This window comes from Cetorhinus maximus, chromosome 13 (genome assembly GCF_964194155.1).
Source record: "Cetorhinus maximus chromosome 13, sCetMax3.hap1.1, whole genome shotgun sequence".
NCBI lineage: Eukaryota > Metazoa > Chordata > Chondrichthyes > Lamniformes > Cetorhinidae > Cetorhinus > Cetorhinus maximus.
The window spans coordinates 2,671,013-2,959,370 of record NC_135891.1 but is presented as its reverse complement, the minus strand read 5'-3'; the positions used below and the strand labels follow the sequence as shown (position 1 = coordinate 2,959,370).

General features: G+C 44.4%; 1 protein-coding gene across 2 annotated transcripts; it reads right to left on the bottom strand.

The window, feature by feature from the left end:
* Positions 1-87,913: 87,913 nt before the first annotated feature.
* Positions 87,914-259,521, bottom strand: kcnq2b (potassium voltage-gated channel, KQT-like subfamily, member 2b). Of its 2 annotated transcripts, XM_078554822.1 has the most exons (16): positions 259,175-259,521; positions 175,045-175,135; positions 172,367-172,493; positions 170,298-170,473; positions 167,673-167,798; positions 166,141-166,251; positions 164,105-164,200; positions 163,613-163,707; positions 163,363-163,365; positions 148,233-148,301; positions 145,479-145,505; positions 113,302-113,519; positions 110,768-110,876; positions 109,447-109,578; positions 98,950-99,073; positions 87,914-88,681 (listed from the first exon to the last, which is right to left on the bottom strand). In XM_078554822.1, exons 1-16 carry the CDS (start codon positions 259,486-259,488, stop codon positions 87,914-87,916), a joined length of 2,586 nt encoding a protein of 861 aa, XP_078410948.1. In that variant the 5' UTR covers positions 259,489-259,521. The 2 variants fall into 2 exon arrangements, with proteins under 2 accessions (XP_078410948.1, XP_078410949.1); XM_078554823.1 differs by lacking the exon at positions 163,363-163,365 and having other exon boundaries at positions 113,302-113,486.
* Positions 259,522-288,358: the final 28,837 nt, after the last annotated feature.

Below are 288,358 nucleotides of genomic sequence, written 5' to 3'. Positions count from 1 at the left end.
TGCTCTCCTCCATATCTGGCCTCTTGCACATCTCCAGTTTTCATCACTCCATCACTGGCACTATACCTTCAGCTACTTGAGCTCTGGAAGTCCCTCCCTAAATCTTTCTGTCTCACTACTTTTCTCCTCTTTTAAGACACTCCTTCAACCCTCCCTCTTTGATCAAGCCATTGGTCACTTGCCTTATTATCTCCTTATAGGGCTTAATGACAAATTTAGTTTGATAATGCTCCTGTGAAGCACCTCAGGATGTTATGCGGTGTAGGTGCTTTATAAATGCAAGCTGTTGTTTATATGCGGTCTTATCTTGCTGGTATCCTTTTCAGTCACTTTTGAGGAAGAGAAGACAAGTACACATGGACCACATGCAAGATTACAACACCCAACACACATAACATTGTTACAAGACCAGGTCATACATATCTATACATTGGATATTAAGATGGACTCCAGACCATAAGAGAAGCTTATGGGAGTTCCGGGTGACGTGTAACATAAGAGAATATTTAATGCCGGCCTGAAATTTGTAACAGTTGCTTTAAAGGTATTGGGTTTCCGTTCTACTATTTATACCAGAATGGAATATGAGCTTTCAGTTTCCATGATTCACAGCTCCATACCAAAGCTTGGAATTTCAGGGATGAAAAATGCCAGCTAGATAATAAGTTAACCATTGGGCATCAGTGAATGCCTTGTATGTCTTTATTACATCTACTTTACATAACTGACTCTGCTAAAGGCAGCAGAGGCATGAATCTCATAATTCCAGAACCCAATCCCAATTCAGAGCACCAGTCTGCAATTTCAGTTTCTATTTTAAAATTAAGGAACAGAGGTAAAGGCAAAGAATGAAGACTGGTACTAAAGTTAAAAAGTGTGGAGAGGAGAGGAGGTAGTTCAGGGAGTGGTGAACAGGGAGTCTTGGATTTTGGAGATCTCCAGATGGCAGAAAGAGGGAGGACTGAAGGAGGTGAAGAAATTCACCACTTTGAAGCCCGGGGAAAGATTAAGTTAGAGTAGGAGATGCTATGGTGATCTTTGATTTCATGAGTGAGGATGAAGGCGAACATATGATGAACAAAATCTTATTCCAAAATTATAAAAGTGAAACTTTCACAAAAAACTGGATCATTGGATCCTCCACATTCTTTCTTTGGCCAGTCTTGACAGCTCAGTGCACAGTTCTATGTGGTTTAGTCCATTTGAATACATGTCTATGAAATCATTAACATTTATTATTGTATTATAACACTGACCAAATGATCTTTCTTAATGATTTTTTTCAGTCACAGTGATGCCTTTCAGAGCTGCCAACCTCAATAAACCAGTGTTAATTAAAAAAAACAAGAGCACATATTCTTCTGCCAATCTTCCTTCTTCAGCTACATTTCTGTCAGCTTCCATCCAGTTATGTTTAAACACTGGCTGAAAGACATATGTCTTGGCTAATCCATTCTTGTTAAATTGTTCAAATTCGCTCTGAGTAAAGGGTCTATTTGCTCGCTGTTCCTGGACCTATCGCTCATTAATGATATTTGGTCCCTATTCCAAGCATTCAGCTTCAGGCTCCAATCTGTTTCCACAGCTCCTCAGCAATAATCAGACTTGACAGCTTGAACAGTTGATATCTATTTGTCTTCTCACTGGGTTTATGCTCATGTTGCCAGTCTCTCGCTGTATCTTCAGCTGATCTTGTCAGAGCTACTTTGGCAACTCCATTCATCATCATCTCTTCATGGATTACAAGATCACTTGAGCTCAGCAATCTTCGCTCCAATGGTTGCACTCTGGCTTCTAAATCAGCAGTTTAGAAGCTCAATTCCTGTTCCTGTGTGCAGTATTGAGGGAAGGCTGCTCTGGTTGAGGTTGATTTTCATCAGTTTGTGTGAATCAAATTGGTCCTTGGGCCTCAGATACATATTCCAGGTGAGTTGACATTTGTTGCTCCTCTCCAGAGGACTTAGGGAAGGGGTTGTGGTCACCACTATCAGCCTAGGAAGGTGTATCCTATCCCCTCTCCCTTGATCTTCATGCTGTAGGCTCTTGAATGCCATCCAGAAGGCCCCAAGGCCAATGACAAGTTTCTCAGTTGCAGATTCCTCTACTCTCCCCTGGTCTCTGCTTCAAAGGTTCAAAATTCTCAGGTTAGGATGAGGGGAATCATCATTGTGGGGCCTAAACCCATGACCTTGAGCTGACCCAGCATTAGCATAGCACAAGAGAATGTGGTGACTCTTAAATACCCTCTGAACAAGGGCAATTAGGGGTGGGCAATAAATGTTAGCCTAGGCTGCAATGCCCACATCCCATGAACAAATAAAAGAGAAGAAGCCAATTCTTGGAAACTACAGGTCAGATAACATACAAGTGGTTAGTTCATCCATCATGCCTATCCAATTAGCCTGATTTCCCTAACTCTCTCCCCATAGCCCTGGAGATCTTTTCTTTGCAAGTACATGTCCAACTCCCTTTGAAAGTTAGAGCTGAAGCTGCTTCAATCAGTGTTTAAATGATTGCAGCTGAGGAGCTGAGTGCAAACTGGGAGATGGTGAGTAGAGGAGCTTAAAGTGTTAATCTTGGTCTTGAAAAATCTAGTCTAGTCTGTAATTGGCAGGAACTGGAAAGTGCAATGTAAGTAGGTGAGGTTTCTTTCTTTCTTCCAGCCTTAGGCAGGATAAACACACTCTGCTGAGAGAGCTGAGTAGTGAATTAGCGAACTGGTTGAACCTGGTTTCTCCAGCTCTAGTTCAGTTTATTATAAATTCAGGGCTTTTCAGGGCAGCTAAGGCAAACAAGTGTAGCTGAGTAACTGAGTGCGTACCTGAAAGTTTGATGAGTGAAGGAAGGAGGTGTTTGTTTCCTTTAGCTTTTGCTACCTTTTTCACCCTTTAGGTATTGGGTCTTACTCTACTACAGGGAAATGAGCTAACTGTTCAGTGAGTATCTGGTAAGTGGTTAAGGTCTATTCCAGTTCTAAAGTTTAAAATAGAATGCAAACTGATGGTAAAGTTAATGAAAAAGGAACATAAATAAGTGAATAATGTAATTAAAACATATTAAGGCTGCAGCATGTGGGAGCTCCTAGATACCAGTGTGATCCAGGGCAAACAAGCCTGCAGTAAGAGTTTGAGGCTTGAGGAGCTTCAGCTCAGAGTCATTGAGCTGGAGGCTGAGCTGCAGACACTGCAACATGTCAGGGAGGGGGAAAGTTACCTGGATGCTTTGTACCAGGAGGCAGTCACATCACTTAGGATAGGGTCTTCTGATTTGGTCAGTGGTCAGGGATGGGAGGATGTGACTGTGAGTGAGGCAGTTAAGGGGACCCAGGAGACAGGAGCGCAGGAGTGTCAGCCTCTGCAATTGTTCAATAGACCTGAGGTTCTCTCAGCTTGTTTGGATGAGAATGAGGGCTACAGGGTGAATAAGCAAACTGACCATGGCACTGTGGTACAGGAATCCATTCAAGTGGGAGGATCAAAAAGGAATGTAGTGGTAGTAGGGGACAGCATAGTGAGGGGGATTGACCTGGTTCTCTGCAGCAAAGAGTGAGAGTCCAGGCAGCTGTGTTGCCTGCCTGGTGCCAGGGTTCGGGACATCTGCTCAGGGCTTGTGAGGAACTTGCAGTGGGAGGGGGATGATCCAGTTGCCATGGTACAAGTAGGTACCAATGACATAGGTAGAACTAGGAAAGAGGTTCTGCATAGAATATGAGGAGCTAGGCACTAAATTAAAAAGCAGAACCTCAAAAGGTTATAATCTCTGGATTATTACCTGAGCCACGTGCAAATTGACCTGGGGAAAATAAGATTAGAGAGATGAATACATGGCTCAAAGACTGGTGTGGAGTGGGTTCTGGCATCAGTGCTGGAGAAAGTGGGACCAGTATTCTGGTGAGCTGTATAACTAGGGAAGTAGAGAGGGTTTTAAACTAAATAGTGGGGGCAAGGGATCAAATTTGGGAAGATGTAGTAAACCAAAGGATAGAGAAAAGACAGGAGAGAATGGTGTTAATGTGGGAAATGATAAACAGACCATGACAGAAAGGGACAGAGACTACAGGGAGTGCAAATCTAAGAGAAAAACAGCAGATAAGGCTAGGGGTTACAAAAATAATAAAAGGACAAACCCAAAGGTTCTGTATCTGAATGCACATAGGAATCAAAACGAAACAGATTAACTGAAAGTGCAAATAGAAATAAATGTGATCTGATAGTCATTACACAGACATAGCTGCAGAATGACATACATTGGGACCTGATTATTGAAGGGTACTTAACATTTAGGAAGGACAGGAAGCTAGAAAAAGGTGGAGGTGTGACTCTGTTAATTAATGATTGTACTGGCATGTTAGAGAGGGTTGACCCAAGTTCAGGAATCCAGGATATAGAAATGGTTTGGGTAAGAATCAGAAACGATAAAGGCAAGAACTCACTTGTGGGAGTGGTGTACAGGCCCCCTAACAGTAACCAGAACATGGTATAAAGGAAGAAATAATGGGAGCTTGTCAGAAAGGTACGGTGATAATCATGGGGGATTTTAATCTGCATATAGACTGGGAAAATCAGGTGGGCAAAAGTAGCTTAGATGAGGAATTTGTAGAATGTTTTCAGAATAGTTTCTGAGAACAGCACATTTTGGCACCAACCAGGGAATAGGCTCTATTAGACCTGATATTGTACAGCAAGATAGGATTAATTATTACCTCATAGTGAAGGTGCCCCTAGGTAGCAGCGATCATAATATGATTGAATTTTGCATTGTTTGAGGGAGAGAAGAGTGGGTCCAAGATTAGTATTTTAAACTTAAATAAGGGCAATTATGAGGGCATGAAAGCAGAGCTAGCTAAAGTGAACTGGCAAATTAGGTTAAGGGGTAGCTCAGTAGAGATGCAGTGACAGACATTTAAGGGAATACTTCAGAATACACATAGTAGATACATGCCAACAAAAGAAGAACATTCCATGGAGAGCACCCACCATACGTGGTTAACGAGAAAACATTAAAAATAGTATCAAACTTAAAGAAAAAGCATGTAATTGTGCAGAGATGGGTGGCAAGTCAGAAGATTGGACGGAATATAAAAAACAGCAAAGAATGACCAGAAGATTGATAAAGAAGGAAAAATCAGAGTACGAGGGAAAGCTAGCTAGAAATATAAAGACAGATAGTAAAAGTTTCTCTAGGGTCTTAAAAGAAGTGGTCAGTGAGATAGTTGATGCGTTGGTTTAAATTTTCCAAAATTCCCTAGATTCGGAGAAGGTTCCATTAGATTGGAAAATAGGGAATGTAGCTACTTCATTCACAAAGGAAAAGACACAAAGCAGGATACTACAGGCCAGTTAGCTTACATCTGTCATGGAGAAAGTGTTAGAAGATATTATTAAAGACATTATAGCAGGGCACTTAGATAAATTCAAGGAGTGGGCATGGTTTTCAGAGCGAGAAATCATGTTTAACCAATTTATTGGAGTTCTTTTGAAGAAGTAACGTATGCTATGGATAAAGCAGAAGGGGGAGGATCCTGTTGTCATGGTACATGACATGGTATATTTAGATTTCCAGAAGGCATTTGGTAAGCTGTCACATAGGAAAATACATCAGAGGTTATTGTGAAAAATAAAAGCTCATGGTGTAGGGAGTAACATATTGGCATGGATAGAAGATTGACTAGCTAACAAGAAACTGAGAGTAGGCATAAATGGGTCTTTTTCTAGTCAGTAAGATGTAACGAGTGGTATGTCACAGGGATCAGTGCTGGGCCTCGACTTTTTACAATTTTTATAAACGACTTGGATGATGGGAGCAGATGGTATGGTTGCTAAATTTGCTGATGACACAATGGTAGGTAGGAAAGGAAGATGTGAAGAGGACATAAGGAGGCTACAAAGGGATACAGATAGGTGAAGTGAGTGGGCAAAGACCTGGCAAATGGAGTATGATGTGAGAAAGTGTGAAATTGTCCATTTTGGCATGAAAAATAAAAAAGAAGCATATTATCTAAATTGTGAGAGATTGCAGAGCTCTGAGGTGCAGAAGGATCTGGGTGTCCTCGTGCATAAATCGCAAAAAGTTAGTATGCAGGTACAGCAAGTAATTAGGAAAGAATGTTATCATTTATTGTGAGGGGAATTAAATAGAAAAGTAGGGAGAAAGCAAAATACTGCGGATGCTGGAAATCTGAAATAAAGACAAAAAAATGCTGGAAAGACTCAGCAGCTCTGGTCGCATCTAGAGAGAGAAACTGAGTTATCATTTTGAGTCTGTATGACTCTTCTTCAAAAGTAGGAAGGTTATAGTTCAGTTGTACAGGGCATTGGTGAGACCACACCTGGAGCACCGTTTACAGTATTGGTCTCCTTATTTAAGGAAGGATGTAAACGTGTTGGAAGCAGTTCTGAGAAAGTTTACTAAACTAATATCTGTATTGGGTGGGTTGTCTTATGAGGAAAGGCTGGACAGGTTAGACTTGTATCCGTCGGAGTTTAGAAAAGTAAGAGGCGACTTAATTGAAACATATAAGATCCTGAGGGGTCTTGACAGAGTGAGTGTGGAGAGGATGCTTCCTCTTGTGGGAGAATCTAGTACCAGGGGCCACTGTTCTTAAAATAAGGGCTTGCCCATTTAGGACAGATGAGGAGAATCTTTTTCTCTTAGAGTTTTGTGAGTCTTTGGAACTCTCTTCCTCAAAAGATGGTGGAAGCAGCATCTGTGAATGTGTTTAAGGCAGAGGTGGATAAATTCTTGATTAACGAGAGGGTGGACGATTATCGGGGGTAGGCAGGAGGGTGGAGTTGAGGTTACAATCAGATCAGCCATGATCTTATTGAACGGTGGAGCAGGCTCGAAGGGCTGAGTGGCCTCCTCCTGCTCCTAATTCATATGCATGTGCATACGTATGTAAATATAACTGGATGGAAACTGACAGAAATGTATCTGAAGGAGGATAGTTGGCAGAAGAAAATGTGTTTTTATTACAGCAACAACTTGATTTATATAGCACCTTTTTAATATAGTAAAATGACTCTTCACAGGAGGTTATCAGACAAAATTTGACACTGTACTGAGCTACACAATTAGATATTAGGACAGGTGATCAAAGTCTGGTGAAAAGGCAGCACACCCCAGAACTGACCATGGCTGTTTGTGGGATCTTGCAGTGTATAAGATGACTGTCATGTCAAAGTGAAGTGCCTTGAGATGTGGCCTGGTGATGGGATAAGACACCTTTATATAATTAGAAGCCTCCGTATGTTCAGTGATGGAGCTTTCTGCTGTCCTTTTTACCATTTAAACTTTGTTTCATTACGCCTGACTTCCCTTGACTACTGGTCATGAGATATTTACATCACTAAAAGCTGCTCAGTGGCCCTCATGATTTTTTAAAATGTTTTATTGAGCACAATCTTCCACATGCTCCAGTGCACACTGTGAGGAAAAGCAAGAAGAACAACAAGGAACATAACAGGAAAGGATAACGCAAAACAGGGACGCTTATGTCCAAGAGATCAATGTTACACAAAGCCTAGAGAAGTACAGAAACCGCAAAGGTCAAATCAAAAATTAAATTAGGAAAGCAAAGAGAGGACATGAAAAAAATATTGCCAAGTTATATTATGATAGCAGGGAGAGGCCATATAAAATAAAGAGTATAATTCTAAAGGGGGTGCAGGGGCAGAGGGACCTGGGGGAATATATGCGCATAAATCATTGAAGGTGGAAGGACAGGTTGAGAGAGCAATTAATAAAGCATATGGTATCCTGAGCGGAGCATAGAATAAAAAAAAAAATATACTTTATTCATAAAAAATCTTCAATCACATTCAAAACCATTTCAAAAACAACATTACAAGGGTACAATCCAGGTTAAACTTTTACAAAATGTATCAGCAGGTGCATCAGTACAAACAATATTACAATCATTTACAGCCTTTCATTTTGATCTGTACAGCCCGAGGGGCTCTAAACAGTTCCCAGTCTCTCGGTGCGCTGTGGTAGAAAGGTCTTAGACAGCGACCCTTCCCCATTGCGCCTTTGCGGCAGCTGCCCCAAGCTTTAGTGCGTCCCTCAGCACGTAGTCCTGGACTTTGGATTGTGCCAGTCCGCAACAATCGGTCGGGGACAACTCTTTGTGCTGGAAGACCAACAAGTTTCGGGCAGACCAAAGCGCGTCTTTCACCGAGTTGATGATCCTCCAGCTGCAGTCGATGTTTGTCTCGGTGTGTGTCCCTGGGAACAGCCCGTAGAGCACAGAGTCCTGTGTCACAGAACTGCTCGGGATGAACCTCGACAGCAACCACTGCATCTCTCTCCAGACTTTCTTTGCAAAGGCACAATCCACAAGGAGGTGAACAACGGTCTCTTCCCCACCACAGCCACCTCGAGGGCAACGTGCAGAGGGGGTGAGACTCCTGGCGTGTAGGAAGGATCTGACGGGGAGGGCCTTTCTCACCACCAGCCAAGCTACGTCTTGGTGCTTGTTGGAAAGTTCTGGCGATGAGGCATTCTGCCAAATGACTTTGACAGTCTGCTCGGGGAACCATCCCACAGGGTCCACCCTCTCCTTTTCCCTCAGGGCCTCTAGGACGTTACGTGCTGACCACTGCCTGATGGACTTGTGGTCAAAGGTGTTTTTCTGCATAAATTTTTCCACCAGGGACAGGTGGTACGGCACGGTCCAACTACTTGGAGCGTTCCGCGGCAGCGTGGCCAGACCCATCCTTCGCAACACCGGGGACAGGTAGAACCTCAGCACGTAGTGACACTTGGTGTTTGCGTACTGAGGGTCTACGCACCGCTTGATGCAGCCGCACACAAAGGTGGCCATCAGTATGAGGGCGATGTTGGGCACGTTTTTTCCCCCTTTATCTAGAGGCTTGTACATCGCGTCCCTGCTGACACGATCCATTTTCGACCTCCAGATAAAGCGGAAGATGGCTCGAGTGATCGCCATCGCGCAGGAGTGTGGAATGGGCCAGACCTGCGCCACGTACAGCAACAGCGAGAGTACCTCACACCTGATGACCAGGTTCTTACCCGCAATGGAGAGGGAGCGTCGCTCCCACATGCCCAGTTTCCTTTTCACCATAGCCACTCGCTCCTTCCAGTTTCTAACGCATGCCCCGGTCCCTCCGAACCATATCCCCAGCACCTTCAGGCCGTCAGCCCTGACAGTGAAGGGGACAAAGGATCGGTCAGCCCAGTTCCCAAAGAACATGGCCTCGCTCTTCCCACGATTTACCTTGGCTCCCGAGGCCAGTTCGAACTGGTCGCAGACGTGCATCAGTCTGCGCACCGACAGCGGATCCGAGCAGAAGACGGCGACGTCGTCCATGTACAGGGAGGCTTTTACCTGAGTGCCTCCACTGCCTGGGATCGTCACTCCTCTTATGCCCGGATCCTTCCTGATGGACTCGGCAAAGGGTTCTATGCAGCACACGAAAAGGACAGGCGAGAGAGGACAGCCCTGCCTGACTCCAGATTTAATCGGAAAGCTATCTGTTTCCCACCCATTGATTGAGACTGCGCTACTGATGTTAGTGTAGAGCAGTTGGATCCAATTTCGAATTCCCTCCCCAAACCCCATTTTGGAGAGCACATCCCCCATGTAGGTGTGCGATATTCTGTCAAAGGCCTTCTCCTGATCCAAGCTGATGAGGCAGGTATCCACACCCCTGTCCTGTACATAGGCAATCGTATCCCTGAGCAGCGCCAGGCTGTCAGAGATCTTCCTGCCTGGCACAGAGCAGGTCTGGTCAGGGTGAATCACCAATTCCAGAGCGGATTTGACCCGGTTGGCGATGACCTTGGACAGAATCTTATAGTCCACATTCAACAGTGAAATGGGTCGCCAATTTCTAATTTCCTCCCTTTCCCCCTTGTGCTTGTAGATGAGGGTGATGATGCCTTTCCTCATGGATTCTGACATGCTGCCGGCCAGGAGCATACTCTCGTACACTTCTAGCAGGTCTGGGCCGATCAAGTCCCACAGAGCCGAATACAACTCCGCCGGCAGGCCGTCGCTTCCGGGGGTTTTACTCTTCTCGAAGGACTCGAGGGCCTTAGTCAGTTCGTCAGGAGTTAGCGGTTTGTCTAGGCTCTCCCGCGTACTGTGGTCTAAGACCTCCGTGATAGAGGACAGGAAGGACTGGGAGGCCGTGCTGTCCGTGGGCTTCACGTCATACAGACCGGCATAAAAGGATTTGCTGATCCTCAGAATGTCGGACCGTGATGACTTTACTGAGCCGTCTTCTTCCTTCAGGCTGCTGATCACAGAGCGCTCTCTGTGTACCTTTTGGAAGAAGAAACGTGAGCACGTCTCATCCTGCTCCACGGAGCGGACTCTGGAACGGAAGATGATCTTGGAGGCCTCCGAGGCAAAGTGCGAGGCTTGCTGGCCCTTCACCTCTTGGAGCTCCTCCTTGACATCGACCCCCATCGACTGCAGCCGGAGCAGATTCTGCATCTTTTCCTGGAGTCGGGACATTTCCCTCTGCTAGGAAAATATGATGAACGTGTATAAAACACTGGTTTGACCTTAACTGGAGCATTGTGTCCAGTTCTGGTTGCCACACTTTTTAGGAAGGGTGTGAAGGCATTTGAGTACAGGAAAGATTCATTAGAATAGTTCCAGGGGTTAGGAACATCAGTTATTCAGATAGTTTGGAGAAGCTGGAAGTGTTCTCCTTGGACAAGAGAAGGTTGAGAGGAAATTTGATAGAGGTATTCAAAATCATGAGGTGCCTGGGCAGAGTAGTTAGGGAAAATCTCCTTCCATTGGTGGAAGGATTGAGAACCAGAGGACAACAATTTAAAGTGATTGTCAAAAGAAGCAATGGTGACTTGAGGAAAAATCTTTTCCTACAGTGATTAGTCATGATCTGGGATGCACAGTCTGAGTGTGTGGTGGAGGTAGATTCAATTGTATCTTTCAGAAGGAAACTGGATGATTATCTGAAAAGGAAAACAGTTTCAGGGCTAAGGGGAAAGGCAGGGGAGTGGCACTAGGTAAATTGTTCTTACAGATAGCTGGTACAGACATGATGGGCTGAATTACCTCTTCCTGTGCTGTAACCATCCTATGAAAACCTGAAGATGTTTTATAAATACATAGAGAAGAAAAAGAGAACCTAAGGAAAGAACGAGGGCTTATTTGAAAACAAAAGGTTACATTTATAATATAATAAAACAAACCGAGGCATTTCACAAGACTATTGTGTATTGAGGTGGAAATTTTGGGCAAGATTCTCAAAGAATGTTTTGCATCTGTCTTTACAAAAGGGTGGGCACAGACGATGCAAACATTGTAGCTGAGGAGGAGTGTAAAATATTGAATGGGATAAACCTACCATTAATTGTGGCATATAAATTGACCTATGAAGCTTCAAAACATCCAAAAACAAATTCTGCCCATAAGAGCAGAACCAGGTGAGAGCAGCCCCAACCAGCTGGACGATATTAGGGAGGTTTTGGAGGAGGATGCTGTGGTCAGCTGCGTCAAAGGCTGCAAACAGGCCGAGAAGGACAAGAAAGGTGTTGGAAAGGGCGGAGCGGTGAGGCGATAAAGACCATACCCCTGATTTTGCCACCGGGTCCACAGAAGACCAATCCTGAAAGCTCAGCATGGGCCTTGGGCGTCTTAACTCCTGGGGCCTCAAATAAATCGTTTTGAACTGCCCCACCACCCCACCACCCCTCCTCAAAGTCATCAGATGGGAGCAGGAATTGGGCTGAACTGAATACAATTCTCCCGGTGAAAGATGGATAAGTCTGCTCACTGTAAAAAGAATATAGAGGTCCTGTACAAAGAGATTTATGAAGATGATACCAGAACCGAGAGAGTAAAGCTATCAGGAAAGGTCGAACGTGTTGCAGCTTTTTACTTTAATACAGTTAAGACTTTGAGGTGAGCTGATAGAGGTCTCTAAAATTATGAATGTGTTGGATAGGGTAGATGTGGGGAGACTGTTTCCTTTTAAACTGGAGCATGAATACAAGATAGTTATTCATAAATCCAATAAGGAAAAAAGGATAAAATCTTTACTTAGTGAGTGGTTGGAATGTGGAATTCACCACCACAGGAAGTAGTCGTTTGGTATACAGAACTTGAGTATTGCTGAAAAAAGAGACATATCAAAGCTTATTGTCCTAGGAAATATCCTGATAAGTGCAAGATGAAAATCTTTGACATATCTATTTTTTTCAGCAATACTACAGGAAGTGGTTGAGCTAATTATATTAGGGCCAGAATCCTGGGGTCGGCGTACAGGGGAGGGCCCTGCTCACCAACATGTAAAATGATGCAGGGTGACGTTGGGTGTGCGTCGCTACGTCACCGTGTGTCATTCCAATTATCAGTTTGGCAGGCGCACACCGGAGTCGGCTGCGCGCCCGTTGAACTAAGGCCATTTAAATAGTAATTGAAATACTTAATGGAGCTTCCTGTCCAACCTTAAGGTTGGCGGGCAGGCAAAGAGCCCAGGCATTTATCATGAAATCTCATTCACGGGCGGGATGAGGTTTCATGAAGTGTTTATAAATTGAATGGAAGCTTTTATGAAAGTTCATTGACATGTCCCAGCTCATGTGACACTGCCACATGAGAGGACATGTCTTAAATTTTTTTTCCTTTATTAAAATTTTTTAAAATCAAACTAATCTCCCTGAGGCAGCTGTGTGCTGAGGGGTCAATTACCAGGGGGCATAGATTTAAGATGATTGGGAGAAGGATTAAAGGGAACATGAGGAAAACCTTTTTCACCCCCAGAGGGTGGTGGGTGTCTGGAACTCACTGCCTAAGTTGGTGGTTGAGGCTGAAACCCTCAACTCATTTAAAAGGTACCTGGATCTGCATCTGAAGTGGTGTAAACTGCAAGGCTCAGACCAGGTTCTGGAAAGTGGGATTAAAATGAGCGGCTAGTTAATTTTTTCTCTTTTTGGCTAGTGCAGACGCGATGGGCTGAATGGCCTCTTTCTGCACCTTTTTTATGGTTCTGTGGATTGCTGTGCAAAAAGCTAACGTGGATTTTATGGACCAAATAGATTCCTTTTGTGCTGTAATGACTATGACAATTTAATCTGTTTCTTATATTCTCCTTCCGACTCACCATTTTCATTAATTGTTTATTCCAGTCCCTGTGTTGGATTATTTATCCTCTTCTCTCTGCTGAATCTCAAGTTGTAATCTCTCTTGTTCTCCACCAAGCTCAGTCTTGCAATTAAAATTTTGTTTGGATGTAACATGATTACTTGCTTTCCACTTTTACCCACCTTCTGCCTTTTTTTTTAACTATGAATTCTTCCATCTAATTTCTTCTGTCCCGTAAATCTACCAGACTCCGCCCTTGCCCTCCAGAGTTAGTTTATTGTTTTGTACGATGACCTGAGTTCCTGTTTTAGGTTTCTCTATTAATTTTTTTCAGAGATTCACTGCTTATTCCAGCTTACAGCCAGAAAATTATCAATATGTTCTGACATCTTTAAATCACGAGGATTTCTTTAATCCTTGATTAATCTTCTGTGATCAAATCACTGAGGCTGTACTAAACCTGGACTTGTCAGATATCTGACTTTAATGATGCAACCTTTCCCTTTTCCCTGTAGAACTATTCAGGGATAAGAAATAAATCAGCCACAGTGAAGTGGGCTGGACTATTAATGAATAAACTCACATACAGTGCAAAAAGTGTTCAAAGAAATAATTGGTGCAATGAAATAGACAGCACTTTCCCTGCAGAAAGCAAAAATCTTCACTCTCGAGGTTAAACAAATGAAGAAGAGACAGAATCAAGCTAAAAGAACAGGATTACACAATGTTGGGGAAAGGGGACTGCATGAACTACAAAAGGATACAAAGAAAGTAGCAAAGTGGAAACTGATATTATGAGAAAATACCTTTCAAAGCATTTTTTGTTCATTTATTCATTCACAGGATGTGGGCATCGCTGGCTGGGCCAGCATCTATTGCCCATCCCTAGTTGTCCTTGAGAAGGCGGTGGTGAGCTGCCTTCTTGAACCGCTGCAGTCCATGTGGTGTAGGTACACCCATACTATCAAAGCTAATAGCTTCTCCACTATCAAAGCTAATAGCTTCTCCTATAAATGCTCAAGTGCTTTACAGCCAATGAAATACTTTTTGAAGTGTAGTCACTTTGGTAATTACTAATGTTGAACTTGCAACAAAAAATATGCACACAGCAAGCTCCTACAAACAGCAATGTGATAATGGCAAGTTTTAGTGATGTCAGTTGAGGGATAAAGATTGAGTAGGGAACCAGGGAGAACTTCCCTACTACTCAATGAAATATACCATAGGATATTTACACCCACCTGAGAAAGCTGATGGGTCTCTCGGTTTGACTTCTTATACAGAAGATAGGATTTCCGACATTTCCGACTCTCTCTCTCTACTGCACTGGGAGTGCCAGCTGGATAATGTGCTTAAGTTTCGGGAGTGGGGGGTCAAACTCATGACCTTTGGACTTAGAGGTGAGGGCAGTACCCACTGAGCCACAGACACCTGCCTGTTTAATGCTGTAACACCAGGCTGTAGTGGCTGATGAATCTGATGGATCAATAACCATCACACAACAGGAGGATTTTAAGTAGCTTATGCTATCCGCCTGCTTAAACAACAATTATATGGATTCTGCAAATCTTCAGCCTCTGGCGAGCAATTTCAACCTGTGCTTTCTAACAGCCCATGCCCCATTTTAGGGCCACACTTGCATCACTTCCCATTCTTGTCATGTTCCCAGCAGGTTAATTATACACACTTTCTCTCATTTTTATCCCCTCTGTGGCTGACTTCACTGTCCGCACATCCCCACCCACATCCTCTGCTCCTCTGAGATGGGATCACATCTCGCTCCCACTATCAGTGAGATTTGGAAACAAGGATGACAATTTTTAAGCTTGAGGTGTTACCAGATTGAAAGTGAATGTGGGTAAGCAAGCACAGGGACTTGGTGTAAGATACAGGCAGGTGGAGTTTTGAGGAACTCAACTTTATGTTGGATGGAAGGCAGGAGGCTGTCCAGGTGAGCACTGGAATTCCCCCTTCCCCCACCCCCCCACACACTTTTCTCTGACCATGGTTGGCCCAGAACCACCCCCCCTGACTTCCACCCCCAGAAAATGAAAGGTCTGAAAGGGGCGTCAGTTACTTGGGAATTTTGCCCCTTTTTGTTTAAGGCCTGTTTGTCTCTGAATCTCTCCTTCCCTCTCCCACAAAATTGACACATTTTAAGCCCCAACCTGCAAAACAAAGCAAATCAAAAAAATTCACTCCCGGTATCGTCCACACCCAACTCCATTTATACTACACAGCACAGGCCATTCAACACAATGGGCTGAATGGCCACCTTCTGCACCATAACAATTCTATGGGAAAATGTTTCCCCCTGTCCGGGGGTGGGGAGGGGAGTGTGGGATCGGGCACGGGCAGGCGCACCTCCGATTGGTGTCCCCGATTGGGGGCATGCCGCCATTTTACATGGGTGGGCCAATTAAGGCCCGCCCAGTGTGACATCAGCCAGGAAGCTCTATGCACTCCCTGTGCGGGCAGGGGGGAGGATTCCCTCAGCCGGGAGTGCATGCGTGTGAAATAGCGCACAGATCTCCCTGAGACTAAGTGCTGCCTCGGGGAGATCGGCTCCGAATTAAAATTTGCAATAAAAATGTTAGAAAAATTTCCCCGACATGTCCCCTCATGTGACGCTGTCATGTGACATGAGTTGGGAAATGTCCATAACTTTACCTGAAACCTTTATTAAAAATTTAAAAGCCTTCATCAAACTTCATCCCGCCCGTGGATGAGGTTTCATGTTTTTTCAGAAGCCCTCCAGGGCTCCCGGCCTACCCGCCAACCCTAAGGTTGGACGGGCAGGTCCATTAATGATTTTAATTAGTTTTTCAATGGCCTCAATAGGCTGTTGACAGGTCGGTCGGCGCACAGCTGACCCGGCTGTGCCCCCGCTGACCTGAAATGGAAATGACGCAGGGTAACGTCGGGATTTCCACCCAATGTCATCCCGCAACATTTTACGCGTCGGCGAGTGGGCCCCGCCCCCCCTTACCGACTGGAAGATCCTGTCCTATGATTCAGCCCAATTAGCTTCCGTTGGCGTTTATACTCCAAAATAATCTCCTCCCATTCCACCTTTTCAGTGAACTTTTCTACCCCCATTTCCCTCATGTACTCATCCAGTTTCCTCCTGGAAACATCTAGGGGAGAATTTTGCCCCTGTTTGTGGGGAGGGGAGGGCAGTTGGACGGGAGCAGGTGTGGGCAGGGCCAGTTAAGGCCCGCCCAGCGTGACGCACACCCAGAAGCACTGAGTGCTCCCTCTGCGGGCTGGGTCTGGGACCCTGCTCGATTCCCGTAACCTTGCAAGTTTATTTTCCTCTTGTGCTCATCCAATTTCCACTTGAAATCATTGGTCACCTCCCTTTCCATAGCCCTTATGAGTTCCAGGTCACTACCGCTCATGTTAAAGTGTTCTTCCTCACACCACCCCTTCATCTCTTGCCTAAAACTTTAAATCTGTGCCCCCTTATAATATCATCTGATAGAAACAGCTTTTCTTTGTCTACTTTTGTTAAACCTGTCATAATTATATACCTGTCTATTAAGCCATCCCTTAATCTCTCCTTTGCTCCAAGGAGAAAAACCCCAGCTTCTCCAACCTAACCTTGTAGTTAAAATCCCTCATCCCTGGAATCATTCTGGTAAATCTCTTCTACACCCCTTCAAGGAACCCCACATCCTTCCTAAAGTGTGGTGGCCAGAACTGGACACAATACTCTAGTTGGGGCCTAACCAAAGCTTTATGAAGGTTCAGCATAATTCCTTCCTCTTGTACTCAATGCCTTTATTTATGAAACCCAAGGCCCCATATGTATTGCTAACCACTTCACAATATGGGTCCTGCCATCTTCAAAGGTCGATGCAGGTACCTGAGATACCTGCTTAATTGGCACCCCATCCACAAACATTTACTCCCTCCACCACTGGCGCACAGTGACAGCAGCATGTACCATCTACAAGATGCACTGCAGGAGTTCACCAAGGCTCCTTAGACAGCACCTTCCAAACCCACGACCACTACCATCTAGGATAGGAACACCACCACCTGGAACTTCCCCTCCAAGTCACTCGCCATCCTGACTTGGAAATATATCACCATTCCTTCACTGTCGCTGGGTCAAAACCCAGGAACACCCTTCCTAACAGTGCTGTGGATGTACCTACACCACAGGGACTGCAGCGGTTCAAGAAGGCAGCTCACCACCACCTTCTCAAGGGCAACTAAGGATGGGCAATAAATGCTGGCCCAGCCAGCAAGGCCCACATGCCATGAATGAATTTTTTTTTAAAAATTGCCTCTCCTGATCCCTTCTGCCAAAATGCATCATCCCACACTTCTTTGTATTAAATTTCATCGGAATCTTGTCTGCCCATTCTACTAGTCTATCTATGTCCTGTTGCAGTTGATTGGTATCATTCTCATTGTCAGTCACATAACACTGATTACAAAGAACTCATTAAATATTCTAGCCTTACCCATGTCTCTAAGCGTATATCACCCTCTTTGTTCCTAATAGGACCCATTCCACCTCTTACTACCCACTTGCTATTTATATGTCGCTAGAAGATTTTTGAGTTCCTTTTTATGTTAACCGCCATTCTATTTTCATATTCTCTCCTTGCCACTCTTATTTTCCTCTTCACTTCTTTCAGCTTATTGTATCTGACCTGGTTGTCACTTGAAGAATTCATCTGACATGCATTATACACCCTCTTTGGTTTCTTTCTTTACCTGGCATGTGTCTCACTCTTTTTTAGTTTCATCCATGTCTACAGAGTAAAATCTAAATTAATTAGATGTTTATATGTGAACAAAGCAACAGAAGGAGGCCTTTCAACCTCAAGACTGGTCTTTCAGTTAGATCATTGCCAATTTGCAGCTCAAATTCATTTACCTGCCTTTGTAACATATTGATACACACTTTGAATAACACGTGAAATCTGTGTGGGCTCCGTCTACACTAAAGACATTATAACTATCACTCCAAAAAGAAGACTCAGTATCAAACCAATAGATAGTAACCTGGATTGTTTGTTCCTGTGCCAAACCAAACTAACTGCTGTGTTTGGTACAGCTGAGCTATTTCATATGTTACCATCTCATCAATGTGACACAGCTTGCACACAAACCCCTCTAGCCTCCATACCCTTCATTCTATGGAAGGCAGGTGCCCAATACTGTCCTCCTTCATACTGATGTTACAGCACTTGACTCTGACGGAGTACGACATTAATAGGAACATTGGTGCAGGAGGAGGTCATCAACATTGATACACTCAATGACATGTTGTACAAGACAATGCCATTCAACACCGTTTACTTGCAGAAGTTAATATTGACCTGAAGTGCACCATGAAGATAACGTTAGCAATGGAGAGTGCTGAGAGGGACTCGCAGGCAAGTGTGCAACATGGCGCCGCTCTTTAGTTGGGGTGGGAACCTGCCGCCCAGGGTGGCTCGAAAACCTGCGAGACAACCACAAAGTGGGAAGCAGTCTGTACCGTTCAAAAAATGAAAAGCGATTCAGAAATTAATTTGTTACCAATGTAGGGGTAACCATGTACTGGAAATCTGCAGATTTAAAGAGGCAGAATGCCACTACTGTCACAGGAAAGGGCATGTTATAAATCAATGCAGGGCCAAATCAAGACAGCCAATCAGACCAAGATGATTGAAGTGCACAATTTAAATGACCAGAAGCTGCTGATACTGACATCTATTCCCTATACAATGTCAAAACAGTGAAAGCTGAACCAATCACCGTCACCCTTCAAGTAAATGGGAAGCTTCAAGTCATGGAGGCTGATACAAGAGCATTCTCCACAGTGGAGGGAGAACGCACATTTAAATAAGCGAAGGTAACCAGTCACTGAATCTGGAGCAAACCACGACTCAGCTGAAGACGTACACTGGAGAGCCAATACAGGTGAAAGGTATCACCTCTGTACCTGTATCCTTTAGGTAACAGGCAGCCCAACTTCTAGTAATTGATGTAACAAGTGAAGAACCCAGCCTTCTGGGCTGTGATTGATTGAGAGAAATTAAGCTCAACTGGTCAGAAATTTTTCAAATTAGAACAGGAAAAATTCCTGAGCTGTTTTTTTTAAAAAAAAGTATGACAGTGCATTCCATGATGAATTGGGAAAGATAAAAGGCCTACAAACTAAAAGATAAGTAGATTTGAAGGAACACCCCAGTTTTTTTAAGGCAAGGCCTGTGCCTTATGCCCAAAAGGAGAAGGCGGGTGCAGAATTGTGCTGCTTAGAGAAGTTAGGAATAATCCATCTAGTCCAATTTTTGAATGGGCAGCACCCATAGTCCCTGTGATGAAACTAGACCAAACTATTCACATTTGCAGAGATTACAAGTTAATTGTGAGGCTGCTAAATTAGACAAATATCCTATCCCGAGGATTGAAGATTTGTACGCTAAGTTTTCTGGAGGAAAATCCTACACCAAACTGGACATGAGCCATGCAGACCAATAGCTAGAGCTGGACAACACATCTAGAGGGTATGTAACCATCAACACACAAAAAGACCTGTACCAATATACACGCCTACCCTTTGGTGTATCATCTGTTTATGCGGTTTTCTGAAGAACCATGGAAAGCCTACTATAAGGAGTACCCCGAGCAGCAGTGTACCTAGATGATGTCTTGATCACAGGATCAACAGAAGCTGAACATTTGGCCAACCTAGAAGAGGTTTAAAGGAAATTTTTGGAAGCTGGTGTGCGATTTGAAGAAAGAGAAGTATACTTTCCAAGAGACTGAAGTCACCTATCTGGGTCACTGAGTGGATGCCCAAGGGTTGCATCCAGTAGAGGAGAGTCAGGTCAATCACAGAAGTACCCTCCCCTACCAGTGTCATTGAACTCAAGTCTTTTTTGGGCATGAAAAATTATTACGGTTGCTTCTTGCCAAATTTGGTGGTGGTTGGTGGTGGTGCAATAAGAAGCTTTTAGTACATTATAATCAATCAAAACAATTAATATTAACCGGTGACGCATCTCCCTATGGGGTGGGAGCAGTGCTGTCACACAGGATGGGAGATGGTTCTGAAAGGCCAATAAGATATGCCTCCAGAACCCTCTCTGCAGCCAAGAAGGGTTACTCACACAACTTGAAAAAGAAAGCTTATCTGTAATATTTGGAGTAAAAAGTTCCATCAACATTTGCAAGGTCGACATTTCACCATAGTGTCAGATCACAAGCCACTGCTGGGTTTATTTATTTTAAAAAAGGCAATTCCGCCAATAGCCTCTGCTAGAATTCAAAGATGGACTTTGGATTTGTTGGGATATGAATACACGTTTATGCACCATCTAGGTGTACATATTGCAAATGCAGGCAGTCTCCAGTCGTCTTCTGTTACCAGATTACATTATACATATACATTATCCTTATACATTTACATGTCCTTATATATATCCATTATACATGCTCCTGTGCCTCAAGAAGTTGGATTTGTGTTAAATTTCCTGAACTCCTCACCAGTCTGTGTGAAACAGATAAAGAATTGGACAAAAATAAAAATACCTGGGAAAAACTCAGCAGGTCTGACAGCATCTGCGGAGAGGAACACAGTTGACATTTTGAGTGCGAATGACTCTTCAACAGAACTAAGGAAATAGAGAAATGAGGTGAAATATAAGCTGGTAGGTGGGGTGGGACGTGGAGCTGGACAAGGGGCCAGTGATAGGGGGAGACAAAGAAGAGATTGCCAAAGATGTCATAGACAAAAGGACAAAGGGGTGTTGACGGTGGTGATATTATCTAAGGAATATGCTAATGAGGACATTAAGGGTAGCAAGCAGGACAAGCTAGTGGCAGATGGCCCTAGTGGGGGTGGGGTCCGGGGAAGGGATCGAAATGGGCTAAAAGATGGAGATAAAAAATAGATTATAATAAATTTTTAAATAGGTGGGAAAAATATATATTTTTTTCAAATTATAAATTATTGGAAAAAGGGGGATCGGAAAGGGGGTGGGGATGGAAGAGAGAGTTCATGATCTGAACTTGGTGAACTCAATATTCAGTCCGGAAGGCTGTAAAGTGCCTAGTCGGAAGATGAGGTGCTGTTTGCCCAGTTTGCGTTGAGCTTCACTGGAACATTGCAGCAGGCCAAGGACGGACATGTGGGCATGAGAGCAGGGTGGTGTGTTGAAATGGCAAGCGACAGGGAGGTCTGGGACATGCTTGCGGACAGATCGAAGGTGTTCCACAAAGTGTGCATTTGGTCTCTCCAATGTAGAGGAGACCGCATTGGGAGCAGTGAATGCAGTAAACTAAATTGAGGGAAGTGCAAGTGAAATGCTGCTTCACTTGAAAGAAGTGTTTGAGCCCTTGGACGGTGAGGAGGGGGGAAGTAAAGAGGCGGGTGTTGCACCTTCTGCGGTTGCATGGGAAGGTGCCAAGGGAGGGTTTGAGGTGTAGGGGGTGATGGAGGAATGGACCAGGGTGTCCCAGAGGGAACCATCCCTGCAGAAAGCCGCTGAGGGGAAGGGAAGATGTGTTTGGTGGTGGCATCATGCTGGAGTTGGCGGAAATGATGGAGTATTTGACTCCAAGGTGAGCGTCCAGTCACATGTCCATGCGATCAGTAAGACCACCTAATTCCACTTCCATCACGCAACTCCATCCCTGCCTCAGACTCACATCAACACACTCCAGCTTGTCTCTCACATTCTACCCTCCACAAACTTGAAACCATTCAAAACTCTGCCACCTGTGTCCTTATTACTAACTCCCATTCCCCCATCACCCCTGTTTTTACCGACCCATCGGCTCCTGGTCAAGCAATGCCTCAATTTTAAAGTTTCCCATCCTTGCTTTCGAAATCCTCGTTGGCCTCACCCCTCCCTACCTCTGTAACCTTCTCCAGTCCCATAAGCTTCCAAGATCTCTGTGCTCCACTAATTCTGACCTCTTGAGTGTCCCTCTATCTCCAGCTGCCCTAAGTTCTGGAATTCCCTCACTAAACCTCCCAAACTCTACCTTGCTTTCTTCCTTTAGGACACTCCTAAATAATACATCCATGGTGGGGGGGTGGGGTGCGGGGGTGGGGGGGGGGGGGGGGGCAGTTATCCCAGTTGAATAGCTGGCCAGAGTATATGCAGAATGACAGCAACAGCACAAGTTCAATCCTCGTATCTGCTGAGGTATTTGAGGAGACCTGCCTCCTCGCCTTGCCCCACGCTGTGGAGTGATGCCCCTCACGCTGTATGAACAGCAGTCTCTCTCCAATGGACAGAGATGCCAATGGGTCCTTTCTGGACTAATGCTAATTTCCATTAAAACCTATCCCTTTGACAAAGCTTTGGGTGATCTGCCCTTATATCGCCTTATGTGGCCGGGTGTCTACTCTTATTTTGTAACACTCCTGTGAAGCACCTTGAGAAGTTTGAATATGATAAAGCTGCCAAATAAATAGAAGTTGTTGTTTGCCTTTACATAAGCTGTTGTTGTTGCTCTAAACATTGGCAGGATAATAAATGGTCAAGTTCCAAGATCTCACCCAGTCACCATGCTTAAAATGTAACTGGTGTTTGCATTAATTTATAACTAAAGCTTCTCAACGTTCATGATCTGAGGAAGTAAGACTGAACTTGGTGGTACTCCAAGGATAAATAAACCTCGGCATTTCAAAGCTAATGAGCCCTGAGTGTTGCCTGTCAGGGGGTAGCCCAGGCAGCGCGGAGGCATTAGAAGATCCTTTAATTTAACCAGGGTTTAAATGTCACTGGTTACGTCAACAGTCAGAAAAAAATCAATAACATGAAATAACCATGGAAGTGAATTCATTGCAACACCAGTGGGAGTCCCACATTAAACCAGTACTGAATGATAGAGTGAACTTTAGTTTAGTGCTAAATTTGAGTTTCAATTTAAAGGAATCAGTTGAGTGACTCCGCGGATATTACTCTCCAGTCTGAAGTTTAAGCATTCAAGTTTCACTCCGAGGCTTCGATAAAGAATCCAGGTCTACATTCCCAGTGCAGTGTGAGGGCGCACTATCAGAGCTGGCTTTTCAGATGAGACATAAGGCAGAATCGTCCCAGATTTGCACAAAGTGCGGTAGCGGGCGGGAAAGGGCTGTTTTACCCCCGGCTGCTATGGTGAGTTTTCACACCATATCGTCCCATTTCCGCCTCATTAATTATGCAGCCACAGGAAACTCGCCTTCTCGCTGGCGGGCTTGATTTGTGATTTGCCCGCCACGCCATTACCTCACCACTTCCTCACTCCGGGCGCCATATTTAAACCACAGCTGCACACACAGTTCTCAATGCTTGCAAAGGAGGGCACCGGGTGAAGGCATGGCCTCAAAAACCAAGAAGAATGCACCCCCGCCCCCCACCAATTCAGTGATGCATTCCATCCGGCAGGATGTCTTTGATATGGCCTATATTAGCATCAAGCGTACGTGGTGAGGAAATGGCTCGGGCCCTATTTATGAGGTTGGCCATAAGGTCGTACATCCCAAAGACTGTCCAGGTCGAATGGTAAATCTGAAGCAGCAGGGCAAGAGCAGAGATGGAAATCATAATAACCTCAAGATTAGAAAAAGAGATATGAATAAAGATCAGAATGCAAGAAATGAGTCCGGTAATAGAAATACACTGGGGACAGAATAAGATACAGGAAGTAAGAATACAATATAGATTAAATCTAATAGAGTAATTAAAGATATATTACATGCACATGATGGCCGTGATCAACAATGTGATTGGTTAAGTAGTGAGAGAAATAGACAGTGTGGGGACTGTGACCCAAACACTGTTGTGTACACAAATGTACACAGCACAGAATATAAAACACGGAAATTAGCAGCACTAATTCAGAGAACTGAGACAAAAGTGGATTCCAGGAGAAAGAATTGCCACAAGTTTTGCTGCCAGCTGTAAATGAATGAGAATGGCATACAATCTAAACAGGCCATTCGGCTTAACTGGTCTATGCTGGTGTTTATGCTCCATACAAAACCCTGCCCATTCTAGATATGCACTGCAGGAACTCACCAAGGCTCCTTAGACAGCACCTTCCAAACCCACGACCACTACCATCTAGAAGGACAAGGGCAGCAGATAGATGGGAACAGCACCGCCTGGAAGTTCCCCTCCAAGCCACTCACCATCCTGACTTGGAAATATATCACCGTTCCTTCACTGTCACTGGGTCCCTGGCAACCCCCTCCCTAGCAGCACTGTGGGTGTTCCGACCCCGCATGGGCTGCTGTAGTTCAAGAAGGCAGCTCACCACCACCTTCGCAAGGGCAACTAGGGATTGGGCAATAAATGCTGGCCCAGCCAGTGAAGCCCACATCCCGTGAACGAATAATAAAAAAATCCCTGGCCACCCAGCTGCATTTTGCCACCTCTATTCCCTTCTCCCTCGTGACTACAACAAGCCTCCCACTAACTGCATCAACGGTCTTTGCTCCAAGGGATCTGCGAGGAAGTTGCGTGGAGCATAAACATACAAATTCCATGAGGCAAGTACTTAGACATTCTCAGCAGTCTTTGTTTAAGGAAACTTCCTAATTCAGCATTAACAAAGAGAAGATCAATGCAAGGGCTTGAGGTCAAAAACTAAAACAAGATGTGTTCAGGACCTTGATTATCTCACAGGTTTCAGTTTCAACTAAAGGTTAATAAATAAAACACTAAAGTGTTTTTCTTTTCTTTCTAGTTATTGACTGACCTATCATGTTTTTCTGACACTTATTGCTCCTGTTTGCTATTGCCAGCAGAACAAGGAGATGTCTTCCCAGGAGATATGTTTCACTGCTCCTCATCCTGGTTGCCTTCAGACTGGTGAATAGGGGAAGGCTGCAAGGAGACAGGCTCAAACATCACCAGAAACTATAACCTCACAAAATAGCATACCTTTTCTGCTCCCTCTGGCTTCGCTGTTTTTTATTCATTCACAGGATGTGGGTGTCGCTGGCTGGGCCAGCATTTATTGCCCATCCCTAATTGCCCTTGAGAAGGTGGTGGTGAGCTGCCTTCTTGAACCGCTGCAGTCCATGTGGTCTAGGTACACCCACAGTGCTGTTAGGGAGGGAGTGCAGGATTTTGACCCAGCAACAGAGAAGGAACGGCCGATATATTTCGAAGTCAGAATGGTGAGTGACTTGGAGAGGAACTTCCAGGTGGTGATGTTCCCATCTAGATGCTGTCCATGTCCTTCTAGATGGTAGTGGTCATGGGTTTGGAAGGTGCTGTCTACGGAGCCTTGGTGAATTCCTGCAGTGCATCTTGTAGATGGTACACACACTGCTGCTATTGTGCGTCGGTGGTGGAGGGAGTGAATGTTTGTGGATGTGGTGCCAATCAAGCGGCTGCTTTGTCCTGGATGGTGTCAAGCTTCTCGAGTGTTGTTGGAGCTGCACTCATCCAGGCAAGTGGGGAGTATTCCATCACACTCCTGACTTGTGCCTTGTAGATGGCTTTGGGGAGTCAGGAAGTGAGTTACTCATCGGACGATTCCTAGCCTCTGACCTGCTCTTGTAGCCATAATATTTATATGGCTAGTCCAGTTCAATTTCTGGTCAATGGTAACCCCCAGGATGTTGAGAGTGGGGGATTCAGTGATGGTAATGCCATTGAACATCATGGGGGCGATGGTTGGATTCTCTCTTGTTGGAGATGGTCATTGCCTGACACTTGCGTGACATGAATGTTACTTGCCACTTGTCAGCCCAAGCCTGGATATTGTCCAGGCCTTGCTGAATTTGGACATGGACTGCTTCAGCATCTGAGGAGTCAAGAATTGTGATGAGCATTGTGCAATCATCAGCGAACATCCCCATTTCTGACCTAATGTTGGAAGGGAGGTCATTGATGAAGCAGCTGAAGATGGTTGGGCTTAGGACACTAACCTGATGAACTCCTGCAGTGATATCCTGAAGCTGAGATGACTGACCTCCAACAACCACAACCATCTTCCTTTGTTCTAGGTATGACTCCAACCAGTGGAGAGTTTTCCCGCTGATTCCCATTGACACCAGTTTTATTAGGGCTCCTTGATGCCACACTCGGTCAAATGCTGCCTTGATGTCAAGGGCAGTTACTCTCACCTCACCTCGGGAGTTCAGCTCTTTTGTCCATGTTTGAACCAAGATATTACCCTGGGCCTCTGGATTACTAGCCCAGCACAATACTTCTGCGCCATTGCCTCCCCTGACATTATGTCAGGCCGTACTTCACAGAATCGTACAGCAAATTGAGAGGTCATTCGGCCCTTCAAGCCTGTGCCAGTTCTTTGAAAGAGCTATCCAATTAGCTCCACTCGTCTGCGCTTTCCCAACAGCCTTGCAAATCTTTCCTTTTATATCAAGATCCAAACCAACAGTCCAGGGTAGTTTGAGAATTTGAATTCGGTTTTAGAAATCTAGAAAGAAAATGTTGGCCTCAGTAAAAGTGACCAGATTGTTGTAAAAATCCATCTGGATCATTAATATCCTTCAGGGAACGGAATCTGCTGTCCTTACCCAATCTGGGCCTAAGTGGGACTCCAGACCCACGGCAATGAGGCTGACTCTTAACTGCTGACTGAAACCTGCTGCCAGACATAAGAACATAAGACCATAAGACATAGGAGCAGAAATTAGGCCATTCGGCCCATCGAGTCTGCTCCGCCATACAATCATGGCTGATAAGTTTCTCAACCCCATTCTCCCGCCTTCTCCCCATAACCTTTGATCCCCTTACCAATCAAGAACCTATCTATCTTGGTCTTAAATACACTCAATGACCTGGCCTCCACAGCCTTCTGTGGCAATGAATTCCATAGATTCACCACTCTCTGGCTAAAGAAGTTTCTCCTCATCTCTGTTCTAAAAGGTCTTCCCTTTACTCTGAGGCTGTGCCCTCGGGTCCTAGTCTCTACTACTAATGGAAATATCTTCCCCACGTCCACTCCATCCAGGCCTTTCAGTATTCTGTAAGTTTCAATCAGATCCCCCCTCATCCTTCTAAACTCCATCGAGTATAGACCCAGAGTCCTCAAACGTTCCTCATATGTTAAGCCTTTCATTCCTGGGTTCATTCTCGTGAACCTCCTCTGGATCCTCTCCAGGGCCAGCACATCCTTCCTGAGATATGGGGCCCAAAATTGCTCACAATATTCTAAATGTGGTCTGACCAGAGCCTTATAAAGCCTCAGCAGCACATCCCTGCTTTTATATTCTAGTCCTCTCAAAATAAATGCCAACATTGCATTTGCCTTCCTAACTACCGACTCAACCTGCAAGTTAACCTTAAGAGAATCCTGGACTAGGACTCCCAAGTGCCTTTGCACTTCAGATTTCTGAATTCTCTCCCCATTTAGAAAATAGTCTATGCCTCTATTCTTCCTACCAAAGTGCATGACCTCACACTTCCCCACGTTGTATTCCATCTGCCACTTCTTTGCCCATTCTCCTAACCTGTCCAAATCCTTCTGCAGCCTCCCCGCCTCCTCAATACTACCTGTCCCTCCACCTATCTTTGTATCATCTGCAAACTTAGCCAGGATGCCCTCAGTTCCTTCATCTAGATCATTAATGTATAAAGTGAAAAGTTGTGGTCCCAACACTGACCCCTGCGGAACTCCACTAGTCACCGGCCGCCATCCTGAGAAGGACCCCCTTATCCCCACTCTCTGCCTCCTGCCAGACAGCCAATCTTCTATCCATGCTAGTACCTTGCCTCTAACACCATGGGCTCTTATCTTACTGAGCAGCCTCCTGTGCGGCACCTTGTCAAAGGCCTTCTGGAAGTCCAAATAGATAACATCCATTGGCTCTCCTTTGTCTAACCTACTCGTTACCTCCTCAAAGAATTCTAACAGATTTGTCAGGTATGACCTCCCCTTGATGAAACCATGTTGACTTTGCCCGATTTTACCATGCACTTCCAAGTATTCTGAAATCTTATCCTTAATAATGGACTCTAAAATCTTACCAACGACCGAGGTCAGGTTAATCGGCCTGTAATTTCCCATCTTTTGCCTCATTCCCTTCTTAAACCGGCGGGTTACATTAGCGATTTTCCAGTCCTCTGGGACCCTCCCTGACTCCAGTGATTCCTGAAAGATCACCACTAACGCCTCCACTATCTCTTCAGCTATCTCCTTCAGAACTCTGGGGTGTAATCCATCTGGTCCAGGTGATTTATCCACCTTCAGACCTTTCAGTTTTCCTAGCAACTTCTCCTTGGTAATGGCCACCATACTCACCTCTGCCCCCCGACTCTCTTGAACTTTGGGGATTTCACTTGTGTCTTCCACTGTGAAGACTGACGCAAAGTACCTATTCAGTTCCTCCGCCATTTCTTTGTTCCTCACTACTACTTCTCCAGCGTCATTTTCCAGCGGCCCAATGTCCACTTTTGCCTCTCTCTTTATATATCTAAAAAATCTCATGCAATCTTCTTTTATATTACTGGCTAGTTTACCCTCGTATTTAATCTTCTCCCTATTTCTTTTTTAGTTGTCCTCTGTTGGTCTTTGTAGGCTTCCCAATCCCCTGGTTTCCCACTGCTCTTCGCCACATTCAAAAGGAACCATCTTCTAGGCAGTTAGCATCAGGCAATAAATCTCGGCCACGCCGCCTACACCTGTATCCTGAGATACCTGCTTGATTGGCACCCCATCCACAAATATTCACTCCCTCCACCACCGACGCACTGTAGCAGCAGTGTGTACATCTACAAGATGCACTGCAGGAGTTCACCAAGGCTCCTTAGACAGCACCTTCCAAACACACGACCTCTACCACCTAGGAGGACAAGTGCAGCAGACACATGGGAACACCACCGCCTGGAAGTTCCCGTCCAAGTCACACACCATCCTGACTTGGAAATATATCGCCGTTCCTTCACTGTCGCTGGGTCAAAATCCTGGAACTCCCTTCCTAACAGCACTGTGGGTGTACCTACACCACGTGGACTGCAGCGGTTTAAGAAGGCAGCTCACCACCACCTTCTCAAGGGCAATTAGGGATGGGCAATAAAATAATTGTTCTTTTTAATGATCCACTACCAGCTGGTCAAGTCTGCTTTAGAACTGAATAGTAAAGGGGCTTTGAGCTCCTAACAGTCCTAGGGTCGCATTATGATGTAGCTATACATAGCTGCAAAAAACATGAGCGAAACAAAATATTAGAATGATTTTGAGCATGTAGAGGACAGTTAACATTACTGTGAATTTGAAACCGTCATCTTGAATAACACTTTGAATCAATCATATTGCTCCCTGAAACTCTCACATTTCACAAAGGTGAATTGTCAACGTAATCCACTTTCTTGGATTTGACAACAATGAATTATTAATTATCCCAGTTTAGAGCAGAGAAACTTCTTTACCCTGGACTGAATGAACACTGTCAAAGCACAGGAAGTGGAGAGTTTAAAATGTTATTTGCAATAGCTGTGCAGTAGTCCAGTGATTATGTTATTGGACTAGTAATCCAGGGGAAACTAGTTAGTTTGAAAACTTGATGGTGTTTTAAAATAAAGCAGCTGATCTCAGTAAATGGAGCTAATGTCCTTCAGAGGAAGAAACCTACTATCCTTATCTGGTTGGGGCCTATATGTAACTCCAACCCTGCAACAGCATAGCTAAACTTTAACTGCTCTCTGCAGTGGCCTGGCAAGAAGCTCAGTTGTATCAAAATTGGCAAACAGGGCTGAGCAATAAATGTTGGCCTTGCACACCATGCCCACATCCTGAAAATTCTTTTATGTAGCCCTCTATACATCATGTCATGAAGATGTTCCCACAGTGCTGATCGTCCAGGATTTTAACCCAGTGACAGTGAAGGATCAGATATATTTTGAAGCCAGGATGCATGTGATATTGAAAGGAACTTGTTGGTGATGTTGTTCCCGTTAACTTGCTCTCCTTATCCTTCTAGGTCATGGAGGTCATCGATTTAGGAGGTATCGTCGAAGAAGCTTTAAGGAGTTGCTACAGTGCATCCTGTGGGTGGGATATCTTATTATTGTTGTGGGTCTTAGATGGGCTGTCATGGATTTGGATTTACAGATAAGGCTAGAAACTGAATTGTTGGTAAACTTTACCTTTTATTTAACATTGGGCTAATTCTGCACAATACAGAGTCAGCACGAGGCTCTATTTAGAACTATCTCTCACCATGCTCTATTGTCATGTGATCTTATGTCACTGATGATATAGGCTGTATATTTACATATGTAACATTGGCCCTTAATACTACATCTCCCCCCAAGTCTCTGACTGTAATAAATAGCGTTTACATTATCCTACATCTCTCCAAGAAGTCTCTATCTTTATCTCTGGTTCACGGAGATAAGCATTGTGGTGATTTCACCCATCTTCCTGAGCTTGGTCTCATTTCTCTCAGAGGTTACATAGAATTCAAGTTCTCCATGTTCTCTCTCAAACTCTGTTGAGAGCTTGTGGATCTTCAGACACTATTGGTTCTCTGTTCAGGTTGTCTTAGGTATATTGGTATTTGTAGATGTTAGAAGTGAGTTTTAACTTTAAAGTTGGAAAATTTGTATTTCTGTATCTGTGTGTTAAGAAAGTTCAAATTGGATTTTAGTTTCACTTTAAAAGGGTGCTTGCATTTCTAATAAGATTTTTATGACTCCAAAGGAGAAGTTAAACAAACACAGCGGTAGAAAACTGGCTGTTGCCTAGCAACAGGGGCCCAGAGAGGCAGGTCCTTTCACAGACACACACAGAAAAGCTAGAAACAGGAATATGTTTTGGAAGCTGTTGGAGTTCAGCTGGTTTTGAAAGTAGCTGCCAGAGAAGCAGCCTAAGGGCAGATAGCTAGCTCCAAGCTGCAGTTAGTTGAAAGTAGCTGCCAGGGAGAGACTGGAGCAAAGAGAGACAGGTAGCCAGTCTCAAGATAAAGAAATACCCCAAAAATTCAGGGGAGTGGAACATATGAAAGTCCCAAGCAGACCTTCTAGTCAAAGAAAGGACAGCAACCTGGAAAGGGTCCTGTTAAGTGAAGTTAAGAGTGACGGGCAAAGAAAAAGGCTCCAAGTTTCAGATTTAAAGAGACAAAAGCTACAGAAAGCAAATTTAAAGCAACAACCGTTTGCAAGAGGCAAGAAGGTCCAAAGAGCCAACTGAAGGTCTGTAACTCTTTGCTATGGGCATGTGAAGCAATGATACTGTTGATGACTGAGTTGGTGAGGGAGAGTGCATGGAAGACAGCCTGAATGTGTATGGTGACCCAGGGAAGAGGAACATCAGGAGAGTTCAAAGCACTGGAGGTAAACTTTGCAGAAGGTGTCTGTGAGAAAGCATCAGTTTGGGGGAAGATTCCAAGGCGAGGCCTTGGATAGCGGAGATTGGAAACCCTTGTGTGAAAGACAGAGTGCAGTAAGACCAGTTAGCTCATGGTATGATAAGTGTCTGGGGGAGTAATTGAGGAGAGATCCATAGCATCTGGTTGAGGTGGCATCTGTCAATTGGTTTCAGAGTGTGGTGTGTCTGACCACAGGATGCCTATTGGTTTACATGGACTCTAGTTACTGTGAACATTAGAGTATAAGATAGCTTTTGTAACTTGTGTTATCCTTACAAATCTGTATTTAACCGTAAAGGTATAGTTGTGGGTGAAGGAGTATTGTAACATAGTTCATTTTTTCTTGTTTAATAAATGTTTTATTCTTTTGTTAAAAGTTCATTAGCTGACTTTGGTGAACCTGTTCAGTCGCCCCTCTCCACCTATCTAAATAAATAAATAAAAGTCAGGATCCATCAAGCTGGGTTCCACCCTGGGACCAGGCCTGTCCAGGGGTAATCTCAGCTGGGATTGTAAAAATAAGGATAGTTAGTCCATTCCATTGATTGGTCTTCTTCTTGTGGATATGAACGTGCTCCTATTTCATCTCAATATTCTATTCTCAGGGAGGAATTTTTCACTCCCATTGGCGTCGGGCATATTTGGCGGTGTGAGCAGACTATATGGTGAGGAGGCCAAAAGTTGCTTTTACGCAGTTGTGAAACCAGTTTGCGATCATCTGCTTCACCCGTCAATGGCATTTCCCACCACCGCATATCGGGAACCTAATTTCAATACTTTAGCATCTCATTATAAGCCCTGCTCACCGGAATCATCCCCCCCACGCTGGATAATCCGGGCATGTCGGTGTGTGATTGCGCACTAACGTGTTTCACAACTGTACATAAGCGACGTGCACTTGGCGAGCTGCACTTCACTCGGGACTTCGAGGTTTGTTTTGCCTCCTTGCTTCGGGCAGCACTCACAGTCATCAGCGCCAGGATTCACAGGCAGCACCACATCACTTTTAGGGGCTCATGGGAAGGCCTCTACCTACCAGACCAGCCGTAAGGCAGGGATGGCTTTCCAATGGCTGGAGGGTTAGGGCTTGGTTGGGGAAGGGGGGGAAGTGGCCTCAGGCAAGGGAAGAGGCTGCAGGGCGAGGGCTGTACTGGGGAAGAGGGTAACCCAGGGTGTTTGTGGGGGCACAGCTTGATCTGCGCAAGTAGCCTCAAGATGGTGAGGGCTGAGGAGACAGTCTCCAGAGGAGATGAGGCCAGATGGAGATGTGAGGGTGTGTGTGAGAGAGTGAGTGGTGATGTCCCTTGAGCTGGCAGTGAATGAGATGCCAGTGAATATGTGATGGGCTTGTGAGTGTGTGAGTTTAGAGTGATGAGATGGTTGCCTTACCTTGGCAGTGCAGATGAGATCATTCATCCTCTTTCTGCACTGGATGGCCAGTCTCTTCTGTGCAGCATTGGCACTGACCACCACTGCCATCACCTCCCAAGCTGGACTGGTGAGATTGCTGGACCTGCTGCGGCCAGAGTGGGGGTGGTGGACATCACAGTGGGCCTCCCAAAGGCATTCCAGTGACGGGTCACTGAACTGTTCTTTGCTTTCAGGGCTGTGTCTTCACTGGAGCAGTCCTGGGCTGCAAACATTGAGAATTGTGTGTGTGACTGCAGTTTAGATATGGCATCCGGAGTGAGGAAACAGTGATATAATGGTGTGGTGGGTGATTCAGAGGCTGCCCGCCAGTGAGACAGCGAGTTTCCTGTGGCTGCATAATTAATGAGGTGGTAAGCAGACAATACAGCACAAAAACCCACCATTGTGGTTGGTGGGTAAAATGTCTTTTCTCACACCCGCTACACGCTTAGTGCAATTCTGGGACAATTCCATCCTCAGCCTCTACAAGGTAAGATCTCAGGCTTTGTGTCTTTTACTTGGCCTTCTCAATTCTGGTCTATAATCCAGACTGCTTCACCTGGTTGGAGTTCTGGTAACTCATACGCTTTATGGTCTTAATTGTAATTTTTGGTCTGAATGGTACTCATCCTCCTTCTCCCTTCCTCGCTCAATATCAATTGCTTTTACACATGGCTTAAACATAGGTGGAAGAACAGGAAGTTGAGTCTGTAGTCTTCTCCCCACCTGAAGTTCTGGTGGAGCCAAACCATCCTAGAGTGGTGCAGAACAGAGCTCCACATTGACAAGTTGATATCATCATGCTTTTTCGACAAAGCCTTGACTGTTTTTACTCCATTCTCAGCCTCTCCATTTGCTTGTGGCACCTGGGTGAACTAATTATGTGGACAAATTCAGTCTGCTGTGAATTTCTTGAACTCTTCATCCACAAACTGTGGACCATTGTCTGAAATAAGATCTGGAATGCCATGTGTGGCAAAAATTTCTTTTAGCGAATTGATGACTGCTTCTGAGGTTGTTCCATGAAGATGTTTAATCTGGAGTAATAGCCAACAACAACGAGGAGTGTCTTTCCCTGATCTTGAATAGATTCATTCCGATAGGTTCCCAGGGTCTTTGGGAAACGAGAACACCATCAGTATTTTTTTCTTCGCTTTTGGTGATGGATTGCACAGGTGATGCAGCTCGAAATCATGTCCTCCAGTGATTTTGAGATTTCTGGTCACCCCAACTGAATTTTGCACCCTAACACAACACTTGGTAATGCCTAGGTATCTCTGGTGTATTCTTTGAAGGATCTCGAGTGGGACTCTTGGTATGACCAAGCTATCATTGTAGATTATTAAGTCATCCACAGTACTGGAGGTGTCTGTGTTTCTCGGAGTATTGTTCCAAGATGAGGTATTTAGAGCATATTCGGGCCATCCACTTTTGCAGTATTCTCTAACCTTAGCACATTCTCCATCCGTTTCCTGTGCTTGCCATATTTCATTCAGCCTCTGTATGGCTGCTGGTAGGAATTTTGTATTCAGTGAGCTGTAGGACTCTACATCCTCAAAAAGATTTTTGTCCCCCTGTTCAAGCTTACCAACAGGCATGTGTGAAAATGCATCTGCTGCTGTTTGTTTTTTGCCTTGTACATGCTTGTCCAGTTCCTTCACCTTCTGACTGGCTTCCTCAAGGTTTTCCAATTTGTCTCCTTTAAGGATGAGTTGTAGATCTGTGCAAGCTTTTCGACTTAACAATGAACATTCTTGATTGTGCATCACATACAAAGTGTCTGTGATTTCTCTTCCTTTGTACCGGCGCTTAGCAGTCAGATCACTTGATTTTCAGCTGAATTCCTCTTAGACCATGAAGCCTTATGGCTGGAGAAAATCTAGTTTTAACCACTTTTCTGTGTCTGAAAGAATTGAAACTCCTGCTTCAGTGTCTCGTTTAAAGTTTGTTTTATGTCTGTTGATCATATTATGTGCACTCCAATAGTTCCCATTTGAACCTGTAATTTCTCCCAAGTATCTTTCTTTTTCTTCTTCAGCTTCTTGAATGATCCTTGATGTTGGCTGTTGCTGCTTTAGGTGTTTGGTTAAGAGCTATTTGCTGCGGCAAACTGAATTGAACAGGCCTCTCTTCTTGCAGGATTGACACCCTGCATTTTTGGCGGGTATTCTTCATGGCGATGCAGCCTACTCCCACTACGAGAACACTGAATAATGACGATTACCACACACTATTCGCTTTTTCTCCATTTGGGGTTAGGTGCACTGCAATCTCTCTGTGCTGCAAACTGGACTGTATCAGCTGGTTTTTTCCACGAGATTCCTTTCTCACCTGAATACAGGTTTTGTTTTGCTTTCTCTCTTCCCTTGACTGCAGAAAATCCAACAGTGTCTCTTCTAAGACTCCCACAACAACGCAACCCTGAATTAATTTGTCGTTCAGGGCTCCATATTTTTGGCTAGTTGATGTAAATCTTTAATAAAAGAATCTAAGCTCCCTTCCAGTTTTTGGGTGCGTCTATTGAATTTTGTTCTCTGTATAATGGTGTTTTCCCAAAGACTAAAATAAGTATCAAAAATTTTGGGCTGAATCATCCCAGTTTTGTTCTAAGTGTGGTAGCAGCGGGATAAAGGATGTTTGACCTGCCGGCTGCAATGGCGGCTTTTCACGCTGTATCATCCCATTCCCAGTGCTTCCGGCCTCATTAATAATGCTTCCCCAGGAAACACGCCAGGTCGCTGACGGGGAAGCCTCTGATTCGCCCGCCCAGCCGTCATCTCAGGCCCTCAGTAAAGCGGGCGCCGTACTTAAAGGCATTTAAATGCACAGAGATAGCACTCTTCAAGGGATAGGAAGCTGCTGGGAACTGATAGCTGCCAAAGGGAGGAAACATGCTGCCCCCAAATTTAGCGACGTCTCTCTCAAGCACCTACTGGATGCAACGGAGGCCTCTACCCCCGCTCTGGGCCAAGGCAAGCAAGCAAAGTCACCAATCCCACAAGGGAGGTGCTGGCAGAGGTGGTCACCGCATGGACACGTGTCCACAGCAGGAGGAGGCAGGTTCAACCGAGCTCCCCGGCGCTCGGACGACTGCTGGGGAAGAGGCATCTGTGAGGTCCGAGTCAGATGACGAGTTTCTGGGTTTGGCCACCCAACTCATTGTGGAGACTCACCTGAAGGTGGGGGAACATTATGCAGAGCTGTTGGAAGACCTCAACAGAGTGGCAAGCAAATCAGAGGAGTGCATCCGCCTGCTCTCTGATGAAATGGTGCTCACATGTGCACACACTGAGATCTCCACAGGGAGGATAGCGGACGCCATGGAGACCCTGGTCCAGCAGAATGTGGAGATGCGTGCAGACCTGCACTCCATTGCAGGAACCATGGGTGAGTTCCTGCAGTGTTAACGCAGGAGGGAAATGGAGCACCTTGACGCCCCTCCAGGTGCTCCTTCCCCTCAAAAGCCAGGCCGGGGCCCTCGGGCACCCGAAGGGAGGAGGAGCAGCAGCTGGACAACACCGGGCCATTGCACTCCTTCCGAGTCCTCTTTACCTGTAACCCTCTGTATCCACATGGGAGCAGCTGGCCCACAGGAGGACAGCCAAAGCAAGCCAGGGCCCTCAAGCCCTCGGCTCTCCAGAGGACCCACACTGAAGTCATCAGAGGCAACAGGGCCAACCATTGCACAGGCTGTCTCCACCCCTGCTGCAGATGTCAGGGTAACACCTAGAAGTGTTAGGCCTAGAAAAATTAAGAAATTCTGACCACAGTTGCACAGGTGAACACATTTTGTCACTTTATAATCTTAAAATATATTCACTTTCACTGAATATTGTGTAATGATGTCTTTCAGCTTCATTTACAGGCTTGGTGAGACCTCCCCCTGCACCCCCGCCACCCCCACTAGCAGTTCAGCCGCACACAGCCGGACCGTGAGTGATTCTGAAGGGAGAAGTGTGTGCGTGAGAGGCAGGGTCTTTCAGAGCCTCGTTCTAGCTCTCTCCCACACACGCAGAGCCTTCCTCCATCACACTCATCTCACTGTCCTGAGCATTTTCAATGCTGCCTGCCGGGGTTCCCTTTCAGTTGTCCATCTGAGCCTGACCTGCATCTCCGCCCACCCACAGACCGCACTCCCATGCTGCACCTGTGCCCATCCAACACGAGGCTCCGCTCACTTTAGATTTCAAAAACATAGCCATAGTAAGGTCTCTTCTCAGCTCCTTCGTCCTTTCCCCTCCCCCACTCATCCATGTCCTTTCTCCCATCACTGTTGACCCCCGCCTCCCCCACACCGGCATCACCTTCCACCTCCCCACCGTTACCTACCATTCTGAACCTTTTTCTTTCCAGGATGTCCAGGTAAATGTGCATGTTCCCTACCTTCCCAAGAATCCAACCCCTATCCACATTGACCTCCTCAACCTCTTCCCACCTCCAGGATCCATGTGTGCCCCCAAGACCCCACCAACCATCCTTGTCATCCCATCTACTGCTACTGTTACACCCTCACCCTCCCAGCCTTCCGGTTCACTCTGTCCCCTCTCATACTCACCATTCCCCCCTACCAAGCCCACCCTCAATTCACTCCCCAGGAGGCAGTCATTGACTCCTCAGACCCCTCCCTTGCACATTCGGCTGGACATCACCCCCACTTACTCCCTCCTTCACCCTTACCTCCTCCTCCCTTGGACTCCTTCCTCCCCCGGACTTCTTCCCCCCTCCAAACTCCTTCCTGTTGGCCGCTCTGGTGGTCGGTTGAATATTTTCCCGTGCTGTCCTTCTCCTGCAGTCACTTCTCTTGCTGCTTCTTCCAGTCACTGGGATCTTCAGTTGTTGCCCCTTTAATCGTGTTTTCCACTGTCACCGTCTGTTATTATTGTTGTGGGTCTTAGACGTGGCTGTCATGGATCTGGATATACAGACTAGGCTGGAGGCTAGGCTGTTGGAAAACTTTACCTTTTATTGAACATTAGGCTAATTCTGTACAATACAAACTCAGCACAAGGCACTACTCAGAACTATATCTCTCAATGCTCTGTTGGCATGTGATCTTACGTCACTGATGATTTAGATTATATATTTACACATTTAACATTAATCCTTTATACTATAGTCTGCGCAGCAGCCAGGGTGCAGCAGTGGTGGAGGTTACAGGTTTAGGGGGTGCTTTTGAAGTAACCTGATCGAATTACTGCAGTACGTCCTGTGTACAGGCTACATCGGGTGGTAGCAAAGCTCATACATTGGGAGTGGGAGAGTGACAAAGGAGAACGGGTGATGGAGAAAGGGTGATGAAGAGAGAGAGGAGAGTACAAAGCTTGTGGAAAAAGGCAGGGAGAGTATAGACTAAGCACAGAGAGTGACAGAAAGTGAGAACAAAGAAGTAGCTAAGATGTATGGATAGGGAGAGAAAGAAAAGTGGAGAGGGAGAGGATAATATGGACAGAAGGAAGGAGACGGAATGATGTACAGAGAGTAGTACGTGCATAGCGAGGAGAAGCTGTATTCCAAATTCTGTGCAAATGATGTAACACTTATTTCTGTGAATTAATATCCAGATTTTCAACCTGTGCTCATTCCTTCCTTAATTTATCATTTCTCTTTCATTTTTATGTAAACGCTACATGAGGAGAAGGCTGAGAGGACTCAGAAAGCCAATGCATTCTAAAGTGCCGTCTATTTCACACTTGTCAAGTCTGATTCCTTGCTCTCTGAAAATGAAATTCTAATCTCTGGAGAGAGCTCCCGCTGCAGCAGTCTGTCACTCCCCTGCCTCAGCTGCTAAATCATTGTCATGGTGTGCTCATTATTAACTGGGAGTCTGCACTGAGAGTTTTCCCAATGTCATTTCACTTCTACATTCTTTCATCGGATGTGAGTGTCATTGGCTGGGCCAGCATTTATTGGCCATCCCTAATTGCCCTTGAGAAGGTGATGGTGATGGCACCTTCTTGAACCACTGCAGTCCCTATGGTGTGGGTACACCCACAGTGCTGTTAGGGAGGGAGTTCCAGGATTTACCCCAGTGACAAATGTTCACTCCATGTTCAAGACTTTTCTCCCCACTTAGAATCAAACCGAGGCGCCTGATCGAATAATCTTTAAATAAAAAGCATGGACATCCCACCCCACATCAGACCATTTTGCCTGGCCTAAACTTGAACCAAAGATCATAAGAAAAATTAAGGCAAGAAAATGCCATTCAACCCATCAGAGTTCATCGCTGTCCACCAACAACTTGCATTTATTTGCTATCTCCAATGTCTGAAAACATCCGAGGCTTCACAAGAGTGTTTAAGACAAAATCTGACACTGAGCCACATAAGGAGATAATATACTTTAGCACACCAACAACACTTGCACTATAGCATCCACCTGTACATATAGGGGAGGTGGCTGCATAGTGGCAATGATACTGGACTGGAAATCCAGAGGCCCAGACCAATGCTCTAGGGACATGGGTTCAAATCCCACCATGTTATCTGGTAGAATTTAAATTCAATTAATTAGTTGAAAGCTAGTCAGAGTAATGATGCCTTGAAACTAGCATCAATTGTCATAAAAACCCATCTGGCTCACTAATCTGCCATCCTTACCTGGTCTGGTCTACATGTGACTCCAGGCCCACAGCAATGTGGTTGACTCTTAACTGCAGTCGAGGGCAATTAGGGATGGGCAACAAATGCTGGCCTTATCGGCAACACCCACGTCCCATGAATGAATTTTTTAAAAGTACAATGTCCTTAATGTTCCTGTTTCTATCACCAGCCTGACAGAGTTATAAAGATACATGTAGCTTGCCACTTGCTTTCATGTTAAATCTTTCACTTAGCAAGTGCTTGGGAGTTTAATGGGAGGAGAAGCGGGTACAGAGCGAGCAAGAAATAGAATGGGTCTGAGCAATTTTCTGAAAGTTTGGCCAAAGGTTTGGAGAAGGAGTTTGAAGGTTGAATAGAGGTAGTGAGGAGAAGAGTTTCAGACAGAAGTTCCAGAGTGTGGGATTCTCACTCAGGATCAAAACCGTACCATCTGATTCAAACTGACACCGAAATAGCTAATTACCAGGGAAGGACATTGAAAGCAGGTAGTATCAGGGAATTCTAGAGATAATTAAATGTGTTTCTTTGTAAGGATCCTTGTGTAGGTCATGGAGGAAATGTTGCCTTAAATTATGGTGCAGAGAGAGCAATCAACCAGGCTCAAGAGATTACACCTTTGAGTGCTGAAGAAACATTTCAGCCTGTTTTATTATACCTTACAACGAAGAGGCAGAACTGAAACATGGTGAGAAGTTTGAAAAGCAGGCCTATAGACAGTGAGAATTGGCTGTTGAAAGGGTTAACACTTGGCAATGTAAATCACAACATATTCCAAAACTGTTAGAAGACAAGTTGGCTGATCATTGGCCATGCAACATGAGTATAGATCCATCACTGACAGGAAGCACCCTTTCCAGACCTCAGGAAATTCTACTGTTTGCAGGTTTCTAAAGGATTAGTCACTTGAGCAGCTTGCATACTATGCAGTCACATTGAGAACACTCTAACCCAAGGTCATGCGCAAAGGGCAAATAGCAAAATAGCATGATTTCCTGAGTACTTATGTGGCATTTATAACCATAAAGTTTCATCAAATCTTACAGCACAGGAGGCCATTCAGCCCATTGTGCCCGTTGCTGACTCTTTCAAAGAACTATCCAATTAATCCAATCCCCCTGCTCTTTCTCCATAGCTTGACAAATATTTCATCTTCAAGTATTGATCCAATTCCCTTTGGAAAGCTATTGTTAAATTTTCTTCCACTGCCCTTCCAGGCAGTGCATTCCAGGTCATAACAACTCACTGAATTAAAAAAAAAATCCTTACCTCCGCTTTCTTTGCCAGCTATCTTTAATCTATATTCTCTAGTTACAAAACCTTCTGTCAATGGAAACCAGTTCTCCTTCTTTATTCCATCTATTACCTTCCTATCTTCAGGCTTTCGCTGACCTTTTTTCCCCAGCCTGGATGAAGGAATATTCAATCTAACAAGTTACAATGCCAGGCCCCACAGCATTCAAAAGGTCATCATGGTGCAGTCAGGTTGCTGTATTTCATGGGCTCATGTTCGGGTGTTTGGGAGTTTGCAGCCTCTCTAAGGCACTGCCAGCCCTTGTGAAGCTGCTTGTTTGTTTGAAACAGGGAAGCAGTTAATCATTCACAGTTGGTCTTGTTCGTCAAAAAGTGGAAAGATCCGAATTGGTTCCTACTACTGGTTGTTAGCAAGCTGCGGGGATATGGGCATGCTAAGTGAAGTGAGGATTGGACCCCATTGTGATGTCCCTTTCATTGTAGAATACCCCATGGAAACTCATTAAGCTCACATTTACAGGAACATAGGAACAAGAGAAGCCCAAGCAACCCCCCACGCCTGTTTTGACATTCAATTACATCATGGCTGATCATCTTAGCTCAATTTACCCGACTTGGTTCTGTAACCCTTATGTAACAAAAATGATAGTTGTGAAATTTTCAGTTGGTGCCTAGCATCAATACCTCTTTGGGGGAAAGAGCTCCAGATTTCCATTGCACTTTGCATAAAGAAGTGCCTCCTGACATCACCCTGGGCATCCTGCCTCTAATTTTAAGGAACCTCCTTGTTCTGGACTCACCCATCAGAGGAAATAGTTTCTCCCTGTCTAACCTATCAAATCCTTCAATCATCTTAAACACCTTGATTAGATCTCCCCTTAATCTTCTACACTCAGTGGAATACAAGCCTGGTCTATGCAACCTGTCCTCATAATTGACCTCTTTTAGCACCAGTATCATTATGGTGAATTGGCACTGCAGCCTCACCCACCCCACCCACCCCCCACCTATGTGCAATTGCTGGGAAACTCAGATGCTCATCTTAATTTTAAATTGTAAGTCAGCATCACTGGCTAGGCCAGCCCTGCACGCCTGTGTGGAAGCAAAGGAGCGAAACGGCGTGAAACTGCAGGTCAGGTGACCTGATCCAGAGTGCCATTCCAGGAAAGGTGTCCCAAGGAGCAGGACATGGGGAGGGGGAGAGGGCCCAGAAGAAAGTCCCAGGCAGGGACAAAGACTGGGCTCAGAAAGAGGTCCCAGAAGCCAAGTTGAAAGAAGGGAGCAGAGCAACGGGCTCCAAGTAAAAGAGGGAGCTGCAAAGAGCAGAATTGAAGCAAAGTCGGCTTGTGAGAAGCCGTGAAGATCTGAGGAGGCAGCTGAAGTTTGGTGACTCCTTACTGTGGGCTTTTTGTAGCAGTGGGGTTCTGCTTGGCATGGCTGAGGATCTGACATTGTGTTTGGGAGGTGAAGTGTATGTCTACTCGGAGATCCAGGGGAAAGGAACCTCAGAAGGTGAGATTTAAACCTTGAGAGGTGGGACATTGTTGCAGCCTCCCAAGTGGAAGCAATGTTTAGAGAGAATTCCAAGGCAAGTTTTCAAATGTAGACAAAGATAATGTTTCTGTGAGACCGGTGGCTCACAATATGACAAATGTCTGGGTGGGTTGTTGAGAAATCCATGGAATCCGCTTTGGTCGCATCTGGGTCTGACCACAGTTTGCCAGTTTGTTCATATGTACCTTACACTTACCCTGAATATTAGGGCATAAGATAGTTGTTGTAAATTGTTTACCTGTCTGAATTTGTATATGTGTCTGTAAAAATATTGCTGTGGTGAAGGAATAGCGTGATTTGAATCATTTTTTTGTGTTGGTACTGAGATATTTTCAACCTTTTTGTCTAGTGTAATATAATTCATTTTTCTTGTTTAATAAATGTTTTATTTTTTGTGTTAAAAGTTCATCTGCAGACTCCTGTCAAGTTGTTTAGTAACTTTCTTCCATGTTTTCAAAAAAAAAAAGCTAATCTATTAAGCCAGGTTACACTCTAGGATCGGACTTGCCCAGAATTAACATCAGCTAGCATTGTAACACAATGGCAATGCAGAAGGGGCACCAGAGACTGACCAGAGCCTGTGGAATTAAACCATCTGCTACAGGCGAGGAGGAGAGGCGAGAAAATGAACTGGGGAAAAACTAAAAAGGACCAATTTGTTGGTTCCATTCTCATGAAAGTGCCACTTTATAAAATATTTTTGATTAACTTTTTCAATTATATTCTGAAAGACCAGATGGTTTAAAGCATCAGATTGCACTTATGTAAGTAGGTTGCTTGACTGCTTCAGAGAACAGTTGAGAGTCAACCCCACTAATGTGGATCTGGAGTCATATATTGGTCCAGGTAAGAATGTCAAGTTTCTTCCCCAAAAGACACTAGTGAACTATTTAAAGAAAGAAAGACTTATATTTATATAGCACCTTCCATGACCTCAGGATGTCCAAAAGCTCTTTACAGCCAATGAAGTACTTTTGAAATGTAGTCACTGTTGTAATCACAGCGGTTAATTTGTGAGCAGCAAACTCCCACAAACAGTAAAGTGATAAAACAAGCATAACCTGTTATAGTAATAGTGGCTGAGGAATAAATATTGGTCAGAACTCTGGGGATAACTCCCCTGCACTTCTTCATAGTGATGCCAAGGAAACTTTGATGTCAACCTGAGAGGACAGACAGGGCATCAGTTTAACGTCTCATCCATAAGACAGTTCAGCACTCCCTCGACACTGCACTGGGAGCATCAGCTTGGACATTTTAACAGGGCTACTTGAACCCATAACCTTCTGACTCAACATCAAGGATTCTGTCAACTAAGCCACGACTGACACACTTATTACGACAATCTGACAGCTTCCCAACAACAGTGCATCTGGGGACTGAGAACCGGGTACAAAACTATGGGAGAGGAGTCTCCGCAGATGGTGAAATCAGCCAGTGGCAGACTGCAACAGATCAAAGCTGCTGGACTCTGTTTCCAAGGAAAAATCAGTAGCCAACATTCTGGGCAAGGAATCAAACATTTAAAGCACCTCTGCCAATCTCAGTGAGACTCATTCATATCCTTTACTAACTCGTTAGTTTTGTGGGAATATTAGCACTGCCATCTGTATCCATCAACGTGTCCCCATTATTGGCACGCCAGCATCTCTCAGCCTGTCAGCACACAATTAGATGGATGTCCTTGGCTTTACTAGTTTAGGATTAGAGTACAAAAGCAAGGAAGTTATGGCCAAACTTTTATAAAGCACCGGTTAGTCCTTAGCTGGAGTTTTGTAGCCAGTCTGGGTTTAGGGCCTTGAGAGAGTACCAGAGGACACAAATTCAAGATTACTAGCCAAAGAACCCATAGCTACCTGAGGAAAGTTATTTTAATGCAGCGAGTGGTTAGGATCTGGAATGCATTACTATGGATTTCAAAAGGGAGTTGAGTAGACAGTTGAAGGGAAAAAAATATTTGCAGGTTTATGTTGCGTTCTTTGGTTTATCAGAAACGCACCGACCAATCAACAAGGATTGTAACAGAAGAATGTGGGCTCTTTAATTGAAGATAATCTTAAACTGCTATCCATCACTACCCTCTCATGAGACAGGATGTGATGTATAATCCCACTCTGTAGAGTACAGCAGCAGTCCTACAGGTCACATGTGTCTACAAAAACCTAGGGTGGAATTTTACGCTGGGTGGATTTTACAGTCCTGCTGAGGTCAATGGACTTTTGAATGACTCACCGCATTTTACAGCCCCACCCCCGCCACAATGGGGCCAGAAAATTCTACCCATAGTTTCTCCAGTTTCTCCGTCCATGGTTACCTTTCAGATGAATCTCTTCCACAGCTTCTCTGAGATCCTTCCTAAAGCGCGGTTCCCAGAACTGAATCATAGAATGGTCACAGCACAGAAGGAGGCCATTTGACCCATCGGTAGGGTTAGTAGCCAGATGACAAAAAATTGAGATAATTGGCAAAAGAACCCGAGGGGAGATAAGGAGAAATTGTTTTTACACAGTGAATTGCTGTGATCTGGAATGCTCTGCTTGAATAGGTGGTGGAAGCAGATTCAAGAATAATTTTCAAAAGGGAACTGGATAAGGAATGAAATTGCAGGGCTATGGGCAAAAAACAGAAAGTGGGATTTACTGAATGACTTTTTCAAAGGGCCAGCACAGACCTCATGGGCCAAATGTCTTCCTACTGTGCTGTAAAATAAAATAATGATGAAAGCAAAAGTATGTGAAACTGCAGAGATTCGATTTTACTGGAGCCTAAATATAGGTTTCATTGATAGAGAGCTTACCTACTTCTCTGCTCCTTACAGCTCTCTCTGTAACTATCGCTAAATTATGCAGCAGCTTTGCATTCACTTGTCATTCACCTCAGCTTTTGAAATCTTTCCTTTTACTCATCCCATCTATGATTTGTCACTTCAATGTTTTTCAGAGGAACAGGGGAGTTCTCCCCGGTGTCCAGGTCAATATTTAACATTCAACCAAAACCTAAGACAGATTATCTGGTCATTATCTCATTGCTGTTAGTGGGAGCTTGCTGTGCACAAGTTGTCTGCCACGTTCACTGCCACAGTGACTACGTGTTCAAAGTGCTTCATTGGCTGTAAAGCACTTTGGAATATGGAAGACACTAGAAGTGCAATTTTTCTTTCTCTACAGGGGACCAGGACTTCTGCCCACTGTCCTTTGTGACAATTCTGGGTGTATTATTCAATTGTCAGATGGTTCAGATTGTGGCTTCAAACACCATTAACCTTTCCGCAGATTACCAGAGATTATTTCTGCTGTTTTGTCTATATCTCAGATTGCCAATGACCCAGAAGCAGAGTCAGTATCCTGACATAACAGGTTCAGCTCACCTGTCAAGGTTACGCACATTCAACAGTTGGATATTAAAACTGATAGTGAGAGAGCAAGATACAGTGAGATACTCTCACTGTCAGCTTTCTTGAGGTTAGTTACAAACATCACCTTAGAGTGATTATAACTTTGGCCAATAGTATAACATCGACAATATATAAACAGCTGTCCAAAATACACCTCTCCCCTTTTTCGTTTCCATTCACTACATGGTAAGAGTTAGTCTGTACTCTGGGAGCACTCTGTGTTCATTGAATAGAGCTGTCACACTATTACATTTACCTAAACAGGCAAACAGGGCTTTGCTATAGTGTTTATTCAAAAGACAATACTTCCGACAGTGCAGCACTCCCGCAGTATTGACCCACCAATGGTGCAGCACTCCCTCGGTACTGACTCTCTGACAATGCAGTGCTCCACAGCACTGACCCTCAGACAGCGCAATGCTCACTCACTGCTGACCATCCGATTGTGCAGTTCTCCCTCAGTACTGACCCTCCGACAGTGCAGCACTCCCTCAGTACTGACCCTCCGACAGTGCAGCACTCCCTCAGTACTGACCCTCAGGCAGTGCAGGCACACCCTCAGTACTGACCCTCCGACATTTGCGCACTCCAGCAGTACTGACCCTCTGATAGTGTAGTGCTCCCTCAGTGCTGACCCTCCGACAGTGCAGTGCTCCCTCAGTACTGCCCCTCCGACAATGCAGCACTCCCTCAGTACTGACCCTCTGATAGTGTAGTGCTCCCTCAGTGCTGACCCTCCGACAGTGCAGCACTCCCTCAGTACTGCCCCTCCGACAATGCAGCACTCCCTCAGTACTGACCCTCTGATAGTGCAGTACTTCCTCAGTACTGACCCTCCAACAGGGCCGTACTCCCTTAGTTCTGCCCCTCCGACAGTGCAGCGCTCCCTCAGTACTGCCCCTCCGACAGTGCAGCACTCCCTCAGTACTGACCCTCCGACAGTGCAGCGCTCCCTCAGTACTGCCCCTCCGACAGTGCAGCGCTCCCTCAGTACTGCCCCTCCGACAGTGCAGCACTCCCTCAGTACTGCCCCTCCGACAGTGCAGCGCTCCCTCAGTACTAGAAAATCCTGGAACTCCCTCCCTAACAGCACTGTGTCTACTAAACCACATGGGCTGCAGTGATTTAACAAGGCAACTCACTACCACCTTCTCAAGGGATATTAGGGCCGGGGAATAATTGTTGGCATAGCCAGTGATGCCCACATCCTGTAAACAGCTAAATAAACATTGTAGCTGCATCAGGGATATAACAAGAATGAGATCACCCACAGGGATCTCCCCGTAACACTCAATCATACGGAGTCACTGCCTTTTCTCCAGTATTATATGTGACAGTGGTGGAAAAGTAAACTTTTGCAATGATCACAAAGTGAAACAGCAGGATCATTGTCATAGAAATTTGTTGTGTTGTATCACTGAGGAACTTGTTTATTTGGCGAGAATATCCCCCACTGTGTCTCAGACTGTCACAGCTCGGTCTCACAGCCAGAACAACATAACCCGCTGGGTCATCTGGAGTTTTCAGCCAATGGACAACCTGTTACTGGTCGGTGTTTAGCCAATCACATGACTCCAGTATCTTACCTCCCAGTGGGGATTGCAACCTGCCAAGGAATTAAAACCGGGAGAAGGTGGATGCAAAGTCACTCACATGATTGTAAAGATTTTGAAGGGAGGCCTACATGACAAAACGCATTGTTCCTGTTTCTCATTTGTTCATGGGGATGGGGGCGTCACTGGCTAGGCCAGCATTTGTTGCCCATCCCTAATTGCCCTTGATAACAGAGTGACTCGCGAGGCCATTTCAGAGACAGTCACATTGCTGTGGATCTGGAGTCACACGTAGGCCAGACCAGGTCAAGATGGACAGATTTCCTTCCCTGAATGATGTTAGTGAATCAGATGGCTTTTTTACAATAATCAGAAATGGTTATTATTGGACTTTTGACTCCATCATTTTAATTCCAGCTGCTATAGCAGGATTCAAACCCCAGCCCCCTGAGCATTATCCGGGGGTTTCTGTTCGAGTGACAATACCACTATGCCACCCTCCCCCCTGCAGTTTCAGCAGAAAAATATACCTAATTTCTTAGCAAAGGAGCAGTTTCTTGACTCCTGGCGTGTCATAAAGTCAGCTGGAGTATTGTGTCCAATTCTGAGCACCACAACTTCGGAAGATGTCAAGGCCTTTGAGAGGGTGCGGAGGAGATTTACTGGAATGAGAGGATGAGAAACTTCAGTTATGTGCAGACACGCGAGAAGCCGGCATTGTTCTCATTTGAGCAGAGAAGGTTAAAAGAAGATTAAATAAATAAATCGAGGGCTTTGATAAAATAAATAAGGAGAAACTGATGTCAGTGGCAGAAAAATTGGCAGAGGGGACACAGATTTAAGATGCTTGGCAAAGGGACCAGGGGAGATGAGGAGAATTCTTTTTACACAGAGAATTGTTCTGATCTGAAAAGCACTGCCTGAAAGGCTGGTGAAAGCAGATTCAATGGTAAATTTCAAAAGGAAATTGATAAATACTTGAAAAGGACAAAAATTGCTGGGCTTTAGGGAAGGGCTGGGGAGAGTGAGACTATAGGGATAACTCTTTCAAAGATCCTACACAGACATGATGGGCTGAAAAGCCTCCTCCTGTGCTGTAGGATCCTATGATTCTAAGAAACAGAAGCTGATCTGTGAATGCAGCGACCCCGAGGTGGAGAGGAGAAATCACCCAGAGCTGCTGTTCCTTCACCTGGCCATTAACCCAGTGACCCATGCCGGAAGGTAAACTGGCTTCAGATTGTACTCATTTGTGAATAACCCCACAGCTAATGATTAGACTCCCTATTAATCATCGTCCAGGCTCCTACAGAAAGAATGGCCACAGGAGTGAGTTACTGCAGGATAACAGTCCATAACTGAAGAACCCCTGCACAAGGTTGACTGTCAGGAGCTAGGCAACTGGGGAGAAATGGTTCACTGTATGGGATATGAATAATACACGTGTAAACTAGGGTTCCTACTTACCTCACTTTTATTTTGACAACAGGTTTCTCTCTCTCTCTTTCTCAACAGATGCTGCCTGATCTACTGAGTGTTTGCAGCATTTTCAGTTTTTAGATTTTTGATGTTTTTTTTTTACTTAGTAATCGAACGTGATTTTTGCTGGTTTTATTCTATTTGCAGTAGGTATGTTCATTAACCAGCCTTGACTTCTGTAAAATATGAGACAGCAAAACATCGATGGCACACACACACACACAAGCACACACACACAAGCACACTCTCACACACACACACTCTCACACACTCACACACTCTCGCACTCTCACACACACACACTCCCACACACCCTCACACTCTCACACACACACACATACACACACTCTCACACACACTCACACACATACACTCTCACACACACTCACACACACACTCACACACTCACACTCTCACACACACACACATACACACACTCTCACACACACTCACACACACACTCACACACACACACACACACAAGCACATTCTCACACACACACACTCCCACACACTCTCGCACTCTCACACACACACAGACACACACCCTCACACTCTCACACACACAAACATACACACACTCTCACACACACACTCACACACACACACACACACACTCACACACACACTCTCACATCCTCACACACACACTCTCACACTCTCACACACACACACTCCCACACACTCTCGCACTCTCACACACACACACACACACACTCTCACATCCTCACACACACACACACACACACACACAAGCACACTCTCACACACACACACTCTCACATCCTCACACACACACAAGCACGCTCTCACACACACACACTCTCACACTCACACACACATGCACACACACACACGCGTTCACACACACACTCACACACACACACACACACACTCTCACACACACAAACACATGCTCTCTCACACACACTCACTCACACACACACACATACACACATTCATGCATGCAGACACACTCACACACACACACACACACAAACCTGTCACCTAGCATTTACCAGCTTTTGCAAAAATGCTTGAAAGTCGCTGTAGCAGCTGGAGAATTGAGACCATTTGCACCATCTGCCTTGGGCTGGACCAGAACGAAGGAAACTGGCATTCCAAATGTGAGGTGACACAGTTATATTAAAAATGGAACATTTTACCCACTCTCAGCACCTGAGCGAGCTTGGTGCAAATGTGGAGGACCAGAAGCAGCCTCCACTGTACTTTTTTCTATTCTTTCATGGTCGCTAATGCTTCACGGGCTGTGAACATTGTTGGCTAGGCCAGCATTTTTTGCCTACCCTAGTTTCCCTTGAGAAGGTGGCGGTTGTAGCATAACAGCCTGGCACATAAAGGGTTAATGCGGGACTGAGTACAGTGCTGCCCACATAGTGATGTAAGCAAACATATGACCTGCGCCTACTGGTCAGCCTAGTGTTGGACAGAGCCACGTGTAGAAACAAACATGGAGACAGTTCCAAGCTTATACCCTCTACTGTACATATGTACACAGTTCTTAGAGTTAATAAATACATAAATACATACTGTTGAGCTACGTAAGACCACGAAGACTTCATTAAGACCTGCCAAATTATACCCAACGCCCTACAACATGGTGGCAGCGAATAGGAAAACCCAAAACCTCACAGAAAATGCAGAAGAAAATTAAAACTTGGAAAACAGAAGGAAAAAAATTCAAAATTCATTCTAACCTGAAGAAAAGCTCAAGAAGTGAAGGAGCAAAAAGAAAATCGCAGGAGAAAAGCTCCAAAGTAAGTCTTGGAAGCTGAAGGCAGAGATTAAATGTCTCACTGCAGCAGAAGGCTCCACAGGAACCTGTGGAAGTTCAGTTTCAGTGCCCAGGGTGTGCAGAGTCAGCAGACTGAGCAGGGGATGAGCTAAAACTTTAACATTTCTGGACACAGCAAGTCCTGAGAAACTTTGAAATATCGCAGTGGTCAGAAATTGCCGTTTAAAATCGCAGCCTGAGAAACCCGCTCAACACAAGGTGCCCGAACTTACACCGAGCAAAAGAGAAAAAAAAATTCGGAAGCCAATCACAATCGAGTAAACAGCTTTTAAAACCCAGCAAAGTGGTGATTCGATGCTTTTGTGGCCCTGGCGCTGAAGAGGATGAGTCTGCGGCCAGTCAAACCAGGCAGCCATTGTTAAAAAATGTGAAACGCTGAACACCAGCGTCACTGCTGCGGGAACCCACCAGAACCAGCAAGCATGGTAAAACCCTTCGTCTTCAAACACACGGCTTTGCCATTCCGGATTCCAGTAGCTCCTTAAAGCTGAACATACACTTTAAAAGTTTTGAACCATGGATCAGAAATTCACTCTTCCCGGTCATTTTGGATTTATCCAAGGCCCAGGTCAATCACAGAAATGGGGACTTTGGACCATGGATACATGATTGCTTCAGGTCTGGGAAAAAAGACAGAAGCTGAGCAAGTTAACACACTGCTTTATTTGGTTGGCCCAATAGCCAACAATTGCTAGACAAGGAATCAACTAATCATTGGCAAAACTTGAAGAAGTATTACAATCGTTTGACATTCATTTTAATCTCAGGAGTAACAAAATCTTTGAAAAGGCTAAATTTACTAAATGTGTCCAGCAGCCAGGAGAACCTACCGACTCCCTCATTAATGAGCTGTACAGAATGGCTGACGGCCGTGACTACAGTGACCTGAAATCTGAGCTAATCAGGGATAGAATAGTTGTAGGAGTGGTGGACGTCACACTCTCAGACACGCTTCAAGTGAAGCAAGACCCCTAACTCTTGAGAAAGCCATCCCGATTATCAGGCAACCTGAAATCCATTTGCAGCACAGATCCATATTAAAGGAGGAAAGCAAACCGTGGTGTAAAGTAAACCCCACAGTCCAGTTAGTGAAACAGCTCAGAAACAGGGACACTCCAGGCCAGAGAAGCAATACTCTAACTGACCAGTAGAGTGACCGTGTCAGCACTGTGGAGCAAAGCATCTCCACAGACGAGATCAATGTCCAGCAATTTCATCCAAATGCTTTCAATGTAACTCAATAGGACACTTTGGAGAGCTGTGCAAATCCAAAACACCAAAATTCACAGAAGATCCCAAGAGGATTCATGAGGTTGAGAGGCAGCCTAAAGATGACTCATGAGGTCGAGAATGCACACCAAGAGGACACACAACCATGCCTCTTGGGTGGGGTCAAAGATCGTGGATTTTCGTTCTGGAATGCAGACGTCTTGGTTAATGACCATCTCGCACACTTTAAACTGGACACGGAAGTCAGTGTTACACACCTGTTGATCAGAGAACTGTAGCTGAGAGACTTCTGGCTAAGCACAATGGACACACCACTTTACCGGTCCGGAGGATTCTGACTTCCGCTCATAGGCGTGATTCTGGAATCATTAAGGTATGGCGGCAAACAAACCTTTGAGCTGATGTACGTTATCCATAAGCAGTCATTTTCTCTCTTGAGCAGAGATGCCTGTGTAGCCCTGAATCTCCTCAAAACAGCAGAAGATGTCAAAACAAGCGCTGTGGTAAATTATACAGAACATTCCTGAGAGCTCAAACAGGAAAGGGTATCCTGACTGAGATTTCAGCTCTAACCATCTTCTCTTTTTGCAGAGCAGGTTTGCCCATTTTTGTTACCAGTGCCAGAAAGCCCTCATTGGTCATACCAGCCCACCACTCTGATGGTTACCATGACATCTCCAGTGGAGGATAGACAAGAGAGCAAAAGAGCCTCAACCTCAGGCTACGGCGACTGTTGATGAGGTCAACACTGTGACCACAGAGCAAACACTGCAACCCCCAGGCATCATGACAGTGCCACAGACGATGCTGGAACCAAGTAGCAGCCGTCCATTGCCGACTGCACACCCCACAGCCAAACGCAGAGGTGAGCTTACTAAAAAACCACATCCTCATAACAGGAATGGCCATCTTCCGTAGCAGAGGACATTGCGATGATCCACATAATGAAAGAAGAAGAGGAAAAAATGACATGAGACGTGTAGAATGTTCGTCCACCCTGCACGAAACAAGATGGAGCAACAATCACCCATCACCACCACTGCCAAACTGACAGAGCGGTTCAATGCCAAGGAATGGAAAAAGAGAATGAGAAGATACACAGAAACCACAACAACCTCCAAATAAACAGAGTTTACCTGCAGCAACACAGCCTACCGCTCCTCTGACAGTAATGCAAATGAGATTTGGAAGGGTTATAAGGCATCCAGACCACCTGAACCTATGAACTCAGAGACTTAAAGGGGGAAATGGGAGAGTAATAACAAATTAAATACATGGGGTGAACTAGGACAACTTAAAATACATTGGATAAAGACTTGGGGGGGGAGGTGTAGTACAAGGGTCCGGCACATAAAGGGTTAACCTGGGACTGAGTAAGTATCTCCGACGCAGTGATGTAAAAGAACACATGATCTGTACCTAGGAGTTAGTCTAATGTTGGACAGAGTCGTGTATAGAAGCAAGCATAGAGATAGCTCCTAACTTGAACTGCTTACTGTGTTTATGTAGATAGTTCTTGTAGTTAATAAATACATACTGTTGAACTACATGAGACTATGAAGACTTCATTACAACCCACCAGACGACACCCAGCAACTCACAACAGGGGTGAGCCACCTTCTTGAACTGCTCCATAGGTACACCCACACTGCTAATAGGGAGGGAGCTCCAGGATTTTGATCCAGTGACAGTGAAGGAACAGCCGATATATTTCCAAGTCAGGGTGGTGAGTGGCTTGGAGGGGAATTTCGAGGTGGTGGTATTCCCATCTATCTGCTGCCCTTGTCCTTCTTCATGGCAGAGGTCACGGCTTTGGAAGGTGCTGTTGAAGGAGCCTTGGTGAGTTGTTGCAGTGAATCTTTTAGGTGATATACACTGCTGCTACTGTGTGGAAAAAATAGCATTCAAGCGGGCTACTTAGGCTGAGAAAACGTGAGTTTAGTTTGGTTGCCTTGGATTTGCTTCATTTTGTGTTAAAAGCCTGCACAGACTGTAATTATATCAAGGGTGGTTTTCAATCCTTTTACTATTTAATTGTTTTTGCATTTTATAATTTCCTTCACAATTAAATTTGGGATTCAGATCTAATTTGTAAAATTCACTATGTGGCTCTGTTGGATTCACTTGTGCTTTTAAGTCAGAATGTTTTGGGGGATTTGAGTGAAGTGTTCATGGGGGGGTCAGGGGTTAAACTAAGAACCAATGGATGTTAAGATTCCTGAGACACAGGGAAGAGACTTCATGTGTCCTGAGCCAACATTCCAACTTCCAACATCACCAGCATTAAATAGGTTAATTCATCCCTCGTGTCATTGCTGCTTAGGGACTCTTGATGGTCGAGTTGGCTGTCATGCATGCCTATGGTCCCTGTGTTTTGAACTGCCAGCCCATTAATCCTATTCCTCTCCCTGGCCACTCTGTCTGGCTGAACTAGGCTGTTTGCGAATTTCGCATCCTATTTCCCCTGAACCCCACATGCGAGATCTCCATCACCATGACTACCTCACCCAGCTCTGTCCCTGCCTCAGCCATAAGTTGCTGAAACTCATCCATGCCTCAATCACTTCCAGCCTCAACTATTCCAACCTTCGACTGTCATCCTCCCCCAGCTTCCAACCTCCACAAACTTGAGCTGATCCCAAACCTCTGTGGCCATACGTTAATTCCCAGCAAGTCCCTTACCCACCCTCCCTTGTTCTGACCTCCATTGTCTCCCTGTCAAGTCACACTGATTTTAAAAATTCTCGTCCTTGTTTACAACTCCCTCCATGGCCTCGCCCCCTCCCTATCTCAGCCCCACAACCCTCCGAAATCGCTGCACTTCTCTAAATTCTGGTCTCTTGAGCATTGCCAATTTTAGTCGCTCCACCACTGGCAACCATGCCTTCAGCTGCCTGGGCCCTAACACTGGAATTCTGCCCCTAAACTTCTCCACCTTTCTCACTCTTGCTCCTCCTTTAAGATGCTCCTTAAAATCTGCCTCTTTGACCAAGTTTTTGGTCACCTGTCCTAAAATCTCTTTATGTGGCTCAGTGTCAAGTTTTGTCTGATAATTCACCTGTGAAGCATCTTGGGACATTTTTCTATGCTAAAAGTACTATATAAATATCAGTTGTTGTTGTTGTTTGGAGATTTTGCTGTAAGAAAAATGTCGGCAGTTTCCTTTCAGCCTTTAAGTGTTTATCAGTGAGGTTGGGCTTTATTCGATTTGCTCTCATTAGCAGTGTTCTGCGTATGCATCTCAGCCTCCCTGTGTTCTTTGACTCCAACACCTTTCCGGAGCTAATTTCTCCTGGCTCACTCCCTGCCTCAGGTCAGACCCACTGATACGCAGTCCACCATCTGTGCCTGTGGTCCTGCTGTTCCCTGTTGAGGCAATGGGCTGCTTCTGTAGCACGGCTAATGAGATCAGTTACAGCTCCTTAGTTTATGCCCCTGGGGGCCGTTGGCTGTTCTTCAGTCGCCCCCTTGCAGACCAGAGACGCACATGGGGTCTTTTTAATTAGCGAGGAGAGTCTGTAGAACTGTGTCTTTCAGTGTCATTTGGCCTTTGCATTTTTGGAGAAAATATTTGCCCAAAAAAAGCTTTGTGTTCAATACAGAACCGGTGATGGTGGTGGCCAATAGGAATCAATTCAAAGTGATCAGCCAGAATTCCCTCAGGGTGGATTTAGGGAGCAGGATCCAATCGACTGAATTCCTTCACTCCAGAAAACCAGGAGTATGTCGTGATGCTCTAATGTATTTTACTGTGTCATGCTTGGCAATCAAATGGAACACACACGACACATGTGTAACAGATCAAAAACACACAGAAACACAGGAAACCACAGCAGGGGTGCAGAGTGACACTGTAGATGTATCCTGGGCCAATAACCCCAGAAGTCACTGGATCAAAGCCATTCTCTGCTATCCCAACATCACATGTTTTTTAAAATCATTCAACAGCTCTCCACACAATTAACACAGGAAAGCTGAGAGACACCAAGCCAAGGGTGAGTCATGGCATCAGCTAGGATGGCCAATTGCTATCCTCCATTTGTGTTCATGGAATAAGAGGGACAGTAGCAGCGTGAATATGAAATTGGCTGAGCGACAGGGAACAGCGAGTGTTGGTTCATGGATGTTTCTCAGGCTGGAGGAAGGTTTGTACTGGAGTTCCCCAATCATCAACGTTAGGATCCCTGCTTTTCCTGGTATATATGAATGAACTAGATCTTCATATACAGGGCATAATTTCAAAATTTGCGAATGGTACAAAACTTGGAAGAATTGTCAAGTGTGAGGAGGGGAGTATAAAACTTCAAGAGGACTTGGATAGGTTGGTGGAATGGGCAGATGAGTGGCAGATGAAGTTTAATGCAGAGATGTGTGAGGTGACTCATTTTGGCAGGAAGAACACAGAGAGACAATCCAACATAAAGAGTACAATTCTAAAAGAGAGTGCAGGAGCAAAGGGACCTGGTGGTATAGGTGCATGAATCATTGAAGGTGGCAGTGCAGGTTCAGAGAGCAGCTAACCATACAGCATCCTAGGCTTTAGTAATAGAGACATACAGTACAAGAGCAAGAGGGTTATGTTAAAGATAAAAACAGAGCTAACGCTTCTTCGGAACTGCCACAGAAGAAGAAGACTCTGAAGAAGAGTCATATTGGACTCAAAACATTAACTCTGTTTCTCTGCCCTTAGATCCTGCCGGACCTACTGAGTTTTTCCAGCACTTTCTGGTTTTATTTCAGATTTCCAGCATCTACAGTATTTTGCTTTTATTAAAGTTATGTTATACTTGTATGAAACACTGGTTTGGCCTCAGCTGGAGTACTGCATCCAGTTCTGGGTGTCACACTTTAGGAAGGATTTGAAGGCACTAGAGAAAATACAGAAGATTCACGAGAATAGTTCCAGGGATGAGGAACTTCATTTATGCAGATAGATTGGAGAAACCTGGACTATTTCCCTTAGTGAGGAGAGGTGGAGATCAGGGAATTCAAAATCATGAGGGGTCTGGGCAAAGTAGATAGGGAGGAACTTTTTTTAAAATTCATTCACAGGATGCGGGCGTCGCTGGCCAGGCCAACATTTATTGCCCATCCCTAACTGCCCTTGTCCAGAGGGCATTTAAGAGTCAACCATATTGCTGTGGGTCTGGAGTCACATGTAGGCCAGACTAGGTAAGATTTCCTTCCCTAATGGACATTAGTGAACCAGATGGGTTTTTATGGCAATTGGCAATGGTTTCATGCCCATTACACTTTTAATTCCAGATTTCCCTTTTAATTGAATTCAGATTCCACCATCTGCTGTGGCAGGCTTCAAACCTGGGTCCCCAGGGCATTACCTTGGGTCTCTGGATTAGTAGTCCAGCAACAATACCACTATGCCATCGTTGCTGGAGGGATCAAGAAGAAGAGGACACAGATTTAAGGTGATTGATAAAAGAAGCAATGGAGACATGAGGAAAAGCTTTTCCACACAGCCAGTGGTTAGGATCTCGAACGCACTGCCTGAGAGTGTGATGGAGGCAAGTTCAGTTGAGGCTTTCAAGGGGTGAATTGGATTATTATCTGAAAGGGAAGGATGTGCAGGGCTACGGGGAGAAGGCGAGTTAGCGGCACTAGGTGAATTGCTCCATCAGAATGGGCAGAATGGCCTCCTTCCGTGTTGTACCACTTTGTGATTCTGTGATATGAACATATGAAATAACAGGAAGGGAAAGAAGAACTGGTATGACATGGTGAAGGAGAAATTTTACAAGAAGTGGCCTGATAGATATGATTAAAATTATGAAAGGGTTTTATAGGTTAAACATAGAGAAGATGAAACATAGAAGAACTGGGACCCGTAAATATAAGACCTTCACTAATAAATCCAATATTTAACTCAGGAGAAACTTCTTTAGTACTGCTGAAGAAAAAGACAAGCTGTCAAAGCTTTTCATCTTGCACTCATCAGGACAGACACAAGAATACCAAATTTCAAAAGGAGCAACAATTAATACTGCTGATTGGTTGGCAAGATGTCTCTAATTGGTCAAGATGTTGCCATGCCAAATGCACCAGGGAGCTATTGTCCCCCATGTTTTTGTTTATTTTAAAAGGCTGCAAGGTCTGGACATGTAAAGTCATCGCAGCCACCGTGACTCAGGAGGGAATCGAGGAGGACCAACTGTCAAAGAACGGAATAGCCCCAAACATTACATTGCTGTAGTGTTTCCTTCCAACCCTCCTCCTCAAACCTAAAAAAAAAGAAAGAGGAAGAGGCAGTGCCTTCAGGAGTGCACCAAACCTGCGAGGGACACTTCTGAAAGTGGATTTTAAAGAAAAAGCAGCTGATTGGTGAGTAAATTCTGGGAGCAGATTCGGAGGGAGGAGCACTGGAGCGGTGAGTATAAATCTAGCTTACCTCGGGGATTCACGGCCTTGTCTCCAGGGAGCAGACTCGGAGGGAGGAGCACCGGAGCGGTGACCTCAGGGCACAGAGTAACTGAAGCTAAAACTGAAAAAGTGACATCACAGGAAAGCTGTGACCTGATTGGTTGGTAGGAAATCTGCACCAAATTTGAAAAAAAAACAGTGCAAAGCTAATTAATAAATTAATTATCTAAGTAGAGATGGCTGGGCAGGTGATGTGCTGTAGCTGTATGATGTGGGAGCTGGCAGATCCCATTGCAAGCCGCGGTGACCACATCTGCAGCAAGTGTTGGTTGCTGGAGGAACTCCGGCTCATAATTGATGAGCTGGAGTCTGAGCTCCGGATGCTGCAGCACATCCGGGAGGGGGAGATTTACCTGGATGCTTTGTATCAGGAGGTGGTCACACCCGGTAGTTTAAGTACCTCAAGTCCGGTCAGTGGTCAGGGTCAGCAGGGTGTGACTGCAAGTGAGGCAAATAGAGGGATCCTGTGTTCAAGAACAGAGGAGCCTCAGCTCTTGACCTTGTCCAACAGGTACGAAGTACTTGCTCCCTGTGTGGATGAGGAAGAGGGCTGTAGGGAGGATGAGCCAGCTGACCATGGCACCGTGGCACAGGAGGCCATTCAAGAGGGGGGAGCAAAAAGATAAGTGGTAGTTGTAGGGGATTCTATAATTAGGGGAATTGATAGCTTCCTTTGTAAGCAGGATCGAGAGTCCCGCATGGTATGTTGCCTGCCCGGTGCCAGGGTGAGGGACATCTCTGACCGGCTTGAAAGGATTTTGGAGAGGGAGGGGGAGGATCCAGTTGTTGTGGTCCACGTCAGGACAAATAACATAGGTAAGACTAGGAAAGAGGACCTGTTTGGGGATTATCAGGAACTAGGAACTAAATTAAAGAACAGGTCCTCAAGGGTTATAATCTCCGGATTACTACCCGAGCCACATGCAAATTGGCATAGGGACGCGAGAATAAGGGAAGTAAACACGTGGCTAAAGGAGTGGTGCGGGAAAGAGGGGTTCCATTTCGTGGGGCACTGGCATCAGTATTGGAACAGGAGGGATCTGTACCATTGGGACGGTCTCCACCTGAACCGATCTGGGACCAATGTTCTAGCAGAAAGGGTAAATAGGGTGGTCAACAGGGCTTTAAACTAGAAAGTGAGGGGATAGGAAAGGGTAAAACTCCAAGAAGTATGACTAATGGGAAACAAAGCAGCAGGTTAGCGTGTGGGGGGGTGGATTCAACTTCATGGAAAATTATGAAAAAACTGAAAAGAAAGGAGAGCCCAGGAGAGGCTATTAAAGTCTCCAGAACACAAAATAGGACAGAGTGTTTGGAAAGGGCTAGGAATCTAACTTCAAGCACATCAGATAAAGGGACGACAATGAGAAGGGGGACAGGAAATACAGGACTGAAGGTGTTGTATCTGAATGCACGCAGTATACGAAATAAGGTCAATGAGCTTGTGGCGCAGATTAAAATTGGCAGGTATGATGTGGTGGGCATCACGGAGACATGGCTGCAAGGGTATCAGGACTGGGAGCTAAATATCCAAGAATATACATCCTATCGAAAAGATAGGCAGGTTGGCAGAGGGGGTGGGGTTGCTTTGTTAGTAAGAAATGAAATTAAATCGATAGCAAGAAATGATGTAGGGTCAGATGATGTAGAATCTGTGTGGGTAGAGTTGAGAAACCGCAAAGGTAAAAAAACCATAATGGGAGTTATGTACAGGCCTCCGAACAGTAGTCAGGATGTGGGGCACAAGATACACCAGGAGATAGAAAAGGTGTGTAAGAAAGGCAAGGTTACAGTGATCATGGGGGATTTCAATATGCAGGTAGACTGGGAAAATCAGGTTGGTAGTGGATCCCAAGAAAAGGAATCTGTGGAATGTCTACGAGATGGCTATTTGGAGCAGCTTGTGGTGGAGCCCACTAGGGAACAGGCAATTCAAGATTTAGTGATGTGTAATGAGGCAGATTTGATAAGGGAGCTTAAGGTGAAGGAACCCTTAGGAGGAAGTGACCATAATATGATAGAATTTACCCTGCAATTTGAGAGGAAAAAGCTGGAATCAGATGTAACGGTATTACAGTTGAATAAAGGCAACTACAGAGGCATGAGGGAGGAGCTGGCCAGAATTGACTGGGAGATGAGCCTAGCAGGAAAGACAGTGGAACAGCAATGGCAGGAGTTTCTGGGAGTAATTTGGGAGACACAGCAAAAATTCATCCCTAGGAAGAAGAAGCATACTAAAGGGAGGACGAGGCAACCATGGCTGACAAGGGAAGTCAGGGACAGCATAAAAGCTAAAGAGAAAGCATACAATGCGGCGAAGAGCAGTGGGAAACCAGGGGATTGGGAAGCCTACAAAGACCAACAGAGGACAACTAAAAAAGAAATAAGGAGGGAGAAGATTAAATATGAGGGTAAACTAGCCAGTAATATAAAAGAAGATTGCAAGAGTTTTTTAAATATATAAAGGGTAAGAGAGAGGCAAAAGCGGACATTGGGCCACTGGAAAATGTCGCTGGAGAAGTAGTAGTGGGGAACAAAGAAATGGCGGAGGAACTGAATAGGTACTTTGCGTCAGTCTTCATAGTGGAAGACACGAGTGACATCCCCAAAGTTCAAGAAAGTCGGGGGGGGCAGAGGTGAGTATGGTGGCCATTACCAAGGAGAAGGTGCTAGAAAAACTGAAAGGTCTGAGGGTGGATAAATCACCTGGACCAGATGGATTACACCCCAGAGTTCTGAAGGAGATAGCTGAAGAGATAGTGGCGGCGTTAGTGGTGATCTTTCAGGAATCACTGGTGTCAGGGAGGGTCCCAGAGGACTGGAAAATCGCTAATGTAACCCCCCTGTTTAAGAAGGAAGTGAGGCAAAAGACAGGAAATTACAGGCCGATTAGCCTGACCTCGGTCGTTGGTAAGATTTTAGAGTCCATTATTAAGGATGAGATTTCAGAATACTTGGAAGTGCATGGTAAAATCGGGCAAAGTCAGCATGGTTTCATCAAGGGGAGGTCATGCCTGACAAATCTGTTAGAATTCTTTGAGGAGGTAACGAGTAGGTTAGACAAAGGACAACCAATGGATGTTATCTACTTGGACTTCCAGAAGGCCTTTGACAAGGTGCCGCACAGGAGGCTGCTCAGTAAGATAAGAGCCCATGGTGTTAGAGGCAAGGTACTAGCATGGATAGAAGATTGGCTGTCTGGCAGGAGGCAGAGAGTGGGGATAAGGGGGTCCTTCTCAGGATGGCGGCCGGTGACTAGTGGAGTTCCGCAGGGGTCAGTGTTGGGACCACAACTTTTCACTTTATACATTAATGATCTAGATGAAGGAACTGAGGGCATCCTGGCTAAGTTTGCAGATGATACAAATATAGGTGGAGGGACAGGTAGTATTGAGGAGGCAGGGAGGCTGCAGAAGGATTTGGACAGGTTAGGAGAATGGGCAAAGAAGTGGCAGATGGAATACAATGTGGGGAAGTGTGAGGTCATGCACTTTGGTAGGAAGAATAGAGGCATAGACTATTTTCTAAATGGGGAGAGAATTCAGAAATCTGGAGTGCAAAGGGACTTGGGAGTCCTAGTCCAGGATTCTCTTAAGGTTAACTTGCAGGTTGAGTCGGTAGTTAGGAAGGCAAATGCAATGTTGGCATTTATTTCGAGAGGACTAGAATATAAAAGCAGGGATGTGCTGCTGAGGCTTTATAAGGCTCTGGTCAGACCACATTTAGAATATTGTGAGCAATTTTGGGCCCCGTATCTCAGGAAGGACGTGCTGGCCCTGGAGAGGGTCCAGAGGAGGTCCACGAGAATAATCCCAGGAATGAAAGGCTTAATATATGAGGAACGTTTGAGGACTCTGGGTCTATACTCGATGGAGTTTAGAAGGATGAGAGGGGATCTGATTGAAACTTACAGAATACTGAAAGGCCTGGATAGAATGGACGTGGGGAAGATGTTTCCATTGGTAGGAGAGACTAGGACCCGAGGGAACAGCCTCAGAGTAAAAGGAAGACCTTTTAGAACAGAGATGAGGAGAAACTTCTTTAGCCAGAGAGTGGAGAATCTATGGAATTCATTGCCACAGAAGGCTTTGGAGGCCAGGTCATTGAGTGTATTTAAGACCGAGATAGATAGGTTCTTGATTGGTAAGGGGATCAAAGGTAATGAGGAGAAGGCGGGAGAATGGGGTTGAGAAACTTATCAGCCGTGATTGAATGGCGGAGCAGACTCGATGGGCCGAATGGCCTGTTTTCTGCTCCTATGTCTTATGGTCTTATGGTCTTATGTACCTGTTTTCTGCAGAGGACAGGTCCCTGCACATGAATATATGTAGCTTCTAGGAAGTGTAAGTGAGCTACATTTTGAGCCCGGCCAATAACTTTAAATTGGTTGTTAGTATAATTCTTAGCGCACTCGGGATTGGTCAGTGAGTGTTGTCCAATCACAGAATCATATCTAATATTAGACATTATGTCCTGAGTTTTGCAAGTATGGGTTGGTTGCGTATGGTCAGTACTCTGCCTATTGCAAACAGCTGGAGAGATGAGCTGTTTGATGTGATCTGCTGCCAGACATTATGACTCAAGCTCTGTACTACCAAGCAACTATAAAAACCTCTTTACCCAGACAGTCGTGAGAATGTGGAACTCACTCTAAAAGGAGCAGCTGAGGTGAATAGCATAGATGCATTGAAGGGGAATCTGGATAAACACATGAAGGAGAAAGGAGTAGACGGAGCTGTTAATGGGGGTGAGTTGAAGAGGGGTTGGGCGGAGGCTTTTGTGGAGCTTGAACATCAGCATGGGTTTGTTGGACCATATGGTCTATTTTTGTGCAGTATAATTGCAGTAAGTCCCTCCTGCTCCATGATGTTTGACATGATGGTGGGTGTGGAACAGAGTTATTAGTGAAGATCCTCTAAAGTGACAATCAGAGTTTGTAGCTGATGGTAAGGCAGAGAGAGCGAGAGCCGTGTGTTGTACCTGACTCCTGCTCAGCTATAATTCAAGAGCTTCATGTTGTAATTGGGAGCAAAACACAAATGAATGTTACAATTCATCTCCTCCTGGTGTTGATTCCTTCCACTAGGGTGAATTCACACACCAAGCTCATAATGAAATGCATCATCTCATTGTCTAATGGTTTACTTGTGAACTTTTCTGATTGATAAACTCATTGTGAATATTTGAGAGTTGAACAACGTGTTGAGAGATGCAGCTCTTGCCCATTATACTGAAGAATGAAATCAATATTTCCATGCTGATTCAGGAAGGACTAAATCTGCAAATCAAAGCCACATAAAAGTGAGCATTGTGGGGTGTCACTGGCAGGCCACCGTACAATGCCTATCCCTAATTACCCATGAGCAAGCTCGAAGCGACTGAGCTTACTGTCTTGCTGGGCTACTTCAGAATCACAGAATCACAGTGCAGAAGAGGCCCTTCGGCCCATCAAGTCTGCACCGACACGTGAGAAACACCTGACCTACCTACCTAACCCCATTTACCAGCACTTGGCCCATAGCCTTAAATGTTATGATGTGTCAAGTGCTCATCCAGGTACTTTTTAAAGGATGTGAGGCAACCCGCCTCCACCACCCTCCCAGGCAGTGCATTCCAGACCGTTACCACCCTCTGGGTAAAAAAGTTTTTCCTCACATCCCCCCTAAACCTCCTGCCCCTCACCTTGAACTTATGTCCCCTTGTAACTGACCCTTCAACTAAGGGGAACAGCTGCTCCCTATCCACCCTGTCCATGCCCCCATAATCTTGTACACCTCGATCAGGTCGCCCCTCAGTCTTCTCTGCTCCAACGAAAACAACCCAAGTCTATCCAACCTCTCTTCATAACTTAAATGTTTCATCCCATACTTCAGTGGGCAGTTGAGAGCCAACCACATTGGTTTGGACTGGAGTCACACATAAACCCACTGGGTAGCGACAACAGATTTCCTTCCCTAAAGGACATTAGTCAACCAGTTCGATTTTTACTACATTCCGAAAGCTTCAGGATCAGCTCTACCAGCTTTTTAAAGCTGAATTTAAATTTCTATGGAGGGGTTTGAACAGAATCAGGAGCCCAGTAACACAGTCCCAGCATTGCCATACCCGACTATCTAAGAGGTACAGTAGCCTGAAAGTTCAAACCTGCACTTTTTACGGAAGGTCAGTCAAGAGGTGGGTTGGTTGGAACATTCAGCCCCTCGAGCCTGTTCCACCATCCAGTTAGATCATGGCTGATCTACACTTCAACTCCACTTACCCACCTTTGCTCCATATCACCTGATACCTTTAACCTGATAAAAAAAAAATCTATTGCTGTAAACCCTGGCAGATTTTGCCTTCTCAGATCAATGCTGTCAGGTTCTTCATTGTGGAATCCAGAGCTGAGCACCTTAAATTCCTCTCACTTTGGCCCCAAATCCCACTCTTCACCCCCACCATCAGTCATGACCCTAACCTCTGACCCTACAACTGCTCAGAGAATCACCGGGGGTTGAGGGTGAGAGTGATCTCTTTCACCACAACAAAGAGTCTCCAAAAATTAATCAGTGTCATTGGTCCCAGAAAACTGGGGCTCATTCTAGAGATAGCTGGATGCAGGAATAGGGAGACAGAATGTTTGTTTCTGTGGAACGAAGCCTGGCAAAGGTTTTTAAAAGGAATGTGAGTGAGTGAGTGTGTGTGTGTGTCTCGGAGAGAGCGTGTGTCTGTATATGTGTATCTGAATGAGGGAGAGGGCCTGTTATCTATGCGTGTGCGTGTGTGAGTATGTGGGTGTACGTGTGTGAGACAGAATGTTAATTTGTGTGTGAGTTTTAGCATGTGCATGTATGAGTGTGTGTACGTGTGAATAAGAGAGAGGATGGGACTGAGAGGGAATGTAAGTGTGTGTGAGAGTGTGTGTGTGTGTGTATGTTTGCGTGTGTCTGTGTGTGAGGCTCTGCGTGTGAGTCTATCACAGAGAGAAAACCATGAAGAGCCAATACTCTGTGCAGACTGGGAAATGTTTGCAGTCCCTAACACACACCAGAATTCTCTAAGGCCAGAATATTAACGCTTGTCGGATGGGCGGGCGTCCAACCTGACTGAGTGTAAACTGACGCGCGATGAAGTCAGGCGAGTGTCCCGACCCGCGCGATATTTCGGTCGGTGGGCACACACCGGAATCAGCAGCACACCCACCGACAATTAAAAGGCCTATTGAGGCCATTAAAGTGCCAACTGAGTGAGATTTGTCGCTGCCTGTCCAACTTTACAGCTGAGGGGGCAAAAAGGCCAAGCGGCCTTTGCATTTTTTAGGAAACCTCATCCACGGGCGGGATGAGGTTTCCAACAGTAGATGAAAATAAAATAAAAATGTTGACATTTCATTAATAACATGTCCCTGCTCACCTGACAGAGTCACATGAGGGGACGTGTTTTTTTAACATTTTAAAAATCTTTATCTTTAATGTTTTAAACCCTTCATCTCCCTGAGGCAGCTCTGAACCTCAGGGAGCTTTTCCTGCGCCCACCTGTGCACAGGAACGAAGTTCCCCGCTCGCCGTCCTCCCCTCACCCACCCCCTCCCACCCCTCCTCAGGGGCAGTGCTGAGCGCTGGGCGTTAAGGCCCACTCAGCGTGAAACCGCGGTCTGGCCCCAATCATAAGCAGCGGCCAGCTTCCTGACTGCCCCAACCCCACCCCCACCCCACCCCCACCCCACCCCCGCCCCCACCCCACCCCCGCCCCCGACCACACCCCACCCCACCCCCACCCCACCCCCGCCCCCACCCCCGCCCCCACCCCACCCCCGCCCCCGACCACACCCCACCCCACCCCCACCCCACCCCCGCCCCCACCCCCGCCCCAACCCCACCCCCGCCCCCGACCACACCCCACCCCACCCCCACCCCACCCCCACCCCACCCCCGCCCCCACCCCCGCCCCCACCCCACCCCACCCCCGCCCCCACCCCACCCCCGCCCCCACCCCCGACCCCACCCCACCCCACCCCCGCCCCCACCCCACCCCCGACCCCACCCCACCCCACCCCCGCCCCCACCCCACCCCACCCCCACCCCACCCCCGCCCCCACCCCCGACCCCACCCCACCCCACCCCCCACCCCCACCCCCACCCCCACCCCACCCCCACCCCCACCCCCACCCCACCCCCGCCCCCACCCCCGCCCCCACCCCACCCCACCCCCACCCCACCCCCGCCCCCACCCCCGACCCCACCCCACCCCACCCCCGCCCCCACCCCACCCCCGACCCCACCCCACCCCACCCCCGCCCCCACCCCACCCCCGACCCCACCCCACACCCGCCCCCGACCACACCCCACCCCACCCCCGACCCCACCCCACCCCACCCCCACCCCACCACCGCCCCCACCCCACCCCACCCCCACCCCACCCCCACCCCACCCCCACCCCACCCCCGACCCCACCCCCGACCCCACCCCCGACCACACCCCACCCCCACCCCACCCCCACCCCACCCCCGCCCCCACCCCACCCCCGCCCCCGACCACACCCCACCCCACCCCCACCCCACCCCCGCCCCCACCCCACCCCCGCCCCCGACCACACCCCACCCCCGCCCCCACCCCACCCCACCCCCACCCCACCCCCACCCCACCCCCGCCCCCACCCCACCCCCACCCCCGACCACACCCCACCCCACCCCCACCCCACCCCCACCCCACCCCCGACCCCACCCCACCCCACCCCCACCCCACCCCCACCCCACCCCGACCCCACCCCACCCCCGCCCCCGACCACACCCCACCCCACCCCCGACCCCACCCCACCCCCGCCCCCGACCACACCCCACCCCACCCCCGACCCCACCCCACCCCCGCCCCCGACCCCACCCCACCCCCGCCCCCGACCCCACCCCACCCCCACCCCACCCCCACCCCACCCCCGCCCCCACCCCACCCCTGCCCCCGACCACACCCCACCCCACCCCCGACCCCACCCCACCCCCGACCCCACCCCCGACCCCACCCCACCCCCGACCCCACCCCACCCCCACCCCCGCCCCCACCCCACCCCCGCCCCCACCCCACCCCCGCCCCCGACCACACCCCACCCCCGCCCCCACCCCACCCCACCCCCACCCCACCCCCACCCCACCCCCGCCCCCACCCCACCCCCACCCCCGACCACACCCCACCCCACCCCCACCCCACCCCCACCCCACCCCCGACCCCACCCCACCCCACCCCCACCCCACCCCCACCCCACCCCGACCCCACCCCACCCCCGCCCCCGACCACACCCCACCCCACCCCCGACCCCACCCCACCCCCGCCCCCGACCACACCCCACCCCACCCCCGACCCCACCCCACCCCCGCCCCCGACCCCACCCCACCCCCGCCCCCGACCCCACCCCACCCCCACCCCACCCCCACCCCACCCCCGCCCCCACCCCACCCCTGCCCCCGACCACACCCCACCCCACCCCCGACCCCACCCCACCCCCGACCCCACCCCCGACCCCACCCCACCCCCGACCCCACCCCACCCCCACCCCACCCCCGACCCCACCCCACCCCCGCCCCCGACCACACCCCACCCCACCCCCGACCCCACCCCACCCCCGCCCCCGACCACACCCCACCCCCGCCCCAGCCCCAGCCGAGCCCGCCCGACGAGAGGAACATCCTCCCTAAGAGTCGGAGAGATGGGTTTGCCTAAGGGTCTGAGGAAGGTGTTAAATACAGAAAGTTGTACAAAATCTTTTAGGTACAATGCATAAGGGTAAAACATACTTGGGTGGAGGGAGTGAGGGAAAGAAGAGGCAATACCCCTTTCCCGGGTGATACTGGGTGGATTTCTGGGACTGGTTGTACTGATGGATCAGATGGTTCACAGGCTGTTTCTGTTTCGCAGCCTTTGTGAGTTTCATTTCATAATGTGAGCAGCTCTGGGCACCGCACCTTAGGAAGGACATATTGGCTTTGGTGGGAGTGCAGTGTAGGTTTCCTGAAATAATAGCTGGATTCCAAGGGTTAAATTATGGGAAAAGCTTTCACCAGCTGGGGCTGTGTGGGGCCAACTTGATTGAAGCTTCAAGATATTAAGGGGAACTGAAGGAGAGAGGTGAGGTAGATGGAGAGAAACTATTTCCGCGGATTGAGGAGTCTAGAGCTAGGGGACATAGTCAAACATTCAAAAATCAGACACAGATTTTTCCAGACTGCAACTAGGGAACACACAAGAGATTTAGAACTTTCTCCCACAAATGGCAATCTGTGAATGATAGATTTATGTTAACCAAAGGTATTAAGGAATGTGGGAAAAAGGTGGGAGTTCGATCGCAAATCAGCCATAATCTCAATGAATGGAGGAACAGGCTGGAGGGGCTGAATGGCCTCCTCCCATTCCAGGATCCTGCTGTCTTTAAACGTCTCTGCTCAGTGCTGTGGGTTTATTCTGCCACCTAGTGGAAATTCAGCAAACTTCAAGCTGTTGAACATGAATGATAATAATCAGGGGGAGAGCGGGATTAATTGGTTGGCTATTTTAAAGAGCCAACACAGACACCATGGGCCCAATGGGCTTCTACTGCATTGTAAGATTCAATGATTCTATGACTGCTATAACAACAAGAAAGGGGACTCTCATTCATCAGCCTAAGCCAGCTGTGAATCCAGAAGGGATAATTCAGTATTTAACTCAGTTCACCCAACTCAACTCCCTTCCTTCCCTGGTCTCGTTCTGCAATCCTTTCAGGAATTTGTGATTTTCTATTGTTTGCTGATAAAAGCCTCAAACTGCAGTTGCAGTTGGTATTGAATCCCTCGATTAATTTACATCACGCACCCAGCCATTCGGCCCAGAGGGAGATTCACGTGATCTCCTCCCACCCCCCTCTTCATCTCACCCCATGAGCTTAGCCTTCAATTCCCTTCTCCCGCAAGTGTTTATTCAGCTTCCTGTGAAATGAAGCTTTGCCTTTCACCTCAACCATTCCGTGTGGTAGTGAGTTCCACGTTCTTCCCACTCTCCAGGTAAAGAAGGTTCTCCTGGATTCCTGATTGGATTTATCAGTCACTACCTTATGTGTAATAGCCCGTAGTTTTTCCACACCCCTCCCTCCACCCCCACCACCGCCCCCCCTGCCCCCCACAATCGGAAACATCCCACTCATCACCATTACACTTTAGCCCTCTAATAACAATTATCCTGTGCAGAAAAATCCATGCTGCTCCAAGAAAATTCCAACAGAATTCTGACCCTCAGAGTCAGCTCGTCAGCTCTGACAGGATGTATTCCTGGAGATTTAATCACAAGCCCTCACAGCTTCAAACACCAGGCCCAGGACATCACTAATATTTTTATAATTAATAAACTGGGATGCTCCAAGGAAGGAGAATAAAAAACACAAGGGGGCGGAATTTTACGGCCCCCAACGCGGTGGGGGTAGTGCTGGGAAATGGGGAGAGACATTCAAAAGTCCAACCAGGAAATCAATATCTTTTAATATAGCTTCATGAGCAGAGACTGGCTAGGCCGGGGTTGTTCTCGCTGGAGCAGAGGAGGGGGCTGAGGGGAGATTTGATTGAGATGTACAAAACTGTGAGGGGCCTGGAAAGAGTGGATGGGAAGGACCTATTTACCTCCGCAGGGAGGTCAGTGACTAGAGGGGCACAGATTGACAGTGATTAGTAGAAAGATTAGAGGGGAGACGAGGAAAATGCTTTCCGCCCAGGGGGTTGTGGGGGGTCTGGAACTCGCTGTCTGAAAGGGTAGCAGAGGCAGAAACCCTCAACTCATTTAAAAGGTGGCTGGACATGTACCTCAAGTGCCATAACCTGCAGGGCTACGGTGTCATGAAGCTATTAATGTATATCATATTATTGGAAAATATTTTTACTTTAAGTAGAGGTTTAGTCTGTGGGTGTGTCTTAATTGGGTTAAAGCCAACTAGTCTGGGTGTTTTGATGTGTTTTGAGATGTAAGGGAGATAGCGTGCGTTTGCACTTTATTGAATAGAGCATTCAAGAAGTGGGGTGAAAACTGATGCCTATACAGCAGCTACCAAGCCATATATTTATATTACTAATAAAATTAGTGCTATGAAAGGGGTTTCATTGTTAAAAGGTGGAGTTCAAAGAGGCTGGTGAGACAATGAGAATTTGCATTCAGTGGTGGTAGTTATAACTTCAGTAGTTTTCGGATGTGCAGGGCAGAGGCAATGTGAGATCAAAAGGCAGCTGTAAGCCTCCAACTGTCTCCACAGGAACCAAAGTGAAAAGAACCTCATTTTGAATTTGTAAGGTGAAAATGCTTTGTCTGGTATCTAGTTAAGTCTATGGTTTGCTGTTACCTTAATGGAGATTAGTTTGGGAATTTGTTGAAAGTTATGATAGTAGTAATTTGAAGCTGTGTGTACAAATATTTTAACCTGTGTAAATTAATAAAATGTTTCATTTAGTTTAATGTAAAAATACGAGAACTAGTTGTCTGATTCCTGAATTTAGAGTCGCATCTCAATAAAATATAGGTTATGACAGTTGTTTAAAGTTTCCCTCTGGGATTTTTAAATAACTCTGCTTTACCAACTGCAATGGTCATAAAAATTGGGGGCTCATCCAGGTTAAATTATATTTCTAATTCCTTGATTGGTTAGGAATTAATTCATCTTAAAGCTTACGAGTACATGAGGCACTTTGAATTCAGGAGTTGGTGGGGTATTTTAGAAATGACGAGACTGCAAGATGGTTTTGGCAATTGCTAAGACTTGTCTTGGAGTGGAAGAGATAACTCTGATTGGGTTGGAGAAAATAACCAAAAGTAAGTCAACAGGGTTGGCAGATAAGTTATAATTGGGGTTACCATGGGGGTTAGGAAATCAGATATAGTTAAAAGTATAGCACAGCATGTACATTTGGAAGTGAAACCTGACACCAGTGAGTCACAGCTGGAGGTAGTGAAACTTCAGTTACAAATGATGACGCTAGAATTTGAACAAGCAAAGGAGCTGAAAAAGCTTGAATTTGAAGCAAAGGACAGAAAAATGGTTTTTAAAAGGGAATTAGAAATTTTGAAGATAAAGAAGAAGTAAAAAGAAAAAGAGAAAGAGAATTTCGACTGCAAATATTGGCAGTTAGAAAAGAGATGCCATTAGGTGAGGAAGGATTTATCTCCAGAGTAGAATCCAGTGGGGATGTTTTTAAATTTGTACAAGCTCTTCCAGAGTTTGAGGAAAAAGGTATTGAAGCAATATTTATTTCATTTGAGAAGTTAGCTAAACAGATTAAATGGTCACAGGAAAACAGGACATTATTATTACAGTCTAAGTTGTTAGGTAGGGCGCTTGAGGTATATGCTTTGCTTTCAGAGGAAATGTCGGTGAATTATGATGTGGTAAAAAAGGCTATGTTGAGTACATATGAGTTGGTTCCTAAAGCATACAGGCAGAAATTTAGGAATATGAGGAAACAGCCTGGGCAAACTTATATTGAGTTTGAAAGAGTAAAACAAAGTAATTTTGACCAGTGGATATGGGCATTAAAAATAGAGACAACCTATGCAGCTCTTATGGAAGTCACTCTTTTGGAAGAATTTAAAGCTTCAATCCCTTCAGTAGTGAGAGCTCAGGTGGAGGAACAGAGGGTTGATTATCTAAGACAAGCAGCAGAGATAGCTGATGATTATGAGTTAGTTCATAGAGCTAAACCTTTTTCTCATCACCCTTTCAAATTGGAAAAGGATAGAAAGTGGGAAGGTGAAAGGAAGGTAGGTAGTCAGGGAAGAGAAGGAGTAGCTGGAAGTTCCCAGGAAGTTTTTTCTCAGAATAAAAAGGAAGGTGCTGAGTGTAGAATTGACATTTGAAAATTGAGGTGTTTTCATTGTAATAAAGTGAGACACACAAAGTCAGTGTGTTGGGGGTTGCAAGAAAAATCTGTTGGAATTGTTGGGGTACAGAAAAGCTCTGGAAGTAAAAGTATTGTGGGTTCTGATGTTCAGGCACAGGAGAAACCAGTGGTTTGTGTACAGGTGAAATAGGGAGAATCAGTGAAAGGTAAAGAAGGGGGAATGTGTTCACAGTTTACTCAAGAGAATTCTGAGGAGCAGGTTCCTGAAATGTTTAAAGACTTTGTATGTGAAGGGAAAGTCTTTCCATGTGTACAGGGTGGAGTAGGTAAAGATGTTAAAATTTTAAGAGACACAGGGGCTAGTCAATCCTTAATGTTGTGGGATAGTGATATTTGTTGTTCAAAGGGAGTATTGCAGGAGCAGGTGATAATAAGTGGGGTTCCTGGAGATGCTAAATCTATTCCGTTGTGGAAGGTAAATTTAAAGAGCAAATGGAAGACAGATTGAGTTATAGCTGAAGTGGTGGAAAATTTGCCTATTGCAGGGGTTAAATTTATTCTGGGTAATGATATAGCTGGATCACAAATGTGGGTGATGCTTATGGTAGTTGAGCAGCCTGTAGAAATGTTTTCAACAGAAGTGCTACAGAAGGAACATCCTGGATTGTTTCCTGATTGTGTTATAATGAGATCAAAGGCCCATAGGGAAGAACAAAATAAACAAGCTAAGCAGGCAGTTCAAAGGCAATAAGAAGGTGTCAAAATCCAATTAGCTGGCACTGTGTTTGACAACATTGTTCAAGAGGAATGAATGCAGGACTCTTCAGTTGAAGTGTTTAACTCAAAGAGGTTAGTGGAGTTACAGAAAAATGATTTGCAATTAAAACAGTTATATCAGAAAGCTTATTCAGAAACAGAAGCAAAATTTAATCTACTATGTTATTGTCTTCAAAGGAATATTTTAATGAGAAAGTGGCAGCCAGATCATGTCTCAGCAAATGAAAGCTGGAGGGAGGTGTATCAGATTGTTATCCCATTAGGGTATAGAAATGAGATTCTGAGGATTGCTCATGAAATTCCAATGGGAGGACATTTAGGAATTAGGAAAACACAGGAAAAGATACAGAGGTTTTTTTGGCCAGGATTGCATAGGGACATTGACAGGGCCCTCAACCGTGTCCGGCCCATATCCCGCGCATCCTCCCTCACGCCTTCTCCTCCTTCCCAGAAACATGATAGGGTCCCCCTTGTCCTCACTTATCACCCCACCAGCCTCCGCATTCAAAGGATCATCCTCCGCCATTTCCGCCAACTCCAGCATGATGCCACCACCAAACACATCTTCCCTTCACCCCCCCTGACGGCATTCCGTAGGGATCGTTCCCTCTGGGACACCCTGATCCACTCCTCCATCACCCCCTACTCCTCGACCCCCACCTATGGCACCTCCCCATGCCCACGCAGAAGATGCAACACCTGCCCCTTCACTTCCTCTCTCCTCACAGTCCAAGGGCCCAAACACTCCTTTCAAGTGAAGCAGCATTTCACTTGCATTTCCCCTAACTTAGTCTACTGCATTCGTTGCTCCCAATGCGGTCTCCTCTACATTGGAGAGACCAAACGCAAACTGGGCGACCGCTTTGCAGAACACCTGCGGTCTGTCCGCAAGAAAGACCCAAACCTCCCTGTCACTTGCCATTTTAACACTCCACCCTGTTCTCTTGCCCACATGTCTGTCCTTGGCTTGCTGCAATGTTCCAGTGAAGCCCAACGCAAACTGGAGGAACAGCACCTCATCTTCCAACTAGGCACTTTACAGCCTTCCGGGCTGAATATTGAATTCAACAACTTTAGATCTTAAACTCCCCCTCCCCCCATCCCCACCCCGTTTCTCCCCCCTCCCTTTTTTTTCAATAATTTATATAGATTCTTCTTTTCCCACCTATTTCCATTATTTTTAAATCTAAAACTAAAACTTTGTTAGACTTTCCACCCCACCCCCACTAGAGCTGTACTTTGAGTGTCCTGCCATCCATTCTTAATTAGCACTTTTCTTAGATAATATCACCACCTTCAACACCTCTTTGATCCTTTTGTCTGTGACATATTTTGATTATCTGCTCCTATCACTGCTTGCTTATCTCCACAAGCACCCCACCCTCAACTTCTCTCTCCCCCCGCCCCCCCACCTTAGACCAGCTTATATTTCACCCCTCTCCTAACTATACTCAGTTCTGCCGAAGGGTCATGAGGACTCGAAACGTCAACTCTTTTCTTCTCCACCGATGCTGCCAGACCTGCTGAGTTTTTCCAGGTAATTCTGTTTTTGTTTTGCATAGGGGTGTAGTCAAATCCTGTAGAACCTGTCATATATGTCAGGTAACAGGAAAACCACAAGCAGTGATTAAGCCGGTGCCTTTAATTGCAATACCAGCATTTGAAGAACCTTTTACCAGGGTCATGTTTGATCGTGTAGGACCCCTCCCTAAGACTAAAAGTGGAAATCAGTATTTATTGACAATAATGGTTTTGTCTAACAGGTTTCCTGAAGTGATACCTTTAAGAAATATTACAAGTAAGCAGATTGTTGGAGGAGTTAATTAAATTTTTCACAAGATATGGTTTACCTAAAGAAATGCAATCAGATCAGGGGTAAAATTTCATGTCACAGCTGTTTAAGGAAGTAATGAACAGTTTGGGGATAAAACAGTTTAAGTCAAACAGCTTATCACCCAGAGTTACAAGGAGCTTTGGAAAGATGGCATCAAACTTTAAAAACTATGATAACAGCATATTGTCAGAATTATGCACAGGATTGGGATACAGGAATTTCATTTTTGTTATTTCCTACTGGAGGTGCTCCTAATGCATCAACTGGTTTTAATCCTTTTGAACTAGCTTATGGTCATGAGGTAAGGGGGCCACTGAAATTGATTCATGAGAAATTGGTGGATTAAAATTCAGAAACTACTCGCCTGGATTACATATCAACTTTCATGGAAAGATTGAACAGAGCATGTGAGTTGGCTGGGGAACATTTAAAGATATCACAGCAAGTGATGAAAATGGAAGCAGATAAGAAGGCTAAAATTTGCAGTTTTGTTTCTGGAGAGAAAGTACTAGTTTTGTTACCAGTACTAGGTGATTTATTAGTTGCAAGATTTAATGGGCCTTACAGGATTGAAAAGAGATAAAAACAAAAAACTGCGGATGCTGGAAATCCAAAACAAAAACAAAAACAGAAATACCTGGAAAAACTCAGCAGGTCTGGCAGCATCGGCGGAGAAGAGCACAGTTGACATTTCGAGTCCTCATGACCCATCAACAGTTCTGAGGACTCGAAACGTCAACTGTGCTCTTCTCCGCCGATGCTGCCAGACCTGCTGAGTTTTTCCAGGTATTTCTGTTCCTGTTTTTGTTTAGGATTGAAAAGAGATTGAGTGAAGTAAATTATTAATAAATACTCCAGAAAGAAGAAAGAAGCAGAGTATGTGTCATGTAAATATGCTTAAAAAGTACATTGACAGGGAAGAGGAATAAAAAGAGGTATTAGTGATGGTGGATGATGAGAAAGGGGTAGAAGTGCAGGACTCTGAAATTGATTTTCCTCTAATCAAATTGGATAATGAGGGGGCGTTTGAAAATTTAAATGAAATATTGAGTTACCTTCCAAGCAAGTGTCAAAGTGATTTGGAAAAGCTATTGCAGTCACACAAACCTATTTGTGGGAATAAGTCGGAGAAGGCAGATTTAGCTATACATAATGTGTCTGTTGAAGTTTCATCTTTGATAAGGCAACATCCTTATAGATTAAATCCGGCAAAGTCATCACAAGCACAAAAAGAAATTCATTTCATGCTTCAAAATGATATCATTGAGTCTAGTTGCAGTAATTGGAGTTCACCTGTTGTACTGGTACCGAAACTGGATGGAACACAAAGACTGTGTGTAGACTATCAAAAGGTGAATGCGGTGACAAAAGCAGATTCATACCACAGTTGGAGAATTGCAGTGGGACAATCTAAATTTATCACAAAGATTGGCTTGCTAAAAGGATATTGGCAGGTTGTCGGAGAAAGCAAAGGAGATATCAGCTTTTGTAAGGCCAAGTGGTTGTTCCAGTGAATGAACAATTAAAAAAGAACAAGAAGTTTCAATGGACACTGGAGTGTCAGAAATCATTCGATAGTCTGAAAAAAGCATTAACTACGACACCGGTTTTGGCAGTGCCCAATTATGCCAAGCAATTCAAGTTGGCTGTTGACACAAGTGACATAGGCATTGGGGCTGTACTGTTACAAGAAGATGACACTGGAATTGAAAAACCAATAGGGTATTTTCCACGAAAGCTGAATGTAGAACAGAGATGATAATCAACGATCGAGAAAGAGACTTTGAGTTTGGAGTTAGCATTGCAGCATTTTGAAATTTATGTTGCCAACAATTCATTAGAAACAATTGTTTATACAGACCACAATCCTTTGATGTATTTGGACAACTTTCGTGACAAAAGTGCGAGACTTTTCAGATGGAGTCTATTATTACAACCATTTAATCTACAGATTATACATATTGCTGGAAGAGAAAACTTGTTTGCAGATGCATTATCAAGAGTTTGAAGCTTAAAGGAAAATTAGACATTTAAAAAAAAAGACCTGGACACTGAACTGGAGTGATTTCTGTTGATATCAAGAACTTGTGTGTATATATATATATATATATAGTTATGTTAATGCACGCATCTGATAATGTAATAGTGTAATAAGTATAGGAGATAGTGTGAGATGGGTTATTAAAATGAAACCGTCTTTTAGAGTTATGACGGTTTAGTTTTTGATAAGAAGGGGGATGTCATGAAGCTATTCATGTATATATTATTGGAAAATATTTTTCTTTTAAAATAGAGGTATAGCCTGTGGATATGTCTTAATTGGATTAAAACCTAGTCTGGGTGCTTTGATGTGTACTAGTTTTAATATGTAAGAGAGATAACGTGTATTTGCATTTGTTTTGAATAGAGCATTTAAGTGGGGTGAAAACTGATGCCTATATAGCAGCTACCAAGCCATATGTTTATATTACTAATAAAATTGGTTCTATGAAAGGGGTTTCATTGTTAAAAGGTGAAGTTCAAAGAGGCTGGTGAGACAATGAGAATTTACATTCAATGGGCAGTGGTAGGTATAACTTTAGCAGTTTTCGGGTGTGCAGGGCAGAGGCAATGTGAGATCAAAAGGCAGCTGCAATCCTCCAACTGGCTCCACAGGAACCAAAGTGAAAAGAGCTTCATTTTGAATTCATAAGGTGAAAATGCTTTGTCTGGTGTCTGATTAAGTCTATGGGTTGCAGTTGCCTTAATGGAGATTAGTTTGGGAATTTGTTAAAAGTTATGATAGTCGTAATTTGAAGCCATGTCTATATATAATTTAACCTTTGTAAATTAATAAAATGTTTCATTTAGTTGAATGTAAAACCTCAAGAACTGGTGGTCTGATTCCTGAATTTAGAGTTGTATCTCAAACATAACACTTAAAATTATAGGTTATGACAGTTGTTTAAAGTTTCCCTCTGGCATTATTAAATAACTCAGCTTTACCAAGTGCATCGGCCATAACAATGGACCAAATGTTGGAAAGTGGGATTAGACTGAATGGCACATTTTTTGGTGAGCGCAGACACGATGGGCAAAGTGGCCTCTTTCTGTGCTGTAAACTTTCCCTGATTCTATATGATTGTGTTAACCCAGAGTTGCTTAGACCAGCACCTGGGAGATTAATCATTAATCATTAGGGGCTCCAGGGCAATCCTGGAGAATTGGCCACCTTACCTCAGAGGGATGTCCGGCATCCTATTGCACAGTCTCAGCCATACCCTTACGTTTCAAGATTCTAAGAGCTAAGCTGAACCATTTGGATGGGCTTGAAATATTCACAAGCCCGTCGATGGCCATGGCAGAGGATACAAGCCCTGGTAACATTCTGGCGTTAGTACTGAAGAACCATAAACCAAAGCTCAGCAGAGAGAGAGATGGAAAGACAGCACCAATGCTGGTTGGTGCACGCTAAACGCCAGTCAGTTTACAAGTACATTGCAGTGCTGAAATGTGATGTGTTCTTTGTCCTGCATTGCTGAGCAAAGTTGTAAGGTTTAAATTAAGTGAGTGTTCAATTACTCTATCCTGTTTCAATCCCACAACATGGATTTCTTATCCATCTTTAATATTACTTTCTCTTTTCATGAGAAAGGTTTTTTTTATTTGTCCATGGGATGTGAGCATTATTGGCAAGGCCAGAATTTATTGCCCATCCCTAATTGCCCTTGAGAAGGTGGCGATGAGCTGCCTTCTTGAACCGCTGCAGTCCATGTGGTGTAGGTACACCCACAGTGCTGTTAGGGAGGGAGTTCCAGGATTTTGACCCAGCGACAGTGAAGGAACGGTGATATATTTCCAAGTCAGGATGGTGAGTGACTTGGAGGGGAACTTGCAGGTGGTGGTGTTCCCATCTATCTGCTGCCCTTGTCCTTCTAGATAGTAGTGGTCGTGGATTTGGAAGGTCCTGTTGAAGAAACCTTCTAGTAATATCACAGAGATCAAGTGAAAGATGTGAGAGATAGAGAGTGAGCGAAAGATGGAGCGAGAGAGGGACAGAGAGAGAGATATAGACACAACACCAGCCAGAATCTGTAGAAGCACACCAAGAAACAGGTAGCCCTCTGGGCAACATGAAAATGGAAAATAAGGAATCATAGTCCCACCGAGCAGGCAAGGTTTGCCTGGACTTTTTAATCAGTGCATACCCTTTATTTAATAATATATAATTCATGGAATCTTTACAAACTCACAATCAAACTCGCATACAGTCAAACGTCATCCAAACAAATTAAATTGACATGCAGGCTCCTGTCCAATAAACTTGAGCTGACCTTTCCTGGGGATTAGCTCAACCCTCCATCAGAAGCATCCCCTCGTATCATGAATTACAACCAGCGATTCACGGTTTTGTAACAAAGGGATAGAACCTGCATTTGACACTCCTGAAGTAAGCAAGTTTCTGAAATAGCTGTGTGTAAAGTCCATTCATACCAAGGTGAGCTTCTGCTATATCTGTCATTGTATAGAACAAAGCTCAGTTGTGTAAGAGAATGCAAATTATACAAATTGTAAAAGTTCAGATAAATATCTTGTTTAAATGATTACCTCTCGAAGTAAAAAGATTTGGGTTAGGAAATAGGATAAAGAAGTGTGTCAATTTCAGTCCGTCTCTGCATATTAATGTACAATTTCTCTATTAAATCTTATAAATACAATTAATTATTTGAAAGTAACACTGGAATGTGTTTGTGAGTGTGTATGTGTGTGTGTGCATGCCCACCAGAATATCATAGTCATTGTTAAAACTGTAATTACACTGATTAATGTTCATCTCTGTGAAATCATGCAATTCCCTCCCAGAGCAACTGGCTTCAAAGAATCTCAGAGACTGACCTTGTGCAAACTCAGCCTGAGAAGCTCGAATGGGGTTCATTAGAATTCAACAACATAAATATACAATTACCAAATACCCAGGAGCGAGTTATAGGCTGGAATCTAATTGAGGGTTTCTGATGGTTTACGTACAAAATAACGGAATCCCAGGAGTGAGTTATAGGCTGGAATCTAACCTATGGGTTCGGGTGATTTATACCTGGGAGTGCATCAAAACTGAATTCTGCATTTAGGAGCCAGAATTTTAAACCCTGATTTAACGCTGGTTACAGTCCAGCTTTGAACTGAAACCCTGGTTTGTGGCTTCAATATGTGCTGATATTGGTTTCAGATTTTTATTCCATTTCTGAGCATTATTAGGCAGACTCTGAAGTATGAGTATTGCCCTTTGATATCAGTAAAAAGGTGTTCTAATGTTTTATAAGCTTGATGACAGGCAGCATTCACCAGCCAATATAAAGGAGTCTAGTCATGGACATTCACGCTATGAGTTTGTTGATCTCAAATAATGGGTCAAGAAAGTTAAAATCCACTCATCCTCTTTATAAACAGCATGCAGTCAACAAACCATCAGCACACAGGGAGTGATGGCATAGTGGAGTAGCGGTATTGTCACTGGACTGGTATTCCAGAGACCCAGGCTAATGCTCTGGGGACTCAAGTTTGAATCCCACCACAGCAGATGGTGAAATTTGACTTCAGTAAAAATCTGGAATTCAAAGTCTAATGGCAACCATGAAACCATTGCTGATTGTTGTAAAAACCCATCTGGTTTGCAGGAAATCAGCAATCCTTCTGGCCTCTGAATGAGGGCAATTAAAGATAGGCAATGAATGCTGGCATAGCCAGTGATGCCCACATCCTATAAACAAGTTAAAAAAAAAAACACAGGATACCGACTGTTTGTCTGGACAGTATTGGATCTGTATAGAAATTCCAAAATTTGATTTCCTGCTGATTCCTACCCAACAAAGGATTTGAAACAAAAACAGAAAATGCTGGAAAAACTCAGTCTAACAGCATCTGTGGAGAGAAAAACAGAGTTAACTTATTGAATCTGTATGATCCTTCAAAAGGATTTGACATTTATTCCATAAAAGTGGAAATACTCAGCCTGTTCAGTGTGTGTGTCAGTTTGTGAGCCATGGGCGTATGTGCTTGTAAGAGTGAGAGTCTGTGTGTGTTAGTGAGACCGCTAGTGTGCGCTAGTGTGAGTGTGTTTGTGTATGTATGCATGTTAATGTAAACATGTGTGTTTGCATGTTAATAAGTATGTTACTATAGGTGTGAGTGTGTTAGTATGAGCATGTGCGAGTATTTGCATTTGTAAGTTATTGTGAGTGTGTGTCAGTGAGCATGAGTATGTGGTGTGTGTGTGTGTTGTGTGTGTATGTGTGTGAGTGTGTTAGTGAGAGCATGAGGGTGTGTTTGTGTGAGTGCGTTTCATTAGTGTGAGCATGTTTGTGTGTGCAAGTATGAGCGTGTGTTAGTGACAGCATGAGCATGTGTTTGTGTGTGTAAGTGAGTTAGTGCAGTGTGTGTTGTTAATGTTAGCATCTTTGTGTGTGTGTGAGTGTGAGTGGGTGTTAGTGAGAGAGTGAATATGTGTTTGTGCATTGAGTGTGTACCGTTAATTCCAACAGTCCCAAGCATGAAGCCATGTACATTAATGCACCAGGAACATTAATGTCCCCATCATTATGGCTTTTAAATTATTCTAACAGAGACAGTTTATGTTTATAGGTTTAGGTTCAATTTATGAGCTTTATGTTGTGCAGTGTTGTAGGGTGTCTAATGGATTAAAAGGCTTGGTTCAAAGAACATTATAGAATCATAGGCACAATTATTATCTGCTCAGCGAAATCAATAAAGCACCGAAAATTGGCTGTCTACCTCTCCTCAAGCTGTCTGCCGCTTCCCAATCTGTCTGCCGTGCCCCAGACAATCTGTCTACTCCTCCTCAATTTGTCTGCAGCTCCCTAGCTCCTAGGTTGTTTGCACCTCCCCCACCCCATTCTTTAAATCCCTCCCTCTCTTGCCCCATTGCTTTCCTTGTCCAACCTGCTGCTTGGTAAAAAAAAAGGGCAAGGATGAAGCGGGGGAGGGGTGGGGGGGTGACTGAACTGTGTGTGTGAATATAACATACAGCCTAGAGCAGCGGCTCTCCAACTGGAGGTGGGTGAAATATTGTGAAAGAGCGAGTGGGGAGACGGGAGCAGAGTGTGGCTGCCCTGGGTGCAGCAGAGAGTGAGATTCCTGTCTCAGTGAGGAGGAGAGGGGCACACAGGGGAACACTGAGAATGGCAAGGAAACAAATACCTGCTTTCTTAAAAAAAATTATTAAAAGACTCTTTACTTGCAGCTCATTCATATTAATAACTATTCAATAGTATTATTATAGAGGGTGGTCTGTGATTACTGATCCTTGACCAAAAAAAGAGTTTGAGTATGACTGAACAAAAATAAATGGTTCAGCTCAGGTGTGGTCGAGGAGCAAGTTGATAGTGTGTGTGTGTGTTTTTAGATGAGAAATCCAAGCTGAGAAATGTTGACGAGATGGAGGTAAATTAGAATGTAGTGGCTGATGACGCACATTGGGTCCTGGGAACTTCTAGATTGTAGGAGGAGGGGTAACAGAGCGGGGGGTGGAAGGAGTTACAGAGTCTGTAACTCTATGTTAAATAGTATAATGGATAAATTACAAGTTATATTCCGAGTTTCGTAACAAATATGAAACATGTCCATGCAAAAAGCTCAACCAATACTGTTTCAGAACCTGCCTATAATAGAATTCCTATTTGATTCTAAAGCATTTAGAAGTGGGGTCACAATTTTTCAATGTTTTTGGTGTTTTGAGATTAATATAAACCCTGAGCTCTCCCTTAGGTTTATGTTGTCACATCAGAAAATATCTGACTATCGATAAAAATTTCACTCATGAACCTTCATTAACTATTTCCTCCCAGGGGCTCACATCCATTGAATAACTTCCCAATGTTAATCCTAAATTTGTCTAGAGCCCACTCAAAACTCGCTGCTCGTATCCTGCCTTGGATCATCATGTTCACACATCATTCACTGTGCTCGTTGACCTACATTGGATCCAGTCAATCCACCAATGTATCTGTTTTATTTCAACGTTCTTATCCTCATGAGCAGATTTCTCCATGGCCTCACTCTCCGCCCCTCTCCTTATCTTTGTAACCTCCACTGGCCCTATACCCTCTGAGAGTTCTGTGACCGTCCACTTCTAGTCTCATGCATTCCTGATTTTAATCACTGCATCACAGGCAGCCATGCCTTAAAGCCTAGACCCTTAGCTCTGGAATTCTCCCCCAAACCCACTCCACCTATCTCTCCTCTTAAAACCTGCCTCTCTGACCAAGCTTTTCATCACCCGTCTTATCTTCTGATGTGACTTGGTGTGAAAGTTTGCCTGATAACATAAGAGTATGTGAAATAGGAATTGGAATCAGCCACTTGAGCCTGCTCCACCTTTCAATAAGATAATGACTAATCTTTGCCTCAACTCCACTTTTCTACCTGATTCTCATAACCTTTCATTGAAGTGATTCAATTGCTTCCAAATTCCAAGAATCTATCAATCTCAATCTTGAATATACTCAACGACTGACAATCCACAGCTCTCTGGGGTAAAGAACTCCAAAGATTCACAACACTCTGAGTGGAGAGATTTCTCCTTATTTCAGGCCTTATCCAAAAAAGGCCAATCTGAGACTATGACCCTAGTTCTAGACTCTCCAAATAGGGGAAACAGCCACTTAGCATCTATCCAGTCATGTCCTCTCAGACTCCTAAATGCTTCAGTAAGATTACCTCTTCCTCTTCTAAACTCTTAAAAATATTCTACTCAATCTCTCCCCATAGGTTAACCAGGAATCAATCTAGTGAGCCTTTGTTACATCCCCCTAAGAGAAATATAGCCTGCCTTGGGTACGGAGAACAAATCTTTACACAGTGTTCCAAGTGTAGTCTCTTCAAAGCCTTATGCAATTGCAGCAAGATTTCCTTACTCTTACACTCTTATACAAGCTTGGCTAAGTAGCTGGAAACAGACAGTAGTGGTGAATGGTTGTTTTTTTCAGACTGGAGGGTACCCCAGGGATCAATTTTAGGACCACTGCTTTTCTTGACTTATATCAATGACCTAGACTTGGGTGTGCAGGGCACAATTTCAAAATTTGCTGGTGACACAAAACTTGGAAGTATTATGAACTGTGAGGAGGTTAGTGATAGACTTCAAGAGGACATAGACAGGCTGATGGAATGGGCAAACACACGGCAGATGAAATTTAATCCAGAGAAGTGTGAAGTGATTAATTTTGGGAGGAAAAATGAGGTGAGGCAATATAAAATAGAGGGTACAGTTCAAAAAGGGGGTGCAGGAGCACAGGGACCTGGGGGTATATGTGAACAAATCGTTAATGGTGGCAGGATGGGTTGAGAAAATCGCTGGGTCGAAACCCTGGAACTCCCTCCCTAACAGCACTGTGGGTGGACCTACACCACATGGACTGCAGCGGTTCAAGAAGGCAGCTCACCACCACCTTCTCAAGGGGCAATTAGGGATGGGAAATAAATGCTGGCCTAGCCAGCGATGCCCACATCTTGCAAATGAATTTTAAAAATGAATAAGGCTCATGGGTTCCTGGGCTTTGTAAATAGAGAGGTAGAGTATAAAATCAAGGAAGTTCTGATGAACCTTTATAAAAAACTGGTTGGGGCTCAACTGGAGGATTGTGTCCAATTCTGGGCACCACACTTTAGGATGAATGTGATGGCATTGGAGAGAGTGCAGAACATATTTACAAGAATGGTTCCAGAGATGATGGACTTCAGTTACGAGATCCTGACAAAAGGGATTAAGAGGAGATTTGATAGAGGTGTTCAAAATCATGAGGGGTCTGACAGAGCAGACAGAGAGAAACTAATTCTATTGGTGGAAGGGTCAGGAATAAGGGGACATAGATTTAAGGTGATTGGCAAAAGAAGCAATGGCGACATGAGGAAAAGCTTTTTATGCAGCAAGTGGTTAGGATCCAGAATGCACTGCCTGAGAGTGTGGTGGAGGCAGATTCAAGCGTGGCTTTCACAAGAGAATTGGTAAACACGGGAAGAGATGATATTTGCAGGACTATAGGGAAAGGCTTGTGAAATGGGATGAGCTAAATTGCTCTTCTAGAGAGCCAGCATGGATGCAATGGGCCAAATGACCTCCTCCTGTGCTGAAGCCATTCTATTTAACCATTCCACTCCAGCACCTCTACGAATAAGGCCAACATGCCACCTGTCTTTCTAACTGCTTGCTGTACCAGCGTGTTAAAATTCTGTGTTTGATGATCGAGGATGCTTAAATCCCTCCAAAGATCAACATTGAATAGTTCCTCAACATTTAAAAAATATCCAATTCTCCTATTTTTCCTATCAAAGTGAATGCGACCTTGCATTTCCCATATGCCATCTGCCATCTACTTTGCTACTCACATAACTTGTCTGTATCTCATTGCCACCTCCTTGTGTCTTCCTCACAGCTTACATTCCCACCTAGCTATGTATCGCCAGCAAAGCTGGAAACATTTGAAGTTTATTTGAAGTACCTTGGGCCATTTACTACATTAAAAGGCATCGTATGAATCCAAGCTGCTGTAAAATCTCAGATGAGTGATGGGGAACAGGGTAAGAGGTGGAATTTGCATGAATGGCCATGCTCTTATTGCTAGAGTAACATGGATTCCTTCTGAAGGCATTGTACAACATGGCTTTATGTAGGTGGCCTGTGATACAAAAGTTGAGCTTTGACAGGGAAAGCTGTAAGCTAGGCCAATTTTACTGTGATAAATCAAGGATGTTCCTCTTAAAGGAGAGTCACTGGTAACTTATTAGGAGCCCTGATCAAGCCAAAGAAGATGAACATACAAACATACGATCAAAGAGCAGGAGTAGGCCATTTGGCCCCTCAAGCCTGCTCCACCGTTTAATAAGATCATGGCTGATCTGATAGTAACCTCAAATCTGCATCCCCCCCACCCTGATAACCCATCACCCCCTTGCTCACTAAGAATCTATCCACCTATGATACATTTTGCTTTAAGTTACAAGTAAAACAAAAATGTGAAAAATTACATCTGCTTCTATTAGGTGTTGCCGACCCTCCGGGATCAGCCTGGAGTCGCCGGAATTGAAAGACACTGCTGCCAGGAGAAATGCCACAGGGGCATTAAAAAACCCTGTTCTCTTCTTTGACCATCTATTAGTTGTAAAAACACGAGAGGTTGCAGGGAGAGTCAGGATTAATCCATTGGGTAACAGTCTGTTCACTTCCAATTGGCTTTGGGAAAGGAGGAAGGGCCAATGGCAGGAATGTGGGCAGGGCAGAGTGGTTTGCAGCAGCTGGTCATGCGGGTGACAGAGCTGACCAGTGCCCAAGAGCACCTGCCCTAAGCCCAGAGGAACCCCATTAAAAACCAAGCCCAGCGTGGCTCCCAAAATGAAAGATAAATAAATAACTTGTGTTTATATAATGCCTTTCAGAACCACGGGGCTTCCCAGCTTTATTGCTGAGGGACTCCTTTTGAAGGGTAGTCACTGCTGTAACGTAGGAAGCGCAGCAGCCTATTTGTGCACAGCAAGATCCCAGAGATGGTAATGTGATAATGACCAGGTAATCTGTTTTTTGGTGGCAGGAATTGAGGGATAAGTATTGAGCCGGACATCAACGTGAACTCCCCTTCTTTTCTTCAAAATAGTGCTGTGGGGTCTTTTGAACCCACCTGAGATGTCAGACAGGGCTCCCATTTAACACTTCATCTGAAAGACAGCACCTCCTCCACAGAGAAATGGAGTATCAGCCTTGATTTTTTTGCTCAAGTCCGCGGGTGGGACATTAAACCAAAACCTTGTGACACACAGCGAGAGAGCTACCAACTGAGCCACAGCTGAAACCTAAACTGATTCCCCTGAAGGTGCAGACGGGGCCTCATTTTAAAGCCTCACCTGAAAGACAGTACCTTCAACAGTGCAGCACTCACTATTTACTGCAATGGAACTTTCAAAGTAACATAGAGATGGGTACAACTAAGAAAGAGTGTTCTAATTTTATGTTAATTCTGAGGGTAATTTTGAGAAAGATGCACAAACTGTGTAGAAATCAAACCCATAACCACAGAACCATATCCTACCCAAGTGAGGGAACAAGGCACTGGAAAAAAGACTTGAGGGAAGGATTGATTCAGAGTCAAATTACATCTTTAAAATGGGGACAAAATCTGTTATGAAAGGGATTGAGGGTTAAGAGATATGAACAGAACAGTTTGATTTTGTGGTGGGGGTGAGGGAGGGGGTGGTTAGGGTAAATAGAGAGTCTAGTGCTCCCTACATTTGGGGCACACTGGATTTATAGGTGGGGAGGGGAAGCCATGAAATAGATAACATGCACAGATAGAATGGAGTTGATTGGCCGAATGGCCTTTTCTTCTTTCAGTCTATATCGTTGATGTATCAGCTCACTGTAAGATCCTAACCACCTCCCAAAGCTCTTCAAGATCAACTAGAAAACTGGAAAGGGTCATTACCTGAAGGAAATATACTCAGTGCCACTGTCAGAGAAAACATTCACCAAGGGCACTGACCATATGCCACCGTTTAATACCCTTCTCCCCCCCACACCAACACCCACCCAACACACATACCCAACCCATGGTAAACCCCGCCCCCCATCCCTAACAACTAAAACATTTTAGGGGAATGCATAATCAAGTTGAAACATGTTTTTGGTCAGAAATATCCCGGAATGCAGTAACACTAAACAAAACATGCTTACCCTGCTTTGAACATGACCTTCCAGTACTACAATGACACTATGTCAAGTCCAGTTGCCTCCCTCACAGTCTCTTCTTCCCCAATTCCTCTTAATAATTTAATAATAATAATCGGTCTCCCTACTAATTTCACCTCTTGCTCCTTACTCTACAGCCCACTTTAATGCTTGCATTATTCTGTGTTTATCAAATACCCCACCTTCCCAGGAGTCCATTCCACATCCAGGAGTTTATCTTTTTCCCTTTCTGCCACCTCGGAGTGATACTGAGAAGGTGTGAAACATACATTCATTGGTCACCTGCTTGACTACATGGCAAACAAATGGGACCGAGCCCAGGTGCTTGCTGGGACATAAGCCAATGCTTCTTCAGTGACAGAGTCCAGGTGCCTGATGCAATGCAGTGTAAATGGCTGATGGGAGAGGATTCAGGCAACTGGCAGTGGCAACCTCCTCGGGCCCTGAGGAGTCCAATGAGAACCTAAGCGGGCCAGCATTTCCCAGCTGGTAGGACAAAAGGTGACCCACATACAATCTACGGCTCTGGTCCCCAAACTGTTTCCCTGCCCCTGTTGTTGCATTTGTTGTGTAAGATTAAGTTTGGTTCTCATCAGTGACTGGAAACTTGACCCCTTCCTCAGTGTCATTTTTCTCATCAAATGAACAGAGGCCACTGTCTATTTGGATGAAGACCACGTGAAGTCACAGTGCGCCCCCTCATTCGTAGCTGACCTTGGTGGGGGGCCCGATGGGGTGCATGCTTCTGAATCAGTGTCAGACTCCCCTTCTGCAATGTACAGTCTGACCTTTGACCAGGGTGTCGCCCCAACATAGGGGACATTGTTGACACTTTCCAGGTTCTCCTTCGATTGCGAGATGCTGAAACCACTGTACGAACGCTCGAGTTCCTCATGATCGACAGAGGGAATGGAGATCGAGGTGTCACTGTCCCTTTCTTTCAGCACAGTCTCTTGGTGCTTGCAGTAGTGGTCCTCATGCCGGCTGTATTCCACCCCACCCCTACTACAGCTGCCGTGACCTGATATCTTCTCGTGTGACACAGAGGGCGGGGGCGGGATTCTGACAAAGGTTGTGCCGTCACCTACCGGAGAGGTCATAAAGGTCAGGGTGTCGTGGCTCTGCCGGCCCAACCCATTGGCTGAGTGTTGGTGAGATGAGGTTGATGGTGGACAGCCATTGGGTGCCAATGTTGCCACTCCAAGTCCGGGGTATGTCTTGTGTGCAGTCAAGCTGCATGACCGCATCATTTTGTTGGCATTTGTGTTCTTCTCGCAGAGCTCCCGGTTGTCCACCGGACTGTGATATGGAGGAGCAGGATCTGGCTCTTTGGAAATGAAGTAAGCCTCAGTTTCCGATGGTGGGATTCCCATCCGCTGCATGTAGATGTTCACCAGGAAATCTAATTTCTTCTCCATCGAGTGCACCTGTAGGATACAGAAAACCTGTTATTTCCATTCAGACACCCAGGTGCCCATTAACCAGATGCCCATTAACCAGCTTCCCACTAACTAGACATCCATCACCCAGCTGCCTGCTAACCAGTACCCACTAACCAGTTGCCTAGCTAGCCATCACCAACTCTGCTTTAAACAGGTGACTAGCTACCCATTAACCAGCTTCCCATTAACCAGCTGTCATCCAGACACCCAAACAGAGAAGTTACACATTACTCCATTGAATTCCCCTTTGATCAATTCCTTGACATTTACGGGACAATAACTGGATGTACAACCAATGGCAAATATAGTAATTGACCAACCTGCCTTATTCAACATCGGAAAGCCGTTCCTTCTTTCCTCTTCAGCTTCTCTCCCTCTGAACTAACCCGTCTTGACATTCTCCATTCTGGTGCTTCTATTATAAAGAGCGTTCCCACGATAAAACTCACCTTGTCCCTTTCAAACTCCCAAAACATGCCACTCCTCATTCCTCAGATCTTCACTCTGTTGAAACATCACACCTAATCCTACTCTGATTCCTTCTTTCCTACATATCTATGAAACCCCAAATCTCCACCAATATTTCTTTTGCCCCATGTTTACTACCCGACCTTGGCATTACAGAATTAAATCTTCTGTAGATAACTTTTTGGGTTCAGTGGCTTCAGTCTCGCCTGTAAGCAGTGTGAGCACCTTAACTTTATGGGAATTAGTACCCACTCCCTACATCTACTTGAGTACATGACTTGGGGTCTAACAATACAGCAATTGTCACCTGCACCAAGATCTCCATGTCTTCTCCAAAGATGGATCCATGAACTCTGCATGAGGCGATGCTTGGCTCAAATTGTTATCCAATTCCTCAGTAAGGTGGTCATACAGAGGAAACAGTTTGATCAATTGGCTAAGTTGGTAAAGCTTAGTTTTCCGTAATGATATAAAAATAATGAACACACTATGTTACCCCACTTTATTAGGCCATCTTAACTTAGGCAGATAATCATACGGCAGAACTTGCTCTCTCTTATAGTCTTCGGTCTTGTTGAAATTTCATACAGCAACTAACCACCTGACAAGCTTCCACATACAGCACTGTCTATTTCTTCAAATGTCACCTTTCAGTCAAAATGGTCGACAGCTCCACCCAGAGCAGAATCCATCAGCCTGACTTTGGCATGATTCCCATTGGATGCTGATGAGTAATACTATCACAACAAAGTTGGCACTGAAATGCCAAATTACCCTTCATTGGGGGTCATTTTATCCTTTGTTACTGGGCTGCAAACAAGCGACAGTGAACAGGCTGCCAGTTTTATGCCTCATCCAAATAAAGTCAATTGAGGGAAAATTGGACAGCTAGTAAAACACGCAGCTGATTTGTCATTATCCATTTTCCATCCATAGGTAATCTCTACTGTTTCCAGAATGCACTGATTGAAAACTAACCCATACCTGCATCCTGTGAAATTAACCCTGAGAGAACCAAGTTTAACTCATTTGTAGCAAACTTAACAATTACAAAACCAAAATCCACCTCTGGGCACGGTGTGAAACCTCAAAATATGGCATGTGATAAATACTGTTCACTGACTAATCTGAACACCCCAATACTGTCCTGCACAGTGAGCCCAATCCCAAAACATAGATCTCCAAAAGAAGAAAAATCTAATTTACTCACAAATTCTATCTGGTTCCCAAAGAGAGTAGTTTGTGTATTTGATGAATTAGTAGTCTGAACTAGATTTCATTCTAAAATTAAGGGGGTGATATTCCAGGGATTTTGCTCCAACCACCGTCGGAACAAGGAAAGGGGTCCTAGCTGCCCACTGCCATGGGTGAGATCATTAGCAGGTTTGGGGTGAGGAGCATGGCGTCTCCAGACTGATTCAGTGCAATCCCTGTCTACCGGTTGTGAAAGGCAGATGTGTGTGACTTGTCCACCAGGGACACACAGAGACCATTTCCAGGTCAAAGAACCAAGTCATCCCAACAGATCTTCAGCTCCAGCAGTAGCCATAACTCAGGCACAATGAAGGAACACTGAATCTCCCCAGGATCAATTATTTACACCCAGCAAGATCAGGCACTGAAGCAGCCCTTGTGTTATCTCACAGGTCCCTACTGCGGTCTTTTAAGAACACAAAGATGCCATGAAGGTATTAATGTATATAATGTTATTGGAAAATATTTTAAATTGGACTAGTAGTAGGGTCTGTGTCTGTGGGTTTGAGTGTGTGTGTCTTAATTGTGTTAAAGCCAGCTAGTCTGGGTGCTTTGGTGTATAGTAGTTTTGAGATGTTAAACAGTAAGGGAGTTAAGGTAAAGAGTACATTTGCATTTTGTTGAATAAACCATTCAAAGACCGGGGTGAAATCTTACACCTAGCTAGGAGACACCAAACAATATGCTTATACTACCAATTAAATTGATACTATGAAAGGGGTTTTATCATTTGAAGAGGTGGAGTTCAAAGGGCCTGGTGACATAATGAGAATTTGCATTCAAAGGGAAGGCTAGGTATATGCAGAACAGAGTTTTGTGTGTGAGTCAGAGGCATGCCGCCTGTAAGCCTACAACTGTGTGAAGGAACCAAATTGAAAGGAACCTCATTTTGAATTTGTAAAGTAAAATGCGCTTTGCCTGGTGTTTGTTTAAGTCTATGGGTTATTGTTGCCTTGGGGAAGATTACCTGGGAGTGATTAATTTGGGGATTTGTTTAATAGTTATTATGGTAGTAATTTGTAGACATGTGTATGTGTTTAATACCTTGTTAAATTAATAAATGTTTAATTGAATTTATATAAAAACCTCTGGAGGCTTGGTGGTTTCATTTCTGAATTCAAAGGTGCATCACAAACATACCAATTGAAAATATAGGTTATGACAGTTGTTTCAAGTTTCCCTCTGGGATTTTAAATAACTCAGCCTTTACCAACTGCTGTGTCACAGCAACTAGGGGCTCTTGGTGGGATAATATTTGTTATTCCTTGATTGGTTTGGAATTGGTGAATCTTAAGGTTATGAGTACGAGAAGCACTTTGAAGTCAGGAGTTGGTGAGGATTTTTAGAAGTGGTGAGACTGCAAGGTGGCTTTGGCAATTGCTAAGACTTGTCAGGGAGTAGAAGATATAACTCTGATCGGGTTGGAAAAAATAACCAAAAGCAAGTTAACAGAGTTGGTAGATAAGTTAAAATAGGGGTTACCTCTGGGGGCTAAGAAATCAAATATAATTAAAAATATAGCAAAGCATCTACAGTTGGAAGTGAAACCTGACACTAGTGAGTCACAGCTGGAGGTAGTGAGGCTGCAGTTTGAAATGAAGAAGCTTGAATTTGAACAAGCAAAGGGACTGAAAAAAAGTAGAATTAGAAACAAAGGAAAGAGAATTGATGTTTAAAAGGGAGCAAGCAGTAGGCAGGAGAATGAAAGGAAACTGAAACTGGAATTTCAGGAGAAAGATAAAGAGAATACCTGCTTAAAAGGCTGTAAATTAAAAAAAAAGATCTCGGAGTCTGAAGAGAGTTCTGATGATGAAAAATCCTTTAACCTAAAACCTAGTGGGGAGATATTTAAATTTGTACAAACTCTTCCAAAGTTTGAGGAAAAAGACATTGAAGCGTTGTTTATTTCATTTGAGAAGATAGCTAAACAGGAGTACTGGACATTATTATTACAGTCTAAGTTGCTGGGTAGAGCACTTGAGGCATATGCTTCACCATCTGAAGATGTATTGGTGAATTATGATGTGGCAAAAAAGGCTATTTTATGTGCATCTGAGTTGGTTCCTGAAGCATACAGGCAGAAATTTAGGAATATGAGAAAACAGCCTGGGCAAACTTACATTGAGGTTGAGAGAGTAAAACAAAGTAATTTTGACTGGTGGATATGGGCGTTGAAAATAGAGACAACTTATGCAGCTTTTAGGGAAGTAATTATTTTGGAAGAATTTAAAGACTCAATCCCTTTGGTAGTGAGAACTCATGTGGAGGTACAGAGGGATCAAACTGTAAGACAAGCAGCAGAGATAGCTGATGGTTATGAGTTAGTTCATTGAGCTAAACCTTTTTCATCACCCTTTGAAATTGGAAAAGGATAGAAAGTGGGAAGGTGAAAAGAAGGTAGATAGTCAGGGAAGAGGAGTAGCTGGGAATTCCCAGGAAGTCTTTTCTCAAATAAAAGGGAAAGTGCTGAGGGTATTCGAAAATTGGGGTGTTTTCATTGTAATAAAGTGGGGCACATGAAGTTGGAAATTACTGGAAAAACCTGTAGGAACTATGCAAGTACAGAAAAGTTCTGGAAGTAAAAGTACTGTGGGTTCTGAGGTTCAGGCACAGGAAAAACCAGTGGTTTGTGTACAGGTGAAACAGGGAGAATCAGTGATAGGTAAAGAAGTGGGAATGTGTTCACAATTCACCCAAGATAATTCTGAGGAGCAGGTTGCAGAAATGTTTAAAGGCTTTGTGTGTGAAGGGAAAGTCTTTCCATGTGAGCAGGGTGGAGTAGGCAAAGATATTAAAATTGTAAGAGACACAGGGGCTAGTCAATCATTAATGTTATGGGATAGAGATATTTGTTGTTCCGAGGGAGTACTGCAGGAGCAGGTGATAATAAATGGGGTTCGTGGAGATTTTAAATCTATTCTGTTGTGGGAGGTAAATTTAAAGAACAAATGGAGGACAGGTGAAATTATTGTTGGAGTAGTGGAAAAATTGCCTATTGTAGGAGTGCAATTTATTCTGGGTAATGATATAGCTGGATCACAAATGTGGGTGATGCCTATGGTAGTTGAGCAGCCTGTAGAAGTGTTTTCAACAGAGGTGTTACAGGAGGAGCATCCTGGATTGTTTTGTGATTGTGTGATAATGAGATTAAAAGCTCATTGGGAGGAACGGGGTAAACAAGAAGGGCAGGCTGTTCAAAGGCAAGAAGAAGGTGTTGAAATCCAGTTAGCTGACACTGTATTTGATAACATTGTTCAGGAAGAAGGAATGCAGGGAAGTTCAGCTGAAGTGTTTAACTCAAGGAGGTTAGTGGAGTTACAGAAAAATAACTTGCAATTAAAACAGTAATATCTGAAAGCTTATTCAGAAACAGAGGCAAAATGTATTCCAGTATGTTATTACCTTAAGGTAGATATTTTAATGAGAAAATGGAGGCTGGATCATGTTTCAGCAAATGAAAGCTGGTGGGAGGTAAATCAGATTGTTATCCCATTAGGGCATAGAAATGAGATTCTGAGGATTGCTGATGAAATTCCAATTGGGGGTGGGGGGGCATTAGGAAAACACAGGAGAAGATATAAAGGTTTTTTCGGCCAGGATTGCATAGGGATATAGTCAAATTCTCTAACAAATTCAAGTAACAGGAAAATCACAAGCAGTGATTAAGTCGGAGCCTTTAATCCCAATATCAGCATTTGAAGAACCTTTTACCAGGGTCATGATTGATTGTGTAGGATCCCTCCCTAAGACTAAAAGTGGAAATCAGTATTTATTGACAATAATGGATTTGTCTACCAGGTTTCCTGAAGTGATGCCTTTAAGAAATATTACAACTAAGAAGATTGTGGAGGAGTTAATTACATTTTTTACAAGATATGGTTTACCTAAGGAAATACAATCAGGTCAGGGGTCAAATTTCGTGTCACAGCTGTTTAAGGAAGTAATGAACAGTTTAGAGATAAAACAGTTTAAGTCAACAGCTTATCATCCGGAGTCACAAGGAGTTTTGGGAGGATGGTATCAAACTTTAAAAACTATGATGAGAGCATACTGTTAGGATTATCCACAGGACTGGAATACAGGAATTCTATTCTTGTTATTTGCTACCAGAGACGCTCCTAATGCATCAACTGGTTTTAGTCCTTTTGAACTAGGTTATGGTCATGAGGTAAGGGGACCACTGAAATTGATTCATGAGAAATTGGTGGGTCAACATTCAGAAACTATTCTTTCAGATTACGTATCAAATTTCAGGGAAAGATTGAACAGAACACGTGAGTTGGCCAGGGAACATTTAAAGATATCACAGCAAGTGATGAAAATGAAGGCAGATAAGAAAGCTAAAACTCACAGTTTATTTTTCTGGAGGGAAAGTATTAGTTTTGTTACCAGTACTAGGTGATTCACTAAATGCAAGATTTAATGGGCCTTACAGGATTGAAAAAACATTTAGCGAAGTAAATTATTTAATAAATACTCCAGATAGAAGAAAGAAGCAAAGGGTGGGTCATGTAAAGATGCTTAGATAGTACATTGACAGGGAAGAGGAACTAAAAGAGGTGTTAGTGATGGTGGATGATGAGGAAGAGGTAGAAGTGCAGGACTCTGAAATTGATTTTCCTCTCATCAAATTGGATAATGAGGGAGTACTTGAAAATTTAAATGCAATATTGAGTTACCTTCCAAGCACGTGTCAAAGTGATTTGGAAAAGGTGTTGCAGTCACACAAACCTATTTGTGGGAATAAATTGGGAAAGACGCATTTAGCTATACATGCTGTCTCCGTACAGGTTTCAACGTCAATAAGGTGACATCCTTATAGATTAAATCTGGCAAAGTTATCACAAGTACAAAAAGAAATTGGTTTCATGCTTCAAAATGATACCATTGAGTCTAGTTGCAGTAACTGGAGTTCGCCTATTGTACTGGTACCGAAAACAGATGGAAAACAAAGACTTTGGCCGGGGTTTTCCGGCCCCGTTGTGGGTGGGACCCACCGCAGGCGAGGCGGCGCTCCAGCCAGAAGTCCATTGACTTGCGACGGGACCAGAAGATCGCGGCAGCGGGCGGGTGTGGAAAATCCCGCCCTTTGTGTGGACTATCGAAAGGTGAATGTGGTGACAAAGGTGGATTCATGTCCTTTACTAAGGTTGGAAGATTGCATTTAGAAAGTGGGACAATCAAAATTTATCACAAAGATTGACTTGCTAAAAGGTTATTGGCAGGTACCATTGTCAGAGAGAACAAAGGAGATACCAGCTTTTGTAACACCAAGTGGACTAAATCAGTTTCAAGTCATGCCATTTGGTATGAAGAATGCACCTGCGACATTTCAAAGGGTTTAAAAAAAATTAAGTGCCGGTCTAAGCAATTTTGCAGTTTACATTGATGATCTAATAGTTTTCAGTCCTACGTGGGAGGAGCATTTACAGCGTCTGGAGGGTAAGTTTCTTGATTACAAGAAGCTAATTTGGTGATGAACTTGGCTAAAAGTGAATTTGCAAAAGCACAAGTTACATATCTAGGCCATACCACTGGATATGGTAATGTGACTCCGGGAGATGAGAAAGTCATCATGGATTTCCCAGTGCCTACAACAAACGAGGAGTTTTGAGATTTCTGGGCATGAGTGGGTTTTACCGGAAATTTGTGCCAAATTTTAGCCAAGTGGTTGTTCCACTGACTGAACTATAAAAAAAGAACAAGAAGTTTCAATGGACACTGGAGGGTCAGAAACCATTCGATAGTTTGAAAACTGTATTAGCTACGACACCAGTTTTGGCAGTGCCCAATTATGCCAAGCAATTCAAGTTGGCCATTGACGCAAGCGATATAGGCATTGGGGCTGTACTGTTACAAGAAGATGACACTGGAATTGAAAAACCAATAGGGTATTTTTCAAGGAAGCTGAAAGTACAACAGAGAAGATAATCAATGATCGAAAAAGAGACTAAGTTTGGTGTTAGCATTGCAGCATTTTGAAATTTATATTGTCAACAATTCACCTGAAACAATTGTTTATACAGACCACAATCATTTGAAGTTTTTGGTCAAATTTTGAGACAGGAGTGCAAGGCTTTTCAGATGGAGTCTATTATTACAACCGTTTAATCTACAGATTATACATGTTGCTGGAAGAGAAAACCTGTTCGCAGATATGTTATCAAGAGTTTGAAGCTTAAAGGAAAATTGAACATTTTTTTTTAAATCCTGGACATTGACCTGGGGTGATTTATGTTGATACCAAGGACTTGTGTATATATAATGTTATCTTATTGCATGCATCTAATAGTGTAATAAGTATAGGAGATAGTATGAGATGGGTATTAAAAAATGAAGCCATCCTTCAGAATTATGACGTTTCATTTTTCAATAGGGAGGGGATGTCATGAGGATATTAACGTATATAACGTTATTGGAAATTATTTTAAATTGGACTTGTAGTAGGGTCTGTGTCTGTAGATATGTGGGTGTGTGTGTGTCTTACTTGGATTAAATCCAGCTAGTCTGCGTGCTTTGCTCTATAGTAGTTTTGAGATGTTAAGCAGTAAGGTAAAGAGTACATTTGCATTTTGTTGAATAAACCATTCAAAGACCGGGGGTGAAATCATTGGGGGTGGTGTCTGTTTATGTCTATGGGTTATTGCTGCCTTGGAGAAGATTACCTGGGAGTGATTAATTTGGGGATTTGTTTAATAGTTATTATGGTAGTAATTTGTAGACATGTGTATGTGCTTAATACGTTGTTAAATTAATAAATGTCTAAGTTAATTTATATAAAAACTTCTGGAGGCTCGGTGGTTTCATTTCTGAATTCAGAGCTGCACCTCAAACATAATACTTAAAATTATAAGTTATGACAGTTGTTTAAAGTTTCCCTCTGGGATTTTAAATAATTCAGCCTTTACCAACTGTGTCATAACATAGAACAGAACTTGCATTTCTAAAGCACCTTTCACAACTTCAAAATATTACAAAGCACTTTAAAACCAATGAAGTATTTCTGAAGTTTAACCATTGTTGTTGTAATTTAGGAAATACAGCAATCAATTTGCACACAGCAAGCTCCCACAAACCATAATGTGATAATGAATAGATCATCTTTTTTTAAGTGTTGTTGGTTTAGGGATAACTATTGACCAGGACACCAGGAGTGAGTACACCTGCTCTATTTCAAATAGTGCCAGGAATCTTTTACATCCTTCAGTTGGAATTGCCATTTAACATTGCATCCAAAAGACAGTGCGGCACTCCCTCAGTACTGACCCTCCAACAGTGCAGTGCTCCCCTCCTGACCCCCAGCAATGTAGCCCTCAGTATTGACTCTTCGACAGTACAGTGCTCCCTCAGTATTGACTCTTCGACAGTGCAGTGCTCCCTCAGTTCTGCACTGCGAGTGTCAGCCTAAGTTTTGTGCTCAGGCCTCTCCAGTGGGAGATGAACGCACAATCTTCTGACTCAGAGGTGCAACTTCTAACCGCTGAGACATGACTGACACCCAAAGGCTAGATTTTGCTAGCATTCTGAAGGCAGGCTATGAGGCGGGTGATCTTGTAAAATAGTGGCAGAAGGCGTCGAGAGAGAAAGCCAATGTTTTCCCCCTGCCACGGGATATTCCCAGAAACAGAACAGCAGCAATTCATTCCATTAACTGGCCAATTAACCACTACTTCCCACCTAGCTGGCATTTTACCATCATCGGGAAGCGTCCTGCACCCTGTGGGGAGTCCGCCAGGTATACCGAAGCAGACTCCAAACAGCTTCGGGGGAAGGGGTGGGGTAGGGTGGGCAGACCTACCTTTCTGGCTGCTCCATGGCCCCTGGAGGGGACCCTCGGTGGCAAGTGCTGCCTCCAGATTTCGACACCGTCGCTGGAGGGTTCTCCCCACTTGATCAGCAGGGCCTGTCTACCTGGCCCGGGCACATTAAACAAAAGTGCTTACCTGGTCTTCAAGAGCACCTCAATACGAAGGGGTCCTCTCCTTCTCCTTGAAGCCGCAGCAGTGGTCACTTCTATTGGTGGTGCTGAAGTGACCACCTATTTGCTGCCCCTCTGATTCAGCTGGCATCTCTGAAAGGCAGGACGCCATCCATAACTGGACGGCAGTCCGAGCAACACCCTCATAACTAGCCGCCCACAGTAAAATTGCACCCACGGAGCTACCATCTGTCCATGTGGGCTCAGTGCCCACTTTTGCTTCCGGCAGCGAGACTTCATTAATTCACGTAAAATGTAGCCCCAAATTCCTACGGTATTCTGGAACACCCTTTCCAAATTCTATACAAGCCAACCTTGACAGGGAGGAGGCAGGTTGGTAATCATTCCTTGAGCCTCCCAGAATCTTTTGGAATTTCAACGTAATATAAACCAAGTGGCATAGACCAGTTAGGCTGAATGGCCTGTTCCTAGGCCGTAAATTCAATGTAATTCCATCTTATGGAACAGAATTTCCAGTCCCAAGTCGTTAATTTGATATTGGATGTCTCCTCATTATCTGGAGAGTTTTTAAGATGAAGATGCCAATCTTTACCTGTCTTTCCATTTTCCCAAGCCGTCCCATCATACTCGGGTCTTCGGAAACCTCGGGCTCTGCCGGGATCTTGGTACGATCCTTCTCCTGCAGCTGGGGGCCTCGGCCAACGATTTGGTCGACTCTACCATGGGAGGCACACAGACACCTCAGGTAATAGATTAGAACGTAACTCTGCTCTTGACGTACAAAGTCTAGCCCAATAGTTAGTAAAGAGGTTTGTGTCAGCAAGTCAGAAAATGCAAGGCAATCGGTTAAAGATTATCAAAACTCTTCAAAGGGAAAGATTTCTCTCAAGGCAAACAAAAGGATTCTTTCTTGGGAAGAGATGGATCGGAATTTAACTTTCCTTTGCTTGTTAAGTGGGTGGAGTGGGGAGGGAATGATGGAGTAAATTCCTAAAATATAACTCAACAGTTATTAGACAGGCATTACTGAGAGATGCTTCATATGCAGTTATAGCAACGTGTCAGCAACATGCACATGACTCACATCGAGACACAGGGAAGAGAAAAGCACATGGGGACAAAGCAATGAAAAATTTGGACTAGAGATATTAATAAGGAACAGCAGCTCATGACAGGGGCAATTGTGTCTGTCAAAGGAAGGTGATGTCCTGAAGCTGGGCAAAGGCTGGTACTCAATGGCCCAATGGATGTCAAAGTCTACCTTGGCATCTATACATCTGTGTAATGGATTCAAAATGGATATCCATAAACAAGCAAAGAATGATCTCTGAGACAGCAAAATTATGCTTTTCATTTCTGGAGACAGCCACTGGAATCCAGCAGTCATACTTTGAATCATTGGTATCTGCACTGAGCCAAGGTTTCATATCCTGAATAGTCATTAAACATCCAGTCAGGAATGACAGTGTTTGGTAATATTAATCTGTGTATACAACAGTCACAATCCCTAATTGGAAGAGCAAATGGAGAGCAGCTGGGAGATCAGTCAAATCATCACTGTTGCAATGTTAAGAAGGTGGATGTTTTTCAAGGTAATGTTTTCCCATTAGGGAAAGCATCACCAGGGCAGCTTTGAGCTTCCTCTACTCTTGTTCTCTGATGTGCCTCAGCACCAACCTCAGAAACATGACCTGACTAATATTTTCCATTTTGTGAACCAGATGCCTTTGTGGCCCAGGGGGAGTTGAGTTGATTAGGAACTGGGTTCAGATTTTGTTTTTATTTATTCACAGCATATGGACATCACTGATAAAACCATCATTTATTGCCCTTGAGTGGGGAGCCATCTTGTTGAATACAACTGAGTGGCTTGCTAGGTCATCCCTGGGGGCAATTAAGAGTCAATCACATTGCTGTGGGTCTGGAGTCATACATAGCCCAGACCTGGGTAAGGATGGCAGATCTTCTTCCTAAAGGGCATTAGTGAACTAATGAGTTTTTAGAACAATCTGGCAGTTTCGTCATTACCATTACTGAGGTTAACTTTTTATTCCAGATTCTTTTAATTAATTAATTAATTTAAATTCCTAGCTGTCATGGGATTTGAACCTATGTCTTGAGTTCACTAGTGCAGGTCTCTAGATTACCAGTCCATGACATAACCACCATGCTGCTATTCCCCCTGATTTCCGGATAAGCTCACCTGACACAGGAGCCAATCTCATAGCCAGAAGATGCGAGACCTTCATTCAATGAGTTGGACTAGATTTGAAGCTTGGTCCACAGAGATGGCAGTGATGTGTAACTTCTCACCCCTGCCAATGTGTTGCAGAGAAAGACTCTGGCTCAGGGTTGGCTTAGGTTGAGATGGGAGATAAGTTCTTCCTGCTAAGAGTGTTTCTCTCAGTGACTGTACAAACATTTGTGGACAAGGTACCTACTCTTCAGAGCATGGGATAAATCCCTCAAAACTGCTTTCTCCAACAATGGAAGTGCTAGCTGAGAAAAAGAATGTGAATCAAGACAAAATATTCATTCAAAAGCTGGGCACTGGGCTCTCCTAATGGTTCAATGGGGGATAAAAGACCATTACTGCATGCTATGCTGCCAGTAAGACTAGGAAGCTTCTTCATAAGATCATTGCTCTGTGATCTTTGCTGGATCAACAAATGGGTTGCCACAGTTGACCTGGGTTGGAGAGAAGAGAAACATCCCTCCATGGCCTGGCTATTCCCTCTCTGTAACTTCCACCAGCCCTATAACCCTCCGAGATCTCTGCAGTCCTCCAATGCCAGCATCTAGAGTATCCCCACTTTCCTTTGCTCCACCAGTGGCAGTTGTACCTTCAGTTTCCTCATCCTAAGCTCTGGAATTTCCTTCCTAAACATCCCTGACTCTCTACATTTCCTTCTGTAAATCGATCCTTAAAACCTCCCCCTTTACCCAAGCTTTTGGTCTTCTTCCAAATTTTGTTTGTTCCTTGGTGTCATCTTTTTCCTGATAGCATTCCTGTGAAGTGCCTTAGGATGTTCTACTACCGTGAAAAGGTGCCTCGAATTAGCCACCGGTACTGGAATAGGAATTAAAACAATACCTTGCATTTATAAGGCACCCTTAATGTAGTAAAACTTCCCAAAGTCCTTCACAGGAGTATTATCAGACAAAAGTGGACTCTGAGATAAAGATAGAGATATTTGTACTTGTGACAAAAATCTTGGTCAGAGGTAGACTTTAAGCAACACCTTAAAGGAGGATAGAGAGCAGTGGTGAAGTTTGGAGTGGGAATTCCATAGCTTTGGGCCCAGGCCGTCGAAGGTATGGCCGCTTATGGAGCAGCCAAGGAAGTGGAGGATGTGCAAGGGGCCAGAATTAGAGCAGTGCAGGGATCTCAGAGTGTTGGAGGATTAGTGGGGGTTACAGAGATTGGGAGAGGTGAGCTATGGAGGGATTTGAAAAGAAGGATAAGAATTTTAAAATTCACCAGGAACAAAGTTGTCCGTTGAACCACCTCATCTGACTGATTCAAAACTAATTCCAGGAAGTGCTCTCCATCTACAGGCCCGTGCAGTTAGTGGAGCCCCAGTGATTGGGTAGACATCCCAATCATTGCTTCTCTGTCACCAGGGAATGTGTTTATTGCTTTCCTTGTCCAAAATCTTTGTTGGCCGTTTGATCAATCTTAAATTTGCTTGTCCACCATTTGCCCAACCCAAGTGGCAACACGCCAATATCATTTGGATTTCTTTGGGCGAGGAAGAACCTTTCACACTTCACAGTGCCCTTGCATCATCATTTATTCAAGCTCCATTTTGTTTCATGCTTTCATGCAAATGATGAGCAGCAACTTCAAACCCAAAGCGCAAAAGATTCTGGTTCTTGCTTGTCGTCAGAATCACAAACATTCCAATCATTTAAAGGCAATCCAAAAGCTTTTTACAGTCAACGGCAGTGCGATACAAACACTTTCAGCTAAACCCCTTCATCGATAAGCTAACTGATCACTGAGATATCTGGTTCTCAGATACCAGAGAACACCAAGCCAGTGCTGAGTGAATTTTAAACTGAACTTGAAACAAATTTTTTGAAGAAATGTAGAATAGATATTTTGGGTTTTTTTTTAAATCTATACCTGAAGAAGGGGGTTGGCTGTTTAAATAATAACTCTTGAGTGAAAAGAAGTAAGCATTCTGTCAATGAGTCCTAACCTAGGAGAGTATTGGATTGAATCTTTGGAAGTGGTGAGGATTCCTTTTAACTTCTTATGCCGGGGAGTTGAAGGGGGTGGGGGACCCACAATCAAATCTATCCTGGCAGAGTGAAATAAAACAGACACCAGCAAAATGCATAATGAAGCAACATGAGGAGACAAAAGGAAATTGCATCATGACAGTAAGAATATCAATCAAATGACATGGTCTGTGCCCGGGAGGCCACTGGGAATGGCCATATTCAAAGAATCCATTTGATGGTCTGGCTCCATTCTGTGATCTCACCAGAAATTTGCTGGAAAATGTATCTGCATCTGGAAAATGTCAACAAGGTGACCCCAAATCTGTTATCAACAGCCACTAGGCAGGATAGCCTTGTCTTATTCTGGCCTGATGAGATGAAAGATTTATACACCTCTGTTTCATGACTAGGCAGTATATGTAACCAGACACCTTTTGGTTATATCCCGAGACCCAATATACAACATTCACCCGCTGATACAAAATGGTAGTGTAAACCAAGGATTAAGGTCATTGAAAAGGTACTAATGGAATGGCCTTTCAGCTCAGGGATACAGGGCAACGCCATTGTAACATGAAGTTGGAAAGACCCTGGGAGTGATCACCCTGCTACAACTCAACAACTCAGTGACATGGGATCTCCCATATTCCATAGGTTAGAGTATAATTTCCTCTAGTAAATCAGTAAAGGTCAGACTCTGGGAACTTTTGGTCCTGACACATAGGCAGCAGCTGCCAGCCTGACCACTCTAGCATTGATTAACAGGGACCAGAGGACTCCATCAATATGCAAATCGCTCTGTCAAATTTTCACATGAGCACAAATGTGAAAAATTCCTTTTAATCTTCTTACAGATGATCAAACAATTTCTTTTCAAACTTTGCGGAATGATGAAATGTTCTGTTACAGTGATCACACTTAAGCAAAGATGATGAAAGGACTCTGTTATTGGGAGCTTTGAGGTCTAACGTTGTCTTTCTGTGTAGTGTGTGTTAGCTCTCACTAGCTAACTCTTGAGGTGGTGTGAGTGGAAGTCAGTTTTAAGACTCTCCCAACTGCAACTTCGCAAGGTGAGTGTCTGCACTGAACACCTCAACCTGTTACTTAGCATTCACCAGTCTGAATATTCCCAGTGATGTGCTTTGTCATTACATCGATAACCACCAGCTTTCCATTCAACTTCCTGCTTGTGTCAGGGAAAAAAAGTCAGGAGCTATAGGAATAGGCAGTAACAGCATGCGTAGATATCTCCCTAAATCTCTCTGCTCTTCCCACATTGACCTACATTTGCCAGAGCTCTGTCCACTCACCTAATCTATCAATGTCCCTTTGTGACTTGCTGCTCCCAACAGTACTATTTCCTGTGCCACTTAACTTAGTGTCGTCAGCAAACTTGGATATACAGATCCATGTTGGTTCATTCAACTCATTTATAAATAAAATGCCAAAGCTGTGGCCCCAGTACAGATCCCTGGGGGACGCCACTAGTCACATCCTGCCAATTGGATGAGTGCATACCAATGTCCCTGCTCTTTGTCTCCTCCCTCATAATCAACTCTCTAGCCAAGCTAATTCCTTCAGCTCTGATTTCTGTTAACAATCTCTCCAGTGGAATCATGTCGAACTTCCAATATTGTACTGTTAAGCTCTCCTGCTCTCCTGAAGGTGACGCCTCTTGTTGGGATTTGGCTACTGGACTCCCTCTGGCACCGTATCCAAGTAACCATTTACCATGCATGGCAGTGAGTGTTGGCAAGAGTATGTGGATGTGGTGGAGGTGGGAGGGGTGGTGGGAAGGAGGTTGGGGTCCTTTCACCCTAACTCGATTTAACTGGCCTGACATGGGGGAAACTGTAAGGGAGGGAAAAGGGAAGTTTATGCAAACACTAAATAGCTGGTATTGGATGAATTCCATTCACAGCATTGACATCCCTCACCTTGATGAACAGAAAATAAAAAATAAAGCAGAAAAAATTACTCCTGTATATTGCTCAATTACTCCTTTTCAAGCCAAGAGAAAGAGCTATAGGAGTAATAGGAAGTGATAATGTAATAATTATGCTACTGACTAGTAATCCTGAGATCTCAATCAACACAGAGATTGGAAGTTCAAAACCTGCCATGGCAAATGAAGGGTTTAAGTATAAAAGCTGGTATCAGTAAAAATTACCATGACTTTTCTTTATAAAAACCCAACTGGTTGATTAATATTCTTTAGGGGAGGGGATGTGCCTGCCTTACCCAGCCTGGGCCTATAGGTGACTCCAGTCCAAACCCAAGGTGCAGGATTCTTCGCTACCCTCAGGCGTAGCCTAGTGAGACCTGCGGTTGTAGCAAGTGCCAGGGCAATGGGGGATGGGGAGAATAAATGTCAATAACACTCAATCCCAAGACTGCATTATAAAAAATGTATCAATGAATAATCCAGTTTCTAACCGAGGGTTTTAATGACCAGCTAACAACCCCAATTTTAAAGAACAATAGATCAATGCTAAATTGAACTTTGGTCAGAACGCTTTGTCCAGTCCTGGTGCCCATATAACATAACAGTATAAGATTGTAAGAAATATAAACAAAAGTAGACCATTCGGCCCCTCGAACCTGCTCCATCATTCAATAAGATCATGGCTGATTTGATTGTGACCTTAACTCCACTTTCCTGCCTGTCCCTCACTCCCTTGTAGATCAAAAATCTGCTTAACTCAGCTTTGAATCTATTCAGTGATGTGCCTCTATTGCTTTCTGGGGTTCCAGAGAAGTTCAAAGATTGACTACCGTCTGAGAGAAAAAAGTCCTCCTCACCTCTGTCTTAAATGGGGGATCTCATATTAATAAACTGTGCCTAGTGGTTGTATATTCCCCCACAAGGAGAAACTTCCTCTCAGCATCTACCATGTCAAGTTCCCTCAGAATATTAAATGGTTCAATAAGATCACCTCTCATTCTTCTAAACTTCAATGAATGCAGGCCCAACCTGCTCAATCTTTCCTCATAAGCCAACCCCTTCATCCCTGGAATCAATCTAGTGAACCTTCTCTGAACTTCCTACAGTGCAAGTATTACAAAAATGATAAAGAGGATCTGGAGAAGGTGCAGAAAAGATTTACAAGGACGATATCAGAAATGAGATGTTATAGTTATCAGAAAACATTGAACAGGCCAAGACTTTTGTCTCTAGTGTAGAGAGGGCTGAGGGGTGGCCTGATAGAGGTCATTAAAATTATGAAAGGGTTTGACAAGGTAGACATAGAGAAGATAATTCGATTTGTGGGGGGTGCGGGCTACAAAACCAGGGGCCTGAATATAAGACAACAACTCATAAATCCAATAGGGAATGAAGGAATAACTGTTTGTCCTAGAATGTGGTGAGAATGGGGAACTCATTAACACAGGGAGTGATTGAGATGAATACATAGATGCAATTAAGAGGGAGTTAAATAAACATAAGAGGGGAAAGGATTAGAATGATATGTTGATGGGGTGAGATGAAAAGGGTTAGAAGGATGCTTATGTGGAGAAAAAACACCAACATATGACCAGTTAGGTCAAATGGCCTGTTTCTGGTGCTGTAAATTTAATGTACATTCCCTTATGAGATATAGGGGACAAAGAGTTTTCATAATTCTCTTTAATCCAGTAAGTGAGCCTGGGGTGAGAGGGGGGTGGGTACAGAGTTTTTATTTCTGTAATACAGCCGGCTTGCCAAGAAATGATGTTTTTGGGTTCTGGGTGCTACTCTGTGCACAGCCCAGTCCGTGTCTAACTCAGGTCATCCATTCTTCCACTCACAGTGAAAATTATTTTTGTCAAAATGTTTTTTTTGAGATGAAATGAAGTAAATGTGTTGAATGATAAAATGTTTATTAATCCTCAGATTGCAGGCTCAGGGAGGCAGTACAAGAGGAGCGGCGATTTTAAAGTGTAAGGAAAACCAGGCCCGAAACCAGAGCGGGGCCAGGCGGCAGTGCAAGAGGAGTGGTGGCCTTGGTGAGATTTCAAAAGAGCAGGAGCTGAGAGTCAGAGCGGAGGGGTATGGAGAGAAAGCGGGAATATGGCGTTGAGATAGAGGATCGGCCATGATCACATTGAATGGCAGAACAGGCTCGAAGGGCCGAATGGTCTACTCCTGCTCCTAGTTTCTATGTTTTTATTGATACTTCTTTTGTAGTTTAGCTCATAGACTGTGTCACTGAAACAAACACTAATATGACAGTAATAAACCTATTTGAACTCTGGGGATTGATTTATTACTGGAACGATATATTGGCCTTGGAGAATGATACCTGAACTCCAAGGGTCACATTTCGAAGCACGATTACACTAATGTTGTATTCCCTGAAATTTGGAAGATTAAATGGTGATTTGGTCAAAGTTTTCAAGACATTAAGGGGAACAGATAGGATGTAGAGAAACTATTTCTCTTATTTTGGGGAGTCTAAGACTGGAGGACATGGTCTGAAAATTGGGGCCAGACCCTTCAAGAGTGAAATTAGGAAACAATTCTACACACATAGGGTGGCAGAAATTTGGACATCAAACAGCAATTTGATGTTTTATCAGTTGTTAATTTTAAATCAAAGATTGATAGAATTTGTTAACCAAAAGTCATAAGGGATATGGGGCAAAGGCAAGTTTTTGGAGTTAGGACACAGAGCAGCCATTATCTCATTGGATGGTGGAACAGGTTCGAGGGGCTGAATGGCCTCCTCTTGTTCCTATGTTCCTGTTAAGAACCCAAAGCCAGATCAAAGACCTAAAGTTCAATTTAATTCAAAAATCATCAAAATTAGTGTTTAAAGCTTCAACAGCCCCATTTACCTTCTCCATTTCTCTCTCTTCTCCCATTTCCTTTGTACGGTTTCTCTATTGCTCTCTTGGAGAAGTCTTTCACTTTCTATCTACCTTCTAGCTCCTGTGTGACCTTGAAAATAACTTCAAACTCCTGTTTCATTAGTGTTTTCATTGGCTGCAAACTGTTTAACAAAACCTGGCCTCTATGTAGTCCAAAACAAAGACTTTAAAGCCATCCCAACCACCCCCACTTTAATATAGGATATAAAAATAAATATTTCCAATCAGTATACTTTGGCATAAATAATAATGTTAGAACAAATATATTTCCCTTATAATTAAACAATTTTAAATGTAAATATTTACTTCTTAAAGTTTTGAATAAACATGCATTAGAGAGTCCTCAGGTTTTTCCCTTCAGATTTTCCTTCTTTAGGTTCAACTGGAGCTAATTATTTTGTGGCAGGTAAAATTATTTCTTACCAGAAACATATTAAAAATCTCAAATCAGTGTACTCTACCATCATAGATTCCCATGTTCAAATTTATACTGAGCTTTGTCTATGTAAACCAGTCACATTGTAATTACACCCTCCCACCAGTGGTGGTGCTAATTACACATAGTGTGTTAGAATGACTCAGTCATAAAACAGTATATGGTCTCATTCACCTTGAGTAACAATGCTAGGAAAAACGAATCACTAGACAATAAAAGATTGAGACCTATCCAATCTGCCTTCTACTATTCTGGTAGCAACATGTTACAATGATAATGGAGCTGCTCAAAGTCTATCACTGAGTCTACAACAGACCTAAACAGCAGGTGAGCAAAACCCCCAGCGGTGGAGAGCTTTCAGAACCATAGATCCAAAGTCTCCTGTTCCTTCCAAGCCCATTACACTCACCACACACCACGTCTCGAGTTAAAGGAAAATGACTTACATTTATATAGCACCTTTCATGGCCTCGGGACATTCCAAAACAATGATTTAGTTTTTAAGTGAAGCAACTGTTGTAATGTAGGAAACATGGCAGCCAGTTTGAATACGGCAAGCTCCTGCAAACTGCAACGTGATGATGTTTTAGTGATAATGTTCCAGTGAAGCCCAACCCAAACTGGAGGAACAGTATCTTCTGATTAGGCATTTTTCAGCCTTCTGGACGTAACATTGAGTTAAACAACTTCAGACCGTGAACTCTGTCCTCCATTTGGATTATTTTCCCCACACAACTCCACAGGGCCAATCTGTAACTTGCTCTTATGTTTTGCTGTCAGAGAGCACTGACCCTTGTTCAGCTATTAACACATTCTGCTATCTGGCCTTTATTCCACTATTAGCACCTGCCTCAGTCTTTAACACTATCAGTAACACTCCCTTTGTCTTGTGTCCATGGCATCTTTGTCAAGTCTCTCCTGAGCTCCCACCTACCCCTGACCTTCTATTCTGCCCCACCCCCTCCCTTCAATAGTACAAAACCCATCACCTTTCTACCTCTCTTCAGCTCTGAAGAGTCATACGGACTCGAAACGTTAACTCTGTTTCTCTCTCCCAAGATGCTGCCAGACCTGCTGAGTTTTTTCCGGCACTTTCTTTTTTTTAACTTGCTTTTGCTTTTATTTTAATGTTTTATTGATGTTGGCTGAGGGATCAATATTGGCCAGGTCACCGGGGAAAGCTCCCATGCCTTTCCTCAAATAGAGACTGTGGGGCCTTTTACCTCCGCATGAGAGGGCAGACAGGGCCTTGGTTTAACATTTTATCCAAAAGATGGCACCTCTGACAGCACTGCACTCCCTCAGTAAAGCACTGGGATGTCAGCCTGGATTTCGTGCATAAGCCTGTAGCCCCAAAATGTTATTTTCTGAAAGAAATTAGATCAACTCTTAATAAATTCCATTAAGTGCTGTTTGCACACAAATCTGTCTAATGTGAAAAGTGATGAGTGTTATGTTGGGTTGGCCATTGTGATTCACAGGTACTGAAAGGGAGGGAACTGGTCAAGGGCACAGAGGGGAGATGGTGGAAATTGGGGGTTGAGGAGGGTTAATGTAAGAGTGGACCCTTGCCTGGACTGTAGGTTTTTGATTCTGGACAGCATGTCCAAGTGCCCTGCGGAATACTGCTCGATCACATCCATGACATCGTACGGTCGCAAGCTCTCCTTGAACTTCCGCTTGGAAACGAGAAATCGCATAATGCTACAAAGAAAGTTTCCAGACAGTTAGCGCTGACAGAGGGAAAGAAAAAGACCGGACAGAAAAGAAGGACATTCGGTCCACATCCCATAGCTTTTCCCCTCCCTTTCCTCGATAGCACTTAGCCTTGCTGGGGTTACAGGTTACACTGCAGGCCCTTGTTTAACTATACTTCACCCTGTAGTCTCAGCATTAGGCGGTGGGGAAGGTGGTATTATTTACCAGCCAGCCACCTGTCTGCACTGGGTTACTGGACGATAATTATCACTGGGACCCCGGGTTTCCCCCATTTTGCTCCAGTATTAGCCACGTGGAGGGCATGTGTCCCTCACTCCAGACAAAATTGATGCAAAATTTCCCTCCTTTCTCCCTCAAAGAAACTCAGGACCATTTTTAACTCATTTCACCCAGTGTGAATGGGGAGCTAGTGGTGATCACCTTTTGCTGTGGTTACACCAGAGGAGAGCAGGCACCATCCCGGGGGGAGGTGTTGCAAAACTGGTGAGCGGAGCTTCTCCTGCCAAAGGTGGCAGGTCCCGCACTCTGCAAGCCAGTGTCCCGTGATCTCACACAGAGCCTCCCGGGTGATTTTGGGGGTGAAGGATGGGCTGTGGGCCAAGTGGTGGAGGTGCTGCCTATTCAGAACGGTTGTTGAGCATCGCTTACAGGGTGCACCAGAGGGCACTCAGAAAGCAGTGGGGCTCCTATTAACCCAGGGAACCCTGCGCCTACTCCACTTTCACTCCACAGGCAAAGCTCCCCCCTCTTCCCCAGGCTCTGACTGTCAGGCACTAAGGAATTCCACTAGGGGGTGCTGCCTATTCAGGGACCAAATAGCTTTGCCTGGAAATATCAGTGAGGACCAGGCCTCAAAACGGTTCAGGCCTCAAACCAACTGGAGAATTACCATTGCCCAAACTACCTCTTAGCCAATCTCTTGGGCACAGCTAACAGCCCCCTCACTCCCTCCATGAGCCTCCCCCCCCCCCCCCCACCCCCCGACCCCAGTACCTCATCAAAGTGAGTATTCCTCAGGAACAAGTTGCAAGGGCCGAAACTGACTGGGCCTGGCCCTATCCTTAACCAACTTCCAAAGGCTTTCCAGCATAGGCATCGCTGACTAGCCGCATGGCTCAGAACATACAGCTCTCAAAGGGCCTGGGGCACCACAAAATATTCAGTCAAGTCTTACCACATGGCTCTGATGGAAACTTTGAGCCCGGGGGTTAAGTCGTCCGTGATGAACTCACACTGATAGCTCCTGTTGTCTGGGATGTCCTCTTCGGGCAGACTGGAATGGTCTGAAACATGAAACAAACGTATTGGAAATCTGGGCAGCTGCAGCTCTCAACCCAGAATGTGATTTCTTCCACAGCCAGCCCTCCATCCCATGGATGTCTCAGATTCCAGCTAATTACTCAGCTTTCCTTCAGCGCTCTCCGCTTAGCCAGAAAGTACATCCGCCCCTTGGAGCCTGCTCCGCCTTTCAATAGGATCATTGCTGATGAATCAGCTCCCCTGTTCCATCCTATTCCCATATCCTTTGTCCTTAGTATCTAAAGATCTGTCAATCTCAGCCTTGAAAATGCTCAATAAGTCCCTTGGGTAGCTGTGCTATTCAAGTCCCGCTCCAGAGACTGCACAGAAAGATACAGTACAGAAGGAGGCCACCATTCCTGTGCCAACCCTTTGACTGAGCTTTCCAATTAGTCCTATTCTCCTCCTTCTCTTCCTGCTTATTTTCCTTAGTTCAAAACTTTTTTTCCTCTTTCCCCTAAGTATTCATCGAATTCCATTACTATTGAATCTGCTTCCACCACATTTTCAGGCAGTGCATTTCACATCACAACATCTTGCTGCTTAAAAAAAATTTTCCTCGATTTCCCTTTGGAAAATTATCTTAAATCTATGCCCTCTGGTCACTGACCCACCTGCCTGTGGGATGGTTCCTATTTAAAAAAAGCCCCATTAAACCTGAACAAGACACAGGGGATAACTCCGCTGCTCTTCTCCAAAATAATTTCATGGGATCCTTTACATTCACTTCAGTGGAGAGATGGCATCTCAGTTTAATCTCTTAACCAAAAGACAGCACCTCTGACAGTACAGCACTCCCTCAGTACTGACCCTCTGACAGGGCAGCGCTGCTTCAGAACTGACCATCTCTCAGTACAGTGCACCCGCAGTACTGACCCTCGAACAGTGGTGTTCCCTCAGTACTGACCCTCCGAAAATGCAGCAGTCCCTCAGTACTGACCCTCTGACAGTGCAGCGCTCCCTCAGTACTGACCCTCTGACAATGCAGCACTCCATCAGTACAGACCCTCTGACAGTGCAGCACTCCCTCAGTACAGACCCTCTGACAGTGCAGCACACCATCAGTACTGAACCTCTCACAGTGCAGTGCTCCCTCAGTACAGACCCTCTGACAGTGCAGTGCTCCCTCAGTACAGACCCTTCAACAGTGCAGCACTCCCTCAGTACTGAGCCTCTGACAGGGCAGCGCTGCTTCAGAACTGACCATTTCTCAGTACAGTGCTCCCGCAGTACTGACCCTCTAACAATGCAGTGTTCCCTCAGTACTGACCCTCTGACAGTGCAGCGCTCCCTAAGTACTGATCCTCTGACAATGCAGCACACCGTCAGTACTCACCCTCCGACAGTGCAGCAATCCCTCAGTACTGACCCTCCGAGAGTGCAGCACTCCCTCAGTACTGACCCTCCGACAGTGCAGCACTCCCTCAGTACTGACCCTCCGACAGTGCAGCGCTCCCTCAGTACTGACCCACTGACAATGCAGCACACCCTCAGAACTGACCCTCCAACAGTGCAGCACTCCCTCAGTACTGACCCTCTGACAGTGCAGCACTCCCTCAGTACTGACCCTCTGACAGTGCAGCACTCCCTCAGTACTGACCCTCCAACAGTGCAGCACTCCCTCAGTACTGACCCTCCGACAGTGCAGCAATCCCTCAATATTAACCCTCTGTTAGTGCAGCGCTCCCTTGGTACTGACCCTCTAACAATGCAGCACCTCCTCAGTTCTGACCCTCCAAAACTGCAGCACTCCCTCACTACTGACCCTCTGCCAGTGCAGCACTCCCTTAGTACTGACACTCTGCCAGGACAGCGCCTCCTCGGTACTGACCCTCCAACAGTACAGCACTCCCTCCGTACTATCCCTCTGACAGTGCAGCACTCCCTCAGTACTGACCCTCTGACAGTGCAGCACTCCCTCAGTACTGACCCTCTGACAGTGCAGCACTCCCTCAGTACTGACCCTCTGACAGTGCAGTGCTCCCTCAGTACTGACCCTCTGACAGTGCAGTGCTCCCTCAGTACCACTGACCCTCCAAAAGTGCAGCACTCCCTCAGTACTGACCCTCTGACAGTGCAGCAGTCCCTCAGCACTGACCCTCTGGCAATGCAGCACACCCTCAGTACTGACCCTCAGACAGTGCAGCACTCCCTCAGTACTGACCCGCTGACAGTGCAGCACTCCCACCTCTGACCCTCTGACAGGGCAGAGCTTCCTCAGTGGTGTACCAGGAATATCATCCTGGATTTGTGCTGGAGTCTCTGTATTGGGACTGTGAACTCACCGCCTCCTGACTCAGAGGGTGGGAGTGCTACACACTGAGCCATGGGCTGACAGCTGAACAGAGGCTGCTTGGCAATTCAATGGAAGAAACAGGAGTTGATGTGATAGTCAGGGTTTGCATGTACCCTCAGAGTTTTGCCGTGAGCCTGCTCCTTTCAGACGGAAGGCATGCCTGAAGCGTGTTCTGTCGGTAAAACTCCAGCTCTTCTGCACCTTGTCCGGACTGTTCTCGATGCTGTTGTCTGCACTGGGCGATCTGCGCATGCTGCTCTGTGGTGAACCTTTCCCCTTGGCACTGGGACCCTTGGGGCTGGAGAATCTCTCTCTCAGGCTGACCTTGCTGCTGTAAAAACACACAAACTGCTCATCAACACAGGTTTCAGCGCAACGCCCCCTCCCACCACCCCACCCGGACACGGACATCGGGAATGCCTGTCCTGATCCTGGGTTTACTGGAAGCTCCCATTCACTCCCAGACTCCACTACAAGCAGAATGCAATGGGCGGAATATTCTCCCTTCGATTGTCGGAACTCTGTGTTGTCCAGTCATCTCGACCACCGTCATCTAGAGAGAGACACTTCTGTTTACCCCACCCCCACCACACTGAAACCCCACCCACCCGATAAACTGACATCACTCCCCATCACACACATACAGTCACCATGTCAACAGTGAAATCAAGTTTAAACCCCCTATAGAAATTAGAACCCCTATAATCATAGTCCTGACCTTAACCCCCAAATCCTAACCCCACCCGACTATCATCCACTCTGTCACTCACTCTGACTGGCCCCCCCATTCCAAAGCTGCTCATACAGCAGCAATTCTTCTTCGCTGACTATCAGAGTCGTACACTGCAGCTAAATGACAGCGCACATGGCAGAGTCAACGTCTCCCTGCAGGAGCTGGCGTGCTGGGCCACGATCCTGGGAACAGCCATACTCCACCACCCCTCATCTGAGCTAAAAAGTAACTACTGCTTCCCCAACTCTGTAACCCATCGGAGAGGCACCCTCTTCCCCCAGCCTGGCACATGCCACCCAAAAAAGCAACAAAACGATAGAGGCAGAAGATGAAAGAGAGAAAAAAGCAAAGAGGATAGGGAGAAAGTAGGGAAGGCAGAGAGAGAAAAGCATAGCAGACAAAGAAAGAGAGAGAGAGAGAGAGAGGCAGAGAGAGAAGTTGAGAGGAGAGACAGGGAAATAAACTAGCAGGAGGTGGAGGCTCCACAAATATCCCCATCCTCAATGATGGAGGAGCCCAGCACACCAGTGCGAAAGATGAGGCTGAAGCATTTGCTACAATCTTCAGCCAGAAATGCTGAATGGATGATCCATCTTGGCCTCCTCCGGAAGTCCCCAGCATCACAGATGCCAGTCTTCAGCCAATTCGATTCACTCCATGTGATATGAAGAAAAAGCTGAAGGCACTGGATACTGCAAGGGCTATGGGATCTGACAATATTCCGGCAATAGTACTGAAGATTTGTGTTCCGGAACTTGCCATGCTCCTAGCCAAGCTGTTCCAGTACAGTTACAACACTGGCATATACACAGCTATGTGGAAAATTGCCCAGGTATGTCCTGTACACAAACCTGGCCAATTACTGCCCCATCGGTCTACTCTCGATCATCAGTAAAGTAATGTAAGGGGTCATCAACAGTGCTGTCAAGTGGCACTTACTCAGCTATAGCCTGCTCACTGACACTCAGTTTGGGTTCCACTCAGCTTCTGACTTCGTCACAGCCTTGGTTCAAACATGGACAAAAGAGCTGAACTCCCAAGGTGAGGTGAGAGTGACTGCCCTTGACATCAAGGCAACATTTGACCGAGTGTGGCATCAAGGAGCCCTAGCAAAACTGGAGTCAATGGGAATTAGGGGGAAAACTCTCCGCTGGTTGGAGTCATACCTAGCACAAAGGAAGATGGTTGTGGTTGTTGGAGGTCAATCATCTCAGCTCCAGGACATCACTGCAGGAGTTCCTCAGGGTAGTGTCCTCGGCCCAACCATCTTCAGCTGCTTCATCAATGACCTTCCTTCCATCATAAGGTCAGAAGTGGGGATGTTCGCTGATGGCTGCACAATGTTCAGCACCATCGCAACTCCTCAGATACTGAAGCAGCCCATGTCTAAACGCAGCAAGACTTGGACAATATCCAGGCTTGGGCTGACAAGCGGCAAGTAACATTCACACCACACAAGTGCCAGGCAATGACCATCCCCAACAAGAGAGAATCTAATCATCGCCCTTTGACATTCATTGGCATTACCATCACTGAATCCCCCACTATCAACATCCTGGGGGTTGCCATTGACCAGGAACTGAACTGGACTAGCCGTATAAATACTGTGGCTATAAGAGCAGATCAGAGGTTGGGAATCCTGCAGCAAGTAACTCACCTCTTGACTCTCCAAAGCCTGTCCACCATCTACAAGGCGCAAGTCATGAGCTCCAACAAGCTTAACACCATCTAGGACAAATCAGCATGCTTGATTTCACCCCATCCGCCACCTTCAATATTCACGCCCTTCACCACTGACACAAAGTGACAGCAGTGCATACCATCTACAAGATGCACTGCAGCAACTCACCAAGTCTCGTTCGACAGCACCTTTCAAGCCCACAACCTTCACCATCTAGAAGGACAAGGGCAGCAGACACATGGGAACACCATCACCTGGAAGTTCCCCTCCAAGCCACTCACCATTCTGACTTTCACTATCACTGGATCAAAATCCTGGAACTCCCTCCCTAAAAGCACTGTGGGTGCACCCACATCACATGGACTGCAGCGGTTCAAGAAGGCAGCTCACCACCACCTTCTCAAGGGCAACCAGGGATGGGCAATAAATGCTGGCCCAGCCAGCGAAGCCCACATCCCATGAATGAATAAAAAAAAGAGAGAGTAGAAGGGACAAAGGGAAACAGAGAGGGACAAAAAAACAGAGAGAGTAGAAGGGACAAAGGGAAAAGCAGAAAAGTATCAGAGGCGGACAAGGTAGGGAAAGAGAGAGAGACAGAACTGGACAGAACAAGAAACAGCAGAAGGATAGAGAGAAACAAGACAGAGGGAGAAGAGGATAGGGGTAAACATAGTTCACCACACTCTCTATTATGAAAAGTTACAAGTCTTCCAAATACTCTGAGCAACTTCACCAGTTCTATGAAAAATTACATTTGTAAATTTTAATTGTAGAATTAATCATGGTGCTAACACAGCACCAAAGAAGGAGAACTCTGCCTGTTAAAGAAATGGCTGGTTCTTCATGCCACCCTTGAAACTCCAACAAATCTCCAAACTGACTATCCCCATTGGTTCCCCCCAGTACAGAGGGCATTGTCTACACCTTGTGTCCTCATCTGTACCCTTTGAGGTGACTCTGGGCAAATTGTTGCCCAGTCTAATTTTTACACTGTAAACTTGCAGTCTCTAGGATGTGGACTGAGTGTGTCTGGGCTGGTTTCAGCAGTCATTCCCTTTAAGAGATATTCCCTGTGTGGGGAGGGGGATATTTAACTATGCTTCTCCTGGACAAATGGAAAAAATCTGAAGAATGAAAGGAATGTTTTTATCACAATGATTTACATTATAGGCTATCATCTATAAACAAAATAAACAGAAATAAATTATTATTAATACAGCTGTCACCCTTATAACAAGAAACAGGCTTGATTTATTGGGATTGGATTGGTTCCTGTTACTGAGCTGTGTCAATTATCTGTAGTTAAATGGCATCTGGGAAACATTGCAGTCCATAACAGGAAGAACCATTGAGGAGGCGAGACCATTCTTCACATCAAGCCTGCACTACTTCTTATATATCACTGACTCTACTCACCCATTTTAGCTCCTCTCACAACCCATGTACACTCTCCCTTATCATGGACTTCACCCCACATTTAAACTCACTATTACCAAAGCTATTAATTATTTAGCATAATTTCAAAAGATACATTTATCCCCATATCTCTACTATTCAACCCTAGTCTGCTTCCTCAGCATTCCATCCCAGTTCAAGGGTTCAGGAACACCAGTGCCCCAACCATTATTTAATCAGCATATACTGAGTCAATCACTAGAATCAAAAGCCCCACTCAGTAACCAACCAGATATTGTACCGTTATAATATGTGCCCCAACTCCAGAATGAAAGCAAGAGAGATATCAGCATGAACATCTATTGTTCATTCACTAGAGGTTTGTAGGAATGCATGGATCCATACTGGGAATAAGTATCTTGACCAAATTTAGCACAAAAGGTGGGCAGAAAGCCAAGAGCATGAAACCTTTTGAAGTGCAAAAACAGGCCTTGTATTCCAACAGGCATTGCCTGCGACAGCAGTTAACAGAAAAGCACAACAACATGCTGGCCTCTCCACACAGAGTCAATGAACATGCACACAGGCAAATCACGGTGCCAAGAGAAGGCATTTGGTGGTGGGGGGGGTGCGGTGCGATCAGGCTGTGGGCTACAGATTGGAGGTGGGGATGGGGAATGGGTGAGGAGAATGGAGGGACAGGCAGCATAGGAAACTCTTAGCAAAGGCAAGCCAAGGCAAGACTACTTAAACAGTTCAGAGTTCATGCAAATAAATCATTGTCACCAGAAATAAAAGCAATCCTGTCCCTTGTTTTAAAGGGAAACTTTTCTCAAAGATAATCCAGTAACAAATTAAATCGCTAATGTAAATATTTGGCTCTTAAATTAACTTCTCAAATGAGTAGTCATCCCTCAGTGTGCTGAATGTATGACACTCGAGACAGATTCACTCTGTTTTCATCGTTTAGACTTCAATGGCAGTGTTTTTCTATAGTTTATGCATTTTATCTCAGCATTCTTTCTACTATCCAATATTACTCTTGCTACTTCCAGTCAGAAAATAGTCACACTGTCTAATCTCCTCCTGTTGCGGTCAAACCCCATACTCCAGTTGACCAGGTGCATGAGAGCTCGTAGTTAGGGGGAACAGAGACCCTTAACTTCCAATTTCACTTTCCCTGGATAACTGGACCATACAGGCCTCCATTGAAAGTCTAACTCTATTGGAAGCCCAAGTTTCACCAAGGGTCAAGGCCAGCCAACCCAACCTGACCTTTGTTGGGTGACCAAAATTTCCATGACCCCTAGGCACTAGCTCCACACCAGATATCCAATTACTGGAACCTACTGTGTCAGCATAAAATATGGAAAATAATATGTAAACCAATCATTTAGCACATAAATTTTCAGTAAAATAAAATTAATCATTTTGAAGGAAGGCTTTTTAAATTATAATCTGATTTCATGGAGAGTTGATGTTCCTTGAGCAAATCCCAAGATATTTCTTCGATTTGATTCATTGGGAATTGACCTTCTCAGCATGGGAAGAGCCAAAGAGACGTTCAACACCACTGGGGTTGATGAACATACCTTCACTTCCTGCATCCAGAGGCAAAACAGCACTAGCGAAGATGGAAAACCTGGAGGTACATGGTGGCATAGTAATGATTTGCTGCGTTTTGAGTGTACAGGATGACCTACAAGGTTTTAATGCAGCTCTGTCACACAGCCAGGATTATCTCTTGCACAGGAGGTCCTCATGTGAATTTCAATTTAAGGTGGAGAGCAAAACAAGTGCTTTTTAAATAGACCGACTCACTGCCCTTCACACAGGATAACATTTGCTCCCATAGCTCACTGCAAAGAATCAGAATTCCTGCAGTTGTAACTGGCTCATTTCCAAACCAGAGACATTATTGACCAGTTCAGTTTGAGTCAGTGCAATTGCTTGAAAATACCGAAAAAAAATTTCCGATGCAGACACACTTGCCCGCCAAAGGACAACCACTTTTTTTTAACCCGAAACTTGGATAACAAACCTACATCAAAACCTCAGACCCAAACAGTAACACTACATGCAACATAAGGATGCATAATCCCCCTTCTGTCCGATGCTCATTAATAATAAAAATTATAGCTTTGTAGCATTTTAACATTGACCTACACACTGTGCTTATCTCTATCTCTCTCTGTGTTGTCTCCCTCTCTCCTCGCTATCTGTCTGTCTAAGTGATTATGCGTTTTCTTTTAAGGCTACAAAATGCAGCTCAGAAGCTCCACAAGGTGCTCTTGCGACAAGTGCAAGTGAGGGTCACATGGCTCTGAGATACTCTGATTGCTGGGAATTGCTTGTGTTTAAGAGCCAACCTTATTGGAATAAAACCACAGCATTCGAATCGATCTCCAAATTCCTTTCAAACTGCTCCCTCTATCAAAGCCTGCAAGTCACATGCCATCCTGACTCTAAACGATATTGCTTCGCTGTCGCTGGGTCAAACTCTCTTCCCAATAGCACTGTGGGTCTACCCACCCCACACAACTGCAGCGTGTTATAAATGCAAATTTTTTTAAGATGATTACATTTTGGAACTGTGTCTAAATGAGGTAGTGGAGAGTCATGTGATCTGTTGTGCGCTCTGCCCAGCCACAGGCCAGTTGGCTTGGTTACTATGGGGACAGGGAGGCCCACGGTGAGACTTACTGGGACCAAAGCGTTAAATGTTCACACCTGAAAACAAAGGCAAGGACAGCTGGGATAACTGTGGATCAGAGGACACTCTCAGCATCAGGGGCTGCAAGGGAGAGAGAGGGGTGGGTGTCTCACACAGAGATGAAAGGCTACAGAGAAGAGAATGTGTCCTTGCTGCAGCCGACCAGGCAGAATGTGGGAAGGAAAATATTCTCTGGTTAAAGCAATGCCTCACATGACAATCCAAGGAATCCAGAAGATTTGTACTGGTGTGGGCAGTGGGGTGAAAGAATCAGTGGGATAGGTCTTACTGCTGATAGTCGTTTCAGGACTTCTGTGCAAACTGAGAGAAGTGCCTTTTGAGGTCATTTGACGTTACAATTTGCTGGAACCATTGGAAGCTGGGAGAGATATTGGACTGGTTCTTGCAAAACTGCAATTCTGAGGGGAGTGGGCAGAGAAGTATAACCATGGCAAGGGGCTTTCAGTCATGTTAAAAGTAAAAAGGGGATATCTTTTTCTGTATTTTAGTCTATTAGTTGCCTACTAAGTAGCGTTCAGTCGGCGTTGCTGTTAGTTGGTTTGTTACAGTAAACATCTTAAAACTTGAAACCTTGTCATATAATTTGTTTGTCACCAGGAATTCAAATCTTTTGTTATTGGTCTATACAGAGATCATGACAAGTGGTTTAAGAAGGTATCTCACCACCACCTTCATGAGGCAGTTAGGGACGAGCAGTGAATGCTGTTCTTGGCAACGAGGTTCACACCCTGTGAATGAATTTAAAAAGGGGGCCGGACAATGGGGAAAGAGCAAGGCAATAGGATTAGTTAGCTCTTTCACAGAGCCAGCAGTGGCACGATGGGCCAAATTGCCTCCTTCTGTGCTGTAAATTTATGTGATAGAACAACAGTGGGTTAAAATTGAGCTGTCCTATTAATAATATTTTATTCACTATTTTAATTCAGTGAATCGAGGAATCATACAGAGGGTTTTCCCTTAATATCACTGCCTTTGACTTCAGTTAGCTTAACATCTGTCATTGGGAATATGTTAGAGTCTATTATAAAGGATGTAATAGCAGAGCATTTAGAAACACATAACATAATCAAGCAGAGTCAGCATGGCTTCATGAAGGGGAAATCATCACTGACAAATTGATTAGAATTCTTTGAGGAGGCAACAAGCAGGATAGATAAAGGGGAACCAGAAGCTGTAATATATTTGGATTTCCAAAAGGCGTTCGATAAGTTACTGCACATAAGGCTATTTAATAAGATAAGAACCATGGGGGCTTTTGGGTGTAGCATATTAGTTTGGATAGAGGATTGGCTAACTAATAAAAGATGAAGAGTTGGGATAAGGGGGGGCATTTTCAGGTTGGGAACCTGTAAGTGGAGTGCCACAGGGATCAGTTCTGGGGCCACAATTATTTACACTATATATTAATGACTTGGATGAGGGAAGTGAATGTACTATCGCCAAGTTTGCGGATGACACAAAAATAAGTGGGAAGGCAAGTGATGAGGATGACACAAAGAGTCTACAGAGGGATGTAGACTGGTTAAGTGAGTGGGAAAAACTTGGCTGATGGAATATAATGTGGGAAAATGTGAGGTTATACACTTTGGCAGGAAGAATATAGGAGCTGAATATTATTTAAATGGAGAAAGACTGCAGAAAGCTCCGAGGGATTTGGGGGTCCTCATGCATGAATCACAAAAAGCTAACACACAAGTTGAACGGGTAATAGGGAAGGCAAATAGAATGTTGGCCTTTATTTCAAAGGGAATGGAGTATAAAAATAGGGAAACTATAACTATACAGGGCACTAGTTAGACCACACCTAGAATACTGTGAACAGTTTTGGTCCCCTTATCTCAAGAAAGATGTACTAGCATTGGAGGTAGTCCAGAGAAGATTGATCCCGGGTATGGAGGGAATTTCTTATGAGGAGAGGTTGAGTAGGTTGGGCCTGCACTCATTGGAGTTTAGAAGAATGAGAGGCGACCTTATTGAAACATATAAGGTTCTTAGGGGGCTTGACAGGGTAGATGCTGAGAGGTTGTTTCCCCTTGTGGGAGAGTCTAGAACCAGAGGGCATAATCTCAGAGTAAGGGGTCACCCATTTAAGACAGAGCTGAGGAGGAATTTCTTCTCTCAGAGGGTAGTCAATCTGCGGAATTCTTTACCACGGAGGGCTGTAGAGGCTGGGTCGTTAAGTATATTCAAGGCTGAGATAGAGAGATTTTTAATCAGTAAGAGAATCAAGGGTAATGGGGAAAAGGCAGGAAAGTGGGGTTGAGGATTATCAGGTCAGCCATGATCTCATTGAATGGTGAAGCAGACTCGATGGGCCAAATGGCCTACTTCCGCTCCTACGTCTTATGGTCTTATGGTCTTAATCCCTGTGGGTTTTGCCCAGGACAAGGGTAGCATTCCAGAATCAATTTCTTGCTACACAATCTTGGGAGGTGAATCTTGATGTTCAGGCTAGCATTTATTGCCCATCCCTATTTGCCCCTTGAGAACTTGGCAGTAAGTTCTGTTATTGTGGGTTTGTCTCAGGATTCATTGGCTTGTAACTCTACAAGAGATTTGCTGGAGATAATGGTCTTTTGTTCAAACACCTTTATTTACAAGGTTATAGAACACGAGGACATGGCTACAGCTCCTCTCTGAGGCACTTCTCACTCAACTTCTCTCAGTGAGTGACATCACTATGACATAGCTCCTTACGCACATGCTCAGTAGCTATCATTAGAGTTAACCATTTACCCTACATCTCGTCCTGAGCCTCTATCCCCATATCACTATATACAGGTCCTCCTAGACCTCCCCTCAAAGTCTCTGCTTTTAAAGGGAGAGTCTCTTTGGTGGTTTTACCAGTCTTGCTGAATGAGTGTGGAGCTTATTCTGAGGTAGCTGGGAATCTGTCGCCTCCTGGGGTTGTCACACCTTGTTCCCATCATTGGTGGTTCTGTAGGTGTGACGTTCTCCTGATGTTCAGGGTACACAGCCCACCCCAATAATGGTTTCCTGTCCATTGAAATCAGGGTAGCTCTGTTCCTTCGAATGATTCCTGACTACATCTTTATCCGATGTGATCTCGGGTGCTGTCGCTTCTCTATTATAGTACCTTCTTGCTGCTGGACTCTAATCCATGCCCTCTCTCCACTTTTGAATGGGAAGGTCATGAGCCCCATGTCTTTGGTTAAAAGTACGGGCTTGACTTGCTCTGTAAGTTACTTCCCTTTTTCTAGCTCGATCATGGTCTTCCACCGTGACATTTGGTATCAACACGTGGGGAAGGAAAGGCAATTGGGTTCTTAGCCTGCAGCCCATCGGAAACTTGCATGCTTGCAAAGTCATTCTGCAGCTGTGTGGAGTAATGACTGAGCAAAACAAGCTCAAAGTCACGATTTTTCTTCGTAGGCCTTTTACAGTACGTATTCCCCATGAACTTGTGCCATGCACAAATCCATATGACACTGTGAAGGATCGGGAACACTCATTGACAACTTGTGGCCCATTGTCAGAGCTGACAATGTCCAGATTGCCATGTGTTAGAGAACATCCTCTTCAGGGAGGGTATTTACAGATTCAGAGGGGAGGCCATGTAGCTTTTGCACCTTTATCCGGTGGGTATAATAGTCTATTACTAATATTTTTCCTTTATATTCAAACAGGTCTGTGCCAAGGTGTTCCCAATGCCTTGATGGGAAGGAAGAGGGCAGAAGTTGCTCTTTCTGCTCCTGTCTGTGAATAGCACAGGTGGAGACCATCTCTTTGAGAGACCGTGAGATATCTGGTCACCATACAGACTGTTGTGCCCTAGCCCGACACTTGGTAATACCAAGATGTCCTTAGTGAATCTTCTTGAGGACTTCCCAGCGGAGAGCTTGTGGTACCATACGTATACATGTATGTTCATCGGATACCAGGGGGGTCGTCTACGATGCTAATGTGGTGGCATTGTTCAAAATATAGCCTCAAGACGGGCTTGCTTGGAAGGTACTGTGGCCATTTGCCCAGGCAGTATGTGAGAATCGGGATGCATTCGTCATCTTGCCTTTGAGTTTCATGAAATTCTTGCGACTTCTAGTTTGTTGCAGCAAATATTGGGTAGTTAAGGTCGTCAAGGCTTCAACTTCTTCAATGAAGGTTCTATCTTCCAGTACTGGGAAATTGGTGGGTATTCTTGACAGAGTGTCAGCCGTAGTCTAATAGTTAACCTGTAAGCATTCCATAGTAGCATCATATCACACGAGTCTCAATCAGAATCTCTGGATCCTGGGTGACATCTTTGTGATTTCCTTTGAGTTCAGTCAGGTTATTAGCGGTTTATGGTTAGTCTCAATCTTAAATTGCAGGCCAAGGACTTAATCAGAGAATTTCTCACGTGCCCAAGTTGCTCCAAGGGCTGCTTTTTGTATGCCAGCATAGCGCTGTTCAGTCTCGGCTAGTGACCTGGATGCATAGTAAACAGATCCTTTGCCATCACTCTGGACCTGGAATAGCACTGCTCCCAGTCCTGTTGCAGATGCATCAGCTGCCACAATCATTGGAAGTTCAGGGCTGTAGTGGGCTAGGACCTCTAAGGATGTTAGCATCATTTTGATTTATTCAAATTATTGCTGTTGCTGCTCAGTCCAGCACTGCACCTGGTCCTGTCGTAAATGATGTCCGAGGGTTTCATTTATCTGGGCTAAGTGAGGTAGAAAATTTCCTAATTGGTTGACCATGCCCGTAATCCTTTGTAGCTCTGTTATAATTCTGGATGGCGGGAATTCCTTTATTGCTCTTGTTTTCTGTGGTTCTGCGATAATCCCAGGCGCTTGTATAATGTGACCTAGGAACTTTACTGTGGGCCTAGAAAAGTCACATTTATCACTGAGTGTCAAACCAGCCCCTTGCAGCTTTAGTAAAACATCTCTGACCTGTTTGTCATGTTCTTCCTTCGTTGAGCCATGGATAAAATTATCCTCCATATGGCACCTTCCATACCCTCCAGTATGTTGGACATCGCCTTTGGAAAATTTCTGGGGTAGACAAACAGCAGACAGTTAAAACATTACTGTCCAAAGGGCGTTGTGAAAGTGGTCAGGAGTTTTGGCTCCTGATCCGGCGGTAACTGCCAGGATCCACTTGGCGTCAAGTTTGGTGAAGATTGTATTGTTTACAAGTTTGGCCAAGTTCTCATTTGCCAATGCCATTGGACAGATTTCTCTTTCCACTGCCTTCTTGTGTTAGGTCAACATAGGTCTGAATGGAAGCATTTGGTTTTGAGGCTGGCACCATACCAGAGCACCACCTGGTTGGTTTAGTGACTGGTGAAATGACCCCTTGTTCAAACATTGCCTCTATCTCACTCCTGACTCTTCTCAGATATGGGTGTGGAACCTTCCTGGGTGTAAATGGACAAATGGGTTAGGCAAATGGGTTTAACATCTGCCTTCAGCATGATGTGGTACACAGTCTTCAATTTACCTAAGGTTTTGAAGGGTGTGAGGAATTCCCTTCTAAATTCATTATCTTGTGTTTGTGTGTTGACTTCACCGATTTTTATGAGCAGGTACAGAGCTGTGTAGCCTTTTCTGCTCCACAAAGAGCATTCTTGATTCTGGGAAATGTACGCATGGGCCTGAACTTCCACAGAGTGGCAATCAGAATCGGATTGCCACTCTGGTCCTACTTTCTTACCTTGTAACCTTTTGGATCCTGTCTCACCTGACCTTCCGACTCAGGCCGGGCAAGAACTGTGCAGGGCGGTGGGCCCCTGAGGCCTTCAGTCGAGGGCTGGAGAGTGGGAGGGAAGGAGACTACAACCCCTTTTTACATCACCAGCTGCCGTAAATCAGGTAGGATTAAAGGTCCAGTCAGGGAGAAGGTAAGATTGTCAGCTAGGAATTTTGGGGCGAGGGGGGCAGTCAGGCATTCGGGGAGGGCACATAAGGTGGGAGTCAGACAGCTGGAGTGGAGGGGGTTCAGGCAGCCGGAGGGAGGGGGGGAAATCTAAGGGGGAGGAGGAGGGAATTGGATGGGGGATGATGTTCAGAACAGCCAGAGGGAGGGTCAGAAATCCAGGAGGGGGAAGGGGGATTGGACAGCTGGGTGTGGGGGAAATCGGAGAACCGAGGGGGTCAGGGACAGCGAATCGGACATGCGGGGTGTGTTGCAGTGGTTGGATAGCCAGGGGAGATCAGACAGCTGGAGGAGGGGAGAAATCGGAAAGCCAGGGGTGGTGGGGGGGCGATCCGAGAGCAGGTTGGTCGGACACCTGGAGGGCGTGCGGGATTGGAAAGCCGGGGGCAATGGGGGGTTGGGCACTGGAGTTGAGCTGAAGGGGGTTACTGGGGTCTGGTCAGGCAGGGGTAGTTGGGGGAAGGAGAGTATTTGTAGGGGTGGGAGCAGCTCTTTGGAGGGCTCAGAGATGGGGGAATCCTGTTGGCAGGGGGGTGGTCTGCAGGTAGGTCAGTACAATAGTTACCCAGAAGCAGCTTTAATTCTTCTTTTTCTGGGTAACTACTGGTGTAACCCAGTCGGCCACCCAGAGTTTGTGATTTAAATCACATTTGGTTTGCACTTCCCAGGCAATTGGTATGCAAACCTTATCAGCGCCTCCTTGGGCCATTCCCTAGTTACTCTGCCCTAGAGCTCAGAAGTTACAGCCTAACTTTGTACTTTAATGCTGTATCATTTAGCTTGATTCCACCTTTTTTTATTATTATTTGTTAACAGGATGTGGGATTTATTACCCTTGAGAACTGAGTTCATTTAAGAGTCAACCACATTGCTGTGGGTCTGGAGTTACATGTAGGCCAAATTCTCTAAAGGGCATTACTAAACCAGATGGGTTTTTACAACAATTGACATTAGACTTTCAATTACAGGTTTTTTATTGAGTTCATCATCCTACCATGCTGTGGTGGGATTCGAACCCAAGTCCCCAGAGCATTATCCTGGGTATCTGGAGTATTGGCCCAGTGACAATACCACTACAGCACTACTGCCTCCTTGGACCTTAGAGTTGAATAGAAGAAGATAGCAGAAGTATTTTGACAGATAAAACTGACTCCAGCTCCTGTGTCCAGTTTGAATTCAGTGGGATGTCCATTGGCTTCAATTTTATCACCTCCAACGCTGGCTTTTATTTCACATTATTGCTCCTAGGAAGGTGATTTCCTGGTTGTCTGGGTCTTGAGTTTCTTAAATGGAGATTCCTTTAATAGATTTCTCCTTCTGTCTGGTAAATGCAGATGTCCTGGAATGGGTGACCATTTTAAAATGTCCTAACTTGCCCCAGCCATGGCACTGCACATTTTGGACGGGACAATCAGCCCACCTGTGGACCTTCTTCCTGCCCCAGTGGGACATTGGGAAATGATGGCTGCCTTGCTGTACTTTCGGTTTTACAACCTTAAACTGAACAACTTCATTGGGCTGTTCCTGCCGGATTTCCCTCGCTTCTCTTACAAAGACTCTATTCTGCCTCCGCTCTCCAGCCTGCCTGGCTTTACTTAAAGTTAAGTCTTTCAGAGACTGTAAAAAGACAGAGAGGTTTTCATCTAAAACACTGCGAATATTCTATCCCTGATCAGGTCGTCTTTTAATGTTCCGTAATCACAATTGTCCGCTAGACAGTACAATTCTTTAACGGATGAGTCAATTCCTTCACTTGGTTTTGACTGCGTCAATCCCTCGATCACAATAGGGGGACTGAAGTACAAGTCAACGACTCCGGTGACATCCTCACAAAGGCTCCAGTGACATCCTCACAGGAGGCTGTCTCTTTGTTCTGACCAGCACATCAGCCGGATGCTCCCGACAGCAAATAACAAAGAACTCACCAAGCCTCCTTAGACAACACCTTCCAAACGCATGACCACTACCACGTAGAAGGACAAGGGCAGCAGATAGATGGGAACACCACTGCCTGGAGGTTCCCCTCCAAATCACTTACCATCCTGCAGTGGTCATGAAGGCAGCTCACCACCTTCTCAAGGGCAATTAGGGATGGGCAATAAATTCTGGCCTAGCCAGCAACGCCCACATCCCATGAACAAATAATTTTAAAAAAATAACAAAGTGCTAACTTGGTCTTTTTACTTGCAAGGCCTGAAGCATTGCGGTACCAAGCGAAATTTTTTTGCCATTTTTGCTATTGTTCAGCCTGTCTGGGTCCCTCCATGTATTGGAACAATTCTGGGATGGGAAAGGTATTAAACATTTCTCACCCTGGTCAAGGTTCCCTCTTCCTGCGCTGCTTGCCTTGCTAGTCGCAGGGCTGCCCTTGTGGTTTTCCTCTCTGGTCTGGTTTCTGGGTTGGCCTCAGTTGGATCCTGGTCACCAGTCTGTTGGGACTTATGGATCCAGGTTGCACGCTTCTTGTGGGGTGGCCAAGTTGGTACAATAGACAGAGTAGGTCAGTAGACACGTCTTAGGTGGAACACATTCTGTTTATTTACAAAAGCATTCAGCAGCTACACTTGTGTGCTTTCAACTCAAACTCTGTCCCTACATTACAGACTCTAACTATAGACTACTGGCTACTGAGGTAGCCCGTACTACTCTGCTATCGGATACCAAGGTCACGTGATCTTCCATTATATCATTCTTCTTAAAGGTATATTACACATCAGATTACCACATCCCTCCCCCTTTACTCAGAAATACATTCTATAGTCACAATTACAATTTTCTCAAAATCTCAAATTATTTACACAGATAAGTAATTTACGAATTCAGTCTTTCTGGGGGTTTCCTTATGCATGTAGCATGTCTCAGCTCTACATCTTCAGATGCTTTTTCAGGAACCTCCTTTTCTGGTGTTGTCTGAACATCAGGTTCTTCGGTAGGCACCTGCAAATCTGTTTCCTCAACTCTTGCAGGTACAGCCGATCCTTCAGACACCTACCCTCGGTTGAGTTCTTTCAACAGGAAACATTGACTTGGTCGTGAACACTGGTGGAATCATCTCTAGGTGATTTTTTTCTCTCTTCCTTATATGATCCACATGTCTCCGTATGACTTGGTCTTCCACCTTCATGTGGTAAGACAGAGGTGCAGTCACTGCATTTATTTCACTCGATAACCACTTTGGTCCTTCTTCAAAATTCTTCACGTGTACCATCTCTCCTACGGTAAACTTCCTCTCACGACTACGCCAGTTATGTTTAGTTTTCTGACTTCCCTGACTCCTTTCCACCTTCCCTCCTAAATTTGGCATTATTAAACTCAATCGTGTCCTGAGACAGGGTTTCATCAATAATTCCACAGGTGTGACACCTGTTGTTGTGTGAGGGGTGGTCCTATAATGGAAAAGAAAGCGTGCTAGCTTGGTTGCTAAGGAATCTCCAGTTAATTTCTTCATGCCTGCCTTGAATATTTGAACCACCATTTTGGTCAGTCCATTTGAGGAAGGGTGAGTACGGTGAATTTTTTACATGAGTGTTATCGTTGAGGCTGATAAATCGTTGAGACTCAGCACTCATAAATGCCATGGCATTATCAGATCCGACCACTTCTGGTAATCCGTGAATGGCAAAATTTTGACGTAGCTTCCCAATTGTAGCAGAAGACGTTGGTGACTTCACCTCATATGTGTCCATCCATTTTGAATGGGTATTGACAATGAGCAGAAGCATTGGCTATGTGGGACCTTTCATGGGAACAATGTGTAATCATACCCATGGTCTTCTTGGCCACTCCCAAGGGTTAAATGGAGTTGAAGGTAACTTTTGCACTTGCTGGTGCTGCACACAATTCTTCACTAAACTCTCTATTTCTCCATCCATCCCAGGCCACCATAGATAGCTGCATGCTATAGTCTTCATTCAAAAACATTCCTGGGTGTGCGCTATGTAGTTCAATTAACAATGACTTTCTTCCTTTTGGAGGAACAATCACTCGTGCTCCCCACAATAAGATACCATCCTGGCTGGTTATTTCATGTCTTCTGTTAAAATACGATTTCATTTCATCAGATATCCGCTCTTGTGACCAACCATGAAGACCTCGTTCTCGTACTTTGGATAAGACTGGGTCTCGACTTGTCCAGTCTCTGATCTGTCTGGCACATACCAGTGATGAATCTAAGAAATTCAACAATAATAGTAGTTCTTGAGGAACTGGAACATCCTCATCTTTTTCTTGTAAGGGAAAATGACTAAGTGTATCAGCATCTGCAATTTGACTTCCAGGTCAACTATTTGGGTCAATATTGGCCCAACTAATCTCAACTGTAAGCTCGATTTGAGTGAACTCACTGGTTGAGTTTTCCAGAATTTCATCATCTGTCTACTTCTTAGAAAATTCTGCAACTTTTCTCTCTAAAACCTCATTAGCTTCATGCAGCTGCTTCTCCAGCTCTTCCATCTCTTTCTTGCATTGGTGTACTGTCTCCCTGAATTCTTTCTGTTTCCTCTCATACTTTTCTAGGGGTACAAACTTAGACAGGAGGGAAGCTGGCTGAGTGTGAAGGTCTTTCAGCAGGTTTTCACTTTTCTTTCAGGAGTTGTTCACCTCGACCTGGACTCTGTCCCTCAGGATGGTCTCTCCTCGTTCCTTTTCATGTCCTACCATTCCTTTACTTGAAACATCCTGCATTTCTTCAGGTTGCTGGGTCTTTATACTCTCCTTTTCCAAAACAGGAATATTTTCAGCTTCCTTTTGGAATCTCTGTGACAAATCAAGATTGATTTCCCTCAGCCAGTTTGGTCCTAGTAGGCTTAGTCCTCCACCTCGCAATACCAACACTGGTAGTTTTGCTGATTGGCTTCCGCAATGAACAGTTACATTACTTATACCTTTGACTTGGATGTCTTCAACCATATAAGTTTTTAATTTGGCATCTGTTTCTTCCAAATTTAGTTTATGTTCACCACAATCCAGATATTTGAAGGTGTGTTCACCAATCACTGTAGTGGAAGCTCCTGTGTCCATTTCCATTCTAGTAGGTCTGTCATTTACCTTCACTATTTCATATATTGGTTCTGTTCTTTTTTTTATTCATTCACAGGATGTGAGCTTCACTGGCTGGGGTAGCATTTATTGCCTATCCCTAATTGCCCTTCAGAAGGTGGTGGTGAGCTGCCTTCTTGAACCATTGCAGTCCATGTGATGTAGGTACACCCACAATGCTGCTAGGGAGGGAGTTCTAGGATTTTGACCCAGTGACAGTGAAGGAGTGGTGATATATTTCCAAGTCAGGATGATGAGTTACTTGGAGGGGAACCTCCAGGTAGTGATATTCCCATCATTTGCTGCCCTTGTCCTTCTAGGTGGTAGTGGTCATGGATTTGGAAGGTGCTGTCTAAGGGGACTTGTTGAATTCCTGCAGTGCATCTTGTAGCTGGTACACACTGCTGCTACTGTCCGTCGGTGGTGGAGGGAGTGAATGTTTGTGGATGTGGTGCCAGTTAGGCGGGCTGCTTTGTCCTGGATGGTGTCAAGCTTCTTGAGTGTTGTGGGAGCTGCAGTCATCCAGGCAAGTGGGAAGTATTCCATCACACTCCTGACTTGTGCCTTGTAGATGGTGGACAGGCTTTGGGGAGTCAGGAGGTGAGTTACTTGTCGCACGATTCCTAGCCTCTGACCTGCTCTTGTAGCCACAGTATTTATATGGCTAGTCCAGTTCAGTTTCTGGTCAATGGTAACCCCAGGATGTTGATAGTTGGGGATTCAGTGATGATAATGCCGTTGAACATTCTCTCTTGTTGGGGATGGTCAGTGCCTGACACTTGTGTGGTGTGAATGTTACTTGCCATTTGTTAGCCCAAACCTGGATATTGTCCAGGTCTTGCTGCATTTGGACATGGACTGCTTCAGCATCTGAGGAGTCGCGAATGGTGCTGAACATTGTGCAATCATCAGCAAACATTCCCTCTTCTGACCTTATGATGGAAGGAAGGTCATTGATGAAGAAGCTGAAGATGGTTCGGCCTAGGGTTCTCCCAACCTTCAAGCTATACAACAAATAAGTATCTGAATCTGTTTCTTCAGGCTCTTCTACATTGTAGATTTCATGGGGCTTTTTCTTTTGTTTTAAAGTCTCCCTGATTCTTTCCTTGCACTGTCTCATTAGGTGTCCATTTCGATGACAATAAAACATTCGATTTTTTTAAACTGCCAATCATTATAAGATTGCTATAGGACTCCTCTATGGCCATCTGTCTGCCTGTCTTTTAAAAAAACTGTGTAACCTTCCAGGAACACTTTTGAGTTGTCAACATCTGGTTGCAGCCACGTTTCTGCCCCCTCAATAATCCCTGGTTCGACAGACACTCTTGTGAACAAACTTGTATTGTTGGTGAGCACGAGGTCCAGGAGCTTCTTCCTTCTTGTTGGTTCTTCAACCAGCTGTTCCATTCCAATGTCGACAATCACATCTAAGAGATCTTTCGCAGCCTTTCCACAAGTGTAGTGAATTGGGATAATGTCTCCTGCACTCCTGTTAACATTGGGTTGATTAATCACAGAATCACAAAATTGTTACAGAGTAGAAGGAGGCCATTCGGCCCGTTGTGTCTGTTCCTGTTATGATGTCAGCATATGGAGTCTGGCTTTGGATCCTTTCAATGCTTTGTTGAGCTCCTCAACCGTTTCTTTATGATCATGTTTTGGTTTATAGACTGTTCTTAGGACGACTGTACATCTCCCTTTCATTTCTAGTTGATCCGATAATATTTCAATAGCCACATTACTGCTAAGGTCTTTCTGCTTTGCCATGACAAGTTCAGTCCTACAAGCTATAGGACTTCTCTATGGCCATCTGTCTGCCTGTCTTTTAAAAAAACTGTGTAACTTTCCAGGAACACTTTTGAGTTGTCAACATCTGGTTGCAGCCATGTTTCTGCCCCCTCAATAATATCCGAATCCTGTAGCTTTATTAATCCATCCAAATCAGCTGTTTTATTCCGTATGATTTGCAAGTTCACCATTAGGATGCAAAGAGTTTCTTTCTCATTTCTCCTAGTACTTTTTGATCTCATGCCATTAAAAAGTCCCTGGTTATTAGCTTGAAATGGAGTCTGCGGACTGCTTTTGCAGCCCCTCTCCACATCTGAAGCCCCCCTCTCCCCTCTCGCAGACCCTCTCTCCCCACTTGCAATCTTTCTTCCCTGGCACGCCTTGCCTCCCCTCCCCTTCCCTTCCCTTCCCGCTCTTGCTTCCCCTGATCCATTCCACTCCACAGCTAATATAATTTCTAATCGGACTTGTGTCCGTGGCATTGCAGAGGCCTGAACACGGCCTCTCAGCAGCAGACAGGGGTTCGAGCCAGTGCTCCTTTACTGCAGGCGCCATCTTGTGACTGGTGGTTATATAATACAACAATATTGGAGTTGGTGACTAATCTCAGCAGTCAGCCACGAATCAGTTAACGAGACGGGTGAAGCAAATGCTAACATGGAACATAGGAACCAAGGTTCGTTCTCCTGCTTGTGAGACAGATAAACACCACCACACTGAATGACTCATTTCCATATTGTAATTCTATCCCTGGCTAGATTGGCCTTCAGCCCGTTGCTCACCACATATTAGTGGGAGCTGTGTAATACACAAAACCTACTCGTGACAAAACGAAACACAAATCCACTGTCTACCACTGGAAGCAGAGACTCATTTTGGCTTTAGTCATCTCCTCCTGTGCATGATCACAAAACCTCCCAACTTCAACTTTACCACTAAACAGCATTAACCACACTTACATAAGAGGACTAACTAAATTGTTTGCAAAATTCTGGAATAGGAGTTACACCGAGTTAATGACATCAGTAGAAATGTGTCACATCTCTAACCTCTTGCCAATTTATATTTGCAAAACAGAAACAGAAAGTCAAATTCAGAAATTGCCAGAAATACTCAGCAGGCCAGGCAGTATCTGTAGAGAGAGAAACAGTTAACATTTCAGTTTTCACAAAACGTTTTATTCTTTTTTCTCTCTCCCAAGACGCTGCCTGAGTATTTCCAGGGTTTTCTATTTTTAATTTCAGATTTCCAGCATTTGTGGTATTTTATTTTTATTTCTATTTGTTCCTGTATTTTGAAAATAGATATTTTTCATTAAATGTAATGATTATTCTCTAATAATTAAATGTAATGATTATTCTCTAATAATTAAATGTAATGATTATTCTCTAATAATGGAAAAATTCCTTACAAAAAATTGTTAGACTGGAGAGAGCAGGTAAATAATGAAAAGAGCAATTGGATTCTCTTTCTAATTTTTGCAGAATGCACAAAATGAATGCACAAACTGAACAGATCTGAGAGAAAGAGAAAGGGAGATAGACACACAAGGAGGGAGGGAACGAGGAAAGGTACAAGGGAGGAAGGGAGGGAGCGAGCGAAGGAGGGAGCGAGCGAGCGAGGGGACAAGTAAACCAGCCGTGCCGTGCCAGGGATCAATCTACCAAAGGGAGAGTTTCACACGGGTACCTAGGATCTCCTGAGCAGCACATTCCACACATGGAATCACGACGTGATTTGTGTTTACTGAAAACAAGGGGAAAATGGGAATTAATAACGATAATTCCCTGTGATTCAGCTGCAGAATCAGTAGCTCAGCATTCTCCAAACAAGGCAACTTAGCTGGAATGAGCAAAACTCCATTTGAATTTCTCCATAAAGGATCTATGTTCTCTCACAGTTTTCATTTTAGTCACAGAATCTATACAAAGGGAGCTCCTGTGGCTCAGTGGGTCGTGGCCCTACCTCTGAGCCAGAAGCTCCAGGTTCAAGTTCCACTCCAGGACTTGTTGGCCACAGAAGGAACATTCTTGACAGGGTTCAACAGGCTGATAATCAGCCTGCTAATCCTTCCAATACTTCCCCACTATTCCCCAAAGGGAAAATGTACACTAGGATCATAAACAAACAGAATCTATAACAGGCAGCGAAAGAATACAACTCTAATTTGTAAAACTGAGGGATCCTTCAGATAAACAACATTCTCTCACCTTCAAAAGTGAGTGTTGTTATGGGATACACTTGGTCCCTTCCACTCCACTATGAGTGCATTATCTTCTGCCCTGTTTATGTTAGTGTGCAAATATTTCTGAGAGGAAAGCACAGGAGCGCAAAGGCCCGGCCCCTGGTGACAGTGTTTCACTAAGGACCCGCCCTGAAACTTTGGCTAACTTTCTTCTCCAGTTTGTGACTTGCTGCAGTCAGCATTGGTGATGGCCACCATCCGGTATTGCACCCACATGCCAGACTTCACGGGGGGTGAATTAGTCCTTGCTGGGACAGTAATAGTAAATGGATGATAACGAATCAGAGCCCACATTAGACCCAGCCCAATTTTAATTTCCCATCTGTGTTACCATCAAATGCCAATTTCACCTCCCTTTCCTGCCCCCCAACCATCGAGATGTTAACTCAGAAAGAGGGTATTTTCCAGTTATTCAGCCATGAAGGGGTGCTGAATCCCATTCTCATCCAATACCTACTTGTTGGACCTCTCAACAGGAGCCATCATTGTCTCTCCCATGCCAGGAGCACTCAGGATAATGTTAGCACCTGCCCCATTGAGATCAGCCATGTCAGTATAGACTAGGAGCAACTGAACTCATTTACCTAAGTTCTGTCTTTGCTGGACCATCAGGGAGGAAGGTTTTTGTCCATTAGCTCATTTATTGTGAGGCTGCTATAGCCACAGCCATGGTTAGAGTTACCAGGAGTTTCACAAAGCGGGTTATTTCATGAAGATTACAGATTTCCCCGTTCAGTGGGTCTGAAAAATGCACCTCACACTACAGGGTACAAGGAAGCAGATCCTTTAACCTGTGATGATGACTATATTCGGGAGATGTGAATTGCACAAAAAATTGAAAAGAGGAGTTTGTATTTTGAACTGTGCTGGTGTTGGGTAATGAAGTCTTTCCATTCGAGACACTCAAAGCCAGTATCAGACATTCCCGGTTGGTTATAGCCTAGCTGGATCATTGCAGAGTAAAGCTTCCTCTGTTCTGCCCTAACAATGTGCCCTAGAAGTAATCTCAGAGACAGATCCCTTATGTATCAGAGTGGCATTATCCTCTTTTCTACATTAGCCATATTTACTAATTAAGTGCCAATTTGGTGTCATTTTTACACATTAAGCCCAAGTCTGCTGGGAACTAAGGAATCATAGAATAGTTGCAGCACAGAATGAGGCCATTCTGCTCTATGCAGCAACTCAGCTAGTCCCCCTCACTTGTTTTTTTCCCCATAGCCCTGCAATTTTTTTCTACACAGTCATACAATTCTCTTATAAAAGCCATGATTGAATCTACCTCCACCATGCTCTCAGTCAGTGCATTCCAGATCTCAAACACTCATTGCATAAAGGTTTTCCTCATTTCTCCACTGGTTCTTTTAACATTCGCCTTAATGGGTGTCACCGGTTGTCATCCCTTCTGCCAATGGGAACAGTTCCTGTCTATCTACTCTGTCCTAACCCCTCATGAGTTTGAACACCTCCATCAAATCTCTTCTCACCTTTATCTTCTCTAAGGAGAACAGTCCCAGCTTCCTCCATCTATCCACAGAACTGAAGTTCCTCATCTCTGGAACCATTTGCAAAAACCTTTTCTACGCTTTCTCTAATGCCTTCATATCTTTCCTGAAGTGCTTTGCCCAGTACTGGACATGATATTCCAGTTGATGCCAAACCAGTGTCTTGGTTTTGTACTCTATGCCCCTGTTAATAAAGCCCAGGACCCTGTGTGCTTTAACCATCCTGTCACCTTCAATGATTTGTGCACATATACACCCAGGTCCCTCTGCTCCAACATCCCCTTCAGAGTTGTATCCTTTATCTTCTATTATTTCTCCTCATTCTTCTGAACAAAATGTATCATCTCTTGGTCCATACCCATTGGAGTTTAGAAGAATGAGAGGTGATGTTATTGAAACATATAAGATCCTGAGGGAACTTGATAGGGTGGATACCAGGAGGATGTTTCCACTTTTGGGGGAGACTAGAACTGGGGGACCCAATATTAAAATAAGAGGTCTCCCTTTTACGATTGCGATCAGGAGAAACGTTTCTCTCAGGGGGTCATTAGTGTGTGGAATTCTCTTCTGCAGAGAGCAGTGAAGGCTAGGTCACTGAATTTATTGAAGGCTGAGTTAGACAGGTTTTTGATAGACAAGGGAGTCAAGGGTTGTGGGGGGCAGACAAGAAAATGAAGTTGAGACCACAACCAGATCAGCCATGATCTTATTGAAAGGCAGAGCAGGCTCACAGGGCTGAATGGTCTACTCCTGCTTACTGAGTCCTATGTTCCGCACACTTCTCTGCATTAAATTTCATCTGCCATGTGTTTGCCCATTCCACTAGCCTGTCTATGTCCTCTTGAAGTCTATCACTATCCTCCTCAGATTTTACAATACTTCCAAGTTTTGTGTCACATACAAATTTTGAAATTGTGCCCAATACATTATAGTCTAAGTCATTAATACAGATCAAGAAAAGCAGTGGTCCTAATGCCAATCCCTGAAAAACCCCACTATAATCTTTCTCCAGTCCAAAAATCATTCACCACTACTGTACTCTGTTTCGTGTCACTCAGCCAATTTTATATCTATGCTGCCATTGTCCCTTTAATTCCATTGGCTTTAACTTCGTTGACAAAGGTGGCATTTTATGAAATCCCTTTTGGAAGTCCATATATACCACATCATGAGCATTACCTTCACCAACCCTCTCTGTAACCTCATCAAAAAGGTCAGTCAAGTTGGTTAAAAAAGATATGTCTTGAAATAATAGATGCTGGCTTTCCTTTCCCTTAATTAACCTACATTTAATAAGGTGCCACATCAAAGGTTATTGTGGAAAATAAAAGCACATGGTGTAGGGGGTAACATATTAGCATGGATAGAGGATTGGCTGGCTGGCAAAAAACAGAGAGTATGCATAAATGAGTCATTTTCTGATTGGCAGGATGTGATGAGTGGAGTCCGGCAGGGGTCTGTACTGGGGCCTCAACATTTTACAATTTACATTAATAACTTAGATGAGGGGAGTGAAGGCATGGCAGTTAAATTTGCAGATGACACAAATATAGGTAGAAAAGTATATTGTGAAGAGGACGTAAGGAGGTTGCAAACTGATATAGATAAGTTGAGTGAGTGGGCAAAAATCTGGCAGATGTGGGAAGATGTGAAGTTGCTCACTTTGGCAGGAAGAATAAAAAAGCAAAGTATTACTTAAACGGAGACTGACTGCAGAATTCCAAGGTGCAGAGGGATCTGGGTGTTCTAGTGCATGAGTCACAATAAAGTTAGTATGCAGGTACAGCAAGTAATTAAGAAGGCTAATAAAGAGAGGAATTGAACATAAAAGTAAGGATGTTATGTTTTAGTTACACAGTGCATTGGTGAGACCACATCTTGAATCTGTGTGCAGACTGGTCTCTTTATTTAAGGATGTAAATGCATTGGAGGCGGTTCAGAGGAGGTTTACTAGATTGATACCTGGAATGAGTGGGTTGTCTTATGAGGAAAGGTTGGACAGACTGGGGTTTAGAAGAGTGAGGGGTGATTTGATTGAAGTTTACAAGATCCTAAACGGCCTTGACAAGGTGGATGTGGAAAGGATGCTTCCTCTTGTGGGTGAGTCCAGAACTAGTGGGCACTGTTTTAAAATTAGGGGTCGCCCTTTTGGGACAGAGATGAGGAGAATTTTTTTCTCTCAGAGGGTTGTGCGACTTTGGAATTCTCTGCCTCAGAAGGCGGTGGAGACGGGGTCATTGAATATTTTTAAGGCAGAGGTAGATAGATTCTTGTTAGACAAGGGAATCAAAGGTTATCGGGGGTAGATGGGAATGTGGAGTTGGAAATACAAACAGATCAGCCATCATCTTATTGAATGACAGAGCAGGCTCGAGGGGCCGAATGGCCTACTTCTGCTCCTATTTCCTATGTGCATATGTTCGTATGGATGTAAATGACTGTTAATTTTGTCCCACATTATTGTTTCTAAAGCTTTCCACCACCAAGGTTAAACTAACCCATCTGTAGTCGCTGAGTTATTATTATCAAACATTTTTTTAAACTAGGGTGTAACACTTACAATTCTCCAGTCCTCTGGCCCCATCCCTGTATCTAAGGAGGATTGGAAGATTATGACCAGTGCCTTCACACTTTCCACCCTTACTTCCTTCAGTATCCTCTGATGTATCTCATCAGGTCCTGGTGACTTATCAACTTTAAGTACAGGCAGCCTATCTAATACCTCTTCTTTATCAATTTTTAGCCCATCCAGTATTTAAATTAACTCATCTTTCACTATGACGTGGGCAGAATCTTTTTCCTTAGTAAAGGAAGATGCAAAGTGTTCATTTAGTATCTCAGCCAAGCCCTCTTCCTTCCTGCATAAGTCCCTTCTTTGTCCCGATCAGCCCCACTCATCCTTTTATTACCCTTTTACTACTTTTACGCATATCGGAGACTTTTGGATCCCCTTTTATGTTACCTGCCAGCCTTTCTCATACTCTCTCTTTGCTTCTCTTATTTGCTTTCCATTTCCCCTCAGAACTTTGCATATTCAACTTGAGTCTCAGTTGTATCGTCCACCTGACATCTGTCACCTGTACCTTTTTTCTGCTTCATTTTACTCTCTATCTCTATCGTTATCCAGGGAGCTCTGGTTTTGTCTTGCCCACCTTTCACTCTTGTGGGACTGGACCTCGACTGTACCTGAACAATCTCCTCTTTAAAGACAGCCCATTGTTCAGTTATACTTCTGTCTGTTAATCTTTGGTTCCAATTTACCTGGGCCAGATCTGTTCTTACCGCTCTGAAATTGTCTCTCCCCAAATTAATGATTTTTACTCCGGGTTGCTCCTTGTCCTTTACCATAGCCAACCTAAATTTTAAGATACAATGGTCACTGCCCCCTAAACATTCTCCTACTGACATCTGATCCACTTGACTCACCACATTCCCCAGAACCAGATCCAGCAATGATTCCTTCATCACTGGGGCAGGAACATACTGATCTAGGAAATTCTCCTGAACACACTTCAGAAACTCTTCCCCCCGCGCTCTGCTCTTTACACTATTACTCTCCAAGTCTATATTAGGGTAATTCAAGTACCCATTATAATTACCCTACAATCCTTACATTCTTTATAATTTCCTTGCAAATTTGTTGTGCTCTATATCTTCCCATTGGTTGGTGACCAAGAGAATACATCCAGCAGTGTACTGGTAGGTTCACTGACTCTTAGCTCGAATCAAATAGACTCTGTCCTTGACCCCTCTAGGATGTCCTCTTTCTCCAGCCCTTTAATATTCTCCTTCATGGATAATGACACCCATCTTACTTTCTTTTCTTCTCTATATTTTCTGAACACCTTGCATCCTGAAATATCTAATACCCAGCCCTGCCCTTTTTGAGCAGGGTCTTCATTATGATCATGATACCCTGGTGACTATCGGGCCTGTATAGCCCGAACGGGTTGCAACTCACCAGCCTTATTTATCAAATGCACCCACAACCATGAATTGTAAACCTAATTTAGACCTTACTGCATTCCCTCCTACTCTGGCCCCACCTAATACTTTACTAGTTCTTATTCTAATGCTATCTGTTTCTTCCAGTCCTTTGTGCATCTTGTTTTTACTCGCTAGTGTTACATCCTGGTTCCTATCCCCCTGCCAACTTAGTTGAAACCCTCCCCAATAGCAATAACAATTGAGCCCGTAAGGACATTGATCTCTGCTCTGGTGAGGTGCAACCCGTTCGGCCTATACAGGCCCCATCTCCCACAGCACTAGTCCCAATATCCTAGGAATCTAAAGCCCTCCCTCCTTTACCATCTCTCCAGCCACACATTCATCTGCTCAATCCATCAATTTCTATACCCACTAGTGAGAGGCACTGGGAGTAATTTAGAGATTACTAGTTTTGAAGTCCTACTTGCTAGTCTCCTTCCTACCTCCCTAAAATCTGACTGCAGGACCACATTCCTCTTTCTATCTATGTCATTACAGATGTGGACTACAAACTCTGGCTGTTCTCCCTCCTCCTCAGAGTGCTCTGACCTCCTTGACCCTGGCACTAGGTAGGCAACACACCATAACAGAAACAGAAAATACTGGAAAAACCCAGCAGGTCTGACAGCATCTGTGGAGCCAGAAACAGGGTTAACGTTTCGAGTGCGTATGACTCTTCTTCAGAGCTAAACAGAAGTAGAAATGTGATGAAATTTATACTGTTTAGGTTGGGGGGTGATGGAGCAGGTGAAGGTGGATAGAAGGTCAGCGATAGGTGGGGGCTAAGGAGAGATTGACAAAGATGTCATAGACACAAGACAAAGGGAGTGTTAATGGTAATGGTAAAGGCTAAAGAAAGTGCTGATAGCGGCATTAAAGTAAGCAAGCAGAATGTGTGAATAGCAGAACAAGGGTAAGCATTCTCTGAAAGAACAACACGTAACAAGTAACAGATGGTCCTTTGGGATGTGGGGTGAGGGGAGGCGGTGGTGTTTGGGGAAACAGGATAGAAAAAGGGATAAAAACTGGATAAGAAAGGGAATAAAACAATGAATAAATGAATAAAAATAAAAATGAAAACAAAGTAAATAAAAAATAGAAATAAATTTTACAAAAGGGATGAAGATAGAGGAAAGAATTCATGGACTGAAGTTGTTGAACTCAATGTTAAGTCTGGGAGGCTGTAAAGTGCCTAGTCGGAAGATGAGGTGCTGTTCCTCCAGTTTGCATTAAGCTTCACTGGAACAATGCAGCAGGCTAAGGATGGACATGTGGGCATGAGAGCAGGGTGGTGTGTTGAAATGGTAAGCGACAGGGAGGACTGGGCCATGTTGAGGACAGACCGAAGGTGTTCTGCAAAGCGGTCACCCAGTCTGCGTTTGGTCTCCCCAGTGTAGAGGAGCCGTGTTGGAAGCAGTGAATGCAGTAACTAAATTGAAGGGAGGGTGTAAAGGGGCAGGTGTTGCACCTTCTGCGATTGCATGGGAAGGTGCTGTGGGAAGGGGATGAGGTGTTGGGGGTGATGGAAGAGTGGACCAGGGTGTCCCAGAGGGAATGGTCCCTACAGAATGCTGATGGGGAGAGAGGGGGGGTGAGGAGGAGATGTGTTTGGTGGTGGCATTATGCTTTTTATTGTACTTTTTAAATTTTTATTCATTTATTCATTGTTTTATCCCCTTTTTTATCCCTTTTTCTATCCTTTTTCCCCAACCACTGCCCCCTCCCCACCCCACTCCCAAAAGGGCCTTCTGTTACTTGTTTCTATATTGTCGTTTCAGAGCGCTGACCCCTGTTCTGCTATTAACACGTTCTGCTTTCTTACCTTTATGCCACTACCAGCACCTTCTTCAGCCCTTACCACTACCAATAACACCCCCTTTGTCTTTTTACCCATGACATCTTTGTCAATCTCTCCTTAGTCCCCATCTATCGCTGGCCTTCTATCTAGCTTCATCTGTTCCACCCCGCTTAAACAGTATAAATTTAATCTCATTTCTACCTCTCTTTAGCTCTGAAGAAGAGTCATACGGACTCGAAACATTAACTCTGCTGCTCTCTCCACAGATGCTGTCAGACCTGCTGAGATTTTCCAGCATTTTCTGTCTATCTTTCAGATTTCCAGCTTCCGCAGTATTTTGCTTTTATCTTAGGCAATACACCATCCTAGATTCACGTGTGCGACTGCAGGAAATCCTGTCTGTTCCCCTAACTATTGAATCCCCTATTGCTATTGCTTTCCCAATCGTCCTCCTGTACTCTCTGTATAGCTGAGCTACCCGTGGTGCCATTGACTTGATTCTGCCTGCATTCTGCAAGGGAACCATCACCCTCACCCGAATTCAGGGCTGAATATCAATTGGAAAGCAAAAATTGCACTCCCACGACTCCTGCACTGCCTGCCTGGTCCTGGGCAGTCACCCATTTCCTCTCTGCCTGCACACCCTCAGGCCGCTGGGGGACCAGGGGAGTCTAAAGTCGGCACTGAGCTAACAGAGACAATATTTCATCCTGCCGGCCTGGGCTGGACGGAGGTGAAAGTATGGTGGAGTTCGGTTTTCAAATACCAGGTGTAACACTGGGCATTGGGAATTTGCCACTCGAAAAAAAACACGCAAAATTTTCACTTCTGATGTTTCCAATGGAAAGGAAGATTGGGCATGTCCTTTAACGGGCATTCGACTGACGGGAGCAACTTTCCTCCTGGCTGACAGGTTGAGATTCGATTCTGATGTCAAACACATATCCTACATGAAGAGAAATGATAGCAAGATCTGCAAACTGCAGCTGTGATTATATGTTAGACATGTTGAGCAGAGATGAAATACCAGTTGATAAATTCACAGGAGGGAACCATGCTGGGTCTAGGGACTGGTGATAGTGTAGTCCCTGCATGATCTGTAACAGGCATCTAGGCATGAAGCAGAGATCAGGTGCCACCTGGGAACTGACTGTACGTCTCTTGTGGCTGAGATTAATCCAGCTCCTAGGCAGTTTGATATATCGCTGTGTTTAGCGGGGAATTCTCCTGCGAACCATTTGGCTGCACATCTCAATTAGAGAAGACTCCAAAACTACTGCAGCATTTCAGTGTGACCTCCTGTTTAAACATAAACACAAGACACACAGGAGAATGGATTTTTGCACTTGATAAGAACATGATCACTTTGTCCCAGCACCTTTGCTTTGATCGTATCTGGGATAGCGAGAAATAGAAGGCTCACTAATCCAGTAACGGACTGTGTAACTGTTGCCCGACAGACCATCCTTTCATCTCTTGGGCATGGGTCTGATGCACACCAGAGACAATGAGAAAAGAAAGATTCGCATTTATATGGTGCATTTTACAACCTCAGGACATTTAAAAGGGCTTTACAGCCAATGAAGCTAGTGCAGTCACTGTTTTAGTGCAGGAAATGAGAGGCCACCACTACCTGATGTGTTAGGCCAGTGTCAATCACCCGTCCCTCATTTCCCCATGGGAAGTTAAGGACTGTAGATATGTGAATGGACATCGACACATGTGTGGCATTGCCAAGTAAGTGGACATTGACAATTAAGTGAACAATGAGTGACTGATTCAGCTAATAGTGAAAAGGTTGCCGACGCTGCCAGACCTGCGGAGTTTTTCCAGGTAATTATTTCCAGCATCCGCAGTAGTTTTTTGTTTTTATCTCAGTGAAAAGGTTGAGCCCATCCAGAGGTTAATGTTCCTTGGCTTTGCATTTCTTTGGATGACACATAGGTCATGTCTCTCTATTCAGGAAGAAGTAAAAATTCCAATGGGAAGGTCGGCAATAGCAACAAGAAGATCTAAATGAACCAACTTGTGACCAAACAAGTCCTCTGCTTACTCTGTGGAAGCTGCAATAGCCACTCACTCCATTTAGCTCTCTCTTCATTTACTCTCACTAAGCAAAGGGATTAATACTAGATTCCAACTCTGACACGTCCCCAGCAGGTGGGCCATAAATGGAGACCCAGAGACACAGGACTATCAAGAGCCATAGGTGAAAGGAAGGAGACCAGAAACAGAGAGTGCCCCTGTTTAACAGCAATAGGGAATTGAGGAGAGCATTACATGGCTGACAATCCTACGGGATAAGCTTTAAATCTCACCAGGATGCCTTGGGACCACAAAAATCCCAAAATCCTTCCAGAATATATTCAGCTGGTGTTTTAACACAAACAAATTGGGCCCATTCCTAACAAATAAAGTTTGTTGCTGCTTCTCTAACAATTAATTTTGTGATTTAGAGATAACTTCATGCAAATTAGAAATAATTATCAGTGCTGGAACCTTTACAAGGCTTTACATCGTTATGTGGTACTCAGGGAGAAAGGACCACACTAAGCAAGTCTGGGGCTTCCTGAAGAGCCATCCAAATCAACAGGGTCCTGGCTTCTTGCAAAGGGAGTTAAAGGGAACAAGTGGTGAGGATAAAACATACCTCTTACTGTCAAAGCTCAATTCTCTGCTTAAGCGAAAGAGGAAAGACAGTTATCAAAAGACGTGAATAAACTGCACACTGTCATTTCAGACTCAACAATTCACATTGAAACATAGCGAATAATCCTCAGCTTCAGCATTGCATGCAAATATTGTTCTGCGAGCAGGTCTTCACATCGGAAATCAAATGGATTCATTATTCGTTTTCAGAAAGGATGGAAGGAAGCAGAATGGCTATCGGTCAGGCACCCCTTCCAATGAAGTAAATGCAGAGGAAAGTTGGCAAGATGCATAAAGAATTGAAGCTCCCCTAGCCTCAGATTTCCACATTGACCCCAAACATTTGGCACTCAATTTCTGCCGATTCGCTGATCTTCACTGCGTCTCTGCTGGGTGAAGCCAGGTCGGAGGGCAGACAGCACCTTGCAGAGAGCGAGGCATTATCAGGAAGAGACAGTCCTTGCCTGGGCTGTTCTTGCTCGCCTCCTATTGGCAGGCTCAAGACTGACAGCAGCAGCGCCATTAAGCACTTAACTTCTGTCACTGCAGGACCCAGGAAAAGACAGGAGCAAGCAGCAGTAATATGTAGAGGGGAAACACACTGAAAATAACAATACATAAAAACAACATTCATGCTTTGTACCTGGGTAACAGCAACTTTGAAAATCAAAGGATGCTTCTGAATTAATTTAACACAGCTACAGAGCAATGAGATCGGCATCTCACTGCAACCTTCACTGTATTCATTTCAGGTTCAAAAACTCGCCCATTAAATCACATCTACATGGGGTGGAGGGAGGGGAGCAGCAATTTCTGAGCATTTTTTTTAAACCAGAGCTTTAAAATCAAGCAAACCTTGGCGTGCTATCCACGGTCTCCTTCCTGCAGCAGAGAAACAGAACAAAGGCAAATGGTTAATCAGAATGCCGGGCCGTTCATCAAACAGAAGTCATCCCACGCTAGGAAACGTACTGCTAGAATCTGGGAAGACCCAGATCACGCATTAAACACCTTGTAAAAGGGTTCAGCTACAGGGTAAAGCCCCCTCTACATTGTCTCTAACAAATATTCCAGGACAGGTACAGCACGGGGTTAGATACAGAGTAAAGCTCCCTCTACACTGTCCCCATCAAACACTCCCAGGACAGGTACAGCACGGGGTTAGATACAGAGTAAAGCTCCCTCTACACTGTCCCCATCAAACACGCCCAGGACAGGTACAGCACGGGGTTAGATACAGAGTAAAGCTCCCTCTACACTGTCCCCATCAAACACTCCCAGGGCAGGTACAGCACGGGGTTAGATACAGAGTAAAGCTCCCTCTACACCGACCCCATCAAACACTCCCAGGAAAGGTATAGCACAGGGTTAGATACAGAGTAAAGCTCCCTCTACACTGTCCCCATCAAACACTCCCAGGACAGGTACAGCACGGGGTTAGATACAGAGTAAAGCTCCCTCTACACCGACCCCATCAAACACTCCCAGGAAAGGTATAGCACAGGGTTAGATACTGAGTAAAGCTCCCTCTACACTGTCCTTGAACATTACTTTTTTCTAAACATCAACAAAACATAGCTGTGCAAATGAGCCTTTGAACGCAGAATTAATGTTAAATGAAGGTCGACAGCTTCTCCTTCACATTGTCTCTAACCAAAGTTTTTTTCTCTCAGCTCAATACACTTATTGAAAACAAATCAAAAGCTGTAACAGATGTATAGTAAATACACTGAATGTTTTCCCTCACTCACTCTTACTGATGCATGCAGTCACAGTCTGCCTCTCCATTTTAAAAAACATGACTTTTATCTCAATAAAGTTTTTGAAATTTGTGCTCTTAGTTTCAAATTTTTTTAGAAAAAAGCTGCTGGACAGAAATTGCTAGAAGCTGAAGAAAAACATTCCATTAGTAGCACTGATAATAACAATGAAAATTATTCATCTTTGGGAAATTAGGCACACCAACTAATGCAAAAACTGCACTATCTAAATTCAGCATCATGCTCTAAGGAGAAATATCAAATCAGAGGCCCGGACTTTTTGAAGAGACTGAGATCTTCAAGCTAAAAAATGATTAATTAAAAGAGGGAATTGACCTTTTAATGAGCAAATGTAATCATGCTATTGTGATTTTTAAAAGAGTTTTCATTATTGTGTTTAAAACACTTATTTTGGGGCATTAAAAATTTCAGTTACTGAGATAACAAGATGGCGAATGGGACAGAATTTCACACAGTACTTTCAGCGACTTGTCTGAATCTGGTGGGATACTGTACAGTATTGTGCTTCCAGGGACAAAGCTTGTGAGAATTCTGGACCCAGGAATTTATAATGGAAAAAAGCTTACATAGAAAGAAGGACCTTTGATCAGAACATTGATCTGAAACATTAGCTTATTTTCCTCTTCACAGATGCTGCCTGACCTGTTGAATCTTTCTCTCATTTTCTGTTTGCAGCATCTACAGTATTTTGCTTTCTTCCAGATAGGAATTACGTGCAGAGTAAGATTCTTAACATATGTTAGATATATAGATCATGCAAGTACATTCATCCAAGTCATTTTGATTGGGGCCAAATGCAGGAGTTCCCTGTGAACTTCCAATCGATACTGACCCCAGGCTTAGCTTTGTATATTTACCATTGATTTGTTCCTCCTCTTTCCTAAACTAATTTTCAATCCTGCATTCTGTATGATATTCTTGGGCATTTTCTCTGCACAGTTAATCGGATGACTTTTGTAACAAGAAAAAAATAATCATCTGATAGGCTAACTTTTCTTAATTTTCACTCCCAATCTCTCTTCTCTTTCTCTTCATATTTCCTGCCTTTTTGCTCCACTGTCAGGACCATAGCAACTGGAGGAAGTCATTCAGCCTCTTGAGCCTGTTCTGCCATTCCATTCGATCAAGGCTAACCCAGATCTCAACTCCATTTACTCTATTTGGTTCCACAGCCATTGCAACTCTGGGCTGAAAAAATAATCCTTAAAAATAACAAAAGTGCTTCCTAAGATTTAAATATACCATCTAACATCCTACACTCCTCTCCACATCCTCAAGGACTCCTGCTCTAAACCATGCATTCCCAGAACTCTATACCATTAAAGTTCTCATCTCCCTCAGTCTCCCTTTCCTTGGCATCACCTTACCACCAGGAGAAAGAACTTGCATTTCTATAGAACCTCTCACCACCTCAGCATGTCCCATAGTCACTGTTGCACTGTAGGAGATGCAACAGCTAAAATTGCACACTGTAAGGTCCTACCAACAGGAACAAAATGAATAGTGTAAAGACTCTGTTTTAGGTGCTGTTTGAGGGGAAAAAAATTATTGGTCAGGATAGTGGGAAGAACATACTCTGACCCTAAAGAGTACCATCCTGTTCCAGATTCCCCCAGCAAGGGAAATAACATTTCAGTTTCTACCCCATAACATTCATTTTATCATTATAAACACTTCAATTAGGTCACCCCTGAATGTTCTAAACTCAAGGGAATGCAAGCCAAGTTTATGCAACCTGCCCTCATAATGAGTTAGCCTCACGTGTTGTTCTTGGGCTATCCCAAGTTGTAACGAAATGGCCCATGTTACAAGCCGACATGTTCAGTACCTGAAAGTGAGTCCTGATTTGCTCTTGAGGTTCCGCAGTAAGTCAAGCTGGTTGAGTGGTGGAATCAGCCTGTGACAACAGCACACAGAAGCAGCCATGTTAGTTTGAACAAAAGGCACACTGACAACCAGCGCTTACAGATTGCAGCTGAACTCTCACTAGACACTCTCTCGCAATCGCATCGTCTTGCCCTATGATATATCTATGCCTTTATAACACAACAGCTTTTAGTTGTTCAGAAGGAATTCAAAACTCATCATGGCCAGTTTGAGAATCTATAATCAGTTAAAGAAAAACCTGGAAATAAAAAAAAGAGCTGTCAGATTGTTGTTAAAACCCAACTGGTTCATCAAAGTCCTTTAGGACAGGAACTCTTCCACCCTTACCCGGTCTGGGTCTTTTCAACTCTTCACTCCCACACCAATGAGGATGGTTTTCACTACCCCCCCAAAGTGGCTAAGTGAGTCCCTTAGTTGTATCAAACCAACAGTTCAACAAGGCAGCTCACTCCCATCTCTTCAAGGGGAAGCTTGGGATGCGTGATAATTATCAACCTCGCCAGCAATGGCCACCTCCTAAGAATAGATTTTAAGAGAGCAAGATCTAAAGGATTACAAGAAAACCAAGATTTTGTTTGGTTAAAAAAAGAATGACTGCTAAGTTTTTCACTCTAGTCTGCCTCAATTAGCACAGATACAATCAGAGATACCATCAAAACCACTATCAGAGATAATATAGGAGATACTATCAGAGATACTACAGGGATACTCTCAGGGATACTATCAGGGATACTGTCAGAGATACTATAAGGGATACTATCAGGGATACTATCAAGGATACTGTCAGGGATGCTATCACAGATACTATCAGAGATATTATCAAAGATACTTTCATACTATCAGAGGTACTTTCAGGGATACTGTCAGGGTTACTATCAGGGATACGATCAGAGATACTATCAGGGATGCTATCAGAGATCATATCATAAATCATATCACAGATACTATCAGAGGTATTATGAAAGATACTTTCATACTATCAGAGATACTATTAGGAATGTTATCAGAGATAATATCACAGATACTATCAGAGATATTAGCAAAGATATTTTCATACTATCAGAGATACTATCACACATACTATCAGAGATACAAGAAGGGATACTATCATAGATACTATCAGGAATGCTATCATAGATACTATCAAAGATACTATCAGGGATACTATTAGAGGTATAATCAGGAATGCTATCATAGATACTCTCAAAGAAACTATCAGGGATGCAGTCAGAGATATAATCAGAGATACTATCAGAGATAATATCAGGGATGCTATCAAAGATACTATCACAGATACTATCAGAGATATTATCAAAGATACTTTCATACTATCAGAGATACTATCAGAGATACTATCAGAGATACTATCAGAGATATTATCAGAGATATTATCAGAGATATTATCAAAGATACTTTCATACTATCAGAGATAATATCAGAGACACTATCAGGGATGCTATCAGAGATATTATCAGAGACACTATCAGAGATGTTATCAAAGATACTTTCATACTATCAGGGATACTATCAGGGGTGCTATCAGGGATACTATCAGGGATACTATCAGGGATGCTATCAGGGGTGCTATCAGAGATACTATATGGGATACTATCAGAGATATTATCAGATATGCTATTAGAGATGCTATCAGAAATATTATCAAAGATACTTTCATACTATCAGGAATACTATCAGGAATACTATCAGAGACACTATCAGAGACACTATCAGAGGCACTATCAGAAACACCATCAGAGACACTATCAGAGGCACTATCAGAAACACTATCAGAGATGCTATCAGAGACACTATCAGGGATGCTATCAGGGATGCTATCAGAGATGCTATCAGAGACACTATCAGGGATACTATCAGGGATACTGTCAGAGATACTATAAGGGATACTATCAGGGATACTATCAAGGATACTGTCAGGGATGCTATCACAGATACTATCAGAGATATTATCAAAGATACTTTCATACTATCAGAGATACTATATGGGATACTATCAGAGATAATATCAGAGATACTATCAGAGATATTATCAAAGATACTTTCATACTATCAGAGGTACTTTCAGGGATACTATCAGGGTTACTATCAGAGATAATATCAGAGGTACTATCAGGGATACTATCAGGGATGCTATTAGAGATACTATCAGGGATGCTATCAGAGATACTATCAGGGATGCTATCAGAGATACTATCAGGGATGCTATCAGAGATACTATCAGGGATGCTATTAGAGATACTATCAGGGATGCTATCAGAGATACTATCAGGGATGCTATTAGAGATACTATCAGGGATGCTATCAGAGATACTATCAGGGATGCTATCATAGATACTATCAGGGATGCTATCAGAGATACTATCAGGGATGCTATTAGAGATAATATCACAGATACTATCAGAGATATTAGCAAAGATACTTTCATACTATCAGAGATACTATCACACATACTATCAGAGAGACAAGAAGAGATACTATCATAGATACTATCAGGAATGCTATCACAGATACTATCAAAGATACTATCACAGATACTATCAGAGATATTATCAAAGATACTTTCATACTATCAGAGATAATATCAGGGATAATATCAGAGACACTATCAGGGATGCTATCAGAGATATTATCAAAGATACTTTCACACTATCAGGGATACTATCAGGGGTGCTATCAGGGGTGCTATCAGGGGTGCTATCAGGGGTGCTATCAGGGGTGCTATCAGAGATACTATATGGGATACTATCAGAGATATTATCAGATATGCTATTAGAGATGCTATCAGAAATATTATCAAAGATACTTTCATACTATCAGGAATACTATCAGAGACACTATCAGGGATGCTATCAAAGATACTTTTAAGAGATACTGTCAGGGATACTATCAGAGATGCCATTACAGATACTATCAGAGGTACTGTCAGAGATACGGTCAAAGATACTATCAAAGAAACTAACAGATATACTAACAGAGATACTATCAAGGGTACTATCAGAAATACCATCAGAGATACCATCAGAGATACCATCACAGATATTACCTCAGATAGTATCTCTGATAGTATTTGTGATCTTATCTCTGATAGAATTTCTGATTATATTTCTGATAGTGTCTCTGATAGTATCACTAATTATATCTCTGATTATATCTCAGCTAATATCTCAGATAGTATCTGTGATGGTATCTCTGATAGTGTCTCTGATGGTATCTCTGATAGTGTCTCTGATGTTATCTCTGATGGTATCTCTGATGGTATCTCTGATAGTGTCTCTGATGGTATCTCTGATACTGTCTCTGATGGTATCTCTGATAGTGTCTCTGATGGTATCTCTGATACTGTCTCTGATGGTATCTCTGATACTGTCTCTGATGGTGTCTCTGATACTGTCTCTGATAGTGTCTCTGATAGTGTCTCTGATAGTGTCTCTGATACTGTCTCTGATAGTGTCTCTGATGTTATCTCTGATGGTATCTCTGATGGTGTCTCTGATAGTGTCTCTGATACTGTCTCTGATAGTGTCTCTGATAGTGTCTCTGATAGTGTCTCTGATAGTGTCTCTGATGGTATCTCTGATACTGTCTCTGATAGTGTCTCTGATACTGTCTCTGATGGTATCTCTGATACTGTCTCTGATACTGTCTCTGATAGTGTCTCTGATGGTGTCTCTAATGGTATCTCTGATAGTGTCTCTGATGGTATCTCTGATACTGTCTCTGATAGTGTCTCTGATGGTATCTCTGATGGTATCTCTGATAGTGTCTCTGATACAGTCTCTGATACTGTCTCTGATAGTGTCTCTGATGGTATCTCTAATGGTATCTCTGATACTGTCTCTGATACTGTCTCTGATACTGTCTCTGATACTGTCTCTGATAGTGTCTCTGATGGTATCTCTGATACTGTCTCTGATACTGTCTCTGATGGTATCTCTAATGGTATCTCTGATACTGTCTCTGATACTGTCTCTGATGGTATCTCTGATAGTGCCTCTGATACTGTCTCTGATACTGTCTCTGATACTGTCTCTGATGGTATCTCTGATGGTATCTCTGATGGTATCTCTGATACTGTCTCTGATACTGTCTCTGATGGTATCTCTGATACTGTCTCTGATGGTATCTCTGATGGTATCTCTGATAGTGTCTCTGATACTGTCTCTGATGGTATCTCTGATGGTATCTCTGATAGTGTCTCTGATACTGTCTCTGATACTGTCTCTGATGGTATCTCTGATGGTATCTCTGATACTGTCTCTGATACTGTCTCTGATAGTGTCTCTGATGGTATCTCTAATGGTATCTCTGATACTGTCTCTGATACTGTCTCTGATGGTATCTCTGATGGTATCTCTCATAGTGTCTCTGATACTGTCTCTGATACTGTCTCTGATAGTGTCTCTGATGGTATCTCTGATACTGTCTCTGATACTGTCTCTGATAGTGTCTCTGATGGTATCTCTAATGGTATCTCTGATACTGTCTCTGATACTGTCTCTGATGGTATCTCTGATGGTATCTCTGATAGTGTCTCTGATACTGTCTCTGATACTGTCTCTGATACTGTCTCTGATGGTATCTCTGATGGTATCTCTGATACTGTCTCTGATACTGTCTCTGATACTGTCTCTGATAGTGTCTCTGATGGTATCTCTAATGGTATCTCTGATACTGTCTCTGATAGTGTCTCTGATGGTATCTCTGATGGTATCTCTGATAGTGTCTCTGATACTGTCTCTGATGGTATCTCTGATGGTATCTCTGATAGTGTCTCTGATACTGTCTCTGATACTGTCTCTGATAGTGTCTCTGATGGTATCTCTAATGGTATCTCTGATACTGTCTCTGATACTGTCTCTGATGGTATCTCTGATGGTATCTCTGATGGTATCTCTGATACTGTCTCTGATAGTGTCTCTGATACTGTCTCTGATGGTATCTCTGATGGTATCTCTGATGGTGTCTCTGATAGTGTCTCTGATACTGTCTCTGATACTGTCTCTGATGGTGTCTCTGATGGTATCTCTGATACTGTCTCTGATAGTGTCTCTGATGGTATCTCTGATGGCATCTCTGATACTGTCTCTGATGGTATCTCTGATACTGTCTCTGATAGTGTCTCTGATGGTATCTCTGATGGCATCTCTGATACTGTCTCTGATACTGTCTCTGATGGTATCTCTGATACTGTCTCTGATGGTGTCTCTGATGGTATCTCTGATGGCATCTCTGATACTGTCTCTGATGGTATCTCTGATACTGTCTCTGATAGTGTCTCTGATAGTGTCTCTGATGGTATCTCTGATGGCATCTCTGATACTGTCTCTGATACTGTCTCTGATGGCATCTCTGATGGCATCTCTGATACTGTCTCTGATGGTATCTCTGATACTGTCTCTGATAGTGTCTCTGATGGTGTCTCTGATGGCATCACTGATACTGTCTCTGATGGTATCTCTGATACTGTCTCTGATAGTGTCTCTGATGGTACCTCTGATGGTATCTCTGATACTGTTTCTGATACTGTCTCTGATGGTATCTCTGATACTGTCTCTGATACTGTCTCTGATGGTATCTCTGATACTGTCTCTGATAGTGTCTCTGATGGTATCTCTGATACTGTCTCTGACAGTGTCTCTGATACTGTCTCTGATGGTGTCTCTGATAGTATCTCCAATGGTATCTCTGATGGTGTCTCTGATAATGTCTCTGATAGTGTCTCTGATGGTGTCTCTGATAGTGTCTCTGATGGTGTCTCTGATAGCATCAGAGATACTATCAGATACTGGGCGGAATTGTTCCAGATTTGCACCGAGTTCAGTAGTAGGCAGGCAAAACGATGTTTTACCTGCCGGCCGCAATGATGGGTCCCAAACCCGCTGCAATTATTATGCATTCCTGGGAAACGCACTGTTTGGATGGCGGGCGGGCTCTCATTCGCCCGCCACGCCATCACCTCGCCGCTTCATCACGCTGTGCACCATATTTAAAGTCCAGCTGCGCACACACATCTCAGTGCGTCCAGCTCACAACTACTGCAGGGAAGACAACCACGAAAGGCAAAAGGACTGCAGCCCCCAGGCTTAGTGACGTGTCACTAGAACACCTTTTGGATGCCGTGGAGGCCCACCTCGATATCCTCTACCCCTGCTTTTGCCACAGGATGGGCAGCGGCGTGACCAGGCTTGGTAGGCGATGGCAGTGGTGATCAGTGCCAATGCTGCACAGAAGATGTTGGTCATTCAATGGAGATAGAGGTGAACGATCTCATCCGTGTAGCCTGGGTATGGTAACCATCTCATCACTCTAAACTCACACACTCACAAACCCATCACACATTCACTGGCATCTCACTCACTGCCAGTTCAAGGGACATCACCACTCACTCTCTCACACACACCCTCACATCTCCATCTGGCCTCATCTCCTCTGGAGATTGCCTCCTCAGCCCTCACCATCTCGAGGCCACTTGCACAGATCAACATGTGCCCCCCACACACACCCTGGGTTACCCTCCTTCCCCAGTACAGCCCTCGCCCTGTAACCCCTTCCCTTGCCTGAGGCCACTTCTCCCCCTTTGCCAATCAAGCCCTAGCCCTCCAGCCATTGAAAATCCACCCTGCCTTACGGCTGATCTGGCAGGTGATCTGCCCATGAGCCCCTCCTAAAAGTGATGTGGTGAAGCCTGGCGCTGATGAGTGCGAGTGTTGACCGAGGCAAGGTAGGCAAAACAAACCTCGAAGTCCCGAGTGAAGAGCAGCTCGCCAGGTGCACGGCGCTTATGTACAGTTGTGAAACACGTCAGCCTGTTTTCCCGCCAATGCGGGCAGGCGATCCAGCAGGGGAGGGACGATTCCGGCGGGCAGGCCTGATAACGCTATGTCCAATGGCGGGTGGTGGGCCTAGCGGATTTCACGCCGTGGTGAAACCGATTGCGCCATATTGTCTGCTCACGCCACTGAACACGCCCGACACCAGCAGACACGGAAAACCCCGGCCACTATCTATCCTGTGATCATTTCAAAACTGAACAGAGGCAAGAAATTTCTGGGTGCCATCAGTGATATGAAAAAAGATTCTGTGCTAAGAAGCCTTAAAATATATATAAGCTTAATGTTTCACAGAGTTATGAAGGTGGTAGGACACATCAATAAGACTGTTAGTTCTGCACGCAGTGTTCTTGGGTTTACGAATAGAGGCATTGGGCTGAAATCTATCATCCATGGGGGCATGAGTCTGCCCCCACCACCAGCCACACCCCCCCCCCCCCCCCCCCCCCGCCCCCCCCACTCCCCTGCCCAACTCCCCAGCCTTTGAGGGATGTGCGATAATACAGCAATTGCTCCATTAACGGCCACTGTGCGGGCTTTCGGCCAATGGGGTTTCTTCAAAGTGTGCTGCTCGCCCGATTGGCCACGGAGGATGGGACAACTGGGCATCCAACTGGCAGGGTGTGTCCCGGAAGGAAGTCATGGACACTTAGTTAAAGGGACCCCTGGCATCGGACTGAGTCAGGGGTAACAGGGGCAATAGTTTTCCTAAAGGGGGAAGATTTTGGTGCTGCTTATAAATATTTGGAAACATTGACACAGGTGAGTGCCAGTTTATATTTATTCGTGTATGTTCTTACTGATGGCAAGATTTCAGGAACTTAGACAGGCAAGAAAAAGCCAAATGCATTTCAAGCAGAACCCTGATGATTATATGGAGATGTGGAGCATCAGGCTGTTAACTCTCATTGTCTCCCCACAGACAGACAAGAGGAGGGAGAGAGGTGATGACCAGTGCAAAACAACGGCCCAAAGGTTCAGTGGCCACTCCCTGCGAGCACCTCCTCCATGTTGTCAGTGCCAAGTGGGAGATCCTCATACCAGCTGACAGGAAGAGGAGATCTCGCAGCCTGACCAAAGCAGCCAGGACTGAAGTTGCAGATGAGGTTAACTTGCCTTGGGGTAATCAAGAGAACCCGGATGCAGAGCAGAAAACATCTCGATGGCCTTTTACAATCTGCTAGGGTGAGTGAGGCTCCATTATAGAGATGTACATTCATGGAGGGATGTGGGAAGGCTCCTCAAGGACATTGTCTTATGTACTGACCAGAAGTGTGGCATGATTCACCGGGGTGAGGGTAGGGGGCGGGTGAGTTGTGAAAGGTACACTGGTTAATTGTCGCTGCAGATTGTTCAGCCTGTTGAGTCCTTGGAAGTCAGACATGTGAAGGAATAGTTGTGCAGTAGACTCCAAAATCATTCCAATGCTACACTCTAATTGCAGGAGAAGGAGGCCCACAATGCCCAGCAAAGAAGCAAGGTGGGAGGTGGTGTGCCCAACCTGGCGGAGCTCACCCCAGTAGAGGAGGAGGTGTTTCAGCTTACTGCCAACAAGTGGAGCTGGTCCAATGGAAGAGGTGAGATAGGAGGAAGGTCCCAGGGTGGTGAGATTACAAGGGGAATTATGTGCAATGGAGAGAGATATGTGTTAATGGGGCTAAAGGGAGGGGGTATGATGTCTGCTGTGTTGTTATGAAAGAGGGATCAATGGTATCTGATTGAGAATACTCTCAAGCACTAGGGCATGAATGTGTGACTGTATGTTGAAAGTTATGAAATACAAACAAAGAGTAACACCTCACAATGCATGAAGTGCTGCCAATACAGAAGGATGACTATGTGTACTCACCTCAAATGTTGAAGATGGCTCTGACCTTCCCTATTTTTGTCTCCTACACAGGTGCACCATTGACTGCTGCTCCCAAAAGTCTTGGGTGTCCAACATTAACTCTTGAGGAGGGTGAAGCTTCAGTGGGTGGAGCATCACATCCTTGCTCTCACCCAGCCCCAGCGCAGATACACGCACCTCGGTGGGGATTCGCACCTCAGAACTAAGGGAAGCACAAGCTGGTGAGGGCACATCACAGTCACATGTGCAGCTGCCAGAGACTGAGATGGAGCAGCCCTCAGACAGTCGGGTTGGAACTTCTTGGGCATGAAATAAGAAATCATGATTTAGAAAGTCTGATGCTGGTGGGAAAGGTTGATGGTAAAAGAGATCGAAGTGGACAAAGAATGATCTTTCTAAAGAGCCTCACAAACTGGATGAATGTGCCACCAACGAAGATGGTCCACACCTCCAGAGCAAGACTAGAGCATGGAGCTTCATAGACACCAACATCTTCTCAGAGTGTGGTACCTGAAGAGAGAGAATAATGGATGCAGATGGATTCCGTGGATGGTCTTACTTGAATATGTGTAAAATTACAAACCAGGGAAGTAACACGGTTTAGATGGTTGTTGTTGTAAGAGATAGGACCCTTGTTGTTTGGCGATGATGGAGGAAGAAGGAGGAAACAGTGGACAAGATAAGAAGAAGTTTCAATGGATGGTGTTACTGGAATCTCCAATGGATTAAAGCTTCCCTTGTTCCACGCCCATCCAGACATTCCCTGATAGGGCATTGCACATCTGGCTATGCCAATTCCCCCTCCTTTACCTCTATCTCCTCATCGGAGGCATGGGTGGTCTCCCATGGCTCCTTCCCCAATTTGGGATCCTCTCTCTGGACAACCAGGTGTGGAGAGCACGGTAAACAACCACTATCATGGACACTCTCGAAGGACCGTACTGGAGAGATCCTCTAGATCTGTCAAAGCATCAGAACCTCATGTTTAGAAGACCAATTGTCTGCTTGATGATGGCCCTGGTTGTGCCCTGGTTCTCATTATATCGGTCCTCAGGGTTAGTCCTGGGAGCTCGAACTGGTGGCATGAGCCACTTCTTCCAGCAGCCATTCTTCCAAGGCTTCAGATCCACTAAACATGCCTGGCACCTGGGAGTTCCTGAGGATTTAGGGATCATGGCTGCTCCCCGGATACCTTGCACAGGCCTGCAGGATGCGCTGCTAGTGGTCACAGACTGTCTGCACTTTGATTGAATGATAGTCCTTCCTATTAATAAAGACCCTGGGTGGCCATGTTGGTGCCTCGATGGTGACATGGGAGCAGTCAGTTACACCTTGCACCCTCGGGACACCTGCTGTGGCTACAAAGCCTATTGCTTTTTCTGTCTGACTGTTGCAGACAGTAGTGAAGGCAATGAATTGCTCTGTCTGTCTAAACACAGCATCTGTGAACACTTTAGTACAGCGGTGTGCTGCAGACTGGGGAATGCCACTCATGTCTCCCCACACGGTCTGAAATGTGTCTGAGGCAAAAGAATTCAAAGCCACTGTGACTGTCAATGCCACTGGCATTGTATGGTTCCCCCACCCCACACAGTTGACGCTCTCTCATCAGCCGCCGTGTCACACAGAGAAGTCACAGATACTCCGGAGAGTCGAAGTCTCCTCAGGCCGTCATCCACAGGTAAGTCAGTACCCTGTATCCACGACTGGCTGGGTAAGGCCTCCACCCAGGCCTCCACCCACAGCCTGCCTTCAGCAGCCCCTTGCTCCTCTGCAGGTTGGGCTCCTTCAGGCAATTCCTATGGTCCTGCCCCTGTTCAGCTGGACTCCTCCCTCCCCTTCTCCTCCTCCTCCTCCTCCTCCTCCTTCTCGCTGGAGGATGTATCTCCAGCTGAAATCACTATGTCCACATTCCACACAGCAGCAATGCTACAGTGATGGTGGACGACAAAGCCCGCCAGTTTGCAGACAGTATAATGCTTAAGAACCCTGATAATGTCCAGTGATTAAGGAACTTCCAAGGGTGGCCAATCAAAAGCCGATTGGCAGTCTCTCCCGCTAAAGTCAGGCACAGGCCCAAGTCCAGCCTTTATAAATCCGCCTTTACAATGAACTCTGGGTGGAATCGTCTGGTTCCATTGGCGTTGGGTGTCATGGCGAACGTGAGCGGACAATGTGGCCAGGAGGCCAAAAATCAGTTTTCCTTCATCATGAAGCCAGGTTGCGATTGTCTGCTCCGCCCGTCAATGACGGGGCCGCATTTCCTGCTGCTGCACATCCAGAACCTCATTTCAACACTTTAGCATCTCATTATAAGCCCTGCTCGTTGGAATCATCCCCCCCACTTCCCCCCACCACGCTGGGTCATCTGGGCACGTCGACGTGTTTCACAACTGTACCATAAGCGACATGCACCTGGCCAGCTGCACGTCGCTCAGTTCTTTGAGGTTTGTTTGCCTCCTTTGCAGCACTCACAGTCATCAGCGCCAGGATTCGCAGGCAGCGCCACATCACTTTTAGGCAGCCTTGCAGGCAGGTCTCTACCTACCAGACGGGGGTGGCTTTCCAATGGCTGCAGGGCTAGAGCTTACTTGGGGAAGTGGAAGAAGTGACCTCAGGCAAGGGAAGAGGTTGCAGGGTGAGGGCTGCACTGGGGAAGGGGGGATAACCCAGGGTGTGTGTGTGGGGGCACATGTTGATCTGCGCAAGTGGCCTTAAGATGGTGAAGGCTGAGGAGGCAGCCTCCAGAGCAGATGAGGCCAGATGGAGATGTGAGGGTGTGTGTGAGAAAGTGAGTGGTGATGTCCCTTGAAATGGCAGTGAGTGAGATGCCAGTGAATGTGTGATGTGTCATGAAGAAATATTAATGTGTATAATGTTACTGGAAAATATTTTTAAATGAAATCTTAGTAGGGTATGTGTCTATGTGTGGCTTAATTGGATTAAAACCAGCTAGTCTAGGTGCTTTGTATGGTAGTTTGAGATGTTAACTACATAAACACAAGTTAAAAGGTAAAGTGCAATTTGCATTTGTTGAATAAACCATTCAAAAGAATGGATAAAATCTTGCACCTAGCTAGGAGACGCCGAGCAATGTGTTTATATTACTAATAAAATTTGTGGAACGAAAGGATTCTTGTTAGGAGAGGTAAAATTAAATAAAAACCTGCTGATACAATGGAAAGTTTACATTCAAAGGGGAAGCTAGGTATAGACTGAGAGGAGTTTGTGTGCATGAATCAAAGGCATCTAAAATCTAACCAACCTGTAAGCCAACAACTGTCTGCAAAAGGAACCACATTGCAAGGGACCTCATTTTGAATTCATAAAGTCAAATGTGCTTTGCCTGATGTCTGTTTAAAGTCCATGGGTTACTCTTGCCTTAGTGAAGATTTACCTGGGAGTGATTAATTTGGGGATTTGTTTAAAAGTCATCATGGTAGTAATTTGAGGACGTGTATGTGTTTAATTTGCTGTTAAATTAATAAATGTTTAATTTAGCTTTACATTGAAACTTCTCAAGGCTCTGTAGTCTTATTCCTGAATTCAAAGCTGCATCTCAAACATACCAATTGAAAATATAGGTTATGACAGTTGTCCAAGTTTCCCCCTGGGATTTAAACAACTCAGCCTTTACCAACTGCTGTGTCATAACAGATGGGCTTGTGAGTGGGTGAGTTGAGATTGATGACATGGTTGACTTACCCTGGCGGCATGGATGAGATCATTCATCCTCTTTCTGCACTGGGCGGCTAACCTCTTGTGTGCAGCATTGGCACTGACCACCACTGCCACCACCTCCCAAGCCAGAGTGGTGAGACTGATGGGCCTCCTGCAGCCAGAGCGGGGGTAGAGGACATCTCAACAGGCCTCCACGGTGTCCAGAAGGCATCCCAGGGATGCGTCACTGAATCGGGGGGGCTGCATCTTTCTTGGCCTTTGGGGCCATGTCTTCACCAGAGCAGTAAGATAAAAGCAAAATACTGTGGATGCTGGGAATCTGAAATAAAAACAGAAAATGCTGGAAAAACTCAGCAGATCTGGCAGCATCTGCAGAGAGAGAAACAGAGTTAATGTTTTGAGTCCGTATGGCTCTTCGTCAGAGCTCTGAATAAGAGTCATATGAACTCGAAACGTTAACTCCTGATTTCTGAGCCCCCTCCCCGCTCACCCTATCTTTGTTGACCCAATGGCTTCGCGCCGGGTATTATGTTGTCGCAGGATTAAAACAGTCCTGTTTTCACACGGTAAAATTCAGCCCATTGCGTGCAGAAGCAAGGGAGTTGTCAGGGAAAACCTTTACAAGTCACTGGTTAGACCTCAGTTGGAGTATGACTATGCTACTTTCTGCCCCAGCCCCCTTGAATTAGCACAGAAATGTGGCCTTAAAGTTGTCAGATCCAAAATTGGGTGACTTGAGAAATGTAATTGTGATCCTGATCCAACTTAGCAAGAGGTTACCCATCAAACTCAGAGGCAGAGGATAAATCACACAATTGTGCTGTAAACCCAGGGGTACATCTGTTAGACTGGCAGGAGTAACCTGCCCTGCAGCCCTTGTGTAGGTTTTGACACACGTGGCGCACACACACACACACACACACACACACACACACACATACACGCACGCAGGGAATGCTGGCCCAGCCAGCGAAGCCCACATCCCATGAATTAATAAAAAAACAAATGCACACACAGGTTAAGAAGGGAGTGATGCAAGTAGCTGGGCGAGGGAAAGAGGGAGACACCCAAGGTCCGATTACTGAGGGCCCGTCCCCATGTTTCATTGGGCCAGCAAGTTAAGAGCTCGGGTTGATTGCCAATCCTCCAGGATCACCATGGACTTTCCAGGAATTGAAGATTAATCTCCAGGTCAGGGGGGGGGAAGCAACACCCACAGAGAGACATAGGAACAAGTTATTTGAAAGATTTTGTTCATAGAATTAATGGAAGAGGAGATGGGAAAGTTGCTGTTTGTCTGGGTGGGGGGGCATGTGTTCAAACCACCAGGAATATCTCCTAACCAGAGTTGTCTCCTCTTTGGCCCATAAAGAATCCTTGGAAAAATTTGATTTATGTACTTACCATGACCCATTCTGACCTCTCTCCACCAACTCCCCTTGTTGGGTTTGGCTCTGTGAGATATTTAGTTTAAACAGCAACTCTGGTGTCATGACATCATCAGGCTGCAACTATTCGAAGTAAATCAGGACCCCACCATGTGTCAGGTGACCCACCCGTACCTAATTTTTTGATATACGCTAAGATGATGGGCGGTGAGATCAAATCAGGAACATAAAAATACAAGAAACAGGACCAGGAGTAGGTCATTCAGTCCCACTTAATAAGATCTTGTTTGATCATTCATCTCAACGCCTCTCTCCTGCACTATCCCCAGATCCCTTAATTCCCTTAGTGCCCATAAACCTGTCAATTTCAGTTTTGATGCAGTTAGCAACAACATCCACAACCCTCTGGGGTAGAGAATTCCAAAGATTTGCAGACAGTTGAAAGAAAAAAAAATTCGCCTCATCTCAGTCCTAAATGACCAACTCTTTGGGCAACACTTTCCCCCCTTCGAGGGGGAAGTGCGGGAGCAGGCACACTTCCGATCGGCGCTCCCAGTTGTGGGCGCACCGCCATTTTAAGTGAGCGGGCCAATTAAGGCCTGCCCAGTGTGACATCCGCCAGGAAGCACTATACACTCCCTGTATGGGCGGGGAGGGGGTGGGATTCCCTGAGCCGGGAGTGCGCTGTTTCACACATGCACGCGGAAGGGCATACAGGTCTCCCTGAGGCAAAGTGCTGCCTCAGGGAGATCGGCTCACATTTTAAACTTTAAATAAAGCTGAGAAAAAAATTTCCCTGCCATGTCCCCTCATGTGACACTGTCACGGGAGTTGGGACATGTCCATAACTTTTATTTTAAAACATTGTGAGATTTTTAAATCCTCATGAAAGCTCATCCCGCCAGTTGATGAGGTTTTCATGCTTTTTCAGAAGCCCACTGGGGCTCCCGGCCTGCCCGACAACCTTAAAGTTGGACGGGCAGGTCCATTAGTGACTTCAACTACTTTGTCCCGCTCCCGCTCGCCGACCGGAAGATACAGCTCTTTATTCTGAGACTGTGCCCCTGTGTCCTCAATTCCCCAGCCAGGGGAAAGATTTTCTCAGCACCTATCCTGTCAAACCCCTTAACCATCTATTTCATCTTAACCCCTCACCAGGCTGAGGGTGGGGGAAGGAAGGTATTAAAATCACCTCATTTATGATGCCATGCGATGTAGGGAAGGTTTTTGAGTTATTCAACAAAAGGGAGCGTTCTATCAAAAGCCATACACACAAGCAGGGCAGCACAGACACACACAATATACCTGCTTGTCCGAGTGCCACTTATCACAAAGCCTTGCGCGTGGAATCCACGTTTCTATGGAAACACATACCTGCATGACAACGGCATTGACACTACAGTGAAGAGATGGAGCAAAAACAAACTTGTGCGGAACTGAACTAAAATGGAAGGAAATAAAAGAAATTTGAAATTAAATAAATAAGTGAAATTAAATTATAAAGCCAAATCTGTTCTTGGTGTTGGGGAGGGGGAGGAATTGTCTCCACACTTACCTGTACATTGGGACAGTCAGTGTCTGCTCAAAACACTGCCAAGTGGCATGCAGGTCTGTCCGACAGAGACTGGTAGAGTAATACCGCCAGGCAGCCTGTGCAAGGGTCACGGAAACATAAAGATTAGATTATTCTTCAGATGCATTAGAATTTTGCCTTCTAATTCTTCCCCCAGTGAAGTCACTGCCTTAGTTACTGCTCGTCTGCTTTTGAGCAGGACTCAGCAAGTGTCCTGTTCAAATTTGGGTTTTCTCTTCCCTGCACTAGCAAGGAAATAGCCTAAAGAGTCCCGCTATCAAACAGCTCTTCCTTAAGAGTGGAAGGAAGCCTTCACAAATGGTTCTCCGACCCTTGGGGTGTGATGTATATTCCATCAGCGCAATGAAAAAGATTATCATTTATAAATTTCTTGATGCAGCGCCGGTACTAAGCCCCTCCTTTCTGGTGCCCTTTCACCTTTCCCCAGTAACCATGGAATCCAGTCTGTGTTACCTGGATGAGACCAGCCGCAGGATTCCGTCGTTTCTCAAAATGTTTCTGCCGATGTTGCTCCTGAACTTTCAGAGCAAAGCCAGAGCCAAGAATTCCCTGGATAACATGAGACAGACACATCAGGACAAGCTCCTCCATGGTTTCCAATTTCAACACCAAAGGCGACAGATTTTTGTTGGGTAAGAACGTTAAGAGGAAAGGAACTGAGGAGGGTAAATGGAGTGGAAATATAGATCAGCCATGATCTCACTGAATGGCGGAAGAGGCTGAATGGCCTCCTCCTTCTCCTCCTGCATTTATATGATCAGAAGGAAGCTGCCCCTCACTTCAGCAGGTATGGACCTAAGAACAAAGGCCTCTACCTCTGAGGATAGGTGGTTCAATTTAGCTATGCAGCCAAGATATTCAGTGAAGTTCCCTGGCAGATCTTGAGTGGGGGCAGGAGATGAGCCTGTCAATCTGGCCAACAAAGTTCACCTCATTGAGAGGTGATCTTATTGAAACTTATCAGCTCCTGGGTGGATATATATATATATACATGCATTGGATGTGGGCATCACTGGCTAGGCCAGCATTTATTGCCCCTCCCTTGTTCAGAGGGCATTTAAGAATCAGCCACATTGCTGTGGGTCTGGAGTCACATGTTGGCCAGACCAACAAATTTCCAGATGGGTTTTTACAACAATCGACAATGGTTTCATGGTCATCATTAGACTTTGAATTCCAGATTTTTATTGAATTCAAATTCCATCACCTGCCGTGGTGGGATTTGAACCCAGGTCCCCAGAGCATTACCCTGGGTCTCTGGATTACCAATCCAGTGGATGTCCAGTCCAGTGACAATACCACTACACCACTGCCTCCCTTTGTGGGAGAGACTAGAAACTCAGGGACACAGTTTAAAAAATGAGGGGTCACCCATTTAAGACAGAGGTGAGGATTTTTTTTTTTCCTCAGAGGATCGGGAATCTGTGGAAGTCTCTTTCCCAGAGAGTGGTGGAGGCTGGATCACTGAATATTTTTAAAGCTGAGGTAGATAGATTCTTGACTAACAAGGGAGTCAAAGGTTACCAGGGATAGGAGTGAATGTGGAGTTGAGGCCACAATCAGGTCAGCCATTATTGAATGGAGGAGCAGACTCGAGGGGTCGAATGGCCTACTCCTGCTCCTAATTCGTATGTTCATATGTATGTTCACATGTTCATATCTGGATAAGGAGGTTTACCAGGAGTATAGACTGGTATTGATGTAGAGTAAACCCCCGAATCATCACCAACCACTCTCCTAGTGCCTCCACTTTGCTGCATTCATTGTCATCTCTTGGCTGGTAAATCCCCTTCACTATAGATTCAGGAACAAATAGCAAACATCCAGAACTGAAAAGCATGGTGACGTGTTATGATATCCACCCAATGCTGGTAATTGGGGATGTCCAAAATTCTAATTTTGATGAGTCAAAATCCTAATGCAAAAAATTATATTTTATTTCAATATTTTTAAGTTCAAATGTGCTTGTGAGTCACTCACCCAGGCTTACCCCGATGATCAAATCTAATCAAAAACAATTCCATTTCAGTTTCCCAAAATGTCACACAATCGGCCCCATCAAAAGACTTCCCACTCATCCTCTCTAACTAATGATACAACGCCAGTGATGCTGTTAAATTATTACTCTCTAAGTCTCCTTTCACTTTTTCTATCTTACTTTTCCTCATCCTTTCCTTTTCTAACACCTCCTTTAAATTGTTTCTCTTTTCTTCTCTAGGTTCTATGCCAGATTTTTGACCCAGTGACAATGAAAGAAAGGCCATTACATGTTCATACATGACTTGGTGGGGAACTTGCAGGTGAGGGTGATCCCCATGCCCCTGCTGCCCTTGTTCTTCTAGGTGGAGAAGGTCAGATCCAGCTGGGGGTTGGGATCTCTCTGGGGTTTGGGATCCAGTTGATGTTGGGGTCTGTCCGGGGGGTGGGGATCCAGTTGAGGTTAGGCATGTGACAGCTCACCGCACTCCCTCTACCAACCATATACTTACCGCTGGCAGTGCAAAGAAAGAGACCCCGATGAGAGTAAAAGTCGCAGCCAGGAGTCGCCCATTCCACGTGATTGGAAACTTGTCACCATATCCAATGGTTGTCAAGGTGATCTGTGGAGGAAAACTAGTATCATAAAAGTGACAATGAAGCTGTTGGATTGGTGTGAAACCCCAACTAATGTCCTTTAGGGAAGGAAACCTGCCGTCCTTACCCAGTCTGGGTCTTTATGTGGGCTCCAGTCCCAACGCCCAAATGGTTGACTCTTTACGATCTAGCCAGCCGCTCAGTTGTGTCAAACCAGACGGACAGCCAGTGCCTTCTCAGGGCAACACAGCCTTGCCAGTAATGCTCACATCCCATGAATCAATTAAAGAGGAGGTTTAAGGAAAGGATCACAAGCTCGTCCAAAAGAACATTTCTGAGGTGGTGTTTGAAAGTGGTGATGAGGATAACAAAGTGCACAGAGCTGGCAGGGAGCTCGAGATGCTTGAACAGCAGCATCTGAACTATTAGCTGCTGTCGCCTCCCGAACACCACGCCAAAATCAGTAAGTATATTTTGTACTCAGCCATTTCAGATTGAACAGCTCCCAAACTGTGCCAAGCTCTGTGAGATACTGAAGCTCAGTCACTGAACGCGGGCAGTCAGTTTCTGAATTGGTTTTACCATTGAGGAGATTCGCCCACTGGCTTTACCCACTGGGAAATTGTAATCCCACTGCTCAATACCATCTGCCCAGTACTGTCTGCCCAGAGCCCACAGACCAGGGCCCACTGACCAGGGCCCACTGCCCAGGACCCACTAACCAAAGCCATTCATCCAGGACCCACTGACCAGGGCCCACCGACCAGGGCCCACTGACCAGGGCCCACTGACCAGGGCCCACTGACCAAAGCCATTCATCCAGGACCCACTGACCAGGGCCCACTGACCAGGGCCCACTGACCAAAGCCAACCACCCAGGGCCCACTGACCTGGGCTGTTCACCAAGGGCTGCCTGTACAGGACCCACTGACCAGCGCCCACTGACCAGGGCCCACTGACCAGGGCCATCCACCCAGGACCCACTGACCAGGACCCACTGCCCAGGGCCATCTGCTCAGGGCCCACTGACCAGGAACAACTGACCAGAGCTGGCCACCCAAGACCCACTGACCAGGGCCATCCACCCAGGGCATCTGCCCACTGACCAGGGGCCACTGCCCAGAGCCCACTGACCAAGGCTATCTGTCCAGGACCCACTGACCAGGGCCATCTGCCCAGGGCCCACTGACCAAGGCTGTCTGTCCAAGGCCCACTGACCAGGGCCATCTGCCCAGTGCCCACTGACCAGGGCCATCTGCCCAGGGCCGTCTGCCCAGGGCCCACTGACCAGGGCCGTCTGACCAGGGCTGTGTGCCCAGGCCCCACTGACCAGGGCCGTCTGCCCAGGGCCCACTGACCAGGGCCGTCTGCCTAGGAACATTCAGTGGATGTAGATGAAAGTTCAGAACCTTGAGCCTCCTGATCTTACAGAAGTAAAACCACTCACCAAACCCCACCAGAGGGCGTCCGCGTACGTTGCAAACTCCTTGTTGTCATCTTTCTCGGCGAGATAGACCAGGAACGAGGCGAGGATGAGGCACAGAAACCCGATGTACCAGGCAGTGATCAGTTCCTGAAAGGCAGCGGGCACAGCGAGGAGATAGAGGGAGTGAGAGAGGAAGAAACAAGACAAACGGCTGGAACTGTGAAGTGAGAATCAAGGAGGTGAGACATGAGACATGGAGAGAGAAAAAAAGACTTGCATTTATATAGCAACTTTCACAACCTCAGCTTCTCCCAAAACGCTTCAAAGCCAATTAAGCATTTTATGAAGGGTAGTTACTGCTGTGATGTAGGAAACACAGCATACAATTTGTGCACAGCAAGCTCCCACAAATAGCACAATGATGAATAACTAGATTTTCTGTGTTAATGATGCTGGTTGAGGGCTCAAACATTGGCCCCAGTATACTTGGGAGAATATTCCTTCCCTTCCTCAAAACAGTGCGGTAGGAACTTTTACATCCCTGGTAGAGGGCAGGTGGAAACTAAAGAAAATACCTTGAGCTGTGCAGCACACCTTCAGTGATGCCCCAGGCTGTCAGCATTTCTGTGCTGAAGTCTCTGCTGTGGGAGTTAAACTGGTTGCAGTGTTGCTGAGTGAGGGAAGGTGGGGTAAATACTCAGAGTTCCCCCTGCTGAATCCAATCCAGTAATGCCTGCTGGGAAGTGCTGTTGCAAAGACAGGGCTTTCATAGTCGAATAGCCCGTACTGCGCATGAACAAAGGATTGCCATTTGGCCACGTTAACAGATGCCTGATGACCAACACCAACGCCTGATTTTAACTTATTCATGTACACAGAATTAAAAATCGGGGGAAGAGATTAAATTAGACAGGAGAAAAGACACAGGGGAGAAACCAAAGCAAAGACCGTCCTCTTCAGCTGAATGTTTCCTGATGTGTTGGGCTAAGTTTTGAGGTGGGCCTCAGGACGCGATGTCGGGACCATTTACAGGTTCTGACCCCGATGGTGTCTGAGTCCCGCCCATCTGCATAATCTTCCAGAGGCAACCAATTAACAGGCTGCCTCCAATTAGGAATGGCAGCTGGGCTGCAGGGGCTGGAGGGCCAATCAGAATGCCTGAGATTGTGGACGGCCGGTAGCCCCACTGGCAGCAGAGGGAGCTGCTGGTGTAGGTGGGAAACCACGAGGCCACCTTAATATGGAGACAGCCTCTGAAGACTTCAAAAAATGGTAAAAAAAATAAGTGTGGCCACAGCCAGAGGGAGAGGGAAGGCAGCCTGCCATGGGGACACTGCCTTGCAGAGCTAGTGGGTTCTGCACACAGCCAGGCAGCTCCAACAGAAGGATGATCCCACCTCCATCCGAAAACAAACCCTAATTGGGCCTTAAGGGGTGTCACTTGCTGCTCACTTTGTTGGAGTGGGAAGCTGACTTTCTTCCCTGCCCACCGCGGGGACGATCCCCGGGGGAGGGGGGTGCAGGAATGCATGGTGAGCCCCTCCAATGTAGCTCCCTCCTACTTTCTCCGCCTCACCACTTCCAATTCCCTCTCCATGGGGCCAGGAACATTTAACCCATTAACCGTGAGTCTCTTTCCCAGATGCTGCCCAGTGCTTTTCCAACATCTTTCTGCTTTTTCTCGCCCGCCCCCCCACCCCCCCCAAAGTTCTACGAGTAACCTAGCTAGCACAGTTCAATTACTGGCAACGGAACCCCTCACTCTCTGCAGCCGGTCAGGATGCACTGAGCACTCTGCACAGTTTTGGTCTCCAAATCTAAGGAACGAATATTCTTCTATTGGAGGTGGTGCAGCAAAGGTTCAGCACACTGGTGGTCCCTGGGATGAGAGTGCTAGCCCTATGGAGATAGGCTGAGTAAATTGGGTCCCTACCCCCTGGAGTTTAGAAGAATGAGAGGTGATCTCATTGTAACCTACAAGATCCTGAAAGGGTTTGGCAGGGTGGACGCTGAGAGGTTGTTTCTCCTGGTCGAGGAATCCAAAACACGGGGTGGGGTGGAGGGCACAATCTCAGGATAAAGAGATATTCAGTTGGGACTGAGATAAGAGGAAATTTCTTCACTCAAAAGGTTGTGAATCTTTGGAATTCTTTAGCCCAGAGAGCTGTGGATGCTCAGATAAAAGCAAAATACTGCAGATGCTGGAAATCTGAAACAAAAACAAAAATTGCTGGAAAAACTCAGCAGGACTGACAGCATCTGTGGAGAGGAAAACAGGGTTAACATTTCGAGTCCGTATGACCCTTCTTCAGAGCTCTGAAGAAGAGTCATACGGACTCGAAACGTTGACTCTGTCTTTCTCTCCACAGATGCTGTCAGACCTGCTGAGTTTTTCCAGCAATTTTTGTTTTTGTCTCAGCTGTGGATGCTCAGTTGTTGAGTAGACTCAAGACTGAGATGGGAGGATTTTTGATCTACCAGAGAATTAAGGGATATGAGGATCGGGGGGGGAAATGGAGTTAAGGTAGAATATCAGCCAATGATCGTATTGAAAAGCAGAGCAGGCTCGAGCGGCTGAATGGTCTACTCCTGCTCCTGTTTATGTTCTTATTCACACATCCTGCTCATGACTCCTCTCACAGTTACCTTGCTGTGTGCGTAGACCACCGATCCTAGCAGCTTCCAGGTGCCTCCTCTCCGATCCATGCGGATCATCCGTAAGATCTGCAGAAACCTCAAGCTCCTCAGAGCAGATGTTGCAAAGACATTTCCCTGTGTTCCGGCAGCAAGGACAGCGATCGAGGCAACAAGAACCATAACATCTGGATAGAGAAGGTCATTTCAAACAAAGTTACCTTCCTGAATTGAGGTCACCTTTCAATTCCAAAGTTTGGTCTTTCTATAATGTTGTTCTCTTTTCTCTCACTTCCTGACCGATCCCCTTCACCAACAACAGGAGTTAATTACATATTTTTTTTAAACTGGGAAGGGTTGAAGCTCAGACTGCAGGCGAGTACCGAGTGGGGATGGGGAGGTTGGGGGTGGGGGTTGGGGGGGGTGGGTTAAGCTTACACCTGTTTGGGCTTTAAATGTTGTAGCTTGTGGAGCAAAGAGAAATGAGAGGTGAGGAGGTGACAGCTTCAGAGAAGGAATAGGATCAGAGCAGTGTGCTCAGTCCACCAGGGAGCAGGTGACCCGTGTCAGACAGTTTAGTTGGAGCTTAGGTAAAACTGGGGGAAAAGTTGATTTACTGGAATCAGAGAGACAGCAAGTCAGAGACAGAGAGAAAGAGACAGACAGAGACAGACAGAGAGAGAGAGAGAGAGGAAGAGAAAGACAGAGAGAGGGAAAGAGTGGCAGACAGACAGAGAACGAGGAAGAGAGACAGAGAAAGAGAAAGGGAGGAAGAGAGACAGGCAGACAAAGACAGAGAGAGAGAGGCACTAACAGCAAAACAGACCAAGACAGTGGGAGATAGCATTATAGAGAAATAATAGGTGAGAGATAGACAGACATAAAGAGAGACAAAGTGATATATATAGAAAGATACAGATAGAAATAGACAGAGGGAGACAGAGAGAGAGAGAAAGTCAACATCACCCCCATCCTGAGTTCTGAAGATTTTTTTAAATGGTGCAGACCTGATCCATGTGAAAATCTAATGAAAATCTCTCACTAAACTTAAAACTTCCAGCTACAAAACTGCATGTTTAAAAACTGTAGTTTTTCTTTTTTTTCCTCACACTCGTCTCCTCCTCCCCATTCCCTGGTCGTCTTGGACTGGTCTCCAGCTTCTTTACACCCTCTGAGGGCTATACAGCTCTTTATCCCACCTCCATCGTCCATTCCTCTTTATTGAATTTATAAAACCCAAATTAGGAGTTTGCTAACTCATCTCCCTGATTCAATAACCCTCTCTGGCATCCTCTCCATCCTCGGTGTCTCACACGGTACCCTGTCCCTTCGTCTACCTTTCCCAGTTTAAAGAAAGATTCTGCTTCGAAAAATCTTTACAGCTCGTTTGCCGAATGCTTGATACGAATGTACAACTCACACAGAAATAATGACTGAAAATGCTGCATCCTTATCCCAAATCATTGCGACGCTCCTGATCTGTTCCCAACTACACCTTGTGACACAGACACTGTGCCTTTGAGGGCCCAGTGCTCTGGAGCAAAATCATTGGGAGGTTGTTCCTACTGCGGAGCATCCTAGATGCCAGCACATATTAAGGAATGGTGGGCTAGAAGACATTGGACCGCATCCCCCAGATTAGCATGCATCCATGACAGCCCTGCACCCTTGTCATTCCTGCTCTCTGGATTTGTCCTACTCTTGTTACTGATTTTTTTTTTTTAGTTAGCAACAATGTTGCTTTGAGACAAATGGCACAATTGGTCCGCCTCTCAAAAACTTTGAAAGTTATTTGACTAAGTTTGGCATCACACCTCAGGCCAATGTTGCCCTCAGCCAAAGTTCCAGGGTGCACCTCCCACCAGCACTCAGCACTCAGCGGGCAGTGACTGGGGGAAGGAACCATGGCTGGTAACTTTCTCACTTCCACAGCCCAAAGGGGCACTGACTGGGGACTGAGCGTGGGATCTTCCTGTGGGGCTCAGTACCAGCCATGTGGCAAAAAACAGCAGGTGGGGTTAAGAGCCTGAATAAAGCAGCGCCCTTCAGGGGGAAAGGGATATTGGACCTCGCCCACTCACCGATCACACAGAACGGCTTCCGTGCGAATTTCAGTCGGCCTCTCCATCCTCGGTATCGGCAGCAGCACCCGGCAGACCAAATCCTTACAGTATACTCCACGCCAAACACCACAATCGTCACTATTTCCTGTGGGAGGGAGAGAGAGGTGGGGGAGAATATAACAATTCTCAGATCACACTGAATCCAGAACTTCAATTCCGGGCTTCCAAATGTCTACAGAATCTTGGTTAGAACACACTAGAACACTACGCCTACTGGGGGAAGGAAAGGGTTAAAATACATTCTACTGGAAACTAAAAGATAATAACAGCTGCTGGTGAAATTCACTGCTTTAATGCGGTTTAATGGGAACCAGAGCGCTGGGCAATAACTTAGCTGATAACAAGAAATAAGTGATAACAAACACAGAATGACTGATTGTTATGTGTAAATAAGAGTGATAACCAGCACAGAATGTGTCTTTTACCCTGTAAAATGCCTGTGATCAATTGTATCTGTGAACTATTGGCTCTCGGGTCAGTGTCTCCAGCATTTGTTAAATAAACCAGCTTAAGTCTCCTCTCTCCCGACTCCGTGCGGTGACTGAAATATTCAACAACAGTGCTGTTCTGGTCTCCATATTAAAGGAAAAATATCAAGATGCTAGGGACATTGCAAAGAGCAGATTTACAATGATGCTACCAGATTTGAGAGGTTTAACCATCAGAACAGATCAGACTGGGGCTTTATTCTCTCGAAAAGAGAAGGTCGAAGGGTGGCCTGATAAAGGTCAGCAAAGCTTGGTAGAGATTTGATAGGGTAGGTGTGGAGAAGATGTTTCCACTTGCCGGGTGACCAAAATGAAGGGTCATCATTAATAAATCCAATCGGGAATCCAGGAGCTCCCACAGAGAGTGGCTGAGGTGAACAGGAAAGATGCATTTGAGGAGAAGCTGGGTAAGCACGCGATGAAGGAAGGAATAGAAGAATGTGTTGATGAGGTTAGATGAAGTAGGGTGGGGGGGAGCCTCGTAAACACCAGGATAGACTAGTTGGGCTGAATGGCCTGATTCTGTGCCGGAAATACTAAGTAATCTTCCACAATGAAGCTCCTCAAAGTATCTTACAGCCACATGATGCAGGGAGACCCCATGACAACAGCTAATCACACAAAACATATGGCCTGTGGTTATATAACATCATCATGTCTTTGAGAAATATTTCAAAACCTCTTCACATACTGAGAGTGTAGTGGCTGCTGATGCAGGAAAGCACAACAGCCAATTTGATTCTTTTGAGCACAGGAAGTTGAGGGGTGAGCTGATTGACGTGTTTTAAATGTTAGTAGGATTTGGTCCATATCCCTGATGCCCTCACGTAGTAAAACTGGATTATCTCAGTCCTGAAACTCCAGTTGTCTCACGGCCTCCATTGCGTTATGGGAGTGAGAGTTCCAGATTTCCACTCCCCATTGTGTGAAGAATGTGCTCCCTGACATCACCACTGAACAAAAGGTTCTGCTATCTTGTTCTGCATTCCCCCACCAGAGGAAATCATGTCTCTCTCTCGCTGCCTTTCAAATCATTTAATTATCTTAAACACCTTAATTAGATCATCCTTAATCTTCTATACGCCAGACAATGTGAGCCTAGTCTATGAAATGTGGCCTCATAATTTAACCCTTTAAGTGTCTGTATGATTCTGGTTAATCTGGGCTGCACCCTCTTCTAGACCAAAAATATCCTTCCTGAGGTGCGGTGCCCAGAACTGAGCACAGTTACTCCAGATGGGGCCTGAACAAGGTTCCGTACACCTAGAACAACAACTTTGAATTTATGTAGCACCTCAATGCAGTAGAAAGTTCCAAGGCACTTTACAGGAGTGTAGCAGGCAAAATTCACTAACATGTAAGGAGATATTAGGGCAGGTGACTAAAAGCTTAGTCAGCGAGGCCTGTTTTAATGAGCTGTTTGAAGAAGGAGAGCGAGAGATGGAGAGGTTTAGGGAGGGAATTCTAGAGCTTGGGGCCCAGGCAGCTAAAGGTACAAACACTAATGATGGAGCGATTAAAATCAGGATGGGCAGAGGCCAGTTTTAGAGAAGCGTAGATATCTCGGAGGGTTGTGGGGCTGAAGGAGATTACAGAGAATGGAAGGGATGAGGCCATGGAGGGATTTGAAAACAAGGATGAGAACTTTCAAATCAAGATGTTGCCAGACCAGGAGCTATTGTAGGTTGGTGAGCACAGGGGTGACGGTGAATGAGGCTTGGTGTTAGGAAATGGGCAGCAGAGTTCTGGATGAGCTCAAGTTTGCAGAGGTTGCAAAGTGGGAGGAAGGCAGGTGGAGCATTGGGAGAACATAAATTCCAGCCCTTCATTTTCTGACTCAGTTCAGATAAAACCCAAGATTCCAACAGTCTTTTTGATCGCTTTTTGGACCCAGACACTGGATGATCCACATGGATCCAAGAGATAACTGGATGTGTTTGTAGAGAAAGAAGAATTGTGGGATATGATGAGAGGAAGGAAAGGTGGTGTTTGTATCTGAAAACACTTCATTTCTGTCACTAAAATTTCTTGTGCTCTCTGCTCAGGGCCTGCGATAGCTACATCTCACCTGATATCTGAATCTGAGCAGACTGGCTCTGGTTAGACACTTGGTTAACAATGGGCAATAGGTATACAGGAATGACTTACCAGAATATATAATGCCCCTTCTGAGCTCTGCTCATACTCCTTGATGGTGGAGAAGACTGACAACACCAGACAAGAGAAGACCAATAAAAAACTGCAAAATACAAGCAGGGACATTGAAATGAGTTAGTCATTTATCTGAAGTAACAGGTAAATAAACACATCATACTCTACAGTAGGTGACCAGGGGACAACATTTTGCACTGAATAATCACCAAGCCCCTAAAGGCAGCCTAGTGCTCACTGTCTGTGCCTCAGCCCAGGCATTGAATGTCAGTACGCTATCCCACCATGGCATCTATTACCATTCAACTTGGCCTGCCTGCCAACACCTACATTTTAAAATTCTCATCCTTGTTTTCAAATCCCCCCCATTTACCTCATTCCTCCCTATCTTTGTTGCCTCCTCCAGCCCCTCACAATATTCTCCGAGATCACTGCATTCCTCCAATTCGCCATACCTCCTGCATGTACTCGATGTTAATCACTCTACCATTAATGGCCGTACCTTCAGGTTCCTACGCACAACGTTCCAAAATTCCCTCCCTAGAGCTCTTGGCTTCTCCTCCTCTCTTTCCTCCTTTTAGATGTTCCTCAATACCGATCTCTTTGAGCAAGCTTTTGGTCACCTGTCAGGTGAGATTGAGCTACTGCACGCCCTGACTGGGGAGCGCAAGAGGTTTCAGTGGAAGTGAGGAACCGTTTCAGAGGCAAACACCATCTTTCCATCCTCCCACTAAATCTCTTCTTTCTCTACAAGCACTTCCAGTCTGCTGAGCCCAGAACTCCCATCGCAAATGAGATCAACTCACGGAGCACAGAATGGGGATGGAAGTTGAAGCTATCCTCTTTGGTGTGACTGAGTACCATTCTGAGCTGCCTGTTAAGAAGGAACTGGTTTCTGACGGATCTTGATACCCTGTGTCAAGGCTCAAAGGCTCAAAGCCATCACATCCATTGAGCAACCAGCTGTGTAGATCGCGGTGCACTGTGCTGAGGCGAGGAGCTTTTTGCATTGAGGATGACAGGACAGCACACAGGCCCTCTCCCCTGCTGACCACTGGGTAAGGTAGTATAATGTTATTGGGCTAATTATCCTGAAAACGTGAGTTCAAAGCCCACCAGGGCAGTTTCAAAATTTGAATCGAGTTAAAGAAAATATTATATCAGTAAAAATGACCATGAGGCTGCCAGATTGTTGCTAAAACCCAACTGGTTCACTCATCCTCTTCAGGGAAGGAAACTGCCTGTCCTTATCCTGTTTGACCCTATATGTGACTGCAGTCCCACACCAACAGAACTGCCCTCTGAATCAGCCTGGCACATCCCTCAATTGCAGCATTCCACTCACTACCTCTAGTTCAGGAAGACACACTACCACCATTTTCTGGCAACTATTGATGGACAATAATGGAGCCTTGCCAACAACGTCCACAGTTAATGGTACGTTAATTATTTGTTAGGATACACATGTGAAGGGCATTGTTTAATTAAGTACCTAGAGCTTATAAAGTGATATTGATGCAAGCTTTCTTTAAAGTTCTGACTTTTGTTACAGTGTCCTTTTAATGGGCTATCAATTTGTTTAACTGGCTTATTTGATTATTCAATCTATTTTATTTCATGGGTACTCAAAAGAGTATAAAGAGAGAGTGCTGGGGCACTGGGTTAGTAGGGCAGAGGCAGGCATATGTAATGCTCCATTCTGTGAATACAGGAGCCATCAAGAAAAGGATTTGCATCTAGTATCATATCTCACCACCTGACTTGGAATCCATTTATCATCAACCACTGCAGTCGATGTGGTGTAGGTACACCCACAGTGCTGTTAGGGAGAGAACCCTGGATTTTGACCCAGCGACAGTGAAGGGACGGTGAGCTTGACTTCCCTTCCTCTTGTTTAAAGCCTGTGCCCAAGTCATATAGTGTCAGCTGGGCACTCTGTGGGTAGCGCTCTTTACTCCAAGTCAGAAGGTTGGAGGCTTAAATGACACTCCTGGGTCTTGAGCACCATCTATACTGACACTTCAATAATGTACAGAGGGAGTATTGGATGGGAGTCTCCCAGGTGACACAGTAAAATGTGACCCTGTCAGGTCTCTTGGTGGATGTAAATATTCCCACGGCACTATTTTGAAGAAGAATAGTGATGTTCCTCCTTGTGTTCTTGCCAATGTTCATCCCTCAGCAACAACAATTTTTTAAAAATGTATTCATGGGATGTGAACATCACTGGTAATGTGAGTATTTATATTTGATAGCTTCACAGAAGCTTTGCCCAATACAATTTTACACCAAGCCACATAAGAAGATATTAAGGGAGGCGGTGGCATAATGGTATTGTCACTGGACTAATATTCCAGAGACTCAGGGCAATGCTCTGGGGACCAAATCCCACCACGGCAGATGGTGGAATTTGAATTCAATAAAAATCTGGAATTCAAAGTCTGATGATGACCACGAAACCATTGTCGATTGTTGTGAAAACCCATCTGGTTCACTCACGTCCTTTAGGGAAGGAAATCTGCTGTCCTTACCTGGTCTGGTCTACAGGTGACTCCAGACCCATAGCAATATGATCGACTCTTAAATGCCCTCTGAACAAGGGCAATTAGGGATGGGCAATAAATGATGGCCTAGCCAGTAATGCTCACATCCATGAATAATTAAAAAAAGACAACCAAAAGCTTGATCAAGGGGGTAGGTTTTCAGGATGTCTTGAAGAAGGAAAAACGATCAAAGGGTTTTTGGAACGTATTGAAGAGCTTGGGAATTTTTACATTTAAGCTAAGGGCTTAGGCATCACCATAAATGAAGAGGCCAGAATTAGAGGAGCGCAGATATCTCAGAGGTGTAGGGTTGGAGGGGATTACAAAGATTGGAAAGGGCGAGGTCATGGTGGGATTTGAGAACAACAATAAGAATTTTAAAATCAAGGCAGGAGCCAATCTATGTCAATGAGAAACAGGAGGTGACAGGTGAATGGGACTTGTTCAACATCACTTAAAAAAACAATATCTGGTCATTGTCAAATTGCTGTTTGTGGGATCTTGCTGTGCACAAACTGGCTGCCACATTTCCTACTTTACAACAGGGACCGCACTTCAAAAGTATTTCATTGGCTCTAAACACTTTGGGACATTCTGAAGTCATGAAAGATGCTACAGAAATGCAAGCCTTTGCTTTTTAAGTCAAACCAACAAAATAAAAATAATAGTTCTATTAAAATATTATTTTTTTCAATCCTCCATTTGGATCTGTGTGACTCACAGTTCAATCAGTTTCCTGTCTGCTTCTCAGTTTTTTTTAACTGTCCAATGCCAAGGTTACATTGCTTTGTCCTTTTGTCACCACTTTCCATAATCTCGTTCATTTCTCTGCTTTTAAGTAATCAGCTCTCTGAACTCATCCATTTTGCTTCAGTCCCCATTCTGTTGTCTGTAAACTGGAGCATGCTGTTACTCCAGATTCTGCTCATTCACCCTGACTCTCTATAATTATAAGGACACAAGGGATTAGGAAAGGTCATTCAACCCATCAAAACTCCGCTGTTGAATGCATTAACTCTCCGTCTTGGTCATTTGCAATTGTCTTCCTGAAAAACTCAAAGCTTTTGCTTCTACTGCTTGTGCTTGATAAATTATTCCAAACATTCATCACTCTGTGAGTGAAGGTGCTTTTCCCGATTCCTGTTATAAAGTCACCTTCACTCATTTTTACATTCATCTTGTAGTAATATGCTGGCTCTCTCTACCATCCCATTTAATATTTTATTAACTATTAACCTTTAACTATTTTCTTTCTGGGCTGTGGAGTTTATTCTAGATATATTTTCCTCAAAGTTCAACTCCTGTACAGGCTTGTTGCCGTCTTCTCCAATTCAAGGCCATTCAGGCCATTGTGCCTCTGCTGGCTCTTTGAAAGAGCTGTCCAATTAGTCTTATTCTCCTGCTCTTTTCCCATAACCCTGATATTTTCTTCCTTTTCAAGTAGCTATCCAATTCGTTTTTGAATGTTATTATTGAATCGACTTCCACTGCCCTTTCAGACAGTGCATTCTAGATCATTAACAACTTGCTGTGTGAAGAAAATTCTCATCCCCCCATCCTCTGGCTCTTATGTCTATTTTCTTAAATCTGGGTCCACTACTAACCATCGAGCAATTAGAAACATTTTCTTGCTATCTATTCTGGCAAAACCTTTCATGAATTTGAATGCATCTATTAAATCTCCCTTCCCCTTTCTCTGCTCTATAGAGAACAATCCCAGCTTCTCCAATCTCTCCACATTGCTAAATCATCTCTCATCCTTGGTAACATTCTAGAAAAATCTCCTCCGCACCCTCTCCAAGGCCTTGTCATCCTTCCAAAAACGTGGTGACCGGAATTGGACACAATACTCCAGTTGGGGTCTAACCAGTGTTTCATAAAGGTTCAACATAACTTTGTTTCATTCTATTTTATTCTTTACCTGATGAAGCAAAATAATCCTTATGTCCTTTTTTGGCAGCGTTCCCCACTTGACCTGCCACCTTTGTTCCTGCACCCCTTTTTAAAACCTGTACCATTTCTCCCTCCGCAGACGCCGCCTGGCCTGTTGAGTGTTTCTAGCGTTTTCTGTTTTTATTTCAGGACACACACAGGGATGGCACAAGCACTTGCTGTCTTTGCTGGGGGCCCCACTCACTCAAACCCCCACCCTGAATCTTAAATTTAGGTGAAGAGGATGGTGGCGCAGGTCAAAAGGAAACAGGGAAATGTCCCAAGTACACGGGGGACGTCTTCACATCATTTTGTTTCTAGTAAGAAGCCTGTTCAATAAAAAATACATCATCTCAAGGTGATTCAGGAAAGAAACAAATTGATTTATATAGCACCTCTCGCGCACTCAAAATGTCCCGAAGTGATTTACAGCCAATGGGTTACTTTTGAAGTGTAGTCATTGCTATAATGTAGGAAATGCAATTTGTGCATTACAAGCTCATGCAAATGGCAATGCAATAATAGCCAGATAATCTATCTTTTTAGCAATATTGTTTGAGGGATAAATATTGACCCAGGACACTGGGGTTGCTCCCTTGCTCTTCTTCAAAATGGTGTTTGGGGGTCTTTTGCATCCACCCGAGGGGGCAGACAGGGCCTCAGATTAATGCCTCATCTGAAAATCAGCACCTCCAACAGTGCAGCACTGCCTCAGTACTGCACTGGAATATCAGGCTAGACTTTTGTGCTTAATGTCTGGAGTGGGACTTAAACCCATGATTGTCTGATTCAGGGGTGAGAGGGCTACCCACTACGTCCTGGGTAAGGAAGTTAGCGGAACAGTCCCAGGTGATTTTCCACAGATCCTGGATAGATATAAAGCAGTAGTGTCAGGTCATTGTCAATTGGTATCAATCAATATCAGACAGAGCTCTGTCCAGCTGTCTGCTACTCAAGTAAGAAGGTACAGTCAATGTGCTGGCAATCGGCAGCCCAGGAGGTTCCAACCAGTAACAGGCAACTCCATTCACAGACATCGCTGGAACTAAAAGCTGTGACCATAAGTCAGCAGGGAGCAAGGAGTTGATTAAAGCAGCCCATTCAACCATTACAACAATGTAATCTTTTTGACTCTCTCATTCTAGTTCATCTCATCTCTTGACTGTTGAATTTAATCAGAAAAAGCAACCCTTGATTACGTCGGTTTGAAATTACATTTTCTGTCCTCCACTTGATTTGCAAACTGACTTTCTCCGAAATTTCCAGAGTGTTCCATTTGTTCAGTGATAAGGAATATCATCAGCTGGAAACATTCAAAGGAATCATTATTGTTTGACAGAATGACAAGAGACTGATTCAGAGAGGTACAGAGAAGCCACACAGTGTAATAAATGGAACAGGATAGACAGAGCAGCTGACAGCAGGATATTGGAGTTATTTAAGGGAGAGTGAGAAAGAAAGACTTGCATTTCTATAGTGTCTTTCACAACCCAAGTGTCTCACAGTCAATGAAGTAGTTTTGAAGTGCTGTCACTGTTGTATCCTAGGAAACCTTCGACAGACCTTCGACCTCCACCAGATGGAAAGACAAGGGCAGTGGGAACACCATCACTTGGAAGTTCCCCTCACTCACCAAAACAAAAACAAAAATACCTGGAAAAACTCAGCAGGTCTGGCAGCATCTGTGGAGAGGAACACAGTTAACGTTTCGAGTCCGCATGACTCTTCAACAGAACTAAGGAAAAATAGAAAAGGGGTGAAATATAAGCTGTGGGACAGGTAGAGCTGGATAAAGGGCCAGTGATAGGTGGAGATAACCAAAAGATGTCACAGACAAAAGGACAAAGAGGTGTTGAAGGTGGTGATATTATCTAAGGAATGTGCTAATTAAGGGTAGAAAGCAGGACGAGCAAGGTACAAATAGCCCTAGTGGGGGTGGGGTGGGGGGAAGGAATCGAAAAAGGCTAAAAGGTAGAGATAAAACAATGGATGGAAATACATTTAAAAATAATGGAAATAGGTGGGAAAAGAAAAATCTATTTAAATTATTGGAAAAAACAAAAAGGAGGGGGAAAATCGGAAAGGGGGTGGGGATGGAAGAGAGAATTCATGATCTAAAATTGTTGAACTCAATATTCAGTCCGGAAGGTTGTAATGTGCCTAGTCGGAAGATGAGGTGCTGTTCCTCCAGTTTGCGTTGAGCTTCACTGGGACAATGCAGCAAACTAAGGACGGACATGTGGGCATGAGAGCAGGGTGGAGTGTTGAAATGGCAAGCGACAGGGAGGTCTGGATAATGCTTGCGGACAGACCGAAGGTGTTCTGCAAAGCGGTTCCCCTCACTCACCATCCTGACTTGGAAATATGTCACCGTTCCTTCTCTGTTGCTGGGTCAAAATTCTGGAACTCTCTTCCTAACATCACTGTGGGTGTATCTACACCACATGGACTGCAGCTGTTCAAGAAGTCAGCTCACCACCACCTTCTCAAGGGTATTTAGGGATGGGCAATAAATGCTGGCCCAGCCAGCGATGCCCACATCCCATTAAAAAAAAAATTGTCGCCAATTTGCACACAGCAAGCTCCCAACAGTAATCAAATATATGACCAGATCATCGTTTTTTAGTGACATTGGTTGGCCTTCAGTCAAATCACCTGCTCTCCCAGCAGGAGAAAACATGAAGGGCCAGTGAGTCAAAGTCTTGGCTGAAAGGGCATTGTACAAGGGAAAGTACACCTCTCACCTCTCACCTCACTAGGGAAGATGGTGTAAAGACAAGAACTTTTAGAAACAGGAAGATGTCATTGACATCAATAGCCTGTCCCTTTTTCAAACATCAACTCCACCTACCCACCTTCTCCACATATCCCTCAATATTTCGTTCCCTCCCCCCGCAATATATCCAATTGAAACCACTGCCCATTCTAATGGACTTCACTGGGGCATTATTGCACAACTCGATTGCTCTTTAGTGAAGGAGATGTTCTGAACATTCTCATCCCTAACATCCTCACCTGTGTCCTTTGACGCTTGGGCTGCACCATAGTGAACATGAATCCAACTCTTCATTTCCCTGCATACTCTTGGAAACTTTGGTTAAGTTACCTTAAAGTCTCCTCTTTTCAAAAAAGAACAAACCTCTCCTTTTAATCTGACACACATAGGGCAGAATTTCCTGCCTGTTGGGCAGGCTGGGTGGGGGCGGGGTCCACGCTGCCATTTTACGTGGTCGAGCCAATTAAGGCCCGCCCAGCGTGACGCGCACCCGGAAGTGCTGAGCCCTCCCTGTGCCTGAGTCAAGAGTGCGCTCTTTCGCGAGAAGTGGCGAGAAAATTTTTATGACATGTACCCTCATGTGAAACTGTCACAAGAGCCAGGGCATGTGCATTAATTTCAATAAAAATATTTGTCAAAATTTAAAATCATTCATGAAACCTCATCCCGCCCGTGGATGAGGTTCCATGAAAAATGCGAAGGCCGCCTGGGCTCTTCACCTGCCCGATGCCAACCTTAAGATTGGATGGGCAGCTCCGTTAATTACTTTAATTGAGAGTTAAATAGCCTTAATAGGCCTTTAACAGTTCAGCAGGCGTTCAGCCGACTTGGGTGCGCGCCCGCCGAACTGAAAGTCTGAATGACACGCGGTGATATTGGGACACACGCCCGACATCACCACACGTCATTTTACACCTCGGCGAGCAGGCCCTGTCCCCACTCCCAAGCCGAAGGTTCAGCTCATAATTGTCTTTTCTAGAACAATTTCCTGAATGAAAGGAGGTGAAAAACTCGACTCAATAGCTATTCTGTGCTCACTTCCCCAATCATCCTTCCCCAATCTCCCTTGTAACCTGCTCCCAATTCTGAAAAATACGGACAATCAAAAGGAACCTTTCATCTCATCTACTTCTACAGGTGAATGCGGAAGCTAAAATTGAAGATCACCACCCCACACACAGAATATTCGGGAAAATACAAAGAAAACGTATTTCTATAAAATAAGTAATAAATTGAGAACACAAGTCCCAATAAAAAAAACAATCTTTGCTCATGAGATTCATTTCAAAAACTATGGGACATGAAGCTGAGCTGAGATTGAGGATGTAAAGCCACAGATATTCCAAAGGTGACCTTGTCAGGAATGAGTTTCCCGTTAGTCAGTGTGTCTGCAACTACTGGTAACACAAATCCTATATTAAGTAACTCCATGTAGACCAGGCACCTCCTAGAGGATGCACTGCATTATCAGTGTTGAGGGACAGGCCCATGGAGATACTAAAATGCAAAGGTATTCATTTTTATTTAAAGCAAAGCTTTAAAACACACCATTACTCAGCTCATGTTACTGTGACATCAATCTTCTCTCAAACATTCAATGGAGCAACAGTTTCACTGGTGCAGCTAATAGGAGCATTGTAACAGGCACTAAAATGTCCAGAGGCTGGACTAACATACATTGTTGATATAGTGTAAAGGGGGCTTTACTCTGTATCTAACCCTGTGCTGTACCTGCCCTGGGAGTGTTTGATGGGGACAGTGTAGAGGGAGCTTTACTCTGTATCTAACCCTGTGCTGTCCCTGTCCTGGGAGTGTTTGATGGGGACAGTGTAGAGGGAGCTTTACTCTGTATCTAACCCCATGCTGTCCCTGTCCTGGAAGTGTTTGGTGGGGACAGTGTAGAGGGAGCTTTACTCTGTATCTAACCCCATGCTGTCCCTGCCCTGGGAGTGTTTGATGGGGACAGTGTAGAGGGAGCTTTACTCTGTATCTAACCCTGTGCTGTCCCTGTCCTGGGAGTGTTTGATGGGGACAGTGTGGAGGGAGCTTTACTCTGTATCTAACCCCGTGTTGTACCTGCCCTGGGAGTGTTTGATGAAATGGTGTTGAGAGAAATTTTAAGCCATCTTGATTTGACAATTTCAATTTCTGGCTTGCTTCCCACTTTCCACTCTACATAAACTTAAGGTCATGCAAAACTCTGTTCTCTATACCTAAATCGTACCAAGTCCCATTCACCCCTCACCCTTATGCTCACTGACCTACCTTGGGTCCTGGTCTAGCAATGCTTCGATTTTGAATTCTCATAATCACTTTCAAATCTCTTTATCTGGCAAACTCTTCCAGCCCCAAGAACTTATGACATTCTTGAATTGCTCCAAATCTGACCTGTTGTGCATTTCTAATATTGAGTGCTCCATTCTTGTTGAAGACACTATTTAAATACAAGATAAAAGCAAAATACTGCAGATGCTGGAAATCTGAAACAAAAGCAAAAATAGCTGGAAAAACTCAGCCGGTCTGACAGCGTCTGCGGAGAGGAGCACAGTTAACGTTTCGAGTCCGTATGACTCTTCATCAGAACTAAAAAGAAATAGAAATGAGGTGAAATATAAGCTGTTTGAGGGGGGGTGGGACAGGTAGAGCTGGATAGAGGGCCAGTGATAGGTGGAGGCAAAGAAGAGAATGCCAAAGATGTCATAGACAAAAAGACAAAGGGGTGTTGACGGTGGTGATATTAGCCAAGGAATGTGCTAATGTTGACATTAAGGGTGATATTTTTCTTTAGTTCTGATGAAAAGTCATATGGACTCGAAACATTAACTGTATTCCTCTCTGCAGAGGCTGCCACACCTGCTGATTTAAATGCAAGATGCCATTTTGTTTTGGAACATTGTTAGAACAGTGTAGGAGATCATGGTTGGGAACAGGAGAGAGAGGTACATGTTGAGGACCATAGAATCATAGAAACCTACACCACAAAAGAAGGCCATTCAGCCCTTTGTGCCTATACTGGCTCTTTTAAAGAACCACACTTCCACTTATTAAACAGATGTGAATGTAATAGGGGAAGAGGATGGAGGAGGTCCCTCAATGTGCTCCACACATACTACAGAGATAGGCGTAGCTGGGATTCTTCTGGACTCCTTAGCGATGGCTTTGTTCTGGAGAAAGTGAATAGCCTTAAAGGGAAGAGCTGTTTCAGGTGAGAATGATTGCAACCAGGGGCAGAAGGTGGGCAGGGATTGCCTGGGCTGCTTTTCAGGAAGAAACAAAGAGGCCATGGTCCATCTTGATGAGAAATAGAAGTGCAGAGGGAGAGAATGTCCAGGCGGGAGATACATAGAGGCCAGGAGACCTGAACTCCTCCAAAGCACCAGAGCATATGAGAAAAATGAAGATGACAGGCAGGCCGAGACTGAACACAAAACTTCCCTTAATGTAGCATTTTTCACAATCTCAGGGTATCCCAAAGTGTTTGAAGTGTAGTTACTGCTGGAATGTAGGAAAGGCAGCAGTCAATTTATGGGCAAACAGCAACACAATGATGACCAACTGATTTATTTTGTGATGATAGTTGAGGAATAAATATTGGCCAGCACACCAGGAAAACTCTATGGCTCATCTTCAAAATAATGGCCATGGAATCTATAATGCCTGCCTATCCGAATGATGGCAGCACCAACAGTGTCACACTCCCTCAGTGCAGCAGTGAAGTGTCAGTCTAAATTATGTTCTCAAGCCTCTGGAATGGGAGTTCTCAATCTCCTGACTCACTGGTTGAGAGCGCTACCAACTAAACCAGGGTTGAGGAAACCAGGTTGAGGAAACAGGAACAAACTGATATATTCGGCCAGGACAGTCCTGTTTGTGTATCTTGAGAAGGAGAGAGGATCTTCAAGGTTTAGAAAATTAGGGCCATCCTCAGTCCCTCCTCCCTCTCCAAAACGTGCTTTCACAGGATCTCAAAATTGTAAAACTTTTCACACCTCCCCCAGCCTCCCTGAATGTTCCCTCTAATATTTCTTTATGGTGCTTATTGCATTGCACTGTACATTTCAGTTTGCAGCATTGCTGTGTACTACACAGCTCAGAGGGAGCACAGACCTCCCCATTGCTCCAAAAACTACAGTTTGGCATCACTGACACACGACTTGATTTAACTCATATTTTCACATAGAATTTACAGCACAGAAACGGTCCATTCAGCCTAGCTATTCAATGCCAGTGTTCACCATCCACCCAAGCCTCCTCCCACTCAAATGCCAGAATGATTGACTCTTTATATTACTTTATCCTCCAGTCCATCTTAATTTCTTTTGAAAATTAAAAAGTGCATCAACAAACGAAGAAATCTTTACATCTCTTATGGCAGATGTTACGATCACTGTAGAGACCAATAACTTTTAAGAGATACGAATTTCATAGGGACTGATGGAAAGAATCACATGGCAAGATTTCATGTTTAAGACTTGTACTGTAACAAACTAAAATCAACAAAGACTAAACATTGCTTAATAGTCAACTAATACACTAAACTACAGAAAATGTGCCTCCCCATGAATGAATTAACGCAATCAAAAATATTCTACGATCCATTTGTACATTAGCAGATATCTGCCTTCAGCAGATATGTAACCTTGCAGGTTAAATCCCATTCTGCTCCTGGCTTTTCAGCAGGCTCCCTTCTCCCTGTCACACCAGGATGAGTCTTCCAGTGTCCTTTGAAAATCACTTCACTCAGTCTTTTGAGTATCTCCAAACTGACCTCCAGCAGCAAGGTCCACTCTGATCCCTTGGTCAGTAAATCTCCATAAGTATCTTCTCTTTGAACAGAAAATCAGTTCTCCTCAGCATCCTACTCAGTGGCTAATGCACAACAGTCTTTTTCTCTGCTTTGCATAGCAGAAGCTGATTTCAACTTGTCTCTCAGGGTCTCTGAGTCTGAGAATCTATATCCAGAGAGCTAGCTGCCCCTCTTAGTGTCAAGATGTGAAAACTGGAACTTGATTTTCTGTAGGCTTCAGCTTGGGCCTTTTTTCCCATAACAGCCAACTCACATGGGCCTGTCTCTGGGAAGAGTTTAGCATGATCTCACCATCCTCCATTCCAGAACATTCTGTTTTACTTTAAATTAAAGGAGATAGTTTGAAGCATAACCATCTTACAATAGTCTCTCATTCATAAGATAGAGACTACAGATAAAACCAGTCATTCTTGTCCATTATATGCATCATACACATCTTGTCACTAATTCCTTTGAATCCAAACTAAGACCTTCACCACCTAGAAGGACAAGGACAGCAGGTGCATAGGAACACCACCACCAACAATTTCCCTTCCAAGTCACTCCCATCCTGACTTGGAAATATATCGCCGTTCTTTCACTGTTGCTGGGTCAAAATCCTGGAACTCCCTCCCTAAAAGCACTGTGGATGTACCTACACCACATGGACTGCAGCAGTTCAAGAAGGCAGCTCACCACCACCTTCTCAAGGGCAATTAGGGATGGGCAATAAATGCTGGCCTAGCCAGCGAAGCCTACATCCCATGAACGAATGAAAAAGCACCTTGGGTCTCTCCTCCACTAAGAAACTTGAACCTTGCTCTACTTTTGAAAGGGGGTAGAAAGGTAATTATATGCTAGGCTCAGAACCCATACTGGTGACACAAATCACTGAACTAAGGGATATTTATAGTCATGTCACAGTTCAGCAGGAAACAAATCTGGGCCCAAACAGCTGCACAGTGGTGGAATAATGAATAATTAAAACTCTCAGAATAAATCATAGCTGCTATGGAACATTTCCACACCGATTACAGGAAGCCTGTGTTAATTAGCACAAAAAATTACTGTCATTATCCCAGTTTCTTTGTCCCTGCTATCACAGCATTCAAACATCTTAGCCAACTGAATGCATTGATTGAAATGTTCATTAACAATTTCGATGATCGCATATTTATGTCTCGAAATGTAATTGTTAAAATTTGATCATTTTTTTTGGCTCTGGGGACCATTAAACAATTTAAAAATAACTGAGTAATAAAGTGGAAAATATGTACAATTCTATCAACATGGTCCAGTACCCCTCCCACTAAAAAATATGTAGCAAAATATTATATTCATGCACATCAGAAATTTGATACCCTTTGGTTTACGGATTCACAGATTCCTAGAAACCTACAGCATAGAAGAAGGCCATTTGGTCCATCATGCTCATGCTGGCTCTTTGAAAGAGCCGTCATGCTTAGTCCCATACTTTCCATTTTTGTCTGTAACTGTATAAGTTTCTCATCCTCTTCCAAGTGAAATAGGATAAATGCAATAAGAATTTGCTTTGTGTAGCTGATTTTAAAATAAAATGTCCCCTTTGTCACTGCGGCCAAAGAGTGGTCATTCAACACAAAGAAAATGAGCAGATTCATCCACCATTTACTATGTGTCATTTAGATTTCTTGGGTGGTGCATTAGATTAAAAACTAATCAGCTCACAGCTGGTTTACTTGTTAATTTGTGTTGTGTAGAGATTGAAGGATATAGACAACATCATGACATCCAGAAGCAAAGGCATTGGCAGATAAGCTTGGAAAGAAGTAACAACTGTGACACAAAAGGCACTGGTTTGTTGATCAATGAAAGTATGCTTCATCCACAAGTTTTGCAGATTACTGTACTGTACAATATTTTAATAGTTTCCAAGGAATATAGGTCAATTCTATCTAAATTGCTTTCTAATTATTTGAGCCATCAGTACATTGTTGGGTTTTACTGCTTCAATGTATGCATTCCCTGTAAATAAATCAGGCCTATATTTTTAGCCTGCATGCATTTTTATGGCAGTATGGCATATGTCACCTTTCAGAGTGAACAGGAGAACATAAAGTACTTTCTAAGTAATGTAAGCAATGTATCCTAGTTAGAAGATATTCGTTTGTCCCATGTCACACTTTGTCTCCATAGCAAATGAAGGAACACAAGACTTTGGAGACTCTCAGGGGAAGATGCTACCTTGTACCATCAAGCAGTAAGATCTGCCAAGGAGTTGTACACCCCTCCTAATTTACTTTAGTGCTAACCAACAGTTAAAACTGTTGCAAGGAAATCTGAACTGTAGTATTTTGTGCTAAGCTGATCTATAGTTTCAACAATGAGGAGGTAGGATACAGAGTAGTTTCAAGCAAGTAGTTCAAAATGTTAAAGGATGAGGAGATCAGTGGGTCAGCTTTCCGTCTGAAGGGTATCCGAGTTAAGGAGTGAAAAACATCGGAAACAGGCAGGATATATGGATTCAAGAGTTGGCACAGAATATAGGAACATATAAACATACGAAGAAGGAGCAGGAGTAGGCCATTCAGCCCCTTGAGCCTGCTTCGCCATTTAATAAGATCATGGTTGATCTGATAGTATCCTGAAATCTGCATCCCACTTACCCCCGATAACCTATCACTCTCTTGCTTACCAAGAATCTATCCACCTCTGCCTTAAAAATATTCAAAGGCTCTGCTTCCACCACCTTTTCAGGGAGAGAGTTCCAAAGACTCACAAACCTCTAAGTAAAAATATTTCGCCTCATCTCTGTTTTAAATGGGCGATCCCTTATTTTTAAACAGTGACCTCTAGTTCTAGATTCTCCCACAAGAGGAAACATCCTCTCCACATCCACCCTGTCAAGACCTTTCAGGATCTTATACGTTTCAATCAAAACACCTCTTAATCTTCTAAACTCCAGGGGATTCAAGCCTACTCTGTCCAACCTTCCCCCATAAGACAACCCACCCATTCCATCTACTAGTCTGGTAAACCTTCTCTGAACTGCTTCCAATGCAGTTATAACCTGCCTTAAATATGGTACACAGTACTCCAGAGACCAAATGTGGTCTCACTGGTGCCCTGTACAACCGAAGCATAACCTCCCTACTTTTGTATTCGATTCCCCTTGCAATAAATGATAACATTCTATTAGCTTTCCTAATTACCTGCTGTAACTGCATACTAGCCTTTCGTGATTCATGCACTAGGACACCCAAATCCCTCTGCAGCTCAGAGCTCTGCAATCTCTCACCATTTAGATAATATGCTTCTCTTTTATTCTTTCTGTCAAAATGGACAATTTCACATTTTCCCACACTATATTCCATCTGCCAGATTTTTGCCCACTCAGTTAACCTGTTTATATCTGTTTGTAGCCTCCTTATTTCCTCTTCACAACTTACTTTCCTACCTATCTTTGTATCATCAGCAAATTTGGAAATCATCCCTTCAATCCCTTCATCCAAGTCATTTATATAAATTGTAAACAGCTGAGGTCCCAGCACTGATCCCTGTGGCACTACACTCATTACATCTTGTCAACCTGAAACAGACCCATTTATGCCTACTATCTGCTTCCTGTTAGTCAGCCAATCCTCTATCCATTCCAATATATTACTATACCATGAGCTTTTATTTTCCAAAATAATCTTTGATGCGACACTTTATCAAATGCCTTCTGGAAATCTGAGTACAGGACATCCACTGGTTCCCCTTTATCCACAGCACATGTTACTCCTTCAAAGAGCTCCAATAAGTTGGTTAAACAAGATTTCCCTTTCACAAAACCATGTTGACTCTGCCTGATGACCTTGAGCTTATCCAAGTGCCCTGCTATAACTTCTTTAATAATAGCTTCCAACATTTCCCCTACAACAGGTATTACGCTAAGTGGCCTGTAGTTTCCTGCTTTCTGTCTCCCTCCCTTTTTGAATAATGGAATTACATTTGCTATCTTCCAATCTAATGGGAACTTCCCCAAATCTAGGGAGTTTTGGAAAATTAAAACTAACGCATCAACTATCTCACCAGATGCTTGTTTTAAGACCCTAGGATGAAGTCCACCAGGACCTGAGCTCTTGTCAGCCCACAGCACCAACAATTTACTCAGTACCACTTCTCTGGTGACTGTAATTTTCCTGACTTCCTTCCACACTTTTATTTCCTGATTTATAGCTACTTCTGGGATGTTACTTGTACCCTCTATAATGAAAACAGATGCAAAACACCTGTTTAATTCATCTGCCATCGCCTTGTTTACCATTATCAATTCTCCAGACTCGCTTTCTATAGGACCAACACTTCTTTTTTTAATTATTTATAAGCACTCTTACTATCTGTTTTTATATTTCTGGCCATCTTTCTCTCCTACTCTAATTTTTCCCTCCTTATTAATTTTTTAGTCATTCTTTGTTGTTCCTTATATTCTGTCCAATCTTCTGGCTTCCACCTATCTTTGCACAATTATATGCTTTCTCTTTAAGTTTGATACTATCTTTAACCTTTCTAGTTAACCACTGATGGTGTATCCATCCCTTGGACTTTTTCTTACTCGTTGGAATGTATCTATTCTGTGGATCCTGAAATATCCCCTTAAATATTAGCCACTGCATCTCTATTGATCTATTCCTTAACCAAATTTGCCAATTCATTTTAGCCAGCTCAGCTTTCATGCCCTCATAATTGCCCTTATTTATGTTTAAAAACTTAGTCTCTGACCCACTCTTCTCTCCCTCAAACTGAATGTAAAATTAATCATATTATGGTCGTTCCTACCTAGGGGCACCTTCACTATGAGATCATTAATTACTTCGATCTCATTGCACGATACCAGGTCTAGTATAGCCTGCTCTCTGGTTGGCTCCAGAGCATGCTGTTCTAAGAAACTATCTCAAAAACATTCAATGTACTCCTCATCTGGGCTATCTTTGCCCATCTGACTTTTCCAGTCTATCTGTAAATTAAAGTCTCCCATGATTATCACTGTGCCTTTCTGACACGCACCAATTATTTCTTCCTTTATGCTCAACTCTACCATGTGGTTACTGTTAGGGGGCCTGTACACAACTCCCACAAGTGACTTCTTGTCTTTGCCATTTCTCATCTCTACCCAAACCTGGCTTCCTAGACTTAGGTCATCCCTCTCCACTATGCTAATGCCATCATTGACTTACCGAGCTACCCCTCCACCTTTTCCTGGCTTCCTGTCCTTCCTAAGTACCCTGTACCCTTCAATATTCAGGTCCCAATCCGTGTCCTCCTGCAGCCATGTCTCCGAAATGGCTATCAGATTGTATTTGAAGGCAAAATACTGCGGATGCTGGAAATCTGAAATAAAAACAAAAAATGCTGGAAAAACTCAGCAGGTCTGACAGCATCTGTGGAGAGAAAGACAGAGTTAATGTTTCGAGTCCGTATGACTCTTCATCAGAGCTAAAGGGAAGTAGAAATGTGGTGAAATATATACAGTTTAAGGGGTGTGGGACAGGTGAAGCTGGATAGAAGGCCAGTGATAGGTGGAGGCAAAGGATGGCATAAACAAATGGTCAAAGGGTTGTTAATAGTGCTGGTACTGGCTAAAGGAGGTGCTAATGGTGACAGTAAGAGTGGAAAGCAGAATGTGATAATGGCAGGACCATAGTAAGCACCCTGGAAAGTGACAGATGGCCCTAGTGGGGGTGGGGTGGGGGGAGGGGACAGCGGTGGGAAAAAAGATTGAAAATAGGCTAAAAGCTGGGGATAAAACAATGAACAAAAATGGAAATAAATTTTAAAAATAATCAGAATGAAAATAAGTGGAAAAAAATAAATAAAAGTTAAATCAGATTGTATTTATTTATTCCTACATGGAAGGATGGACAATTGGACGATTATTGATAGCCCAGCAGGGAGCCAGGGAACTGAGAGTTAGGAAACAGTTCCAAAACAGAAACACAGCAAAACGAGCTTTGCAACACAGACTAATCACAGCAGGGATGACAAGTTTAGCAGGTACCACAGAGCAGTGGTCCATAGATCATATGGCATCCCATACCTCTATACACGTCCAGCCTCAAAAAAGCCCCTCCCTATCAACAGCTTGTGAAAGGTACCACGAAGCACCTGCCCATCACCCTCACGCCCCCACATGCACCTCCTCTCACCCTCCCCTGCCCTATGTCCTTTGCTGCTAACCCCACCACCTTTATAGTTTGAGAGGTCAGGAGAAAGCCCCTTAACTAGTATCTAAACAGTGGATGGCTGCACCAGGCCACAAACAAACACCAAGGCAATCAAATCTGTGCTGGTAATTTTCCCCATGAGGTGGCATGTTGGCAACAACTGCATTTGTGTAGCTTCTTACACATAGAGAAACCTCCTGGCAGAATCTGTATTGGCCCAAATGTTTAAAATTAATGAATTTAACCGCAGCCTCTTGCTGGCTTTCCGCTTTGCAAGTTGCTATCCTGGAGACTCACTTTGCTGTCTTCAGAAATGAGGAAAGTTTCCCAGGTTTCTTTCCCTGTCAATTTTCCTGCATGGTGGTTCTTCATGTCCATCCAGAGATCAAATGGACTTGAAAAGGATTCGCCAAAAATGCAAAATTCATGGTCAAATGATTTCCCTCTCCGTATAATCCAATGTGTAACTATCCCAGAATCAGCAGGGGAAGGATTGATTCCAAATCTTACCATTTACCCTCGGACTGTGATGGACCGAACCATTCTCTACAGCAGGAGCTAGACGCTTCTTTCAATTCTCACGCTGATTTTAGCTCTTTGATTAATCCCCTCAGATGGTTTTTTTTGCCACCTCCTGCCAACACACCGTCAAGCATAAAACGGTTGACAGCTTGATTACAATAAAGCAGCAGCACGGACACCTAACTGTGACATTCCTGGCTCAGAAATGGGGCATGTACGTTTAAGAGAGAGAGAGAATGAACCAGGTGTAGCTGGTCACTAGCCCTGATTAATGGCAAGTTATATTTATATAACGCCTTTATCATAATGAAACGCCCCAATTGGGCATTTCACAGGAGCAATATAAACAAAGTGTGACACTCTGCTACATAAGGAGGTATTAGGTCAAATGGCCAAAGGTTTGGTCAAAGAGATATGTTTTAAGCAGTTTCTGAAAGGAGGAGAGAGAGGTATAGAAGTGGAAAGGTTTAGGGAGAGAATTCCAGAGTTTAGAACTTAGGCAGTTGAAGGTACTTACAGCAAAGGTAGAGCGATTGAAATCAGGGATGCACAAGATGCATAAGCAGCAGCAATTCAACACAAACCAACAGCTCACAACAAACTCATCTTCATAAATACAGTAAACTCTCATTTAAAAATAGGCAGATCATTTTGAGTTTGACCCCTGATGGACATGATATTAACTGTTCATTTTCTTGTTAATTTTCTCACTACCTAGAAAATCACTGGGGTACAGTTCCATGGAATCCTCCCCCACAGACACCAACTCTTACTGGAGTACATTTCCATAGAATGTTGACGGTGTAACTAGTAGGATAGATAAAGGGGAAATAGTAGATGTAGTATACCTGGATTTCCAAAAGGCATTTGATAAGGTTTGGTAAGGTGTCACAAAAGGCTAATAGGCAAGATAAGGGCTCATGGAGTCGAGGGTAACATGTTACCCTCAGAGGATTGGTTAATGGATAGAAAGCAGAGAGTGGGCATAAAAAGGGCTTTTTCAAGTTGACAGGCCATGACTAATGGAGTGCCGCAAGGACCAGTGCTGGGGCCTCAGCTATTTACAAACTATATAAATGACTTAGACAAAGAGACAGAGAGTAATGTATCTAAGTTTGCTGATAATACTAAGCTAGGTGGGAAGGTAAGCTGTGGGGAGGACACAGAGAGGCTGCAAAGAGATATAGACAGGTTAGGTCAGTGGGCAACAAGATGGCAGATGGAGTATAATGTGGGGAAGTGTGAAGTTATTCACTTTGGTCGTAAGAATAGAAAGGCAGAATATGTTTTAAAAGATGTGAAACTTGTAGTGTTGATGTTCAACGAGACTTGGGTGTATTTGTACAAGGGACGCAGAAAGCTAGCATGCAGGTACAACAAGCAATTAGGAAGGCAAATGGAATATTGGCCTTTATTGCAAGCAGATTGCAGTATAGGAATAAAGAAGTCTTGCTACAGTTGTACAGGGTTTTGGTGAAACCACATCTGGAATACTGTGTGAAGTTTTGGTCTCTGCATTTAAGAAAGGATATACTTGCATTGGAGGTGGTACAACGAAGGTTCACTAGATTGGTGCCTGGGATGAGGGGATTGTCCTGTTATGAGAAGCTAAGTAAATTGGGTTTATATTCTCTGGAATTTAGAAGAATGAGAGGCATTCTCATTGAAACCTACAAAATTCTGAGGGGGTTTGATAGGGTGGATGCTGAGAGATTGTTTCCGCTGGTCGGGGAATCTAAAACACAGGGTCACAGTCTCAGGATAAGGGACTGATCATTTAGGGCTGAGATGAGGAAAAATAACTTCACTCAAAGGGCTGTGAAACTTTGGAATGCTCCATCGTTGAATACATTTAAGGCTGGGATAGACAGATTTTTAGTCTCTCAGAGAATTCAGGGATATGGGGAGATGGTGGGAAAGTGGAGTTGACGCCCAAGATCAGCCATTATCGTACTGAATGGCAGAGCAGGCTTGACTGCTCCTATTTCTTGCTCTCGTATGGACACCAACTCTCACTGGGGTACGGATCCATGACTTTATTCCATGTCCTTTGACAGTTTTGCCTAACAAAAGTCAATCAATTTTAGCCCTGAAATCTCCAATTGACTCCTAGCTCCCACAGCCTTTTGAGAGAGAAAGTTCTAGATTTCCAATATCTTTTGTGTGGAAAAGTTCTTCCTGATTTTACTCCTAGCTCTAATTGTAAGTTGAATCCCTGGACTCCCCCTACCAGAGAATATTGTAGTTTCTCTACCCTATCGAACCCATGCATCACATTAATTAGATTACCCCTCAACCTTCGAAACTCAAGAGGGTACAAGCCAATGCTCCAGGTGAAGTCTACCTGAAGAACCAATTCTTCGCTTTTATATTCCAACCCTCTCTATCTTCCCCCAATCCCTCATCTCTAACATCCAGGTGAGCGGAGTTGCCCTAGTTTGGTTCCATTGCTATCTAATATCATAGCCAGAGAATCATCTTCAATGACTTCTCTTCCCACTCTCATTCTGCTACCTCTGAAGTTCCTCAAGGATCTATTCTTGGCCCTTTCTACCTCTCATCTACATATTACCCTTGGCGACATCATCTGAAAACACACCAGGTTCCACATGTATGCTGTTGACATTCAGCTCTATCTCACTCCACAGCACCTCGGATCCCTCACTGTCACTGATCTGTCACACTAAATTTGGGAAGACTGAAAAGCTATTATCTTTTGTTCCATCCATCATTTCCATCCCTGGTGACTGTCTGAAGCTGAGCAAGACTGTTTGCAACCTTGGTGTTGTATTTGACTCAAGTTAAACTTCTGACCACATACCTGTACCATCAACAACACTATCTCCTTCCACCCCCATAACTTCACTTGAACGTGACCCTCCATCAGTTCAGCTGCTGGTGAAACCCTCATCCTTAAATTTGTTACCTTTGGGCTATGCCAACATTCTCCTGGCCAGCCTCTCATCTTTCGCTCTACATAAACTTGTCCCCTGCTACAAGTATCTTAACACACTCCAAATCTCATTCACCATTCATCCATCTATGTGCTGACCTTCACATGCTCCCCATTGGACATTGCCTCCATTTTAAAATGCTCATTCTTATTTTTAAATCCCTCCATTTCTATAACCTCCTCCAGCCCTGCGAGTCTTCAACATCTCAGCACTCTCCACTTCTGGCCTCATGCTGATTTCCATCATTCTACCATTGGGGGACATGCCTTCAGCGACCTGGGTCATAAACTCTGGAATTCCATCCATAACCTCTCTACCTCTCTCTCTCTCCTCTTTTAATGGAGATGGTGGCGTAGTGGTAACGTCACTCAGCTAGTAATCCAGGGACATAGGCTAATGTTCTGGGGCCATGGGTTCAAATCCCACCACAGTGAAGGGTAAAACTTCAAGAAGTATGACTAATGGGAAACAAAGCAGCAGGTTAGCGTGTTGGGGGGGTGGATTCAACTTCATGGAAAATTATGAAAAAACTGAAAAGGAGAGCCCAGGAGAGGCTACTAAAGTCTCCAGAACACAAAATAGGACAGAGTGTTTGGAAAGGGCTAGGAATCTAACTTCAAGTACATCAGATAAAGGGACGACAATGAGAAAGGGGACGGGAAATACAGGACTGAAGGTGTTGTATCTGAATGCACGCAGTATACGAAATAAGGTAAATGAGCTTGTGGCGCAGATTGAAATTGGCAGGTATGATGTGGTGGGCATCACAGAGACATGGCTGCAAGGGGATCAGGACTGGTAGCTAAATATCCAAGGATATACATCCTATTGAAAAGATAGGCAGGTTGGCAGAGGGGGTGGGGTTGCTTTGTTAGTAAGAAATGAAATTAAATCGATAGCAAGAAATGATGTAGGGTCAGATGATGTAGAATCTGTGTGGGTAGAGTTGAGGAATCGCAAAGGTAAAAAAACCATAATGGGAGTTATGTACAGGCCTCCGAACAGTAGTCAGGATGTGGGGCACAAGATACACCAGGAGATAGAAAAGGTGTGTAAGAAAGGCAAGGTTACAGTGATCATGGGGGATTTCAGTATGCAGGTAGACTGGGAAAATCAGGTTGGTAGTGGATCCCAAGAAAAGGAATTTGTAGAATGTCTACGAGATGGCTTTTTGGAGCAGCTTGTGGTGGAGCCCACTAGGGAACAGGCAATTCTAGATTTAGCGATGTGTAATGAGGCAGATTTGATAAGGGAGCTTAAGGTGAAGGAACCCTTAGGAGGAAGTGACCATAATATGATAGAATTTACCCTGCAATTTGAGAGGAAAAAGCTGGAATCAGATGTAATGGTATTACAGTTGAATAAAGGCAACTACAGAGGCATGAGGGAGGAGCTGGCCAGAATTGACTGGGAGATGAGCCTAGCAGGAAAGACAGTGGAACAACAATGGCAGGAGTTTCTGGGAGTAATTTGGGAGACACAGCAAAAATTCATCCCTAGGAAGAAGAAGCATACTAAAGGGAGGACGAGGCAACCATGGCTGACAAGGGAAGTCAGGGACAGCATAAAAGCTAAAGAGAAAGCATACAATGCGGCGAAGAGCAGTGGGAAACCAGGGGATTGGGAAGCCTACAAAGACCAACAGAGGACAACTAAAAAAGAAATAAGGAAGAAGATTAAATATGAGGGTAAACTAGCCAGTAATATAAAAGAAGATTGCAAGAGTTTTTTTAGATATATAAAGGGTAAGAGAGAGGCAAAAGTGGACATTGGGCCGCTGGAAAATGTCGCTGGAGAAGTAGTAGTGGGGAACAAAGAAATGGCGGAGAAACTGAATAGGTACTTTGTGTCAGTCTTCACAGTGGAAGACACGAGCGACATCCCCAAAGTTCAAGAGAGTCGGTGGGGCAGAGGTGAGTATGGTGGCCATTACCAAGGAGAAGGTGCTAGGAAAACTGAAAGGTCTGAAGGTGGATAAATCACCTGGACCAGATGGATTACACCCCAGAGTTCTGAAGAAGATAGCTGAAGAGATAGTGGCGGCGTTAGTGGCGATCTTTCAGGAATCACTGGAGTCAGGGAGAGTCCCAGAGGACTAGAAAATCGCTAATGTAACCCCCCTGTTTAAGAAGGGAGTGAGGCAAAAGACGGGAAATTACAGGCCGATTAGCCTGACCTCGGTCGTTGGTAAGATTTTAGAGTCCATTATTAGGGATGAGATTTCAGAATACTTGGAAGTGCATGGTAAAATCGGGCAAAGTCAGCATGGTTTCATCAAGGGGAGGTCATGCCTGACAAATCTGTTAGAATTCTTTGAGAAGGTAATGAGTAGGTTAGACAAAGGAGAGCCAACGGATGTTATCTACTTGGACTTCCAGAAGGCCTTTGACAAGGTGCCGCACAGGAGGCTGCTCAGTAAGATAAGAGCCCATGGTGTTAGAGGCAAGGTACTAGCATGGATAGAAGATTGGCTGTCTGGCAGGAGGCAGAGAGTGGGGATAAGGGGTTCCTTCTCAGGATGGCAGCCAGTGACTAATGGAGTTCTGCAGGGGTCAGTGTTGGGACCACAACTTTTCACTTTATACACTAATGATCTAGATGAAGGAACTGAGGGCATCCTGGCTAAGTTTGCAGATGATACAAAGATAGGTGGAGGGACAGGTAGTATTGAGGAGGCGGGGAGGCTGCAGAAGGAGTTGGACAGGTTAGGAGAATGGGCAAAGAAGTGGCAGATGGAATACAACGTGGAGAAGTGTGAGGTCATGCACTTTGGTAGGAAGAATAGAGGCATAGACTATTTTCTAAATGGGGAGAGAATTCAGAAGTCTGGAGTGCAAAGGGACTTGGGAGTCCTAGTCCAGGGTTCTCTTAAGGTTAACTTGCAGGTTGAGTCGGTAGTTAGGAAGGCAAATGCAATGTTGGCATTTATTTCGAGTGGACTAGAATATAAAAGCAAGGATGTGCTGCTGAGGCTTTATAAGGCTCTGGTCAGACCACATTTAGAATATTGTGAGCAATTTTGGGCCCCGTATCTCAGGAAGGATGTGCTGGCCCTGGAGAGGGTCCAGAGGAAGTTCACGAGAATGATCCCAGGAATGAAAGGCATAACATATAAGGAACGTTTGAGGACTCTGGGTCTATACTCGATGGAGTTTAGAAGGATGAGGGGGGGATCTGATTGAAACTTACAGAATACTGAAAGGCCTGGATAGAGTGGATGTGGGGAAGATGTTTCCAATAGTAGGAGAGACTAGGACCCGAGGGCACAGCCTCAGAGTAAAGGGAAGACCTTTTAGAACAGAGATGAGGAGAAACTTCTTTAGCCAGAGAGTGGTGAATCTATGGAATTCATTGCCACAGAAGGCTGTGGAGGCCAGGTCATTGAGTGTATTTAAGACCGAGATAGATAGGTTCTTGATTGGTAAGGGGATCAAAGGATACGGGGAGAAGGCGGGAGAATGGGGTTGAGAAATTTATCAGCCATGATTGAATGGCGGAGCAGACTCGATGGGCCGAATGGCCTAATTTCTGCTTCTATGTCTTATGGTCTTATGGTCACAGTAGCTGGTGGAATTGAAATGCAATTAATAATCTGGAATTGAAAAGCTAGTCTTAGTAATGATGACCAAGACACCATTGTTGTAAAAACCCATCTGGTTCACTAATGTCTTTTAGGGAAGGAAATCTCCTGGTCTGACCTACATGTGACTCCAGACTCATAGTAATGTGGCTGACTCTTAACTGTCTTTGAAATGGTGTGGCAAGCCATTCAGTTCAAGGAGGTAATTAGGGGTGGGCAATAAATACTGGCAATGCCCACATTCCATGAAAAAACAAATTAAGATGCTGCTATAAACAAAGCCTTTAGTCATCTTTCCTGATTTCTCTTTCTATGGCTGGGTGTCAAAATGCTTTTATTGATATCATTCTTGTTACATGCCTTGAGACATTTTATATGTTAAGTGCGCTATATAAAGTTGTTTTTGTTGAGATCAAGGCCAATCTTCGATAATTAATCTTTCAAATTGCTTTTGAACCTCATGTAAGTGTAAGTGCTCCATTAATTTTTGCTTCATCTCTCAGGTTCCCAGCGCGCTGCCTCTACAACAATGGAAAGCATCACAAAAATGTCTTAAAATCCAGCCCAAATGGGCCCCAAGTGAATCACAACTAAGACCAGATATGAATCTTGCATCATCTCCATGGTTACCTGCTGTAGAGTGACAGAGCTTTGAGCAGGAACACAGTAGACCTTTTAATTGGAGATTTTTAAGGGTTACAATTTATTAAAGGGGAATGAATACAACATAATATCAGCAGACGACAGTAGCAGGCTACAAGGAGCCAGAGATCTCCATATAATGACTCTGACTCTAGGATTACCCATGTCTTTCCACGTTGCTCCCGTATATTTCAGGCTACTTTCACCTCTAATGAGTTAATTTTTCACTCACCCTCAGGCATGGCTCTGTAATTGTCAATTAACTCTCAGCGTTTAATCCCAATGCGCTGTGGGGCACCAGTCAGGTCTCTGTAATATATCTCCATGTTACTGAAAGCAGCAATGCCTCCTGGACACACTCAGTGCTCTGATGTTTATCTCAGCATCAACATCACAATAGCCCTCTCTCTCTATCATCAAGATGCAAACACTTGGAAGTAATCCCCCTTGAGAACACTCACTGCGAATTTATTAGATTCTGAGTCCCAGCATCCCAATGAATGCCCATACATTAATCCACATATATTGAATTGTTCACACACACATATATGCTCACACACACAGGCATGCACACAAAAATACCTCCATACAGTTATGCACACACAGAAACACACACACACCCCCACAAATTTCCATACATACACAGACATAAATTTATATACAGATATACATTTATATATACAAACACATATACTCACATTACTACAGATAGATACACAGCACCTTCACTACTCCAGTAGGCAAGTGGATGGTGTCCTCCAGTATAGGCACTTAACCCCAAAGAAGTTCAGGGTCCAAGCCTAGGGTACTATTTAATGAAGATAACAGGGTTCCCGTCTGCTGGCTGGAGAGGCAGTTAGAGCCCCTCGTCACCTCCTTTGGGAAAGACCTGCCGAATTGAGTGCCAGTCAGACACTTAACTGGGTAGCAGTGGACCTTCCCTAGGATCAAGGGCCCAGGGGGTGGAAATCCCAGCTCCACCCCCCACACCCCCCACCCAACAAGAGCTGTCGGCCAGTCAGAGTTCAACAGCTGTGCATTACTCAGCAGCACCAGCAGGAGTAGTGGTAGCTGCCAGCAATGCACTCACCAAGGGATCCAGGCCCCAGGTGAGTGAGGGTTCACAGGGAAGGACTCGCTGGCAGAGGGTCAGCAGCAAGTGCAGGTGCTCTGTGGGAACCCCCTTCCCAATATTCCATCCCTCGATCAGGCACTGAGCGCCTTTGAGCATGGGGATCCACCAGGAGACGGCAAGGCTGTGCTGTGGGCTTCCTGCGCGCCGGGAGAGTGGACATTAATTGCCCGCTTAACTTCATTGGTGGTGGGGTGGGGAGGCCGGCCACAAGCCTTCCCAGTCGGACTTAATTGGGGCAGAGGTGGGGAGGTGGTCACCCTCCCACCAGATTTAATGTCCTACTCGCCATCAAACCCAGCTCAGGGGCGGGCGTTGAAATCCACTCCTAGACTGTGCTGTTTAAACTGAGTAAACGTCAGGGAAGGTCAGCGCTTTGTGTTCGGCTCGGGGATTCGCAAAAACCTCCCCACCCCTGCATGGGTGTCAGCTGACTCTCCCCCCCTCCCCCAGGGCAGGACAGGCGGGGGTGTGATGGCCCTGCTGCTGAATAGCCAGCTTGTACTCTCCACCTCGGTTCAAGAGAGATGAATGGCTCCTTATGCTGGATGCCTGTTTCCATAGAGTCACATCTCAGCTGGAATAACTGCTTAAAAGGGGAGGAAATTGGGAATGAGAGATAACGGGATATGGTTAACACAAAGGAACTATTTTCCTTGATGAGGGTAGTCCAAACAAGGAGACATAATCTCCATATTAGAGCTAGGATGTTCAGGGGTGAAATCAGAAAGCACAGCCTCATACCGTAGGACACCAGTCATTTACCCATTGGAGTATTAAAGATGAGCCCTTGTGTGTCTGTCTCTCTATCTGTACTAACATGAGTATTTGTTTCTTCACACAAAGGGTAATCTGGAACTCCCTCTCCACCCCTCCTCAAAAAGAATGCAGGTGCTGGGGGTCAACAGAATCTTTCAGGACGGAGATTGATAGATTTTTGTTTGGATAAGGAGGCATTGTCAATGGACATGGAGTGATAGCGGGTAAATGGAGTTGCGGTACAAAGCAACCATGATCTAACTGAGATGCTCGAGGGGTCTGTTCCTATGAAATCTATGCATTCACACGAACGTAAATTTCATAGCTCTTTAATGATATATTAAAAAGTTATGGTAAAGTGGAAGGGGTGAAAGGGAAAGATGGGTGATTCACACTGCTTTCAATCAAAGACTTTGCAATCCTCAATCAGAACGGAATTTATCAAATTTATTGACAGACTGCTCATGGAAAGCTCTCATCCCAGCTGAGCTCAGAAAAGGGGATGGTTCTCTCTTCCCAATAGGATCACCCACCCCTCTCCTCCCTCCCGTCCATTCTGATGGAAAGTACAGATTTTCAGACTCAGGTCAGCAGCTGGTGGGTCCCATGTATTTCTGTGGAAGCCACCCCTCCTCGTCATTCCCCACACTTGGCCCATTCATATTTCCTAGCTCACGATTATGATATCATTGCAAACAGCTCCATGGCTCAGGTCAGTGCTTTAACCAATGCAACAGGTGGTCAGCAGCCCCACACACTGAGGTGTGCATGGTACATGAGACATACATTCTGCAACTAACTCAATACCAACAGATTGTGATCTCCTGGCTGGCCTCCCATTTCCACCCTCTCTAAATTTCAGCTCATCCAAAACTCTGCTGCCCCATGTCCTAACTCACACAAAATCCCATTCACCCATCACCCCTGTGATCGCTGGCCTACATTGGCCTCCAGGCCATCCTTGTTTTCAAATCTCTCACCCCTCTTGTTTCATGGACTTGCTTGGTCATGTGAATCATGGAGAGGAACTGTAGCCTGACTCAGGTACTTGCTCTGAACTGGTTTATGCACACGATGTACAATATATATATACAAGGTGGGTTACTGAGTAGGCACATCTCTCCTGAATGCTGTCTGGCTGCTGTACAGAGTTTCTAGCACATACCATTGATGTCACAGATACATCATTGTCTGCCTCACTCATTAGTATATCTATTCTATTAACCCATTACACCATACCCCTCTTCTCCAGTCCAACGATTCTCCAAGATCTCTCGACTCCTCCAATTGTAGCAGCTTGAACATCTGTCAATTTACCATTGGTGGCCGTGCCTTCAGCTTCCTGGCCATGGGCTCCGCAATCCCCTCTCTAAAACTCTCTGCCACAAATGCACTCTCCGCTTTTAAGACTCTCCTTAAAACCTCTCTCTTTGACCAACATTTTGGTCACCTGCCTTCAGTGGCTCAGTGTCAAATTTTGTTTGATAATTCTCCTGTGAAGCGCCGTGGATTGCTTAACCCTGTTAATGGGGCTATGTAAATGCAAGCTGTTGTTAATGATGATGCACCTTCACTGTTTTTTGACTCTGAGGACAATTATTTTTTAGCTGGCAGGATTCAGTTCAGTGCTGTTTGATGAGTGTGGGCTAGATTATATTTTTTAATGGATTTTGCTAATTTCTTCACTAGACTTGATAGGTGAGTCAGCCAGCATGGGATTAAAAACTATAGTTCATCACATTTAAAACCCTAGTTCATGAATAATTAAGGTTTCAAACTTATCAGCACAGTCTGCACTGCCATTTCACAGCCTGGTTAAACAACTATTCATGGTTTCTTAACTCCTTCCATGGAAACACTCTCGTCTCTGTTGGGAGGTCATGGATTCAAGTCCTGCTCCAGATATTTGAGCACATAATCTCTGCTGACAATGCAGTACTGCAGGAGTGCTGCACTGTCGGAGGTGCCACTTTTCCCATGCGACGTTAAACCGAGACTGCCTTCTCAGCTGGATGTGAAAAATACACTTTTTGAAGCAAAGCAGGGCAGTCTTCCAACATTTTATTTTACAGCAGAGCTCAATTGTAAATCTCCATGGAAACAAATGCAGCACTTTAAACAGCAGTGCACAAGGGTATAAATTATTAAGTTGCTTGGGCTCTTAAGGCTATAACGTTATGTAATGTTAAGTCAAGCCTCAAGATACAACAACAAGTTGCATTTATCTAGCAGAATTAACATATGAACATGACAGGGAGCATTGGCGCATGAGATGTTAGGACATATAACTAGAAGCTCAGTCAAAAAGGTAAATTGTAAAGAGCGTCTTAGATGCGGAGAATGAGGTCAAGAAAGGAAAAGGATTACACAATAAATGGGAGCGTACTGAGAGGTGTAGAGGAATTGAGGTGAATGTCCACAGATCCCTGAAGAGAGCAGGACAGGTCGATAATGTGGTTCAGAAGGCGTATGGAATCCTTTCATTTATTAGCCCAGGCATAAAAGATAGGAGCAGGGAGGTTATTGTTGGAACGATATTGGACATTAGTTAGGCCACAACTTGAGTTCTGTGTGCAGTTCTGGTCACCTCATTACAGAAAGGGTGATGACTGTCACTTTAACACCAGCTCAACCAAGTAGGGTCACGTGATTTGTTCAACTAATGTGTGGCTAGCGCGGGGGAATAAATTCTAAGGTTTCCTAGGAAACGATGGCTGTATGAGGGACTGGCTGGATACAAGCAGCCACGGAAGCTCTCCTGTAAATAAAGTTATTTTTGTTTGACTAAGGAGCACTTCAGAGCCATGTTTCTACAGCAAGGACGTAATTGCACTGGAGAGGGTACAGAGGAGGTTTACCAGGATGTTGCCAGGACTGGAAAATTGCAGCGATGAGGAAAGATTGGATAGACTGGGGTTGTCCTCCTTGGAATAGAGGGGCCTGGATGGAGTGGATGGGGAGGTGCTAATAACTTTAGCAGCAGGATCAGTGACTGGGGGGCACAGATTTAAAGTGATTGGTAAAAGGATTAGAGGGGAGATGAGGAAAAATGTTTTCGCCCAGGGGGTTGTGGGGGTCTGTAACTCACTGTCTGAAAGGGGAGTAGAGGTAGAAACCCTCAACTCACTTAAAAGGTGCCTGGATGTGCACCTCAAATGCCGTAACCTGCAGGGCTACGGACCAAATGGTGGAAAGTGGGATTAGGCCGGGTGACACTTTTTTGGGCAGGTGCAGACATGATGGGCCAAGTGGCCTCTTTCTGTGTTGTAAACTTTCTATGATTCTAAGAGATTTAGGGAGGAGATTCCAGAGTTTAAGGCCCAGGTGGTCGAAGGCATGGTAGTGCCAATGATAGAGCAATTAAAATCAGAATGCGCAAGGGGCCAGAATTGGAGAGGCATGGTGATCTGAGAGAGCTGTGGGACCAGAGGCAGTTACAAAAATAGGGAGTGATAAGACTTTTGAAAACACGGACATGAATTTGAAAGTCGAGGCGTTGCCGGAGTCAATGTTGGTCAGAGGGCAATGGAACTTGCTACAAGTTAGGATATGGGCAGCAGAGATTCAATAAGTCCAAAGTTATTGAGGATTCAAAGCAGTAGACCTGCCAAGAAAAACTCATTTCGCCCAAACTGTTTCCTTGTTCTTTCCACTGAGTGGTTTGAAGACACCAACTTAGTAAAGACAGTAAAATAATAGAATCTTTGCTCCTGGTCTCAGTGGGTTGCAGATCACACTGACTGAGGATGATTGAGTACAAACTGAACGAAGTTAGGCAGCGAAGGCAGCCCTCAGTGGTTACAGCAATTTATCAAGATGGGATGTGGTTTCTGTCTGTGCTGGCTCTAGAGCCATCCTCTGAAAGAGAAATCTTCAAATGAAGCAAAATTAATCCTGTGCTACCAATTGAATTTTTCGACAATTGATCAATTTTTCATGGTTCCATTAACTCAGCTGCAGGCGCTTTATCACTGAGTTGGAGCTTTGTGTGGCATTTTAATTAACCATAACAAAGGTTGAACTCTGAATATGAGTGAAGATTGGCTTATCCCAAACCAGCACCTATGAGTAGCAGCCCTTGAACCACACTTTATATTTCTCTCCCTCAATATTCCCTAGCCTCTCTCAAGAACTTACTTTATACCTCTCCCAGCCCACAAGGAAGTGCTCTTCCTTCTCTTGCACTCTTTCCACAGCCACTTCTTCCATATTATCCCTATTCCCAGAGAAATCCTTCAATCCCTCTCAATATCACCTGAGGTAATTTTCTTCCCATCCCCCTCCCCAATTCCTAAGGGATCTCTGCTCCCTCTCCCCCTTCCTACTCCCTTCCACAAGTTAGCCCTGACCATTGCTCCCAGCAATCCCTTTGCGTGATCCCATTCTCCCGCAGGTTGTGGGTGGGAATTTCTGATCCCACAAAATTGTCACAGTCTCACGGCACAGAAGCAGACGGCAAACACCTCCCTTTGGGTAGTGGTGTGAGGTTGGGTAGGAAACCGACAAATCAGCAAACAGGGTCTTGCGTTTAGTCACAGTTCTCCCTCAACAGCCAAGAACAGAGTTGATGCCAGCCTGTGCTACAGTTGTTGTTTCTCCACTTCCTTCACTTGGAGAACACTGAAGTATTGGAAGGATTCACAGACTGATTAAGAGTCTAACAGGACGCAAAGTGAATGCTCCTTCCATGGTTGTAACCATCTTTATACCAATCGATACAGAGATTAGTCCTATACAGGGGCGGGGGGATTCCCACAACGGATATGATGGTGGGGGAAGGGTCACCCAAACTCATCAGGCCCAAGTATCTTGCTCGACTTTGACCCAGAATTAAGTACTATCAACACAAATAATAATACATTGATATGAAGTTCCTCTATCTGTTATTTTAACAAAGGAGTGAAAATTGAATGTACACACAAGGCAGTATTTAATGGAGGTGACAGGGGTCTTGCCTGCTGGCTGGAGAGCCAGCGAGAGCTCTACATTGCCTCCTTTGGGGAAGGCTTACCATATTAAGGGCCTCAATTGGTGATGGGGCAGGAAGGTCGTCTATGAGTCTTCCCACCATGCACTTAATCAGGACAGTAGTGGGGAGAAGGCAGAGTCTCCACCACCCGCCACCCTCCTACCTGATTAAACGCCCCACTACCACCAAACCTGCCACAGGGGGAGGGCATTAAATTCCACCCAAATGTAGAAATAATCCATCTCTTCATACCTTTGACATTCCGACGGCAGGCGTTACATGGGCCCCACTAGGTGGAGAGGGGGGTGGAGTTAATAAAAAAATTAAAATTTGCATTTATATAGTGCCTTTCACAACTACAGGATGTTTCAAAATGTTTACAGCCAAAGAAACACATTTGAAGTGTCATAATTGTTATAACACAGGAAGCATGGCAGTGAATTTGCTCACAGCAAGCTTTCATAGTGATATAGGATGATGACCATATAATCTTATTTTTGGGATATTGATTGAGGGATAAATATTGGTCAGGACACCAGTCAGACACCGCTCCCCTACCCTTCAAAATAGTGCTGTAAGAGTTTTTGCATCCACCTTAAAGAGCATATGAGGCCTTGACAGAACATCTCGGCTGACTGACAGTACCTCCAAGGGAGGCAGTGGCGTAGTGGTATTGTCACCAGACCAGAAGCACAGGGGTAATGCTCTGGCGACCCAGGTTCGAATCCCATCACACTAGATAAAAAATCTGGAATTGAGAGTTTAATGGTGACCATGAAACCATTACTGATTGTCATAAAAACCCATAATGTCCTTTAAGGGAAGGAAATCTGCCGTCCTTACCTGGTCTAGCCTACATGTGACTCCAGACCCACAGCAATGTGGTTGACTGTTAAATGCCCCCTGAACAAGGGCAGTTAGGGATGGGCAATAAATGCTGGCTGAGTCAGTGATGCCCACATCCCATGAATGAATGCAGCATGCCCTCAGTACTGCACTGGAGTGTCAGCCTAGATTCTTGTCCTTTAGTCTTGAACTGGGACTTGGGCCTTCTGACTCCATGGTGAAATTACTATCAACAGAGCTACAGCTGATACACTATGATACCTCACCTACCCTTATTCAATTCCAGCCTTGCCAGCAACGAAAGGTGTTAGTAGGTCACATGGAAACAGATTGCATTCCTGCCCTCTCAGCCCGGCCTGGGAATCTTGGAAGAAAATAAGAGGAAAAATACCCAACGGAAACAATGCTTCATTAAAAGGCGCACAGCCTTTAGGAACACTGACTTTGAGAGTTGATGGCCAAACTGATTATTGTTGGCACATCTTAGATACAAAAAGCCCAACAGTACATAAATTACCTTAACTAATGACAATTTGATTGTCAGTGAATCAAGCCAAGTGAGCAAGAAACAATCACCGAGATTTTCTTTCTGTTAAAACACCGAGATTGATATAAGGACAGGCTGTAAAGAGTAACATTACTGTCACGCTAAGCGACTTCATATTGAAATGCTAAACTACTTTGTAAATGACAAAACAAAGGCAGTCACCTTTCAAATGCAGCAAATTCTCAGTTTTTGAGGAGCTAATTTACATATCTTCTGATCAACTGGGGATACACTGGAGTGAAATATCTTGTTTCTGTCACTTCTGAGGGGCAATAATCAAGACAATGTGAGTTCATTGCAGTTTCTGAGTTTGGAGTCAGTTTAAATGCAGCTGGTGCCAATAAGAATGGCCATCAATTTAACGTACGGTTGTAAAAATCTGACCAGTTCATCAATGTTCAGTTAACATGAAAGGGAATCCAAAAATTTTAAAACGTAAGAACATAAGAAATAGGAGCAGAAGTAGGTTATTCAGCCTTCGAACCTGCTCTGCAAATCAATAAAATCATGACTGATCCGATTGTGGCCTTAATTCCAGTTTCCTGTCTGTCTCCCATAACCCTCGACTCCCTTATAGATAAAAATCTGTCTAATTCAGCCTTGAATATATTCAATGACCCACTGTCCACTGCTCACTGCACAAGAGAGCTCCAAACACTAACAACTCTCTGAGAGAAGAAATTCCTCATCTCCATCTTAAATGGGAGATCTGTTATTCAGGTTTCCATCACCCCTTGTGTGAAAAGGTTCTTCCTGAAATCACCCATGAATGGTCCAGCTTTAATTTTGATGTTATGGCTCCTTGTTCTGGACTAGCCTAGGGAGTCCCTCAATTGTATCATAAAAAGCACCACAACGAAAACAGGTATTAAGAAGGCCCACACCACCTTCTCAGGGCAACTAGGGATGGGCAATAAATGCCAACCTTGCCAGTGAGGTCCAGTTCCCAAGAACATAGAACTATTGAATGATAGAATGTTACAACACAGGAGGTTATTCTGTCCATCTTGCCCAGGCTGACTCTTTGAAAGTGCTATCCAATTAACCCCACTCTCTTATCCATTCTCCATAGCCCTGCAAATTTCTCTTTTTCAAGCATCATTGAATTCCATTTTGAAAATTACCACTGAATCGACTTCCACTTCCCTTTCAGGTATGAAAAATAAGTTGATAAATCTTCAGAACGGTCCCCAAAAATTGCCACAAGCCTCTGTAACCTCTTTAAGAGCAATAATGACAGAGTACGTTACATCAACAACAAACAAAGACAGTGGGCAACGTTTTCCCCCTGTCGGGGCGGGGGGGGGGATGTGTGGGAGCGGGCGCAGGCGGGCAGGTTCCCAATCAGCGCCCCCAGTTGGGGGTGTGCCACCATTTTATGTGGCCGGGCCAATTAAGGCCCACCCAGCGTGATGTCCGCCAGGAGGGGGGGGGATTCCCTGAGCCGGGAGTGCACTCGGTCGCGCATGCGCATGAAAGAGCGCACAGATCTCCTGAGGTAAAGTGCTGCCTCAGGGAGACCGGCTCAGGTTTGAAACATTAAATAAAGGTGAGAAAAAAATTTCACTGCCATGTCCCCTCCTTGTGCCGCTGTCTCATGAGTTGGGACATGTCCATCACTTTTATTTTAAAATATGCTGAAATTTTTAAATCCTCATGAGGCCTCATCCCGCCCGTGGATGAGGTTTCATATTTTTTTCTGAAGCCCGCCAGGGCTCCCGGCCATGATTTCAATGAGTTTTTTAGTGGCCTCAATAGGCCGTTGACAGGTCGGTGAATGCGCAGCTGACTCGGCTGCCCGCCCGCCAACCTGAGAATGTAAATGATGCAGGATGCTGCCGGGACACTCGCCCGACGTCACCCCGCGTCATTTCATGCGTCGGCAAGCGGTCCCTGCCCCCCGCTCACCAACCGGAGGAAGCAGCCCACTGAGTTCAAGGTTAGTGTTAATTTAAGATGCAGAGTTGCCCTCTGCCAATCAATGGCATCATCAAGGCACTTCTTGATTGGGTTTGAGCCCCGTAGCGCTCCCATACATCTATTAACCAAAGAAGACCGCACTTTAAATGGGCCAGCACAGACACAATGGACTGAATGGCCTCCTTCTGTCCTGTGTGGTTCTGTAACATCCAAGCAGGCGGCAGATAGCAATCAGGAGCAGGATTCCTGGCTGATTCTGTTGTGTTGTATTTCATCGGACCCCTTTTCATGCAACAAATGAGATCTGCTAACTCCACATAAAACAAGGATGGAATGGGGGGGTGCTTGTGGGTGCATAGCTCTGTCCCACATCAGCCTGAACACTCATCAACTGAACCAGATATGGAGCAAGATATTTTCAAACCAAAGTAACTCTATTTACAACGTTTACTGTTCTGCTAATGATAACTGATTGCAAGTTAAAATTTTAAATATCATTACTTAGCAGGAAAGAGAGAAATTTAATTGATATTATGTTGATTGTTTTTCACTGCTGTTGCTTCTGAACTCTGAAAAAGCTATCCTTTAGTCTCCTTACCTGAGGGGAAATAAACTTGCCCTAGAGGGAGTGCAACGCAGGTTCACCAGATTGACTCCTCCGATGATGGGATTGTCCTACAAGGAGAGATTGAGTAGCCCTATATTCTCTGGAGTTTAGAAAAATGAGAGGTGATCTCATTGAAATATATAAAATTCTTACAGGGTAGATGCTGAGAGGCTGTTTTCCCTGGCCGGAGAGTCTAGGGGGTCACAGTCTCAGGATAACAAGTCAGCCACTTTGGACTGAGATGAGAAGAAATTTCTTCACTCGTGGGGTTGCAAGTCTCTGGAATTCTCTATCCCAGGGAGCTGTGGGTGCTCGGTCACTGAGTATGTTCAAGACAGAGATTAATACATTTTTGAACTCGAGATATGGGGAGAGGACAGGAAAGTAAAGCTGTGGTAGAAAAATCATACAAGCCATAAGAAATAGGGGCAGGAGAAGGTCATTCAGCCTCTTGAGCCTGCTCCATCATTCAATACGATTGTTGATGATCTTCTACCTCAACTCCATTTTCCCGCCCCTTCCCCATTTCCCTCGATTTCCTGAGACATTGAAAATCTATCAATCTCAGTCTTAAATATACTCAAAAATAGAGCATTCGCAACCCTCTAAAGTGAAGAAATTTCTTCTTATCTCAGTCCTAAATGATTGGCCCCTCATCCTGAGACTGTGCCCCCCCACCCCCGTGTTCTAGATTCCCCAGCCAGGAGAAAATAAAACCTCTGTGTAGCTACCCTGTTCAAGCCCCTTCAGAATCTTGCATGGTTCAATGAGCTCACATCTCATTTTTCTAAACTCCAGGCATAGGCCCAATTTACTCAGCCTCTCATCATAGTCGTTTTCATCCCAGGAACTAATCTGGTGAACCTCCACTGTACCACCTCCAAATATACGGAGACCAAAACTGCACACAGTATTCCAGGTGTGGTTTCACCAAAACCCTGTACAACTGTAGCAAGACTTCTTTATTCTTGTACTCTAATCCCCTTGCAATAAAGGCCTACATGCCATTCACCTTTCTAACTGCTTGCTGGACCTACATGCTAACTTTCTGTATTCCTTGTAGATATAATGTTATATGGCCTTCTCCCACTTCTATTTATGTTCTGATCTCCTCTACGCTCCTCCTCACCATATCATCACTGTGCATTGAAATCAAAACCAATTGCACAGTTTCTCACTTCAACACACAGTATACAAGATCTCAAATCCACAACGTGGCGTTCCTGTTTCATTCCTTCCTTCCTACAATCTTTAGGTGTTTAAATTGAAGGTTGACACATGGAGACGCTATTGTCAAATTTACCCTATCTTCTCCCTTATTCCTTCACCTTCATGGTATCTTCCACTATTAGGTTGGACACTTCTCCCAAATGCCTAAACGTAAAAAAGGAACACAATTCCTGCTGAGTCATGTGATCTCACTTACTTATAGAATTAATGTTGCACTCAACAAAAGGCCTTGGTTCAGTGGGCAGCACTCTCACCTTTAAGTCAGAAGACTCTGGGTTCAAGTCTCACTCCAAAGACTTGAGCACAATGTCCAGGCTGATATGCCCAATGCATTACTGAGGTAGTTCCATACTGTCAGAGGTGCCAGCGGTCAGGCGAGATGTTAAACTGAAGCCCCATCTGCCCTAACGTTAAAGCAAAATACTGTGGATGCTGGAGACCTGAAATAAAATCAGAAAGTGCTGGAAAAACTCAATAGGTTTGGCAGCACCTGTGGAGAGGCAAACAGAGTTAACGTTTCGAGTCTGTATGACTCTATAGACCTGCTGAGTTTTCCAGCACTTTCTAGTTTTAGCCCCATCTGCCCTCTTAGGTAGATGTAAATGACCGATGGCCGCTATTGCAAAGGAGAGCAGGGAAACTCCCGGGGCCAATATGTGTGTGTCAACCCAAACTGGATGATCTTATCATTATTTCATTGTTGTCTGTAGTTAGAAACTGGAAGGAGCGAGTGGCTATGGTTGAAAGAAAACTGGGCACGTGGGAGCGACGCTCCCTCTCCATTGCGGGTAAGAACCTGGTCATCAGGTGTGAGGCACTCTCGCTGTTGCTGTACGTGGCGCAGGTCTGGCCCATTCCACACTCCTGCGCGATGGTGATCACCCGAGCCATCTTCCGCTTTATCTGGAGGTGGAAAATGGATCATGTCCACAGGGACGCGATGTACAAGCCTCTAGATAAAGGGGGAAAAAACGTGCCCAACATTGCCCTCATCCTGATGGCCACCTTTGTGTGCGGCTGCATCAAGTTGTGCGTAGACCCTTGGTACGCAAACACCAAGTGTCACTACGTGCTGAGGTTCTACCTGTCCCCGGTGTTGCGAAGGATGGGTCTGGCCACGCTGCCGCGGAACGCTCCAAGTAGTTGGACCGTGCCGTACCACCTGTCCCTGGTGGAAAAATTTATGCAGAGAAACAACTTTGACCACAAGTCCATCAGGCAGTGGTCAGCACGTAACGTCTTAGAGACCCTGAGGGAAAAGGAGATGGTGGATCCTGTCGGCTGGTTCCCCGAGCAGACTGTCAAAGTCATTTGGCAGAATGCCTCATCGCCAGAGCTTTCCAACAAGCACCAAGATGTATTTTGGCTGGTGGTGAAAAAGGCCCTCCCCGTCAGATCCTTCCAACAGGCCAGAAGTCTCACCCTCTCCGCTTGCTGCCCTCGAGGTGGCTGTGGTGGGGAAGAGACCGTTGTTCACCTCCTTGTGGATTGTGCCTTTGCAAAGAAGGTCTGGAGAGAGATGCAGTAGTTTCTGTCGAGGTTCATCCCGAGCAGTTCCGTGACACAGGACTCTGTGCACTATGGGCTGTTCCCAGGGACACACAGCGAGACAAACATCAACTGCGGCTGGAGGATTATGAACTTGGTGAAAGACGCTCTTTGGTCTGCCCGAAACTTGTTGGTCTTCCAGTGCAAAGAGTTGTCCCTGACCAAGTGTTGCAGACTGGCACATTCCAAGGTCCAGGACTACGTGCTGAGGGACGCACTAAAGCTTGGGGCAGCCGCCGCAAAGGGGCAATGGGGAAAGGTCGCTGTCTAAGACATTTCTGCCATAGTGCACCGAGGGGCTGGGAAAGGTATAGACCCCTCAGGCTTGAGGGCGCGCAATGAATGAATAAGAATATTAACTGTATTATAATTGTATTGAAGCACCTCAGAGTGCAACATGATGTATGTTGATTATTCCAATACCATTGCACTGTCTGACTGTCTGTAATGACCATATTGAAATGATTGTAATATTCATTGATTGTATTAAAGCACCTCATGATCTATGTGTAAAAGTTGAATATGATTGCACTGTTTGTGATGGCGATTTAGAAATGTTTTGTAACGTTCTTTCAGATATTTTATGAATCAACTATACTATATGAATAAAAAAAAGACTGCATTTCCTATATTCTAACAACAGCTACATTTCAAGAGTACTTCATTAGCTGCAAAGTGCTTTGGTGTGGCCTGGGATTAAATTAATGGAATTTATTTCTTTAATTGTTTTCACTCTTGAAGAGGAAAACAATAAACAATCACAGATTGTGATGTCTTCACACTAAAGGTGCTCACAAGCAGGGTAAAAAATACCTGAAAATTATCCAGACAAAAGCTCTACCCTTTAAAGCAATTACAGACACTGAACTATACAAAGTTCTGGAGCTCAGCAACAGACAGAGTTCCAAATCATTAACAGAAATAGAATAATGCAATTACATGAATTCATATTCCATGTTTGTAAATTAATCAAATGTTTCTAGCCTCATTACACTCTATATAACATAATTACCAAGTTACTGAGAAAAATTTTTTTACTAGATCAGATGTACTCCAGAACCTTTGACTCTGAAACTCCTGATTAGACAAAAATATTAACCAATTACTTCATTGATCTGCAAGTAACTGAGTTTGGGTGTTGCATGCCACATGGTGCCCTATCCATTCAGAATGCTTTAGCTGTGACTACTGAGAGCAATGTGCAATCAAACGTTCTTAATATCACACACTCAGCAACAACAATTTATGTTTAGATTGCACCTTTAACATAGTAAACCATCCCAAAGTGCTTCACAGGAAGGTTACCAAAGAAAATTTGACATTGAGCCACATAAGGAGATATTAGGACAGCTCATCAAAACATTGGTCAAAGAGGGGGGCTTTAAGGAGTGTCTTAAAGGAGAGAGAGGTTGAGAGATTTAGGGAGGGAATTTCAGAGCTTAGAGTTTTGGCTGCTGGACAATCCACCTCTCTCAAGTCCCCTTCAGCTGGACAATCCACCTCCCCCTCCTCCTCCAAAAATCTCAAAATGTATCTCTTTGGCTACGTTTTCTAATCTCTCCCTTCAGGACTGATCTGTGAGGCACCTCAGAACATTCTGCTTCATTGTACTAATGTGAATTGTGATTGCTAAGTTGGGTGTTTTACTTCAGATCATGAAGCAATTCCTGCAGAAGGAAAAAATGAGATGGTTGGTGCCAGTTGTATGTTTCATGACTTTTATGTTAAATTAAATTTAAAGGATGTTGTTAATGGTGAATGGAGCAGATTCAGGGATTTGGTGTCAATCCTCAACATTCCATCAAACACTCCCAGGACAGGTACAGCACGGGGTTAGATACAGAGTAAAACTCCCTCTACACTGTCCCCATCAAACACTCCCAGGACAGGTACAGCATGGGGTTAGATACAGAGTAAAGCTCCCTCTACACTGTCCCCATCAAACATTCCCAGGACAGGTACAGCATGGGGTTAGATACAGAGTAAAGCTCCCTCTACACCGTCCCCATCAAACACTCCCAGGACAGGTACAGCACGGGGTTAGATACAGAGTAAAGCTCCCTCTACACTGTCCCCATCAAACACTCCCAGGACAGGTACAGCACGGGGTTAGATACAGAGTAAAACTCCCTCTACACTGTCCCCATCAAACATTCCCAGGACAGGTACAGCACGGGGTTAGATACAGAGTAAAACTCCCTCTACACTGTCCCCATCAAACACTCCCAGGACAGGTACAGCACAGGGTTAGATACAGATTAGAGTTCTTTCAGCTCTACCCAACATTAACCGTCAGTGCCAATGTCACAAATGCCTCTTACCAAGCAGGTGAGACAACTGTCATTTTCCACAACTCCCTCTCTTTCTAAGAAAGAATTGTGAACTAGTGTCATATTATGTCTAGTCTTGTTGTTGGGTTTCGGATCTCCACAAACCCATCACAGCTTACTGCCAGTTTATAAGAAAACTTGTATGGTGTAGAATCATACAGCACAGAGAAAGGCTGTTAGGCTAATCATGCCTGTGCCTGCTCTTTAAAAGCACTATCTCAATCAAGAATATGTAGCCCGCTCGATCAGCATCCCATCCACCACCGACGCACAGTAGCAGCAGTGTGTACCATCCACAAGATGCACCACAGCAACTCACCAAGGCTCCTCCAACAATATCTTCCAAACACGTGATCCCTACCACCTAGGAGGACAAGGGCAGCAGACGGTAGGGAACACCATCACCTATAAGTGCCCCTCCAAGTCACTGACCATCCTGATTTGGAAATATATTGTTGTTCCTTCACTGACACTGGGTCAAAATCCTGGAACTCCCTCCCTAATAGCACTGTGGGTGTATCTACACCAAAGGGACTGCAGCAGCTGAAGAAGGCAGCTCACCACCACCTTCTCAAGGGTAACTAGGGATGGGCAACAAATGCTGGCCCAGCCAGTGAAACCTACATCCCATGAAAGAATTTTTAAAATCCAATTATGTCCCATTCTCTTTGCTTTTTCTTTATCGAAAGTTACTGTTGAACCTACTTTCAACACCCTTTCGAGTAGTGCTGCATTAAAATCCTCACTTCACCTCCCCCTCCCCACCCGCTTTCAACCCAACAGTCTAGACTGGATTGAACCCCAGGACCAAGAGTTTAAAGGTAGTGTTGGAACACACTGCATTATCCAGTTCCCCAGACTACATGTTGTATACCATAAAATTAAAACTGAGTCTGTCCTTTACCAGCTATTTACTTAACAATTCCAGAGACACTTTATGCATTTTTAATGGATTGTTCAGTAACCTAAGAAACTTGGCTATGTTTCAATGCAGAAATGGCAGTAAATCGATGAGCGGTTCAGAAAATGAAATGAAATAGTCTAATCAACCAGTAAAGGCCTTTAAAAGAGAGTGTGTCTCTTCCTGTTCTCCCCAGTCTTCAGTATAGGCCATAAAGGCCTAGAGCTAGATTATGGAAGCTGCAGAGCATTGTAACCTAAAAGGGGAAGATGAATGTCATTTTTGTTTCTTAATATTCATGAGGTAGTAACTTCAATTTCAGTAATTTACTGATTTTGATTGATTTTGATTTTTTTATCATTTGAGATTAAAAAAAAAGAGGAACTCTCTTAGTGAAAGTGTCACTACTCACTGGAGACAGTGCGCTGGGTTATCGAGCTCCACTGTTCCCCAAGCCACGACAAATGTGAAAAGTTTGACCAAACCACCAGATTGCCCCAATTCCACCTAACTGTTTAATTTAGGTTAACAGAATACGAGCACCAGGTTTGTAAACTTAATAAGTAAATAACTGTTTATGGAACAAATTGTCTTTAGTGGCAAAAGCAAGAAATATGAACTGCTAACTTCTAACTCAATAACTTAAACTCTACCTTCTTCTTAAACCCTTATACACAAACACACACACAAAACATGGATTTTAAGGGTGAGATGAAACAGTTCAATAGCACCAATCTGGAGTTCAGGATTAAATGGGTTGATCTTGATTGTTGTCTTCCAAATTCCTTGCAGTTTGTTGTTGATGACATAAGGTGGTCTCCCAGCACTTTCAGTCTGTGATTCACTGGTTGAAAAACTTGCTTTTCAAAGTCTCTGCTGGTTATTTTTCCTCTTTTCCTCTTGACAAGGGTTTTCAGAGAAAGCAGGTTACAGAGATGTGAGGGATAGCTAGCTAGCTATTATGACAGAATTACTGGAATCTAACAAACACAGGGGAGAGAGGTTTCAGGTCTTCCCTCTTTTCAGGCTAGGAGCTGTTCTGCCTGCACTGTTACCACACAAAACCCTGGTCACCTGGCCAGGAGCCAATTAAAATGCTGTTGTCAGGCAGTTCCCCTTAGTCCAGAACCCATCTCCACCACTATCCTGTTCTCTTACGGCACCCTATGTTCCAGGATAGCAATATTGTAGATATTTTTCATCCTGCTCCACTGAACATGTCTTTCAACTACATCCATGGGAGTTTTTTAAAGCCACAGTCTGAGAAAAATAAAAATAAGTTATTTACAAAAGTCACTGAGTCACACAGTGCAAATGGAGTCAGGTTTAGTCCCCAGACTGCACTAATTATTCTGATTCCAACCAGCTAGGGCAAAGAACACATATTTATATAAGACTCTCAAAACCTCAGGGTGTCCCAAAGCACTTCTGAACTGCAGGTATTTGTTGCAATGTAGGAAACACAACATCCAATTTACATTGACCCAGGTCCCACAAACAGTAATGAAATAATCTGTTTTTAATGATGTTGTAGAAAGTAAATATCCCCCACCCCCCAAATCCCCCCAACACCTCCCCCACCCACCACTCCCCCATCACCACCACCCCCACCCCCACCACCTCCCCCACCACCATCACCCCCACCACCCCCACCACCCCCACCACCACCACCCCCCTCACCACCACCGCCCCTCCCCCACCCACCACTCCCCCATCACCACTACCCCCACCACCACCACCCCCCACCCCCCCTCACCACCACCGCCCCGCCCCCATCCACTTCTCTTCTTCAAAATGGTATCACACACCCGCCTGAGAGGGCAGATGGGGCATTAGTTTAACATCTCATCTGAAAAAAGGCACTACATCAGCACAGGTCAGAACTGCAATGACAGTCTCGGACCAGATTTTGTGTTCAAGTCTCTGGAGTGGGAATCAAACTTGCAATCTCCTGACCCAGAGGCAACAGTGTGATCCATTGAGCCACAGCTGACACATAAGTGATCTCAAGGTTGCAGAGCAAGGGAAGGAAAACACCCAGAGTTTCATTTCTGGCTCCATTGGTAGCACACTTGCTTTTGACTTAGAAGGTTGTGGATTCACACCCCACTCCAGGACTTAAGCACAAAAATCTCAGGATTACAGAGGGAGTGCTGCACTGTCAGAGGTGCTGTCTCTCAGATGAAATATTAAACCAAGGCCCTGACTACCCTTTTAGGTGCAAGTAAAAGATTTCAGGACTCAAAGAAGAGCAAGGGGTTTATATCTAGTATTCTGGTCAATATTTGTCTCTCAATTAGCATCATTCTCATATTGCTATTTGTGGGAGCTTGCTGTGTGCAAATTAACTGCTGTGTTTCCTACATTGCAACAGTGAATACATTTCAAAAAATACTTCATTGGCTATGAAGTGATTTGAGACATCAGGTGGCCATGAAATAAAGTATTTAAATACAAGTATTTTGTTTTCCCTGGTGCATTGTAACCAATAACTTTTGCTGCACATGTGGAACTCTGCTGTGAATGGAGATGCTCATAGCAGGACTTGGAGGAAGGAAATTCTTCAGCAACTGCTGCTCCGGCATTCCATGCACTCACCACGACTTCAGAAGCACTTTACATGGGTGAGAATTGTTACAAAAGTATTTTCATAATATTACTCTGGTTTATTGTAAAGTAGGTTATGGGTGTGAGCGTAGATGGTTCTGTCCATGTGATTTAATTACATTGGAGTCAGGTAAACTGCAAGCTTGAAATTATCAAAGGAAGCTAGGTGTAGAAATGTACTTGAAATCCTAATGAGTAAACATGGATGCTGTCTCAGCAAGTAAGGCAGAGGGAAATTGTATTTTTAGCTCAGTGAAGGAGTTGTTTGGATTTCAAAGGGATGTTAGGATGTTTACAACTAGCCAGATAAGCAAGGCCAAGCAGTGTGTTTATTTTTCCCAAAGGTTACTGACAATATAGGCAACATGAAAGTTTGATATTATGGAAAAAGTACATTTCCAAAGACATACGGACCAATGGAATTTACAGATTAAAGAGAAAAATGTATATAAAGGAGAATGGAAGGCTATGTTGGGGGGCGGGGGGGCATGTAAGGTCTAACAGGAGTGTGTGAAACAGCCTTCAGGAGGCCTCAACTTCTCTTTAGTTCTGAAAAAGAGCCATCTGGACTCAAAATGTTAACTCTGTCTTTCTCTCCACAGATGCTGTCAGACCTGTTGAGTTTTCCCAGCAATTTTTGTTTTTGTTTTAGGTTTCCAGCATCCACAATATTTTGCTTTTATCGACCCGGGAAGAAGTTTGGAGACAGTTACAGGGGCAGCTGGTTGCCAAGGCGGGCTGTTTAAAAGGCCCACCTTAGTCCGGTGGGATTTAGTTCCTGCTAAAATAAAAATACAACGGCCCTCCAGCCCACACCCCTCACATCTCCCTCAACCTCCAAACATTCCCCATGCCTCACCCATGCCACCACATGCTCACCCCCCCACCAACCCCCATGGCCCTTTAGGCCCCCTGTGTCAAGCTATGCCCTTCCACCCATCTCCTATGGTCCCTCATGCTCCCTATGCCAAGCTATGGCACTCCCATGCCCATTGACCCACTGTACGCTTTCAAGAACCAATGTACCCTATAGTGTAAAGTGGCATGTGTAAAAAAGACCCTTGAAAATAAGTCATTCATTGAGAACGTTCTCCTATGTTTGAAAAAAGTATGAAGTACAAGCTAATAAAAGTGTCAATCTTACAGGTCCTTTGTAGTTTCAAAAGACACAAATCCTTGAAACCACTTCACTTATCTAATTAAACATCATGAAATTGACAGCAGAGAGCAAAGAGCCTGAGTTTTCAATCAAACAATATTTCCCCTGGGGAGCAGGTGTTCTATTATTCGAATAGCTGTCTGGGCTCTCAGCTCAGCCAGAGAAAACATTGTTTGATTCACTGCTCAGGCACTCTGCTCCCTGCTGTCAATTTCACAACATCCGTCTACACAAGTTAAGTGGTTTCAAGGATTTGTGATTTGTGATTTTTGAAATTACAAAGGACCTGGATGATTGACACTTTTATTAGCTTTTACTTCAGACATTTTCTCAAACATAGGAGAAAGGCCTCAATAAATGATGTCTTTTCAAGGGTGTTTTTGACATATACCGCTTTACACTTTATGGTTCATTGGTTCTTGAAGCTGTGCAGTGGGTCAATGGGCATTGAAGTACCATAACAAAAACAGAATTACCTGGAAAAACTCAGCAGGTCTGGCAGCATCGGCGGAGAAGAAATCAGTCAACGTTTTGAGCCTTCATGGCCCTTCGGCTTCAGTTCTGCCGAAGGGCCATGAAGGCTCGAAACGTTGACTGATTTCTTCTCTGCCGATGCTGCCAGACCTGCTGAGTTTTTCCAGGTAATTCTGTTTTTGTTTTGGATTTCCAGCATCCGCAGTAGCTTTTAGCTTTTTGTTTTTATTATTGAAGTACCATAGCTTGGCACAAGGAGCATGAGGGGCCAGGGGGGTGGGTGGTAGGGCAGAGCTTGGCATAGGGGACATGAGGGACCATGTAGGTGGGTAGGGGGTTGTAACTTGGCATGGGGCCATGAGGGGAACTTTTGAACTTACCTCTTAAAAGGTCCCCTCATGCAGACTAGGGTTCACGACTCCTCTGAGCGACCAATGGAGCTGGCCAGGTCGAGAATACAGATGAAGTCTCCTGAGAGGAACCAGCTCGCACCCTTTAAACGCGCTCCCAAAAATAGCACAACCTAGGAGTGGAGTCAGGAATCCCAGAATCAGGACACGCCAGCCATTTTTAAAGGGTTCCTGTGTTGACCCAACTCAGTGAAAACCCAGGCCAATATTGCAGCAGAATAGATGTCAATCACAGCTGTATTAGAATTCCCCAGCAAGTCTCTCATACTCAAGCAAGCAAAACAGGCAGAGCCCAGAACATTGACCTGAGTTCAGAGGCTAATCCAGAAGGGACATTCTGCTCACCCAAGAAATTCTGTGGCAAGAGAACTTGCAATCATTATGCTCGTGCTGAGCACTGGCAGCAGCCCTCCTGCTATTCCCTAGCAAGTTTCAGCGCTTACAACAACTGCAATTTGTATTTATATAACATCTTTAACAGAGGAAAACATTCAAAGGCACCTCACAGTAGCATTGTTAATCAACATTTCATACCAATCATATTAGAAGATATTAGAGCAGATAACCAAAGGTTTGATCAAAGAGGTAGATTTTCACAGAGTCACAGAATCACACAGTGCAGAAGAGGCCCTTCGGCCCATTAAGTCTGCACCGACATGTGAGAAACACCTGACCTACCTACCTAATCCCATTTACCAGCACTTGGCCCAGAGCCTTGAATGTTATGACGTGCCAAGTGCTCATCCAGGTACTTTTTAAAAGATGTGAGGCAACCCGCCTCCACCACCCTCCCAGGCAGCGCATTCCAGACCATCACCACCCTCTGGATAAAAAAGTTTTTCCTCACATCTCCCCTAAACACCCTGCCCCTCATCTTGAACTTATGTCCCCTCCTGATTTTAAGGAGTGTTTTAAAGGAAGGAAGAGGGGTAGAGCGGTGGAGAGGTGTAGGAAAGGCGCTCCAGAGCTTAGAGTCAGCTGAAGTCACAGCCACCAATGATGGAACATTAAAAGTCAAGGATGTACAAGAGGCCAGAATTGGAGGAGCACAGAGATCTCAGAAGGCCGTAGGACTGGTCGAGATTACAGAGATAAAGAGTGTTGAGGCCAAGAGGTGATCTGAAAACAAGGATGAGAAATTTAAAATCAAGGTATTGCTTAATTGGGAGCCAATGTAAGTGATCGAGCATAGGGTTTATGGGTGAATGGAACTTGGTAAAAATAAGGATACAGGCAGCAGAGTTTCGGATAACCTCAAGTTTACAAAGGGCAGAATGGGGGAAGCTAGCCCTGAGTTTGTTGGAATAGTCAAGTCTAAGCAAAAAATGACACAGAGCCAAAAAGGCACATTTAAATGCAAATTTGAGCCAACCTTAAAAAAACTGTATAATCAATATCCTTAACATGTGACAAATCAGGATTGCCAAGTGTTGCATCTCATTAAAATGAAGCAGAAGGCAGGCATCATTCCATTGAATGAAATCAAACAAAACTTAAGAAAAAGCTGGCCTCATGTTTAAACATTTTTGACTTAGAAGAGGTGACCAAATGTTTGGTCAAAGATGTAGACTTTATGGAGCATCTTAAAGGAAGAGAAGGAGGGCTGGAGAGGCAGAGGGGCTTAGGAGGGGAATTCCAGAGCTGTGAGTCCAAACAGCTGAAAGCATAGCCACCATGGAGCAACAATTAAAATCAGGGCTGTTCAAAAGGCCGGAACTGATGGCGGATAGAGGTCCTGCAGGGTCATAGGGCTGGAGGAGATTATAGGAGATTATAGGAAGGGGAAAGGCCATAGAGGGTTTTGAACACAAGGGTTGAGAAATTTAATTGGAAATATTGCCATACTGGGATGCACTGTAGGTCAGCGATTCATGAGTGAATGAAACTCAGTATGAATTAGGATCCAGGCAACAGAGTGGAAGTGTGTGGAGGGGGTAGATGGGATGCTGGGCAAAATAGCCCAGAAATAGTTGGACCTAGAAGCAGCAAAGGCAAGGGTTAGATTTTCAACAGCAGCTGTGTGACACTATGGAGATGAAAACACGCAGTCTTGGTGATGGGGAGCAAATGTGTTCAGAAGCTCAACTCAGGGACAAATAGGATGCCGAGGTTGCAAAGAGTCTGGTTCAACCTAAAACCGTGGCTAGCGAGGGAGATGGAATCAGTGGTATGGGAACAGAGTTTGTGGCAGGAATTAAAGACAATGGCTTTCACCTTCCCAATGTTTACCTGGAGGAAATTTCAGTGCATCCAAGAATGAATATCGAAGGTCAGGAGAGAAACAGAGAAAATTTTAAACAAAGAAGCGATCCATTTGGATCTTTAGCATGTTGAGGCAGGTTATAACAACAGCTGTTAAATTATTTTGACTGATAATGCTCCTGTCAAGTGTCTTTGATTGATGTCTAATTCAGTTATCTTCTGATGCCCAAACTGACTTGGGTGACCAAACCTGGGGAACAGTCATGTTGACTCTGAATCAGTGCTTCAGAGAAATGGTTGGGTGAGGGGGATGTAAAATACAAAATGGATTTGTTAGAGAGCAACTCTCAAGAGACATGATCAGTGGGGCCATTAGATCACAGCAGTGGAAATGAGAACCGTACAGGCGTCGAGGACTCTAATAAACACCCTTGGTCATTGATATGTCTGCTAGTTATCTGTCAAAGGGCAGCTCCCAACAGACCTGTACTGCACTCTGCGGAAACTAATACCAACACAAGTCTGATTGAATGAAGAGGCCATTGAAATATTTGGCACCTAACAAATTACTACAATTGGATTCGGGTGAGTTGATGAATAGTGCAGCCTCCAGCGAAGAACAGCTCAAAACAAGGTATTGGTACCGACACTGGGAGCTGTCCGTGGTGCTGAAACTCGGAACCGAGCAATTAGCTGAAGCTGCACGCTCGCTTTCCTTGTAGTTTTCAACTCATAACCCTGACATCTGTAGTTTTAACCATTCTTGTTCTACAGCTTCATCTGTAAAGATCCGAGTGCCAATAACAACATTGTTCATCTTTATAACTTTGTCCGTCTTTGATGAACTAAAAACAATGGAAAGACCTAAGAAATATCATCCAAACAAGTTAGTATTAACGAATGATAAAGCACAGAACGAAGCCATTCAGCCCACTGCTCCCTTGCTGTCGCTTTGAGAGGACTATCCAATTACTGCATACCCTTGCTCATTCCCGATAGCTCCACAGAGCTATCAAGTATATCAAGATCTATCAAGAGCTATCCTTTTCAAGTATTTATTCAATTCTCTTTTGAAAGGTACTGTTGAGTCTGCTTCCATTGCCCTTTCAGGCAGTGCATTCCAGATCATAATTAATCTGCAGAAAAAAATTGCATCTCTCCTCTGGCGTTTTTGCCAATTATCTTAAATATCTGTCCTCTGGTTATCAACCCTCCTGCCATTGGAAGCAGTTTCCTCCTTATCTACAATCAATTAAAAACCCCTCATAATTTTGAGCACCTCCATTAAATCTCCCCTTCCAAAATTAAACTAACCTCCCACTTTGAAAAGGGCAACAGGAGCAATATGTGACCGACACTGATGGGGGTTGGGGAGGGGGGCTGGGGTGGCAGAGGTAGAAGGAAAGGAGAGCTACTGAGAAAGAGAAATCATTAATCACCAAGAAGAAACAATGAAAAAGAATGAGGGAGTGAGCACACCAGACTGAGTGAGAAAACAAGGCAGGATTGAGTACACTGACTCTCAGTAAATTACAGTGAGAAGGATTGGGCTAAGATATAAAACATTAATGAGAGGAATCCTTATGGTGTCTAACAAGACAGAGGTCCATAAGATGTAGGAGCAAAAATAGGCCATTTGGCCCATTGAGTCTGCTCCGTCATTCAATGAGATCATGGCTGATCTGATAATCCTCAACTCCACTTTCCTGCCTTTTCCCCATAACCCTTGATTCCCTTACTGATTAAAAATCTGTCTATCTCAGCCCTGAATATACTTAATGACCCAGCCTCTACAGCCCTCTGTGGTAAAGAATTCCACAGATTCGCTACCCTCTGAGAGAAGAAATTCTTCCTCATCTCTGTCTTAAGTGGGCAACCCCTTACTCTGAGATTTTGTCCTCTGATCCTTTTTTTTTTCATGGGATGTGGGCATCACTAGCTAGACCAGCATTTATTACCCATCCCTAATTGTCCCTGTTCAGAGGGCATTTAAGAGTCAACACATTGCTGGAATCACATATAGGCCTTCCCTAGTGTACTAGATGGGTTTTTATGACAATTGGCAATGGTCATTATCATCAAATTTTTAATTCCAGATTGTATTTTTGAATTCAAATTTTACCATCTGGTATGATGGGATTTGAACTGAGGTCCCCAAAGCCTCTAGAATATTAGTCCTGTGACAATACCACTATGCCAGCACCTCCCCCTCTCAACAGCTACACTGTCAAGCCCCCTAAGAATCTTATATGTTTCAATAAGGTCACGTCTCAATCTTCTAAACTCCAATGAGTACAGACCAAACCTACTCAACCTCTCCTCATAAGAAAATCCTTCCATACCCGGGATCAACCTAGTGAACCTTCTCTGGACTGCCTCCTGTGCCAGTATATCGTTCCTTAAATAAGGGGACCAAAACTGTTCACAGTATTCTAGGTATGGTCTAAATAGTGCCTTGTATACATTAAGCAAGACTTCCCTATTTTTATCCTCCATTCCCTTTGAAATAAAGGCCAACATTCCATTTGCCTTCCCTAATACCTGCTGAACTTGTATGCTAGCTTTTTGTGATTCATGCACAAGGACCCCCAAATCCCTCTGTGCTGCAGCTTTCTGCAGTCTTTCTCCATTTAAATAATATTCAGCTCCTCTATTCTTCCTGCCAAAGTGCATATCCTCACATTTTCCCATATTATATTCCATCTGCCAAGTTTTTGCCCACTCACTTAACCTGTCTATATCCCTCTGTAGACTCTTTGTGTCATCCTCACCACCTGCCTTCCCACCTATTTTTGTGTCATCCAAGTCATTAATATATATTGTAAATAATTGTGACCCCAGTACTGATCCCTGTGGCACTCCACTTGTTACAGGTTGCCATCCTGGAAATGCCCCCGTATCCCAACTCTCTGTCTTCTATTAGTTAGCCAAACCTCTATCCACACTAATATACTACCCCCAACACCATGCCATTGCTAGCAGTACCAATAGAGCTGGAGATACATTTCCATGCTGATGAATAAGTTATCTGCAGTTTCAAATGAATTCAGATCAAGCAGATAAAACCTTAAAATTAGAGCTAGGCTGTTCAGGTGTAATGTCAGGAAGCAGTTCTCTCTACAAAGCATAATGGAAATCTGGAACTCTCTCCAGCTGTTCAGAGCGATAGCCAATTGAAAATGTCAGAACTGAAATTGATAGATTTTTGTTAGTCAAGGATATTGACAGAACCAAGTCATGTGGTTGGGTTTAAGATACATATCAGCCACGGTCTTATTGTTTGGAACAGACTTGAGGTGCTGAATGGTCTCTTGCTATATTCAAGCAAACAAGGGTATTGATTTGCAATAAGCAGTATAACTGCAGGAGTACAGATCAGTATTGCTGATGTTTGTATTTGTAGATATTTTTCAGATCAATTAAAATGATGACAGATTTCTGCAGGTTAATGAGTTTGTGGAGTCAACTGGTCTTGGGGGGTGGGGTAGGGGGGTGATTATTGTGGGCCCTGGAGTGAGCAGATGCCCCCACCGTTGGAGTCAGCATCTCTCCAGAATACAACAAGACTCAATGACTGTTTGGCAGGTGGGTATGGGGTTTTGGGCAGTGGGAGACCATGGCCAGGGATCCAACCAACATAACAGTCTCTGCCTCTGAGTTACGTCGAAGGTGGTAAGGTTCGAGAGGGAATCAATCCTGCTCCTCCTAGCCCACAAGAAAGCCTTAAAGAAATGAGAAATGCTCAACCTCTGGTTTCTGTACCACACAGGTTTGGTTTGGAAATGAACAGTCAGTCCCTTCAGAAGAGGAGGGGGAGAAAATGGATGGGGGAGGCAACACTAGTCTGCCCAGATATACAAAATTTAATTAAAAACTATGGATTGTAGCATCTAAATGAGCCCTAGATTGGATTTGATCTGAGCTGGTTTTGATGTGAGCAGTTTATTATCTCAGGTAGATGTGTTTCCATTCTGACAGCTCCCTCAATTAATGTGTCCTATTTCCTAACAAACTGCTCACCAAATGTTTCTAGGGCACCATAATCCTAATGTATTCACATGTAACTGAGGTACAGTCTGTCTATTCTCACATTAAATTAGAACTCACTTCTCAACCTGGAAATAGGAGAATTTATAAAGCAGTATTTATGCTTTGCACAGATAAGACGCACACAAGTGCAAGCTTTTATGCAATTATATTCACATGTAAAAGTGCACATGCTTATACACACTCTCACACATAGTCAAACCCTCCAGAGAGCACAATCTAGAGATTGAAGCAACTCTGATCCAACGTAAGACCTTTTCAGATTTCTACCTTGTCCAAGAGTCCAACCAGAAGGAGGACTCCAAACCAGAACACTCATATCAAGTGTATCAGTTTGATCCTGAACTAAGGGGGTTCATGTGGCTTAGATACAGAATAAATGATCGAATTCTGTTCCCTATATTACAAGAAGGTACACAGAAGTACTTTTGAAAGTAGACTGCAAGGATGATACCAGACTGGAGAGGGTGCAACCATCAACAAAGACTGAACAGGCAGAGGGTTTGTGCTCAAGAAAAACTTTGTCACAATCAATGACCAGAAACGAGTTAGGAATCACTGACATGATTTAACTCCCAGCAGTTAGGGAGGGGCTGTGGGACTTCATCCAGTGGAAGACAAGCTGAACAGGGAGGCTGAGCTTGATTTTGACCCCTGGGCCTCATGTAGCATAGCGCTTGTCAAAACCAGGGCTATCTAGCAGCCAGAATTGGAAAAGCACAGGGATGTCGAAAGCTGGTAGAGTTAAAGTTGCTTCACCCACGACACCCCCCGCCCCACCAGTATCCTCCACCTCCAGCTGTACAACTTTACAATCTCAGGGTCTGGAGCAATTTCTGTAAGTCGTGCTGAATGTTGTTAATTCCCATACACACTACAACACTGACATGAGGAGGCTGCAGATGGACATAGATAGGTTGAGTGAGTGGGCAAAGATCTGGCAAATGGAGTTTAATGTGGGAAAATGTGTAGTTGTTCACTTTGGCGGGAAGTACAAAAAGCAGAGAATTACTTAAATGGAGAACAGCTGCACAATTCTGAGGTGCAGAGAGATCTAGGTGTTCTAGGTTGGATAGACTGGGTTTGTTTCCACTGGAGTTTTGAAGAGTGAGGGGTGATTTGATTGAAGTTTACAAGATCCTGCATGGCCTTGACAAGGTGGACGTGGAAAGGATGTTTCCTCTTGTGGGTGAAACAAGAACTAGGGGGGCACTGTTTTAAAATTAGGGGTCGCCCTTTTAGGACAGAGATTAGGAGAATTTTTTTCTCTCAGAGGGTTGTGCGACTTTGGAACTCTGCCTCAGGAGGCAGTGGATAGTTGAATAGTTTTAAGGCAGAGGTCGATAGATTCTTGATAGGAAAGGGAATCAAAGGTTATCAGGGTTAGATGGGAATGTGGAAATTGAAACACAAGAAGATCAGCCATGATCGTATTGAATGGCGGGAGCAGGCTCGAGGGGCTGAATGGTCTATTCCTGCTCCTATTTCTTATGTTCTTATGTAACTGTCACTACACAGTCCTATTGATCCATCAGCCTAGAGTACATTAGCCTGAGTGCTTACATTAATGGACAAGTAAGCCAGAGAATGTGATTTCAAATCCCACCAAAGCAGTTTGAAAATTAGTTTCACAAATAGAAGAATAATATAAGCAGAAATTAGTAAGTGTGATCACAAAAGTGTCTGATTGTTACAAAAACTCAACTGGTTCACAAATATCCTTAAGGGAAGGAAACTTGCCCAGTTTGCATCTATATGTGAGTCCAGTGCCATGCCAATATGGGTGACTCTTACCCACCATCTGAAGTGGCCTAGCAAGACACCCAGCTGTATCAAAAAGGAGGACCACCACCATCTCCTCATGGGGAAACGAGGGAAAAGGCAATAAATGTCAGCCTTGCCAACGTGGCCAAATTCCAGAGAATGAATTTCTTTTAAAAATCTGATAGCCTCTCTTTAGACCCTGTGCACAAATCATTATCTTATTTTCTTGATCTTTATCATAAAAGTAACTGGACAAGATTCACCCCACTGAACTTTAGAATAATCTCCCTGTTTCTATCCAAATCTTTTCACTGTTTCTCTAAGATGTTTCAACTACTTCTCAGTTGGCCCCTCATCGCCACCCTTTGTTTATCTGCATCTGGCTCATTAATTATATTGGTATGTAATTTCCAGTTGATTACCAGAAAATTTTGCTTCCGACAGGCATCAAGTATTAATGAGCCCAGTCATTAATTGCATTAGTGCAGCTAGACTGATTGTGTTTTCAGAACAGTGAGAGAGATTCTGGTGCATAACACTTCGGATACTGTTTGGCCTCCCCTTTATTCACAGCCATTGTCCTGAAAGGAGAGGGCAAGAACATGCCAGCCATAGCTCAGTGGATAGCCCCTCCCTTCTAAGACAGGAGGTTGTGGGAGAGCAAAGGTATCTGGTGGTGGGGGCGGGGGGGTGTTGGTTACAGATAAAGAAATCATGAAAAGTAACAACACAATTTAACAAGGCCATAAAAAGTGCAAAGAAAGCACCGGCATTCGTTTATACAGGGATAGAACTGAAAAGTAGAGAGGTAATGCTCGGCTTGTATGTGAACCTTGGTTAGACCACACTTAGAGTAACTGCACAGTTCTAGTCTCAATATTATGAAAAGAATATAGAGGCATTGGAGAAAGTGCCAAAAAAGATTTGCACGGAGGTCACAATTATCAGGAGAGGTTGAACAGACTGGTGCTCTTTAGCCAAGCGAAGAAGGGTTGAGTGATGACCCAAAGGAGCTCTTTAAAATTCTGAATTGTTTGGATAGGGTGGACATTGAGCCAATGTTACCACTTGTGCAAAGTCAAAAACTAGGGCTCAAAAATATATGACAGCCACTAACAAATCCAACAGGGAATTCAAGAGAAATGTCTTTACTCAGAGTGTTGGAAATCACAGGATCACAGTGCAGAAGAGGCCCTTCAGCCCATCGAGTCTGCACCGACACATGAGAAACTCCTGACCTACCTACCTAATCCCATTTACCAGCACTTGGCCCATAACCTTGAATGTTATGACGTGTCAAGTGCTCATTCAAGTACTTTTTAAAGGATGTGAGGCAACCCATCTCCACCACCCTCCCAGGCAGCGCATTCCAGACCGTCACCACCCTCTGGGTAAAAAAGTTTTTCCTCACATGCCCCCCCCAAACCTCCTGCCCCTCACCTTGAAATGAGGATTTTGCTACCACAATGAGTTATTGAGACAAATACCATTGATGCATCTAAGGGGAAGCTTGATAGGACATGAGGGAGGAATGGATAGGAGGATATGTTGATGAATATTGGATAAAGAGAGGTGGGAAGAAGCTCATGTGGAGCATAAACCTGCAGGGCTGAATGGCCTGTTTCTCAGCTGTAATTACTATAGCACTCTATGTGAAATCTGCCCAGGTGTGAAACGAAAATATGGAGTGTAGAACCCAAACCTATCCCATTCCCGTCATCAGGTTAGATTAAAATGGGGCCTAATATCTGTGCAAAGTACCAGAGCAAGCAGCACTCAACTGCACCAGCTATGATACCAGTCCAGCAACCTGAAATCCTTACCCAGTCTGGTTCCACACACAACTCCAGTCCTACACTGGGTGGTTGAATCTTAAGTCACTCAGTTGTCAGGGAATGTTGCCTTGTCAGTACGGCCCATCGTCAGAGAGCAGATTAAAAGGTCACAGGTTTGATATTTGTTTTTCCTAGAGTTTCCTGTTTTCTTCAAGGAAACTTTCCACTGTCCCCTATTCAAACAAAATTGCCTACTTTGTATATTCTAGAAAAAAAACGTTGCTGGAACATCCCAAATTGTGAATACCAAGTCATTCAAATTCATAAAGCAAACATCAAATACAAGCTAAGAGGAAGTTCTAGGCAATAACAATCACAACGTAATACGATTTACAATAAGATTGAGAAAGACATAACTCAGGCAAAAAAACAAAGTAATAAACTGGGAAAAAAACTGATTCTAGGAAGATGAGAATGAACTAGGCAAAGTAAAACTGGGAAAAATTACTGGCAAAGAAATAAACCAGCAGTGGGAACTACTTAAAACATTGACCGATAGACTCCAGGAGAAATATATCACACTAGAAAACAATGAGAAACTAGCCAGTAATGACATGCCATGAATAAATAAAGAAATAATGACAAAATTGAAACTAAACAAAAAGGTATGCACTAAATACAGAGACAACAATGGAGAGAATGACAAAAGGGAGCATGAAAAAGTTAGGGAAGATGTTAAAACAAACAATTAGGAAGGTAAAGAGAAGCTCCAAAATCAAATTATCAACTCATATATAAAAAAAATAGTGACGTCTTCTGCAGGCACATAAATAGCAAAAGACAAATCATGATCGAGGTAGGGCCACAAAGGGACGCTTATAATAAACTCACAGGTAATGACAACACAATGGTGGAAATATTAGATCATCTGCCCTATTTACCAGGGAGACGAATATGGTGAACATGACATTAGAATAGCAACAATATAAAGATATTTAAGATAGAAAGGGGGGAGATAACTGATAAACTAATCAAACTTAGAGAAGATAGATTGCATCCATACATACTAAAAGAAGCTAGGGAAGGCATAGCAGGGCATAACTAAATTCATTACAAGAGGAAATAGAGCTAAAGGGCTGGTGGTCAGCTAAAGTGATTCATATATATAAAAACAAAGATAGAACAAACCTGATGAATTACAAAGGAATTAGCTTAATATCGATGGTAGGAAAGATAATAGAATCCTTCCTCAAAGATGTAATAGAAAAACATCTAGAAACTGAAAACCTAATAAAGACCATTCAACATGGATTTCAAATGGTAAGATCATGCTTAACTAATCTTCCTGAATTCTTTGAAGAAGTTACAAGAAGATAATATAAAAGTAATTGAGTAGATGTAATATAGTTGGTTTTCCAAAAATAAACTGATAATATAATGAAGGAGGAAACCAGAGCCAGTCTTTACTTGTAATAGATTTACTCACAGAGTGAAAGAGTACAGGTATATATATCCTGATTCCACTTTACTTCTGTGGCAGTAAGTGTCTCTTTATATGTGCTCAAGTAACCATCCAATCAACGCTCTTCACCTAGAGTCACCTATGGCACAAAAGGAGGCCATTTAGCTCATCAAGTCCATGCCGGTTCCCCGCAGAGCAATGCAGTTAGTCTCCTTACCTCGCACGATCCCCCTAGCCCTGCAAGTGTATTTCCTTCAAGTGCCCATCCAATTTCCTTTTGAAACTATTGATTGGTTCCAATTCCACCATCCTCGAGTCCCTGGTCATTACCACTCGCTGCATAAAAAAGTTATGCCTTGCATTCCCCCTGCATCTCTTGCTCAAAACCTTAAATCTGTGTCTCTTAATCCTTCTGCAATCAGTTAATGAGAAGATATTTTCCCTGTCTAACTTATCTAAACCTGTCATAGTCTTGTGCACTTCTATCAAGTCTCCCCTCAATCTCCATTGCCCCAAGGAGAACAACTGCAACTTTTCCAACCTAACCTTGTAACTAAAATCCCCCATCTGTGGAACCATACTGGTAAATCCCTTCTGCACTCCGTCAAGGACCCTCACATCCTTCATAAAGTGTGGTGACCAGAACTGGATGCAGCACTCTAGTTGGGGCCTAACCGGAGCTTTATGTATGTTCAGCATAACATCCCTGCTTTTGTGCTCAATCCAGTCGGCGAGCGGGGGCGGGGCCTGCTCGCTGACATGTCAAATGACACGGGGATACGTCAGGCGTGTGTCCTGACGTCACCCTGCATCATTTAGATTTCGGCTGCGCGCCCCCTGAACTGTCAACGGCCTATTAAGGCCATTAAAAAATTAATAACTTGATTGATGGACCTGCCCGTCCAGCCTTAGGGTTGGTGGGCAGGCCGGGAGCCCAGGCGGGCCTCAGAAAAACGGGCGGGATGAGGTTTCATGAGGGATTTTAAATGTTTATCAAATGTTTAAATAAAAGTTAAGGGCATGTCCCAACACATGTGACAGTGTCACATGAGGGGACATGTCAGGGAAATTTTTTTTATTACCTTTCTGTCAATTTTTTATTCGGAGCTGATCTCCCTGAGGCTGGGGACACTGATCGGAAGGCTGGCCACTGGCACCCGCTCCCGCACTTCCCCCACAATGGGGGGAAAATGTTCCCCATTGATGAAGGGCTGGATCCCATATGCTTTACTAACTAATCTCTCAATATGTTCTGCCATCTTCAAAGATTGACGATCGATGATCAAAGATCAAGTCCCCCTGTTCCAGCACACGCATTAAAATTGTGCCATTTAGTCTATAATTGCCTCGCGATATCCTCTCTGTCAAAATGCATCGCCTCTCTCTTCTCTCTATTAAATTCTATCTGCCACTTGTCTGCCCATTCTGCTAGCTTATCTATGTCCTGTTGCAATGATTCATATAGGCCTCACTGTTGGTCACTCCTTCAAGTTTGGTACCATTGGCCAGGATTTTCCCCTCAGTGATTTGGGGGCGGGGCCCGCTCGCCGAGGGGAAAATGATGCGGGATGACATCAGGAGGAACCCCCGACATCATCCCGGTCCCTTTAAATATTCACGAATGTGGGCGGACAGCGAAATCAGCTGTCCACCCGCCAACCTGTCAATGGCCAATTAAGGCCATTAACAGTCTAAATAACCTTATTAAACACCCTGCCCGGCCAACCTTAAGGCTGGCGGGCAGGCCAGGAGCCCCAGCGGCCTGTAGATTATTAATGAAACTTCATCCACTGGCGGGATGAAGTTTCATGTCCGATTTTTAAAAATTTAATAAATTTTATGTTTATTATTAACATGTCCCATCTCGTGTGACATTGTCACATGAGGGGGACATGATAAAAATTTTAATATTTATCTATTTTTAGAGTTTACTTACCTCTCGTGAATCTCCCTGAGACAGGACTTTGCCTCAGGGAGCAGTGCGCTCTTTGACAGCTGGGGATTCCCTCCCCCACCCTGCACAGGGAGCGCATAGCACCTCCTGTTGGTCAGGCCGCTGGGCGGACCTTAATTGGCCCGCCCATTCAAAATGGCGGCGGGCCCCATTTCAGTGGTGGGGGTCAGCTGTCCGCCCACCACCGAGCCTGTGGGGCCCACACGCCCATCGAGGTAAGAATTCTGCCCATTGACAAAGTGTGAAATTTTACTCTGTATTCCAAGACCTAAGGCAATTACATATAAAAGAAAAAGCAGTGCTTCTAACACTGACAAATGGGGAACGCCACTCTCTATCACCCCCAACACCCCCGCCCATACTGCAAAAAGTACCATCTACCACGTCTCGCTGCTTTCTCTCAGCCCAATTTTTTGTCCAATTGGGTACTGACACTCTTATTCCATAAACCTCAATTTTATCAACCAGCCTTTTATATGGTTCTTTCTCAAACACTTTCTTAAGATCCATATAGACAATATCCACCACATTCTCTTCATCAAGCTTCTATGTTACTTCATCAAAGCAGGAACAGCGATATATTTCCAAGTCAGGATGGTGAGTGACTTGGAGGGGAACTTCCAGGCGGTGATGTTCCCATCTATCTGCTGTCCTTGTCCTTCTAGATGGTATTGGTCGTGGGTTTGGAAGGTGCTGTCGAAGGAGCCTTGGTGAATTCCCGCAGTGCATCTTGTAGATGGTCAGCGTGTCATGTTTCTTTGCCTGGGTCTTTTAAAGTCTATGTGTCTTACAGTTGCCTTAACGAAAGTGTAACTAGGAGTTAGATTGATTAGGGAATTTATAAATTATCATAGTAGTAATTTGTAGATCTATGTGTGTATTTAAAATCATTTTTCTTATTAATAAATGTTTAATCTAGTTTTGTAAAAACCTAGAAGACTTGGTGGTCTTATTACTACTGAATTCAAGGCATGTATCTCGAAATTTGTGCAAATTGCAAAACAAGTTGTGGCAGTTGTTTCAAGATTCCCTTTGGGATTTGAACAACTCAGCATTTACAACCTAGCCTATACCTGAAGCATCCCTTACTTAAAGGTCACCCATTATTCCATTACAGTTTTTCCTGTCAGTCTCTGGTTCCATTTTACCCTGGCTAGATCTCTTGTCATTGCATTGAAATTAGCCCTCTTCCAATTTAGGAGTTCTATATGAGATTGCTCCTTGCTCTTCTCCATCACTAATCTAAACCTTATGATACAATGATCACTCTTACTCGAGCATTCCCCCACATGCATTTGGTCCACTTGGACCACCATCTCATTCCCCAGCACCAGATCCAGCAATGCCTCCTTTCTCGATGGACCAAGAACATAGTGAACAAGTAAATTCTCCTGAACACATTTCAGAAATTATTCCCTCCCCTTCCCCTTTATTTTAACATTATTGCAATCGATACCTGGGTAATTAATGTCCCCCAGTATCAGCACTCTAATGTTCTTGCACATCCGTGAATCCCCTGCAGGCTTGTTCCTCAATCTCGCTCTCTCTCTCTCTCACTCTTTCTCACTATCGGAAGACCTATAGAAAACCCCAAGTAGCAATGGACTCTGTCCTTACCCCCTCAAAGAGACCCCCTCTTTCCAACACTGTAATGTTTTCCCCAATCAGTCCTGATCACCTGTATGTACTCAACCTCAACTGATACAATTAATATCATAATTAGGTCAGGTATGTGGAGCTGGGTGACAGGTAGCAGAATGGATAGCAAGCTGGCTACAAAACAGAATAAAAAGATTAGGGATTAAAGTAGTTACTCAGATTGGCAAATGGTGGAAAGTAGTGTTCCACATGGATCGGTGCTGAGATCACTGCTGTTCACCATTTGCATGAACAATCTGGATTCTGGATTTGGAAGTATAATTTCAAAATTATAAGTGACACCAAATTGGGGAGTATAGTTAATACAGAGGACTGCGATAAACTATACCAGGATATTACTAAACTTGCAGAATGGGCATGTAGTTGGCAACTGAACTTCAATATAAATAAGTACATTTTGGTGAAAGGAATAGGAAGATCACACACTCCTTAAAAATAATTGTCTAAACGTAGTTGAGGAACAGATCCTCCTCCTCCTTCAGATACCAGGCTCTAAGAGGACATTGGTGACCACGGGACTTCCATTGGATTGATCCATAATTATGCTTGGCAAAGTACTAATGGTTTACTGTTGTCTTCTGCAATATGGCTGACCAGAAAATTCTCCCACACTTACCACCTGCAATCAGGTGTATTGGAAGGATTTACAGGATGATAATCAAGCTGATTGGCTGCATTATGAATGCACCTTCCATGGCCATCAAGTCCTAAGTGGGACTTGAACCCGGAGGTAAGGACACTGCCCCACAATACCACCTAAGTATAGATATACAGATCACTAACAATAGCGTTGGAGGTTAATAAGGCCATTTAAAAAAGCAAATAAAGCACCAAGGTTCATCTCTATAGGGATAGAATTGAAAAGTGGAGATGATATGGAGAGATTGGATAGACTGGGGTTATTTTCCCTGGAGCAGAGGAGATTGAGGGGGAACATGATTGAGGTGTATAAAATTATGAGGGGCATAGATAGGGTAGACAGGAAGGAACTTTTGGAGGGATCAATAACCAGGGGGCATCGATTTAAGGTAAGGGGCAGGGGGTTTGAAAAGGATGTGAGAAAGAATTTTTTTCACCCAGAGGGTGGTGGGAATCTGGAACTCACTGCCTGAAAGGGTGGTAGAGGCAGAAACTCTCATAACATTTAAGAAGTATTTGGATGTGCACTTGCGATGCCATGGCATACAAGGCTATGGGCCTAAGTGCTGGAAAATGGGATTAGAATAGTTAGGTACTTGTTTGACCGGTGCAGACTCGATGGGCCAAAGGGCCTTTTTCTGTGCTGCAGACCTCTATGACTCTATGACTCTATATATTGAAGATTGGTTCGAGCAGACTTGCAGTACTGAGAATAGTCTGGTCTCCATATTGTAAAAAGGATATTGAGGCACTGGAGAAGGTGAAAGGCTTTTTTTTATTCATTCATGGGATGTGGGCATCGCTGGCTAGGCCAGCATTTATTGCCCATCCCTAACTGCCCTTGTTCAGAGGGAATTTAAGAGTCAACCACATTGCTGTGGGTCTGGAGTCACGTGTAGGCCAGACAGGGACAGCAGATTTACTGATCCAGATGGGTTTTTACAAAAATCAACAATGGTTTCATGGGCATCATTAGACTTCTAATTCCAGGTTTTTATTTTATTGAATTCAAATTCCACCATCTGCCCTGACAGGTTTGGAACCCAGGTCCCCAGAGCATTACCCTGGGTCTCTGGATTACTAGCCCAGCAACAATCCTGCTATGCCAATCAGTAGGTTCTGACCTACTAACTGGGGAAGGCAATGCATTCTAGATTAACTAGAATGATACCAAATGGAGAGTTTATACCCATCAAGAAAGATTGAACAGGTTGGTTCAGCTCTTTTCTCCAGTAAAAGGGAAATCTGAATGGTGACCTAATAAGAGGCGTTCAAGGTTATGAAAGAGTTTGATAGGGTAGACACAGAAAAGATGTTTCCATCTGGGGGAGATCCAGAGGCCATAACTGTAAGTTAGTCACTCATAAATCCAATAGGAAATTCAGGATAAACTTCTTTACCAAAGAATTGTCAGAATGTGGAATTTACTAAGAGGAACAGTTGAAGCGAATAGCATAAAAATATTCAAGTGGAAGCTAGATAAGCAAATGCAGGCAACGGAACAGAAAGATATGTTGATAGGGTTAGACAAAGAAGGGTGGATGGAGGTACATGTAAAGCATGTACATCGGTACGGACCAGATGGGCTGAAGGGCCTGTTTCTGTGCCATGAAGACTTTGTAAAACTGAAAACAATCCCGATATGCCTACATTACAACAATTACTAAACTTCAAAGGTACTTCATTGGTTGCAAAGCATTTTGGGACATCCTGAGGTCAGGAAATTTGCGATAGACATGGACATCTTTCTCTTCTTTCTTTCTGACCTCTGGAATTGAAAACTGCACATTAAACTTCATCTCAAACCAGTTACCAGGGAGAACACAACTTGGCAACGTTATATTGGGACTGGCCTGCTGCAAGACTGCTGGGTTTAATTGGTCTTTTCACAATCAATCACTTAAAAGCAACAGCTACCAAAACAACATTAGGCATAATGTATATATTCATTAAATATATTGCCAGTCACAAAGAAGGTCAAGTGTTTAAGTGTGATAGAGCTGACAGCCATTATAGGCAACAGGTCACGAGAATGAGAGGGATAAGGAATAGGAATTTAACAGAACCAGTTCCTGTATGAAGGCCTCATCAATGTGGTGAGTTAGGTAGACATTTAAACTTCTCACAACCAATAGAGTGAAGGAATTGCTCACATTGCATTTCTCTTTATTTTGACAGTTGCATTTATACAGCACGTCTATCAGAGAGGGTAGCTCCCTGAACCTGCTCCACCATTCTATTTGATTCCGGCTGATCTGTACCTCAACTCCATTTATCTGCCTTTCCTCATATCACTTATCAACAAAAATCTATCGGTCTCAGTCTGGGGAATTTCAATTAAACCAGCATCCACAACCTTTTGGGGGAGAGTATTCCAGATCAGATCACTCGTCCATGTGCTTTGAGATATTCTGTCATATGATCATACATATATGTACATATAAAGTCCCACAAACAGCAGTGCGATGAATTATCAATTAATCTGTTTTTGGTAGTGTTAGCTGAAGAAGAGTCATATGGACTGGAAACGTTAACTTTGTTTCTCTCTCCACAGGTGCTGCCAGACTTGCTGAGCTTTTCCAGCATTTTTTTGTATTTATTTCAGGGGTATGGGTATCTAGCAGTGTGGCCTGTAATGAATGCTAAAGGTCAGTTGCAATGCAGCTAGACAAAGTAATAGCCCAGATAGCTTGGGGCTGATGGACAAAAATCGTCAAATAGTCCCAAGGCTCTCAATCACTGGGGGGGATTTCCTTGCATCAAGTCTTGGTTTAGTTGTAGGTTAGTTGGAGTTGACCTTGAATTGGTGCAATATTGCAAAACAAGTGATAGTGAGCCGGCAGCTCATTGTACATCTCTCCCGAATAATTCATTCATTCACAACACCTTGCATTTATGTAGTGCCTTCAACATAGTACAATGCCCCCCATGACACTCCTGTAGTAATTATGGTTTTATTTAGTGTGCGATGTACCTTTAAGAATAATACTTGTTAGGCAAGATCACATGATCTGTAGTAACCAATAGGAGAGTAACACGGGCTACCTCAGCAGTCAGTGTAGAGTTAGAATTGAAGTTGAAAGCACACATGTAGTTGCTGCTGAATATATTGTAAATAAACTTAAAGTTTTCATCCAAGAAGTGTCTGCAAATCAACTCTATCACTAATAGCACAACTTGGCCACCCTCCAACAACTTCACAGGAGTGATTATCAAACAAAATTTGACATGGAGCCACATGAGTAAATATTAAGGGCAGATGACAAAAAGCCCTGAGGAAGAGTCATACGGACTCGAAATGTTAACTGTGTTTTTTTTCTCACCACAGATACTGCCAGACCTGCTGTGTTTTTCCAGCATTTTCTGTTTTTTGTTTCAGATTTCCAGCATCTGCAGTATTTTGCTTTTATGACAAAAAGCTCAGTTAAAGAGGTAGCTTTCAGCATGATCTTAAAGGAACAAAGTGAAGTAGATGGGCAGAGAGGTTTAGAGAGGGATTTCCAGAGCTTGGAGCCCAGGTTCAATACAGTGTAAAGCTCCCTCTACACTGTCTCCATTAAAGACTCCCAGGACAGCTACAGCACAGGGATAGATACAAAGTAAAGCTCCCTCTACACAGTCCCCATCAAACACTACCAGGACAGGTACAGCACGGGGTTAGATACAGAGTAAAGCTCCTTCTACACTGACCCCATCAAATACTCCCAGGACAGGTACAGCACGGAGTTAGGTACAAATTAAAGTTCCCTCTACACTGTCCCCATTAAACACTCCCAGGGCAGGTACAGAACCATAGAACCACTACAGCACAGAAAAACAGGCCATTTGGCCCTTCTAGTCTGTGCCGAAATATTATTCCGCTAGTCCCATTGACCTGCACCTAGTCCATAATCCTCCAGACCTCTCCCATCCATGTATCTATCTAATTTATTCTTAAAACTTAAGAGTGAGCCCTCATTTACCACTTCAGATGGTAGCTCGTTCCTCACTCTCATCACTCTCTGAGTGAAGAAGTTCCCCTTAATGTTCCCCCTAAACCTTACCCCTTTCAACCTAAAGCCATGTCCTCTCGTGTTTATTTCTCCTAATCTAAGTGGAAAAAGCCTACTAGCATTTACTCTGTCTATACCCCTCACAATTTTGTAAACCTCTATCAAATCTCCTCTCATTCTTCTACGCTCCAAGGAATAAAGTCCTAACCTGTTTAATCTTTCCCTGTAACTCAACTCCTTAAGACCCGGCAACATCCTAGTAAATCTTCTCTGCACTCTCTCAATCTTACTGATATCCTTCCTGTAGTTAGGCGACCAGAACTGCACACAATACTCCAAAGTTGGCTTCACCAATGTCTTATACAACCTCACCATAACATCCCAACTCCTATACTCAATACTTTGATTTATGAAGGCCAGTATGCCAAAAGCTTTCTTTACAACCCTGTCTAGCTGTGACGCCACTTTCAGGGAGAACTCCCAGACCCCTTTGTTCCTCCGCACTCCTCAGTGCCCTACCGTTTACTGTGTATGTCCTACCTTGGTTTGACCTTCCAAAATGTAACACCTCACATTTTTCCGCATTAAATTCCATCTGCCATTTTCTGGCCCATTTTTCCAGTTGGTCCAGATCTCTCTGCAAGCTTTGAAAGCCTTCCTCGCTGTCCACAACGCCTCCAATCTTAGTGTCATCAGCAAACTTGCTGATCCAATTCACCACATTATCATCCAAATCATTGATATAGACAACAAACAACAATGGTCCCAGTACAGATCCCTGAGGCACACCACTAGTCACAGACCTCCAGTCTGAGAAGCAATCATCCACTACCACTCTCTGTCTTCTCCCACACAGCCAATTTCGAATCCAGTTTACAACCTCTCCATGGATACCAAGTGTCTGAACCTTCTGAACTAACCTCCCATGTGGGACTTGTCAAAGGCCTTACTAAAGTCCATGTAGACAACATCCACAGCCTTTCCTTAATCTACTTTCTTGGTAACCTCCTCGAAAAACTCTACAAGGTTCGTTAAACACGACCTACCACGTACAAAGCCATGCTGACTATCCTTAATCAGCCCTTGGCTGTCCAAATAATTATATATCCGATCTCTCAGAACACCTTCCAATAATTTACCTACTACTGACGTCAGGCTCACTGGCCTGTAATTAACTGGTTTACTTTTGGAGCCTTTTTTAAACAACGGAACAACATGAGCTACCCTCCAATCCTCCGGCACCTCACCCGTGGCTAAGGACATTTAAAATATTTCTGCCAGGGCTCCTGCAATTTCTACACTAGTCTCCCTCAAGGTCCGAGGGAATATCATGTCAGGCCCGGGGGATTTATCTACCTTTATTCGCTGTAAGGCAGCAAGCACCTCCTCCTCTTTAATATCTATATGTTCCATGAAACTACTGCTTGTTTCCCTTCCTTCCTTATACACTATGCCAATTTCCTGAGTAAATACTGATGCAAAAAAACTGTTTAAGATCTCCCCCATCTCGTGAGGCTCCACACATAGACGACCACTCTGATCTTCAAGGGGACCAATTGTGTCCCTTACTACCCTTTTATTCTTAATATACTTGTAGAAACCCTTTGGGTTTACCTTCACATTATCTGCCAAAGCAACCTCATATCTTCTTTTTGCCTTCCTGATTTCCTTCTTTAGTATTTTCTTACATTTTCTATACTCTACAAGTACCTCATTTGCTTCTTGTTGCCTATACCTGCTATACACCTCTCTCTTCTTCTTAACCAGATCGCCAATATCCCTTGAAAACCAAGGTTCCCTATGCCTGTTAACTTTGCCTTTAATCCTGACAGGAACATGCAAACTCTGCACTCTCAAAGCATGGAGTTAGGTACAGATTAAAGTTCCCTCTACACTTTCCCATCAAACACTCCTTGAGTGGGTATGGCACGGGTTCAGTATGCTGTTAGAAGTTTTGTTAGCTCCTAAAGAATTTCAGGAGAAACTATAATGAATTACATAGAATATACAGCACAGAAACAGGCCATTCAGCCCAACTAGTCAGTGCTGGTGTTTACCTTCCTATTCCAACGACCTAAACTCAACCTTTAAGCAATCCTTTCTATTCCATTTTCTCTTGTCTGTTTCCTTTTGAAAGCATCTAAGTTATTTGACTCAACCCCATCCTTCAATAGGGAGTACCATATTTTAAAGAAATTTCTCCTTATTTCTCTAAAGGATTTATTAGTAATTATCTTGTACATAGGGCCTCTAGTTTTGGATTCTGCCACAAGTGGAAACATTGGGCAGAATTTAATGTCCCCGAGGAGCAGCCCGAGAGGCAGTGGGGCTATTTAATGGGGCAGGGACGTGCAGTAAGGAGAACCCATCGTCTTTCAAACTCGCCCCAGTTATGTCCGGGGTGGGGAAGCATGAGAGGGTGTCCTTCCCACCCCTAGGCTAATTGAGGCTCTTAAGTGACCAATTAATGGCCACCTAAGGGCCTCATTCTGCCACTACTGGTAGCCACTTGGGCAGGAGGCCCAGTAAAGGCTGGCAGGGGTCCCACCTGTTCAGGCACTGTGGGAAGGGCATCTCCCATGGGAAGGGCCTCCTCCCTGGGGCCTCTCACTCCTGGTGACTCTACTGTTACCGAAGAGCTGCCAGCCTCTGATTGGCTGACAGCTCTTGGAGGCAGGACATCTGTCCTGAAGGTGCTGGAACCTCGACAGCAATGCCTGATTGGATTCAAATGGCTGGCAGCTCTGCATTGTAGATAGCACCATCAGGAGCGGCGGTAGCTTCAAGCAATGCACCCACTAGAGGCCCAGGATCAGCGAGGGACCCAGGCCACAGGTGAGTGATTGCAAGGAGAGAGGGTGTCGCTAGATGGGGAGTCGGCAGCAAGTTGGGGGGAGGGTGGATCACAGCGGCTTCCACCCTTCCTGAAGCCAGGCCACTCGATCAGGCACTGAGTGCCTGACAACAAGGAACCCTGGGACCCCGCAATAAATGCAACAGAGTTTGCTTTTCAGGCTCCCTATGTGGCAAATACCCTGGTTGATGTTAGTTGAGTACCAGCGGTTGGATAAGGCCCTTAAGTGGGTATTAATTGCCCACTTGAGGTCCTCAATGGGCGCAGGAGCAGAAAGGCCAGCCACAAGCATTCACACCCCCGACTTAATCGGGGTAGAAGTGAAAAGTCAGGGGTTCCCCACCCCGCACCTTTCAGCCCAATTAAATGGCCCCTCCGCCTCGAAATTCACCTTGGGGGGGCGGCATGGTACTCCACCCCAGATGTGTTTGACTCCCAACTGCCCTCTGAAATAGCTTAGCTAAGTCACTCAGTTAAGAGGCATTGGAACTGGACTTGTCAGCAATACCCACGTGCACTGAATGAATAAAGAAAATTAGTTTGGTTGGCCCAGCCATAAAGAGTTGTACCTTAGGCTCTGAAGCGAGTGCTGCTTTGTTACTGACTGAGCTTAATCAGCAAACACTGCAGGTATTGATCGGGATTTTGACAGAACTATAATCCCAAGAATACCAATCCTCCATTACAGACGAGGAATGTGTTCCAAGTGGATCACTACTGACACCACTATTATTCACAATTTAGATAAACGATTTGGACAGAGGAATTGGAAGCCCAATCTCAAAGTTTGAGGATGAAGCTAAATTGTGGGCAAAGCAGTGGTCATTAATGCAGAGGAAGACTGTGACAAAATATAGAAAGACATTAATAAACTTGCAGAACAGGCATGTGATTGGCATGTTGTCTCCCCTGGCTGCAGAATCTAAACCACGGGATAAGGGGCCGATCATTTAAGACTGAAATGAGGAGAAATTACCTCCCTCAAAGGATTGTGAACTTTTGGCAGAGGGTTGTGGATGCTCCATTGTTGAGTACATCTAAGGCCGGGATAGACAGATTTTTGGTGTCTCAGGAAATCAGGAGATATGGGGAGTGGGCAGGAAAGTGGAGTTGAAGCCCAAGATCAGCCATGAATGGTAGAGCAGGCTCGATGTGCACATGGCCCACTCCTGCTCCTATTTCTCAGGTTTTTATTTTCTTAAATGAACTTCAGTAAAAATACAAAAGCCAAAAACTGCAGATTATGGAAATCTCAAATAAGAACAGAAATTGCTGAAAATACTCGGCAGGTCAGGAAGCATCTGTGGAGGGTTCTGAAAAAGATCACTAACCAGAAATGTTATGTTAACTCTGCTCCTCTCTCCAAAGAAGATACCAGGCAGTTTATGCTTTTTGTTTCAATACAGGCAAATATGAGGTGTTATATTTCGAATAGACTACAGTTGGAGTATTGTGTACAGTTTTGGTCTCCTTACCTAAGTAAGGACATACTGGCCATAGAGGGAGTGCAACAAAGGTTCACCCGGCTAATGCCACGGATGGTGGGGGGTTGTCCTATTGTCAAGAAGATATAATAATGTCTACAATGCTATTGGAAATTTTTTAAAATAGAGTTTAGTGGTATCTGCGTCTATGTGTCTGTATGTGTGTGTGTCTTAATTGGATTAAAGCCAGCTGGTCTGGAGGTTTTCATGTATAGAAGAAAAGTAGGTTTGAAATGTTGATTAGGTAAACATAGGGAAATTACAAGGTGAAATGTAAAGGGGGCAATTTGCATTTTTAAATAAACCATTCAAAAGAATGGGTGAAATATTACACCTAGCCAGAAGAAACCAAACAATGTGTTTACTTTTTCCAAAGCTTACTAATAAAATTGGTGCTATGAAAAGTTCAAAAAAATCTAGTGATACGATGAGAATTTACATTCAAAGAGGAAAATATGTATAAAGAAAGAGAAGGCTGCTGGTAAAAGTGGAGGGATTCTAAGATCTAAAGCCTCCAGCCAATAAGCCTCAAGCCATTGTCTGCAAGGACCCAGAGCTGAAAGAAAATCATTTTGAATGCGACTGTCCAGAGTGTGCTTTGCCAGGGGTTTATTTAAACCTATGTGTTTTACTGTTGCCTTAACGGAGGTGCAACTAGGAGTCAGATTAATTAGGGAATTTCTGTAGTTATTATAGTAGTAATTTTGTAGACATTGTATGTGCTTACAATATTTCTTGTATTAATAAATGTTTAATTTAGTTTTATAAAAACCTCTTGAGACTCGGTGGTCTTTTTACTACTGAATTCAAAGCCTGCACCTCAAAACATACAAATTGAAAAATGGGTTATGACAGTTATTTCAAGTTTCCCTCTGGGATTTGAACAGCTCAGCATTTACCATCGGCTGTGTCATAATAACTGGGGGCTCATCCAGGATATAATTGTAATTCCTTGATTGGTTTGGAATTGGTGAATCTTAAGGTTACGACTTTTCAGGAGTTGGTGTGAGGTATTTTTGAATTGCTGAGACTGCAAAAATGGCTGTATCCACGGCTAAATCATTTTTGGAAGTAGAAGATATAACTCTGGCTGGGTTACAGAAAGTATTCAAGAATAAGTTAACAGAGTTGGAAGATAAGTTATAATTAGGATTGCCTGCAGGGGTAAGGAAATCAGACATAGTTGAAGTGATTGCACAGCATTTGAAATTGGAAAGAATTCCTGAGAGACAGGGTTCTCCAAGCGGTGGTTCATTGGAATGGGCTCAAATTCAGTTGCAAATGAAAATGATTGAATTGGAAGAAAGGGAAAGAGAAAGGGCATTCCAAAGGGAACAGGCAGAATGGTAGGAGAGAGAAAGAAAACAGGAAAGGGAATTAGAAATTGTGAATATAGAAAAGGAGGAAAGAGAAAAAGAGAGAGAGAGAGAGAGAGACAAATCCAACTGAAAAATGCTGGCAGTTAAAAAAGAGACATCAGGAGGTGAGGAATGACTTATCTCCAGATCAGAACCCAGTGGGAAGATGTTTATGTTTGTACGAGCTCTTCCAAAGTTTGAGGGAAAAGATGTTGAAGCATTCTTTATTTCATTTGAGAAGATAGATGAAATGGCCACAGGAGTACTGGACATTGCTGTTGCAATCCAGGTGGGTGGGTACAGCACATGAGGTATCTGCTTCGCTGTCTGAAGAGGTATCGGTGAATTATGATATGGTTAAAAAAAGGCTATTTTGAGTGCTTATGAGTTGGTTCCTGAGGCATGCAGGCAGAAATTTAGGAATATGAAAAAACAGCCTGGGGAAATTTATATTGAGTTTGAAAGTGTAAAACAAAGTAATTTTGACTGGTGGATACGGACATTAAAAATAGAGACAACATATGCAGCTCTTAGAGAAGTAATTCTTTTGGAAGAACTTAAAGGCTCAATTCTTCGGTAGTGAGAACTCATGTGGAGGAACAGAGGATTGATTCTGTAAGACAAGCAGCAGAAATAGCTGATGATTATGAGCTAGTTCATAGAGCTAAACCTTTTTTCCATCACACTTTTAAATCAGAAAAGGATAGAAAGTGGGAAGGTGAAAGGAAGGTGGGTAATCAGGGAACAGAAGAAGTAACTGGAAATTCCAAGTAAGTTTTTTCTCAGAATAAAAAGGTGCTGGGGCTAGAAATGACATTTGAAAGTTGAGGTGTTTTCATTGTAATCAAGTTGGGCACATGAAGTCAGTGTGCTGGAAATTACTGGGAAAATCTGTTGGAATTATTGGGATGCAGAAAAGTTCTGGAAGTAAAAGTACTTTGGATTCTGAGGTTAGGCACAGGAAAAATCAGTGGTTTGTGAACAAGTAAAACAAGGAGAATCAGTGATAGGTAAAGAAGTGGGAACGTGTTCACAATTCACCCAAGGGAATTCTGAGGACCAGGTTTCAGAAATGTTTAAAGATTTTGTGTGTGAAGGGAAAGTCTTTCCATGTATACAGGGTAAAGTAGGTAAAGAAGTTGAAATTTTAAGAGACACAGAGGCTAGTCAATTCTTAATGCTGTTGGACAGTGACATTTGTTGTTCAGAGGGAGTATTGTGTTAATAAGTGGAGTTAATGGAGATGCTAAACATATTCCCTAGTGGAAGATAAATTTAAAGAGTAAATGGAAGACAGGTGAGATGGCCGTTGGGGTAGTAGAAAAGTTGCCCACTGCAGGGGTTCGATTTATTTTGGGTAATGATATAGCTGGGTCACAGATTTGGGTGATGCCTGCGATAGTTGAGCAGCCTGTAGAAATGTTTTCAACAGAGGTGTTGCAAAAGGAGCATCCTGGATTGTTTCCAGATTGTGTGATAACGAGATCATAGGCTAATAGGGTGAAACAAGAAAACAAGAGGGACAGGCAGTTCAAAGGCAGGAAGAAGGTATTGAAATCCAATTAGCAGGCACTGTGTTGTATAACATTGTTTAGAAAGACATAGCAGAGAAAAAGGCAGTTGAGGCATTTAGCTCGAGGCAGTTAATTGAGTTGCAGCAAAAGGATTTGCAATTAAAAGAGTTATATCAGACAGCTTACTCAGAAAGAGAGGCAAAATGTATTCCAAAATGTTATTACCTTAAGGGTGATATTTTAATGAGGCCGGATCATGTATCAGCAAATGAAAACTGGAAGGAGGTATATCAGATTGTTATCTAAGTTGTGTATAGAAATGAGATTCTGAGGATTGCTCATGAAATTCCAATGGGGGACATGTAGGAATTAGAAAGACACAGGCAAAAATAGAAAGACATTTTATTGGCCAGGATTGCATAGGGATGTAGTCAAAGTCTGTAGAACATGTCACACATGTCAGGTGATAGGGAAACCACAAGCAGTGGATTAAACCAGCACCTTTAATCCCAATACCAGCATTTGAAGAATCTTTTCCTGGGGTCATGATTGATTGTATAGGACCCCTCCCTAAGACTAAAAGTGGAAATCAATACTTACTGACAATAATGGATGCATCTACCAGGTTTCCTGGTGCAATACCGTTAAGAAGCATTACAACAAAGAAGATTGTGGAAGTGTTAGTTACACTTTTCACAAGATATTGTTTACCTAAAGAAATACAATCAGATCAGGGGTCAAATTTCATGTCACAGCTGTTCAAGGAAGTAATGAACAGTTTGGGGATAAAACAGTTTAAATCAAAAGCTTACTACCCCGAGTCACAAAAGGGGCTTTGGAAAGATGGCATCAAACTTTAAAAACTATGATGACAGCATGATGTCAAGATTATCCACAAGATTGGGATACAGGAATTCTATTTTTGCTATTTGCTACTAGAGACGCTCCTAATGCATCGACTGGTTTTAGCCCTTTTGAACTAGTTTATGGTCATGAGGTAAGGGGACCACTGAAATTGATTTATGAGAAATTGGTGGATCAAAATTCAGAAGCTACTCTCCTGGATTACGTATCAAACTTCAGAGAGAGATTGGACAGAGTACGTGAGTTGGCTAGGGAACATTTAAAGATATCACAGCAAGTGATGAAACTGAAAGCAGACAAGAAGGCTACAACTCGGAATTTTGTTGCTGGAGAGAGAGTGCTAGTTCTGTTACCAGTACTGGGTGACTCATTAAAGACAAGATTTAGTGGGCCTTGCAGGATGAAAAGAAATTTAGTGAAGTAAATTATTTAATAAATACTCCAGATAGAAGGAAGAAGCAGAAGGCGTGTCATGTAAATATGCTTTAGAAGTACTTTGATAGGGAAGAGGAATAAAAAGAGGTGTTAGCGATGGTGGATGATGAGGAAGAGGTAGAAGTGCAGGACTCTGAAATTGATTTTCCTCGAATTAAATTGGATAATGAGGGGGTACTTGAAAATTTAAATGAAATATTGAGTTACCTTCCAAACAAGCATCAAAGTGATTTGGAAAAGCTATTGCAGTCAAACAAACCAATTTGTGGGAATAAGTTGGGGAAGGCAGATTTATCTGTACATGATGTGTCTGTTGAAGTTTCATCTTTGATAAGGCAACGTCCTTATAGATTAAATCCAGCAAAGTTATCACAAGTACAAAAAGAAATTGATTTCATGCTTCAAAGTGATATCATTGAGTCTAGTTGCTGTAACTGGAGTTCATCTGTTGTGTTGGTACTGAAACTGAATGGAACACAAAGACTGTGTGTAGACTATCGGAAGGTGAATATGGTGACAAAAGTAGTTTCATATCCTATACTATGGTTGGAGGATTTTATTGAGGAAGTGGGACAATCAAAATTTATCACAAAGATTGACTTGCTAAAAGGATATTGGCAGTTACCGTTATTGGAGAGAGCAAAGGAGCTATCGGCTTTTGTGACGCCAAATCGACTATATCAGTTTAAAGTCATGCCATTTGATATGAAGAATGCACCTGCGACATTTCAAAGACTGACAAACAAAGTAATTGCAGGTCTAAGCAACTGATGACTTAATAGTTTTCAGTCAGGTGTGGGGGGAGCATTTATTGCACTGATTGCAAGAAGCTAATTTGGTAATGAACTTGGCTAAAAGTGAATTTGCAAAAGCACAAGTTAAGTATCTAGGCCATACCATTGGACATGATAAGGTGGCTCCAAGAGATGTGAAAGTCAAGGCTATCGTGGATTTCCCAGTGCCTACAACAAAACGAGAAGTTTTGAGATTTCTGGGCATGAGTGGGTTTTACCGGAAATTTGTACCAAATTTTAGCAGTGTAGCTGCTCCACTGACTAAACTATTAAAAAAAACAAGAAGTTTCAGTGGACACTGGAGTGTCAGAAGGCATTTGACAGTTTTAAAAGTGTATTAACTACGACACCAGTTTTGACAGTACCCAATTACGCCAAGCAATTTAAGTTGGCCGTTGACGCAAGCGATATGGGCATTGCGGCCATAATGTTACAAGAAGATAACACTGGAACTGAAAACCTGATGGGGTATTTCTCACAGAAATTGAATGCACAACAGAGAAGATATTCAATGATCGAAAAAGAGATGTTGGTTTTGGTGTTGGCATTGCAGCATTTTAAAATCTATGTGGTAAACAATTCAGTAGAAACAATTGTTTATACAGACCACAATCCTTTAAAGTTTCTGGACAAATTTTGAGACAAAAGTGCAAGGCTGCTCAGGTGGAGTTTATTACTGCAGCCATTAAATCTACAAATTATATATGTTGCTGGCTGAGAGAATCTGATTGCAGATGCTTTATCAAAAGTTTGAAGCTTAATGGGAAAATTGGACATTTTAAAATCTGGACACTGAATCGGAATGATTTCTGCTGATACCAAGGATTTGTATATACATTGTTATGTTAATGCATGCATCCGGTAATGTAATAGCGTAAGTATATAGATAAGTATAGGAGATAGTGTAAGATGGGTTAATAAAAATGAAGCTGTCTTTTAGAATTATGGCGGTTCATTTTTCGAGGGGGATGTCAAGAGGATATAATAATGTCTATAATGTTATTGGAAATTGTTTTAAAATAGAGTTTAGTGATGTGGGTATCTATGTGTCTGTATGTGTGTGTGTTTTAATGGGATTAAAGCCAGCTGGCCTGGAGGCTTTGATATATAGAAGAGAAGTAGATTTGAAATGTTAATTAGGAAAACAGGGAAATTACAAGGTGAAGTGTAAAGGGGGCAATTTACATTTTTAAATAAAGCATTCAAAAGAATGGGTGAAATATTACACCTATCCAGGAGAAACCAAACAATTTGTCTACTTTTTCCAAAGCTTACTAATAAAATTGGTGTTATGAAAGGGTTTTATTGTTAGAAGAGGTAAAGTTCAAAAAACCTAGTGATACAATGAGAATTTACATTCAAAGAGGAAAATATGTATAAAGGAAGAGAAGGCTGTTGGTAAAAGAGGAGGGATTCTAAGATCTAAAGCTTCCAGCCTGTAAGCCTCAAGCCATTGTCTGCAATGACCCAGAGCTGAAAGAAACTCATTTTTAATGCATCTGTCCAGAGTGTGCTTTGCCAGGGGTCTGTTTAAATCTATGTGTTTTACTGTTGCCTTAACGAAGGTGCACCTAGGAGTCAGATTAATTAGGGGATTTCTGTAGCTATTATAGTAATAATTTTGTAGACCGATATATGTTGGCGTACAAGTACACAGGTCCCTGAAGGCAGCAGTTCAAGTAGACGAGGTTGAAAAGAAGGCATATGGAATGCTCTCCTTTATTGGCAGAGGTATAGAATATAAAAGTAAGGATATAATGTTGGAATTGTATAAAACACTGGTGAGGCCACAACTGGAGTATTGTGTGCAGTTCTGGTCACCGTAGTACAAGAAGGACATAATAGCTCTGGAGAGAGTGCAGAGGAGGTTTACAAGAATGTTGCCAGGGTTAGAAAAGAGTAGACACGAGGAGAGATTGGATAGGTTGGGGTTATTTTCCTTAGAACAAAGAAGGCTGAGAGGTGATTTGATTGAGGTATACAAAATTATGAGGGGAATAGATAGAGTGGGCAGGATAAAATTGTTTCCCTTGATGGAGAGTTCTAGAACTAGGGGACATTGATTCAAAATAAGTGTAGGGGGGACATGAGGAAGAACTTTTTTACGCTGAGGGTAGTGGGTGTCTGGAATTCGCTGCCCAAGTTGGTGGTAGAAGCAGAAACTTTAAACTCTTTTAAAAAGTACCTGGATCTGCACCTAAAGTGCTGTAAGCTGCAAGGCTATGGGCCAGGTGCAGGAAGGTGGGATTAGAAAGGGCACCTGGGTATCCTCAGGCTGGCATGGACAAGATGGGCCAAATGGCCTCCTTCTGTGCTGTAACCTTTCTATGGTTCTATGTGCTTACAATCTTTTTTGTGTTAATAAATGGTTAATTTAGTTTTATAAAAATCTCTTGAGGCTCAGTGGTCTTATTATAACTGAATTCAAAGACTGCATCTCGAAACATACAAATTGCAAAATGGGTTAAGACAGTTGTTTCAAGTTTCCCTCTGGGATTTGAACAGCTCAGTATTTACCATCGGCTGTGTCATAATGCTACGAGGAAAGATTGAAAAAACTAGGCCTGTGTTCTCTGGAGTTTAGAAGAATGAGAGGTGATCTCATTGAATTGTACCAAGTTCTTTTAGGACCCAAAAGGGTAGATCAGGAAGGACATTTCGCCTGGTTGGTGGGTCTAGAACCAGGGGACACAGTCTCAGGATTGGGGAAGGCCATTTTGGGCCAAGATGAGGAGGAATTTCTTCAGTCAGAGGATGGTAAATTTTTGGAATTCCCTACTCCAGAAGGCTGTACAGGATCAGTCATTGAGTATGTTCAAGACAAAGATCGATAGATTTCTAGATACTAATAACATTAAGGGTTATGGTGATAGTGCAGGAAGATGTTGTTGAGGTAGAAGATCAGCTGATGTCGTTAAATGGGGGCTGCAGGTATGTGGGGCCGAATGGCCCACTCCTGCTCCTATGTTCCAATTTTGATAGGAAGAATAAAGAGATAAGGTATTCTTTGGACTAATGAGTCTAAATGGGATAGAGGAGCAAAAGGATCTGGAGTTACAAACACACAAATCACTCAAAGTAGCGATGCAGGTAACAAAGGAAAGAAAATAAAACACTGGGACTCATTTCCAGATGGATAGAATTGAAAAGTAGAGAAGCTTTGCTAAACTTGTACTGAATCTTGGTTAGATTGCATTCGGAGTGAACAGTTCTGGTCTCCAAATTATAGAAAGACCTAGAAGCACTGAATGTGAAAAAAAAGATTCATTAAAATGATACCAGAACGGAGAGGTTCTACCAATCAGGAAAGATCAAACAGACAGGGGATCTTTTCTGTATAAAAAGAGAGTGAGGTGTGATATGGTAATGTCAATGTAGAGAAGCTATTCCCGCTTCTGGGTGAGACCAGAACTCGGGACCATAAATATAAGATAGTCACTAATTAAAGCAGTCAGGAATTCAGGAGGATCTTCTCAACCCAGAGAGTGGTGAGAATATGAAAGCCGCTATCACATGGAGTAGATGAGGCAAATTCAAGGGAAGGCTAGATAAGCACATGAAGGATAAAGGAATAAAATGATATATTGATGGCCTTAGGTGAAGAAGGGTGGGAGGGGATTTGTGTGGAACGTTAACTCTGGCATAGACTGTTGAGCTGAATTGTCTATTTCTGAGCTGCAAGTAGCTGAGATTGAAGCAAAAGCAGGGATGAGGGATTTCAGTAATGTGGAGAGACTGGCAAAGTTGGGGATGTTCTCCTTACAGCAGAGAAGTTTAAAGGAACATTTAATGGAAGTATTCAAAATCATAAGGGTTTTGATACAACAGATAGGGGGAAAGTGCTTTCACTGGCAGGAGGGTCAGTCACTGGGAAATACAGATTTATGGTCAAAAGAATCAGAAAAGGAGATGAAGATTTTCTCTGTGCAATAAGTTGTTACAATCTGGAATGCACGGTCTGAAAGGGCGGTGGAAGCAGATTCAGTAATGACCTTCAAAAGTGAATTGGATAAATACTTGAAAAGGAAAGGTTTGCAGGGCTAAGGAGAAAAAGCAGGAGGGCTGGGACTAATTGGATAGCCCTTTCAAAGAGCCAGCACAGACACGATGTTGTGCTGTGTTGTTTGATACAATGATAAGTGTAACCATCCATGAAAATGAGGTTACAGCCTTAAATTTGCTCCAGGGTGCAATTTATAGAGAACAATATACACCGCTGTGTGGAAGGAAGAGTTTTTCTATGACAAATCTTCTGTGCTGACAGAGTATTTCTCGGAAGATTGACATCATCGTTCTTAGGACCAATGACTAATTCTGACAACGTTCACTACCCAGCAACTGGGCATTGATATATAATCCTTGCTGTGTTCAGCGTGTTTTCTATAGTAATGATTAGTATGCCACTTCCGATTAACAAAAAAAAAACCTGTCACTTTTGAATTCTATATTCAGAACAGAACATTGCTGTGTTAATCTCAATAGGTCATATGAGAGTTTCACAATGTTACCTGAGCTTTCTTCCTATTAGCAACTTTACTCAGTCTCCTGCCCACTTCTTCTGTAACCCAATACCCCATTGACAAGATGGAAGTGGTGAAGGTGAAAACCATGTAAACTTTTCTCCGATCCCAAAATCCCTTTAATATAATTAACAAAACCATAAGAATCCCAATAAAGGCTTCCATTTCTATAACACCGTTCATAACACAGCCAATGAAGTACTTTTTGAAGTATAGTCACTGATATAATGTTGGAAATGCAGTAGCCAATTTGTGCACAGCAAGCTCCCATAAATAGTAATCAGATAATAGCCAGATAATCAATATTTTAATGATGTTGGTCCTAGAACCCCAAGGAGGAACAGTACAATTCCTAGCCTCAGCTTGCTACAGTCCAGCTCTTACACTTCCTGAACTATGATTTGGGATGCACTTCCTGAAAGGGCAGTGGAAACAGATTCAATATTAACTTTCAAATAGGAATTGGAGAAATACTCAAAAAGAAACAAGATTGCAGGGCGATTGGGAAAGAGTAGGGGAAAGAGGAACTAATCGGTTAGCTCTTTCAAAGAGCCAGTATGGTAACAATGGGCTGAATGGCCTGTTTCTGTGCAGTAAGCTTTTAACATTACAACTATCCAGTATGTAACTCCAGAATTATCCTGACTCCACATAAAAGGCTCCATTAAATTTCAGGACATTGGACACAATCACTATGTATATAAACACCTTTTAGTTAGTGGCACATAAAGTTTCCTGCTTCTAGAAAGCCACATGGATTTGTACCTCAGCACTCCTTCAATCAATGATTTATAAACCATTACAGTGAAAAAAAGCAATCTAACCAATCCCATCTTTGCACTGATAGAAACACAGCATAAATGTGTTTAAAATGCACACAGATGTCCCGTGGTATTAATCAGCGGGTGGGAACTATTCAGTCAAAGGGTATGCTGACTCGTTCAGAGGCAATTAAAATAAAAGACAAATATTTTCTCATTGACTCCAAAGTACCCAAGAACCAAACAAACACATTTCACAACTTAGTTCACAGTCTCTCAGAGTATTTTCATCAATCAAGATGCTCCACAGGAACCAATCACAATCTGCTCAGAGATGAAGAAGTTAGCACTAAAGTGGTCATTGATTGGTTCCTGGGAAACTTGAACTAATCAAAATGTTTGCACATGGCATATATAGGAACTGTAGGAGGCCACTTAGCTCCTCAAGTCTGCTCTGTCCAAGTAAGACAATCACAAGAATACTAACATCAGGGGACACAACAACTTCACTGTATGAGAAGAGAGCACTGGTTGATTGGCAAGTTGACTCTGGTTGGTGGGGGCATTGCCATGGATAGAGTGGATGTGGGGAAGATGTTTCCATTAGTAGGAGAGACTAGGACCCGAGGGCACAGCCTCAGAGTAAAGAGAAGACCTTTTAGAACAGAGATGAGGAGAAACTTCTTTAGCCAGAGAGTGGTGAATCTATGGAATTCATTGCCACAGAAGGCTGTGGAGGCCAGGTCATTGAGTGTATTTAAGACCAAGATAGATAGGTTCTTGATTGGTAAGGGGATCAAAGGTTACAGGGAGAAGGCGGGAGAATGGGGTTGAGAAACTTATCAGCCATGATTGAATGGCGGAGCAGACTTGATGGGCCGAATGGCCTAATTTCTGCTCCTATGTCTTATGGTCTAAAAACAGAGTTAACGTTTCGAGTCCGTATGACTCTTCTTCAGAGCTCTGTTTATCTGTTTTTGTTTCAGATTTCCAGCATCCTCAGTATTTTGCTTTTAACTTAATCTGTAATCTCTTTATAATTTTATGTTTCTATCTATGATGTCGCCTATCTTTGTCTCATCAGCAAACTTGGATATGTGGCTCTCTATTCCATCATCTAACTTGTTAATAAATATGTGGAATAGTTAAGGCCCCAACACAGATTCTGCAGGAAACCACTAGTCACATTCTGCCAATTAGCGAACCTGTTCATCATCCCTCCTCTCTCTCCTGCTGCTCAGCCAATTTTCTATCCAATTTGCCTTGAATTCCATGAACTTCAACATTAGCTAATAATCTCTTAGGTGGGACTTTATCAAATACCTTTTGGAAGTCCATATAAACAACATCCATAGACATTCCCCGGTTCATTACTTTAATCACATCTTGAAAAAAATTAGAGACATCGTATCCTTTACAAATCTTCTTTATATATATATAGAGATGAGATGACAAGACTTCAGGAAGTAACTGCACAGCATCAGCTGCTGGCCAGAGCCTGCAACTACACCATTACAGGAGCTGTTTACATACATGATTTCCATTCGAAACGTTGACAGAGCTAGTGTCAATCTTCGTAAAGAGATGGCGAAAAAAATGACAAGGGGAAGTTGGGCAGTTTTTGAAGCCATCCATATGTGTAAAAAATGAACAGCGGTTCAAAAAGGCCAAACACGACACTGCCATTTATATTTCTCCCTTCTAACTATGCTTCAGTTCTGCCGAAGGGCCATGAAGGCTCGAAACGTTAACTGATTTCTTCTCCGCCGATGCTGCCAGACCTGCTGAGTTTTTTCAGGTAATTCTGTTTTTGTTTTGGACTGCCAGGGCCAATTAGGGTTAGACACTAAATGCCAGTTTCATCAGCAAAACAACGCCGATTCCCGTAATGCATAATAGAGCTTTTTAAAAAGCTCTATCAAGATAGATAACTTGAAATACGTAATAAAATTCCCTCTCTCACTTCATGCAGCAATACAAGTCTTAGAGTCGCTGCCAATGTGAGTGAAACGCAAAAAAATCAATCGTGTTTCCAGCAGATATTTTATTAATAAAAATTCTCTTCTCACTAAACTGATCTGAACTCTTGTCAAAGGCGACTGGAACCCCATCACCAAACACTTCCACTGGCTGGGTGAGTTTCAGGAATTAAATTGGAATTAAAATCTATGCAAGGTGCTTAAGTGTTCACTGCCAGCTAGTGACACAAGTTGTCTGATTGGCCCCTGATCCTCATCCTGCTTCCTTCAAGAGCTCATTCACTCCCCTCTCGCACTCTCACTCTTTCCTGCTCATCGATCGAATGATTATTTTTTTTTTGCTGATCCCATCGGTTTAAATCCAGGCTGCTCCAGCGCTAGAGAATCTGAGAGGGGGGAAAACAAAAGAGCCCGGAAATTTGACGGGATAACACACAAATACACACACACACAAATATACACAAATATACACACATACACACAAATACACACATACACACAAATACATAGGAATTATAGGAAAACACAGGATGATAAAATAAACAAAGCATCTCAACTGATCATCCCCTTCTTTTTTCCGCTCTATGGCTGGAGTTGAATTTCCCCAATGATCTGATGCTGTGTGAGAATCCCAGACTGCGACAGAGGGTTCGATTCACCCCCACACCCACCACCCCACCACCGCGTTAGGTATGTTTTGGCGTTACTTACACATATGCATGGTAGATGAACGCCCATCCCCGAGGTCTCTCCAGCACATTGTACATAAAGTTCTGCAGTTTTCTGTAAAACGCGTTCCTTTTCGGGCGTTTGCCCGCTCCGGACCGGGGCTTGCCCAAGATGCTGCCGCGCTTGGTGCCCTCTGTGCCGGCGATGAGCAGAGCTCCGTCCCGGGTGCAGGAGGAGTCCGCCCCGGCGCTGATCGCCCCCTCGGTCCCTCCATCGATGCCCACGAAGCCCACCTTCAGCCTCTTCTCCCCCGGCCCAGCCCCTGCCTCCCCGTTTCTCTTGGATTTCTGCACCATGGTTAAGATTCAGCAACCTGCCCGGCTGCCGTGGGGATTCCCTGGGATCATGCTGTGCCCTGCCTCTGCCTCCGCCTCCCCGACGCTCTCTTCCTCCCCCCGGGGTTTTTTTTTTCCTCTCCGCTCACCCCCCTCCCGTCCCCCCACCCAGACCCGCGTTGTAGACAATGAATCCAGTCTCAGAGCCACAGCTCCTCCATCCGCACACTGACAGCCACATTCCCAGCAAACTGCACTTGCGCAGCCCGGGGACACGGCACAAGCAGATCTTTAACCCCTTCCAATCTCCCCAAATTCAACATTCATGATGGAACCTCCCAGCTCCGATGGCGCTTTGGTTTCGCCGTTTTACATCCGAATCTTAATGCACAGGAGGAGGCCACTCAGCCCATCATGCCCGTGCCAGCTTTTTGAAAGAGCTATCTAATGAATCCCACTCCCTCCTGCTATTTCCCTGTACCCCTACAAGCTGTGGCTCAGTTCATAGCACCCTCGCCTTTGAATCAGAAGGTTGTGGGTTCATGTCCCACTCCCTGAAACCAAGAACTGTGAATGTACTCGAAAGAGTTACATGCAATCTGTTGATAACTCGAAAGAATTACAAGTGTTTCCTTTCTGTGCCCGGTGGGCACCGCGGGGACTGGGGTGTTTTGTTGACCCCTTTAATCACATTTTGGTTTAATGTTTGTAAGGTTCCTTTAAACTTTGTCCTTGGTTTTACAGCTGACCTGACTTAGGGGCTGTGCCTGATTTATCCCTTATTGTGTTAATTTAGTTTATTGTTTTAACTCTGAAAGAGATACAAGCTGTGGCTCAGTTCATAGCACCCTCGTCTTTGAGTCAGAAGGTTGTGGGTTCATGTCCCACTCCCGGAAACCAAGAACTGTGAATGTACTCGAAAGAGTTACATGCAATCTGTTGATAACTCGAAAGAGTTACAAGTGTTTCCTTTCCATGCCCGATGGGCACCGCGGGGACTGGGGTGTTTTGTTGACCCCTTTAATCACATTTTGGTTTAATGTCTATAAGGTTCCTTTAAAATATTTCCTTGATTTTACAGCTGACCTGACTTAGGGGCTGTGCTTGATTTATCCCTTATTGTGTTAATTTAGTTTATTGTTTTAACTCTGAAAGAGTTACAAGCATTTCCTTCTCTGGTACTTACCCAATTCCCCTTTTGAAAGTTACTAATGAATCTGCTTCCACTGCCCATTCAAGCAGTGCCTTCCAGATCACAACAACTCTCTGTGTAAAACAACATTCTCCTCATGCCCTTTCTGATCCTTTTACCTTCAATCTGTCTCCTCTTGTTACCGACCCTCCTGCCAGTAGAAAGTTTCTCCCTCTTGACTCACTCAAAACCTCCGCTAATTTTGAAGACCTCTATTAAAATTACCTTTAAACTCTCTGCTTTAGGGAGAACTGTCCCAGCGTCTCCAGTCTCTCCACAATACACAAACCTCTCATCCTTGGTACCATAGTAGGTGAACTTGGACAATGGGATGAATACAGAAAGAGACCATTCAGCCCAACATGCTGTGCTAGCTCTAGAGAAGAGCAGTCCATTAAGTTTCATTCCTAACCCCTTAATCCTTTCAATTAATCATAAAATTATCAATTTCCCTTCAATACTACTAAGGAAAAAAAATGAAACAACTAAAATTTATATAGCACCTTTCACATCCTCAGCACAACCTAAAGGGTTTAATAACCAATTCACAGAATCACAGAGTCACACAGTGTATCGCACAGTGCAATTAAGCACTTTTGAACTAAGGTTGCTGTTGTAATGTAGGAAGCACAATTTTCACACAGCAAGCTCCCACAAATGGCAGTGAGTTGTGGTGCTGTTGATTGAGAGATAAATGTTGATGAGGACACCAGGTGGACTCCTCTGTACAATAATACCAGTGGACCTTTACCTGAAAAATGATACTTGGTTTTACCTTTCATCTGAAAGACAGCCCCTCCAACATTTCAGTGCTTCCTCAGTGCTGACCCTCCAACATTTCAGTGCTCTCTCAGTACTGACCCTCCGACAGTGTAGCACTCCCTCAGTACTAACCCTCTGACAGTGCAGTACTCCCTCAGTACTGATCCTCTGATGGTGCAGCACTCCTTCACTATTAACCCTCCAACAGTGCAGCGCTCCCTCAGTACTGATCCTTTGACGGTGCAGCACTATCTCAGTTCTAACCCTCTGACAGTGCAGCGCTCCTTCAGTACTAGCCCCCTGACAGTGCAGCACTCCCTCAGTACTGACCCTCTGACAGTGCAGTGATCCCTCAGTACTGGCCCTCCAACAGTGCAATGCTCCCTGAGTACTGACCTTCCGACAGTGCTGTGGTCCCTCAGTACTGACCTTCCAACAGTGCAGCACTCCCTCAGTACTGATCCTCTGACAGTGCAGCAATCCCTCAGTACTGACCCTCTGACAGTGCAGCACTCTCTCAGTACTGACCCTCTGACAGTGCTGCACTCCCTCAGTACTGACCCTCTGACAGTGCTGCACTCCCTCAGTACTGACCCTCTGACAGTGCAGCACTCCCTCAGTACTGACCCTCTGACAGTGCAGCACTCCCTCAGTACTGACCCTCTGACAGTGCAGCACTCCCTCAGTACTGACCCTCTGACAGTGCAGCACTCCCTCAGTACTGACCCTCTGACAGTGCAGCACTCCCTCAGTAGTGACCCTCTGACAGTGCAGCACTCCCTCAGTACTGACCCTCTGACAGTGCAGCACTCCCTCAATACTGACCCTCTGACAGTGCTGCAGTCTGTTAGTACTGGCTCTGTGACAGTGTCAGCCTCGATTACCTGCCTAGGTCTCAGGGAGTGGGGCCCCCAGATACCAACTCAAAGGTGACAGTGCTACCGACTGAGCCAAGGCTGATACTGAATTCTATGTTCTGCTTCCACTAATCTTTCTGGTAGGATATTCATCTGTGGGGGCATCATAACTGACCCTGATCTTGTCCTTCCCTAACGCTGACACTCATGGACTTTCCACTCCCAGAAATTGCTGAGTAGGTACTGGATATCTTTGCGTAGTGGTTAGGTTACTGGACTAATGATTATGAAATATAGCTCTAAATCCCAGCACAGCAACATGGAAGCCTAAGATAAAAGCAAAATACTTCGGATGCTGGAAATCTGAAATAAAAACAGAAAATGCTGAAAAATCTCAGCAGGTCTGGCAGCATCTGTGGAGAGAGAAACAGAGTTAACGTTTCGAGTCCATATGACTCTTCCTCAGAGCTAAAAAGCTCTGTATCTCTGAATAAGAGTTGTACGGACTTGAATATTTAACACTGTTTCTCTCTCCACAGATGCTGTCAGACCCGCAGAGTTTTTCCAGCATTTTCTATTTTTATAACATGGAAACCTAAAGTTAATGTAAAAAAAAACCCAGAATAAAAAAACCACTCATAATTTTGAACATTTTTATTAAATTTCCATTAATCAACTATGCAGCCAGCACAACCCAGCTTCTGCAGTCTCTCCCCACAACTAAGACATCTCATCCCTGATCATGGAACTAGCGGACAGTCATTTTTTAAAAATCCTCTGGTTCACTAAAGTCTTTTAGGGAAGGAAATCTGCTGCCTTTACCTGGCCTGGCCTACATGTGACTCCAGACCCACAGCAATATGCTTGAAATTGCCTAGCAAGCCACTCAGTTGTCAAGGATACAGCTCACCACCACCTTCTGAAAGGCAGTTAGGGATGGGTAATAAATCATGGCCTTGCTGTAGCACCCACATTCCGTGAATGAATGAAAAAGATTTAAGAAGCAGGCTGCTGGAATAAATCCTGGTCTTCAATTGCCACTCTGACCACAATTAGCTAATTTGGTGCCAAACTGGGATCTTCCTGTTCAATGTTGAAGCCACTGAGGCAAGGGAATTTTAATCTCTAAAGGTGCACCATCATCCTGTATTATTGCTGGGATTGCTCCTTCACTATATTTAATATATAAATGCCTATCTTTTTGTTGTGTTATCTATTTTCAACGCTTATTCCAAGGATGTGGGTGATGCCAGTAAAGTCGGAGTCATTGCCCATCCCTAATTGCCCTCAGAAGGTAGTGGGGAGGCTTTCTCTTCTCTATAGCCTGCGTGATGAAGGTGCACTCACAATGGTTTTAGAGAGGATATCGACACAGGAATAATGAAGGAATGATGATAAATGTATTTCCAAATCAACCACAGAATCACAGAATCACACAGTGCAGAAGAGGCCCTTTGGCCCATCGAGTCTGCACTGACACGTGAGAAACACCTGACCTACCCACCTAATCCCATTTACCAGCACTTGGCCCACAGCCTTCAATGTTATGACGTGCCAAGTGCTCATCCAGGTACTTTTTAAAGGATGTGAGGCAACCCGCCTCCACCACCCTCCCAGGCAGTGCATTCCAGACCGTCACCACCCTCTGGGTAAAAAAGTTTTTCCTCATATCCCCCCTAAACCTCCTGCCCCTCACCTTGAACTTATGTCCCCTCGTGAATGACCCTTCAACTAAGGGGAACAGCTGCTCCCTATCCACCCTGTCCATGCCCCTCATAATCTTGTACACCTCGATCAGGTTGCCCCTCAGTCTTCTCTGCTCCAACGTAAACAACCCAAGTCTATCCAACCTCTCTTCATAATTTAAATGTTTCATCCCAGGCAACATCCTGGAGGAACAGCACCTCATCTTCTGACTAGGCACTTTACAGCCTTCCGGACTGAATATTGAGTTCAACAATTTTAGATCATGAACTCTCTCCTCCATCCCCACGCCCTTTCCGATCCCCCTTTTTTCCAATAATTCATACAGATTTTTCTTTTCCCACCTATTTCCATTATTTTTAAATGTATTTCCATCCATTGTTTTATCTCTACCTTTTAGCCTATTTCGATCCCTTCCCCCCACCCCACCCTAACTAGGGCTATCTGTACCTTGCTTGTCCTGCTTTCTACCCTTAATGTCACCTAATATCACATTCCTTAGATAATATCACCACCTTCAACACCTCTTTGTCCTTTGGTCTATGACATCTTTTGGTTATCTCCACCTATCACTGGCCCTCTATCCAGCTCTACCTGTCCCAGCCCCCACCCCCCACCTTAAACCAGCTTATGTTTCACCTCTTTTCTATTTTTCCTTAGTTCTGTTGAAGAGTCATGTGGACTCGAAACGTTAACTGTGTTCTTCTCCGCAGATGCTGTCAGACCTGCTGCGTATTTTTGTTTTTATCCTGGTGAATCTCCTCTGCACCCACTCCAGTGCAATCACATCCTTCCTATAATGTGGCAACCAGAACTGCACACAGTACTCCAGCTGTGGCCTCACCAAAGTTCTATACAATTCCAATATGACCTCCCTACTTTTGTAATCTATGCCTCGATTGATAAAGGGAAGTGTCCCACATGCCCTTTTCACCACCCCACTAACATGCTCCTCCGCCTTCAGAGATCTATGGACATACACGTCAAGTGTTCCTCAGAACTCCCTAGTGTCATGCCGTTCACTGAATACTTCCTGGTCAAATTACTCCTTCCAAAGTGTATCACCACACACTTTTCAGGATTAAATTCCAACTGCCACTTATCTGCCCATTTGACCATCCCGTCTATATCTTCCTGTAGCCCAAGACACTCAACCTCACTATTAACCACCCGGCCAATCTTTGTGTCATCCGCAAACTTACTAATCCTACCCCCCACATAGTCATCTATGTCGTTTATATAAATGACGAATAATAGGGGACCGAGCATAGATCCCTGTGGTATGCCACTGGCTTCCAGTCACTAAAGCATCCTTCCGTCATCACCCTCTGTCTCCTACAACTAAGCCAATTTTGAATCCACCTTATTAAATTACCCTATATCCCATGTGCATTTGCCTTCTTTATAAATCTCCCATGTGGGACCTTGTCAAAGGCTTTGCTGAAATCCATGTAAACTACATCAACTGCACTACCCTCATCTACACATCTGGTGACCTCCACAAAAAATTCAATCAAATTTGTTAGGCATGACCTCCCTCTGACAAAGCCATGCTGACTATCCCTGATCAAACCTTGCCTCTCCAAGTGGAGATAGATTCTCTCCTTCAGAATTTTCTCCAATAGTTTCCCTACAGCAACAACAACTTGCATTTACGTAACACCATTAACACAGTAAAACACCCCAAGGTGCTTCACAGGAATGTTATCAAATGAAATTTGACACCAAGCCACATAAGGAAATATTAGGGCAGATGACCAAAAGCTTGGTCAAAGAGGTGGGTTTTAAAGCTCTTTCCATCTTAAAAGAGGAAAGAGAGGTAGAGAGGTGGAAATGCTCAGGGAGGATTTCCAGGGCCCCGACACCTGAAGGTATGGTCACTACTGATGGAGCAATGAAAATGGGGAATGCTGAAGGTCAGAATTGGGGGAATGCTGCTTTTGAGGAGGATGAAAGATTACATAAACAGGGAGGGGCAAGGGATTTGAAAATAAGGATGAGGATTTGAAAATCAGGCTATTGCTTGGCTGGGAGCCAATGTTGGTCAGCAAGCACATGAGTGAAGAGTGAACAGGACTTGTTGCGAGTTAGGAAACAGACAGTTGAGTTTTGGATTACCTCAAGTTTACTGAGCGAAGATCATGCTGGAGGTAACAAAGGCATGAGGGTATTAGCAGCAGATAGGCTGAGACTGGGTAGAATCAGGTGCTATTACAGAGCTGGAGATAAGCTGTCATGGATATGAGGTCAGAAGTTTATCTTGGGGTTAAATATGATATCAAGGTTGCAAACAGTTGCCAAGGAGAGGGATGGAGTCAGTGGTTTTGAAACAGAGACTGAATAGCTTCTTCCCCAATATTTCATTGGAGGAAATTTCTGCTTGGATAAGCAGTGCGAAAGTTTTAAGAACAGTGGAAGAGTCAGGGGAGGTGGTGGAGAAGTAGAGCTGGGTATCATTAGTATCCATGTGAACACTGACACTGCATTTGGATGATGCTACCAAAAGGCAGCACGTAGATGAGAAATAGGGAAGAGCCAAGGCTCGATCCTTTTGTGGGGGTGGGAGCCCAGAGGTAACAGCGAGAGAAGATATTGCAGATAATTCTCTAGCTAGGACTGGATAAATAAAAACGGGGCCAGGCGAGTGCTTGGAGAGGAACTTAGAAGATGGCATGAAATCTATTTTTGGCCTTCCCGCCATATTGTCCGCTCATGCCCGCCATGCCGCCCGTGCCAATGAGGATGGAAAATTCCAGCCATAATTGCTTTAGAAGCAGTTCAGAGAAGGTTAATTCGACTCATTCCTGGGATGAGGGGCTTATCTTCTGAAGAAAGATTGAACAGGTTGGATCTACACCCATTGGAGTTTAGAAGGGTGAGAGGTGATCCTATTGAAACATATAAGATCCTGAGGGGATTTGATAGGGTGGATACTGGGAGGGTGTTTCCTCTTGTGGGGGAAGCAAGAGCTCGGGAACATAGTTTAAGAATAAGAGGTCTCTCTTTTAAGACAACGATGAAGAGAATTTATTTCTCTCAGGGGTTATTAGAGTGTGGAATTCTCTTCCCTGGAGAGCAGTGGAGGCTGTGTCTTTAAATGTATTCAAGGCTGAGTTAGATAGACTTTTGATAGACAAGGGAGTCAAGAGTTATGGGGACCAGACAGGAAAGTGGAGCTCAGACAACAACCTGATCAGCCATGATTTTATCGACTGGTGGAGCAAGTTGGAAGGGCTGATTGGCCTTCTCCTACTCCTTTGTTCCTGTGTTCCTACGTTCCTAAGAAGGCAGCTTACCACTCCCTTCTCATGGGTTCCAAGGGGTGCACAATAAATACTAGTCTTGCCAGCTCAGGAATAAAAAATATTTTTTTTAAAAACCTGTGTCTGTTGCATACCTCTTTAAATTGCTACAAAATTTCAATCAAACTTTTGTTCCCATTCAATGATTGATTATGTGCTCCAACATGTTGGCAGATCACATATTATTTTTCAACTCAACACATAGACTTTGGTTAAGCACTATCAACAATCAAATCTTTCCTATCTATGGCAGTGTCCGATAGCTTGTCTTTATTCTTTCATGGGATGTGTGCGTCACTAACAAAGTCAACATTTGTTGCCCATCCCTAATTGCCCTTGAACTGAGTGCCTTGCTAGATCATTTCAGAGGACAGTTAAGAGTCGACCAGATTGCTGTGGGTCAGGAGTCACATCTAGGCCAGACCAGGTAAGGACAACAGATTTCCTTCCCAAAGGACATTAGTGAACCGGGTGGGTTTTTACAACAATTGATGACAGTTTCTAGATCACTATTATTGAGGCTAGCTTTCAATTCCAGATTTATTTAGTTGGATTTAAAATCCACCAGCTGCTGTGTTGGGATTTGATCCCCATGTCAAGAGAATTAGCCTGAGTGTTTGGATCACCACACCAGTGGCTTTACTGCAACGCCACCATCTTCCACTTAGTTGATAAGATCACAAATCTCACTTGACAGCCTTGGATCAGTTGGATAGCACTCTTGCTTGAATCAAAAGTTGTCTTTTGAGGGCTTGGACAAAAAATGGTCTAAGCTGGTGCTTCTAGTACAGTGCTGAGGGAGGGCTGCACTGTTGAAGGTGCATTCTTCCAGAAGGGATGTTAAACTGAGGCCCCATTTACCCTCTTAGTAGGATATAGCATTGCGTTTCTAGGTTGTAGCACTCCATTTCTAGGTTGTAGCATTGCGTTTCTGGGTTGTAGCGCTCCATTTCTAGGTTGTAGCGCTCCATTTCTAGGTTGTAGCGCTCCATTTCTAGGTTGTAGCATTGCATTTCTGGGTTGTAGCGCTCCATTTCTAGGTTGTAGCATTGCGTTTCTGGGTTGTAGCGCTCCATTTCTAGGTTGTAGCATTGCGTTTCTGGGTTGTAGCGCTCCATTTCTAGGTTGTAGCGCTCCATTTCTAGGTTGTAGCGCTCCATTTCTAGGTTGTAGCGCTCCATTTCTAGGTTGTAGCATTGCATTTCTGGGTTGTAGCGCTCCATTTCTAGGTTGTAGCGCTCCATTTCTAGGTTGTAGCATTGCGTTTCTGGGTTGTAGCGCTCCATTTCTAGGTTGTAGCATTGCGTTTCTGGGTTGTAGTGCTGTGTTTCTAGGTTGTAGCGCTCCATTTCTAGGTTTTGGCGCTGCGTTTCTGGGTTGTCGCAATGCATTTCTAGGATGTAGCACAGCGTTTCTGGGTCATAGCGCTGTGTTTCTAGGTTGTAGCACTGAATTTGTAGGTTGTAAAGCTGCGTTTCTAGGTTGTAGCACTGTGTTTCTGGGTTGTAGCGTAGCGTTGCTTGGTTATAGTGCTGCGTTTCTAGGTTGCAGTGCTGCATTTCTAGGTTTAGCACTGAGTTTCTAGGCTTTAATCAGTTCATTGATCTTTTGATTGACAGCAGACATTTTAGTTTTGAGATTCTGACTCATGCTAGTCAGATATAGGTAATGATCCCTGTCACTGTCATAAATCAAAATATGTGAGCTTGCAGATCATAGAATCATAGAATGATACCACACAGGAGGAGGCCATTCAGCCATCGGGTCTCTGCCAATGAATGCATTTTATCCGAAATTACCAAAATTATTGATTTAACTCGGAAGAATAGAAAAGCAGAATATATTTTTAAAAGTTGGAGACGGTTAAGTGCTGCTATGCAGAGGGATTTGTGTGTCCTTGTGCACAAAACACAGAAGTTAAAATGTAGCTGCAGCAAGGAATTAGGAAGGCAGATATTATTTTTATTCTTTCATAGGATGTGGGCATCACTGGCAAGGCCAGCATTTGTTGTCCACCCCTAATTCTCCTTGAACTGAGTAGCTTGCCACGCCACAGCAGAGGGCAGTTAAGAGTCAACCACATCATAGAATCACAGAATTTTAACAGCACAGAAGGAGGCCATTCGGCCCATCCTATCTGCACCGGCTCTCCAAATGAGCATTATGACCCAGTGCCATTGCCCTTCCATTCCCCTGTACCCCTCCTCATTGTTTCTATTCAAATAATCATCTAATGCCCGCTTGAATGCCTCGATTGAACCTGCCTCCACCACACTTCCAGGCAGTACATTCCAGACCCGAACTACTCGTTGTGTGAAAAAGTTTTTTCTCACATCACATTTGCTTCTTTTACAAATCACATGCCCTCTCGTTCTTGATCATTTTACAAGCAGGAACAGCTTCTCCCTATCTATTCTGTCCAGCCCTGTCATGATTTTGAAAATCTCTATCAAATCTCCTCTTTGCCTTCTCACCAAAGAGAACAATCCCAACCTCTCCAATCTACCCTCTAGCTGAAGTTTCCCATCCCAGGAACCATTCCTGTAAACCTCTTCTGCACTCTCTACAATGTGTTCACATCCTTCCGATAGTGTGGCACCCAGAACTGTACACAATTTTTCAGCTGAGGTCTAACAAGTATCTTATATAAATTCAGCATAACCTCCCTACCCTTGTACTCTATGCTCCTATTAATAAAGCCCAGGACACTATATGCTTTATTAACTTCTCTCTCCAACTGTTCTGCCACCTTCAATGACCAATGCACATATACACCCAGGTCTTTCTGCTCCAGCGCCCCCTTCTAAATTTCACCCCTTATTTTATATTGTCTGTCCATGTTCTTCCTACCAAAATGCATCACCACATATTTCTCCACATTGAACTTCATCTACCACCTCTCTGCCCAATCCACCACCTTGTCTATGTCCTTTTGAAGTTCTACACTGTCCTCCTCACAGTTTACAACACTCCCAAGCTTCATATCATCTGCAAACTTTGAAATTATCCCCTGCACACCAAGATTTAGATTATTAATATATATCAGGAAAAGCAAGGGTCCCAATACCGACTCTGGAGAACTCCACTACAAACCTCCCTCCAGTCCAAAAAATATCCATTGACCATTACTCTCTGCTTCTTATTTTTCAGACAATTTTGTACCCACATTGCTACTGTCCTTTTTATTCCATGAGCAATAACTTTTCTCACAAGTCTGTTGTGTGGCACTGTATCAGGTGCCTTTTGGAAGTCCATGTACACCACATCAACAGCATTACCCTCATCGACCTTTTCTATCACCTCTTCAAAAAACTCCAGCAAATTAGTTAAACACAATTTCCCCTTTAGAAATCCATGCTGGCTCTTCCTTATCAACCCATATTTTTTCATGTGATTACTAATTCTCTCCCAAATAATTGTTTCTAGAATCTTGCCCATCACTGAAGTTAAACTGACTGGTCTGTAATTGCTGGGCTCATCCTTATAACCTTTTTTTAACAAGGACGTAATGTTTGCAATTCTCTAGTCCTCTGGCACCTCCCCTGCATCCAGGGAAGACTGAAAGATTATGGTCAGTGCCTCTGCAATTTCTACTCTCACTTCCTTCAATATCTCGTCCGGTCCCGTTGCCTTGTCAACTTTAAGTACCGACAGTCTATTCAACACTTCCTCCTGATCAATTTTGAACACTTCTAGTGACAAAGTTTCCTCGTCTGTCACCATGGCCTGGGTAGCATCTACCTCCTTGATAAAGACAGGTGCAAAGTATTCATTTAATACCTCAGCCATGGCCCCTTCGTCCATGTGTAAATTCCCTTTTAGGTCCCTAATCAGCCCTATTCCTCCCTTTACCACCATTTTACTATTTATATGCCTTTAGAAGACTTTGGGATTCCCCTTTGGCTGCCAGTCTTTTCTTATAATCCCTCTTCGCTTCTCTAATATGTTTTCTCACCTCCCCTCTGAACCTTCTGTATTCCTCTTGGTTCTCAACTGTATTTTCTACCTGACACCAGTCATAAGCGCACTTTTTCTTCTTTATATTACTTTTTATCTCCTTTTTCATCCAGGGAGCTCTGGATTTGTTTGCCCTACCTTTCCCTTTCTATGGAATATGCCTTGTTTGTGCCCGAACCAATTCTTTTTTGAAGATAGCCCATTGTTCAGCTAGTTTTTCCTGCCAATCCTTCATTTCAGTCTATCTGGTCCAGCTCCATTCCTGCCCCATCGAAGTCAGCTCTCGTCCAGTTAATTATTCTTACTCTGGATTGCCTATCGTCCTTTTCTATCATCATCCTAAAATGTACAATGCAATGATCGCTGCTTCCTAAATGTCCCCCCACTGACACTTGATCAACTAGGCCCACCTCTTTTCCAAGAACCAGACCCAACAGTGCATTTTTTCTTGTTGGATTGGACACATACTGCTGCAGAAAATTCTCCTGAACAGAATCTAGGAACATTTGCCCCTCTCCACCCTTTACACTACCAGTGTCCCTGCCTACATTCAGGTGATTAAAGTCCCCCATTATAACTACTTTATGATGTTTGCATCTCTCTGTAATATCCCTGAGATTTGTTCTTCTACATCCTTCTCACTATTTGGCGGTCTATAGACAACACCGAGCAATTTTTGTTCCTTTGCTCTGGCCAAATTGATTCTGTCCTTGAACCCTCTGGGACATCCTCTTTCTCCAGCACTGCAATGCTCTCCTGAACCAATACTTCCACCCCTACTCCTTTCCTCCCTTTTCTGAACACCTTGTACCCGGGAATATTTAACACCCAGTTCTGCCCTTCCTTGAGCCAGGTCTCTGTTATCGCCACAATATCATATTTCCACATGGCAATCTGCGCCTGTAACTCCCCAATCTTACTTACTATACTCTGCATTCACATACATGCACAGTAACCCTGATTTAGATTTTGTTACTTTCTCCCTCACCCCAACTTCACCTATTAACTTACTACTCTCTATACTAGTGCCATATTTCCCTCCCAGTATTTTATGCACACTGGTATTCCTCTCTAATATTCTTTCCTGGTTCCCACATCCCTGTCGAATTAGTTTAAAGCCCTCCCAACAGCACTAGCAAAACACCAGCAAGGAACTCAGTCCCAGCTCTGTTCAGATGCACCCTGTCCAGTTTGTACAGGTACCATCTCCCCCAGTGCCCCAGGAATCTAAAACCCTCCCTCCTGCACCATCTTTTCAGCCACGGATTCACCTGCCTTATCCTTCTATTTCTATACTCACTGGCACATGGCACTGGCACTGTGATCCAGAGATTACTACATTTGAGGTCCTGCTTGCTAATTTTCTGGCTAGCTCCCTAAATTCTGATTTCAGGACCACATCCTCTTCCCTACCTAAGTCATTGGTACCAATATGGATTATGACCTCTGGCTGATCACTCTCCCCCAGAAGAATGTCCTGCAGCTATTCTGTGACATCCTTGACTCTGGCACCAGGGAGGCAACATACCATCCTGGACTCACAGCTACAGCCACGGAAATACCTACCTGCTCCCCTAGCTAATGAATCCCCTATCACTATTGCTCTTCCTCCCCTCCTGTACAGTCTTGGTTCTGGAGTCATGTAGAGACCAGACCAGTGAACCAGATGTTTTTTGTTTAACAACAATCAATGATAGTTTCACAGTCACCATTCCAATTCCAGATTTTTAATCAATTGAAGATTTTTAATCAATTGAATTTAAACTCCACCAGCTGCCATGGTGAGATTCAAACCTATGGCCTCAGATTATTAGCCTGAACCTTGGGATCACTAATTCAGTGACATTACCACTACGCCACCATCACCCCTCAAGAGATGCTAGCCTTTATTGCATGAGGGTTCAAGAATAAGAGTAAAGATATCTTATTTTTACATAACAGTGCTGTTGGTATCTTTGCCTGAAGAAGAATATACTTGCTCTAGAGAGGATACAATGAAGGTTTACTAGATTGAAGAAGGAGGTTCACCGCTATGAAGGAGAGTCATACGGACTCAAAACGTTAACCCTGTTTCTCTCTCCACAGATGCTGTTAGACCTGCTGAGTTTTTCCAGCACTTTCTGTTTTTATTTCAGATTTCCAGCATCCACAGTATTTTATTTTTATTTCACTAGATTGATGCCTGCGATGCGGCAGTTATCCTATAAGGAAAGTTTGAGTAAAATGGATCCTGGAGTTCAGAAGAATGAGAGGTGATATCATTGAAACAAGAATGATTCTTCAAGGGCTTGACAGGGTAGATGCTGAGATGCTGTTCCCCTGGCTAAAGAGTCTAAAACTACAAATCAACACGCAGAATTTAGCCCTTGTAGGGCGGACGGGCTCACCGGGCTCAGGCAGGGGCAGTCAGGAAGCCGACTGCCACAGGCGATCGGGGCCATATGCGATTTCACGCCGGCCAATTAAGGCTCGCCTAGTGTGAAACGCGAGCAGCAGCGCTCAACGCTGCCTGTGGGGGCAGGGAGGGAGTGTGAGCGCAAGTGTCAGCCCTGCACGCCAGTGAGCGCTTGCAAATCTCCCTGAGGCACAGAGCTGCCTCAGGGAGATGAAGAGTTTTCAGAAAAATAAATAAAGGCACTTAAAACGTTATAAAACATGTTCCCTTATGTGACTCTGTCACATGAGTAGGGACATGTTATTAATTAAATTTTATTTTATTTTTATTTGCCTTTGGAAACCTCATCCCGCCCGTGGATGAGGTTTCCTAAAAAGTGCAAAGGCCACTTGGCCTCTTCGCCTGCCCACCAGCCGTAAGGTTGGACAGGCAGCAAAAACTGCAAGTTAATTAAGCTAAGTTAATTAAGTTAATGGTTAACAGTCCTCTTAATTGTTGCCGGGTGCACTGCTGATTCCCGCGCGTACCCGTCGACCGAAATATCACGCGTCATTTTATGCTCGAGCGGGTCGGGCGCGCGACGGCCAAGGTAAAAATTTCACCTTACTCTCAAAATAAGGGTTGGTCATTTCAAGCTGATACGAGGAAAAACTTCTTCACTCAAAGGGGTTGTGAATCTTTGGAATTTCCTGAGCCAGTGTTGTGCATGCTCAGTTATTGAGAGTATCCAAGGCTGGGATTGATAAATTTTTGGACATTAAGGGCATGAAGGAATTTGGGGATAGAGCGGGAGGGTGGAATTGATGTAGAAGTTCAAACATGATTTTACTGAACAGGATCCAGAGGCCATATGGCCTACTCCTGCTCTTTTTCCTTATGTTCTTATGCCCTAAACATCCAAAGCATCCAAAGGGCTTTATTCTAGAAGCTGGGCAAAATGAGATTACAATTGCTGTTGGGTGTGAAAGCCAAATGGACAATCATATGAACATACAAACATACAAAATAGGAGCAGCACTAGGCCATTCGGCCCCTCGAGCCTGCTCTGCCATTCAATAAGATCATGGCTGATCTGTTTGTGTTTCAAATTCCACATTCCCATCTACCCCTCAATAACCTTTGATTCCTTTGCCAACCAAGAATCTATCTACCTCTGCCTTTAAAATATTCAAGCTGTTCCAGTACAGCTACAACACTGACATCTACCCAGCAATGTGGAAAGTTGTCCAGGTATGTCCTGTCCACAAAAAGCAGGACACATCCAAACTGAGCAATAACTGCTCCATCAGTCTACTCTCGATCATCAGTAAAGTAATGGAAGGGGTCATCAACATTGCTATCAAGCGGCACTTGCTTAGCAATAACCTGTTCACTGACACTCAGTTTGGGTTTCGCCAGGGCCACTCAGCTCCTGACCTCATTACAGCCTTAGTTCAAACATGGACAAAAGGGCTGAACTCGCGAGGTGAGGTGAGAGTGACTGCCCTTGACATCAAAGCAGCATTTGACCGAGTGTGGCATCAAGGAGCCCTAGCAAAACTAGAGTCAATGGGAATCAGGGGGAAAACTCTCCACTGGCTGAATTCATACCTAGCACAAAGGAAGATGGTTGTTGTTGTTGGAGGTTAGTCACCTCAGCTCCAGGACATCACTGCAGGAGTTCCTCTGGGTAGTGTCCTTGGCCCAACCATCTTCAGCTGCTTCATCAATACCTTCCTTCCATCATAAGGTCAGAAGTGGGGATGTTCGCTGATGATTGCACAATGTTCAGCACCATTCACAACTCCTCAGATACTGAAGCAGTCCATGTCCAAATGCAGCAAGACCTGGACAATATCCAGACTTGGGCTGCCAAGTGGTAAGTAACATTCATTTCACACAAGTGCCAGGCAATGACCATCTCCAACAAGAGAGAATCTATCCTTCACCCCTTGATGTTCAATGGCATTACCATCGCTGAATCCCCCCACGATCAACATCCTGGGGGTTCCCATTGACCAGAAACTGAACTGGACTAGCCACCTAAATACTGTGACTACAAGAGCAGGTCAGAGGCTAGGAATCCTGCAGTGAGTAACTCACCTACTGACTCCCCAAAGACTGTCCACCATCTACAAGGCACAAGTCAGGCACAACTCCCCACTTGCCTGGATAAGTGCAGCTCCAACAACACTCAAGAAGCTTGACCCTGTCCAGGACAAAGCGGTCCACTTGATTGGCACCACATCCACAAACATTCACACCCTCCACCACCGACGCACAGTAGCAGCAGTGTGTACCATCTACAAGATGCACTGCAGAAACTCACCAAGGCTCCTTCAACAGCACCTTCCAAACCCACAACCACTACCATCTAGAAGGACAAGGGTTGCAGATACATGGGAACACCACCACATGGAAGTTCCCCTCCAAGCCACTCACCATCCTGATTTGGAAATATATCACCGTTCCTTCATTGTCGCTGGGTCAAAATCCTGGAACTCCCTCCCTAACAGCACTGTGGGTGTACCTACACCACATGGACTGCAGCGGTTCAAGAAGGCAGCTCACCATCACCTTCTCAAGGGCAATTAGTGATGGGCAATAAATGCTGGCCCAGCCAGCGATGCCCACATCCCATGAATGGATAAAAAAAAATCAATGACCCACACCCCCACTGCCTTCTGAGGCAGAGAACTCTAAAGTGACACAACCCTCTGATTGAAAAAAAATCTCCTCATCTCTGTCCTAAAAGGGTGATCCCTAACTTTAAAACAATGCCCTCTAGTTATGGACTCACCCACAAGAGGAAACATCCTTTCCACGTCCACCGTGTCAAGGCCGTTCAGGACATTATATATTTCAATCAAGTCACCCCTCACTCTTCTAAACTCCAGTGGAAATAAGACTGGTCTGTCTAACCTTTTCCCATAAGACAGCCCACTCATTCCAGGTATCAATCTCGTAAACCTCCTCGGAACCATCTCCAATATATTTACATTATTCGATAAATACGGAGACAAAAACTGCACACAGTATTCGAGTTGCGGTTTCACCAATGCCCTGTATAACTGAAGCGTAATATCCTTACTTTAACATTCAATTGCTCTTGCCATAAAGGGTAGCATTCCATTAGCCTTCTTAATTACTTGCAGTACCTGCATATTAATTTTTTGAGCCTCATGCACTAGAACACCTGGGTCCCTCTGCACCTCAGAATTCTGCAGCCATTCTCCATTTAAGTAATACTCTGCTTTTTTATTCTTTCTACCAAAGTGAACAACTTCACCTTTTCCCACATTATACTCCATCTGCCAGATTTTTGCCTGCTCACTCAACCTATTTATCTCTGTCTGCCACCTCCTTATGTCCTCTTCACATCTTAGTTTCCTACTTATCTTTGTGTCATCTACAAGGTTAGCTACCATGCCTTCGCTCCCCTCATCTAAGTCATTGATGCAAATTGTAAAAAGCTGAGGCCCCAGCACAGACTCCACTTGTCACATCCTGCAAATCAGAAAAAGACTGATTTGTGCATACTTTCCATTTACTGCCAGCCAGCCAGCCAATCTTCTGTCCAGGCTAATATTTTACCCCCTACACCGTAAGCTTTTATTTTCTGCCAGGACCTTTGACATGGCACCTTATCAAATCCTTTCTGGAAATCCAAGTACAGCACATCTTCTGCCCTTTATCCACAGTGCATGTTACTCCTTTAAACAACTCCAATAAATGGATTGAACATGATTTCTCTTTCACAAAACTATGTTGACTCTTCCTGGTTACCCTGAATTTTTCTAAGTGCCCAGCTATAACCTCCTTAATGATCAATTCTAACATCTTCCCCACGACAGACGTCAAGCTAACTGGCCTATAATTCCTTGTTTTCTGCTTCTCTCCTTTCTTGAATAGAGGGGTTAGATTTGCAACTTTCCAGTCCGATGGAACCTTTCCAGAATCTAGGGAGTTTTGGAAAATTAACACCAACGCATCGATAAGACCATAAGACGTAGGAGCAGAAGTAGGCCATTCGGCCCATCAAGTCTGCTCTGCCATTCAATGAGATCATGGCTGATCTGATAATCCTCAACTCCACTTTCCTGCCTTTTACCCATTACCCCATGATTACCTTACTGATTAGAAATCTGTCTATCTCAGCCTTGCATATACTTAGCAACCCAGTCTCTATAGCCCTCTGTGGTAAAGAATTCCACAGATTGACTGCCCTCTGAAAGAAGAAATTCCTCCTCATCTCTATTTTGATTGGGCGCCCCCTTACTCTGAGATTATGCCCTCTGGTCCTAGACTCTCCCACAAAGTGCATAACCTCTCAGCATCTACCCTGTCAAGTCCCCTAAGAATCTTATATATTTCAATAAGGTCACCTCTCATTCTTCTATACTCCAAAGGGTACAGGCCCAATCTACTCAACCTCTCCTCATAAGAAAACCCCTCAATACCCGGGATCAACCTAGTGAACCTTCTCTGGACTGCCTCCAATGCCAATATATCATTCCTTAGACAAGGGGACCAAAACTGTTCACTGTATTCTAGGTGTGGTCTAACTAGTGCCTTGTTTAGTTTTAGCAAGACTTCCCTATTTTTATACTCCATTCGCTTTGAAATAAAGGCCAACATTCCATTTGCCTTCCCTATTACCTGCTGAACTTGTATGTTAGCTTTTTGTGATTCATGCACGAGGACCCCCAAATCCCTCTGTGTTGCAGCTTTCTTCAGTCTTTCTCCATTTAAATAAAATTCAGCTCCTCTATTCTTCCTGCCAAAGTGCATAACCTCACATTTTCCCACATTATATTCCATTTGCCACATTTCTGCCCACTCACTTAACCTGTCTATATTCCTCTGTAGACTCTTTGTGTCATTCTTACTACTTGCCTTCCCACTTATGTTTGTGACATCTGCAAACTTGGCGATAGTATATTCATTTCTCTCATCCAAGTCATTAATATATATTGCAAATAATTGTGGCCCCAGCCCTGACCCCCATGGCACTCCACTGGTTACAGGTTGCCATCCTGGAAATGCCCCCCCATATCTCAATTCTCTGTCTTCTATTAGATAGCCAGTCCTCTATCCTCACTAATATACTATCCCCAACACCATGGGCTCTTATCTTATTAAGTAACCTTATGTGTGGTACCTTATCGAACACCTTTTGGAAATGCAAAAATATTACATCTACTGGTTCCCCTTTATCTATCCTGCTTGTTACGTCCTCAAAGAATTCTAATAAATTTGTCAGGCATGATTTCCCCTTCATGAAGCCATGCTGACTCTGCTTGATTATATTTTGCATTTCTAAATGCTCTGCTATTACATCCTTTATAATATACTCCAACATTTTCCCAATGACAGGTGTTAAACTAACTGGCCTATAGTTATCTGTTTTTTGTCTTTCTTCCTTTTTGAATAAGGGTATTACATTGGCAGTTTTCCAATTCTCTGGGACTTTTCCAGAATTTAAGTAATCTTGAAAGGTTACAACCAATGACCTACTACCTCATTAGCCACTTCTTTTAGAACCCCAGGATAAAGTCCATCAGGACTCAAAGGCTTGTCAGTCCGCAGCTCCATCAGTTTGCTCAGCACCACTTCCCTAGTGATTGTAATTTCACCAAGTTCCTCTCTCGCCTCCACCTCCTGATTTACAGCTATTACTGGAATGTTTTTTGTATCCTCTATAGTGAAGACAGAAGCAAAACATTTGTTCATTTCATTCACCAGTTGAAGACAAGACTACAGTTCCTACACTCACAAACCAACTGTTAAAATAATTAATTTCTCACTGACCCGACTGTTGAGAAAAATTAATTTTGTCAATTAACCTGCTCTAATATGAACGATAAATAATATTACACGCAGCCTCGTGATCCCATGTTTCTTGTGTTTCACTGTACTATATATAAAGGGTTGATAGAGGATTTTCACTAAATATAATCCCATTTAATATCCATCAAAGACTCAGTTAAATGCTATTGAAAATAACTACACAGATCCTGAAACTTAGAAGTTACCATTAATTTCTTGCTATGTCTATTTACTTCTGCGTAATTAATTAATGTATAAATAAATGTAACCACCAGTTTTAGCCTGAAACAAAGCATAGATTTGATTGTCACAGAAAAGAAACATACCTACTTAATCTATCAAGTCTATATTGATGATGTATTCCATAGGAGCCATCTATTTAATTAAACATGCTGATTTCTCCCCATATTCCCTTTGTCTTTGAAATCTATGATCTTACTATCATTTAAGCAAATTATAGATTGATTCAATTATAGTTTAGACTAACATATTGTGATTTTTGTATATCCACCTGAGAGAGTAGATGGGCCTTGCTTCATTCAAAGGACAGCAACTCCAACAGTGCAGCTCTCCCTCAATAATGCACTGAAGTGTCAGCCCAGATTATGTGGTCAAGTCTCTGAAGTAAAGTTTGAACCTTTGGCGCTCTCTTCCTCAAAGGGTGGTGGAAGCAGAGTCTTTGAATATTTTTAAGGCAGAGCTAGATTCTTGATAAGCAAGGGGTGAAAGGTTATTGGGTGTAGATGGGAATTTCAGGTGAGGTTACAATCAGATCAACCCTGATCTTATTGAATGGCGGAGCAGGCTCGAGGGGCCAAATGGCCTACTCCTGCTCCTAATTCGTATGTTCATATATATATACATAAACTATGAGCTTCTCACTCATAGTCTTACCACTGTGACAATGCTGACCACTAAGCTTAGTACATTAAGCATCCACTTCTGGGCTGCTTCAATTCTGGCCTCTTGGGCATCCCCAATTTTAATCATTCCACAATTGACAGTCATGCTTTCAGTTCCCTACGCCCTAATTTCTGGAATTCCCTCCCTAAATCTTTCTGCCTCTCTACTTCTCTCTCCTCCCTCTTTGACCAGGCTTTTGGACATTTGTCCTACTATCTCCTTATGCGGCCCGGTGTCAAATTTTGTTTGATCACACTCCCTTGAAGCACCTGAGGCATTTTACTACTTTAAAGGTGCTATATAAATACAAATTATTGTTGTTATGTCAGGAGTAGACCCAAAAAGATAAAAGCAAGACTTGCATTTATATAAGTTTTCACGACAAATGGAAGTCTTAAAGTGTTTTACAGTCAATGAAGGGCTTTCAAAGTATGGTCATGTTGTAACGCAGAAGACTTACAATGAGTTTCTCCAACCTGCTCATTCTGGTAACTAATGGTAACACGATGAATTATTACTTGGATCCTTTCTTGCTGGTCAAAGAACATGCAGAATCCAAATCATTTCTCAGGCTGCACATCCCAGTCTGTTTGGGATGGTCACCTCAAGATAGGGAAGTGAGATAGATTAGTTCAGGAAAGCCATGATTTGGCTGGATTGAATGCTGGCATTGTCCTGGGATCGGAGACCACCTAACACATTCTTCAAAGTTTTTGAAGCAGGACAATGAGTCAAACCATTCAGTTCCAATATGCGTCATGTGGGGCTGTTTACAGGTATATTTTCCTGGAAGCAATCTCTGTCGAGCAATGAGCTTGTAAATGGCTGGCAATTTCATTTAGTTAAGTGAGATGCAGTTTTCAATGTCCTTTGCTTTGATTTATCTTCAGAGGAATTGGGTGCCTCCTCTTGGAGTGAGCTTCACGGAGACAGCAGTCAGGTCCTGCTGTAAATCTTATGTAACATGCTACAAAATCCTGGAACTCCCTCCCTAACAGCACAGTGGGTCTGCAGCTGATCGAGTAGGCAGCTCACCACCACCTCCTCAAGAGGCAATTAGGGACGGGCAATAAATGCTGGGCCCAGCCAGCGACGCCCACGTCCTATAAAATGAATTTTAATAAGCCATGCAGCCTTGAAAAGATGTACATGTCTGTTTGTGAATGAGGAGCAGTAACAAGCTGTGGGACAGCAGGGGGATGCTGCCAGGGGACTGGCAGAGCAGTGCGGCATTCAATTGCCATGTGTTGATTGAGGTGTTTTCCCCCATCAGGGGTTCTTTAATTGGACAGTAATTTTGTTTTTCCATTCCTTTATACCTTTGTTTTCAGAAAGCAATGAAACAGAATTTGCAGGAGGTAGGCTGAAACCATTTGAGTAACAGTTGTATGTTATATGTTCTACGTGATCTGGTACTGTGCTTGTCTCCTGGAATCTTAAGCACAGAAGGAGGCTACTCAGCCCATCGTGCCTGTGCCAGTGTTCTAAACGAGCTTTCCAATTAGCCCCAGAATTCCCTATCACCCCGGTAAAATTGTTCCCCTTCAAGTATTTATCTAATTTCCTTATTGAAAGTATTTACTGAATCTGCTCCCCCCCATATTGTTTTTCATTTGTTCCTTTATGGGATGTGAGCATCACTGGCAAGGGCAGCATTTGCTGCCCATCGCTAATTGCTCTCGAACCAAATAGCTTGCCACAATTTTCAGAGGCGCAGTTAAGAGTCAACCACATGGCTGTGGGTCTGGAGTCACATGTAGACCAGACCGGGGTAAGGAGGGCAGATTTCCTTCCCTAATGGACATTAGTGAACTGGGACCTTGTGACAAACAAAGAGTGGAATCGTCCCAGGTTTGCACTAAGTGCAGTAGCGTCGGCTACAATGGTGGCTTTTCATACCGTATCGTCCCAAAACCGCTGCATTAATTATGCGTTCCCGGGAAACACGCCATTTACATGGCAGGTGGGCTGTCATTCCCCGTCACATGATCACCTCGCCACTTCAACACACTGGGCGCCATATTTAAAGTCCTGTCACGCACTCACCTCTCAGAGCTTCCAGCCCACAACTGCTGCAAGGAAGACATGGCCCCAAAAGGCAAAAAGACTGCAGCCCCCAGGTTCAATGACGTGTCCCTCAAGTACCTTTTGGACACTGTGGAGGCTCTCTGTGATGTCCCCAACGCTCGCTGTGGCTGCAGGATGGGCAGCAAGCTCACTAATCCGGCTTGGGAGGCGGTGGCAGTGGTGGTCAGTGCCAACGCCCTGCAAAAGAGGACAGCCACCCAGTGCCACAAGAGGATGAATGATCTCCTCTGTTCCACCAGGGTAAGTCACTCTTCTCATCACTCTCAACTCACACACTCACAAACCCATCGCACATCAACAGGGCCCTCACTCACTGCCAGTCCAAGGGACTCACCATCCACTCGAACATACACACCATCATTGTCCTCATCCCGTCCATGGGACTACTCACCACTTATCATTTGGCCTTATAGGTGTCCTGCTTACACTTTCTCCATCTCTATCCATGCAGGACAAGCTGGCACACAACAACAGGGAGAGCTCACTTACCGGTGGAGGAATGCTTGAAATCAAGGACCTCGCAGACTTTGAAAACAGAGCCATCCAGCTGGCCGGCGATGACCGGGACCGGTCCTGTGCTGACAGTGAGGTCGGCGCTGCTCTACCAAGTGAGGATCCAGCAATGCAACATCCACCAGATAACCAGGCTGTGAGTGATGTGTCCTGTTTCACAGGCCACTGCCATGCACTGATTATCTCTCCTAGCTTTCACAGGCACATCTGGGAAACAGCCGACAGAGTCCATGACCCAGGGCCTCCAATCAAGCCCCGAAGAAACCTCTGAAGAGGAATCTGGAGGCACCCTCCCTGAAATCCCATCACAGCCTCACCCACACCCACCACCAGCGCAGAGACACACACCTCGATGGGACTTAGCTTTAGAATAGCCTCAGGATCACAATCTGGTGAGTACATCGCACTGTCTGATCCACAGCAGGCAGAGGCAGGGACTTCCCAGGTCCCCGGCACTCGGAGGGCTGCTGGAGGCCAGAACGTTGCTGAGTCTGAGTCAGATGAGGAGCCTCTGGACTCGGTCATGTCACAGTTGCTGGAGCTACAAAGGCAGCTCGGGTACATCAGGAAGGGATGTCCGCTGCACTCCTCAGATTGTAAGGCATGATGGAGGAGTCCGTCAGACTGAGGTGATAGCGCCGGCATTGTCAACGCACCGAGGTCAACACTGGCAGGATGGCGGCCGCCATGGAGACCTTGGTCCAGGACGTTGCTCCTGCTCTGCTGCACAGGCTGAACTCCATCGCTGACGCCATAGTTGGCCTCCAACAGTGCATGCGCAAGAGGGGTTCAGGGCAACTCGATCTCACTCCAGTTTCCCCTTCTCCTCATGGAGTCAGCCTGGGGCCCTCGGGCACCCATAGGGAGGAGGATCAGCAGGTGCACACTCCGGGCCCATCCACCCAGGTGACTCCGTGAGTGTCCGGCCCAGCCAAATCCCCTCTTCCTGTGATCCGGCAGCTCCAGCTCCAGCTCCACAGGCCGAGGAGGGTGTCACTGCCACACAGCAGGACCCCGAAAGCAGGCCGGGGCCCTCCAAGTCTCAGCCCCTCCAGAGGACACCCGCCAAGGTCATTCCAGACAGGGCATAGCAGTCAGCAGGCTGCCTCCACCCCCACTGTGGATGTCCAGGGAGCTCCAAGACACAGTGGCAGGATTAGGAAGGTTAAGAAGATGTAGTTGCAAATCCTGGGCACGGGTGTTAATCACTTGTACATAATGTTCACTATTGTCAATAAATTCCCAAGAATCTCTCCCTTCCTGTGGCTCCTTGTTCTGATGAGCAGTGTTTGTGTCACTCAGATGTGAAACCTTTCTGTACAAGATAAAGGCAGGTGTCTCAGTCCAGGGCCTCTTCCCTGTGTCTGTGCAGCCTTCAGACCAAAGTGATGGTCCAGCCTCACACTCCCTGGACACATTACTGATGCCTGCACCTCGGCGGTGCTGGTCATTGCTGCCAGAATGTACTGGGCAGGTGTCACAGAGTTCCCTCATTCTCTCTGTGCGTTCATAGCATCTTTAAGGTGGGGCTGGCCCCCATCTCTTCAGCATCTGTGACCAGTGACATTCTGCTCCTGAAGGGCTCAGGTGCTGAAGACGGACAAAGGATCAAGTGCATTTAAAGTTTCACGGCTGCATCTCTATGATTTCACCCTGATCACAGAGCGCAAGCGATCTGCCCTCAGCCAAACAGGAGTCAGACATTCTCAGAGGCTGTGTGAAGATCTATGGAGTGTCCTCACTGCATGTTGTCATCATCCTCCTGTGATTGAGCGACTATTAGGGCCTCCACTGCATCTCCATGACAGGAGCATTCTCACAGAGGGTATTGGTGCTGCCATAAGCCAGACTGGAATCAAAAATGTTCATAGATGTGATGTGAGGATCTATGGTGTCTCCTCACTGCATGTTGTCATCATCCTCCACAAATCTAGCAGCTATGAGGGCCTCCCGAGAGTGCCTGCCTCGTCTGGCCAGTGCGAGAGCCTCATCCCCATCATCATCGCCTTCGAGGACCCCCTCACCCTCATCCCCGTCAGCGTCCTCCTCATTGGAGGAGACCTCCAGCTCCTCCACCTCCTCCTCAGCCAGCTCCTCTCCCCGTTGCAGTACCAGGTTGTAAAGGGTGAAGCGGGTGATGACGATGTGTGACACCCTCTGTGGACTGTATTGCAGGAATCCACCAGACCGACCCAGGCACCAGAACCTCATTTTCAGCATCCCAATGGTCTGCTCCACCAAGTTGCGAGTTGCAGTGTGAGCCTCATTATACCTTCTCTCTGCTGCAGTCTGACGCCACCGTACGGGTCATCATCACAGCCTCTGTGGGTAGCCCTTGTCCCTGAGGAGCCAACCCTGCAGCTTCTGTGGATGTCAAGGATCTGAGACCTACTGAGAATGTAGGAGTCGTGGACACTCCCTGGAAACTGTGCGCAGACCTGCAGGATGTGTTTGTGGTGGTCGCACACCAGCTGCACATTCAGTGAATGGAAGCCCTTGTGGTTAACATAGCTTTCCACTTGTTGTGACAGAGATCTGAGCACCACATGAGTGCAGTCGATCGCACTCTGCACCTGTGGGAAACTCGAGATCTGGGCAAATCCAATCGCTCTTACATCCTGGCTCTCCTGGTCCCGGGCGAAATGCACAAAGTTGTGTTGCCCTCAAGAAGATGGTATCCGTGGCCTCATGGATGCATTTGTGGGTGGAGGCTTGTGAGATTCCACAGAGGTCACCTGTGGAGCCCTGAAAGGAGCCACTGGCATAGAAATTGAGCACCACTGTCACTTTCACAGCCACTGGCAGTGGATGCCCTCCATGTCCCCTTGGCACCAAATCCTGCAGTAACTGGCAGATGTGACCAACCAGTTCCCTAGACTTGTGCAGTCTTCAGCGACACTGGTTCTCGGTCACCTGCAGAACTGAAAGACGGCATCCATAGACCCAGGGTCTAACTAGGCACTGACCCATGTCAGCTCGCTGTGGCTATTCGGCAGCGTGTGCAGGAACCCCAGCCACCCTTTCTTCCAGAGGTGCTGCTCCTCCCTCTGCACAGCCAGGTGCCCCCGTGGCTCTCTTCTCCATCATCTGTGCTCTCTGTACACCATGAGGCATACAGCTAGTTCACCAGACTCTATAATCCTGATGTACTCCTGCTGCAGGATGAAAGAGAGAGAGATGCATGAGTTAGCCTGGGTGCACTAAGAACCTCTCTTTGTTAAGTCTGAAGGCCCCTCAAAGCATCCCAGAGAATGCTGGCCACCACTTGGATGGCCAAAGATTAGAGCGATGCATGGCTGCCCGGATCCCCACCTTCCTCAATGTTATGGCACAGCCAGTGGTAAATGCTGAGCTGCTCAAATCCCAAAGAGAAATTTAAAACAACTGCCACAACTGTTTTGCAATTTATATATAATTTGAGATGTGTGCCTTGAATTCAGTAGTATTAAGACTTCCGAGTCTTATAGGTTTCTTACAAAACTAAATTAAACCTTTATTAATGGAAGAAATGATTTTAAGTACATACAGAGATCTACAAATTACAACTATGATAATTCCTAAATCCCCTAATTAATCTAACTCCCAGTTACACTTTTGTTAAGACACACAGATTTTGAAAGACCCAGGCAAAGAAACATGATACCCTGAACAATCTAATTCACCTGAGTTTTCTTAACTTCAGTTCTTTGTAGACAGCGGAGTGAGGTTTAGATGCTGGAGGCTTTTCACACTTGTTTTTGATCTTAGAAAGCCTGTCCTCACACACAGCCTTCTCTCCTTTATCCATAATTTCCCCTTTGAATATAAATTCCCATTGTTTCACTGTGTCTTTGGACTTTACCTCTCTAATAATAAAAATCTCTCATAGTACCAATTTTACCAGTAATCTTTGGGAAAATAAACACACTCTTTCTTAACTTCTCCTGGCTAGGTGACGCATTTCACCCCTCCTTTGAAAACAATCTAGTCTGGTTTATTTCAAAATGCAAATGTTCCCTTTAGACCTATGTTTACCTACTTAACATTTCAAACAAAGCTTATCTTCTGCTACATCAAAGCCTTCAGACCAGCTGCCTTTAATTCAATTAAGTCACACACACACACACACACATACACACAACACCCCCCCCCCCAACTCCACCAATATTACTGTACTTTACAATAAATTCCAGTAACATTTTGAGAATTATTATATCTTCCTGACACTTGGCCCCACTCCACCTAACCGATTGGCAGCAGCTTTGCCCATTGGACTGCATACTGTGCTCTCAGCTCAGGCACAGCCATTCTCCTAACCCACACTGCAAGGCTGCACTGTTAGCTTCAACCATGGGGGAGACTGGTCCAAACGGGGATGATAATACTACAAGGGGCTGTGAGCACCTCCACCAGTGACTGCTCCATGGCAGCTTTAGCAAGGAGATTGTACAACGTGCCCAGTCATCTGATTGTTCTGCAGTCCACTAAAATGCTCATTAGTTTGCAGTCTGTGCCCGAGGGGTGAAAAGCTTTGGAGCACTTGGTGGCACTTTGATGCCTCTGCGTTGCTTGAATGGGCAGAGAAGCTAGAGGCCCAACTCCAATCATATCAACGTGGCTGCACCTGAACTGTCTCAGCTACAAAGGAATGGTCACTTTATACAAGGTGTTTCTAATGTGTGGCCGCTTCCCTCATCCACCCTACCACCTCCCCCACCCCCCAACCAATCCACCCCCCCTCCACCCCCCCCACCCCCTCCCCCACCGCCCCCCCCATCCACCCACCCCCCACCCCCCCCCCACCCCCACCCAACGTGCCTCAACCTTGAAGTCCAACAGGCGTCCCTCGTGAGTGCTCCGCAACGTTACTGCGCACTCACCTCCGAGTTCCCCTCAAAATGCAACCCGCCAAGTGCATGCCTTTTATATGCCTTTGGTGTTCAATCAGGCTGAAGTGGGCGGACGGCCGCAAACTGGGTTCACGCGGTTTGGCCCTCTCACCATATTGTCTGCTCATACCACAGAACACGCCTGAGGCCAGCGGGCATGGACGATTCCGCCCAAAATCTTGGTTCAGTTATTTTCAGAAAGTGAGGCAGAAATTTCACCGAATCGTTAGTCTGTATTTTGTAACTGCTGACTTCAGTAACTGAGGGCGGAATCGTCCAGTCCCGTTTGTGTCAGGTGTCATCGGGGGCGGGAAGGGCACAAATCGATTTCACCCCAGCGGGATCATCCGATGGTGTCTGCCATGGTGGATCGCCAATCCCACTGGAGGCCAGCGTGAACTCGATTTACATCCCGGTAATGGGATGCAAAGTAAGGCTCGATCGGAACCGTCCCCCACATTCCGGGTTTACCGCTACGCTAGCGGGAAAACATACTGGTCCAGAATATGTCAGGGCAAGTGTGACGTGACATGAATTACTGT

Bases quoted from the DNA above. Each gene is read 5' to 3' on its own strand.
- kcnq2b (XM_078554822.1), bottom strand. From the start codon at position 259,488: ATGGTGCAGAAATCCAAGAGAAACGGGGAGGCAGGGGCTGGGCCGGGG. The intron at 175,136-259,174 runs GTAAGTAACGCC...TGTATTTTGCAG, and splicing joins TTCATCTACCATGCATATGT to TTTTTTATTGGTCTTCTCTT. The intron at 172,494-175,044 runs GTAAGTCATTCC...TCCCTCCCACAG, and splicing joins AAGGGGCATTATATATTCTG to GAAATAGTGACGATTGTGGT.